Source organism: Bos grunniens, chromosome 11 (genome assembly GCF_055505025.1).
Source record: "Bos grunniens cultivar Pamir isolate PY7600 chromosome 11, Bosgru_T2T1.0, whole genome shotgun sequence".
Taxonomy (NCBI): Eukaryota; Metazoa; Chordata; class Mammalia; order Artiodactyla; family Bovidae; genus Bos; species Bos grunniens.
In genome coordinates this window covers 90758382-91046739 of record NC_141175.1, presented here as the reverse complement: position 1 = coordinate 91046739, position 288358 = coordinate 90758382, and the positions used below count along the sequence as shown (strand labels likewise).

Here is a 288358-nt window from a genome sequence, read left to right as displayed (position 1 = left end):
ATGACCCAGGGATTGAAACTGGGTCTCCTGCATTGCAGGCAGATTCTTTACCATCTTAGTCACCAGGGAAGCTGTATATTTCAATACATATCTCTAAAACTACAACCCAATGGTCACACTAAAAAGTGCTACATCATATTTACAGTACCATAAATAAGTAATAATTATAATTTCTTAATATAGTAAAATAGCCAATGTTCAATTTTTTATCTCATTTAATAATTTGTAAATAATGAGTCAAATAATGGACTTGAAATAATGTCTATACATTGCAGTTGGTTACTATGTCTCTCAAGTTCCTTTTAATCTACAGTATTGCTCTTTCTGTTTTACATCTTGCATTTTTTTCCCTGTTTTAGTTGTTGTTGTAGCAACTGAGCTATTTGTTTATAGGGTAGATTTTGTTGATTACATTCATGAGGTTTTATTTACATATTTCTCTGATCTCTATTTCTCCTGTAAATTGTTGGTTAGACCTAGAAACTTGATCAAATTTAAATTTGATATATTCAGCAAGACTACTTCCAAGATGTTAGTGTTTACTTTCATAAGGATGTGCAAAAAATATCTAGTTGTTTCTTTTTATATATGTGATGTTAGCATCCACTGAAGATCTTTATCTAGATCTCTGTTTATTTCATTCCTTTTAATGAAATATTTGATGATCCGGAAATATATCCTGTTTCTCTGGAGAACCTTGACTTAGACAATGGTTAAACAAAATTTATATTAATTCAGTAGAGTTTCCCTGACTGTCTATTGTTTTAGGCATTCTTTAGGTGCTGAATATACAACAGAGAGGAAAGATAATAAGATTATTGAATTTGTGTGCATGTGTGCTCAGTTGCTTCAGTAGAGTCCGACTCTTTGCAACCCTATGGACTATAGCCCATCAGGCTCCTCTGTCCATGAGATTCTTCATGCAAGAATAATGGAGTCAATTGCCATGCCCTCCTCCAGCGAATCTTCCTAACCCAGGGATCATACCCATGTTTCCTGTGTTGAAGGCAAATTCTTTACCAGCAAACCACTGGTGAAGCCCAAGATTATTGACCTTATGGATCTTAAATTCTTCTGTTTTCACCAAATAGTTACTTACTTAAAATGCTTTGAGTCATCACTCCTCTACTATTTATGCTATTGGTTCAGAATTTTAGTTCTACATGGTAGCCTTATAATTATTTTGCACAGTTAGTGTTTTGTTGTTGTTCAGTCACTCAGTTGTGTCTGACTGTTTGGGACCCCATGGACTGCAGCATGCCAGGTTTCCCTGTCCTTCACCATCTCCCAGAGCTTGTTCAAACTCATGTCCACTGAGTCAGTGATGTAATCCAACCATCTCATCCTCTGTCATCCCCCTTTCCTCCTGCCTTCAATCTTTCTCAGCATAAGGGTTTTTCCAGAGTCAACTCTTCGCATTAGGTGGCCAAAGTATTGGAGTTTCAGATTCAGCATCAGTCCTTCCAATGAATATTCAGGACTGATTTCCTTTAGGACTGACTGGTTTGATCTCCTTGCAGTTCAAGGGACTCTCAAGAGTCTTCTCCAACACTGCAGTTCAAAAGTATAAATTCTTTGACACTCAGCCTTCTTTATGTTCCAACCCTTACATCCATATATGACTACTGGAGAAACTATAGCTTTGACTAGACGGACCTTTGTCAGCAAAGCAATGTCTCTGGTTTTTAATACACTATCTAGGTTGTTCATAGCTTTTCTTCCAAGGAGCAAGCGTCTTTTAATTTCATGGCTGCAGTCACCATCTGCAGTGATTTTGGAGCTCAAGAAAATAAAGTCTGTCACTGTTTCCATTGTTTCCCCATCTATTGGCCATGAAGTGATGGGACCAGATGCCATGATCTTTGTTTCTTTGAATGTTGAGTTTAAGCCAGTTTTTTCACTCTCACTCTCCTCTTTAGGCTCTTTAGTTCTTCTTCACTTTCTGCCTTAAGGGTGATATCATTTGCATATCTGAGATATTGATATTTATCCTGGAAATCTTCATTCCAGCTTGTGCAAGAAGTGTTTAGATTCTCTCAGTTTATTTTCTTACTCTCTCTACTCCATATCAGACCATTCTTCTGGGATAGCTTTCTGTTTCGTGGATATGTAACTTCTAGAATTTCCTTCATTAAGAATCGGTTGGTAAATTATCTGACCTTTATTTAATCTGAAACTATTTTTATTGTGCCCTTCTTTTCTAAGTATTTGATACATGTATAACTTTAGGTTAAGAATGTTTTTTTTTTTTGAAATGAAATAGTACCATTTACAGCAACATAGATGCAACTGGAGATTATCATATTAGGTGAAGTGAATCAAGAAAAGAAAGAAAATTATCATATGATATCACTTATATGTAAAATTTAAAATATAACACAAAGGAATTTATCTATTACAGAGAAACAGAGTCATGGACATAGAAGACTAGTGGTTGCCATAGAGTAGGGGGTTGGGGGAAGGATGGAGTAGGAGGTTGGGGTTAGCAAATGTAGGCTTTTATATATGGAATGGATAAGCAGCAAGGTCCTACTGTATGGAACAGAGAATGATGTTCAGTATCTTATGATAAACTGTAATGGAAAGGAATATATAAAGTGGAGTGTATATATATGTATAACTGAATCGCATTGCTGTACAGCAGTAATTGGGCTTCCCACATGGTGCTAGTTGTAAAGAACCCATCTGCCAATGCAGGAGAAGTAAGAGACACAGATTCATATTTAACACAATATTGGAAATCAGCTGTACTTCAATAAAAAATAATGTTTTCTTTCAAAATATTTAAACTATATTTCCAATGACTTTCAATTATTAGAAGTCAACTGTGTGTCTTTTCTCTGATTAGTTTTAAGACCTTCTTTTTGTCTTTGGTGTTGTACTTTGATGTCATCCTAGTCTAAATTTAGATTTATTTGTACCACTGAAATAAAATTTTATATCATGGATCTGAGGGTTTATGTATTTCTTTTAGTTTGGAAAGAATCCATCTGCAATGCAGGAGACCCCAGTTTGATTCCTGGGTCAGGAAGATCTGCTGGAGAAGGGATAGGCTACCTACGCCAGTATTCCTGGGCTTCCCTTGTGGCTCAGTTGGTAAAGAATCCACCTGCAATGAGGGAGACCCGGGTTTGATCCCTGGGTTGGGAAGATCCTCTGGAGAAGGGAAAGGCTACCCACTCCAGTATTCTGGCCTGGAGAATTCCATGTATTATAAAGTCCACGGGGTCACAAAGAGTTGGACACAACTGAGTGACTTTCACTTTCATTTTTCACTTTAGTTTGGAAAACCATCAGCTTTATCATTTGAAATATTACCTCTATCTCCTCTTCTCCTTCTGTGACTCTAATTATATCTATCCTATACCTCATCACTTTATCTTCTCTGTGTTCTAATATATATTTTATGTATTTTATCTCTTTATCTCTCCATATTATATATTATGCAGACTTTTTTGTCCCAAGTAGGCCAAAGCTTGAGATTTTTCAAACTTTATGGGAACGTATTTTTTCCCTCCATCTAGCTCTAAGTTTGCATGTTATTCTTTTCTTTGAGGTTGGTTTATTTTTAGCTCAGCCTATTTTTAGTTCCTGTATCTATTTCCATATATATTCCATGTGTATGTGTGTTTGTGTGTGTGTGTGTGTGTATAACTTGTTAGATTTCTACATACTACAATGGATAGGCTCTACCATTTTTCTACTGTCCAAAAATCCTAATGAGATTTCACAATAAGTGTTAGACCAAAGTGAATCAGCATGCATATCCCCTCAGGTACTTACATTCTACATAGGAAACCACTGCTATAGAGAATTCAAAGTCAGTAACAAATTTTAAGTAAGTAAATGCCTTGATTCTACTGTATTAATAAACAATGAACATTATAAAATTTACACAGTAATTAAAATAGCATGAAATAGAACATACAGATAAACATCTTTTCTCCCCAGTGAATCATCCTGGAAGCTTATTCAGATGTGCACACCATACTTTACACAATGGAAGTTCAAAACCAGTGTTTAAGCAGGAGAGCGTCTTCACTTTCACTTTTCACTTTCATGCATTGGAGAAGGAAATGGCAACCCACTCCAGTATTCTTGCCTGGAGAATCCCGGGGACGGGGGAGCTTGGTGGGCTGCCGTCTATGGGGTCACACAGAGTCGGACACGACTGAAGCGACTTAGCAAAAGCAGCCACAGATCATGATTAAATTGGTACTTCAATGAGATCATCTTGGGTGTGGCAAGGAGGAAGTTGGATTAGAGCAGCACTTCTCAACTTTGTTAATTAGAATTACATGGATGGATTTAGTAAAGTTTTGATATCTCAAATACTTGATTTAATAAATTTGGTTTGGGAATTAGGCATCAGCATTTTTTCTAAAACAACTACATCAGTTCATTTTATTTTCAAGACATTGTTTGCCTTAGTTCTGTAGTTCTTAGAAGGAAAATAGAAGGAACTGAGGGAGTTGTTTTAGAAAAAATGCGGATGCCTAGGCCCAATCCAGACTTATTAAATTAAGTATTTAAGATATCAAAACTTTATTAAAACTACCAGTGTAATTCTAATTGCAGCCAAAGTTGAGAAGTACTGCCTGGTGGCTGAGATGGTAAACAATCTGCCTGAAACATAGGAGACCTGGGTTCAATCCCTGGATTGGGAAGATCCCTTGGAGAAGGGAATGGCTACCCACTCCAGTATTCTTGCCTGGAGAATTCCATGGACAGAGGAGCCTGGTGGGCTACAGTCTGTGGGGTCGCACAGTTGGACACGACGGAGTGACTAACACTTTCATTTTTTTCATGGAGATAAGGCAATATAAATGGAGGGAAAGATTTAAATTTAAGAAATAATTGTAAAACAGAATTTTATGATCTAATAACCAATTGGGCATGTGATAATAAAAAATGAAAGATGAGAATTCTAGTTTAGATGACAACACAAGCATGAGAAGTCAATTTTTGTGTTACTATATGTTAAGCTAAATGCTAGCCATGTGTCAATTTAATCTTCATAGCTGTGGCAAAGGCCAGTTATCTCTTTACCATTTCTCTTTCCTTCTGTATGTAAAGTGGGACTACATTCCCCAGTTTTTTGTTGTTGTTGTTGTTGTTGTTTTTTAATTAGGCCATATGATTGATTTTAACGTAAAGGAATGTGAGCAGAAGTGATACATATCATTGTAGGTTTGGCCCATCAAAACAAAACCTCCCAGGAAATTAGGACTTCTCCTTTTATTTTTTGTTTGCTAAATAAGGATGATGCCCCAGGTATTTTAATATGTCACATCTTCCTTCTTTCTTGGGTCCCTTAATGAATGTGTAGAGAAGAGCAGAGCATCACAACTTTTACTTTCCCTGATATTGCAGTTGAGGTGACAGATAAATTTTTGTTGCCTTAAGCTACTGAGATATCTAGGCTTGTCTATTACAGCAACTAGGGTTACCTTAATAATTCAGCAAGATAAATGCTGTCATTAGGCTTACTTTTAAGATAAATATGGCAGAGAGTGTAGGTTTCTATGGATGAACTTTGAGATGCCTGTATTTAATTCAAATAAAGGTACTTACAAAGAGAGATGTGAAACTTAGGATAGTAATCAATGTGAGAAATTATATTTGTTGAGTCATCAGCATGCAGGTGATTGTTGAAGCTACAAAAGTGAAAGGGATCTCTTGAGGAGACAAAGCAGAGAATAAAGGAAGTGGACTAGGGATAGAATTTTCGTACTTAACAATTTTTGAAAAGAACATCTAGTGTGGGAAATGAAGAAAAAAGTTAGAGAGGTTGGAAAAAATGAGATGGAGTATCATCAAGAAAGTCAAGAGAAGCTATACCTTTAAAATGAAAGGTCTATTATAGTGACAAAAGATACAGAATTTGGTGAACTAAAAGCCAAAGAAAAGACCACTTATTCTATTAAGTGGTGAATGCTGATCTTCTAAGAAAACCCTTTCAGGAGGTTGGTCAGATTGGAAGTTGGACTGAAATCATTTGACATGTGATTAAGAAATGAGACTTGTGGGCAGTATACGTAGTTTTCCTTTTAAAGATATTTAGCAATAAGGACACAAGTTGTCATATAGAATATCCTTGAGTCAGCTGAAGACTAGAAAAATGAGATTTGGGACAGTAGAGAATGTGTCAGATCAGTTTCTGCTTTGAGAAGTTTCTGCATGCATGGGAAAATAAATGAATCATCATTTTCCCAATAATTTTTGTTTGTTTGTTTATTTAGTTGCTAAGTTGTGTCCAACTCTTTTGCGACCCCATGGACTATAGACCTCCAGGCTTCTCTGTCCTTGGGATTTCCCAGACAAGAATACTGGAGTGGATTGCCATTTCCTTCTCCAGGGGATCTCCCTGACCTGGGGATCAAACTTATGTCTCCTGCATTGGCAGACAGGTTCTTTACCACTGAGCCACCAGGGAAGCCCGCATATAAATATTAAATGTAAATGGGACTATGTTTGAAAAAGTTAGCATCTTGAAGGCAGGATGATGTAAAACTAGGTAAGCTGAAGTAAAGTGACACTGTAAAGATCAAGTTTAAAAAAAAAGAGTAAAAAAATATGGACAGTATCATGTTGTCACAAAATAGGGAATAACTAAATATGTGTCAAAAGAACAGGAGAGAAATGAACTTGGAGATGAATCAGACATGCTAACATAGTATGGATATTGTACACATTGGGTTCATATTTAATGAACAAGGTTTAAAATCCATGTGCCTTTTTGTATTTACTAGAATACAGTCTCAGTCAGGTATACTGTATTTATATTGAGAATGTAAAGAAATTTAAAGAGAGGGTGTTCTCCCTTTGTCTTAGGCCGGGAACTTTTATTTTCCTTTGCTGACAGTAGTAAGAGATCAAACTTAGCCAGACCAAGCTTTCTTAGTGGCTGAGAAGAAGAACAACTAAGCGGATCATTTTCTGGTAGTGGAGTTGGAATCATGTGGTAGGAAAAGGACATCTTCAAACAGGTGTGTGTGTTGCATGTGGATAATGTGGTGTCTTAAATTTGGTGTTCTTGAAATTACTTACTGTTATCTTCTGCTCTTTTTTTTTTCTATTGAGTTGTTTCTGTTTTTCTTTTTGAGTACATATTTTTATATGCTATTTGGTACTGGGTATATGAACTCAGAATTATACTTCCCCTCCTAGATTAGGAACAACTTGAGGGTAGATTTATTATTTTTTTAATAAAAGCATAGTTATATTGAAGCATAATCAGTGTACAATAAATACAATTGTTAGGCTTTCTAATAGTTCTCCACTGAATTTGGGAGTAAGGACATGCAAGAACAAATTTCCCTGAGGAGCTGAAGCATAGGAATGCAGAAATGTGAAATTTGAAAAAAATCTGAGCAAATATGACACAAGCTCTCTATATCCTCACTCTGTAGTACTTGTATTTCAATTCAGTTCTAAGCTCACTGAAATAACTTTGAATATATCCTATTTCTCTCACAAAGTTTATCAAGATTAAAAGGAGACATCACCTAAATCAATCTTAAATTCTCAGGATGTGGGAAAAGTTGTTTGAAAATAATTATTTGATCTTAATATATTGTTTGTGGGTTTCATTAATTAATTCAATAGATATTTTTAAGCATCAAATATGTGCTTAGTTATATGATACGTTCTAGAATTATTCTGGTGGGCAAGGCCCTGATTTGTATTCTCTCGAGGCTTAGTGTCAAGTATAGATTAATTAAATGCTCATGCTGTTTGAAATTATATAAAATTAAATGGAAATAAATGTTTGTAGGGGCCACATAACAACGGAAGCTTATTTAGACCTGTGTTTGTGTGGATGAGTGGAGACGGGGATGTACAGGGAAAGCTTTTCAGAAGAAGTGATCCCAGATCTGAGGTCTGAGGACGGCTAAGAGATCCTGGATGTAAGGAAATATAGAAGGAGATGGAGGAAGGAAATGTTCCATGAAGAAAAAAATACAATGGTCAAAGAGCCTGTTGTCAGAAACAGCAAAATTGGTAGAAAATTGAGGTGGCTAAAATGAGATCAAGGGGAGGACTGATGCACAATGAGGATGAATATGGAGGCAGGGGCAAGACCATGCACGACATTAATAAACCATAAGAAGGATTTGCATTTTTCTTAAGTATAATGAAAAAACAGTAAATGATTTAATATAGGCCATGATGTGATCAGATTTGGGTTTTTGCAGAAATTACTCTGACTCCATTATGTGGAAAGGGTGAACGGGGCTGGAGTGGATACAGAAAGAAAAGGTAAGAAACTTTTGCAGTGGTCCTAATAGGAGCGATGGCAGCTTGGACTATGGTGGTGTCAGTGGAGACAGAAAAAAGTGAGCAGCTTATGGCATTTTGAGGTAAAATGGACAGTATTTTGTAACGGATTACCTGTATGTAGGGTGAGGGAAAAGATGGTGTCAAGATGATTTCTAGTATTCTAGCCTGTACAAATGGCAGGATGAAGCTATTTGCTAAAGTTGCAACAGCTGCTAGAAGACTGAGTTCGAGGGGGAAGATTACTAGTTTGATAATGAACATGTTGGTTATGAGGTGCATCTAGTATAACCAAGTAATATTGATATATCAAGTAAGCAGTAGGATTTGCGGAGAAGGCAATGGCACCCCACTCTAGTACTCTTGCCTGGAAAATCCCATGGATGGAGGAGCCTGGTAGGCTGCAGTCCATGGGGTCGCTAAGAGTCGGACACGACCGAGTGACTTCCCTTTCACTTTTCACTTTCATGCATTGGAGAAGGAAATGGCAACCCATTCCAGTGTTCTTGCCTGGAGAATCCCAGGGATGGGGGAGCCTGGTGGGCTTCTGTCTATGGGGTCGCGCAGAGTTGGACAGGACTGAAGCGACGCAGCAGCAGCAGCAGGAACAGCAGCAGTAGGATATATAAGTCTGGAGCTCAAAGAATAGGTCAACCCTAGAACTGTGAATTTATTTGTCTCAGAATATTTGATTGGAATTATATTTCCTAGAAGAACATGAAAAGAGAACATGCTGGTATAAGCCTTAAGAAATCAACCCTTTTAATGATTGTTAGAAAAGGATGAATCTTTGAGATGTAGGGAGAAGACACCAGGTGAATATTTTTTCCACAAGCCAAAAAAGGGCAGTGTTTCTAGAGTGAGACATTGGCCAACATTGTCAAATGCAAAGAAGTTCAGTCATATAAGCAATAAAACCAACAACTGATTTTAGTAATATGGAGCTCACTGGTGACAAGAGAAAGATGTTTTAGTCTGGCCACTAGAAAGGAGTGAACTGGGAAATGAGTGAAAAGTAAAACAAAACAAAAGCACAGTCAGCTCTTTGAAGACACTTGGCTATACAGGGAAGAATAGACCTAAGGAAACAGAGTAGATGTGATAAAATATGATGCAGTGGAACATTTGTATTTGAATGTCCATTGGAATCTCCTGTGTAACCACTGATTCAGAAATTTAAGCTTTTTAGATAGGACTTGAAGGATAACTTTAGAATTAAATAATAAAAAATTTAGAGTTACAGTATAGTTTGGTCTATTACATATTTCTGGTAATAGCTATTATTTATTTATGTCATTGTTTTTCCACTATAATACTTTTTGTCTTTTTTTTTCTTTTTTACCATGAGAACATAGTAGTTACTTCACAATGAAGTCATTGGCTTTATGAAACCATTTCAAGTAAACAGAGGGTGATGAAAAGCAAGTACTGCCTGTTCCTTGCTGTTTCCTTGTATTGAAATAAGAAAATTTTGTGCATTTGAACTGACTGGGTTTATATCCTACTGAAATGGACAGTGCTGGTGCCAGCACACAGATAAGAGAAATAAATGTAAGTGACTGTGAAATGCAAGGGGTTGCTAGAGAAGAGTATTCTTTTATGCTCCACAATAGTAGCTAAGATGTGGCAATGGAAGTAAGAGAAATTTTATTTGGGGACTGCTCTGGAAGTGGCTGCTTGTAGAAATTCATTTTTTCTACTAGTTGTAAGATGCTAGAAAAATTGCTCAGCCACTTTCGGTCTGCTTTCTTATTCACAAAATTGGGGTACTAATTCAGTGTTTTCTGAGTGTTCTTGTACACTTGAGTTGTGAAATACCATACACATTTCATTTATGATGGTTAATCAATACTATGTTATTTATTGAGGGGAAGCAGGAATGGAGGGTATAAAACTCATGACAGATGTTTATTCAAATAACATTATGTACATATTACTGGCTAAAACACAATCTCAAAAATTAAAATTTATTTACTAAATTGAAGAATTATAAACCATGCCTATAAGAAAGGTACTAGGACATAGAAGGGCTTCCCTGGTGGCTCAGTGGTAAAGAGTCCACCTGCCAGTGCAGATGTGGGTTTGATCCCTGCATCAGGAAGATCCCCTGGAGAAGGAAATGGCAACACACTCCAGTATTCTTACCTGGGAAATCCTATGGATAGAGGAGCCTGGAGGGATATAGTCCATGGGGTTGCAAAAGAGTTGGATATGTCACGCGAGTGTATGTTCCTCGGTTCTTTGCCTCATCACAACAAAGATTTACAGTGACGGACATTAAAGCCCCCTTGGCGTGTCACAGCTCTCAGGTCTTGGATAGACTGTGTTACAACTCTCAGGTCACAAAAAGACCGTGTTATAGACAAATCAGTGTTACAACTCAGTGTTATAGCTCTATTTTATTTAAAAGATAACAAAAAAATCCATCTCTGAGACGTGAGGGCACGTCGATCCAAAGAGGCGAAGGAAAGAGTGCCCCAGTACATGAAAGAGAGAGAGAGAGAGAGAGAGAGAGAGAGAGAAAGCTAGCTTTGGCTCCTCTTTTTATATGTTTATCTCTTCCTGGGCCTGTCCTATGTAAACTGCGCCAGCCAAGAGTGTTGTTTGTTTTACCTGAGGTCCTTACTCCAGTCCTCGAATCTTCTTGTGTTCTATTTTTGCGGGATTTTCCCTTTCTTTGTCTTTTAGCCACTGCCATTTTGGACTCCTTTTCCCTTTTCTACCGACCTAACAGATACAACTGAGCAACTAAACAACAACCACAAGGACATTAAAACATGGTGAAGATCATAGACTTTGAAATAAGTTAGCTAGTGGTTGTGTGTCCTCAGTTGTGTCCTACTCTTTGGGCAAATTTTTACATGTTTGAGCCTCAGTTTCCTTATCTGTCATCAGTTCAGTTCAGTCCAGTTCAGTCGCTCAGTCGTGTCCGACTCTTTGCGACCCCATGAATCTCAGCAAGCCAGGCCTCCCTGTCCATCACCAACTACCAGAGCTCACTCAGACTCATGTCCATCGAGTCAGTGATGCCATCCAGCCATCTCATCCTCTGTCGTCCCCCTCTCCTCCTGCCCCCAATCCCTCCCAGCATCAGAGTCTTTTCCAATGAGTCAACTCTTTGCATGAGGTGGCCAAAGTACTGGAGTTTCAGCTTTAGCATCATTCCTTCCAAAGAAATCCCAGGGCTGATCTCCTTCAGAATGGACCGGTTGGATCTCCTTGCAGTCCAAGGGACTCTCAAGAGTCTTCTCCAACACCACAGTTCAAAGGCATCAATTCTTTGGCGTTCAGCTTTCTTCACAGTCCAACTCTCACATCCATACATGACCACAGGAAAACCATAGCCTTGACTAGACGGACCTTTGTTGGCAAAGTAATGTCTCTGCTTTTGAATATGCTGTCTAGGTTGGTCATAACTTTTCTTCCAAGGAGTAAGTGTCTTTTAATTTCATGGCTACAGTCACCATCTGCAGTGATTTTGGAGCCCAAAAAGATAAAGTCTGATACAGTTTCCACCGTTTCCCCATCTATTTCCCATGAAGCGATGGGACCGGATGCCATGATCTTCGTTTTCTGAATGTTGAGCTTTAAGCCAAATTTTTCACTCTCCACTTTCACTTTCATCAAGAGGCTTTTGAGTTCCTCTTCACTTTCTGGCATAAGGGTGGTATCATCTGCATATCTGAGGTTATTGATATTTCTCCTGGCAATCCTGATTCCAGCTTGTGCTTCTTCCAGCTCAGCGTTTCTCATGATGTACTCTGCATATAAGTTAAATAAGCAGGGTGACAATGTAGTGCCTTGACGTATTCCTTTTCCTATTTGGAACCAGTCAGTTGTTCCACGTCCAATTCTAACTATTGCTTCCTGACCTGCATATAGGTTTCTCAAGAGGCAGGTCAGGTGGTCTGGTATTCTGATCTCTTGAAGAATTTTCCACAGTTGATTGTGATCCACACAGTCAAAGGCTTTGGCATAGTCAATAAAGCAGAAATAGATGTTTTTCTGGAACTCTCTTGCTTTTTCCATGATCCAGCAGATGTTGGCAATTTGATCTCTGGTTCCTCTGCTTTTTCTAAAACCAGCTTGAACATCTGGAAGTTCACAGTTCACATATTGCTTGGAGATTTTTGAGCATTACTTTACTAGCGTGTGAGACGAGTGCAATTGTGCGGTAGTTTGAGCATTCTTTGGCATTGCCTTTCTTTGGGATTGGAATGAAAACTGACCTTTTCTAGTCCTGTGGCCACTGCTGAGTTTTCCAAATGTGCTGGCCTATTGAGTGCAGCACTTTCACAGCATCATCTTTCAGGATTTGGAATAGCTCAACTGGAATTCCATCACCTCCACTAGCTTTGTTCATAGTGATGCTTTCTAAGGCCCACTTGACTTCACATTCCAGGATGTCTGGCTCTAGGTGAGTGACCACCATTGTGATTATCTTGGTAGTGAAGAACTTTTTTGTATAGTTCTTCTGTGTATTCTTGCCATCTCTTCTTAATATCTTCTGCTTCTGTTAGGTCCATATCATTTCTGTCCTTTATCGAGCCCATCTTCACATGAAATGTTCCCTTGGTATCTCTAATCTTCTTGAAGAGATCTCTAGTCTTTCCCAATTCTGTTGTTTTCCTCTATTTCTTTGCATTGATTGCTGAGGAAGGCTTTCTTTTCTCACCTTGCTATTCTTTGGAACTCTGCATTCAGGTGCTTATATCTTCTTTCCTCCTTTGCTTTTCACTTCTCTTCTTGTCACAGCTATTTGTAAGGCCTCCCCACACAGCCATTTTGCTTTTTTGCATTTCTTTTCCATGGGGATGGTCTTGATCCTTGTCTCCTCTACAATGTCATGAACCTCCAGCCATAGTTCATCAGGCACTCTGTCATAGAGGTATATTAATAATAGTAAATAATAACACCTTCCTCATAGAGTAGTTGTAAGAATTGAATGAGGTGATGATTTTGATGTAGCAAGCACCAGCTCATATTAGCCATTATTATGAGGGCTTTTTTTTTTATAGTCCCATTTTATTTATTTGTTTAAAATTAAAAAAAAATTATTACTGAGGATTTTTTAATACATGGACATCCCCAGATGGTCAACACTGAAATCAGATTGATTATATTCTTTGCAGCCAAAGATGGAGAAGCTCTATACAGTCAGCAAAAACAAGACCAGGAGCTGACTGTGGCTCAGACCATGAACTCCTTATTGCCAAATTCAGACTTAAATTCAAGAAAGTAGGGAAAACTACTAGACCATTCAGGTATGACCTAAGCAAATCCCTTATGATTATACAGTAGAAGTGAGAAATAGATTTAAGGGCCTAGATCTGATAGAGTGCCTGATGAACTATGGAATGAGGTTTGTGACATTGTACAGGAGACAGGAATCAAGACCATTCCCATAGAAAAGAAATGCAAAAAAGCAAAATGGCTGTCTGGGGAGGCCTTGCAAATACCTGTGAAAAGAAGAGAAGCGAAAAGCAAAGGAGAAAAGGAAAGATATAAACATCTGAATGCAGAGTTCCAAAGAATAGCAAGAAGAGATAAGAAAGCCTTCTTCAGAGATCAATGCAAAGAAATAGAGGAAAACAGCAGAATGGGAAAGACTAGGGATCTCTTCAAGAAAATCAGAGATACCAAAGGAACATTTGATGCAAAGATGAGCTCGATAAAGGACAGAAATGATATGGACCTAACAGAAGCAGAAGATATTAAGAAGAGATGGCAAGAACACACAGAAGAACTGTACAAAAAAGATCTTCATGACCCAGATAATCACGATGGTGTGATCACTGACCTAGAGTCAGACATCCTGGAATGTGAAGTCAAGTGGGCCTTAGGAAGCATCACTATGAACAAAGCTAGTGGAGGTGATGGAATTCCAGTTGAGCTATTCCAAATCCTGAAAGATGATGCTGTGAAAGTGCTGCACTCAATAGGCCAGCACATTTGGAAAACTCAGCAGTGGCCACAGGACTGGAAAAGGTCAGTTTTCATTCCAATCCCAAAGAAAGGCAATGCCAAAGAATGCTCAAACTACCGCACAATTGCACTCGTCTCACACGCTAGTAAAGTAATGCTCAAAATTCTCCAAGCCAGGCTTCAGCAATATGTGAACCGTGAACTTCCTGATGTTCAAGCTGGTTTTAGAAAAAGCAGAGGAACCAGAGATCAAATTGCCAACATCTGCTGGATCATGGAAAAAGCAAGAGAGTTCCAGAAAAACATCTATTTCTGCTTTATTGACTATGCCAAAGCCTTTGACTGTGTGGATCACAATCAACTGTGGAAAATTCTTCAAGAGACGGGAATACCAGACCACCTGATCTGCCTCTTGAGAAACCTATATGCAAGTCAGGAAGCAACAGTTAGAACTGGACATGGAACAACAGACTGGTTCCAAATAGGAAAAGGAGTTCATCAAGGCTGTATGTTGTCACCCTGCTTATTTAACTTATATGCAGAGTACATCATGAGAAACGCTGGCCTGGAAGAAACACAAGCTGGAATCAAGATTGCCGGGAGAAATATCAATAACCTCAGATATGCAGATGACACCACCCTTATGCCAGAAAGTGAAGAGGAACTCAAAAGCCTCTTGATGAAGGTGAAAGAGGAGAGTGAAAAAGTTGGCTTAAAGCTCAACATTCAGAAAACGAAGATCATGGCATCCGGTCCCATCACTTCATGGGAAATAGATGGGGAAACAGTGGAAACAGTGTCAGACTTTATTTTTCTGGGCTCCAAAATCACTGCAGATGGTGACTGCAGCCATGAAATTAAAAGACGCTTACTCCTTGGAAGAAAAGTTATGACCAACCTAGACAGCATATTCAAAAGCAGAGACATTACTTTGCCAACAAAGGTCTGTCTAGTCAAGGCTATGGTTTTCCTGTGGTCATGTATGGATGTGAGAGTTGGACTGTGAAGAAGGCTGAGTGCCGAAGAATTGATGCTTCTAAACTGTGGTGTTGGAGAAGACTCTTGAGAGTCCCTTGGACTGCAAGGAGATCCAACCGGTCCATTCTGAAGGAGATCAGCCCTGGGATTTCTTTGGAAGGAATGATGCTAAAGCTGAAACTCCAGTACTTTGGCCACCTCATGCGAAGAGTTGACTCATTGGAAAAGACTTTGATGCTGGGAGGGATTGGGGGCAGGAGGAGAAGGGGACGACAGAGGATGAGATGGCTGGATGGCGTCACTGACTCGATGGATGTGAGTCTGGGTGAACTCCGGTAGTTGGTGATGGATAGGGAGGCCTGGCGAGCTGCGATTCATGGGGTCACAAAGAGTCGGACACGACTGAGCAACTGATCTGATCTGATGTGATCTGAAAATCTTAAGCTCAGTTTCTCGAATTGAAACAACTGGGAGTAGGTGAAGGTGTACCAGAGGGTACTAGGAATCACAAAATAAGTGTAAGATATCTTTCTGAAGTGCACATTTTGTTGATACTGTACTTTTTAATATTGGAGTGGCAAGTAGCAATGCAATCCAGTATTCTCACCAGGTTACTCCCAAGGACAGAGGAGCCTGGTGGGCTATGTAGTCCTTGGGGTCACAAAGAGTCAGACATGACTGAATGAGCACACACACACACACAGATTTTAATATTCTTATATGGAACATAAAAACATTTTTTTCAATTTTTTAGATAAAAAGAATGCTTCAAAGAAATATTTTGCCCTTGGAGAATGGAGTCAGGGTTCAGACCGTAGCTCTGGAGTAATGTGCATACATTCATTTCTGCAGCCAGGGGTTCTTCAGTGGCAGTAGTTAAGAATTACTGGTCAAAAGACTTAGCTATTGTTGAAAGATGCAGAAGTAAAGGCACTTCTTGTTCAATCACTGATTTCAGTAGATTAAAAATCAAGAGGATTATATGAATTTGTCTTAGCAAATCCTAAAGTGATTTTCTTGATTTGGGAAGAATCTTGACATGTTTTAACTTTGCACTTCACTGAGAGATGTTCCCAGTATCTTGCTGTTTTACATAACTGAAACACTGTCAATTCAGATTGCCTCTGAAAAAGGCAAAGTAAGATGTTTTCAGAGACACTAAAATATGATATCTCATGTATATTTTGGTAAATATCTTGATTTCCTTATTTACTATGCAAAGAAGAATCTGGCAGATTTTCAAATCTAAAATACATCATTTCTTAGAGAATAGACAGATAGCTTAAGGTGAACAGTGTCAGATTCTTGATCTCCGAAGAAGAAGATTTAGCTTTGGGACCAGGGACCAGATTTAATCACTTAAGAACTTTTGTGTAGCAGAGTTTTATTAAAGTAAGAAAAGGGGCAGAGAAAGCTTCTGACATAGACATCAGAAGGGGGACAGAGAATGCCCCTTTCGCCAGTGTTAGCAAGGGAGTTATATACTTTTTAAATTCAGATCAGATCAGATCAGTAAAATGTTCCTTTGGTATCTCTGATTTTCTTGAAGACATCTCTAGTCTTTCCCATTCTGTTGTTTTCCTCTATTTCTTTGCATTGATCGCTGAAGAAGGCTTTCTTATCTCTTCTTGCTATTCTTTGGAACTCTGCATCAGATGTTTATATCTTTCCTTTCCTCCTTTGCTTTTCGTCTCTCTTCTTTTCACAGGTATTTGCAAGGCCTCCCCAGACAGCCATTTTGCTTTTTTGCATTTCTTTTCCGTGGGGATGGTCTTGATTCCTGTCTCCTGTACAATGTCACGAACCTCAGTCCATAGTTCATCAGGCACTCTATCTATCAGATCTAGGCCCTTAAATCTATTTCTCACTTCTACTGTAAAATCATAAGGGATTTGATTTAGGTCATACCTGAATGGTCTAGTAGTTTTCCCTACTTTCTTGAATTTAAGTCTGAGTTTGGCAATAAGGAGTTCATGGTCTGAGCAATAGTCAGCTCCTGGTCTTGTTTTTGCTGACTGTATAGAGCTTCTCCATCTTTGGCTGCAAAGAATATAATCAATCTGATTTCGGTGTTTACCATCTGGTGATGTCCATATATAGAGTCTTCTCTTGTGTTGTTGGAAGAGGGTGTTTGTTATGACCAGTGCATTTTCTTGGCAAAACTCTATTAGTCTTTGCTCTGCTTCATTCTGTATTCCAAGGCCAAATTTGCCTGTTACTCCAGGTGTTTCTTGACTTCCTACTTTTGCATTCCAGTCCCCTATAATGAAAAGGACATCTTTTTTGGGTGTTAGTTCTAAAAGGTCTAGTAGGTCTTCATAGAACCGTTCAACTTCAGCTTCTTCAGTATTACTGGTTGGGGCATAGACTTGGATTACTGTGATATTGAATGGTTTGCCTTGGAAAGGAACAGAGATCATTCTGTCGTTTTTGAGATTGCATCCAAGTACTGCATTTCGGACTCTTTTGTTGACCATGATGACTACTCCATTTCTTCTGAGGGATTCCCGCCCGCAGTAGTAGATATAATGGTCATCTGAGTTAAATTCACCAATTCCAGTCCATTTCAGTTCGCTGATTCCTAGAATGTCAGCATTCACTCTTGCCGTCTCTTGTGTGACCACTTCCAGTTTGCCTTGATTCATGGACTGACATTCCAGGTTCCTATGCAATATTGCTGTTTACATCATTGGACCTTGCTTCTATCACCAGTCACATCCACAGCTGGGTATTGTTTTTGCTTTGGCTCCATCCTTTCATTCTTTCTGGAGTTATTTCTCCACTGATCTCCAGTAGCATATTGGGCACCTACTGACCTGGGGAGTTTCTCTTTCAGTATCCTATCATTTTGCTTTTTCATTCTGTTCATGGGATTCTCAAGGCAAGAATACTGAAGTGGTTTGCCATTCCCTTCTCCAGTGGACCACATTCTGTCAGATCTCTCCACCATGACCCGCCCATCTTGGATTGCCCCACGGACATGTCTTAGTTTCATTGAGTTAGACAAGCCTGTGGTCCTAGTGTGATTAGATTGACTAGTTTTCTGTGAGTATGGTTTCAGTGTGTCTGCCCTCTGATGCCCTCTGCAACACCTACCGTCTTACTTGGGTTTCTCTTACCTTGGGCGTGGGGTATCTCTTCACGGCTGCTCCATCAAAGCGCAGCCATTGCTCCTTACCTTGGACAAAGGGTATCTCCTCACCGCATCCCTTCCTGACCTTCAGGTTGTAAAGATCTTACTATACCCAGTCCTATAATTTACATTTTAAGACAACAGAATTAGCCAGAAGTTTTTCAGGAAGGAGAAACTGTCCTCAAGCAGGATACATTGTTGTTATATAATCCTTAGTACAGAGTTTAAACTGAGTTGCTTCTTGTATAATCATCAGTTCTGGGCTTAAAGAAAAAAAAATTTTTTTTTTTAATATGACTAAGACTAAGGAATGTAGAGAAAAAAAATGTTTGTCCTTTCCTTCTCCTTAAGAATTCCAGACCCCTATCTGTTCGGGGACCCCCAGATTTCTTATCAACCTGTCTAGGAATTGACTTTCTCAATACTATGTATTTTTTTTCCTAAATTTATAGAAGTGCCAAAATCTAAAACAATTTTTCCTTATTAACATTTGGGTGTTATTTTAAAAGACAAGCTGGACTTGATTAAAACATAGGCAGAAAGATTATATATATAAACAGAACAGATTTTATGTCATCTTTCACATGTGTTGCTTCTGTTTTGGGAGATTTAAAGGTTTAACTTTTTTGTTCTTTTAAGAGGAAATTGTGCTGTGTGTGCTTAGTCGCTCCGTGGTGTCCAGCTGTTTGTGACCCTATGGACTGAAGACCACCAGACTCCTCTGTCAATGGAATTTTCCAGGCAAGAATACTGGAATGGGTTGCCATTTCCTATTCCAGGGAATCTTTCTGACTCAGCCATCAAACCTGGGTCTTTTTTGTCTCCTGCATTGGCAGGCAGGTTCTTTACCACTACTCAACTTAGGAAGCCTAAGAGGAAGTTGTTCAGTCACTCAGTCATGTCCAACTCTTTGCGACCCCATGGACTGCAGCATGCCAGGCTTCTCTGTCCTTCACCATCTCCCAGAGCTTGCTCAAACTCATGTCCATTGAGTCAGTGCTGCCATCTCATCCTCTGTCGTCCCCTTCTCCTGCCTTCATCTTTCCCAGCATCAGGGTCTTTTCAAATGAGTCAGTTCTTTGCATCAGTTGGCCAAAGTATTGGAGCTTCAGCTTCAACATCAGTCCTTCCAATAGAACATTCAGGACTGATTTCCTTTAGAATTGACTGGTTTGATCTCCTTGCAGTCCAAGGGACTCTGAAGAGTCTTCTCCAACACCACAGTTCAAAAGCAACAATTCTTCAGCGTTCAGCCTTCTTTATGGTCCAACTCTCACTTCTATACATGACTACTGGAAAAACCATGGTTTGATTATAAGGACCTTTGTCAGCAAAGTAATGTCTCTGCTTTTTAATATGCTGTCTAGATTTGTCATAGCTTTTCTTCCAAGAGGCAAGTGTCTTTTAATTTAATGGTTGTAGTCACCATCTGCAGTGATTTTGGAGAAAATTGGGGGCTATAAATTGGAGGAGAAGTTGTGAGTCTTGTCTTGGGTTTTGCACATTTCTTTCTGTTATTTGGGGCTGCCGCTTTATATTTTGGGTTAATTCAAAGCCCACTTTGCCATTGCTTCCTCTGCGAAGCCTCTCAAATCATCCTCCCATCAGAACTGATTATATCCTCATTGAATTTTTTCATGGCCTAATAGCTTTTTGAATTCCTGTCTTTATTTTCTTCTTTTATCATGTTTCTCTTTCTTCCTTGAATATTCACTAGTTTTTATTTGTGAATATCAATACTGTTTTTAATAACATATAGGTATTCATATTATTATAGTGTTATTGAGAATTATAACCTTTACTATTTTAAAACTTTATTCTTTTTTCACCATATATTATGCTTTTTTGCCATTTATTTAATCAGTGTGATACTAGATCACAGATTCTGACTTGTTTTTATAGTAAGAAAGCAATTTATCATTTCATTTTTAAATTTTCTAAATTAATATTTATGATTGATTTACATTTATAGTGTATAGTGGGTTTTGCTTTGTGATAAAATATAGAAGACTTTTTCTTTTAATAAATGAATACATATGTTTTATTCTTACTGAAGTAACAAATATATTTAGTCTTAGATTTGTCACATTATTTTAAGTTTTATAGAGAGAAAGGGAGAGAGAGTCAGTCTTTCTTTGGGTGATTGGACCCGTAAATAAGGTCTGTAGCCAGGTCTGTAGCCAATAAATGGGAAAAACAGAGATAAAAACAAATTAATGAGGCAGAAGCACAGAGAGAAGGAGAACTAAACTGGGAGGAAGTCTTTCTAGGTTCCCTATAGATTCTAGTTTACACTTCCTGTTTGTTCCTGAGATATATCTGCTTCTCTTTTTTCCATGAAACATCTTTATAACCTTATAATAAATTCACCTATTTTATTGAAATAGGTTTCTTTTTTTCTTTTTTGCAACTATAATAAGCCAATTCACACCTGTATGTAATCACAGATCACAGCCCACCCAGCTAAAAAAGAGAGTAAGAAAAATCAGATTAGAGTATTCTTTCTGCAGGATTTTTTAAACTCTAGAGTCACCATGTGAATTCAAACAGATTCTTTATTTGCTAGCTCAATTACCAGCTTAGATATGGTTTAACTACCAGGAACTTATTGCTGGTCACTATAATACAATAGTGCAAAATTAAAGGCAACTGAGAGGTTCAGTCATTTAGATGTGTAGCGGCTCATTGTCAGGCACATGAGCTGCAGGCAGGTACATCTGAATTTATACAGCTTGCTGCTCTTTCTCTTCAGTTTGCCTATGGTTATCTCTACTTACAGCCCAGCTATTATTAGCTTATCTTCTTAAAAGCAGTCTGATCAAAAACATACCTCAGACTTCCCTGGTGGTTCAGTGGTAAAGAATCTGCCTGCCAAGGCAGGGGATAAGGATTTGATCCTTGGGGTCCAGGAAGATCCCACGTGCCAAGGAGCAACTAAGCCCATGCACCAGAACTACTGAGTCTGTGCTTTAGAGCCTGGGAGCCACAACTACTGAATCCCATGCGCCCTAGAGCCCATGCTCCGCAACAAAAGTCACCGCAATGAGAAGCCTGTGCACAGCAGTTGGAGAGTAACCCCTGCTCATCACAACTAGAGAAAAAGACCACACAGCAACGAAGACCCAGCACAGCCAGAAATAGTGAATACAATTATATATATTTGAAAAAACCCACACCTCACTAAGCTATTTCTTTAGTGCTCATAGTCTATAATTCAAGGCTTAGCAGCAGGGTCAAAGTAGCACTAGGTAATGAGTTTTCTCTTGGTACCTTGAAGACCAACCTGAACTTAAACCTCTCCTAAGTTGTTGGAGGTAGATTCGAGGTGGCTGAGGGAGGAGCTGTAGCCTTAGAAATCATCCCAGTGCCAGACATCTTTGTAATTTGTAGGCCTGATCAAAACACATACAAAAAAGGAAAGCTTAATTAGTTTTTAGCTTAGAACTTGGTCGAAAACTTCATTTAGTCTTTTTATTTCTTTTCTGTTATTTAGACATCAGATATTTCATTAAATAGTTAGAAAATAAAGGAAAATGAAACAAACAAAAAAAAGTCACTCAGAGTCCTACCAACCAAAGAACAAACACTGTTAATTCTATTCTAACATTTTGGTACTTTTTCTTTCTAGACTTTGTTTTTAACTTTTCAAAATATTTATTCTTTCATTTACTTGACATAATGTTATGTATTTACAATTCTGTATCTCCTTTTTTAATCCATGGATTTTCTGTATTATTATAAACTCAATGTAAATATTTTCAAGGGCTTCAAAATATTCTGTGAAATGGATATTACATAGCTAATTAAACATCATTTGGGCATATTAATGTTTCTAATTATGGGATATTTTAGATATTGCAATAAATATATTTTGCATAAAACTTTTCATATGTGTAGAATGATTTTGTAGGTTAGATCTTTAGACATTTATGCTCTGATTTTGAAAATTTTAACTTTGGCACTACACTGGCCCAGGTTCCCTTTATGTTTTCAGGCATTAGACCTCGGTCTGTTAACTGAAGGAGGCCCACAGCGAGTCTGGGAACACTGAATGTGAACTGCTCATTTGAATGAATCTGAAATCCAGGTTGATCCCTTTGTTTTCACCTCACTGCTTCCCAAAGATGAGAACTGGCTGAGAATGTGCATGGATTTGGCTCTGCCAGCTGGCAAAACATCCCCAAATAATAGGAGATTATTAGAATCCTGCCCTTTTCCAGCATGCTTTTATCCACATTCATTTCTATGTTGGCCAATTAGGGATGGTACAGTGGTTTTCTTTGTGTGCATCCTGGCAGTCCCATCCACATAGGTTTGGGAGGAAAATCTCACAGAATGTGAGATCCTTTTAGATAAAAGAAGTTTTGTTAATTTTAACCAGAAGATACCTGTGATGGCAGTGGGGCTGTGAGTGTCAGTTGTAGGTAAGGGTTCAGCAGCTAAGCTGCCTGTGTGGAACTTTGCAGGTGCTCCATTTCTTTCACGGCTGCAGTCTTATTGAGGTCAGCAATTGATGTGAAACCAAAAAGGGAAACAGAGACAGGGCTTCTGGAGGACATGACACCATGGTCTAGTCGTTGCTTTGGATGCTTGTATATGGCTCTGCTGAGTTCCTTTCTGTAGAACTGGGAGTGGTAGTGGACATTGCCCCTTGTCAGCTAGCAACCTGATACGTCTAGCATTAGTAATTGAAGAGATATTGGTGAATCTTGGAAAGAGATTAACTGCTTTCCCTCTGGTTATTATCATCAGTGGGCAGGGGGACATGCTCAAGTGCTCAGGTAGTATGTGGAGCTGAAATTCCATGTAAGAAACAATTGTCTTAATCTCAGACAGCACCTCTCTCTCCATCCTTGGGCCTGGGATACTGGGTTATTTCTCTGTTGTTGCTCAGAAGAGAGATACTGATATATTCCATGGTGTGTGTGTGTATGTGTGAGTGTGTGTAATTAATAAGCTACTGCAATATAATGTTAGCTCCTTTTTTTTTTTTTTTTGCCAGAGGGAAGCTTATAGTATTTTATAAAATGGTGGAATTTTAGAGCCAGAAGACACCATACATATCCATTAATCTATGGGTTAACCACCATATTTTTTCTTTCACTTTTATTGAGATACATATAATTAATATAGAGAACTCTGTCAGTTTGGGAATTCCCCAGTGGCTCAGCAGTAAAATAATCTGCCTGCAATGCAGTAGCCGCAGGAGACATGGGTTCAATCCCTGGGTCGGGAAGATTCTCCTGGAGGAGGGGATAGCAACATACTCCAGTATCCTTGCCTGGAGAATCCAGTGGACATAGGAACCTGGCAGGCTATAGTCCATACAGTTGCAAAGAGTCGGACACGACTGAAGTGATTTAGCATGCACTCACACACACACACTATCAGTTTAAGGTGTACAGCTAATGATTTGACTTATTTATGTCATGAAATCATTACCACAATAAGTTTAGTCAACATTCATCATCTCACATAGTTACAAAGTTAAAGAAATAGAAAAAAAAAGTTTTTTATGATGAGAACTCTTAGGATTTACCTTCTTAACTTTCAGATATAGCATGTTGTTGTTTAGTTGCTAAGTTATATCCACCGCTTCTGCGACTCTAGGACTGTAACCTGCCAGGTTCCTCTGTCCATGGGAATTCCCAGGCAAGAATACTGCAGTGGGTTGCCATTTCCTTTTCCACAGGATCTTCCCCACCCAGGAATCAAACCTGAGTCTCCTGTATTGGCAGGCAGGTTCCTTACCACTGAGCCACCAGGGAAACCCTTCAGATAGAGCACACATTTGTACCTGCTCAGTTGCTCAGTCATGTCCAATTCTGTGCAACCCCATGAACTGTAGCCTGTCGGGATCCTCTGTCCATGGGATTTTCCAGGCAAGAATACTGGAGTTGGTTGCCATTTCCACCTCCAGGGGATCTTCCTGACCCAGGGATCAAACCTGTGTCTCCTGCGTCTCCTGCATTCAGGTGGATTCTTTACAGCTGAGCCATCAGGGAAGCCTCAGATATGGCATACGACAGTGTTAATTATATTTATCATGTTGTATATTACATCCCTATTGCTTATTTATTTTATAACTGAAAGTTTGTAACTTTTGATTGCCTTTATCCAATTCCCCATACCCCTATCCCTCTGTCTCTCCTATGGACAGATGTGATCTCTTTCTCTATGAGTTTGTTTTTGAAATGTAATTGACACGCAACACCATGTTAATTCCTCAGGAAAGAGCTGCAGAGCGGTTGTAGGAATTTTTCCAAAGTAATAAAGGTATTGACTCAGCCCAGTCTACAACCTGGGTATCCAGGTCTCAGCCAAATGGTCTTTTCATTACATAATGCCTATTTTCATAGCAAGAAAAAAACAATTTCTGTAGTTGTCTTTTAGAACAAAAATACTTTGCTGAGACAGGAGAAAGAATAACACAAAAAAGATTCATCATTATTATTACTGTTACTATGCAGCACACTTCTTTGTAGTTGCTAATTTTAAAAAACACTTTGCTGATGTGTTATTAGCTTTCAGAATGCCTTATAGAATGTGTTTGGAGATAAGACTACACCTGTGAAACCGTCACCACAACCTATGCCATAACATGTCCATCACCTTCAAAAGATCCCCCTTCTTTATTAATATTACTTTTATGAAAACATAAGTTCTATATTCTGCAAAATTTTTGATATAAAATAGAGTGAGTCATTAGGGAAGCCCTATTGGTAACTGTTGTTGTTTAGTTGCTGTGTCTGACTCTTTGTGACCCCATGGAGAAGAGTCCACCAGGCTCCTCTATCCATGGAATTTCCAGGCAAGATACTGGAGGGGTTTGCCATTCCCTTTTCCAGTTCTTAACTATAGGTACTGCCAACTATGGTCTGTATAGATCTCTTAAGATATTTATCTTGCTTAACTGAAACTTTGTAACCTTTGACCTCCTGGCTTGCCTCTCCCCCCAATACCTGGCAACCACCATTCTGCTCTCTGCTTCTATTGGTCTGGCTATTTTAGATCCCTCATGTAAATAGGATCATGTAGTATTTATCCTTCTGTGTATGGCTTATTTCACTTAGCATAATGTCTTCCAGGTTCATTCATATTGCAAAGAGCATGATTTCTTTCATTGTTAGCCTTCTTTTTGTATGTTTAGCACATTTTCTTTGGCTATGTGTCTATTAATGGACAGTTTGCTTCCATGCCTTGCCTATTCTGAATAATGCTGCAAAATAATGTGGGAATGCAGGTATCTCCTTAAGATCTTCAATTCCTTTGAATATGTACCTAAAAGTGAGATTTCTGGTTCATATGGTAGTTCTCTTTTTGAAGAACCTCTGTACTATTTTCTATAGTTACTACACCAGTGTACATTCTTACCAGTAGTATATGAGAGTCCCTTTTCTTCATATCTTCACAAACACTTTTTGTTTTGTTGACAGTCTCAATCTTAAATGTGAAAAACCATCTCATTATGGGTTTCATTTGCATTTCCCAGATGATTAATGATAATGAGTGATGATGAGCACTTTTCATAACCTGCTGGCCATCTGTATATCTTCTTTGGAGACATGTCTCTTCAGGTCCTTTGCCCTTTTCTTAGATTGATTTAATTAATCAACTTTTTTTTTTTTTTTTTTTTTAACTTTTGAGTTGTAAGAGTTCCTTACAAATTTTGGATAATAATCCTTTACTATATACGTACCTTTACTAGGTATATATTCCAATATGGAATGTTCAATGTGGTCTTATTTTATATTAGAACTACAAAAGAAACACTGTCTCCTCTAATATGGACACCAGTTTGAGGGATTTTTTTAAAATCCCCCAAACAGTTAAACAGTTTAACTGTTTTCTAATTGTTAGATACTGGTTTCATTAAAGATATTTAATACATTTTGATATACTCATTTATTTTTATATGTCATATCTTATAGTTCCAAATACTCATGTATTGCAGATATTTTCTCCTATTCTATAGGTTGCCTATTAGTTTGTTGATTCTTTTGCTGTTCAGAAGCTTTTCACTTTGATGCAATCCCACTTGTTAATTTTTGCTATTGTTGCCTGTGCTTTCGGTGTTATATCCAAGAATTCATTGCCAAGACCCATGTCAAAAAGTTTTTTCTTTATGTTTTCTTTCAGGAGTTTTATGGTTTCAAATCTGATGTTTAAGTCTTTAATCTGGTTTGAGGTGATTTTTAATAATGAAGTTATCAGTGGAAAAACTATCTATATAGTGATAATTTTGTCTATGTTGAATGGATACATTAGTCTCTGCTTTGAATATATATCATGTCTGTCTTGTTGAGTGCAAAGATGAATACAAAATAGGACTACAAAAGACTTGATGTATCCTCCTGGAAACAAGTAGATTATAATAATTTATCCTTATTAAGGTTTTTTTATTCTTAGTTTTCTGTCATGTAATATTTTTCTTATTTATTTTCTTTTCACATGTTGAGATCAAAGACTGGTGAAAATGTTTACATAGCTTTGGAGTTCTGCCAAATTTCCATTAATAAATTCAGTGTAGAGCAGGAGTCAAGAGCCTTGAGTTGTCTCTTTTGAGTTTGGGCAGGTAATTCCATCTGTCTGGGGACTTTCCTCCCCTTAGGTATAAAATAAGTCATTGTACTAAAGATGAATGTAGTTCCTCATAACTCAAAAATTTTATGTCTTTGGCTTTATAATAAATATACATTGCTGTGAGAGCTTGGTGTAGGGCACTTTGCCTGGGCTTTAGTTGTCAACTTTAGTCATAATTGAATGATGAAAATCAATGAGCATTTATTTAATAAGCTATTTATCCTCTGCCACTTCTCCCATCCTTTCAAAGTGGACAGGTATTTTTAAGTGGGTACACAGGAATCAGATTAATTCAATTTAGTATTTTGTTGATTACAAACTGAATAGTCGAGAGTCTGCCAAACGAGTTTGAATACAAATTCTACTTCTCATTCATGTAGGTTACTTAATTCCTTTGAAGTTTAGTTTCCTTGTCTGTTTAGAGACAATTTAATCCCTCCCTTGGATCATTAAGAAAATTAAATGATGCAGTGTATAAAGTGCCTGGCATAGAGTATCGACAAATCTCTATTGATTGTCTGCTCTTTGAATTTCAGATTTTCCCTTGAATAGCTATAGAAATCATACTACACGTAGATGGTAGTTGACAGCCATCTTTGGTGTGTCTTAGCTTGTAGCTGCATCACTCTGATTTCTGCCTCCATTTCACATATCCTTCTTTTCTGCACATCTGTGTCCTAATTTCCTTCGTATTATAAGGTTGACAGTCATTGAATGAGAACTCACCCTAATCCAGTTTGACCTCATCCTAACTTGATTACATCTGCAAAGGAGGCCCTATTTCCAAAAAGGTCACATTCACAGGTACTGGATTTTATTTCTTCCTTCTAATCTGCATTCATTTTGTTTCTTTTTCTTGCCTTATGATAGTAAATTGAACTTTAAGTACAATGTATAAAAGAAGTGTTGAAAGTGGTCATCCTTGTATTTTTCCTAATATTTGGAAAAGAGTCTATTTTAACATCACTAAGTATTAGCTCTAAGTTTTTGATAGATGCCCTTTATTTGGATTCAGAAAGTTACCTTATATTGCAATTTGACTGAGAGTTTCTTTTTTTTAAATCAGGAGTGGGTGTTAGATTTTAGGAAATGATTTTTTTTATCTATTAAGATAATCATGTGTATTTTTGTTAAGATAATAAATTTTATTGATTCTAAAAAATTTTATTTTGATTCATTTTTTGATTGCGAAACTAAACTTTTATCTCTGGGCTAAACCCCATTTGGTCATGATATATTTTCTTTCTATATATTGTATTGTATTAATTACTTAAAATTTTATTTAAGTAATTTATGTATTCCCTCTTCTTCAATTTTATGGAAGGGTGTTTATTGAATTGATATTATTTCTTCCTTAAAAATTTGGTAGAAGTAACCATTGAAGTCATCTGGACTTGGAGTTTATTTTGTTGAAAGTTATTAACTACAAATCTGGTCTCTTTAATAGATATAGAAATACTCGGGATACTGGTTTCTTTTTGTGTAATATTAAGAAGGTTGTGTATTTCAAAGCATAAAGTTTTTCATATTTTCTTATTGTTCTTTAATATCTATAGAATCTATAGAATTATTACATCTTTCATTCCCTGATGCTGCTAATTTGTCTTTTTTTTCTCTAGTATGTTTGACTAGAGGTCCGTCAACTTAAATGACCTCAAAGAACCAACTTTTGGTTCAGTTTCATTTTTCTATTTGTTTCCTTTTTTCTACTTCATTAATTTTTACTTTGATACTTATACTTTCTTTCTAATTACTTTGAGATTAATTTGAGTTCTTGTTTTTCTCGATGCTTAAAGTCATTAAGTCCATCTTTTCTAAAATAAGGGTTTAGTACCATAAATTTGCTACTAATCAATGAACAACAAAACTTGAGACATTGATATGTTGTGTTTTTATTTTGATCCAGTTTAAAGTACTTTCTAATATCCTCTTTGATTTTTGTTTTTTGATCCATAGGATGTTTAGAAATATCTTTTAAAAATCTTTCTGTAATTATTGATATGTTTTGGTTTAAACCGATCACTTTGCTACTTGCTTTTTGTTTGTCTCATCCATTTTTTAAAAATTCCTTATTTCCCCCATTATCATCCTTCTGATGGATTAACTTAATATATTTATGATTCTGTTTTATCTGAATTATTAATTGGATACATATAACTCTTTATTTGCTTTAGGTTTTATATTATACATCTTACTTCAGGTAAGATTATACCACTTAATTAATTAACATTGCATGAATTTTTCAATAGTATACATCTTTTTCTCCTCATCCAACTTTTGTATTTTCTTCATGTGCAGTTTTGCAACTGCTTTAAACCATGTTTAATCTTACTATTATTTGTGTTTAAACATTTAATTGTCTTTTAAAATATATTAAAAATAAAAGAATAATATTTTTTTCATTTTATTGCCATTTTAGTGCTCTTTACTCCTTCTATCTTTATTTCCATTTGTTATCATTTTCTTTCTGCCTGAATATAATATCAATTTAATACTTGCAATAATGTTATGAAGTAGGTATTGTTATTACTTCCATTTACTAAAGGAAAATCCAGTTTAGGGAGTTTAAGTAGCTTGTCCAAAGTTGCTGGGTTTTGAGATCAACATCAGGTCTGTTTGACTTCTAAGTTCTTAATCACTGTTCTGCATGATTTTCTGTTTTCTCTTTCTTTTTTTGGAAAGGATGGAGCTACAAATTCTACTTAATACAAATTTATCATTATTTCACTTAATCAAAGGGTGCTGTAGACTTAATGTTTTTGTTCCCTCAAATACATTTGTTGAAATCTAATCCCCAATGTTATGGTACTTAGAAGTGGGGCTTTGGGGAGGTGATTAGGCCATGAGGAGAGAGCTCTCGTAAATGGAATTAATACCCTTATAAAAGAGGTATTTATCCCATCCATCATGTGAGGACACAGTAGGAAGATGGTTGTCTATGAACCAAGAAACAGGCTCCATCAGACACCAAAACTGCTGGCACACTGATCTTGAACTTCTCAACTTCTAGAGCTATGAGAGATATTCATTCTTTAAGCCATGTAGATTATGATATTTTATATTTTGTGATAGCAGCTCAAATAGATCTAAGACCACTATAGAATATGTTCTCAGAATTCATCAAAAGGCCCTGCCTTCTTTGTACTTAAAGGATTTGCTTGAATTAGGAGTTTTTCTTCCATTATGTGATACTAAAAAATATACTTCAGGATAAAATGGCACTGTCTACCCATAAAAATTTGTGCCTACCATAGAACACAATAGATTTTCTATATTTTTGCTACTGTAACATTCACATTAATCTTCCTTTTATTGGAACCTAATGCAAACCAAACATTCATGGTTTATAGGGAGAGAGTCTCTCTGGAGATTTTGTTCTGATGGGTGGGGCCATATTCAGTAAATCTTTAATCCAATTTTCTGTTGATGGGTGAGGCTGTGTTCCCTCCCTGTTGCTTGATCTGAGGCCAAACTAGAGGTAATGAAAATAATGACAACCTCCTTCAAAAGGTCCCATGCTGCAGTCAGTGCCCCCACCCATGGAGCAGGCCACCTCTGACCCACACCTCTGCCGGAAACTCCTGGACACTCATGGACATGTCTGGGTCAGCCTCTTGTGGGGTCACTGCTCCTTTTTCCTGGGTCCTGGTGCACACAAGGTTTTGTTTGTGCCCTCCAAGAGTCTGTTTCCTAGTCCTGTGTAAGTTCTGGCACTTCTATGGTGGAGTTAATGGCAACTTCCTTCAAGAGGGCTGATGCCATACCCAGGTCTGCTGCACCCAGAGCCCCTGTCTCTGCGGCAGGCCACTGCCTCCACAGGAGACACTCAGACACAGTTCTGGCTCAGTCTCTGTGGGTTGGGCGTGCATTTTGTGCCCTTTCCAGGACTGCAAGGAGATCCAACCAGTCCATCCTAAAGGAAATCAGTCCTGAATATTCACTGGAAGTACTGATGCTGAAGCTGAAACTCCAGTACTTTGGCCACCTGATGCAAAGAACCAACTCATTGGAAAAGACCCTGATGCTGGGAAAGATTGAAGGTGGGAGGAGAAGGGATGAGATGGTTGGATGGCATCACTGATACAATGGACATGAGTTTGAGTAGGCTGTGGGAGTTGGTGATGGACAGGCATGTGGCAGCCCATGGGGTTGCAAAGACAGACACCACTGAGTGACTGAACGAACTGAACTTCTCTGGAGGTTATGGGCATTTCCTCACAATGACTGATGAGGGCAGCAGAGGGCTTTCCAATGAGCATGGCTGAGGCCAGAGGAGAAAAGCTTTTCTTGGGTGTGTTGGGTGTAGGAATACAGAAAAGGGTAAGTAGTTGGTGGGAAGGGTTATCAGAAATCAAGAAAGAAGAAAAAGAATTAAATAGTGTATGTAGGTAGGCCAGGTATGAGACAGTCAGATAGATTGCCAATGCGAGTTGAAGATAACAGCCAGTTAGATAGAAAAAATCCGGTCTGTAAATGCAGGGCTTTCTGTGTAGTCCTATCCAATTTCAAGCTATGACGAGCTATAATTATAGATTTTTAAAATCTTAAGTGGTACCAGTCACAATCTCATATACTTTATAATTGTTATTACATTTATTGATTATTTTATTAATTTATTTGTTATTATATTTGTTACATTTATATTTATTATTTAATTCTTATAAAAATCCTACAAATTTTTATAAGAATCCTATGGTGGGTATTATTCAAATATTACAAAAAAGAAGCTAGGCAAGTTCAGAAGATTTTGGGGTTAGATCTCAGGGCCAATCTTATATCAAACAGGCTTTTCCCCTTAAATTCTCAACAATAGGAGACTTTTCCCCTAGTAAAAGATTATTTCCTCACCCAGGAAATTTGAAGAAAATCAACGCAGTGATATTTTTAAAGTCCCAAATTCCCTTCATGAATTTATTGTTGTCTAAGCAGTATTCTTTAGAATGTACTTATTTGAAGGAAAATCCTTAGACATTTGAATTTCTTTGGGATACCATTCAAATAATTTAATTATCAAATTATCTGAGGGTAATAAGAGAATAGTAGGTATCAGACTAGAAGTCCCTCAGTTGCAGAGGTATGTATGACCTTGAGGGCTCAGTTACTCATAGAATTGTCATTTCCTCATATAAGCTTGATTTATGCTAAACTGAGATTAAAAAAGAAAGAAACAGGCAGGTGTGCACAGATTGTGCTCAAATTGTTATGAGGCTGAAATACTCTAAATACATTGGCTGGTATTTAAAAATTCTAAGATGATTTAGAAATTAAAATTTAGAAGTTTGTTTTCTAGTGTAGTTCTAGAGGGGGGAGCCAGTACTGTGGAACCAGTATTCTCTCAGGGTTTGATTAAAATGGAAATCAGCAGACTTCTACAAAAGCAAAAGGAGATCCTAGAGTTGATATAACAGAATGCCTTTCAGGATGCTCTACCTCATCTCAAAATAGCCTGCAAGAAAATGAAAAATACATAAATAAAATGAATTTGTTAAAGAACTGCCTCTTAAATATTTTGGTTGTGTATAGGACAGCCAATAACAGAATTTTGTTTTCTCTTATTTTGCCCAGATGTGTCCGTTTTATGCATATATTGTAGAACTATGCTTTAGCTAGTACATTTTGCTTCAATTAAGGCTATGTAAAATTACTGGATAGAATCTTTAAATGCTAAGACTCTAAGATGGCCTTCATAATTCCTGCTGGGCTTCCCTGGTGATTCAGATAGTAAAGAATCTGCCTGCAATGCAGGAGACCTGGTTCCAGTTCCTGGGTTGGGAAGATCCCCTGGAGAAGGGCATGACAACTCACTCCAGTATTCTTGCCTAGAGAGTCCCATGGACAAAGGAGCCTGGCGGGCTACAGTCCATGGGGTCTCAAAGAGTCAGATACAAGTGAACAACTAAGCACACAGCACAGTGTTCACTGTCCATGCCCCTGCTCTAAGTGTGGATGATTGTGACTTGCATCTAACCAGTAGTATATGGTAAAGGGAATGGACTATGACTTGCATGATATTTAAGAATCTGTTTTGCTAGAGAATTTCCTTATTGACTTGATGAAATAAGCAGCCATACTGGGAGGTCCATGTGGCTAGGAACTTAGGGCAGCTTCCCTTCAAAGACTAGCAGTGCTACAGTTGAAGAAGATAAGCAACCTGGATGAGGCTGAGAGTGGATTCTTCCTCAGTGAAGCCTATATGAGAATATAGTCCTGCTGACACTTGCTTGGTACCTCAGAAGACCCTAAGAAGAGGACCCAGATAAGCCATGCCTAGACTTCTAGTCCACAAAAACTGAGAAAATAAACATGTTTTTTTAAAGCTGCCAAATTTATGGTAATTTGTTATGCAATAATATATAGCTAATAGACTCCATCTAGCTACTATTACCCTTATTTCTAATTACCCTCTCATATCACTTTATTTAAATCTTCTTTAAAAGTTTAAATAATAATTGTAATAATTGTAAATAACTTTTGGGAGAAGGCAATGGCACCCCACTCCAGTACTGTTGCCTGGAAAATCCCATGGATGGAGGAGCCTGATAGGCTGCAGTCCTTGGGGTCGCACAGAGTCGGACATGACTGAAACGACTTAGTAGTAGTAGTAGTAAATAACTTTTAATTATCTATCTCCGCTCCCTTGAATCTCTTAGTAATTTTGTAAAAAACTAAGATCGTGGCATCCAGTCCCACCACTTCATGGCAAGTAGACAGGGACACAGTGGAAACAGTGGCTGACTTTATTTTTGGGGGCTCCAAAACCACTGCAGATGGTGATTGCAGCCATGAAATTAAAAGAAGCTTACTCCTTGGAAGGAAAGTTATGACCAACCTAGACAGCATATTAAAAAGCAGAGACATTATTTTGCCAACAAATGTCCATCTAGTCAAAACTATGGAGAAGGCAATGGCAACCCACTCCAGTACTCTTGCTTGGAGAATCCCATGGACGGAGGAGCCTAATAGGCTGCAGTCCATGGGGTTGCGAAGAGTTGGACACGACTGAAGTGACTTAGCAGCAGCAGCAGCAGCAGCAGTCAAAACTTGGTTTTTCCACTAGTAATGTATGGATGTGAGAGTTGGACTATAAAGAAAGCTGAGCACCAAAGAATTGATGCTTTTGAACTGTGGTGTTGAGACGACTCTTGAGAGTCCCTTGAACTGCAAGGAGATTCAACCAGTCCATTCTAAAGGAGATCAGTCCTTGGTGTTCATTGGAAGGACTGATGTTGAAGCTGAAACTCCAATACTTTGGCCATCTGATGTGAAGAGCTGACTCATTTGAAAAGACCCTGATGCTGGGAAAGATTTAGGGCAGGAGGAGAAGGGACAACAGAGGATGAGATGGTTGGATGGCATCACCGACTCAATGGACATGAGTTTGGGTAGACTCCAGGAGTTGGTGATGAACAGGGAGGCCTGGGATGCTGCAGTTCATGGGGTCGCAAAGAGTTGGACATGACTGAGTGACTAAACTGAACTGAACCTTTGAAAAGTCACTTGAGTTCCCCAAAGCTCAATTTCTTTATCTATGAACTGAGTTTAATCATATCTATGCCCCCAAGATTGTAAGGGTTAACTAGACTGGTCTATAAAAGATGTATGTCATGTTAACTCTTGTCTTTTCAGACTCCACCTACATAGCATTAACTTTCATCATGACTCATACTGTATCCCCTAGATTTTGATGTGTATCAGGCCCTAAAATCTTGGCTTACTCCCTGGATTTTTGTCTTCTTGTCTACCTGTTTCTCCAAGTGGACAGAGGTGCTTGTTTATTTCTGACTTGCTTATTGTACCTCATAAGCTGAGCTTATTACAAAAGAAGGGTGGTGGTGGCCAACAGTCTACAACAAATGAGAATTTTAAAGGTTTTTTTGTTTGTTTGTTTTTAATACTTTGGTGCTCTTGGAATAGGGTGGTCAAAACCAGGCCAATTCCACTACCCTCTTCCTACTAGATAAACAAAATGTTCAGTTACCCTTCCTGGAGCACTGTGTCCAGGGAAAAGCAGGAACATATTGTGCTCTTAGCTGGAGAATTAATTCTGAGCCTGGGCTGTTTAAAAAAGTAGGGAGAAGATTCTCAACACCTGCAAAACAGTAACAAGTTTCCTGGATAATTGTGGTGACCTCTCTGAACATGAATTTCTTAGAGTCCCCCAAAACTTCCAATACCTCAGGTCCTCCATAAATAAGTGAGTAGTTTATGAGTTTGTATCTGATATAAATCTCATGCTTTGTTCCCCTAGGCCTTTGAATGGAATGTCACAGAATTATATAAACATGATAGAGAAAGAAACTTAGCAACAATCTAATAACAGTAATGACTGAATATGTACTTATTTTTGAATGTGTACTCTCTGCTGTGCAGAGTGCTTGATACACATTCTCATTTGGGTCTCAGTGTGTCTCATTTAATATGACCCAAATCACTCATTTTACAGATGGAAAAAATCTAAACAACTTGATTAACTGTCAACTTTTATTGATACTATGGGCTGTACTTTATCTTAGTGCTTATATACGAACAATTGAGTGTATGAATTACATTTACATGACTGTTTGTGGGTAGTCAGTGTAATATAATGGTTAGCATCCCTGGCCTTTGGATGGTACAGATCAGGGTTTGAATCCTGGTATGATCTGTCTACTCTGTGATATTAGAGGAGTTACTTAACCTCTCTGAACCACTATTTCTCCATATGTATCATGGAGTTTATAATGCTACATTGGCTTGTAGCCAATTAGATAAAATTAATAATGTGAATGTAAAATTAAGGTCTAGGTGATGTGCAGTAAAGTTTGCTGTAGATGATAGCTATTATTATAAAGTACTTTCATATTGATTAAATTTCATGGGATTATCATAACGTAAATTTTATCTTTTAATATTATCTTATTATTTTACACACTTTGCCAAGTGAAAGTGAAGTCATAGAAAAGAGAGGTAAATACTGGTCCGGTGTTCTGTGATATTAAGGAAGGGCTGAGACTCAGATTGAGATGTGTAGACTTTAGCTCTCAAGCTGTTTCCTATTCTGCAATGCTGTTTCTTTACAGTAAGTGCTCTTTCCCTTAAGCCTAGTGTCAGGAGCCGCGTTAGGTGTTACTGACAAAATGGAGGCACGGCCCCAACGGCCTCTCTTTGTCTCACATGCACGGATCCGGGATGAAGGAGTTAGGCTTTGTGATTCTGACTTGTTTTTTCGTCTCCTCGGCTGAGTTGACTGATAAGGAATATTAAGGTCCTTATTGTTCTTGAGAGGAGCATGAGAAGGCGCAAAGCCTTCTGCAGCTGTGCTCAGAAAATAATTCATAAAGTTAGTCACTGACATTTATTCAAGGACTTTTACAAAAGAGTGTTCCAGGATGAGTACATAGGCCACAGGTTGAGGCCATGGGAGGGATTGCTATCTGAAGCCTATTTGTGAGGAAAATGTTTATGGCAAAGGAGTTTACTGAATTTAGGGTTTAGAAATAATTAAAATAGTTAGAAGTTGAAGATTTAAGGAATGTTGTAATGTTAGCATATTTTACTATAGCTTATAGAGGTTAGGAACTTTTAGAGATACTATAGCTAGAAGTCTTTTTAAGAGATAGTGAGCTCAGGATGTTAGGGGCAAACAGGATTTAGAAAGATAAGAAAGAAACTGAGGAATGTAGCATGAGTTACAATGTAATCACAAGTTAACTATAGGACACATAAGAGGAAGTAGATAATAGATGGTAAAGCTGATTCTGAGAGAATCGCTGAAGCAGGAACTCTGTTTGAAGAGAACAATGATTTATGGAGATAATGAATCTGGGTGAGGGGGAATGTCAAACCTCTGACCTAATGCTGTTGTAAAAGTATAAAAGAAAATCTTAAACTTGAAATAAATAGGCAGTCCAAGAAAATTGAGAGGCTGCCTCATTTTCCCGCCAACACTGTCCATCTCTTCAGGTTGAATATCTGGCTGCTGGAGCTGGACTCCAGCAGCCTAGAACTTAGCTCCCTGCTTAGGCTGTAACTCCTTGAGGGCAGCAGTTTTGCATGTCCTGGGAAACCAACACATAGGCCTTAAATAGATATGTTTAGTTTATAATAGCAAGCTGACACAGTTATAAGCAATATGAACCCTTACAAGTCATCTGTCCTTCAAATTGAATCTCAAAGGTAAAAGAAAGGTAGGTATCACAGAAGGATAGAGTGTAGCATGAACTACCCAGAGATCCAAGAAAGGGCATCAATGCTGGATAATTACTTTGTGGAGGTAATTATATAGGCCATATGCATATATTAGCCTCTAGTGGAGGAGGAAATGGCAACGCACTCCAGTATTCTTGCCTGGGAAATCCCATGGACAGTGGAGCCTGGTAGGCTATAGTCTATGGGGTCTCAAAGAATCAGACACTACTGAGTAGCAGCCATATATGTGTGTGTGTGTGTGTACGAAGATGGGCTCAATAAAGGACAGAAATGGTAGGGACCTAACAGAAGCAGAAGATATTAAGAAGAGGTGGCAAGAATACACAGAACTGTACAAAAAAGATCTTCACAACCCAGATAATCACGATGCTGTGATCACTCACCTAGAGCCAGACTTCCTGGAATGTGAAGTCAAGTGGGCCTTAGAAAGCATCACTATGAACAAAGCTAGTGGAGGTGATAGAATTCCAGTTGAACTATTTCAAATCCTGAAAGATGATGCTTTGAAAGTGCTGCACACAATATGCCAACAAATTTGGAAAACTCAGGAGTGGCCACAGGACTGGAAAAGGTCAGTTTTCATTCCAATCCCAAAGAAAGGCAATGCCAAAGAATGCTCAAACTACCACACAATTGCACTCATCTCACTCACTAGTAAAGGAATGCTTAAAATTCTCCAAGTCAGGCTTCAGCAATGTGTGAACCGTGAACTTCTGATGTTCAAGCTGGTCTTAGAAAAGGCAGAGGAACTAGAGATCAAATTGCCAACATCCGCTGGATCATTGAAAAAGCAAGAGAGTTCCAGAAAAACATCTATTTCTGCTTTATTGACTATGCCAAAGCCATTGACTGTGTGGATCACAACAAACTGTGGAAAATTCTTCAAGAGATAGGAATACCAGACCACCTGACCTGCCTCTTGAGAAACCTGTATGCAGGTCAGGAAGCAACAGTTAGAACTGGACATGGAACAACAGACTGGTTCCAAATTGGGAAAGGAGTACGTGAAGGCTGTATATTGTCACCCTGCTTATTTAACTTATATGCAGAGTACATCATGAGAAATGCTGAGCTGGAGGAAGCACAAGCTGGAATCAAGATTGCTAGGAGAAATATTAATAACCTCAGATATGCAGATGACAGCACCCTTATGGCAGAGAGTGAAGAACTAAAGAGCCTCTTGATGAAAGTGAAAGAGGAGAGTGAAAAAGTGGGCTTAAAACTCAACATTCAGAAAACTAAGATCATGGCATCTGGTCTCATCACTTCATGGCAAATAGATGGGGAAACAATGGAAACAGTGTTAGACTTTATTTTGGGGGGCTCCAAAATCACTGCAGATGGTGATTGCAGCCATGAAATTAAAAGATACTTACTCCTTGAAAGGAAAGTTATGACCACCTAGATAGCATATTAAAAAGCAGAGACATTACTTTGCCAACAAAGGTCCGTCTAGTCAAGGCTATGGTTTTTCCAGTGGTCATGTATGCATGTGAGAGTTGGACTATAAAGAAAGCTGAGCACCAAAGAATTGATGCTTTTGAACTGTGGTGTTGAGAAGACTCTTGAGAGTCCCTTGAACTGCAAGGAGATCCAACCAGTCCATCCTAAAGGAGATCAGTCCTGGGTGTTCACTGGAAGGACTGATGTTGAAAGCTGAAACTGCAATACTTTTGCCACATGATGTGAAGAGTTGACTCATTGGAAAAGACCCTGATGCTGGAAAAGATTGAAGGCAGGAGGATAAGGGGACGACAGAGGATGAGATGGTGGATAGTATCACCGACTTAATGGACATGGGTTTGAGTGGACTTCGGGAGTTGTGATGGACAGGGAAGCCTGGTGTTTTGTGGTTCGTGGAGTCACAAAGAGTCGGACACGACTGAGTGACTGACTGAACTGAACTGATATATATAGCGTATTCTTTATCTGCTCAGCCATCAGTGAAACCCACATATATATGCCATATTTTTGCTCCTTTCTGCCTCCCTGAGCACAGTTTCTAAATTTGGTGGTCATAAGAATATAGGGCTTTATTGATTAATTTATTTAATGGTTATTTATTGAGCTTCTAATATGTGTCAGGCATTGTATTAGACTCCGAGTATACAAATATCAGTAAAACTGAATCTTCCCATATGAAACTCATAGTAGGTAAGAAAGATGAAATGCCAGGTAGAAAAACAGTTGTAATAACTCACCATTGAGACTGAGGTAAGTGCAAGTTGTTCTTAGAACATACAACAGGGAGATTCTTATCAGGACTGGGAGCATCCCAGAAGACTTCCTGGAAGGAAGAATTAGTGAGCCAAGTCTTAGAGGAATTGACCTGATTAGGAAGGAAAGGTGTCTATTCAATACCATGCTGAAAGACATAGAGAATTGAGTGATCAAGGGCAGTTCTGAGAAATACAGGTAATTCATAGCATGACTCAGATGCAGAGGGTCAAGGCAATAAATATAATGGTGAAGTAATCATGGGCAGATATTGAAGACCTTATAAAGCACCTGAAGGATTTTGACAACAGCCTTCAGCATTTAGAAACTATTCAAAATTTAAGCAAGGGAGTGACATAATTGTAATTAGAAAGATGACCCTAATCATTTGTGCAGAATAAGACTCATGGGCTAATGCTGGTGGCAGGAGAAACTTTAGGAGGCTCTTATAATAAATCAACTGAGAAATCATAGTAAAGACCTGGTAACTAAAATACAGGGTAGAAGGAGGAAAGGAGGAAGCTATAGACGACTCCCATATTTTGATTTGCGTTGACTGGAGAATGTTGTACAATTCACCAGGGAGTGATGGGTCACAAGGAGAACTTGGTTGTATGGATGTGAAAAGAAGGGAAAGGAAAAGAAATGAGAAGGATATTGGAGGGAAGCAGTGATAGCACTGGAGCTGAAGCTGAAGAAAATGATGTATTTAGGGAATGATTTTTTTGCAGCAAGTGAGAGAAAGAGAGAATGAGAGAGAGAGAGAGATGGAAGAGAAGGTAAAATAAGGACTGAAAAGTGTTAACTGGATTTAACAAACATCACTCACTAATGACCATGGTAAGAAGAGTTTCAGATAAGAACAGGAAGCCAAGAAAAGACTTTTTTTTTTTTAATTTGGAGGGAAAAAAGCCTAAGGATGGCATCAAAGTCATACTGAATTTTTCTTCCATTTGGGAACATGGTAGAATTTCACTTTTTCACATCCTTTGAAGTTAGGGTGACTTGGTATTGCTAATGAAATGTAAGCAGATGTGACATTGTCACTTTGGGGTGGAAACTAGAGCTGGTGTGCAATTTTCTACCTTTCCTTTCCCTGTCTCAGTGATCTGGAAAACATGTGTCAAGATAAATCTCCCATTAGCCTGTGTGCTTGAAAGACCACGATGAACACAGCATCCCAGGTGACCCACATTGTATGTGCAACATGAGCAAAAGTTCAGTAAATGTTGATTTCTCTATCTCTTGCATTTTGCATTACAGTTCAGCTTTGTATCCACCAATTTCCTTATATCTCTTTAGAATTATTTACTCTTATAACATAGAAAGTGTACTACTAGATGACCACCATGTTCAAGTATCCAGCACAGATTGGCCAGAGGCTCTGTCGTCCTGTTCTAAAATTCCACGAGAAAGCACCCAACTGGCTAAGCTTGAGTCAGATGATCATTTCTAGTTCTAATAAACTTCACCACAATATGGAAGGGAAAGAGATACATCATGATACCTAAACTGTGAGGTGAGCACAATTCACTTCACAAAAAGAGGTACAGTGGAATAGATAGTATCTCTGATATCCCTAGGACGGTTGTGAAACTTCAGTGACTGTATCTTGTGGAATTAAAGGCGCTGTCTCACTTCAAATAGAGGAGATGCAGTCTATGACCCTGTCTACCTAAGGGTAAGAGATGAAGTTCCCAGATTTTCAGTACCAATTTTCAATGCCCAGTATTTTGGGTGGGATGTGGGTAGGAGCTGGAGGAAGCTATAAACTCTGTCATATGCAAAATAATCAGGTTAGAAGGCCAGTAGCTCCAACAAGAAACAAAGTGCAACTCATTAGCAGGTGGCTCCAGACCAGCAGAAAGCAAGTAGCTTGCACAGAAGAGGAAACATATCACAAAAGATCATCATTCTCAGCAGAGGGCAAATTATTGACTGATTGAGAAAGATGTATTCAGTGGATGGCAAATCCCCAAATCAGAAGATCTTTAACCCAAGAAGCTGTGATTGATGCTGGGTTAGCTTTGTTGTAAGGTCACTGGTAACTTTAAACCAGTATGATTTCTCGATTTCACAATATTGAATTTCTTGCTTGGTTAAAAAGTTCAGCGAAACAAATCTTTTCAGAAAACTTCCCTTTAGTGTATTGTGGCTGACAAGTTTGCAAGCAGGCAGTTTGTGAAAGATGATGGAGTTTCCAGTGGGGAGATTTTCTGAGATTCCAAGTGTGATCTTGGACCAACAGAAACATGATGAACTTGAAAAGTAACTAGAATCCTTAATTCTCTAAGTATTTCTGATGCTAGAGTTTTGTTGCCATTTGTACAAATGGACAACTTCTTATTTGCCTTAAGAAGGGGACACCATGAAGGGAAAAAAATGTGAACCTCTCACCAGTGTTGTGAAACTCTGGAGGGAACTCTCACCTGATGTGAAATCCTAGCTTCTTTTTCCAAGCCTGTCAGGAGCAGAATTATTTTGCCTTTGACATTCTTGCGGCCATAATCAGTGCTGCAGGCTTAGGATAAAAGCGAAATTGGCAGGAGGCTATTTTCCCTCCTCAGAGCTCCATCTTCACACGATGGGACTCAGCTCTATTTCTGGCCTCTCAGCCTTGATTCCTGAACTCTGTTCAGTCCCACTCTTAGCAGAGTATATGCTCAATGGCTTGTTGATTAATAGTAGAGGGGAGTAAATGTCTTTCTAAGTTTGTGGTAATGATTGCCTTCTACTGGGCAGGACCCACTTCTGACCTAGACCTAGAGTATATGCCCAGTGGTATCTTGCTATTGTCCAGGCATGATACTTGAGGTTACAGTCTGGTTTAGTGTTCCTTTTTTTTTTTTTAAATAAGATCTAATCAATATAATATATTTGGAGGTTGACAAGGGCTACAAAAGTTAATGGAAAGATTTTAAGCTTCAGACAGTTGAAAATGCTAGGTAAACCCAAGCTTCTACTTGACTATACTAAGATTGAGAGTTAGCACCAGCTGTTTCCTTGGAAAGCAATACATCTAAAGCAGATCAACCACGTGGACACCGTAATTGGAGAAGTCCTAAACTCTCTCCCAGGAATGCTTTCAGTATTATGTTTTGCCATTTTAGTTATTGTTTTTCTGAACTAGTATATATATATACATCATGTGTGTGTGTGTGAACCTTTTCTTTCCATCAAAGTCATATAAAAGTGAACCTTTTCTTTCCATCAAAGATGCAACCTCCTAGAGGGAAAGGAGCATGGTTTTGCTTTCTAGGATCTTTCAACAATGCCCAGTAGAGTGTCAAAGATGCCTGTGAGAGATTCTCTGAGGCAGACTTTTACTTGCTTTCAAAGTGCTGTTGTTTTCATCTGTATTTTTTTCTGATTATTTAATTGGTTCCAGTTCATTGCTCTGCTTTGGTCTCTAAATAGTGCTGAGTGTATGACTTTGTTTATATGGCCTTCAAAGGAGAAGGAAATGGCAACCCACTCCTGTACTCTTGCCTGGAAAATCCCATGGCCTGAGAAGCCTGGTAGGCCCAAGTCCATGGGGTCACAAAGAGTCGGACACGACTGAGCGACTTCACTTCCCTTAGACTTGTAATATCTAAATGAGACAATTTCATTTTAGAAATACAAAAATTGAGACCCAGAGTAAAGTGAAATCAAAACCCAGGTTTCCTCACTCCCATGTTTGTTTTCCTTTTCCATGCCCGCTTGAGCCCATTGCCTTGTCCTGAGTTCAGTTCTGGACATTATGTGTCCAGCTTTGATCTTGACTCAGTCTTCACCGAGGATAGAATCCCTGACTCTCCCCTGACGTACTCTTGTCCTTTGAACTTGGGCTTTACCTTTGTTCACCTTTTCCAGATTTCTAGCTGTTTTCTTCCTCTGCTATGCCCTGAGTTTAGTCTGACACCGGGGACCTGCATATATTCCCTGAGCTGTTATCTTCTAAACACACACACACCACAAGGCTTTAACACAGGGAGAATCAGAAGGCTGCTGGGAAAATTTAGATACGTCTTTCACCTGAGCTGGCAGAATGGCGACCAGCAAGCCTACAAATCACTAGAGTGCACTCTGCCCTAGGGCCTCTGAGGAGAGTTATAACTTAGAAAAGCATTACAAGCCCTGAGGCCAGCTGTCTGTTCTTAGAGCACTCCAGGGGTGCTTTTAGTATGTTAGAAGAAGGGAGAATTTTCTAAGCGGGAATGTTTGCCACTCACAGATGGAAACAATTCCCTAAACCAAACCCTGGGAAAAAAACTGGTGATTCATCAGCTTAGTAGCAGCTTCTTTTTTATGAGCAGAATTCTGAAAGGCTGAATGATACTGTCTCCTAGTTTAGGGAATATGTACAATGTTTAGTTCTAGTGAAATTAAAAAAAAAATGGAGTTATGCATTATCATTATTGGGCTTCCCAGGTGGCACCATTGGTAAAGAAACCGCCAGTCAATGCAGGAGACACAAGAGACATGGGTATAATCCCTGAGTCAGGAAGATCCCTTGGAGGAGGGCATGGCAACCCACTCCAGTATCCTTGCCTGGAGAATCCCATGGACAGAAGAGCCTGATGGGCTATAGTCCATAGGTTCGCAAAGAGTCAAACATGACTGAAGTGACTTAGGACTCACGCATTATCGTTATTATTGTTATTATTTATTGAAAAGTATTTAAAGAATAGTTATCTACCATAAGAGTTATATAAAAGTCTTCCCAACTTTCATTGAGAAGAGACCCAAGTAATTTTAATATCCAGACCCAGGCTACTTTTCGCATCCCTTTTCCAAAAGGCTAAACAGCAACCTTCCCAAAAAGCATTCATCTCTGTCAGATTAGTTTATCTGATTAGCTGATCAAGAGCTCATCTGGCCTACTTCCTGCTGCTCCAGCTGCCTGGAGGCAAAATTGAGACTAGTAGAGGACTAGATGGGAGAAGGCAATGGCAACCCACTCCAGTACTCTTGCCTGGAAAATCCCATGGACGGTGGAGCCTGGTGGGCTGACGTCTATGGGTCACACAGAGTCCGACACGACTGAAGTGACTTAGCAGCAGCAGCAGAGGACTAGATGGACTTGATTAAAAATGGAGTTTATTACAGTTTCTTTGTGATGAAGGGGAGAAAGTCGTCTCTAAAAGAAAAAGTGGGGTTCAGGGTACTGAATTAATTTGACCTGTTTGATCAATTCAATGAAAAGAAATGCTCAGATTGGTCAAACAGATTGTAAATAACCTGGAAATATAGGGACCCACTGGGGTTTAACCCTTGGGGCAGAGCCCCTGCAGACAGTCTGGCCTTCCAGACAACCCAAGGGTGAGTCGATGCTAATGGAAGCCGGGTCTCCTCAGGACCCACTGGGCTTCAGCTATGGGACCTTGTGGCTCCAGTTCACACTGACAGGATCCTGGTTTCCTCAGGACCTGCTGGGAGCTGGAGCTGCTGAAGGAAAATTAGGTCATCCAGAGGACACAAGACATGGTGGCTACTAATGGACTCTTCCCACAGTGCTTCTTCATACCATGTGGACTCCTGCAAGGACAGTGAGCATCATAACTTCCCTTGAACTTGATCTGAATGGGCCTGATAGTCTATGTGAGCCTGCTTCTGCTGACTCCAAAAATCCTGAGTCTGTCATTTGATCCTCAAGATAATGCCTCCCTGTCCTAGGCTCACTCCTACACTGCATCCCACAATCAGTCTAACTGATGGGTCTGCGGAGTGCTCCCCTCTTCATCAGTGGAAAGCTTCCCATGGTGGGCATCTCCACTTCAAGGAAACGACTTTCTCCAAGTCTGCGAATACCTTCGACAACAACAATCATATGTGATGCCTCTTCTTAATCTGATGGCATCCAATAATCCTAAAATGGACTGGTGCAACACTTTGTACCTTAACCGTGGACATAATATGAGTTTAAACTTAGCTGATTGTTCTGTTTTTGCTGTTTGCTCCCTGCATCTGTAACTGTGTGACTGGATTTGTTTATAGCCACATAAAGGCTTTTACGTTACAAATGGTTGCTCAAACTCCTGCCACTGCAGCAGCTTCCTCCAACTACTACCTGGGGCCCCTGGATCAGAGACCCTCAATATGAGGGTTAGGAGAATATGTTGCCTCACCAATTTAGGGACGACACCCCTTATCAGCTCAGAAGCAGTTACAGAATGAAAACAATGCCCCTTTCCCTAGGCAACATAATTATCCTAAAAGAAAAGGGGAGAATGAAAGGGTAACAGAAAGGAAGGCTAGGGGTCTCCAAATGGAGGAAATAGGCTGCAAGTGTCGTCTGATACATTTTTTATCTCTCTCTTAAGCGGCAGGAGGAAACAAACTATAAGTGTCAGAATTTTGGCTTCCCTGATAGCTCAGTTGTTAAAGAATCCCCCTGCAATGCAGGAGACCCTGGTTCAAATCCTGGGTTGGGAAGATCTCCTGGAGAAGGGATAGGCTACCCATTCCAATATTCTTTGGCTTCCCTTATGGCCCATATGGCTTCACCATATGGTGAAGAATATGCCCACAATGTGGGAGACCTGGGTTTGATCCCTGGGTTGGGAAGATCCCCTGGAGAAGGGAAAGGCTACCCACTTCAGTATTCTGGCCTGGAGAATCCCATGGACTGTATAGTCCATTGGTTGCAAAGAGTTGGACACGACTGAGCAACTTTAAAATGTAAAAAAATGTGCAGGGAAAATAGTTTAAAAATTGAACTTTTTATCATTGTCTGAAACACCTGATCTTGAAGTCTTGAGTCTATCAAAATAACAAAATGTAACTCATAGAGTTATAAATGGGACTCACTGAAATGCATTCATTTGTCCTCTGCCAGTTATTTCTTGTTTACCATTTAGGTGCGGGGAGGGGAAGAAGCATCAACTTGCAACTGTAAAAATCACACTGGAATTTCAAAAAGCCATGACTTTTAAATTCTCTCCATATTCTCTTTCAATAACTCCTTATCATCTTAATTTCATGGGTCAGATGTTAGGATGAGCCTGTATTGCAGGTACTACTGAGGAAAAAATGGCTAAATGAATATATATATATACTTACTTTTTAATATTTATTGAATCGATCTATTTCTAATTACAATACTGTGTCTCATCTCCTACAAGATTGCTTTTGCATGTGGAGTGAGATGACTTAAATACTGCCATTATTATCAGGGACTTCTTATAGTTATCACTGTTGAGTTAAAATCTTAGCAAACTACAGCACACACAAATCTGAAGTAAAATGAGCACCCAGTGACAATGTACCTTTCTCCTTGATTGAAGAAGCTCCCTGTGAAATTCAGTGTTATCCATAGCATATACCTTCATTTGCTGCTAAACAGATGGACACACAAAGGTATACTATGTCACATTTTTATGGCAGAAATGTGAAATCTTACACCAGGCACTATGTTTTGTGTGTGTGTGCGTATCCTATATTAACACCCAATACTACACATATTATTTTGAGTCGATTTTTACTGGTAAATTGGGAGGGAAGAGTAAGAGGGATAGAGTAGGTATGTGTAGCAAGCACTCGACAAAAGTTTGCTGAGTTGAGTCAAATACTCTGTTGCCTGAGACAGAGTGACAGGGTGATGGCCTGAATTCCAAGGCTGGGCTCTCTTGAGAAGTTGCAGAGAGGTTGGTGGGTTCCTTCTCAGTTCTCACACCCCTAATCTTTCACACTAGGGTAGTTATGGCCTTCTTAATTCTCTGATCAAGTCATTAATGCTGTTCTTGGTCTGCTGACAACTTAAGAAAGTCCTCTGCAGAAGGAGAGAGAATCACTAATGGGGACAGAGATAAATTTTCTAAGAGGAAAAGGTGGAGAAAGAGAATAGGAAAAGTGAATAAATAAGATATCTGTTTTCCCCTAATACACGGGCACAGAGGAAATTTTAGCTGTAAAAGTCTTTTCAGTTTTGAAGAAGACTTTAATTGCTGTCTAGACCAATAAAGACATATATCATTTCCTTTACAAGAAACTACCCGAATCCTGTTAGAATACATACATACGTACATAGCTGAAAGTGAATTGCTCCTTTTGGATAAATACATTAATTGAATGTATTTGATGCTGTGTAGCCCACTCATTTGTTGAAAAAAAAATGGCACCTATAATTCTTTTTCAGCACTTTGTTGTCATGCCCATTGAGTTTAGGTGCTCAGCCATTCTGAGGTAGCTTGCATTGTGCTGTTTTCTAGTGGATTTCAACTTAGTAAGTACTGGTGTGACTTTAACCTCTGAGCCTTCCTTGTGATCAGTGATGTGGTTGTGGAAGCAAAGGGGTTGGGTAGGAGTGGTGGAGGGAAGTTGAATTTGGGTTGAAAAGCAAGGAATCATATGCAGCACTGAGGAGTAGATAGAATCTGAAAATATGAAGTTAGTAGGACAGAGAGCTAGAAAAACAACTTATCTCAGGTGTCAGAAATTTGTGTGTGGCTTCCATGTCCATCCTTAGCATGCTGAGTTGGCTTTTTCAGAGAAAGTTTCTCAGAGTCTCAGTTTCTCTGTCTGTAAAATGTTTGTTGTAAGTAGGTCAGTAGTTGTTAGAACTGGAACATGTCTTCCCCTCTTGAGCTCTATCCAAATTCAACACTTCAAAAGAAAACACTACAGAAATAAGAAAGTTGGAGTTCTTTAATGGACAAGTAGGTATGGAAGGCCTAATTCTTTGATATTCAGAGACATCCATTCTCTTTGGGAGTGATTTAATTATTTGACAATTATGTAATAATTGTGCTCTCACACCTGACAGCAGATAAATATTTTGGACTAGAGAAGCAGAACATGTGTACAATCTGTTTGTACTTACTAGGAGTACAGACTGGGGTAAACAGGTACCTGAAGCATTAAATTAAAAAAAAATCTTTGAGACAGATATTGTTTTAGCTAGATAATCTGACTCTGTCAGCCTGATGACAGGCTGATCACAGTTGGATAATTTTAGATGATCATAGTTGGATAATTTTTCTATATACCTGGAATGTTGTTTATTCATATTGTACAAACTGGGATTATAATATAGTAGTCCTGAGAACATCATTGCCTTAGATAAATATTTCCTATCTTATTTATGATAAATTGGCAAGTTTCTGCATCTGTCCAATTAGTGAGTAGAATTTTTGTAGATAACACCATTATAAAAGTTATGAGGTGGGCCTTTTTAACAGGGTTGTGGCCCCTTGAACAATCATGTAATTGCCATTACAAGGAATACATCTCCATCTACAAGGGGAGAACATAGGTCCCTAAATTTATTTAAATGCTTTCTTTTTCTTTTTATTCTCATTTAATATGACATTTTGGTCTTCATTCCTTCTGACTTGAAGTTTGAACTCCAGCTTACAAAAAAGTATGATGTCTTCAAGAAACCACTGCCCTAGGCTGTTTCAGATTGTGCCTTGCCTTAGAATTTGTTTGGTGGGAGCTTGTTCCTTTAAATTCATTGCTGTCCTATTTGAAATTAATATACTGCAACACTTGTTAATACGACTGGACCTTCTGTGGCTTTAATTTGAATCCTGGTGGCATTTAAAAGATAATAGAGAGTAGCTTTCATCCCTTTGGTGGTGTGCTAAGATTAAATACTTACTTTCTTGAGCTTTAGCAGGCAGTATAAGTGAGGACACTGCAGAGGAGATGATGAACAGACCCCAGAAGCTGGAAACATCTATGACACCCCTGAAGGTGAAATTCAGCAAGCTCCTGCTGTTACAGTTTCTAAAAGTAAATATAGGATTTGGCATTGCTGAGACTTACCACTGCCCAAAGAACTCTAAAGATTAGAGGGGAAGGGGAAGGTAGGGAGTTAGAACAGATGCCAAGGCAGCTGGAGACAGAAATACATAATGGTGCTCTATTTAGTTACTGAACGTGGGGGTGCTTCTATGTACCATGTTTTTAAAGGAGTATTAGACTTTTTATTGTTACTAAGCCTGAAATAAACAAGTGATTTGATTATTTTGTCTAAATTAATTGGTACTGAATCAATTAGCAACCACTAAACTCAATCACCTACTTCCTGATGGGTTTATAAATCCACCACTCCAGTAAAAGGGCTATGTCTACACACAGCTTTGGAAACTCAATGTTTCAGAAAAAGGGATTTTCAAACATGTTTGTCTTTTAGCTGCACATGCTTATGACTCATATGTCTGGGATCTTCTATATCTTGTTCACTATTGGGAAAATGGATTGATTTACTAAGGCTTGTTTTAATGCAGAGGACCATTCCCAGGAAGAGAAAGTTACAGATATATAGCTATAAGGAAGTGCCATGTTCCTGTAGTTCTTGAGCTTGCAACAGTGTAAGCAAGTTTAGCTGGCATTTACCTTCTTCCTTTAAAAAGAAAAAAAAAAAAAAAAAGATGTACCAAGTCTCATTCTTTATTTCTGTGTGTTTGAAGAATGATCCATCTAACAACTTAGGTCTTCTACCTAATTCTGTGCCACAAAGTGTCTAGAGACCACTACCAGAGGTGTAAGTACAAGTTGGGAATTGGTTGGGAAATTCCCTTGCAGCTCAAGAATGAGACATAAGGCCTAGAGCATGAGCTTAACAGGTTACATATCCTTTCTACAACCTCTAAGGCTATGGTTATTCAGTAGCCTGCACAGAAGAGTCTATCTTATATCCTTGCTAAGTTTAGCAAGTGCTGAAACATTTATCAGAGGGAAAAAAACCCCAAAAAACAAAAGTATAAGTGCTTTTGGTTTTATCAGGAAGCATATTTTAACAGTGGAATATTAAAAGCTTGTGATTAAATTCAGATCAGCTTTCAAGAATGCTTGCAATATTAGGATAGGTTAGAGTGTTCTGGGCTCCCTGGTGGCTCAGATGGTAAAGAATCTGCCGGCAGTGCAGGAGACCTGGGTTTGATCCCTGGGTTAGGAAGATCCCCTGGAGAAGGCAATGGCAAACCACACTAGTATTCTTGCATGAAGAATTCCATGGATAGAGGAGCCTGGAGGGCTACAGTATATAGGGTTGCAAAGAGTCAGACACAACTGAGCAATTTTCACCTTCAGGCTGTCATGCAGGAACAAATAAAGCCTGATATCCAAGTGGCTTAATGTGTAACATTTATTCCTTGCTCAAGAAAAATCTGCTGCAGGCTCAGCAGTTTCTTCACATACTTTTCCAAGGAGTGACTCAGGACTCCTGACATCCTCATCTTACTGCATCTCTGTAGTTTAATATAGGGCCTCCTGGTTGCTGTAGCCATGGAAGAGGATTTAGAGGATAGTTCATGGACTTTTCACTGCTTCAGTTCTAAAATGATAAGTGTCATGTCCCAGCATAGCTTAATAGCCAAAACAAGTCACTTGGCCTCACCTAACTGCAAGGGTCCTGTTAAACAAGATTTGTTTCAGGCCTTAGGTACAGAAGAAAACCAGATGTTAGTGAGCACTGTTAATGTCAACCCCACCTACAGTGCACGCCCACTTTGCTAAGTGGTAAGGATAACAAAGATGAGTGTAATGGAGTTTTCCAATAAAAGAAACTTGTAATCCATTGGTTCAAAAATATGCTTATTAAGTTTTAGGATAGTATCCATATTAATGAAATAAGATGTCAAACTGAGTATATAAAATGGTTTCAATTATATAGAAAAATAAATGGCAGCCCACTCCAGTATTCTTGTCTGGAAAATTCCATAGACAGGGGAGGCTGGCGGGCTCTAGTCGAAGGGGTCGCAAAGAGTCAGACATGACTGGGCAACTACACTAACACTAGGTATAATCAGGATCAACCATTCAAAAAACAAATATTACAGTATAAATAGTGGCCTTTAAAATCCAAAGCTTAATGTGAAATTAAACATTTATTAAGTCTTTCACTTCATCATATGTATATATATATTTTTTAATTTAAATTTATTTATTTTAATTGGAGGCTAATTACTTTACAATATTGTATTGGTTCTGCCACACAACATGAATCTGCCACGGGTGTACACGTGTTCCCCATCCTGAACCCCCCTCCCACCTCCCTCCCTGTACCATCCCTCTGGGTCATCCCAGTGCACCAGCCCCAAGGATCCTGTATCGAACCTGGACTGGCGATTCATATATTGACGAGCTGTAAAACTTTGGCTTCATGCGGTTTAGTGGAACTGGAAAAGTTAAATGAAGACAAATACAAATAAAACACCTTATTTGTTTGTATTGAACAGCTTCTTATTCTAAGGAGAAGGCAACTCAGTATATAGAACTGTGCAGGATTTGAGAGACCAAACAAACTTATTTCTAGCAGTAGCCATGCAGAAAGAGAGACCCAAGAAGAAATCAGGGATCCTTACAAGTAGAGGACTGTCACCAACTGACAGAGGTCAGTTTTATGTCATTTTGCTAGCTGAATAAGTTGTATTTGTCAACTGTTTCCCCTTTTGAATTATGTGTTATTCAGAGCTATGAGTCCCTCAGGGACTGTTTTCTTTCTTACCCTTTTTAGAGTTGTTTTTTCCTGAAGTGAAAACTTGTTCATTAAAGAAAATTTAGAAAGTACAGGAAAGGCTTTAAAAAAGAAAATAATCACTCTTAATGCCCTTGTTCAGGGATAATCTCCACTAACATTTTGGTATACTTATAGACTTTATATATTTATTTTATTTTATACCATTGAAACTGTACCTTATTGGCAGTTTGATATCTTGCTTTGTTGATATAGACTGCCTCCTGCTTATATTTCTTAAAGTATTTTTAAAATGTGAGATAACAGTTTATTTTATGAAAATTACAAACATTACTTAAGTATTGTCCTAACGGTAGTCACACTGATTGCTTCTAAATTTAGACTCTTAGGATAGTTCTGTGATGAACCCAGCAATTGGTTGGTAAGACCTTGACCTCAATCCTGGACTAGAGTCCTTTCTGTTGATGGAAGTGTTTCATGGAACATCCTCCAAAACATAAAACCTAATACCATATTTGTTTGCAGGGATGATGAGGAAAGGAGATAATAAAATCACCTCCCACATGTTACAGGAACATGCTTTTAAACAAGTAGATTTTGAGCTAATTTGGAAAAACATGTTAGGGATGGGAGCACATTTTAAGTTAATGAAGACATGGAAAGCAAATATATGAGTTAGCTTTGGCCACAGTATGACTACATATCAAATGACCAAAAAGTAAAAGCCACATACAAAGTAAGCATTTATTTAGCTTGTCCATCTTCAGATTGATTTCCTAGGAGCTCTGCTTCAGGTCCCAGGAGCTGAGAGGATGCAACTGCAGGTCTGTGGGTGGGCGGAGTCTGCTCTACTCAGTGTGTCTCTCATCCTCCTTGGGCCAGAAAGATAATCAAGACAGTTTTATCATGTCCCTGGTGGATTAAATGAAGTTCCATTTCTCAAGCACATGCCAAACCTTACCATGTTTTGCTTGCTCACATTCCACTGGCAGAGTCATGTGGCTAAGGCTGAAGGCAAGATTAAGAAAAGTGCTTTCAGGCTATGGAGATACTGGAGAGAAGTGAATACCTCTGAACAATAATCTACTTCACAGCAAGGGGAAGGAATCCTATAGAGTCTACATCTTTTATTAGGGAACCCCTGCTTACTGGAAATAGGCAAAGAAGACCTCTTGAGAACTCCTTGTTTCTTTCTTTTCTGAATATCTAATTATGGACAACCTAAACCTTCTGTGAATGGCACCCCACTCCAGTACTCTTGCCTGGAAAATCCCGTGGATGGAGGAGCCTGGTAGGCTGTAGTCCATGGGGTCGCTAAGAGTCAGACACGACTGAGCGACTTCTTTCACTTTTCACTTTCATGCATTGGAGAAGGAAATGGCAACCCACTCCAGTATTCTTGCCTGGAGAATCTCGGGGACGGGGAGCCTGGTGGGCTGCTCTCTATGGGGTCGCACAGAGTCGGACACAACTGAAGCGACTTAGCAGCAGCAGCAGCAAACCTTCTGTGAACAAATTGATTGAGATACAGGGCCCATATTTGAACATAAAATCCCCTAAGCTAGAATATTTTCATAAGTACAATGTCTTCGCTGATTCTCTGTTCTTTAAGGAATGATCTTTCATAGAAGAATCTGCTGCATTTGATAACCCAGTGTCAGGGAACACTAACCTTATTTCCCCTCCAGGGCAGTGATTCTCAGTCCTGACTGTATATTTAACTCATTTAGGGAGATTTTTAAAAACCACATGGTGTCTGAGCCCACCGAATCAATTAGCTCATAGTCTGGGGGGCTGAGGTCCCAGCATGAAGTGGTTTAGGTGCCTAGTGATATCGCTGTATATTCATCGTTGAGAACCACTGTTCTGGCACAACAATTTCCCCCTTTGTTGTTCTGCTTTCTGTTTTCCTAGGCCCAATGCTTTATCCATAGCCGTGTCCAATTCCACTCTCACCTATTAGAGAATACTGAAAGCCTGCACAACCTCAGCTGACATTTTATTAACATTTCTCAGGAGAACAGCTTAGAAAACCTATACATTCTTCCACATTAAGAAATTGATTAGCTGTGTTGTTCCTCAGCCAGTATAGACTCAATTCTGGCTGCACATTAGAATTACTTGGGGGAGCTTTTAAAAAATCAGAAACAAAATAAAACACCTTGCTCACCACCAACCCCTGGAGATTCTGATTCAACTATTATGGAGTTATTTTTAAAGTGGTATTGTTTTTAAAAGCTCTCTGGTAGTATGTAGTCAGATTTGAGAACCATAGAACTTTGATGGGTGAGAAAATCAGCAGCCATGGAAACACATAGCCCTAAGGCACAAAAGATGAGTAGCCAGATCTTCCCTAGTCCTGATATTTCTTCGAACAATGAAAAGTATTTCTTTGGGTGTAGCAGAATAGGAAATTGGACACAAATAATGAGAGTAGAAATGAATAGTTTTCTTGGCTGTGCCAAAGGATGTTCAGGAAATAAGATTTGAGAGGAAGAGAAGTGGACTCACAGGATCAGGTAGTATAGTCTCAACTCTAAGGCCAAGGGCTGGAAATGCAATTTACTAGACAGTTGGGAGCTTTCATAAGTCCATGAGCAGTATAATTCTCACACATCTAGTGCCTCTTAAATTGTTTTCTGCTTCTAAATCACCTTTTCTAATCACACATTGTATGTCTATGTGAGTGTGCCATTCTACTGTTGCTTATGTGTACATAGTATATTTTGTGTATTGAACCACCATGCCTCTTGGGTTATAACCATTAAGCAACTATATATTTATTCCTCTGTCCCTTTAAAAATATTTGTTTGAGCTAGTTCTTTCCTTGCCTCTGGATGAAAATCTAAGTGGTCCATGACTACTCTAGTAAGTTCTGCATAGTGGTGACTCTCAAAAGCTGGCTCTGTCCTCTAGATCTGACAGGTGTTTAAAATTAATCCTTCCTTTCATGGGATGCTCAAATATTCTTTAGTGGAACCTTCTTCTACTTCCCCCAAGATCTTCTCTACTGCAGATCTTGTAGCTGTAGCTCCCTTCATAATAGCAAATATTTCTTTATTTCGGCTGATAACTTAGTCCTGACACAGGCACTAAAAATCAGGTGTTGCCTATAATTTCTTTCTGCTCAAGTGTGTTACCCACTCAGACAGGAGTTAATGACATTCAGGCTTGCTCACTCTCTCTTGTACCTGGCATGTATCTGGTCCACAGGAAATGCTTATATATGTTTTGTGCCAACAAATTCTGGGAGTTTGGACTGAACCCTCTCATCCTCCATTCCTTTGACTTGTAGCCAGTGGCTAAGAAGCTTGCCTTTGGACCATTACATTTGCAGCAGAGCGGCAGACACCAGGTCCCAAGGCCTTGTAATTGGGGAATCAGTGCTCCTAAGTGTTCTGTTGAAGCCCTTTTCATTAGTGTGAGGTTAGAGGGCCAGAATTTCCTTACTCTGACTTGGGGTGGAGGGTGGGATTCTCTCCACACAGATAAGTCTTTCCAAAAATGCCTCCTCAGAACTGCTGAAGAAAAATGTATTAATCATAATTAATTAAGTCAGTCACCAATTCTACTTAGCTTGAACTGTTCTACTTAGAGTTACCCAGGTGAGAAGTGGCTAGATTGGAAACCACACTTGCCTTTGTGATGATCAATTTGGGACTCATATTTAAAACTACTGATTGTTTTCTCTGTCCTTGGCATATTAATGCATCTTCATAGTTATGGCTCATTACTCCCTTTTGCAGTCTTATGGGCCTCTCGTTTCACGTCTGTTTCAACTTCTCTGATAAATGACTGCCTGCCTGCCCCCTAGAGGACCCCAAAGCAAATTTCAGGTATGCTCCATAGCCTATATTTAAAATCATGTTGCTCAAAATATACTCTCCAAATTTCATAAAAATCTGTCAAGCTGATTTTGCTTGATGCAGTAACAGAGATATATTAAAACATATACAAACATGTTTTTATTTTTATAGCTATACATAGATGCAGTTAAAAATAAATAAATATTAGATAGTAAATTCAACTGGCTAAGGAAAAGAGTATTTTGATTATGTTGTTGGAATGGATGGGAATTTGAATGGTATTGTTTCTCAATCCTGCTGGAGGCTGGGGGATAGTAAATTTTCTCAAATACCATTTAAGTCTCTGTGCTTCTTGCTATTTGTCTTGCTGGGGATATCATAGGTCTTGATGGATTTGTTATGTGCAGTCATGCCTGGCTGATTGTTCTACCTCTTTGATCGTCCCACTAGGAATTCCATTACGGGGCTGTCCTTTGGAAATCCGCTGTTAGCCTGAGCCTGCTATGTTGCCATATGCCCTGCAGCTTTAGTCTGATAAACAGTTCTTTCTGTTTGTTTGCTCTGCTAGGTGCTTACAATACAGATTCAAGTTAGTATAAAAGGTTTAGTTTTGATCTTCCCAAATTGCTAAATATAATTGCATCTTTTTAATGCATCTTTACTATGTTAGAGGCATTGCTGAACAGACCCAATCCTTTCAGAAGGGAAATGAGTTACTTGGCTTCTTTGGAAGTTGTAGATTCATTTTCATTGTTGCTTTAGTAGCTATTTGTTTGTCTGAAAATTTTTCTTGCAGTTTATTAAAGTGACCTCTCTGTATTTTGCTGGAGAACTTTGCTCTTCCTGACAAAAATGATTGGGAGTTTCATTTGTATTTATTTATTTTGCTATTATTTAAAAAATATTTAGTGAATCGCCAGCAGATTATAAAGCTCACCAAGAGGTTTCAGAGTTTATTTTGCTTAAGCTGTGGGTTATTAGCAAGATGTGATTTCTAAAATTGAGATTGCATGACAGGTACAGTTGAGAGTTGTGTTAAATTTAGTAGGAGAAAAAAACACAGAGCAAACATGTATATTTATCTATGTTTAATGTAAGTAATTTATACATAAAATTAAAGAATTTTCCCCTAGGTGATCTCTGAATAAAATAATAATTATTCCTGTTCTGGGTTGAAATTCAGTGTGATCTGGTTCCTTTATTCCTCCAATTTTATTCTTTCCTTGATGATTAGAATCCTTATAGCTTTTCTTTCAGTGTGTATACTGTATGATGATATATATGTTCTGTCCTCTTTCCTCCACCCTGGAAAGTTTCAAGATATTCTAGATGGAGCTCCTATTATGGCTTTATATTTTTGCCATGTTCAGTTCAGTTCGGTCGCTCAGTCGTGTCTGACTCTTTGCGACCCCATGAATCGCAGCACGCCAGGCCTCCCTGTCCATCACTGACTCCCGGAGTTCATTCAAACTCATGTCCATCAGTTCGGTGATGCCATCCAGCCATCTCATCCTCTGTCGTCCCCTTCTCCTCCTGCCCACAATCCCTCCCAGCATCAGGGTCTTTACCAATGAGTCAACTCTTTACATGAGGTGGCCAAAGTATTGGAGTTTCAGCTTCAGCATCATCCTTCCAATGAACACCCAGGACTGATCTCCTTTAGGATGGACTGGTTGGATCTCCTTGCAGTCCAAGGGACTCTCAAGAGTCTTCTCCAACACCACAGTTCAAAAGCATCAATTCTTCAGCGCTCAGTTTTCTTCACAGTCCATCTCTCACATCCATACATGACCACTGGAAAAACCGTAGCCTTGACTAGACGGACTTTTGTTGGCAAAGTAATGTCTCTGCTTTTTAAGATGCTGTCTAGGTTGGTCATAATTCTCCTTCCAAGGAGTAAGTGTCTTTTAATTTCATGGCTGCAGTCACCATCTGCAGTGATCTTGGAGCCCCAAAATTAAAGTCTGCCACTGTTTCCACTGTTTCCCCATCTATTTCCCATGAAGTGATCTGACCAGATGCCATGATCTTAGTTTTCTAAATGTTGAGCTTTAAGCCAACCTTTTCACTCTTCTCTTTCACTTTCATCAAGAGGCTCCTCTTTACTTTCTGCCGTAAGGGTGGTGTCATCTGCATATCTGAGGTTATTGATAAGGTACATATACAACTGTTGTCTTTGACAAAGATGAAATTCAGTGCCTTCGTGTCACTATTTATTTTTTAATACAACCTTCCTCCTCTTTTTTCTTCTGTCTCTCCCAGCACACTTGAGGATGGTTCAAAGGCTATCCATTTGCTACAAAATAACTTCTTTACCACTTACTTCCTCTAGAAATACATTGTTTGTTTCCTAATGATATGTATAAATCTTTTAGGTGCAGTATTTAAATCACAATAAATGCATCCTAGGTGCTCTCAGAGTAAATTAACTACTAAAATTCATAAATAGAGCTATGAGTTCTATTCATCTCACACACTAGTGAAGTAAGGCTCAAAATTCTCCAAGCCAGGCTTCAGCAATATGTGAACCATGAACTTCCAGATGTTCAAACTGGTTTTAGAAAAGGCAGAAGAACCAGAGATCAAATTGCCAACATCTGCTGGATCATTGGAAAAGCAAGAGAGTTCCAGAAAAACACTTATTTCTCCTTTATTGACTATGCCAAAGCCTTTGACTGTGTGGATCATGATAAACTGTGGAAAATTCTGAAAGAGATGGGAATACCAGACCACCTGACCTGCCTCTTGAGAAACCTATATGGTGGTCAGGAAGCAATAGTTAGAACTGGACATGGAACAGCAGACTGGTTCCAAATTGGGAAAGGAGTACGCCAAGGCTGTATATTGTCACCCAGCTTATTTAATTTATATGCAGAGTACATCATGAGAAACGCTGGGCTGGATGAAGCACAAGCTGGAATCAAGATTGCTGGGAGAAATATCAATAACCTCAGATATGCAGATGACACCACCCTTATGGCAGAAAGCGAAGAAGAGCTAAAGAGCCTCTTGATGAAAGTGAAAGAGGAGAGTTAAAAAGTTGGCTTAAAATTCAACATTCAGAAAACTAAGATCATGGCATCTGGTCCCATCACGTCATGGCAAATAGATGGGGAAACAGTGGAAACAGTGGCAGACTTTATTTTTTTGGGCTCCAAAATCACTGCAGATGGTGATTGCAGCCATGAAATTAAAATACAGTTACTCCTTGGAAGGGAAGTTATGACTAACCTATACAGCATATTAAAGAGCAGAGATATTTCTTTGCTGGCAAAGGTCCATCTAGTCAAGGCTATGGTTTTTCCAGTAGTCAAGTATGGATGTGAAAGTTGGACTATAAAGAATGCTGAGTGCCGAAGAATTGATGGTTTTGAACTGTGGTGTTGGAGAAGACTCTTGAGAGTCCCTTGGACTGCACGGAGATCCAACCAGTCCATCCTAAAGGAGTCAGTCCTGAGTGTTCATTGGAAGGACTGATGCTGAAGCTGAAACTCCAATACTTTGGCCACTGGAGGATACTGTGGCCAAAAGAGCTGACTCATTTGAAAAGACTGTGATGCTGGGAAAGATTGAAGGCAGGAGGAGAAGGGGATGCCAGAGGATGAGATGGTTGGATGGCATCACTGACTCAATGGGCATGTGTTTGGGTAGACTTGGAGTTGGTGATGGTCAGGGAGGCCTGGCGTGCTGGGGTCCATAGGATTGCAAAGAGTTGGACACGACTGAGTGACTGAACTGAACTGATGAATGTTTGTGTGTATGCAAATAGTAGATTGCAGTCAGAATATAATTGTCACCAACCATACTGATAATTGATGATTCCACAGATGGCATGTCATTTCTCTTCTCCCTTTGCCAAGCACCCTTCCTCAGTTCCTCTTCAGTCCCTTCCCTTTTTTTGCATTCGTCGTTTTAGGATGTCTTTGAAGAGGCAAAGATGATGTCAGTAGAACATTTAACACATGCTAAAAGGAGCATCTTTTCTTCTGGCTGTTTTGCTTCCTTCCTTTTCCTATTTCTCAACTATACATACCATTTAATATCCCTACCTGTAAATAATCAACAGTAACCCATTAATACTCATAAGGTAGGCATGTAGGAGAAAATTTAATTGACACCATTCTACAGTTGCATACTGAGAACAGGAATGGGTTTAAATCACTCTAGATGAGGAACCAGAATCTTTGACCATTTGGCCATTGACTCAGGGCTGTTTCTTTCTCTTTCCCTTGCAATAGCACCCAAAGTGCACCACAGCAGAGATTTCCAGAAATAAATAGAATACTTAAAATAGAGCTGTGACCTGTCTTTGGTCATAAACCAATAATTAAATACTGACTAGAAATTCACCTTGGAGAAGGCAATGGCGCCCCACTCCAGTACTCTTGCCTGGAAAATCCCATGGACCAAGGAGCCTGGTGGGCTGCAGTCCTTGGGGTCACTAAGAGTTGGACACGACTGAATGACTTCCCACTTTCACTTTTTACTTTCATGCATTGGAGAAGGCAATGGCAACCCACTCCAGTGTTCTTGCCTGGAGAATTCCAGGGATGGGGGAGCCTGGTGGGCTTCCGTCTATGGGGTCACACAGAGTCGGACACAACTGAGATGACTTAGCAGCAGAAATTCACCTAATTACTGAATTTATATGAAATTTCCTCTATGCTGCTTGGATCTGAAGGGACAAATTACTTTAGACTTGGGTCCTGTCCATTTAGTTTGAATTATGTTCATCTGTAAATCATCGCAACACTATTGATACATAAGTAACTGAATATCTCAGAATGATTGTTGTTTTTTTTAATTTCCAATTAAAAAGTTTCTAGCCTTTGATTTCATAGGATTTGGTTGGAATTGATGTAGTAGTCAAAGCTTCTCGTTGTTATTCTATAGTTTCCTTGCTTTCAATCAACACAACCTAATGCCTATATGTCATATACTGTTCTAGGTGCTGCAAGAATTACTTATTCACTGAGCGAATGTGTTTGTAATTCAGCAGTTCAGTCATATTTGAAAAACAGTTCTAAAAGAAACAAAGGTAAATAAGGTTAGGATAAAGTCATAGATATAGTATCTCTCCATTGCAAATTACAGTCATTCTTTTGTATTGTTGTTTTAATAAATCATAGAATTTTGGGGATTCATGGAACTAATCCTAATATCCTACTATGTAGAGTAGAGAAAACTGAGTGTGGGCAGATTAAGGGATATGCTCAGGATCATAGAGCAAATTACTGGCAGCTGGATCCAACCCGAGATTGTTTAGGTTAAGATTGTAAGGACCACGTGCATTTTAGCAAGACCTGGGAAACCTCTTTGTGAAGTCACTGATAACTCTGAATCCAAAAGTATGCCTTATACCTTCTTGGGAAAAGAAAAAAATCTCATATCATTGTCAGGGTCCTAGCTTTCAGTTTGGTTAATGGATTTATTGGTGCTGATTGCCCTGTTAAATATAACAAACAAAAAATTACTTTTGTAAAACAGAAGTTAAGGAGATGATATTTTTGGAAGATTTTTCCTTCTGAGACAAAATTAACTTCTTCTTATGTGGCCCTTAGGTTCCTCTTGTCATTACCGAACAGAGGTGGCCTGAACATCCCAGACACTGAAAGCTGGATGAAACATTAGGGGCCATAATTTAATCTTGTCATTTTATAGTTGAGATAACAGAGGCTAAATAAAGAAAGTGACCTGCACAGATAGCTAGAGGCAGAGGAAGACATCGTGATTCCTAGTTCTAAATTCTTCTGCCTCCTTCTTTCATGTTCTGATCTAATATGGGAGGATATCAGAACCTTGTTTCATAGGCGTAAAGTGTTTATCCTTCCATGAAAACAAACGTCCTGCTAGGACTAGAAGATGATTCTGGGTCTCTGTGTATCCACTCCTGACTTTCTGGGGTCTTTCCTTCCATCATTCTGAGGCATAATAATCTGTGGTTTTGCAGAGTGACCAAATTTCAATAAAAATTGCTACGGATGGGCCTTGGCTTTATTCAAGTTCCTACAAAGGTGATTATTGGGCTGATAATTTTCTATAATAGAAAAACAAACTATTTTAAGAGAAGTTCCTATGCTACTGACAGTTTCCTTTTCTTTCCAGATTTGCTTCATTCTCTTAGGCATCTTATTTTAGAATTATATGAGGGATGTATTGTATATATCTGGAAAGTTTTGCAGATCTTTAAAGAGAAGAAGCATGAAAATTCTCTCTTGATAGCAGCTTCCTCAAATAAATACCCTTTAAAAAATAAGTTATGCCTGATTAATAGCCATGGCTTTAAGTGTCCCCAGTGAGCATCCATTAGGAATCTGGGGCACAAGATTGATGGATTATTGCTAGAAAGTAGCAGGACATTCTTAGTAGTCATCCTCAAGGCTTCAAAAGTTTATTCAAAAGTTCAGTCTGAGGAGAAAGAAGGTCTCTGTGAAGCCCTTTCTATAGCTGATGAAAGTTCAGAGATAGGCTACTGCTGATAGGCTAGGGATGACATGAAAAATTTGCTTATAGTGTCTACACTCTTGCTCATTTGCTCTCACACCTTTACTTCTCAAGCCAAAATTGCCTAAGTCCTTGTTTTGGATAAGCCATACAAATTCATGGAAAGAAAACTGCATGCCTATTAATCTATGTTGCTGCTGTTCAGTCACTAAGTCATGTCTGATTATTTGCAACCCCATGAACTGCTGCATGCCAGACTTCCTTGTCCTTCACTAATTGCCCTGAGTTTGCTTAAACTCATGTCCATTGATTCAGTGATGCTATGCAACCATCTCATTCTCTGTCACCCTCTACTCTTCTTGCCATCAATTTTTCCCAGCATCAGGGTTTTTTTTCCAATAAATTTTCCCTTTGCATCAGGTGGCCAAAATGTTGGAGCTTCAGTATCAGTCCTTCCAATGAATATTCAAGGTTGATTTCCTTTAGGATTGACTGGTTTGGTCTCCTTGCAGTCCAAGGGACTCTTGTCTTCTCTGGCACCACAGTTTGAAAGCATCAATTCTTTGGCTCTCAGCCTTCTTTATGGTCCAACTTTGACATTTATAAATGACTTCTGGAAAACCATAGCTTTGACTATTCAGACCTTTGTCAGCAAAGTGGTGTCTCTACTTTTTAATACACTGTCTGGCTTTGTCATAGCTTTTCTTCCAAGAAGCAAGCGTCTTTTAATTTCATGGCTGCAGTCACCATCCGCAGTGATTTTGGAGCCCAAGAAAGTAAAATCTGTCATTGTTTTCACTTTTTCTCCATCTATTTGCCATGAAGGGATGGGAATGGATGCCATGATCTTAGTTATTTGAATGTTGAGTTTTAAACCAGTGTTTTCAGTCTTCTCTTTTACCTTCATCAAGAAGCTCTTTAGTTCCTCTTTGCTTTCTGCCATTAGAGTGGTATCAGCTGCATATCTGAGGTTGTTGATATTTCTTCTGGAAATCTTGATTCCAGCTTATGCTTTATCCAGTCCAGCATTTCACATGATGTACTTTGCATATAAGTTAAACAAGCAGGATGACAATATATAGCCGTAATGTGCTCCTTTCCCAATTTTGAACCAGTCCATTTTTCCATGTCTGGTTCTAAATGTTGCTTCTTGTCCTTCATATAGGTTTCTCAGGAGACAGGTAAGGTAGTCTGGTGTTCCCATTTCTTTAAATTTTCCACAGTTTGTTTTGATCCACATAATCAAAAGCTTTAGGTGTACTCAGTGAAGCAGTAGTATTTTCTTGGAATTCCCTTGCTTTTCCTATGATCCAATGGTTGTTGGCAATTTGATCTCTGGTTCCTCTGCCTTTTCTAAACACGGAACCTCTATGGAAGTTCTTGGTTCACGTAGTGCTGAAGTCTACCTTATAGTAGATAACAAACCTATGGTTCCAATCAAAGAAAAGAAGTTAAACGTTATTAAATTTTCTTATTGTTCAGACTCCTTTTATATATACAAAATGATACATATTTATATAATTTTACTTTATAACCTTATATGTCATATTACATGTGCTTGTGTACTGACCTTCATCCTTCTTAGTTACACTCTCTTATATCTGTTATATAGAAACCTTACTCCTACACTTTTGCCCTGTTGGTATCACCCAGAGAGAATTTATCTAGCCCCCGCACCCAGTCTCCATGACATCTTGATTCTCAGCATGAGGAAAACCTGAGAGTCACCAGTGATTGATTTAGAAAATCTTTTTTTCCACATGTTTGCTGATAAAAACAGAATTACTCAGAGGAGCAGGAAGATTTTTGTGGTTCTACTACTCCCACTGCCTTGGAGTTGTGTAGATTTCTAGCTTTCTGTACTCTAAGAGTTAGTTGATACAAATTTTCAATCATGTTTTCAGGTGAAGAAATTGAATCTCAAAAACTAAAAGTGACGGTAATAGTTACCGAGTCACTTGGTGATGAAAATAAGACTGGAGGACAGATCTAATTTTGGGTACATAACTTTTTCCTAAGGCATTCTAGGGCTCTATATTTTCTTATATAAAGATTCAAAGTTTGTTTCCATATAAGCAGCCACAGAATCCTGAGCCTATGAGCCAAGTCAGAGTTTAATATAAGGCCTATGTATCTGACATGTGACTGTTTCTGCTAATATAGTTTATAATGATTGTCACTGGCAAGGTAAATGATTGAGTAAATGCCAGAAAATACCAGGCCATGTATATATTTTCTATCCAGGGCCTGAGGTTCTGTCAGGAAAGCAAGGGGAGGCAATGGACATTTATTGAGTGTCTCATTAGGTGCAAATTCTGTGCAGGTGCTTTACCTGTGAGCATAGCAATCCTGTGAGGGAGTTAGACATTTTTTGCACTTTCAAAATAAGGCTATGAGGTTCTGAGAAAGAATCAAGATCATGTAGAAGACCATGCAAGTAGAAAGTAGGACATCTAGGTGACTGCATTGTAGTGAGGCAGACTCTTCTTCCTTCCGTAAAACCCAACTGCTTCATCAGAGCAAATACACTCTAAAAAGAGCTGGATGTTCTGCATTATGGCAATTGAGCTATTATAACAGACCAGGTTTCAAATTTTAATTTAATTAATTGTATTATATTATTATTATCATCAAACTCAATATATTGCAATGTTTCTAGCTGTCTTTATCCTTTTACTAATGAAAAAAAAATACCTTTTTTCTTTTAAACTGGTATTCTCTTTCAGTCATGGAATCTTTAATCACATCATGTGGTATTACACTCATACATTTACATATTTTAGTACCCAAGGGAGTCCTGGAAGTTTCAAGCTTAATATAAGATGAATTTTGAAATAGAGACTAATACTTATGCCTGTAGACATTCTCTGGAGACTTCCAAATGGTAAAAACCCATTTTCAAAGCTTCTAAACACACCTAAGAAGTGAAATTCTGTTGACAAACCCTTCGGCTAAATGCCATGAACTAAAGCTTTGGTAACAAATTACATTGAAGTTTTATTGGACAAAAAAAAAAGCAATTTCATCAAAATAAGAATAACAACTGAATCAATTCCAGATCAGTGCTAAAGACTATGCTTAGGAGAGATGGTTCTGTTCATTTAATTTTTTTAGTGGAACTGTGTGCCTAATGAAATTTCCTCACATCCAGCCTTTACTCTTGGCAGTGAAATATCTCCACAGATACACTTGTCAACATAAAAACTGGCAGAATTTTCCTTTTATCCAAAGAGATAAAATTTGCAATCACTGATGAGATCTGGAAAGATCTACTAGATGAGTGGTTAGCCAAACAAGGTCCTGAGGGTAAAGGCTTTTCTAGATGTACTGGTGGAGCACAGTCACCAAATGCTGGTTTATTCAGTTCTCCAATTAACATTTATTAACTTTCTGGATGCAGCAGTTTAAAGGTAGGAATTACTCCAAAGTAGTTTTGCCATTATAAAGCTCTATCAGGTTGAGAAGCTGATATAATAATTTTCCTGATTTTTTTTTTTTTTTTCTTGCCATCTAAGGCTGTGCTTAGGAGATCATCCTTATGGGAAAGATTAAGTGATAGTTGAATGTAGTGTCATCACAGTAACATTTCATAATTCTTTCTGGGAATGAATTGAATCCACAGAGTCCAGATTTTAAATGAGTGCTTTAAGTATCTTGATGAGCATAATAGCAGTCATTTTGCTTCAAAATATTCCTTAAAACTGTCACTGTTTGCAGATGACATGATATTATACATAGAAGACCTTAAAGATGCTACCAGAAAACTACTACAGATCAACAATAAGTTTGGTAAAGTTGCAGGATACAAAATTTTAATATAAAGAAATCTGTTTAATTTCTATGCAATAACTACAAAATATAGGAAACAGAAATTAAGTAAATAATTCCATTTACCATTACATCAAAAGAAATAAAATACCTAGGAATAAATCTACTTAAGGAGGCAAAAGACCTATATTTTAAAAATTATATGATGCTGAGAAAGAAATTGAAGAATACACAGATGAAAAGATATGCCATGTTCTTGGATTAGAAGTATCAGTATTGTTAAAATGACCATAGTACCCAAGGCAATCTACAGATTCAGTTCAATCGCTATCAAATGACCAAGGACATTTTTCACAGAACTGAAACAAGAAACTAAAAACTTGTTTGGAAACACAAAAGACCTGCCAAATAACCAAAGCAACAGAGCTGGAGGAATCATGCTCCCTGCCTTCAGACTTTCCTACAAAGCTATTGTAATCAAAACAGTATGGTGTTGGCACAAAAACAGACATAAAGATAAGCTGAACTGGATGGAGAGCCTAGAAATAAACCCACACATTATGGTCAATTAATCTATGAAAAAGGAGGCAAAAATATATAATGAAGAAAAAATAATCTCTTCAATAAGTGGTGCTGGAAAAACTGGACAGCTACATGTAAAAGAATGAAATTAGGACATTCTCTAACACCAATCAAAATTAAACTCAAAATGGATTAAGGACCTAAATAGGTACTAAAGACCAGGTACTATAAAACTCCTAGAGGAAGATGTAGGTAATACACTCTTTGACATAAATTGCAGCAGTATTTTCTTTGTATTTGTCTCCTAAGTAATGGAAACTAAAACAAAAATAAAGAAGTGGGACTTAATTAAACTTAAAAACTTGCATAACAAAGGTAACCACAAAATGAAAAGACAACTTATGAAACAGAAGGAAATATTTGCATGTGACGCTGTTAACCAAGGGCTTAATCTCTGAAATAATCTCATACAGCTCAATTTAAAAAAAAATAATAAAAATGTGCAGATATAAATAGACATTTCTCCAAAGAAGACATATGGATGGTCAACAAACACGTGAAAAGAAAAAGCACATGAAAAGGTGCCAAACACCTTTGTTTCATCCAGTTTTCTCAAGAGGCTACAAAATTTATATTATGCCTAGTCAGAAGGGAAAACTGAAGCCTAGATATTTTTAACTTACCCCATATTTGCCATTTCTAGTTAACAATGGCAAAGCTAATATTGGATCCCAGTTTCTCTGACACCAAAGGTCTTCATCCTTTTGCCAGACCATACTATGTCCAGTGCTGACCTGCCAGGGTTTTATTTATTTATTTTTTGATTGTCAGAGTATCCTAGATGATGATTACACTAGCAGATTGAACTCTCTTTCTATCCAAAGAGCAATACTCTGATAACAAAGTAATTTTTTTTAAAGGCATAAATGCGGAGGAACAACGAGAATACAATAGGGAACCTTTAGAATACAAGAAAGCAAACAGGCAAATAGTGGCTGCACTAATCACCCAAAGAGATGTGAGTCTAAGAGACCATAAGAGGGGCCAGAAGTCAGCTCTAAGTCAGCCGGAAGTCAGAGGCTGAAGTCAGTAAGCCCAGCCTCTGCCTAAAGGACCACCTTGAGAGTTTATACCAATCACCAGAAGAATGAAGTCTTGGAATTTTCAGAGCAGCTCAGGCTCTCAACAAGTAGGCAAGAAGCTAAACTGTGAATTTTGACTGCATTAGAATTTCCCATTTTTGTTTTCAGCTATGGAATAAAAGAAGAAACAACTAAAATTTCCTGTGGTATAGATGCTAACAACCAGGTTGATTTTGAGTATGTCATTATCTCTCTAGGTCTCAGTATCCTGAAATATAAAAGGAAAAGGCTACACTATGATCCCACTAGTGCAAATATTTTGTGATCATGAAGATCTCTGTTTTATAGATCTGCATTTATGTCAAGGGAAATGGCATTGTAAGTTTTTTATCATCACAGCAAAACCATTGAAGTAGCAGATGGAGCAGTATATTTGTATATTACCACGTAACTGGTCATCCCTCTTTTATACAAATCTTATTGAAGAAATGAGAGTCAAAAGCCTCTCCATATTCAAGTATAAAATAATCTATAAAATTGCATTCAATGGTTAGCAGCCTGTGTCTGAGGTTTTAATAGAGTTATAATTCTTTTCTGCCTTCAAGGAAGGCTTTTCCACTTGAGTATGAGATGGGGTACTTGATTTGGTTAAATGTATTAATGCAGCTCTTGACTTATCCCCTTTATTTCATTCAGTTCAGTTCAGTAGCTTAGTCATCCGCATCTTTGCGACCCCATGGACTGCAGCATGCCAGGCCTCCCTGTCCATCACCAACTCCCGGAGTCCACTCAAAATCATGTCCATTGAGTCGGTGTTGCCATCCACAATTTCATTCTCTGATGTCCCCTTCTCCTCCTGCCTTGAATCTTTCCCAGCCTCACGGTATTTTCAAATGAGTCAGCTCTTCGCATCAGGGGGCCAAAGTACTGGAGTTTCAGCTTCAACATCAGTCCTTCCAATGAACACCCAGGACTGATCTTTAGGATGGATTGGTTTGATCTCCTTGCAGTCCAAGGGACTCTCAAGAGTTTTCTTCAACATCACAGTTCAAAAGCATCAATTCTTCAGCACGCAGCCTTCTTCACAGTCCAACTCTCACATCCATACATGACCCCTGGAAAAACCATAGCCTTGACTACATGGACCTTTGTTGCAAAGTAATGTCTCTGCTTTTTAATATGCTGTTAGGTTGGTCATAACTTTCCTTCCAAGGAGTAAGTGTCCTTTCATTTCATGGCTACAGTCACCATCTGCAGTGATTTTAGAGCCCCCCAAAATAAAGTCAGCCACTGTTTCCATTGTTTCCCCATCTATTTGTCATGAAGTGATGGGACTGGATGCCATGATCTTCATTTTATGAATGTTGAGTTTTAAGTCAACTTTTTCACTTTCCTCTTTAACTTTAATCAAGAGGCTTTTTAGTTCCTCTTCACTTTCTGCCATAAGGGTGGTGCCATCTGCATATCTGAGGTTATTGATATTTCTCCCAGGAATCTTGATTCCAGCTTGTGCTTCTTCCAGCCCAGCATTTCTCATGATGTACTCTGCATATAAGTTAAATAAGCAGGGTGACAATATACAGTCTTGATGTACTCCTTTTCCTATTTGGAACCAGTCTGTTGTTCCATGTCCAGTTCTAACTGTTGCTTCCTGACCTGCATACAGATTTCTCAAGATGCAGGTCAGGTGGTCTGGTATTCCCATCTCTTTCAGAATTTTCCACAGTTTATTGTGATCCACACAGTCAAAGGCTTTGGCATAGTCAATAAAACAGAAATAGATGTTTTTCTGGAACTCTCTTGCTTTTTCAATGGCCCAGCGGATGCTGGCAATTTGATCTCTGCTTCCTCTGCCTTTTCTAAAGCCAGATTGAACATCTGGAAGTACACAGTTCATGTATTGGTGAATCCTGGCTTGGAGAATTTTGAGCATTACTTTACTAGCATGTGAGATGAGTGCAATTGTGTGGTAGTTTGAGCATTCTTTGGCATTTCCTTTCTTTGGGATTGGAATGAAAACTGACCTTTTCCAGTCCTGTGGCCACTCCTGAGTTTTCCAAATGTGCTGGCATATTGATTGCAGCACTTTCACACCATCATCTTTCAGGATTTGAAATAGTTCAACTGGAATTCCATCACCTCCACTAGCTTTGTTCATAGTGATGCTTCCTAAGGCCCACTTGACTTCACATTCCAGGATAGGTGAGTGATCACACCATCGTGATTATCTGGGTCGTGAAGATCTTTTTTGTACAGTTCTTCTATGTACTCTTGCCACCTCTTCTTAATATCTTCTGCTTCTGTTAGCTCCATACCATTTCTGTCCTTTATCGAGCCCATCTTTGCATGAAATGTTCCCTTGGTATCTCTAATTTTCTTGGAGAGATATCTAGTCTTTCCCATTTTATTGTTTTCCTCTGTTTTTTTGGACTGATCACTGAGGAAGGCTTTCTTATCTCTCTTTGTTATTCTTTGGAACTCTGCATTCAAATGGGTATATCTTTCCTTTTCTCCTCTGCTTTTCACTTCCCTTCTTTTCATAGCTATTTGTAAGGCTGCCTCAGGGAGCCATTTTGCTTCTGTGCATTTCTTTTTCTTGGGGATGGTTTTGATCCCTGTCTCCTGTATGATGTCACTAACCTCTGTCCATAGTTCATCAGCAATTCTATCAGATCTAGTTGCTTAGATCTAGTCTATCAGATGTAGTGAGATCTATTTCTCACTTCCACTGTATAATTGTAAGGGATTTGATTTAGGTCATACCTGAATGGTCTAGTGATTTTCCCTACTTTCTTCAATTTAAGTCCAAATTTGACAATAAGGAATTTATGATCTGAGCCAAAGTCCGCTCCCAGTCTTGTTTTTGCTGACTGTATAGAGCTTCTCCATCTTTGGGTGCAAAGAATATAATCAATCTGATTTTGGTGTTGACCATATGGTGGTGTCCATGTGTAGAGTCTTCTCTTATGTTGTTGGAAGAGGGTGTTTGCTATGACCAGTGTGTTTTCTTGGCAAAACTCTGTTAGCCTTTGCCCTGGTTCATTCTGTACTCCAAGGCCAAATTTGCCTGTTACTCCAGGTGTTTCTTGACTTCCTACTTTTGCATTCCAGCCTTCTATAATGAAAAGGACATCTTTTTTGGGTGTTAGTTCTAGAAGGTCTTCTAGGTCTTCATAGAACCATTCAACATTCTTCCATTGCTGAAGAACATTCAACCATTCTTCAGCGTTATTGGTCAGGGCATCGGCTTGGATTACTGTGATATTGAATGGATTGTCTTGGAAACGAACAGAGATCATTCTGTCATTTTTGAGATTGCATCCAAGTACTCAATAAGTGTGGTTTTTATTTTCTCAAAAGACAATATATATTTTGTCATTATGGAAATAAATATCAAGTAGGTAGGAATCCTGGAATGTGAAGTCAAATGGGCCTTAGGAAGCATCACTATGAACAAAGCTAGTGGAGGTGATGGAATTCCAGTTGAACTATTTCAAATCCTGAAAGATGATGGTGTGAAAGTGCTGCAATCAATATGCCGACAAATTTGGAAAACTCAGGAGTGGCCACAGGACTGGAAAAGGTCAGTTTTCATTCCAATCCCAAAGAAAGGAAATGCCAAAGAATGCTCAAACTACCACACAATTGCGCTCATCTCACATGCTAGTAAAGTAATGCTCAAAATTCTCCAATCCAGGCTTCACCAATACATGAACTGTGAACTTCCAGATTTTCAAGCTGGTTTTAGAAAGGCAGAGGAAGCAGAGATCAAATTGCCAGCATCCACTCAATCATGGAAAAAGCAAGGGAGTTTCAGAAGAATATCTATTTCTGCTTTATTGACTATATCAAAGCCTTTGACTGTATGGATCACAATAAACTGTGGAAAATTCTGAAAGAGATGGGAATACCAGACCACCCGATCTGCCTCTTGAGAAATTTGTATTCAGGTCAGGAAGCAACAGTTAGAACTGGACATGGAACAACAGACTGGTTCCAAATAGGAAAAGGACTATGTCAAGGCTGTATATTGTCACCCTGCTTATTCAGCTTATATGCAGAGTACATCATGAGAAATTCTGGGCTGGAGGAAGCACAAGCTGGAATCAAGATTGCTGAGAGAAATATCAATAACCTCAGATATGCAGATTACAGCACCCTTATTGCAGAAAGTGAAGAAGAACTAAAAGGCCTCTTGATGAAAGTGAATGAAGTGAGTGAAAAGTTGGCTTAAAACTCAACATTCAGAAAACTATTATCATGACATCCAGTCCCATCACTTCATGGAAATTAGATGGGGAAACAGTGGCTAACTTTATTTTTCTGGGCTCCAAAATCACAGCTGACTCATTTGAAAAGACCCTGATGCTGGGAAAGATTGAGGGCAGGAGGAGAAGGGGACGACAGAGGATGAGATGGTTGGATGGCATCACTGACTCAATGGACATGGGTTTGGGTAGACTCCAGGAGTTGGTGATGGACAGGGAGGCCTGGCGTGCTGTGGGTCATGGGTTCGCAAAGAGTCGGACATGACTGAGCTACTGAACTGAACTGATACTGAGGTAGGGATGAGATTACAGATTTATCCCATATAAGGAAAATCTGACACATGAAAACCTGCATTTAAAAAGAGATATATCAATGTGAAATGTTCACTTTCCCCAAATTATTTATTAGTAGACGGTAGTAATTGCTTTCGGAGAAGGCAATGGTACCCCACTCCAGTACTCTTGCCTGGAAAATCACATGGGTGGAGGAGCCTGGTAGGCTGCAGTCCATGGGGTTGCTAAGAGTCGGACATGACTGAGCGACTTCACTTTCACTTTCCACTTTCATGCATTGGAGAAGGAAATGGCAACCCACTCCAGTGTTCTTGCCTGGAGAATCCCAGGGGTGGGGGAGCCTGGTGGGCTGCCATCTATGGGGTCGCACAGAGTCGGACAGACCTGAAGTGACTTACAGTACAGTAATTGCTTTAGATTTGGAGACAATGCAAAATGAGGGGGACAAATACAAAAAAAAGAAAGGTAGAAAGTTTAGAATAGAGTAAAAAAAAAAAAAAAAAGAAGCAACATATTTCCATGTAAACTTGAACTGAACTGAAGCGATAAGAAAAAGTACTGAATGGACTGAGAAAAGTAAATACAAAATCCAAATGATGGTTCAAGTTTGTAATTTAGGATTAAGTTCCGTCTCCATGTGTCTTTCATTTACATCGTCTCTCTCTCTCTCTTTCTGTCTCTCCACACACACACACACACACACACACACGCGCGCGCGCACACACACACACACACAAAGTTGGGAACACTAGATTAATTCATATTTTGTTTCTCATATTGAAAAGACTAAGATTTGGAAATTAGTCACTTTAAGATTTTGCTACACTACAGATTGAAATAGGATTGTTCAATTAATGATACTGAATTCCCTATATGATACTGAATTCCCTTTATCATGAGCTATGTTTCTAAGCAAACGAATTACAAATATTGAACGTTTTTTTGTGTTGGAGGCAAGAGGACTCTAAAGATGTAAAGAAAAAAGCCTATATTTATTTGGCACATATTGTGAACTAAAACAGTGTGTTAGTCAATTTGTGTGCAAAGCTGTTAATATTAGGTAATGTAATGTATTTCACTGAATCAGAAATTAAGGCCTGAAAAGAACCTCTGGCAAGTATAGCAGCTGGGGCTCATACCCAACCATCAGATTTACTATAGCACCCTGTGTACCACGCTAACTCCCTAACATATAGCCCTAGTCTGTAAGTTGCTTATCAGCCATTGCCTTCTCAAAATAGTAAACAAAGGAATATAATACCCATGGAGAATATTAATTGACAGAAGCAAAATGGAAATGTAGTTGGAGGAGATCAGAGTACGGGAAGAGTATATTTACTTAGTGGAGCAACAGAAACCCTTCATGTGAAAGACAATTAGAGATTGGTTCCTAAGTGATGAGAAAATTTTGACAGTTGGAGATGGGGATGGGAACATTCCAGAAGAAAAGAACTCAGCTATAAAGTTACTTTTGCAAGAACGTACAGAGGTAATCCTAGAAAAGAAAATTAGCCAGTTTTATGGGAGTCTTTAAGTTAAAAGCCAAGGAGTCCTTAAATGTCAAAAGAGACTTAGAGTTCAGACCTCAATTAGGAGGAAAACATAATAGACTAAATGGATCTGGGTCTTGGCAACAATTGGACATGGCAGTGTTAGAGAGGGAGAAGACTACAATTATTCAAAAAGATTAGGATCACAATGTTATCATTGTCATCATTATTGTTATTATTATTGCTAATGAAAAATAACAGAAAAGTAAAAATCTTCCTTCTTCCTGCATGAGTATATTCATATTGTTTTTCTTTTTGAATCCTGTTCTCCTCTACATATCCCAAGCATAAAACTAACAAACATAATTTCTAGCCTTCTATGCCATATATGGACATATGGATCAGATATGATCCCTCAACCAGAGCCGCAGTCAGTCAGTCAGTTCAGTTGCTCAGTTGTGTCCAACTCTTTGAGACCCCATGGACTGCAGCATGCCAGGCTTCCCTGTCCATCACCAACTCCCGGAGCTTACTCAAATTCATGTCCATCGAGTCAACGATGCCATCCAACCATCTCATCCTCTGTCGTCCCCTTCTCTTCCTGACGTCAGTCTTTCCCAGCATTAGGGTCTTTTCCAATGAGTAAGTTCTTTGCATCATGTGGCCTAAGTATTGGAGTTTCAGCTTCAGCATAAGTCCTTCTAGAACCTAGGTTCCTAGTAATGTGTGCCACAGCCTATAGAGAATACCAGCAGTGTATCATCCCATTTCCAAGCCAATCAAGAGACCAATTTTCTCTATGAGGTGAGGGCTACCCTTTCTTTCCTTTTTCTTTTTGGTCATGCTGAGCAGATTAAAGATTGCAGGAATCTTAGTTCTCTGACCAGGGATTAAGCTTGGGCTCTTGGGAGTGAAAGTGTGGCATCCTAACCACTGGACTGCCAAGGAATTCTCAGTTCAGTTCAGTTCACTCAGTTGTTCCAACTCTTTGTGACCCCATGTACTGCAGCACACCAGGCCTCCCTGTCCGTCACCAACTCCCGGAATTTACTCAAACTTTAATTCCTGGGGCTATGCTTTTTGAAGTATGGTAATTTATCCATCTATTTAATTAGCCCAATATTGTTTTTTATTTCAGTTTATGTGCATTTTTGAAACAACTGATAAGATTTAAATGCTTATGTTATTCTGACCCAACTACTTAATAAACAGAACTATTAGGTCTTTGTTTTTTGCCTCTGAGTGATTTGAGAAAAATTGCTAAGATGTTAAAGGGGCTATGAACTTAAAATTTGGGGAATACAAATGTACAACTCTGTATACAGTACTGAGCAAAGTATGAGTACCATTAAATAGGACTACATTTCTTTGAATCCCACTCCCAAGCATCTTTTTCTCCACTCTACATCACACCAGCTAACCACTTCTACAATCATATTTTAGATCTTGTCATCAGGAATAATTCTACCATTCCACTGCCTCATTTTCAACAGGTTTTTGACCTCAGTGGGCCTTCTATTACTCAGTATCTTTTACATAATCTTTACTATTCTCTTGTGCTCTCTTCCCTGATCACCCAGCTTAGAATCTGTGCTCCATTACCACAACTTTTCCCAACTACAGCCTCAACTCTTTTCCCTTCAGTTGTCCTGTCATAATTATTTGACAATACCTCTTCCTTCATTAAACCTAACTCTCTAGATATTAATACTTACCCTCTGCACCCACGCATCAAAGTGTGTCTGGAGAAAAAGACACAATCATGTTGCCTAATGAATATTATTCATAAATTCTCAAACACATCATTGATGCCTCATGGTAAGCCTAGAAAATTCACCTTATTTTCTATGAAGACTCACACCTCCCTCTCCTCCAAACTCTTAATACTCCTCTAAACCCTTATTCTTTACTTCACTGAAAAACTAGAATCTCTCCAAATAGACCTTATCCCTTCCCAAATCTCTTACTATACCTGCATCTCTGTAGTCTTTTCCCTCTTGTTTCCTGATCAAACTAGCCCTATTCTAACCTACAGTTTCTGTATTTGTATATTAGATATCATTCTCTCTTGCCTATTCAAGGGCTTCTCTTTTGAATCTTAATATTTTATTTCTCTTATTGATCACTCCCATAAATATAAAATCATGCTGTAAAGTATATCACTTTAAAGTATAGTAAAGGACCCATATTTATTAAGCAAACACTCCCATTTGTCTTCTCCCTTTTACAGCCAAATAAAATTTTGCCTCTACTCATTATCTCTTCCTCATCTGTCATTCTCTCTTTGATCCACGCCAATTCTCCAATTAGGCTTTTGTTTCACCTTTCTGCCAAAGTAACTCTTAGAAAGGATGTTCCTGTTTTGCCAGACTAATGGTCTGTTTTCAGTTTTTATCTTATTGTATTTCTCAGTAGCATTTGGCATTGATGATCATTCATTTTATTTGGAAACATTTCCTCACTGGTTTTTGGGGTCCTATTCTTCTGGTTTTTCTAACGTCTTTTTCATCATTGTCTATCTCATCTACTACCAAAGACTCTCTGTATGGCAAGTTTTATCTTATTTACCTATATGCTCAATACTTAGAAACTGACACATAATATTAGGGGCCCCCAAATAGAGATTGGGCTTCCTTTGTGGCTCATTCAGTAATGAATCCTGCAATGTGGGAGACCTGGGTTGGGAAAAATGCCCTTGAGAAGGGCATGGCAACCCACTCCAGTATTATTGCCTGGAGAATCCCCATGGATAGAGGAACCTGGCAGGCAACAGTCCATGGGGTCGCAAAGAGTCAGACACTACTGAGTGACTAAGCACAAAATAGAGATAACTGTTTTAGATGGGAAATATAGGGAAGACAATGAAGGCAGTGCCTTTAAACTGAACCTTAAAGACTTGGCAGGATTTCATCAAATGTTTTATTTTGAAGGGTTGGGGGCAATAAATCAGAGGAAAATGCATTAGCAAAGTTGAAAATTTAGACATCATTGGCCTGGACTTCCCTGAGGGTTCAGTGGTAAAGACTCCATGCTTCCGCTGCAGTAGACACAGGTCCGATCCCAGGAAATTAATACACTGCATGCCCTGCAGTGTGGCTAAACTCTGGGAATAGTGACTTGCTTTCCAATCACACTGAAGTATGGAGGTTAGGATTTCAAAATACAAATTTGAGCGGACACAAACATGCAGTTTACAATAGACATCTACACTACATCCAGATGCAAGTGTACATTCAGGCTTATTAATAGTTGCCTTGCACATGGGTGACTTTAAATACAAGACATGTAAATAGATTCTTACTAGAACATAGTGCATTGATGCAATGATGCTTTGCAGGCCATATTTGCAAATGAAATTATTATTTGTGTCAGTCACAAATGCTAGGTCTCTTTAGTAGAGGGCCCTGGATGGTATCTAGGAACATGTCTTCCAGTTGCCATGCTATTTCTCTTGGGCAATCATTGGCTTTCTACACAGTTTTCTCAGGAACCTAGTAGGCAGTTCCCAAGTAAGCCCCAGTGGGCAGCTCTCTAGGAGGTCCTGTGGGTGCCCTCATGGGTGGCTTCCATAAAAGTCTAACTGGCACCCCTGCTGCTGCTGCTAAGTCGCTTCAGTCGTGTCCGACTCTGTGCAATCCCATAGATGGCAGCCCACCAGGCTCCCCTGTCCCTAGGATTCTCCAGGCAAGAACACTGGAGTGGGTTGCCATTTCCTTCTCCAATGCATGAAAGTGAAAAGTGAAAGTCAAGTCCCTCAGTCGTGTCTGGCTCTTCACGACCCCATGGACTGCAGCCTACCAGGCTCCTCCGCCCATGTGATTTTCCAGGCAAGAGTACTGGAGTGGGGTGCCATTGCCTTCTCCAAACTGGCACCCCAGCAAGTGGTTATTTGAATGGTTATTTTCTTGTTTGCCAGCCTCAGCTTGCAGGAACTCGGCAAACCTGACCATCTTTTGGGCCATAGCCCCGCCTTCCAGTGATATCTGAATCTCACCCTGGTGAAGGTCATTTCTGGGTTTATTACTTCCTTGGGCACTATTCTTCAGCCCTATGGGTAGTGGCTGCATCTCATGTTTGTTTTCTGTATTCTTTGGTGTTCTTTTACCTTATACTAGTAAAATGTTTATCTTCTTTGTGCTAGTTAACAATTCTTTAAAGTTCCCCTGATTAAATTACTGTAGTAGTTTCTGTATCTGGTTGGGTTTTTACAAATAAATTATTATTCCGTGTATAACAGATATAACCCCAATGTAGCAATTGATAAATTCAGAGTGTACCTTTTAAATGGTATTATATTTTCCTCTCTAGTTACCAGCAATTGTCCCTCATATGGAAGAATCTACATCCAAACTTAGTTTTAAAAAAATTCAATTTACTCAAGAATATGTTGAAATAAAAACAAAACACCATAAAATGTGTGTTGTCAAATGAATTTGAGAAGTGCATGAAGATGTTTTCTTTTCTGTATTGCAACAGACATAATAATAAAATAAATATTTGAATGAGAAAAAAATAGAATAACATGCACTTGAGATTTAATTGTGATCTGTTGAAATTGTATTATCCAATATAGATAAGTCATGATATGGAAAAACAGAAATAAAATATGTTTTATCAAACCTCTGTTTCTTGAGTAATGGAGAGAAATAAAAATACTGAGCCAATGTTATTTGAAAATACAAAGCCAGTTCTTGGAGATTTTATTATTGCTTTTTCTTGGAGATAATTCTATGGTCTAGACCAAGGAGTGACTAATTATGGCTGCACGTTGACCTCCTGTTTTTGCAAATAAAATCGTATGAGGATACAGCCATGGCCATTCACTTCCATATTGTCTATGGCCACTTTGGTTTGACAATGCACAATAGAGTAGTTGTGACAGAGACCAAATGACTCCACAAAATCTCAAGTATGTATTGTTTGTGTCTAGGAAAGTTTGCTAATCCTGCAGGACATGGCATCTGTTTTTGCCATTGGGGTTTGAAAGCAGCTAAATATTTGTGACTGTGTTCCAGTAAAACTTTATTTATAAAAACAGTCTACAACACAGATTTGGCATAAGGGCTTTAAATTGTTAAGCTTGTTGTAGAGCATAGTATGTATGCAATAAACATTAGCTGAATAAATATTTAAAATTGATTTAAAAATTCTACTGTTGCCAACATATTCTGTTCTCTTTTTCAGAGTGCGCGGGTATCTGGATGATACTCATGTGACAACTGGCGACCGGGCCTGATGGATAACTTAGGTGACCTCTGGAGAGTACCTCCACCGTGACTAGAAAGTACTGTGCCCGTGTGGAAAACATTGAGTCCTGGAGCAAATGATAAACCTCATGCTTGATGAAAAAACAACCAAAAGGTAACACTTCTCTCTGGTGTGCTGCAGTCTTCAGTCTTCTTCTGTTTTTCATCCCCACTGGCAGCTCGAAGCTGTCCTTAATCCATCATAGACCTCTTGAGTGTGTGCTCTGGGTTCACTGTCATGATGAAAAACTACTCCATGAACTCTACAGAGGAACTCCAGATTGAGTCTCAGCTATTAATAATATAGCTTCTGAAGAAAATGTCATCCAAATGTGGAGGGAAACAATCCAAAAGGCATTTCAAGTATTTGTTTTAAAATAGGAATATTGACAGTGGTACATATATTTTTTTTTTTCCCTGAAGGTGTTAGTTCTACAAATCCACATAGGCAAATTTCACTAGCCTATTTGAGATTACCCAATTTGATCATGCTACCTCCATTCTGTCACTCAAATCCTCCCTGGCACCTCGATCCCACTGCAACTAGCATAATTCAGCCCCTATACCTCTCTTCTGAATTGCTACCACCAACTCTTCATGTCTCTAATTTGTTTTACCTGTCTCAGCCAGATTAATCTTCCTGAAGCACAAATCCAATCATATCACTGTTTTTCTCAGAAACCCCAAATGATTCCCCTATGCCTGGGGAATGAAATCTAATCTTAGTTAGTTGACAACCTTTGGCTCCATTTATCTCTACCACTCCCTACCTCTTCTGCTTACCCTCGACTACTTCTTTTCATGAAGGGTTGCTGGATAACAATATGCCCAGTTAATCTGAATTTCAGATAAAGAATTTATTAGTATAAATATATCCCAAATACTGCATGGAAAATAGTCATACCATAAAAATGATTCATTATTCATATGAAATGTAAATTTAACTGAGTACTTTTGTTTGCTAAATCTGGCAGTGCTTCCATCCTTGCTACATTACTGGATTCAAGTATATTTTGTTTTCTACATGTACCTCATGCTTTTCAGCTTTTCTGATTCTGTCAGAATTACCTCCTAACTACCTAGATATCATAAATAAAAGTATGGAGCACGTAATTGTTCCCTCTCCTAAGTCAGCATGTTGTAGAAGGATACAAATGAGACCTACTCAGGTTAGCATTATGGCTTCAACTTTACCATCTCTGTGACCTTTGGGCAAACTGCTGAGCACTTTTAAAATTTATTTTTAACTGGAGGATACTTACTGTACAGTATTTTTTGGTTTCTGTCATACATCAACATGAATCAGTCATAGGTATACATATGTCCCCTCCCTCTTGAAACACCCACCCCCGACCCATCCCACCCCTCTAGGTTGTCACAGAGCACTGGGTTTGAGCTCCCTGTGTCATATAGCAAATTCTCACTGGCTTAGCTTTTATAGACTTCAGTTTCACTATCTACAAGTGAGGATAATAATGTCAACTTCAAGTGATTATTTTAAGGTTAAGTGTGAAATTTTATAAAATCTTTCTAAAAATATATGGTTTATATGAGGGATTTGATAAATGACAATGCCTTATCAACTTTCATCTTGTATCAATGCTTTTTAAACTTGAATAACCTCAAAGTTCCCCCAATATATCTGTGGATTTCAATGTAAGAAACACTTTATTAAATAATTAGGTGGTCATTTCACACCTTCCACATTAATACCAATCAGACTTAAGAAAGGATTTATCTAGATAATCTAGAATAGGATATATTTTTAGACTCAACAAAATACAAACAATATTTAAACAATATCATAAAGAACTTTATAGGGTTCACAGAAATAAAATAACAGATCCTTATTATAGAAGCGGAGAAGGCAATGGCACCGCACTCCAGTACTTTTGCCTGGAAAATCCCATGGACGGAGGAGCCTGGTAGGCTGCAGTCCATGGGGTTGCAAAGAGTTGGACACGACAGCGATTTCACTTTCACTTTTCACTTTCATGCATTGGAGAAGGAAATGACAGCCCACTCCAGTGTTCTTGCCTGGAGAATCCCATGGACGGGAAAGCCTGGTGGGCTGCCGTCTATGGGGTAGCACAGAGTTGGACACGACTAAAGGGACTTAGCAGCAGTAGCAGCAATATTAGAGAAGCACTGTGGTCAATCTTAATTTGTATATATGCTTTACTCTCCAGTAGACAAGTTGTCATTGGCCAGGCTACATAGTTGGGTTTTGTTTCTTCTCTATAGAGAAGTTTTCTGTAGAAAAGAAATTTGTATTTGTTTATTGAAGCACTGATTGACTGACTATATAAATATTGATCTTAAATTCAGAATTATAGGCTTTGAATTATGACTTAAGTATATGTTTAATAGTACCATTTGCATCCCGGGCTTTTTTTTTTTTGGCCCTGCCATGAGGCTTGTGTGATCTTAGTTCCTTGACCAGGATTGAACCCACACCCTTGTCAGTGGAAGCAGGGAGTGCTAACCACTGGACCACCAGGGAATTCTCCAATGCCCTTCTTGATAGTGGATCTGTATCACCCTCTTCTGGATAGAGAATGGGTTATATGACTTTGGCCATGGTTTACTGGACATATAACCTGACTGGCATATGCTGAGTCAATCAGAGTTTCTCTCACTGCATATGGAAATTGTTGTCAATCTCTGGTGGATGTTTAAAGTAAAGTGCTTTCTGCCTTCCATGGGGAAATTTTATTCTACTGGGAAAAGATAAAACTATTCTACAGAGGGTGATAGTAATGAGGCAGCCACAGAATTGGGTCTTAGAAACATTGCAAAGTAACCTGTGACTTGGTTTCCCACTATCTGATTTAGTCCCTTATGGAAGTAAAGTGGTCATAACTCGTATTGTTGTTAAAGAAATTTTGAAGCTATGTTTTGTTATTCACAATCAGATAACCTCTAAAGAAAGTACTTGGGTCAAAATGGGAAATTGACTACACTTTTCAGGACCACTGCATAGAGGAGTGAGGGTCACCTGTGGGTAGTGTGAATTTTAGAGCTGGCTGTATGCATGTGCTGTTTCAAGGCAGAGGAAGCTAGAGGAAAGCCAGAGGGAGTGGCCAACAGATGAAAGAAAGGACCACTGATTGGCCAAGTGGATATCAAAAAACTTGGGGAAATTGTCGAATGCCGTTCTTTACTAAGTCATAGTAAATAATCTGCACCCTCTCTTTCATTTTCCCATGAAATGTTCAGAAAACCTATAATATTCACTAAACTTTGGATGAGTGTGCTTTTTTTTTTTTTAAATAATCAGTGTACAGGATGAATATATTGGGTGGCAAGATTGATATCTGGTTTGACTAAATGCAGCAGTTGGGCCCAGACTGGGATTTCAAATATGCTGGGCTATTGTTTCAGCTTTCATTTGAAGAAAAGTTTTCATAAAAATTTCATAAAACAGGCATAATAAAAAGAGCCTTGAATAAAGAATTGAAAGGTATGGGCTAACATTCAAGAACCCTCACCTCTTCATTATGTCTCATGTCATATTACTGATAGAGTACTCCTGAAAGATATTAGAAGATTTTATGAGTTCAAATATTACCCAGAGAATAAAAAGAGTTTATAAACCATAAAGAGCTCCAAAGGTTAAAGGCAGTGTTTTGGTTCACAGTCTAGATTATGAGCTCCTTTTCTTTGCTTTTGTTTCTTAATATCTAGCACAGCAATCATAATAACTTAGGAGGTACTCATAAATTGATTGTTGAAGAAATCAATGTAGGCTTCAGGATCGCATATGTATTTTATGTACATATAAATAAATTGGTCTCAAACCATTCATTGACAAAGAGAATACAAACTGTCCTTGTGTACTTGGGAACAAAGGACAGGAAATAGCAATGGAATTGATTTAAGTTAAAGTCACATCCAAATAGAATGGTAGCAGGGGAAGTTGAATATCCCTTCCCTAGAGAGTCTAAAGAGATTGAATTTTGTTCTCCTTGGAGCAATTTAAGTCTAATCTTGATGAACTTGAAGATCTCTCAGCATCTTTTCTATCTGTTTAATCTCAGGATTAAAATGAATCTGAAATCTTTACAGCTGGGATGGCAATTGATGTCTTCTGTGTGGGCTTAGATAACTCTGATTCAGTGGGAAGTGTCCAACAAATGCACTGCAGCATATATGTCACTTGGTTGGTTTCTCAATTGACTATTTTGAGCATATTTATCATAAGCATTTCTAATACATAATTCCAAAAAGCTTAATACAATCTGTAGGCCTTTTTACCATCAATGAATCACACTGAGCATGTTCCTTTGGCCTTTGATGTCAGTGACAGAGAGTGTGACTTAGTGCTCTTGTGACTAATTTTGTGTAGGTTGCTTCTATATATGAAACAACATGAATAAATCACTCCCTGTATTTCAGTGGCTTTACATAAATACATAAACAATGCATCCTGGTTTCTGACTGTGATAGTTTTTAAAGTGATGGTAACATGTAGACCAGAATATATAGCATCTACACAAGTTTACTTCTTAGTTTTCCTTGCTCTTAGAACTGCTTTCAGGTTGGGATAAGGCCCTGCATTTTAGAGGGCCTTGTGTATCATGGAAACACACACAGAGTACATTTATCTAAAAAAGTGTGGTTATTTCTGTCACCTGGGATGTAGGACTCATACTGGCACAGTTCATACTGAAACAACGAGCATCCATTCTCGTGACCAGTACCATTTAGGCCTCAGAAAACTACTTCTCCATATCTTGTCCTATATTTTCAAAATAGACGGTTGTCAACTCCAAGTGCTATAAAGATTTGTGAGACATGATACTGCTGGTGTCACAGATGGTCTGTGCTTTAGAAATCAGAGAGAATTTGAGGGCAAACTTACATAGATAAAAGAAAAGACAAGTAATTTGTGTCAGTCTGGGTTTAATCAGGAAACAGAACCATTCTAGGTATTATGAGAAAAAACATCAGTGAAAGGAATTAAGGTTGCCATGATTGTGGGAAGAGCTGAGACAGTGGATGTTGGAAGTCTGGAGCTTGAAGGTCAGGAAAATAGTCATTAAGAACGAGCTGGAGGCTCTAAGACATACTATTCTTAAAGGACTGATTGGGAATTGCTGCAATCTCAGTAGCTCTAAGAAAGCTTCTAACAACCAGCAGGCAGCAACAATGCGGATGCACCTGGTATGCCTGGGAAGTCGGTGGATATTCTCCTTGTACCCATGAATCTTGGTATCATAAACCCACAAGAATAATGACTTCTTCTCCATTCTGCCTGCAAAATATCACATGAGTTTCTTTCACCATCTATCTCTCATTCAGAACAATACAAAGCTGAGACTTCTAAAATATATTGTTCCTGGCTACTACTCTGCATTGCATAGGAGAGGAATAGGGGCAGTGCTGAGCTGACAAATGGTAGTTCAATACAATCACCTTTTCATCAACGCAACATCCAGGTGCAACATTTCTTCTTAAATATTTAAGTTCTGAATAAAGACAAATATAACGCCTTGCTTTCAACTACTGTGAGGCAACTCACCTTAATTCATGTACAGACACATTTATTTTCCCCAAAGATAAGGCAGGAAGGCTCATTTGCCACTCTATCCATTTCTGATAATCCATGACTTGGATATTAAAATACAGAGTTGACCACCATGAGCATATTTTTAATTTCATAATTGAGAATATATGAGAAACTTAATTTATACAAATACATATGTGTGTGTATGTGTGTGTGTGTGTGTGTGTGTATATATATATATATATATATCAAAGAATAAAGAAAATATGGACAGTTACTAGCCATTTTTTTCCTGCAACTTGTCAAATGGCTGTGGTTGCTGCTGCTGCTAAGTCACTTCAGTCGTGTCCGACTCTGTGCAACCCCATAGACGGCAGCCCACCAGGCTCCCCCGTCCCCGGGATTCTCCAGGCAAGAACACTGGAGTGGGTTGCCATTTCCTTCTCCAATGCATGAAAATGAAAGCGAAAGCGAAGTCACTCAGTCGTGTCTGACTCTTAGAGACCCCATGGACTGCAGCCCACCAGGCTCCTCCGTCCATGGGGGTTTCCAGGCAAGAGTACAACTGGCTGTGGTTAGTATTCATAATTTCCCACTTCCACTATCCATAACCCCTTTGCCCTCAGCAAGTATATCATAGTTTTTTGCCTTGTGGAGATTCAGAATTTGTATCCATGTTGCTGATAAATTGCTCCTTCAGCAGTGGATATAGCTATATCAGCTATGGGGAATGAAAACTCATATGTTTAATCTCCAGCCACGGCTGATTTTCATAGAATGGGACACTTTGCCCATCTAATTGTTGTGTCTCCTCTACTGTGTTTTCTCTTGTATTGTTGCATGTCACATGGATATCCTCCACATTTTATGCCCATTTTGAAAGATTCATCCACATAACCCTTCTCCCAAGCAGCTTTTCCAGTTTTTGAATCTCATTATTTTCAAATCTCTGGTCATTCAGCTAAATTGTAAGTGACTACATATAGATACGTGTAGACTTATACTTTTATTTTCCAGGTAATCTTATCTTTGAGGCATACCTAACTTAAGATTGTAACTGCTCAAAAGCCTGCCTCAAGGAGGCTGTCCCTTAAATAGGTTTCCTTCAGTACTACTACTTCCACCTACTTTTGAATAGTTTTAGATTATCTTCTGGAACCAATTGTAAGTCATGCCCAACTAGTTTCCCTTCTCAATGAAGTGGTCATAGGGGAGTCTTTTTTAACATTATTTTTATTTTATTTTAAAATGTGTTTTAATTGGAGGATAATTGCTTTACAATGTTGTGCTGGCTTCTTCCATACAACAACATCAATCAGCCATAAGTATACATATGCCCCTCCCTCTCGCATGAGGCCATGAGACGAGGTAAAGGAGAAGAGGCAAGGCAACCTGAACAGGCACCACAGGAGTCTAAATCACTAGCTCGTGGAAGCTCGTATAAGCCTTTCTTTTGGAGCCCAGTCTTGCACATACCACTTCTACTTGATGATGCACTGCTGTCACGTCAATCTTTATGAGTTGGTGGTTCATATAGCATTCAGCTTGTAATGAGTAGTTCAGTTTACATAGTAACTCTGTGGCCACCATCAGCTCTTCAGGGCCCATGTACAGGAGAGTGGTTTTCTGTAGGAAAGAGCACAATTTAGTATCCCAGGTCTGCAGGTCTTCATCAATAAGGTCCTGCCAAAGGTCCCATACACCATTCCTATCACAGGTACTTCATGTTCCACTGAGGCTGCTGCATCATATGGCACGAGTGGCAGAAAGGCTTACACAGAAGTGTGGCACCATGGCAGAGCCTGCTCTGTGGGGTCAACTAAGAACTAGAAATCTTACTAATTATTTGGTGAATGTGTCCAAGCCACGTTCATGACCAAATCTGCCATACATTGCCTTTAAAACTCAGGTGCCCAATAGGCCTTGGGGGTAGTGGATGCCAGATGTACCAACTTGTCCTTCACCTCAGAGCTGATATATTGACATGCACTGAAACTCCAGAAACCTTACTGAAGTTACAGAATCCTAAATTATTGAGGGGTTTATTTCCTATGCTTTGTCATATGTGTGTCTTACCAAGGTATCTGTGGTAGGGGTTAGAAAAATGTTCTGTAAAGAGCTAAATAGTAATTATTTTAGGCTTTGCAGACCATGTAGCATTCTCTGTCACATGTTCTTCCTTTTTGTTTGGTTTTTCACTATTATTTTAAAATGGAAAAAAATGTTCTTAGTTCACGAGTTGTATGAAGACAGGTTCCTCATAGTTTGATTGCAGTTTTTGGGCAATACTTCCCTAACTATCTGTAGTATGGTTTTCTCTTCTTAAATTTGCAATCCATTTCAGACTGCTACTTTTGTAAAAATTAGTAAAAATGAATAACTAAAAATAAGATGATAAAGATAGAAAATAAAACTTTTTTAATATTTTTAAATATTGGGTTCAATAAGCATAAAATTATGGTCTTCCTTGGTGGCTCAGATGGTAAATAATCTGTCTGCAATGTGGGAGACCTGGGTTCAATCCCTGGGTCGGGAAGATCCCCTGGAGGAGGGCATGGCAACTTACTGCAGTATTCTTGTCTCGAGAATCCCCGTGGACAGAGGAGCCTGCAGAGTTACAGTCCATGGGGTTGCAAAGACTTGGACACGACTGAGTGGCTAAGCACAGCACAAACATAAAATCATGCTGTCAAACTGCTATAAAACATAAATTCTTAGTCTAAATTTCTCTACTTAACTCATTGAAAATTAGCACATAAAATTTTCTAGTCTCCATTGGAGACTGCACTTAGAGTAATACTGATCTAGAGTATTTGTTGGGGCTTCCTGGTGGCTCTGATGGTAAAGAATCTACTTTCTGCTCACCAGGTCAATCAGCATTCAGTGAGTTGAACTGCTGTCATGATCTATGGAATGGCCAAATAACCAAATTCTTTATAGCCTAGACTAAAGCAGTAAGCTGGAAAGTTAATATATTCCTAAAATAAGGAGTAGCAATACACTATTCCTTTGTTAAAGGAATAGAGGGAGAGAGAGAAAAAAAAATCAGATCTGTAGCTACACATCAAGTAATAGAGGTTGTGTTGATTTCCTGGAGCAGCAGCTGTCTTTGGATTAATTTATTATAATCTACTATAATTCTCTAAGATGCATCTGGCTTCTGCATAGCCCAAATAGGTGAGTGGAATGGGTATGTGATAGGTATAACCTTGCCCACATCTTTCAAGTCCTGATAGTGACATCGATCTCTGCAGTCCTTCCAGGAAAGCAGTTTTTCTTTTGGTGTTACTACTGCTTGTCATGGACTACCAGTATCTTATTATCCAGTGCCAGTAGGGTCTTTGTAAGATACAGTTATGTTATAGTGGGACTAGGACATACCTCTGCTTATCTCTGAGAAGTCTGAAAGTCTGGTAGTGATACTTAGGCAAGATTAAGAGGAAGAAGGCTAACTAGTGATCTTTTACTCAGTTCAGTTCAGTTGCTCAGTCATGTCCAACTCTTTGTGACCCCATGGACTGCAGCACGCCAGGCTTCCCTGTCCATCACCAACTCCCGGAGACTACTCAAACTCATGTCCATTGTGTCGGTGATGCCCCATCTCATCATCTGTCATCCCCTTCTCCTCCCTCCTTCAATTTTTCCCAGCCTCAGCGTCTTTTCCAATGAGTTGACCTTTCACATCAGGTGGCCAAAGTACTGGAGTTTCAGCTTCAGCATCAGTCCTTCCAATGAATGTTCAGGACTGATTTCCTTTAGGATTGATTGGCTGGATCTCCTTGTAGTCCAAGGTACTCTCAAGAGTCTTCTCCAGTACCACAGTTTGAAAGCATCAATTCTTAGACACTCAGCTTTCTTTATAGCCCAACTCTCACACCCATACATGACTACTGAAAAAACCAGCTTTGACTAGATGGACATTTGTTGGCAAAGTAATGTCTCTGCTTTTTAATATGCTGTCTAGGTTGGTCATAGCTTTTCTTCCAAAGAGCAAGCATCTTTTAATTTCATGGCTGCAGTCACAATCTGCAGTGATTTTTGAGCCCTCAAAATAAAGTCTGTCTCTGTTTTCATTTTTTCCCCATCTATTTGGCATGAAGTGATGGGACTGGATGCCATGATTTTAGGTTTCTGAATGTTGAGCTTTAAGCCAACTTTTTCACTCTCCTCTTTCACTTTTATCAAGAGATTCTTTAGTTTTTCTTTGCGTTTTGCCATAAGGCTGGTGTCATCTGCATATCTGAGGTTATTGATATTTCTCCCGACAATTTTGATTCCAGCTTGTGCTTCATCCAGCCCAGTGTTTCTCATATGCAGAGTGCCTGCATATAAGTTAAATAATCAGGGTGACAACATACAGTCTTGACGTACTCCTTTCCCTATTTGGAACCAGTCTGTTGTTCCATGTCCAGTTCTAACTCTTGCTTCCTGACCTGCATACAGATTTCTCAAGAGGCAGGTCAGGTGGTCTGGTATTCCTATCTCTTTCAGAATTTTCCACAGTTTATTGTGATCCACACAGTCAAAGGCTTTGGCATAGTCAATAAAGCAGAAGTAGATGTTTTTCTGGAATTCTCTTGCTTTTGTGATGATCCAGCAGATGTTGGCAATTTGACCTATGGTTCCTCTGCCTTTTCTAAATCCAACTTGAACACCTGGAAGTTCATGATTCATGTATTGTTGAAGCCTGGCTTGGAGAATTTTGAGCGTTACTTTGCTAGTGTGTGAGATGAGTGATCTTTTATTTGCTGTTAAAAGCTCAAAATTCTCTTGATGCAGGTGAGGATCAGCTTTTTAAAAATAGTTTTCAGGGATATGCATATTGATAACTTACCCCAGCTTTAGCCAGATCCATAGCTGGGCTTTGTCTATGTAATGAATAGGGTGTAGAAGATCCCTCTGGAAACTCTTGCCTTATCTCTCCTGAAGCTATTTAGAATACTCACTTATATCCACATCACTGTTAGAGGTTCAGAATCCAGAAATGAAGCTGCTCCTGTGCTGGTGAAACAGGAACCTGGGAAACTGTGCCTGGAAATCTCTCAGCCCTTATGCTTCCTGTGCTCACTTTTTTCCTTCTAGCACATGCTTTCTCTTTTCATATACTTTAGGTGAGTGTACACTGAAAAGTCTTTTGAGTCCTCTCAATTCTCCAACCTTGAATCATTGTAGTGTCATTACTGTCTTTAATCAAAGAACCTATTCTAGTTCCTATTCTTGAGATTCTATTATCCTAGAATATTTTCCATAAAAAATAGCATATCCATCTGGATTTAATCAGGAAAACAGATCCCCTCTAAGTAATATGGGATCAAGGGATTTAACATCAGAGTTATGGCTTCATCGACACAGACACATTTGTAGTAATGAGGGTTAGGGAAACTAGGCAGAAGGTCATAGTTTCTGACCACAACCGACGTGGTTGTTATTAAAAATTACTACTGTTTCTAGTATTTGTTGAGAAAATTCTCACATGTAGGGAAAAAAGTAATGATTTACATAATTTTGACTTAAACTGTTGATTGCTCTTGTTGTTTAGTTGCTAAGTCCTGTCTGACTTTTTGCGATGCCATGAACTGGAGTGCACCAGGCTCCTTTATCCATGGGATTTCTCAGGCAAGAATACTGGAGTGGGTTGCCATTTCCTTCTTCAGAGGATCTTCCAGACCCAGGAATTGAACCTGTGTCCCCTGCTTGGCAGGTGGATTCATTACCACTGAGCCATCTGGGAAGCCCCAAAACCTGTTGTTTAGTAACTCTTAAATATATAGGCATGTGATATGTGGGCCTGAATTTAGTTTCATGGACTCCACAAAAGTTAGGGATAAGCCTACTTTTTTCTCATGATGCTCCCTTGTGGTCTTCTCTTGACAAAGTCTGCTTTGCCTCTTCTTTAGTTTCATTTGCTGTGTATTCCTTACCTATCATATCTGACCAACTCAAAATTTCCCTTAACTAAAATGGTAATCAGCTCTCATATTTATAGGTCATCTCCAGGGTTTTATTTTGGCCCCAACATTGAGTCCTGAACCAATATTATTAAGTTTATATTAAGTCAGTGCAGTAACAGATATTATCTTTATTGTAGTATATTTGCAACTAATGTAATAACTACGTGATAAATAAAGAGATTATTTGAGAGTTTACTTAGTGCTATAGTTGAAATAGGAATAAAAATATATGTAATAATAAAGGTGTGTGGGGTTTCCCAGGAGTGAGAGTTAAGCATTATCAAAAGAAAGTTTGAGGGTAATTTGGGGCTGTCCCCTTTCATCCCCACTATTCAACCAAATTTTTTTTCTTTTATCCTATTTGTTTTTATTTCTTGGTAAGATTTTGTTTTAAACTAGCTTTCTTAATTTTAAAACCATGTTTAAAATCCATGGATTTAACCCAAGTCCTTATTTTATATTTGAGGATATTGAGGTCCATAAAAAATAGATGAACTTGCTTAAGGCTGCATAATGAAATAATGGTAAACCTGGAAGTAAAACCCAGGTCCCTCATCCCTGACGATGCTCATTCCAGTTTTCTTACAAGTGCTTATATGTTGGAGCTCTTGCAGCTGCCTACTGGTGATAGCTTATTTCACTTAAATACAACTATAGTTTCATGTTAAACAAATAACCTATATTATATTCTAGTATATATGAATATGAACTGATAACAGATTCTCTTTCATATTCCATCCTGCACACACAGGAAAAAATAACTTGAAATTAAAAATTTATTTCTTCCACATCAAGAAAATGTCATTTATATAGCATGACACCTATGTGTAACTGGAGTAACACCACTCTTGATGGATGTGGATGCTGGACATGAGAACCTGGTGACACTTCATGTTGCTTTTCACACAAAATTTTCTAAGGTTCTGATTTTAAGTTTAAGAGATAATGTTTTAGATATGTTAAATTGGATGTATTTTATACAATTACAAATTATTGTAATTCCTCTCAAAAAACTTGAGGAAATGAAATTTTGCCACCTGGCATTATTGACATTTGATTTAAAATGCATTCTAAAATATGTATACCTTAATTGCGTGTCTCTGAGTTTGGCATTCAGATGAAAAGGGTAAAGATAAAGAGGACAGTATTCAAATGTCTTGAAAATCTATGATTTTTTTTTTGAAGACCTGATGTAATAAAAGTTTGATTTTCTTTCAGATGAATCATCAATTTCTACTAATCCAAAGTGAAAGTGAAAGTTGTTCAGTCGTGTCTGAGTCTTTGTGACCCCATAGAGTATATACAGTCCATGAAATTCTCCAGGCCAGGATACTGGAGTGGGTAGCCATCCCCTTCTCCAGAGAATCTTCCCAACTCAGGGATTAAACCCAGGTCTCCCGCATTGCACGCAGATTCTTTACCAGCTGAGCCACAAGGGAAACCCCTAGTAATCTAAAGAGAAGATTCATGCATCATGAATAGTTCAATTATATGTTATGGGATTGATATCATTAATGTTAATACAAGGAGCGGTGGCTGCACCAGCACAGGAGGGCCAAGAGGAGCTACTCCACATTCAAGGTCAGAAGGGGTGGTGATAAGGAGATACCCCTGGTCCAAGGTAAGGAGCAGCGGCTGCGCTTTGCTGGAGCAGCCGTGAAGAGATACCCCATGTCCAAGGTAAGAGAAACCCAAGTAAGACAGTAAGTGTTGCAAGAGGGCATCAGAGGGCAGACACACTAAAACCATAATCACAGAAAACAAGTCAATATAATCACATGGACCACAGCCTTGTCTAACTCAATGAAACTAACACATGCCGTGTGGGGCCACCCAAGACGGGTGGGTCATGGTGGAGAGGTCTGACAGAATGTGGTCCACTGGAGAAGGGAATGGCAAACCACTTCAGTATTCTTGCCTTGAGAAGCCCATGAACAGTATGAAAAGGCAAAATGATAGGATACTGAAAGAGGAACTTCCCAGGTCGATAGATGCCCAATATGCTAATGGAGATCAGTGGAGAAATAACTCTAGAAAGAATGAAGGGATGGAGCCAAAGCAAAAACAGTACCCAGTTGTGGATGTGACTGGTGATAGAAGCAAGGTCCGATGCTGTAAAGAGCAATATTGCATAGGAACCTGGAATGTCAGGTCCATGAATCAAGGCAAATTGGAAGTGGTCAAACAAGAGATGGCAAGACTGAATGTCGACATTCTAGAAATCAGAGAACTAAAATGGACTGGAATGGGTGAATTTAATTCAGATGACCATTATATCTACTACGTGGGCAGGAATCCCTTAGAAGAAATGGAGTAGCCATCATGGTCAACAAAAGAGTCCGAAATGCAGTACTTGGATGCAATCTCAAAAACGACAGAATGATCTCTGTTCATTTCCAAGGCAAACCATTCAATATCACGGTAATCCAAGCCTATGCCCCAACCAGTAACACTGAAGAAGCTGAAGTTGAACGGTTCTATGAAGACCTACAAGACCTTTTAGAACTAACACCAAAAAAAGATGTCCTTTTCATTATAAGGGACTGGAATGCAAAAGTAGGAAGTCAAGAAACACCTGGAGTAACAGGCAAATTTGGCCCTGGAGTACAGAATGAAGCAGGGCAAAGGCTAATAGAGTTTTGCCAAGAGAACACACTGGTCATAACAAACACTCTCTTCCAACAACACAAGAGAAGACTCTACACATGGACATCACCAGATGATCAACACCAAAATCAAATTGATTATATTCTTTGCAGCCAAAGATGGAGAAGCTCTATACAGTCAGCAAAAACAAGACCAGGAGCTGACTGTGGCTCAGATCATGAACTCCTTATTGCCAAATTCTGCCTTAAATTGAAGAAAGTAGGGAAAACCACTAGACCATTCAGGTATGACCTAAATCAAATCCCTTATGATTATATAGTGGAAGTGAGAAATAGATTTAAGGACTAGATCTGATAGATAGAGTGCCTGATGAACAATGGATGGAGGTTCTTGACATTGTACAGGAGACAGGGATCAAGACCATCCCCAGGAAAAAGAAATGCAAAAAAGCCAAATGACTGACTGGGGAGGGCTTACAAATACTGTGAAAAGAAGAGAAGCGAAAAGCAAAGGAGAAAAGGAAAGATATACCCATTTGAATGCAGAGTTCCAAAGAATAGCAAGAGATAAGAAAGCCTTCCTCAGTGATCAATGCAAAGAAATAGAGGAAAACAACAGAATGGGAAAGACTAGAGATCTCTTCAAGAAAATTAGAGATACCAAGGGAACATTTCATGCAAAGATGGGCTTGATAAAGGCCAGAAATGGAATGGACCTAACAGAAGCAGAAGATATTAAGAAGAGATGGCAAGAATACACAGAAGAACTGTACAAAAAAGATCTTCATGACCCAGATAATCACGATGGTGTGATCACTCATCTAGAGCCAGACATCCTGGAATGTGAAGTCAAGTGGGCCTTAGGAAGCATCACTATGAACAAAGCTTGTAGAGGTGATGGAATTCCAGTTGAGCTATTTCAAATCCTGAAAGATGATGCTGTGAAAATGCTGCACTCAATATGCCAGCAAATCTGTAAAACTCAGCAGTAGCCACGGGACTGGAAAAGGTCAGTTTTCATTCCATTCCCAAAGAAAGGCAATGCCAAAGAATGCTCAAACTACCGCACAATTGCATTCATCTCACATGCTAGTAAAGTAATGCTGAAGATTCTCCAAGCTAGGCTTCAGCAATACGTGAACCGTGAACCTCCAGATTTTAAAGCTGGCTTTAGAAAAGGCAGAGGAACCAGATCAAATGGGCAACATCCGCTGGATCATGAAAAAAGCAAGAGAGTTCCAGAAAAACATCTATTTCTGCCTTATTGACTATGCCAAAGCCTTTGACTGTGTGGATCACAATAAACTGTGGAAAATTCTGAAAGAGATGGGAATACCAGACCACCTGATCTGCCTCTTGAGAAACCTGTATGCAGGTCAGGAAGCAGCAGTTAGAACAACATGTTCTAACTGGACATGGAACAACAGACTGGTTCCAAATAGGAAAAGGTGTACGTCAAGACTGTATATTGTCACCCTGCTTATTTAACTTATATGCTGAGTACATCATGAGAAACACTGGGCTGGAGGAAGCACAAGCTGGAATCAAGATTGCCAGGAGAAATATCAATAACCTCAGATATGCAGATGACACCACCCTTATGGCAGAAAGTGAAGAGGAACTAAAAAGCCTCTTGGTGAAAGTGAAAGAGGAGAGTGAAAAGGTTGGCTTAAAGCTCAACATTCAGAAAACTAAGATCATGGCATCTGGTGCCATCACTTCATGGAAATAGATGAGGAAACAGTGGAACCAATGTTAGACTTTAGTTTTTTAAGCTCAAAAATCACTGCAGATGGTGATTGCAGCTATGAAATTAAAAGACACTTAGTCCTTGGAGGGAAAGTTATGACCAACCTAGATAGCATATTCAAAAGCAGAGACATTACTTTGCCAATAAAGGTCTGTCTAGTCAAGGCTATGGTTTTTCCAGTGGTCATGTATGGATGTGAGAGTTGGACTGTGAAGAAAGCTGAGTGCCGAAAAATTGATGCTTTTGAACTGTGATGTTGGAGAAGACTCTTGAGAGTCCCTTGGACTGCAAGGCGACCCAACCAGTCCATTCTAAAGGAGATCAGACCTGGGTGTTCTTTGGAAGGACTGATGCTAAAGCTGAAACTCCAGTACTGTGGCCACCTCATGCGAAGAGTTGACTCATTGGAAAAGACTCTGATGCTGGGAGGGATTGGGGGCAGGAGGAGAAGGGGACAGCAGAGGATGAGATGGCTGGATGGTATCACTGACTCGATGGATGTGAGTTTGAGTCAACTTTGGAAGTTGGTGATGGACAGGGAGGCCTGGTGTGCTGCAATCATTGGGTCGCAAAGTATCAGACACGATTGAGCGACTGAACTGAACTGAACTGAACTGAATGTTAATACAAAATTAGCAGAAGATATGAACGAAAAAATGAACGCTTGGGTAGGTTGAATCAGGTGCTTTTAAACCAAATTGGACTTAAGAATCTTCTCAGAATTTAATCTCTCAAGGGCTACCTTCCTTGATAGTGAAAGTGAAAGTGAAAGTTGCTCAGTTGTGTCCAACTGTTTGCAACTGCATGGACTATACAGTCCATGAAATTCTCCAGGCCAGAATACTGGAGTGGGTAGCCATTACCTTCTCCAGGTAATTTTCCCAAACCAGGGATTGAACCCAGGTCTCCCCACATTGCAGGTGGATTCTTTACCAAGTGAGCCAAGAGGGAAGTCCAAGAATACTGGAGTGGGTAGCCTATCCTGATAGTTCATTTATAATTAGGGTTTTACATGACAAATAGTCATGGAGATATTCTTTGATGTGATTTGAGAGTTTCAGTATATCTCCTCATTCTACATCTATAGTTTCTGAAATTTATCTATTAAATGTCTCTTTTTATGTTAAATGGAAATTTTAAAGTATAACAAAGTTGTTACTGACTGGTGGTTTGACATCCTGAGGTATGGTGACTGTGTAGCCAGCAAATATTGAAGAAATTAATTCCTTGTGCCAGACATTGAAGTGATGATCCTAGGGATGGAGGTGTGAGGAGATAAGATATTTTAAAACCTGGGCTTTCAGGATATGTGATGCAATGGATGAGGATGCAAGATGGAACATTTATGATTATAGAGATGCTTGGGACTGGTCAGACTAGAAGCTGTTAATTAACCAGAATCAGCAGAATCAGGTAGGTAGCTAGAAAGGTTTCAAAGTGGCCACCTGATGAAAAGGAAAATTTCCAGGAAGAATGAAACAATGCATTAGGAAACAGTGCAGAAAGTGATTTTTAGAAGAATACTGGATAGCCTTTGAATCAGAGCACAGCATACTCTGGAGAATAGTTAAATAGGCTGCTTGGACTTGGGGTTATGACCAAAAGAATTATATTTTCTTATGTGTCAGGGATGCTAAAGGAACTGATTCTGGTCTCTTAATTGAGGGAAATTAAATGTGGAGAATAATAATGAAGAGTAATGCTAGATGCTGACCTACTGGAAGATAAAATTGCAAAGAACCTTCAGTATTTGAATTAATTTCTTAACACCAGGGATGATCAACATTTGACTTAAAAAATCAGTGTTTCCCACCTAACTGTTTAAAAATTCTATCCAGAATAGATCACAAAGCTTTTCTTTACCATGGCTGTTACATTCATTTCAATTTCTCATGCATCCATGTCTTCAGAAGTCTTTATCTGGGTAAATTTTCATATAGCTGGTTTCACTGATCATGAAAAAGTGTATCCCTTTATAGAGTTGTCATATTAGGCAAGAAAAATAAAGAACCTAATTAAAATTGAACTTCAAATAAACAATCAATCATTTTCAAAAGTATAGGTATCTCCTACACGATATTTAGAAGATACTTTTACTAAAAAGGGACTTCCCTGGTGGCTCAGACAGTAAAGCGTCTGTCTACGATGCAGGAGACCTGGGTTTGATCCCTGGCTCAGGAAGATAAAAGTATTCAGTGTTCATGTGAAATTCAAATTTAACTAGGTGTCCCATATTTTATCTGGCAAGTTAGTTCTTCAACTTCTTTCTCCAACTAATGTTTTCTCCACATCCTCATCTATTCGCTCTTTTCCTCTCATTTCTGGGAATATGTCTGTCTTCTTTCTAAAACGGATCCATTCCTTTGTTCTCCTGATTCCATTCATTCCCATATTTACCAGAATTTTACTCTAGCAGCCATTTCCTGCACTTTGCCTTTAATTCACTCCCCTCTTTTAAGATCTCCCCTTCGCTCCCACCAACCCTCTCCATTTGCTGCTTTCCCTCCATGACTAAAGTACCTTTATCCTATCACAATTTTCCCTTAAATTTTTCCTTCTTCAAGCTACTACTGCCCTTAACTGTTAAGCTGCTCAAGAGTAATCCATTCCTACTGCTTTTTCTTCTTCACAGGACCATGCTTGGTATTATAATTTTGTATTAATGTGTCTGATTCTCTATAAACAGTAATAATCCCAGCTGTGGTGAAAGTATTGTCCGGGGAGGCCACCGATGTGTTGTCTACAAGTTTATTTCTTAAAATGGCAATTTGAGTAGAAGTCACATGACAGCCAGGAAGAAGTAAAGTTGGAAAGGAAAAACAAATATTGAAATAAATAAAAACAGATTTTAATAAAAATAATTATCATTTACTAAAACCTTCTTTGGTTCATACACGCTAAGTTGTTTACATTTATAGTTCCTTTAATCCTCACAACAACTACAGTTGACCTTTGGACAACATGAGTTTGAACTATATGAGTCCACTTATATGCAATTAAAAAAAAAAAGGATATGTATTACACCATCCATGGTTGGTTGAATCCTCGGTTGTAGAACTGCAGTGGTGTGGTGGGTCAGGGGGTGGGGAAGTAAAGGAGGAGACTATAAAGTTATATTTGGATTTTCATCCCTAACCCCTGCATTGTTCAAGGGTCAACTGTATATGTAATCTTACCATTGGTTCTCATGTGAAATAAGTAAGATTTAGTGAGATTAAAAAAACAAATTGCTTGTTCAAAATGACAAGCTACTATGTGGTAGAGCAGGCATTTGACTCTAAGGATTTTGATTCCAGAACCCATGGGGTATGGCCATGAGTAACCATCACTTAAATAAATTAAACAAACAAATACCTATCCAATTGCTTATACCAGTTTCAGTTAGCTCTTGAAATATATGCAGTCTGATGTATGTAGTCTGATAAATATTTGCTCTAGTTATTAACTGAGTGAAACAAAAGTGCTTAATTTTTTATGACATGATTGCTTGGGGAATCGTGATTTGGATCAGTGAAGACAAGATTTCCATTTTATTCATTTTCCAGATGATGTTTTTAATCTTATTGTAAAATAACACACCCGTGAAATTAAAAGACGCTTACTCCTTAGAAGGAAAGCTATGACCAACCTAGGCAACATATTAAAAAGCAGAGACAAAGGTCCGTCTAGTCAAGGCTATGGTTTTTCCAGTAGTCATGTATGGATGTGAGAGTTGGACTGTAAAGAAAGCTGAGTGCTGAAAAATTGATGCTTTTGAACTGTGATGTTGGAGAAGACTCTTAAGAGTCCCTTGGGCTGCTAGGAGATCCAACCAGTCCATTCTAAAGGAGATCAGACCTGGGTGTTCTTTGGAAGGAATGATGCTAAAGCTGAAACTCCAGTACTTTGGCTACCTCATGCGAAGAGTTGACTCATTGGAAAAGACACTCTGATGCTGGGAGGGATTGAGAGCAGGAGGAAAAGGGGACAACGGAGGATGAGATGGCTGGATGGCATCACCAACTCAATGGACATGAGTCTGAGTGAACTCCAGGAGTTGGTGATGGACAGGGAGGCCTGGCGTGCTGCAATTCATGGGGTCGCAGAGTCGGACATGACTGAGCGACTGAACTGAACTGAACTGAAAATAACAACTTGGCCTATTGCAAATGTATCTGAGTCTTCTTTAGTCAATCAAGTTTCTGATATACCCAGAAATTTAATATACAATATCTATATCTGTGTATGCTAAGTTGCTTCAGTTGAGTCTGACTCTGTGCTACCCTATGGACTGTAGCCTGCCAGGCTTCTCTCTCCATGGGATTCTCCAGACAAGAATACTGGAGTGGGTTGCTATGCCTTCTGCCAGGGAATCTTCCCAACCCAGGAGTTGAACCTACATCTCTTAAAATTCTCCTGAATTGGCAGGTGGATTCTTTACTACTAGCACCACATGGGAAGTCCAATATTTGTATCTAAATGTGCACTCAAGCATTAGGTTAGTTTAGTAGATTTTATAGTCTCTTATACCTCTAATTCAACAAATAATTATTGAACACTTATTATGTATATAGCATATTTGGGTCTACAGTTGATTAAATAATGGTCAAGTACCAGATATTAAAGAAGCAGTTGTGGAAATGAAACATATATTTTATATATGGAGCTTCCCTGGTTGTTCAGACAGTAGAGAAAGTTAAGTCGCTCAGTCGTGTCTGATTCTTTGCGACCCCGTGGACTGTAACCTACCGGGCTCCTCCGTCCATGGGATTCTCCAGGCAAGAGTGCTGGAGTGGGTTGCCATTTCCTTCTCCAGGGGATTTTCCCAACCCAGGGATCGAACCCCCGTCTTCCGCATTGGAGGCAGAGGCTTTAACCTCTGAGCCACCGTGAGACTTAACTCTGACAGTAGAGAATCTGCCTGCAATGCAGGAGAACTGGGTTTGATCCTGGTTGGGGAAGATCACACCCGGAGAAGGGAATGGCTACCTACTCCAGTATTCTTGCCTAGAGAATCCCATGGACAGAGGAGCCTGGTAGGCTATCATCAATGGGGAACGGCTAAGTACACACACACACACACACACAATGATGACAGTTAGTGCTGAGGGCCTAAACTAGGTTAGTATAAGAGAGCCTGCAATTGAAGGCCTCCATGTGGGAAACATCGTTAGAAATTGGGACCAACTGAATATGGTTGTCAAGAGAGAACTATATTGTATTAGTGCATAAAGGAAAATTTAGAAAGAAATAAACAGAAGGAAAAGAGTGAAACAAGTGAGCGACATTAAGGAAAGAGTTTGGGCAAGCAATTATTGACCAAATTTAAACCTATATTTCCTTAAACATTTTCAGTTTTAAGACTCTCTTTAAAAATAAAATTGTAAGTTGAATATATCCTCTCTAATCCTCTTCTGTTTCCAGTTTTGTCTTCTTCTGTTCTGATTATTGTCATTTTCACATCAGTTTGACTATACAGGAGAAAAATGTTCAAAGCTAGCAATTATTGAGTTAAGTAGCATATTCATATTGTATTTTAAAATGCAATATTAAGTTGACATGTTGCCCCTACTTAAAACAAACTGACTTATACATGATTTTGGGCGGGGGAAATAAGAGAATTTTACATGCATGCAAGGGTCCACAATTTTAAAAGAAAAGGACCCATAAAAGATACAATCCATGGTATTTATAGCTCAGATTATTACATGGGAGTCACAATTCCAATTGCATGTTTAGTTTATATTTGACAGAAACCAAAGTTTTAATACATAAAAAAATTCAGATCTCTTTGTGTTTGATTAGCTTCACAATCTCTTTCCTTTCCAGTTCAACAAGCATTTAGAAAATGCTTTCTACGTGCATAGACTAATTGATCCTATGGCAGACAAAATAATAGTAAATAATCCCAGAAATTTGAGTTCCTTTGTCATCCAATTACAGGCCATCTATTCTTTTGGATGTCTTGGTAATTCATAGCTGATATTAAGAAGGTCCTTCTACTTATGGCCCATCTTGGAAAAAACTCTATTTAATTAAGAAATGCAAAACTTTTCTAGGCTGAGGAAATGTAGGACAAAATGCAGTTTTTTCCTCTTTAAGTTTCTTCTTTTGGTCAGTCATTCCTCTGAGGTACAGATTTGAATAAATAAGTTTGACTTTGTGAGTTTTTCCTATTCAGGATCACTGATTTGTTTTTATAATAGGATACTGGACACATGTGAATTTTGCACTTAGCTTCATATTCTCTAACCAGTCAACCTTTTCACCCAGCAAACTAACTTGTAAACCAAGGGTGGGGAAGCTAGGTAATGCTTGGTTGTCCTATGGTTATCTGGACATTGCTTTATTTTCTATAGAATGCTACAGGGTACTACTGGTCAGTGACCAGATCAGCATGAAAGGTTGTTGCTGAACAGTGAAAGATGCTGGGATTCTTGGCCTCTGCAGCAGAAGAATTCACTCTGGGGCCAGATATGAGGCTTGATCGCTCAGAGCTTTTGTGTAATAAAGGTTTATTAAAGTCTAAAAGAGACAGAAAACCATCTATTTCTGCTTTATTGACTATGCCAAAGCCTTTGACTGTGTGGATCACAATAAACTGTGCAAAATTCTGAATGAGATGGGAATACCAGACCACCTGATCTGCCTCTTGATAAATTTGTATGCAGGTCAGGAAGCAACAGTTAGAACTGGACATGAAACAACAGACTGGTTCCAAATAGGAAAAGGAGTACTTCAAGGCTGTATATTGTCACCCTGCGTATTTAACTTATATGCAGAGTATATCATCAGAAACCCTGGACTGGAAGAAACACAAGCTGGAATCAAGATTGCCAGGAGAAATATCAATAACCTCAGATATGCAGATGACACCACCCTTATGGCAGAAAGTGAAGAGGAACTCAAAAGCCTCTTGATGAAAGTGAAAATGGAGAGCGAAAAAGTTGGCTTAAAGCTCAACATTCAGAAAATGAAGATCATGGCATCTGGTCCCATTACTTCATGGCAAATAGATGGGGAAACAGTGTCAGATTTTATTTTTTGGGCTCCAAAATCACTGCAGATGGTGACTGCAGCCATGAAATTAAAAGACGCTTACTCCTTGGAAGGAAAGTTATGACCAACCTAGATAGCATATTCAAAAGCAGAGACATTACTTTGCCAACGAAGGTTCGTCTAGTCAAGGCTATGGTTTTTCCTGTGGTCATGTATGGATGTGAGAGTTGGACTGTGAAGAAGGCTGAGCGCCCAAGAATTGATGCCTTTGAACTGTGGTGTTGGAGAAGACTCTTGAGAGTCCCTTGGACTGCAAGGAGATCCAACCAGTCCATTCTGAAGGAGATCAGCCCTGGGATTTCTTTGGAAGGAATGATGCTAAAGCTTAAACTCCAGTACTTTGGCCACCTCATGTGAAGAGTTGACTCATTGGAAAAGACTCTGATGCTGGGAGGGATTGAGGGCAGGAGGAGAAGGGGACGACAGAGGATGAGATGGCTGGATGGCATCACTGACTCAATGGATGTGAGTCTGGGTGAGCTCCGGGAGTTGGTGATGGACAGGGAGGCCTGGCATGCTGCGATTCATGGGGTCACAAAGAGTCAGACACGACTGAGCGACTGAACTGAACTGAACTGAAAAGAGATAGAGAAAGCGTCTGACATAGACATCAGAAGAGGGCAGAAAGAGTGCCCCCTTCCCTTGTGTTAGCAAGGGAGTTATATACTTTTTAATTATTCAGTTCAGTTCAGTTCAGTCGCTGAATTGTGTCTACTCTTTGTGACCCCATGAACTGCAGCACGCCAGGCCTCCCTGTCCATCACCAACTCCCAAGAGTCCACCCAAACCCGTATCCATTGCGTCGGTGATGCCATCCAACTATCTCATCCTCTGTTGTCCCCTTCTCCTCCTGCCCTCAATCTTTCCCAGCATCGGGGTCTTTTCCAATGAGTCAGCTCTTCACATCAGGTGGCCGAAGTATTGGAGTTTCAGCTTCAGGAAGTCCCTCCAACACCCAGGACTGATCTCCTTTAGGATGGACTGGTTGGATCTCCTTGCAGTCTAAGGGACTCTCAAGAGTCTTCTCCAACACCACAGTTCAAAAGCATCAATTCTTCTGCACTCAGCTTTCTTTAGTGTCCAAATTTCACATCCATACATGACCACAGGAAAAACCATAGCCTTGACTAGATGGACCTTTGTTGACAAAGTAATGTCTCTGCTTTTTAATATGCTATCTAGGTTGGTCATAATTTTCCTTCCAAGGAGCAAGCATCTTTTAATTTCATGGCTACAACACCATCCACAGTGATTCTGGAGACCAGAAAAATAAAGTCAGCCATTGTTTCCACTGTTTTCCCATCTAATTCCAAGGAAGTGATGCCATGATCTTCATTTTCTGAATATTGAGTTTTAAGCCAACTTTTCCACTTTCCTCTTTCACTTTCATCAAGAGGCTCTTTAGTTCCTCTTCTCTTTCTGCCATAAGGGTGGTGTCATCTGCATATCTGAGGTTATTGATATATCTCCCAGCAATCTTGATTCCAGCTTGTGCTTCTTCCAGCCCAGCGTTTCTTATGATGTACTCTGCATATAAGTTAAATAAGCAGAATAACAATATACAGCCTTGACATGCTCCTTTTCCTATTTGGAATCAGTCTGTTGTTCCATGTCCAGTTCTAACTGTTGCTTCCTAACCTGTATACAGGTTTCTCAAGAGGCAGGTCAGGTTGTCTTGCATTTTCATCTCTTTCAGAATTTTCTACAGATTATTGTGATCCACACAGTCAAAAGCTTTGGCATAGTCAATAAAGCAGAAATAGATGTTTTTCTGGAACTCTCTTGCTTTTTCCATGATCCAGCAGATGTTGGCAATTTGATCTCTGGTTCTTCTGCCTTTTCTAAAACCAGCTAAAACATCTGAAGTTCACAGTTCACATATTGCTGAAGTCTGGCTTGGAGAATTTTGAGCATTACTTTACTAGCATGTGAGATGAATGCAATTGTGCGGTAGTTTGAGCATTCTTTGGCATTACCTTTCTTTGGGATGGGAATGAAAACTGACCTTTTCCAGTCCTGTGGCCACTGCTGAGTTTTACAGATTTTCTGGCATATTGAGTGCAGCACTTTCACAGCGTCATCTTTTAAAATGTGAAATAGCTTAACTGGAATTCCATTGCCTCTAGTAAGTTTTGTTCATAGTGATGCTTGCTAAGGCCCACCTGACTTCACATTCCAGGATGTCCAGCTCTAGGTGAGTGGGAACGATCACACCTTTGTGATTATTGGGTCGTGAAGATCTTTTTTATACAGATCTTCCATGTATTCTTGCCACCTCTTCTTAATATCTTCTGCTTCTGTTAGGTCCATACCATTTCTGTCCTTTATTGGGCCCATCTTTGCATGAATTGTTCCCTTGGTATCTCTAATTTTCTTGAAGAGATCTCTAGTCTTTCCCATTCTTTTGTTTTCCTCTATTTCTTTGCATTGATCGCTGAGGAAGGCTTTCTTATCTCTCTTTGCCATTCTTTGGAACTCTCATTCAAATGGGTATATCTTTCCTTTTCTCCTTTTCTTTTCACTTCTCTTCTTTTCACAGCTATTTGTAAGGCCTCCTCATACAACCATTTTGCTCTTTTGCATTTCTTTTTCTTGGGGATGGTCTTGCTTCCTGTCTCCTGTACAATCTCACGAACCTCCATCGATAGTCCATCAGGCACTCTATCTATCAAATCTGGTCCCTTCAGTCTATTTCTCACTTCCACTGTATAATCATAAGGGATTTGATTTAGGTCATACCTGAATGGTCTAGTGGTTTTCCCCACTTTCTTCAATTTAAGTCTGAATTTGGCATAAGGAGTTCATGATCTGAACCACATTCCACTCCCAGTCTTGTTTTTGCTGACTGTATAGAGCTTCTCCATCTTTGGCTGCAAATGATAAAATCAATCTGATTTCGGTGTTGACCATCTGTTGATGTCCATGTGTAGAGTCTTCTCTTGTGTTGTTGGAAGAGGGTGTTTGCTATGATCAGTGTGTTCTCTTGGCAGAACTTAAAATGAATCAACAGAATATCTGGAGGTTGTAAAGATCTTACTAGACCCACTCCAATAATTTATGTTTTAAAATAACAGGATTAGCCAGAAGCTTTTCAGGAGGGAGAAACTGTCCTCAAGCAGGATACATTGTTGCTATATAATCCTTAGTACAATTTTAACTGAGTTGATTGTTGTGTATTCATCAGTTTAAAGAGGCTTAAAGATGAAAATGTTTTATGTGACTAAAGACTAAGGAATTTAGAGGCGGGGGGGAAAGTTTGTCCTTTCCTCCTCCTTGAGAATTCCAGACCCCTCTCTCCTTGGGGACCCCTGGACTTCTTATCAACCTGCCTAAGAAGTGACTCTTTCATTCCCCCCTTTTCTTTTAGGAGAATTATGTTGCCAAGGGAAAGGGGTGTCGTTCTCGTTCCATAACTTGTTCCTAGCTGTTAAGGGGCATTGTCCCTAAATTGTTGAGGTAACATATTGTCCTAACCCTCACATTGAGGGTCTCTGATCCAGGGGCCCCCAGTAATAGTTGGAGGAAGCTGTGGCACTTGTAGGAGCTTGGACAACCATTTGTAACTTAAAAGCCTTCATGTGACTAGAAACAAATCCAGCTACGCAGTTACAGATGGAGGGAGCAAACAGCGAAAAAACAGAACAATCAGAATTATTTTAATTAAGATAGTTTTCCACCATGGGGAACTAGTCAACTTCTACCAAAGTAAGGCAACTGAGGCTTCAGGAGCATCCATAGCCTCAATCACCTTGTTCATGTGTTTAGTAAAATGAGTAACGTTATTGTTCATAACAGGTGTGTACATACAGCACGGGGTATGAATAATGGCACAAGTTCCTCCTTGTGCAGCTGTCAGAATATCTAAGGTCAATCTGTTTTGTAAAACCACCTTTCTAATTTGTACTTGTTCAGCATTAAGAGCTGAAATAGCTTTTTGAGAATCCTCTAATGCCTGAGTAAAATTAGTCAAAGCATCCACTCATAGCATAACATCTGTAGTTCCCAAAGACAGAACAAACACTCAAGCCAAATAATCATACCAGTGAAATACAGGCCTTGCCCACCGAGTTTTAAGGTGTGGTAAATTAGCAGACTTTTCTGGAAGCTCTGAAAGTATGAAGCAGTGAGTAAAAGCTAGACCTAGGGTGCATCTCCCTGTCTATACAGGGGGGAGCCATGCCCATAGGTAAGAGCCACATACCCAATGGGTCCCATTTGGAGCAAGCCAGCGTGACTGAGATATGCAGTCTCAATCAGTGCCTGCCCAGGCAAAGGGAGGACCTGAACTGGGGTTGGAAAACATGGGAATGATTACATTGCACATTTCCTGAGGCAAAAATCCCAATTGTTTCCAGTCATTATAATTAAGTTGTTGGCTAGCTTCTGGGGATGGCTCTATTTGTTCCCAGCATATAGGGGCAGTAGATACTAGACGCCCTTTTTCAGGAGTCTTGGCTTCTCTTTTCTCATATCTTTCTAATTCTTTCTCAGTATATTGTGGTTTTTCCTGTTCCACAGGACCTGTCCAGATCAAAGGCGTCTGCAGTGAAGGGGTTTCCTAAAGTGTTGCTTTTCTGGCTTGACAGTCAGCCAGCTGATTACCCTAGGCTACTTTACTCCCATCCCTGCTGTGCCCTTTGCAATGCATAACAGCTACTTCTTTAGGACAATATATAGCAGTTAAAAGTCTCTCAATCTCTCTGAAATGCTTAATAGGTTCTCTTGTTGCTGTTTTAAAATGTCTTTCTTTCCATATTGCAGCATGAGCATATAAAGTCAAATAAGCATACTTAGAATCAGGGTAGATATTTACTTGCTGCCCTTTGCTTAACTCTAGAGCTTGGGTCAGAGCCACAAGCTCCGCTAACTGAGCACTGGTTCCCTGGAGGAGAGATTTTGCTTCTAAAACCTGTTCAGCCATCACCAGGGCGTAACCTGCTTTACACTTCCCAACCCGACCAAAAGAACTGCCATCTGTAAATATTTCCATGTCAGGATTGTCTAATGGGGTATCCATTAGATCTTCCCGAACTGCATAGTTTAAAGTGAGAAATTGGGAACAATTGAGATCAGGTGTTTCATTTTTCTTCTCAGGAAGGAAAGTGGCAGGATTTAAATTTCCACAAACTTTAAGCTTAGTTATTGGTCCTTCTAACAATAATGAGTGATATTTAAGAAGCTACTGTCTGTCATCCAAGTATTTAGCCTTACAGTTTAAGATTCCACTCACATCATGTGGAGTCAGTACAGTAAGATTTCACCCATTATTTTTAAGGCTTCAGGTGTTAATAAAGCTGTTGCCCCAATTACTCTTAGACAGTGTGGCCACCCACGTGAAATTACATCTAATTCTCTACTTAAATAAGCAATAGGTTGCTGGTGAGGCCCTTGGGGTTGTGTCAAAACTCCCAAGGCCATACCTTTTCTTTCAGTGACAAATTAAATTCTGACCCTGTCAGCAAGCTCAAAGCAGGAGCTTGTAGGAGAGCAGTCTGAAGAGCCTTAAAAGCCTTTTGAGTATCTGGAGATCAAACCAGTTTGTTGGTTTGGGCCTGCTGTGTGTCAGTTATAATTTCATATAAAGGCCGGGCAAGTTCCCCATAATCTGTAACCCAAAGGCGGCAGTAGCCTATGATTCCTAAAAATCCTCTCAATTGTCTTAAAATCATAGGTAGGGGATGATTTAGTATAGGTTTAATTCTCTCAGGACCTATGGCCCTAGTCCCTTCTGATATGATTAGGCCCAGATATTAACAGATTGTTGACAAAGCTGAGCCTTTTCTCTTGATGTCTTGTATCCACAGCCTGCCAGAAAGTTTAAGAAATCTTCTGAGGCTTGTGAACAAGCTTCCTCTGTCTCAGCACAGAGCAGAATATCATCTACATATTGTAGCACCACTGCTTCAGAGCTATTAAAGTTTTGTAGATTCCGTGACAAACTTTGCCCAAATAGGTGAGGGCTGTCATGAAATCCCTGGGGCAAAACTGTCCAGGTTAACTGAAAAGCTGGCTGCATAGAGTCTTCAAAGGCAAATAGAAATTGACTTTCCTTCGCCAAAGGCACTGAATAGAAGGCATATTTTAAATCAGTTACTGAGAAATATTTGGCTAGTTCAGGAATTTCAGAAAATAGAGTATAAGGATTAGGCACCACGGGGTGTAAAGAAACTACAGCCTCATTTATTATCCATAAATCTTGAACTATTCTCCATTTACCATTTGATTTCTTTATACCCAAAAATAGGAATGTTGCATGGACTGTTACAGGGAATTAATAGCGCCTACTCCTTTAAATTCTCAATGATGGGTTTTAACCCATTCTTAACCTCAGGTTTCAGTGAATACTGCTTCTTACGTGGAAATAAGTGTGGGTCTTTGAGCTTGACAACTATAGGAATAGCATTTTGTGCTCGACCCACAGATTTTCCATCAGTCCACACTCTATGAATTACATTTTGTTCAATTAAAGGGAAAGAAAGAGAGGGCTCCATATTCATGAAAACAGAGGCATGGACCGTGCTCAGTATCAGTTCAGTTCAGTTCAGTCGCTCAGTCATGTCCGACACTTTGTGACCCCATGAACTGCAGCACGCCAGGCCTCCCTGTCCATCACCAACTCCTGGAGTTCACCCAAAAGTATATTCCTCCCCAAAAGGTGTGAGGAAGACTCTGGTGTGATCAGAAACTTGTGTGAAAATAGCAGAGTCCAAGTTACAGCTTAAAGAACAATTTTGAAGTAATACCTTTTGCCTTGTCCAGACAGTCCCCCTACAGAAGTGGATCAGGAAGAAGGTAGGCCAAGGGCTTCAGTAAGCACAGAGTAAGTTGCCCCAGTATCTAAAAGCAAATTGATGGATGCTCCCCCTCACCCTGCACCCCCCGACAGTTATTAATACCTGGGTTTCCTCAGGTATAATTTGGATGGGAGCTTGTGTGGGGGCCCCTAGACATCTTCAGTCCTGATTGTCTTGAGAATCTGACCCCTGAAACATATGCCTCTGGGGGCAATTTCTCTTCCAGTGTGGTCCTTTGCAGACCGGACATGGAGCTGGGGGCGGCTTAGATGCCTAAGGGCAATCCTGCTTGAGGTGCCCCTCCTTTCCACAGTAATAGCAAGCCCATCTCTTTTCACCTGGGTCCCTCTTGGCATGTTTCTCAGGCTGTTTAAGAATGGTTCTGACAGCCATTACAAGAGCTTCCACTTGTTCCTTTGTCTTTTTCTGCCTTTCTTTCTTTTCCTCATATTCCCTACCATAATAGACTGTTTGAGCCAGTTGCAGCAGATTATCTAAAAACTAATTTGGTCCATACACCTGTTTTAATAGCTTATGATGGATATCTGGAGCCGATTGAGTGCAAAACCTATCTTTTAAGATCACTCTTCCCTCTTCACTTTTGGGATAAATCTCAGTGAATCTGCAAAGGGCTTGTCTCAGTCTATCTAGGAATTTACCAGGAGCTTCCTTCTCCTCCTGTTCTATGTTTGCCAATTTGGCATAGTTTAAAGTCTTAGCCATGAAAGTAAAAGACTCTTACTCCTTGGAAGGAAAGTTATGACCAACCTAGATAGCATATTCAAAAGCAGAGACATTACTTTGCCAACAAAGGTCCATCTAGTCAAGGCTATGGTTTTTCCAGCGGTCATCTATGGATGTGAGAGTTGGACTGTGAAGAAAGCTGAGCACCGAAGAACTGATGCTTTTGAACTGTGGCATTGGAGAAGACTCTTGAGAGTCCCTTGGACTACAAGGAGATCCAACCAGTCCATTCTAAAGGAGATCAGCCCTGGGATTTCTTTGGAAGGAATGATGCTAAAGCTGAAACTCCAGTACTTTGGCCACCTCATGCGAAGAGTTGACTCATTGGAAAAGACTCTGATGCTGGGAGGGATTGGGGGCAGGAGGAGAAGGGGACGACAGAGGATGAGATGGCTGGATGGCATCACCAACTCGATGGATGTGAGTCTGAGTGAGCTCCGGGAGTTGGTAATGGACAGGGAGGCCTGGCGTGCTGAGATTCATGGGGTCGCAAAGAGTCGGCATGACTGAGAGACTGAACTGAACTGAACTGAACTGAAAGTCTTAGCACACACTTGCCTGAGTCCTTCAAGAATACATCTGACAAAATGACTCTGATCCCATCTTCCTTCAGCCGTGTTATAGTCCCAGTCTGGTTCTATAGTTGGGACTGCCTCATTCCCAGTTTGGAGGGCAGCTATCCCATCCTCCCTCTTGCTTACTGATTCATTACCAAGCCATTCATCTCCATAAGCAACGACTTTCCCCAAAACTCAACTTTTTGAGCCAGGAGTCAGCGATTGTCCCACAATATACATCACATCCTTCCAAGTAAGGTCATAAAGCAGAGTAACGCCTTTAAAATCTCTAATATATTTTCTGGATCCTCTAAATAGTTTCCCAGATCCTCCTTGATTCTTTGTATTTCTTTTTTTTTTTAATTTTATTTTATTTTTAAACTTTACATAATTGTATTAGTTTTGCCAAATATCAAAATGAATCCACCACAGGTATACATGTGTTCCCCATCCTGAACCCTCCTCCCTCCTCCCTCCCCATACCATCCCTCTGGGTCATCCCAGTGCTGGGCTTATTAACTCTCATAGATTGATTATTTCTCCTGATGGGTGCTTCATGAAGAGGCAACAGCTTCTGTGGCTGTTCCTCAGCCTCTCTGGCTATTCTGTGCATATGATCCCAGGGATAAATTGGAGAAACCTGCTTTTCTGTATCTCTTTGTTTCCTGTCCTCCATCTCGTCTCACCCCTTAGTTTTTGCTGTCTGAGCTTCTCTTACTTCGATTGTCTGAGTTTCTATTGAAACCAGAGTAGTCTGAGGTCATACTGAGACAGGGTTTGTTTGGACCTTTACTTGGATTGTTTGAATCTCAGTTTGGGTTTTTACTGAGACTGAGGTAACCCTTCCTGGGGGAGGGAGGTGGTCCCTGACTTTCAGCTTGCTCAGTTTGGAGCCCCAGGTATGGGGGCAAAGTAGGAGAACAGGGGGGAGCTGAAGGTTTCACACCCAAATCTATACCCTGAGGACATAAGTCTGGCATATCTCTCAGACAGAAGGGGCAACACATATGCTACTTCTACCCATTTCCCTTGTTTTCTACAGAACCGGTCTAATTGTAAAACGTATTATAATTAAGAGACCCTCCAACCAGCCACTGTTCGCCATCCTCCAATGAATACTGTGGCCATGCAGTTTCACATAGGAAGATCAGGAATGTCTTCTTTAAGCTCTGGGGACCAAATATATCCCAGTTGTTCAGGATACAGTTCAATGGAGTGAGGCTGGAATTGTTAGCTCCCATCTGTAAGAGAGAAAAAAAGCGACCAGTGCCTCTTTCTACCAGAGGCGCCCCTCCCTGCTCTAGATAGGGGTGTAGACAGACTTTACACTGAAGCTTTTCTTCCCTGGTTGGACTTAGTCTGTCCCTTACCAACGCAGGTGCCATATTCGTCCCTCCCGGTTCTACCATGGGGTTGGGGTGGAGATGCACCAGGGGTAGACCTGATGGCACCCCTGAGTGATGTCCAGTTCCTCACCCTTAAAACCTTGCTTGCCTCTGATGCCACCCAGGGTGCAATCAGAGTAACCTTCTGGAATGCCTCCCAAGCTAAGATCGCTGGGGGAAACATTTGTCACCTGAGTGCCTGTGCACGACCCTGAGTATATTCCTGACCACAATAAGATGGGTACGAACATAAAACTGAGATGTTCCTTCCAAACATCATCTCACCAGTATAAGCGATAGCAAAAGAGATGGTGAAGGGCTGGCCAGTGAGGAAAAAGTGACTTTTGTTCTCGAGTTATTAGGGCCAGTCCTTCCATTCATTCCCACAGATTCCACAGAAAGAATATCTAAGGAGTTGGGACAAAAGCCACTGAAAATTCTCCTCTGGTCCACTAGGAGATAGTGTTACCAAAGGAAGAAACTCATTGTACTTCCAATCTGAGTAAACTTTAACCTAAGAGATGCTCTTGAAGCTAGAGCTCCATCTAGCTTCTGAACTTTTGACTCCTAGTGAAGCTAGGTGCTTCCTGACTACCAATCCAAGTTTGGGACCTAAGTAACAGTATAGAGTTGGAGAAGGCGATGGCAACCCACTCCAGTACTCTTGCCTGGAAAATTCCATGGACAGAGGAGCCTGGTAGGCTGCAGTCCATGAGGTTGCTAAGAGTCAGGCATGACTGAATGACTTCACTTTCACTTTTCAGTTTCATGCATTGGAGAAGGAAATGGCAACCCACTCCAATATTCTTGCCTGGAGAATTCCAGGGACAGAGGAGCCTAGTGGGCTGCCGTCTATAGGGTTGCACAGAGTTGAAAACGGCTGAAGCGACTTAGCAGCAGCAACAACAGTATATAGTAACAGCATAGATCAAAGGTCCTTTGAATGTCTATGATCCGACAGATAGGTTAGTAGTTCTAATACCCAAGAAGTTATGAAATGATCACAGAGACCAGAAAGTTTGACCAAGAAAGGAGAGTTTAGTCCACACTTTTTTTTAAACATTTCTGGTCGGTCCCTGAAGGAGACATTGGGTGCCTCTTGGCATTGGCAGGTTAGTATAAACCCCCGACAGATTTCTGCAGTAAGCCATATGATATCACCATGGAACCGCAGAGCAGGGATCCTTACTTGCTTTGTGCAGGGCATGTCATTCATTCACACAAGCACGTTGTTCAGTTCAGTTCAGTCTCTCAGTCGTGCCCGACTCTTTGCGACCCCATGAATCGCAGAACGCCAGGCCTCCCTGTCCATCACCAACTCCCGGAGTTCACTCAGACTCACGTCCATCGAGTCAGTGATGCCATCCAGCCATCTCATCCTCTGTCATCCCCTTCTCCTCCTGCCCCCAATCCCTCCCAGCATCAGAGTCTTTTCCAATGAGTCAACTCTTCGCATGAGGTGGCCAAAGTACTGGAGTTTCAGCTTTAGCATCATTCCTTCCAAAGAAATCCCAGGGCTGATCTCCTTTAGAATGGACTGGTTGGATCTCCTTGCAGTCCAGGGGACTCTCAAGAGTCGTCTCCAACACTACAGTTCAAAAGCATCAATTCTTTGGTGCTCAGCTTTCTTCACAGTCCAACTCTCACATCCATAGATGACCCCTGGAAAAATCATAGCCTTGACTAGGCGGACCTTTGTTGGCAAAATAATGTCTCTGCTTTTGAATATGCTATCTAGGTTGGTCATAACTTTCCTTCCAAGGAGTAAATGTCTTTTAATTTCATGGCTGCAGTCACCATCTGCAGTGATTTTGGAGCCCAGAAAAATAAAGTCTGACACTGTTTCCACTGTTTCCCCATCTATTTCCCATGAAGTGATGGGACCAGATGCCATGGTCTTCGTTTTCTGAATGTTGAGCTTTAAGCCAACTTTTTCACTCTCCTCTTTCACCTTCATCAAGAGGCTTTTGAGTTCCTCTTCACTTTCTGCCATAAGGGTGGTGTCATCTGCATATCTGAGGTTATTGATATATCTCCCGGAAATCTTGATTCCAGCTTGTGCTTCTTCCAGCCGAGGATTTCTAATGATGTACTCTGCATATAAGTTAAATAAGCAGGGTGACAATATACAGCCTTGACGTACTCCTTTTCCTATTTGGAACCAGTCTGTTGTTTCATGTCCAGTTCTAACTGTTGCTTCCTGACCTGCATACAAATTTCTCAAGAGGCAGGTCAGGTGGTCTGGTATTCCCATCTCTTTCAGAATTTCCCACAGTTTGTTGTGTGTTATCCACACAGTCAAAGGCTTTGGCATAGTCAATAATGCAGAAATAAATGTTTTCTGGAACTCTCTTGCTTTTTCTATGATCCAGCAGATGTTGGCAATTTGATCTCTGGTTCCTCTGCCTTTTCTAAAACCAGTTTGAACATCTGGAAGTTCACGGTTCACATATTGCTGACGCCTGGCTTGGAGAATTTTGAGCATTACTTTACTAGTGTGTGAGATGAATGCAATTGTGCGGTAGTTTGAGTATTCTTTGGCATTGCCTTTCTTTGGGATTGGAATGAAACTGACCTTTTCCAGTCCTGTGGCCACTGCTGAGTTTTCCAAATGTGTTGGCATATGGAATGCAGCATTTTCACAGCATCATCCTTCAGGATTTGAAATAGCTCAACTGGAATTCCATCACCTCCACTAGCTTTGCTCATAGTGTTGCTTTCTAAGGCCCACTTGACTTCACATTCCATGATATCTGGCTCTAGGTGAGTGATCACATCATCGTGATTATCTGGGTTGTAAAGATATTTTTGTACAGTTCTTCTGTGTATTCTTGCCACCTCTTCTTAATATCTTCTGCTTCTGTTAGGTCCATACCATTTCTGTCCTTTATTGAGCCCATCTTTGCATGAAATATTCCCTTGGTATCTCTAATTTTCTTGAAGAGATCTCTAGTCTTTCCCATTCTGTTGTTTTCCTCTATTTCTTTGCATTGATTGCTGAGGAAGGCTTTCTTATCTCTTCTTGCTATTCTTTGGAACTTTGCATTCAGATGCTTATATCTTTCCTTTTCTCCTTTCCTTTTCGCTTCTCTTCTTTTCTCAGTACTTGTAAGGCCTCCCCAGGCAGCAATTTGGCTTTTTTGCATTTCTTTCCCATGGGGATGGTCTTGATCCCTGTCTCCTGTACAATGTCAGGAACCTCAGTCCATAGTTCATCAGGCACTCTATCTATCAGACCTAGGCCCTTAAATCTATTTCTAACTTCCACTGTATATTCTTAAGGGATTTGATTTAGGTCATACCTGAATGGTCTAGTGGTTTTCCCTACTGTCTTCAATTTAAGTCTGAATTTGACAATAAGGAGTTCATGATCTTGGTCACATTCAGCTCCTGGTCTTGTTTTTGGTGACTGTATAGAGCTTCTCCATCTTTGGCTGCAAAGAATATAATCAATCTGATTTTGTTGTTGACCATCTGGTGATGTCCATGTGTAGAATCTTCTCTTGTGTTGTTGGAAGAGGGTGTTTCTATGACCAGTGCATTTTCTTGGCAAAACTCTATTAGTCTTTGCCCTGCTTCATTCCGTATTCCAAGGCCAAATTTGCCTGTTACTCCAGGTGTTTCTTGACTTCCTACTTTTGCATTCCAGTCCCTTATAATGAAAAGAACATCTTTTTTGGGTGTGAGTTCTAAAAGGTCTTGTAGGTCTTTATAGAACCGTTCAACTTCAGCTTCTTCAGCATTACTGTTTGGGTCATAGGCTTGGATTACCGTGATATTGAATGGTTTGCCTTGGAAACGAACAGAGATCATTCTGTTATTTTTGAGATTGCATCCAAGTACTGCATTTCAGACTCTTTTATTGACCATGATGGCTACTCCATTTCTTCTGAGGGATTCCTGCCCACAGTAGTAGATATAATGGTCATCTGAGTTAAATTCACCAATTCCAGTCCATTTCAGTTCGCTGATTCCTAGAATGTCAGCATTCACCCTTGCCATCTCTTGTTTGACCACTTCCAATTTGCCTTGATTCATGGACCTGACATTCCAGGTTCCTATGCAATATTGCTCTTTACAGCATCGGACCTTGCTTCTATCACCAGTCACATCCACAACTGGGTACTGTTTTTGCTTTGGCTCCATCCCTTCATTCTTTCTGGAGTTATTTCTCCACTGATCTCCAGTAGCATATTGGGCACCTACTGACCTGGGGAGTTCCTCTTTCAGTATCCTATCATTTTGCCTTTTCATATTGTTCATGGGGTTCTCAAGGCAAGAATACTGAAGTGGTTTGCCATTCCCTTCTCCAGTGGACCACATTCTGTCAGATCTCTCCACCATGACCCACCCATCTTGTTGCCCCATGGGCATGGCTTAGTTTCACTGAGTTAGACAAGGCTGTGGTCCTAGTGTGATTATATTGACTACTTTTCTGTGAGTATGGTTTCAGTGTGTTTGCCCTCTGATGCCCTCTTGCAATACCTACCGTCTTACTTGGGTTTCTCTTACCTTGGGCATGTGGTATTTCTTCTTGCCTGCTCCAGCAAAGCGCAGCCACTGCTCCTTACCTTGGATGAGGGTATCTCCTCACCGCCACCCTTCCTCACCTTCAACGTGGGATAGCTCCTCTAGGCCCTACTGTGCCCGCATAGTCATTGCTCCTTGGACGTGGGGTTAGTCCTCCCAGCCGCCGCCCCTGACCTCGGACTTGGGTAGCTCTTCTCGGCCGTTCCTAGGCCGTCGCAGCCTGGCACTCTCGGCCGCTGCCCCTGACCTTGGACGTGGGGTAACTCCTCTTGGCCCCTGCCCTTTAGACATGGGGTCCCCCCGGCTTCTGCCCCTGACTTCGGACGTGGGGTAGCTCCTCTCAGCTGCGCTTAGCGTGCCAGTCACAGCCGCCTGTGCTTAGTGCACCGGTCGCAGCCACCAGCTGTAATAAAACAACATCTGAATAGCAAAGTGTGACTAAGGTTTAACTTACACCTCCAAGCAAAATGATCATTAGGAATTCATCTGTATAGTGCCTGCATGCTTGCCAAGTCGCTTCAGTTGTGTCTGACTCTTTGTGACACTATGGACCAAAACCTGCCAGGTTCATCTGTCCGTGGGATTCACTAAGCAAGAATACTGGAGTGGGTTGCCATTTCCTCCTGCAGGGGATCTTCCCGACCCAGGGATCAAACCAGATCCCTTAATTCCACATGTATTGGTAGATGGGATGTTTACCACTAGTGCCACCTGGGAAGTCCCATCTGAGCAGTAGATCATATCAAGCCAGTACAAAGTAAAGGACAACGTAATCAGTGATAAGCAAAGGAGAAAAAACTTTAGTACATGATTATCTATTCTCCCAGTCATGAAGTGTGACATAAAGAACTTGGAAAAAAGCTATCCATATTAGAAAATTGTCTACTTGATCCAGTGATCTCAGTATAGTTGTCTACTCTTGTGGATCATCTACCTCTGAATACTTTTAGTTAGCTTTCCATGAAATCCCTAATGTAAATAGAGGTTCATTGGTAAAATATTTTATTTGTATTGGGCTCAGTTTTGTGAGGTATAACAGCAGCAAGAGTAATTAAGAGTCCTAAAATCATAGCTCATAGCTAGGTTCTAATGTAGATATATGCTGATCTGTTTTCTAATAGGCTCACTCACTAAGTTAAAAATCATGGAAAGCATTTATTAGATTAATTTTGGAAAGCAAGCCTATATTCATGGTGCTAAGAACCTATTACACTAATCGTTACTCTGATAGCCTTCTCACTCCCTCCCTCCCCCAAGGAAAACAGGATATATATAAGGTCATAGTGTATGACAGAGTTAAGTGTTTGCTTCTTCCTGTGATAAATTCTGGTTTTAGTGGACATTGAGAAAGTTTATGGAATGTGTTTATGGGCCTCTATCTGCATTTTGATTGTTTTGTTTAGAATGTACAGCATGTATCTATAGATCTGTTCATTTATAGGCCAGAGGGAACTTGTCTATTCACGGGGCTGTTAGAAGGAGTGAAATGTGAAGACATAGAAATTAAAACCTAGATTTATAGTGTCATTATATTTTTAATTTATTTTCTATTGAAGGATAATTGCTTTACAAAATTTTGCTATTTTCTGTCAAACCTCAACATGAATCAGACAAAAGTATACATATGTCCCCTCCCTTTTGAACCTCCTTCCCATCTCCCTCCCCATCCCACCCCACTAGGTTGATACAGAGCCGCTGTTTGAGTTTCCTGAGCCATACAGAAAATTCCCATTGGCTATCTATTTTACATATGGTAATGTAAGTTTCCATGTTGCTCTTTCTATACATCTCACCCTCTCCTCCCCTCTCCCCATGTCCGTAAGTCTATTTTCTGTCTGTTTTTCCATTGTTGCCCTGTAAGTAAATTCTTGAGTACCATTTTCTAGATTCTGTATATATGTGTTAGAATATGGTATTTATCTTTTTCCTTCTGACTCACTTCACTCTGTATAATAGGTTCTAGGTTCTCCATCTCATTAGAACTGACTCTTATGTTCCTTTTTATGGCTGAGTAATATTCCATTGTGTATATATACCACTACTTCTTTATCCATTCATCTGTCAATAGACATGTAGGTTGCTTCCATGTCTTGGATATTGTAAATAGTGCTGCAATGAACAATGGGATATGTGTGTCTCTTTCAATTTTTGTTTTCTTAGGCTATATGTCTAGGAGTGGGATTGCTGGGTCATATGGTGGTTTTATTTCTAGTTTTTTAGGAAATCTCCATACCATCTTCTATAGTGGCTCTATCAATTTACATTCCCACTAACAGTGCAAGAGCATTCCCTTTTTTCCACACTCTTTCTAGCATTTATTTTTTGTAGACTTTTTTGATGATGACCTTTCTGACTGGTGTGAGGTGATATCTCATTGTGGTTTTGATTTGCATTTCACTAATAATGAGCGATGTTAAGCATCTTTTCATGTGTTTGTTAGCCATCTGTAGGTCTTCTTTGGAGAAATGTCTAGGTCTTTTCCCCACTTTTTGGTGGCTTGTTTGTTTTTCTGGTTTTGAGTTGTGTGAGCTGATTTTCTCTTTTGGAAATTAATCCTTTGTCAGTTATTTCATTTGCTATTATTTTTTCCCATTCTGAGGGTTGTCTTTTCACTTTGCTTAGAGTTTCCTTTGCTGTGCAAAAGCTTTTAAGTTTAATCAGGTCCCATTTGTTTACTTTTGTTTTTAATTCCAATACTCTAGGAGGTGGGTCACAGAGGATCTTGCTTTGATTTATGTCATTGAGTGTTCTGCCTGTTTTCCCCTGAGTTTTATAGTTTCTGGTCTTACATTTAGGTCTTTAATCCATTTTGAGTTTATCTTTGTGAATGGTGTTATGAGATGTTATAATTCATTCTTTTACATGTAGCTGTTCAGTTTTCCCAGCACCATTTATTGAAGAGGCTGTCTTTGTCTCATTGTATATTCTTAGCTCCTTTTTGTCAAAAATAAGGTACCCATAGGTGCATGGGTTTATTTCTGGGTTTTCTATCTTGTTCCACTGGTCTATATTTCTGTTTTTGTGCCAGTACCATACTGTTTTGATGACTGTAGCTTTGTAGTTTATTTCTGGGTTTTCTATCTTGTTCCACTGGTCTATATTTCTGTTTTTGTGCCAGTACCATACTGTTTTGATGACTGTAGCTTTGTACTATAACCTGAAGTCAGAAAGCTTGATTCCTCCAGCTCCATTCTTCTTTCTCAAGACTGCTTTGGCTATTGGGGTCTTTTGTGTTTCCACATGAATTGTGAAATTTTTTGTTCTAGTTCTGTGAAAAATGCCATTGGTAATTTGATAGGCATTGCATTAAATCTGTAGACTGCATTTGGTAGTATAGTCATTTCCACAATATTGATCCTTCTTACCCAGAAACATGGAATATCTCTCCATCTGTTTATGTCATCTTTGATTTCTTTCATTAATGTCTTATAATTTTCTGTGTACAGTTCTTTTGTCTCCTTAGATAAGTTTATTCCTAGATGTTGAATTCTTTTTGTTGAAGTGGTGAACGGGTTTGATTCCTTAATTTCTCTTTCTGATTTTTCATTGTTAGAATATAGAAATGCAAGTGATTACTGTGTATTAATGGTGTGTTCTGCAACTTTGCTAAATTTACTAATTAGCTCTAGTAATTTTCTGATACTATCTTTAGGGTTTTCTTTGGGGGCAGGAGGAGAAGGGGACGACAGAGGATGAGATGGCTGGATGGCATCACTGACTTGATGGACGTGAGTCTCAGTGAACTCCAGGGGTTGGTGATTGACAGGGAGGCCTGGTGTGCTGCGATTCATGGGGTCGCAAAGAGTCGGACACGACTGAGTGACTGATCTGATCTGATCTGATGTACAGTATCATGTCATCTGTGAACAGTGAGAGCTTTACTTCTTCTTTTCTGATATGGATTCCTTTTATTTCTTTTTCTTCTCTGATTGCTATAGCTAGGACTTCCAGAATAAATGTTGAATAAAAGTTAGGAAAGTGGACACCCTTGTCTTATTCCTGATCTTAGGGGTAATGCTTTCAGGTTTTCACCATTGAGAATAATGTTTGCTGTAGGCTTATCATATATGGCCTTTACTATGTTGAGGTAGGTTTATTCTATGCCCATTTTTTGGAGAGTTTTAATCATAAATGGATGCTGTATTTTGTCAAAGGCTTTTATCATCTATTGAGATGACCATATGGTTTTTATCTTTCAATTTGTTAATATGGTATATTACATTGATTTCTGTATATTGAAGAAACCTTGCATCCCTGGAATAAACCCAACTTGATCATGGTGTATGAGCTTTTTGCTGTGTTGCTGAATTCTGTTTGCTAAAATTTTGTTGGACTTTTGCATCTATGTTCATCAGTGATATTGGCCTGTAGTTTTCTTTTTTTGTGTTGCCTTTGTCTGGTTTTGGTATCACGGTGATGGTGGCCTCGTAGAATGAGTTTGGATGTGTTCATTATAGCCTAACTTTATCTAGTTCATTAGACTTTTAAAAGTAAATTCTTTCTTAAGTGAACTGAATTTTACAATTTCATTTACAAGAAAAAAAATGTCTCTACCTAGTAATTTAATGCTGTAATACAGTAATTTAATACTCAGAATAGTCATGTAGAAGGAAAACATACTTTTTAAGTTCTTTTAGTAAGAGTCTAATGGAGATAGTTAAGGGTTCAGAGACAGAATCAGGCAAATTTGAAAGGGTCATGGGTATTCCCAGTTTCAATTATGGTCTAACTTACTCTGGGGGACCACTTGAGGGTAAAATGGAATGGTTTTGTGCAGAAAGAATGGAAATTAGATCAATAGAAATGTCAAAGTTTGCCTTAAACAATTATGCTAAGCTCATTTTGAGCCGCTAAAATAATCACTGGAAACAGCTATTTGTGAATGTATGCCCTATCACTGAGGTCCCAAGTAGGACATGTAATTAGCCTTTTTAATCTTTTTTTTGAGCCTTTATAGACTTTCTTTTGAGAGAAGGCAATGGCACCCCACTCCAGTACTGTTGCCTGGAAAATCCCATGGATGGAGGAGCCTGGTAGGCTGCAGTCCAAGGGGTCGCACAGAGTCTGACACTACTGAAGCAACTTAGCAGCAGCAGCAGCAGACTTTCTTTTATCTAATGTCCAAATTATTTCTGGTTTCTTGTTATGTGTTAAAATTCAGAGTGCAAGAAGAATACATTTGAAAATAGAATGTGTTGTTTCAAGTGCTCTTGGTCATCTTCACTCTCTTGTTTAATTTGAAATGTTGTAAGATTTTTCCTTTCAGATTATTCTTCTTTTTCAAGAGTCTTGGTAGTGCTCAACTATTTGTGGTAATTTCAGATGAGCCACTTTCCAATTTAAAATTCTTCCAATTATATTATTATTTCTCTTTATAATCCAGATATTATATCGGAATATTATTTAGAAGTATGAGGCTTTTTCTAAAGTACTCAGTTGATTCAAGAATATTTTACCTGTTGTTTTATGTATGTATGTATGTATTTATTTTAAAGTGTGGGCTTTGCCACTCACAGCTACAGTGGTGGGTGTAGCCACCTGCCCCTTGTCTGGGATGCCTGGCTTCTGGTCAGTGGGTTGGCTGCAGTTCACCATGCTCCTTGCATGACTAAATGTTTGTCCAGTTAACCATAATAGGAGAGGTTTCAGAAATGACCTACAATAATTTTCTTTGGAATTTCATTATTTGTTTTATCCATGTCCTCTGGTATGATGGTTCATTAGGCTTTCAGTCTACTTTGATTAGTCATTTTTTTTTTTCCTCCTTCTGATATGGTAACCGAGAACCTATTAAATTGATGCAAACCTGGAAATTAGTGTATTAGAACTTAAAAGTATTCTAGATTTCCCTTTATATTTTTGCTTGTTGCCTGTAAACTTCTGAAATTATTTAACTATACTGTGAAGCCTATCATGGGATTAGGTTTAGACACATGAAGAGGTGAATAAATTCTTACTGGGTACTGAAGAGAAATCTCTTTTTTGCTAAGGGTGTGCTCAGCTACTAGAAAGGATATGTGAGTGTAGAAGGAAAAAATGGATGAATGTCCTTTGAAACTGCCATTAGTAAGGAAGCTGAAAACTTCAAGTTCTCTTCATAAGAGCCTTTACCCTCAATAAATGTCAAAGGAAGGGAAAGATATGAGTGTTTAGGTTTTTCCTGAATTTTGCTTTTTGTTAAGATAAACAAGGAATTTTGTAAAAAGAAAAAGAAAGCTACATGAGACTCATATTGACATAGAGAAGATTTAGTGCACACACACACACACAAGTCTCATTAGGCATTTGAGATTTTGTCTCCCTTGAGTTCAAAAGCATTCCATAAGTGAAGAATTGTGTAAAAGGCACAATTAGTAACAGTAGGTCACAGAAAATTTGGGTTGTTTCAGATCTAAAGGAATGTCTTAAATACAGAATTGTGGTCTTAATGAGAATGTATTAAGTGATGGAGTTCAGGAACCCTATCCCCGAATATGGTACTTTGGCATACTGCATATCTTAAGCTGAAAGAATCTGAGAAGTGGCATGGGCTTTCTGACCTTCCCCTGAATCAGGGCATAAAATTCTAATTTAAAAGGTAGCCTCATATCTTTTTCATGACTTTCCACTCTTAATCCAGCCTAACAGAAAAATGCTCAGGTTTAACCATTTCAGGTCTTCATTTTCTTACAAAGGCATCTGGGCCAAATAAAACTTATATTAAGCAAATTTCTATGTGTTTTGCTGATTAATCCATCTTTTGTTATAAGGATCCCAGGTGAGAGTTTTAGTGAGTGAGTGGGAGAGTGAAGTCACTCAGTTGTGTCAGACTCTTTGCGACCCCATGGACTGTAGCCTACCACACTCCTCTGCCCATGGGATTTTCCAGGCAAGAATACTGTAGTGGGTTGCCATTTCCTTCTCTAGAGGATCTTCCTGACCCAGAGATTGAACCTGGATTTCCTGCATTGTAGGCATATGCTTTAAAGTCTGAGCCACCAGGGAAGTCCTAGATGAGACTTTAGAAGGGGAAAAAGAGATATTTTCTCTCCTGTTGTAAGCAAACTGAGGTTTTAAGGTAAAAATGGGGGTGTTTGGGGGCATCTTAGAGTTAATTATTTCCCTAAATACACAAAAAGAGAGACACAGTGAATACAAGATAATTTAAAGATTTCCTCATCAGCCAAAGCATAGTGAGGCAGTGGTGTAGTATAGGACATAAAACACCTTCCTCAGTCATATATTTGAGGCTGGCCTGCAATCATTTTACTGCAGGACCTGTGCATCCTACATTGCTTCAGTCGTGCCAACTCTTTGCAACCCCATGGTCTGTATCCTGACAGGCTCCTCTGTCCAGGTGGGATTCTCCAGGTAAGAATACTGGAGGGGGTTGCCATGCCCTTCAGGGGATCTTCTCGATGCAGGGATCGAACACACACCTCTTATGTCTCCTGCCTTGGCAGGCTGTTTTTTTACCTCTGACACCCCCTGGGAAGCCCTATAACCTGGTTGTTAAGAAGCCTGAGTCACCAGAAGTTTCCTGGAATCCTGACAGATGTATAACCAGAAGGAAGACAGGTACCAGCTCTTAACACTTCCGTCCAGTGAAGAGAACCACATAGCCACTAGAGTAAATAATTCAGGTCATCAGAAAGCCATGAACCAGAAAAGGATGCAAAGTTTTCTAGCATTTAGTTGAGACTCACCCAGAGGAGATCACATAGATTGGCCTGGGTATAAAGGATGGTTTTACCCATCCTTCTTCTGTTTCCATCTAATTATTTACCTAAGTGTTTTCATTGCTTAACTATGAAAAACAAACAAAAATGTAAGAATATATTTGATGTTAAACCTTCTTGCATTCTAATAATAAGCATAGCTAGCCCATGGAAATGATATGTTGTTTAAAGCCTTATCCGTCTTATTAAGAAATGTGTTTTTATTAAGATTTTATATTTATTAGCTATTCAATTTTGTGGCACACTTGTAACACGTTGACCAATTTATTTACTACCAATAATCATACAATAACTAAATCTACAAAAAATTTTAACAAATTAATTTAGAAACATATTATTGTTTCAGAAATATAAATAGGATAATAACTTTCAAACATAAGAACATACATCACTGTGATAAAATTTTGTGGGAGGAGTGGAATAAAAATGCAAATTCAAGATGGAAGAAAGTCATGTAAAATATTTATCTCTTGAAATAGTCACATATGTTTAATATGTTTTATGGTACATATCAAATTACTATAGTAAATATATTCTATGAATTACTTTATTAAAGTGAAATGACATTTTAAAGTTCTAGTATTTACAACATGCCACAAAATCACATTCTTTACCTCTCCTTGAACTTTCAATGAGGAATTATGTATCAACCTAAAAGTTTTCATTATCAATAACTAAACCTTTTCTAAAACCTTACACACGTACTTTTAGCTTTGACATTTACTCCTTCAGAACCTTGGACACAACAATATTTTCACATTATTAAGTCCTATAATCCATTGTTCATCCAACTTTTTCCATGCCCTTAAGCCTGCTTACCCTTTGTTCCATCCTTCTAAATTTCTTCTGTATGTCCTTAGTATTTTTTCCGTTCTTCTTTCATCATACTTGAAAAACATTTCAAGTTGAAGCTATGAATAAAAATCATATTTCCAACTATACTGAGTCTGTGTTTCCCAGTTAATATAGCTGGTTAAAAAAAAGAAAGAAAGAAAGCAAATACTGACTGTCTTCCTTTATATTCAATTATTATATTAAATGTATATGTACTAAATATTTTAAATAGAAGCATGGGTCATCAGACTGGATAAAAAAGTCAATACTTAATTACTATGTTGCATATTTGAAAGTTGCTAAGAGAATAGATCTTAAAAGTGCTAATTACAAGGGAAAAATTAGTGACTATATATGGTGATTAATGTTAACTAGACTTATTGCAAATATTGAATCATTATGTTATACATTTGAAACTAATATCATGTTATATGCAAATTATACCTCAATAATAATTTAGGTGGGAGAGGGAGAGGGTGGGATGATTTGGGAGAATGGCATTGAAACATGTATAGTATCATATATGAAACGAGTCGCCTGTCCAGGTTCGATGCACGATACTGGTTGCTTGGGGCTGGTGCACTGGGACGACCCAGAGGGATGGTATGGGGAGGGAGGAGGGATGAGGGTTCAGGATGGGGAACACGTGTATACCTGTGGTGGATTCATGTTGATATATGGCAAAACCAATACAATATTGTAAAGTTAAAAAATAAAATAAAATATTAAAAAAAAGCTAAAAAAATACTTAAATTTATGCTGTTTGGAAGTAAATCATTTTCAATATAAAACACAGATAGGTTACAAGGCAATGATGGAAAAAACATTTCATATAAACACTATAATTAAGTTAGAATGGCTATATTAATATCAGAGAAGTATAGAAATTTTATTAGGACTAGAAGGAGGACATTTCATAATGATAAAAGTTTCAATGAATCCATAATATATAACAATTAGATGTTTATATACTTAATAGCTAAACATAAAGCTTTATGAAAGAAAAACTGATGGGAGAATTGGACAATTTCAGAATTACATTTGGAGATTTCAAGATTCCTTTCTCAGTACTTGATATTGCAAGGAAACAGAAAGTCAACCAATAGACATAAACAACACTATCAACTGGATTGAACTAATTGCCACTCATGAAACACTCCAGTCCAAGATATGAATACTATTTTTTGCCATTTAAAAAAATGTACAGGGAATGCTTTTAAAAAAGACCATAATATGGTCATAAAACAAGTCTCAAAAATTTGGAATTATTAAAATAACACAAAACATATTCTTTGACCAAAACAGAATTAAACATCAATAACATAAGGATATTTGGAGAATGTCAAAATATGTAAAAATTGTGCCATGTAGTTTTAAAAAATCAATGAGTCAAAGAAGTATTGAAAATTGAAATGTGAAGTTAATAAAAAGGAAAGCACAAAGTAAAGCAATGCTTGGATGGAAGTCTATGGCCTTAAATGCTTATAAATTTGGCAAAACTAATACAATTATATAAAGTTTAAAAATAAAATAAAATTTAAAAAAAGAAAATAGGAAATGTCAAAAATCATTTATCTAAGTTTTCAACTTGAGGGGCTACAAAAAAAGAAGGTTAAATCAGAGATAGATAAAAGAAGGGAAATAATGAATATAAGTGTGAAAATCAATCAAGAGTAATGAGGGAAATATATGAAACTGGTACCTAGTTTCTTTAAAATATCAATAAAATTGATAAACATTTAGTTAGGTTTAGCAGGAAAAAAGTATATGCCATAAAATACAATATCAGGAATAAAAACAACAGCTGTATATTTTATACACATTAAGAGAATAATAATATTATTAATCTTATTATATATGTTAAATATTAAGAAACAGATAAAATAGTCAAATACCTTGACAGAAACAGGAACACAAAACTTACTCAAGAAGATATTGAATGCCTATATATTCTAGAACGCACCTCCAGGGCTAAGTGGCTTCACTGGTGAATGGTATCACACATATGAGGCAGAAATTATATACATTCTATATGAGCTCTTTCAGAAAATTAATGAGAACAAGCTTCCTAATTCATCTTGTGAGACCAGTATTACCTTAAATACAAAACCAGAAGATAAAGACATTAAAGTAAAACTATATAATTATATCCCTCATGGACATTAATGTAATAATCCTTAATAAAACATTGGAGAAACATTTAGCAATATGTAAAAACAGCAGGATAATGCACCATAAGTAGGATTTATCCAAAGAATGCAAGATAAGGATACTCAAAAATCAATCAAGATTCCAGTTTCAGCCAAGATTGAGTAAATCTGTTACAGTCTGTCTCTCCCACTGACACTTAAAATCTCTGGAGGCAACACACACACACAAACACCCAGATTATAAACACACACTGTATCTGAAAACTGAGAGGTAAATAATAGTAGGTAGATTGGGGAGGGTGCAGTTACCAATGAATGAAAAAGCAGTAGGGCTGAAGTGCATGAGAATATACGTGGCTAAAATTCTGACTGATTCCTGTCTTTCTGGAAGTGTTATTACAACTCAGTGTCCATCAATTTGACAACTTAGATGAAAGCATTAGCAAACTATCACCTATGAGTCAGTTCAGCCACCATCTTTTTTTGTAAATAGATTTTAGCTCAGTTGGTAAAGAATCCACCTGCAAAGCAGGAGACTCTGGTTCGATTCCTGGGTTGGGAAAATCCACTGGAGAAGGGATAGGCTACCCACTCCAGTATTCCTGGGCTTCCCGTGTGGCTCAGATGGTAAAGAATCTGCCTGCAATGCGGGAGACCAGGATTCAGTCCCTGAGTTGGGAAGATCCCCTGGAGAAGGGAAAGGCTACCCACTCCAGTATTCTGGCCTAGAGAATTCTATGGACTGTATAGTCCATGGGGTCTCAAAGAGTTGGACATGACTGAGCAACTTTAGTATCTATTCAGATATCTATTTAATATCTATTTCAGTTTAATATCTATCCAGAACCCAATTATTTCTCACTATCCCCACAGCTACTCTCCTGGTCCGGGCCATGATTAACGCTCACCTGGCTTATTGCTCTAGATTTCCCCATGTTCTCTGTGTTTGTTTTCTCTTCTACCCCTCTCTCCTCCAGTAACCACAGAGGGGTGGGAGGGGGGAGGGATTCTTCTGCTCAAAATCCTTCTGTGTCTCTCTATTTCACTCAGAGTAAATACTAAAGTCATTCCAACGACCAAAAAACTTAAAATAGTCTGCTCACCTAGTTGGCATTTCTATGGCAACATCTGACATTTCTTATTTCCTGTTTTCACTCATTTCCTGATACTCTCCTCAGTTCACTCCATATCAACTCTGTTGACGTTCCAGTAATTTCTTGAACATGCTAGGCACCCTTCTGCCCAGAGCTACAGCACTGTACTGTTAAATTTCTGCTCAAATGTCACATGATCGGAGAAGGCAATGGCACCCCACTCCAGTACTCCTGCCTGGAAAATCCCATGGACGGAGGAGCCTGGTAGGTTGCAGTCCATGGGGTCGCTAAGAGTCGGACACGACTGCGAGACTTCACTTTCACTTTTCACTTACATGCATTGGAGAAGGAAATGGCAACCCACTCCAGTGTTCTTGCCTGGAGAATCACAGGGACAGGTGGGCTGCCATCTATGGGTCACCCAGAGTCGGACATGACTGAAGCGACTTAGCAGCAGCAGCAGCAGTCACATGATCAGTGACATCTTCTTTGAGAACTCTAGTTATCTCCCAAGTCCCCACTCTCTCCCTATCCTTCTTATCTTGCTGTGTATTTTTTTTTGTACTTTGCACTATCTTATAATAAATATTTGTTGATGAGTATATGAAAATATATAAAATCTTACTCAGCATTTAAACATTTAGTGTAAGAGGAAAGTTCTCAAGATACATTAAAAAATGCATATTACAATGCCATTCTCCTATCTATTCTCAATTTTGTCAGTAAATATTATGTATATATGTCTGTATGTACAGAAAAGGATTTATATGCATTCACCAAGATCTTATTTCTGCAAGGGAGAAGGTGAGTGAATAGAATTTTCTTCAGCTTTCTATAGTGAATGTTTATTATATTATAAATAAACAAAAATTAGTTAAATATGAATGAATTGACTGAAGAAAAGTTGTTGTGAGTACTTTTCAGCTTAGTCCCTCTCTGATACTTTTGAAACATGGAGATATTACAGGGAATGAGCTCAGAGACTTGAAATAGCAGATATGTGTCCAGAGAAGGCATTCTAGAACATATACTGCTGAGCATTTATTTATTCCAAAGAGAATGAACACCTTGTTTAAGTAAAAGGCTGGGTTCTTTGCATGTCTTAACTTTGATTTATTATTGGAGAAGGAAATGGCAACCCACTCCACAGTTCTTGCCTGAAGATTGCCAGGGACGGGGAGCCTGTTGGGCTGTCGTCTATGGGGTCGCACAGAGTCAGACACGGCTGAAGCGACTTAGCAGCAGCAGCAGCAGCTCAAATCTACTTCTTCCTGTTTTGACCTGGGTTCCAAAAAACCCCAGAGCCTTAACACTAGGTGAATTGTTTTCACTCTTCCAAGTATATGTAAAAAAAAATTCACCAACCACAGTTAATCTAGGTATTATCAGCTAGTTATACTGTCAGTTTTATATTGACAGATACAACGGAAAGGTGGAAAGTCTAAAAACCCATGGATCAGAAACGTGTTTTATTTTTCTTTGTCTTCTGAGGAATCAGTGAACATTGTTCAACATTGGAACATCATGTGTATCCTGAATAGATTGAAAAATGTTAAATCAAGTGAATTTATGTTAAGGAAATAAGTGGGTTCACATAATTTAAAAATTCCTCAACCATTAAAATGTTCGCTGGACTTGACTATTTAGAGTTAGATTTAGTTCATTCCTAGTTGAGTTCTTTAAACCCCTCATTCATTTAGTTCCATAATATCAGTATGAAAAGTGCATCACCAATTCATGTGTGAATCAATACAAATGAGTATTTAATTACTACAACACAGGCCACAGCATTTGACACATCTGTAGTGTTCCAAGAAACAGAATTTCCATAGTTTTGTGGGGAAGATTGCTTGGTGTAATTTTTCCAGAAACACACTTTCCTTTGAAATTTTGCTGACCGTTTCCTCTAACAAACTGATATTTGCTGTTTAATCCCTTCTTTGCTCTGTAGCCTCATGGAGACTTCTATACTTGTTGTTTGTCTACAATTCCAATATCTTTTCCACAAAACTCACATGTCCCCACACTCCCTTCTTCATTGATTTTTGTGTCTGTGGTTGAGGGGAAGCTTGAAGTAATGAAAATAAATAGATTGGATTTCTTGTCTAGCGTTGACTAGGAACCTAATGAAGCTTTCAAAAAACTATGGGAAATAAGAGATGAGCTGTTGGCCAACAGACCTTGGAAGAAAGAAGTAACTTTCATTGGCAGTTGGAACAGATGGCATCTTAAGCATGACAGATTTCCCGCCACTCCAAGTAGAATCGATATCCACAAGCATGAAGTAAATTAGCTGGCAGTGGATGAAAAGTCTTCCTATTAGTTTGATTTAAGTTTGGGTCAATTTGCATAGTTTTACCATGATACTTTGTTTCAGTTCATTGCTTTTAAACCAGATCCAATAGCAACCATCTCAAGGATTCTGTGATGACTAGCTTACTGAAATAAATTTGAGACTGGAAAGGATTTTCAAAGAAGGAGCAAAATAATTGAAGTGTCCAAAAAACATTTTCATGTTTACTTTTATCCTCAGTGGATATTCAGATAAAATGATTTAAAGGGCAGCATTCTTCTCAGAAAAAGTTACAATGTAGTTGGAGGATGATAGGGATTATATGGATAAAATACGAATATTTATCATTGTTATTTTATGCCCAGTATTTTCCAACTGGAATTCTTTTAATTCTTATGACAGATCACCTGGGTAGTGACAAAGTCTAACTTCAAATCCATGTTTGGCTGAGTCCAAAACCCATGCTTTTTCAATCTTTCAGCTACATGATGTTGATAGTTGGTCTTCCATCAGCGTTTAGGTCTTTTCTAAGCTCAACATAGTGCCAAGTCCTTTCTTAAAGGCTTTTTCCCATCAGGAAAGTCTTTATGTGCTTGTTCTAGGATGCATGGACTAAATATAAGGGTCAATCACATTTTGATTCGGAAACCCAGTAACTTAATTTAAGTAAATGGATTCCTAATAGTGAATAAACAGGCATTTATTCATTTACCATTCTAGTGCAAGAACTGACTATTCACCAAGCATATTCCATGTGACATATACACTGTTCTGGGTATGGGAAATATAATAGTGAAAAAAAAATGACAGTTTTCATGGGGAAGAAAGGCTTTAATCAGATAATCACATAATAAGCATGTAAATTTCAAATTTGTTAAGAGTGATATGAAAATTAAAGGATACCCATAATATTGAACCTACAAGACCTTCTAAAACTAACAGCAAAAAAAGATGTCTTTTTAATCAGAGGGGACTGGAATACAAAAGTAGGAAGTACTCCAGGAGATACCTGGAGTAACAGACAAGTTTGGCGTTGGAGCACATAGGCTAACAGTTTTGCCGAGAGAATGCAGTGGTCATAGCAAACACCCTCTTCAACAAAATAAGAGAATAACTCTACATATGGATGTCACCAGATGGTCAATACTGAAATCAGATTGATTATATTCTTTGCAGCCAAATATGGAGTGGCTCTATACAGTCAGCAAAAACAAGACCAGAAGCTGACTGTGGCTCAGATCATGAACTCATTATTGCAAAATTCAAACTCAAATTGAAGAACATAGGGAAAACCACTAGGCTATTCAGGTATGACCTAAGTCAAATCCCTTATGATTGTACAGTGGAAGTGACAAACAGATTCAAGGGATTAGATCTGATAGACAGAGTGCCTGAAGAACTATGGACGGAGGTTCATAACATTGTATAGGAGGCACAAATTGCTTATGTGTTGTGCAGGTCATCAAAACTATCCCCCAAAAAAAGAAATGCAAAAAGGCAAAATGGTTGTCTGAGGAGGCCTTACACATAGTTGAGAATAGAAGAGAAGTGAAAGGCAAAGGAAAAAGGAAAAAAGCAGAGTTCCAAAGAATAGCAAGGAGAGATAAGAAAGCCTTCCTAAGTGATCAATGCAAAGAAACAGAAGAAAATAATAGAATGGGAAAGACTAGAGATCTCTTCAGGAAAATTATAGAGATACCAAGTGAGCATTTCATTCTGAGATGGGCACAATAAAGGACAGAAATGGTGTGGACCTAACAGAAACAGAAGATATTAAGAAGAGGTGGCAAGAATACACAGAAGAACTGTACGAGAAAGATCTTAATGACCCAGATAACCACAATGGTGTGATCACTCACCTAGAACCAGACATCTTGAAGTGCAAAGTCAAGTGGGCCTTAGGAAGCATCATGACAAGCAAAGCTAGTGGAGGTGATGGAATTCCAGTTGAGCTATTTGAAATCCTGAAAGATAATGCTGTGAAAGTGCTGCACTCAATATGCCAGCAAATTTGAAAACTCAACAGTGGCTACAGGACTGGGAAAAGTCAGTTTTCATTCCAGTCCCAAAGAAGGGCAATACCAAAGGATGTTCAAACTACTGCACGATTGCACTCATTTTACATGCTAGCAAAGTAATGCTCAAATTCCTCCAAGCTAGGCTTCAACAGTATGTGAACTGAAAACTTCCAGATGTGCAAGCTGGTTTTAGAAAAGTCAGAGGAACCAGAGATCAAAGTGCCAACATCTGTTGAATCACAAAAAAAGCTAGTGAATTCCAGAAAAACATCTACTTCTCCTTCATTGACTTCTCCTTTGACTGTATAGATCACAACAAACTGGAAAATTCTTAAAGAGATGGGAATACCAGACCACCTTACCTGCCTCCTGAGAAACCTGTATGCAGGTCAAGAAGCAGCTGTTAGAACTGGACATGGAACAATGGACTGGATAAAAATTGGGAAAGGACTATGTCAAGGCTGTGTATTCTCACCCTGCTTATATAACTTACTTGGAGAGTACATCATGCAAAATGCCAGGCTGGATGAAACACAAGCCAGGATTGCCAGGAGAAATATCAATAACCTCAGATATGCGAATGACACCACACTTATGGCAGAAAATGAAGAAGAACTAAAGAGCCTCTTGATGAAGGTGAAAGAGGAGAGTGAAAAAGTTGTCTTAAAACTTAACATTTAAAAAACTAAGATCATGGCATCCAGTCCCATCACTTAATGGCAAATAGATGGGGAAGCAAAGAAAACAGTGACAGACTTTCTTCTTTTAGGCTCCAAAATCACTGCAGACGGTGACTGCAGCCATGAAATTAAAAGATGCTTGCTCCTTGGAAGAAAAGCTATGAGCAACCTAGATAGTATATTAAAAACCAGAGACATCGCTTTGCTGACAAAGGTCCGTCTAGTCAAAGCTATAGTTTTTCCAGTAGTCATGCATGGATATAAGGGTTGGAACATAAAGAAGGCTGAGTGTCAAAGAATTTATGCTTTTGAACTGTGGTGTTGGAGAAGACTTTTGAGAGGCCCTTGGACTGCAAGGACATCAAACCAGTCAGACCTAAAAGAAATCAGTCCTGAATATTCATTGGAAAGACTGATGCTGAATCTGGAACTCCAATACTTTGGCTACCTGATGCGAAGAGTTGACTCATTGGAAAAGATCCTTATGCTGAGAAAGATTGAAGGCAGGAGGAGAAGGGGACGACAGAGGATGAGATGGTTGGATGTCATCACTGACTTGATAGACATGAGTTTGAACATGCTCCGGTAGATGGTGAAGGACAGGGAAGCCTGGCGTTTTACAGTCCATGGTGTTGTAAAGAATCAGACATGAGTGAGTGACTGAACAACAACATAATATTGAAGGCTTTTTTCAGAGTGGATTCATAAAGTGCAGGGAGTGTATTAAAAATATTCTTGAGGTCAACTCTGTAGAAGGAAAGGAAATGGACAGATAGATCAGAGGGAAAATTTAGGTTATGATGAAGGCACACTGAAGGCTTCACCTGATACACTGAGAATCCTGAAGCTAGGATGACCCTTCTGAGTTGCTTAAAGTTGGCATAAGTGATCTGGTCTTTATATCCTGTATCAGTCAGTCATTGGATTTATGCTGCTTTGGAGAGGAAGTGTTTTGAGGACAAAGTATTATGTGTGGAAATGTCTTTAAATCTTTTTCTAAAAATTTGGCTTCGGTGGGAAAGAGAGAGAGTGATAACTAGAGGGCAATGAGGGCTGAAATGAGAATTTTATTTTCAATGAAAGAAGCTCAGGACATGGTCCTGGTAAGGAGAGGCTTTATGGGATGTTATTGAGGGAGATGCCTGTGGGTAAGAGGTTTCATCAGAGATTGAAGAAGGGTCATGTTGCTAAGGATTTAGTTGTGGGCATGTCCTACCACAGAAATGATTTGTATGTAAGCCCTTCCTTGTTCCTTGGTTTGCGTATAAATAAAAGTGGTTCATGTAGATTTGAAACTTTAAAGTCTTTGTTTGGATTGCACTTCCAACCTTTTTCATGATATTTGCTAGGAGAACTACCTCAGCAAAGTGGAATGATGAAAGTCAAATATAGAAGCCAGGGGATGAGAAAAAATAAAAGAATGAGTTTGGCACAGGATATTGGGCATAACCATTTTAGGGTCTGGAATGATTCCTCATAAGAACAACAAAGGATATGACTATTGATTAATACATAAGTAGAATTGGTGCCTTTGCTGTAAGTATCGGGCATTTACCTGGTATAATTAGAACTATTAAGTATAGCTATGTCCAAGAAGAGAAGGATTCAAGACATGATAGCCACTGGTGATGGCAATAGAAAGTGGGATCAGATGTGAAGCTCTGTGGTTCAGATTGTAAGCAATCTTCTTATGTCTGGAGTTGAATGTGGAAATATATGAATCTCAAACTTTTTATGACATTAATATTCTAGTAGTTTTGCTGTTTCTGCTTTCAGTCTGAGTGGTTAATTCTGTTGTTCTCACCAGAACACAGTCATGGGGGAGAACTATGATGTGTTCATTCATTCATTCATTCAACAAATATTTTCTCAATATCTGTTGTGGGATTGGCATTTTGCTAGTGGTAGAGTACAAAGTGGTTGTAAAAAGTGATCAGAGCAGTCTTGCAGGGGAAGACAGACTTGGTACATGAAAATAATAATTAAATGGCTACATATTGTTTTAAAAAGGATTTGGAGCAGTCTTGCAGGTATGTTATGGTGGAAAGAGAAATTAATGGGTTATGGATTATGTTATCTTCTGGAGAAAAATTTTAATGAATTGAATATGATATATTGTGGAGAGAAATAAATGCTAAATTTTCCCAGATTTCTGGATTGAGCATCTAGGATGGACCATCATACCATTTACTAAGAAGGGAAAGCCTTGAGGAAAAGAGATTGAACAGGGTTGGGCTGCTAAGGATTTAGGTGTGGGCATGCTACATTTGAGATACCTATGAGCCATCAAAGTGGATATATCAGATAGGTAATGGTATATGTGTATGTTTAAAGATGAGAGCAATGATCTGTGTATGAGAAATACATTTTGGAGTTGATGACGCATAAATGATATATAGCAGCAGTAAAGGATGAGATCATTTAGGAAAGAAATAACCCAGCTAAAGAAGAGAAAAGCCTTTACAGAGTCCTGAGGTACTCCCGAATTTAGATTTGAGGTGGATGATAAAGAGATCTTGGTGCTCAAAGGAGAATTATCCTGGCATGGTGATCTGGTTGTGTTCTCACAATGGCATTTAGGAACACAAAATAAGAACAGTTTCCATTTATAAGGAACTTAATGTGGGGGTCACTCTTCCAAGTGCTCCATCTATGTTCATATGTATAATTCTCACAACAAACTTACATGGCAGGCCAGACATGTGTCACCCGAGTTTATAGTTGAGGAACCTGAGGCTCAGAGGGAACTATTAACATGTCTGGAGTTAATTGGAAACAAGCTTCAATACCAAGCAATCAGGCTTCAAAGCCTGTATATAACTAAGGTGCTATTTTGCCCTTTAAAATGCCAATTCACCCTCTCCTCAATATGTCAGTTTACTTCTCTAAGGCTATCAAGAAAATCTCTTTCATTTCCAATTGATTCCTTTAGGAAGGATCCATTCCTTTTTAATGGGCTCACAATGGGCTACCTAGGATAAGCCCTCTTTTGGTTAATTCAGTCACAACTTACTTAGGACCTTAATTCAGTCAGTTCAGTCACTCAGTCTTATCCAACTCTTTGTGACCCCATGGACTGCAACATGCCAGGCTTCCTTGTCCTTCATCAACTTCCGGAGCTTGCTCAAACTCATGTCCATCAAGTCAGTGATGCCATCCAACCATCTCATCCTCTGTCGTCCCCTTCTCCTCCTGCCTTCAATCTTTCCCAGCATCAGGGTCTTTTCCAATGAGTCAGTTCTTCACATCAGGTGGCCAAAGTATTGGAGTTTCAGCTTTAGCATCAGTCCTTCCAATGAATATTCAGGACGCATTTCCTTTAGGATGGACTGGTTTGATCTCCTAGCAGTCCAAGGGACTCTCAAGAGTCTTCTCCAACATCACAGTATAAAAGCATCAGTTCTTTAGCACTCAGCTTTCTTTATAGTCCAACTCTCACATCCATACAGGACTACTGGAAAAACCATAGCTTTGACCAGAAGGGCCTTTGCTGGCAAAGTAATGTCTCTGATTTTTAATATGCTGTCTAGGTTGGTCATAGCTTTTCTTCCAGGGAGAAAGCATCTTTTAATTTCATGGCTGTAGTCACCATCTGCAGTGATTTTGGAGCCCAGGAAAAGAAAGTCTGTCACTGTTTCTACTGTTTCCCCATCTATTTGCCATGAAGTGATGGGACCAGATGACATGATATTAGTTTTCTGAATGTTGAGTTTTAAGCCAACTTTTTCACTCTCCTCTTTCACTTTCATCAAGAGGCTCTTTAGTTCTTCTTCACTTTCTGCCATCAGGGTGGTGTCATCTGCATATCTGAGGTTATTGATATTTCTCCCAGCAATCTTATTCCAACTTGGGTTTCATCCAGCCCAGCATCTTGCATGATGTGTTCTGCATATAAACAGGGTGACAATATACAACCTTGACGTACTCCTTTCCCAATTTGGAACCAGACTGTTGTTCCTTGTCCAGTTCTAACTGTTGTTTCTTTGCCTCCATACAGATTTCTCAGGAGGCAGGTAGGGTGATCTGATATTCCCATCTCTTTAAGAATCTTCCACAGTTTGTTGTGACCCACACAGTCAAAGGCTTTGGCATAGTCAATAAAGCAGAAGTAAACATGTTTCTGAAACTCTCTTGCTTTTTTGATGATCCAGTGGATGTTGGTAATTTAATCTCTGGTTCCTCTCCCTTTTCTAAACCCATCTTGAACATCTGGAAGTTCATGGTTCACGTACTGTTGAAGCCTGGCTTGAAGAACTTTTTTTTTTTTTTTCTGGGTTAATGAAATTTTTTTTTAATTTTATTTTATTTTTAAACTTTACATAATTGTATTAGTTTTGCCAAATATCAAAATGAATCCATCACAGGAAGAACTTTGAGCATTACTTTACTAGCGTATGAGATTAGGGCAGTTGTGTGGTAGTTTGAGCATTCTTTGGCATTGCCTTTCTTAGGGATTGGAATGAAAACTGGCCTTTTCCAGTCCTGTGGCCATTGCTGAGTTTTCCAAATTTGCTGGCATATTGAGTACAGCAGTTTCACAACATTATATTTATGATTTGAAATAGCTCAACTGGAATTCCGTCACCTCCACTAGCTTTGTTTGTAGTGATGCTTCCTAATGCTCACTTGACTTGCATTCCAGGATGTCTGGCTCTAGGTGGGTGATCACACTTTGTGGTTATCTGGGTCATGACCATCTTTCTTGTATAGCTCTTCTGTGTGTTCTTGCCACCTCTTCTTAATATCTTCTGTTTCTGTTAGGTCCATACCATTTCTGTCCTTTATTGTGCCCATCTTTTCATGAAATGTTCCCTTGGTATCTCTAATATTCCTGAAGAGATCTCTAGTCTTTCCCATTCTTTTTTTTTTTTTTTTTAATTTCTTTGCCTTGATCACTGAGGAAAGCTTTTTTTTTTTTCCTTTTAATCTCTCCTTGCTATTCTTTGGAACTCTGCATTTAAATGGGTATATCTTTCCTTTTCTCCTTTGCATTTAGCTTCTCTTCTTTTCTCAGCTATTTGTAAGACCTCTTCAGACAACCATTTTGCCTTTTTGCATTTGTTTCTTGAACCTTAATTACATCTGGAAAAATCCCTTCACCTATGTCATATAATATAACCTAATTATGGGAGTGAAATCAGTCATATTCAGACTCACCCATGACCAAGGGGACGAGAATGTATAATGTGGAGACAGAGGGTAAGAATCTTGGAGACAACGTTGGAATTCTGCTTGCCATGGGTTCCAGAGTCATCTACAGAGCTCGGATGGATTCAGCCTCCTGAGTATACATGGGATCATCTGGGCATGGTTAATTTGAATGACAACCATTTTAGTGTGTGGATTGGAAGCCACTCCAATCCAAATCACTTCCATTTCACCATTTCTTCCAAAGTAGACCACAGCTGCTCTGGAACTGAACTGCAGGACCATCCACTAAACAGTTATTTTGGCAATGGACATGTATTCTGTTCCATCTGAGCACTAGTTAAAATGGTATTTACAATGGCATTGCTAAGCAGAATTGAAACTAAAATGTTGTACCATATCACAGTCTTAGGCATGGAAGAGACTCAAAGAGCGTGATTACCTGAAAGGCCAGAACAAGCTTTTGTTCAGTATATAAATTCACAGTCTAGACTCATTATGATTTGTTATTCAAAAGGATGCATGCATTGCTTTTCTAACCAGTGTGTGTGTTCAGTTACTCAGTCATGTCTGACTTTGTGTGACCCCCTGGACTATAGCTTGCCAGGCTCCTCTGTCCATGGAATTTTTCCAGGCAAGAATACTGGAGTGGGTTGCATTTCCTACTCCAGGGGATCTTCCTGACCCAGGGATGAAACCTGCATCTCCTGTGTCTTCTGCATTGGAAGGGGGATTCTTTACCACTGTTCCACCTGGGAAGCCCTTATTAACCAGTACCTTATACATGTGGGACTTTTCAGGTGGCTTGGTGGTAAAGAATCTGCCTGCCAGTGCAGGAAATGCTGGAGACGTGGGTCCTACCCCTGGGTCGGGAAGATCCCTGGAGGAGGAAATGGCAACCCACTCCAGTATTTTTGCCTGGACAGATCCTGGCAAGGATCTAATCCTATGGACAAAGGAGCCTGGTGGGCTACAGTCCATGGGATCACAAAGAGTCAGACACGACTGAGTAACTGAACACGCACATGTGCCTTATATATATAGGGGGTATGCAGCAGGCATTTGTTGAACCAAATAAAAGTTGCCTTTCCAGAATGACTATTTATTATGCATCTGAATCAGTGCATACAAAACTTGAATTTCTGTGACCTTAAGTTTCCCCAAACCTGCTTTTAAACAGTCTGTTAAAAGTATGAAAAACATCAAATTCCTTTTTTGTAGAGCTAATTATATTTCTGACCAAAATGACCACTGTACCTTTAGAAGTCATGTTTATTTGTCAAGCAGTAGATGCTTTAATTATACACAGTATTGTTCACAAGATTGGACAGCTTACTTTTGGTTATCTATATGTAAAATAAAAAATCGCTCAGTAACTTGACAGTGAAAAATAAAAAATCGCTCAGTAACTCTATAGTGAATTGCTTGCTGAAGGTGTTTCATCTTCATATTGCTTAAGAGTAATCCCAGGCACAGAAAAAAATTGAAGGAAAGCATTGTTATCCTTTGAGGCAACTATGATTGCCTGCTGGTCTTGTCAGCCTGGGTCTCAGGACCCATAGTTGCCACAGTGTGTTCTACAGAATATTAGTTTCTTCATGTGTAAATAAGTGTTCCTGACAAAAAGGTTACTGACCAAAATGTTGGGAAAAGTAGTACACTTTGTGTTCCATTCAAGGAGCCACAGTGTACATTAGCAGTTGAACAACTTCTAGTAGTCATGAAGACAGGTTTTAACCCAGCATTTTCCAAACTAATTTGACCACAGATATTGCTTTTTTTCTTCTTAGTGACTCTGTGAATCACCTAATAGTATCTCAAGAAAATAATGTTCCTGTTTAGAGGGATGCTTTCTGAATTAACAAGGCATTTGATTGGGTTTCTCTGGTGGCTCAGACAGTAAAGAATCTGCCTGCTATGCAGGAGACCCAGGTTTGATCCCTGAGTTGCGAAGATCCTTGGGAGAAGGAAATGGCAACCCACTCCAGTATTCTTGCCTGGAGAATCCCATGGACAGAGGAGCCTGGTCAGCTGCAGTCCATGGGGTCGCTAGGAGTCGGACACGACTGAGCGACTTCACTTTCACTTTTCACTTTCATGCATTGGAGAAGGAAATGGCAACCCACTCCAGTGTTCTTTCCTGGAGAATCCCAGGGACGGGGGAGCCTGATGGGCTGCCGTCTCTGGGGTCGCACAGAGTCGGACATGACTGAAGCGACTTAGCAGCAGCAGCAGCAGCAGAGTGACTAACTTTCACTTTTTCACTTTGATAACAAGGGTTGTGTTCATTTTCTCTAGGGACAGTTCTAATCACGGTGGGTAAATTGGGGAGTTAATATTGACTGAGGACTTGTTTCGTGTAGGATATGGCATGTCTCTTTTTAACTTTCAATTATTTCTGTAGGACAGGTAATCTGAGTCCTCTGTTACAGATGCAGATGTTGGAGTTCAAGGAAGCAAAACATTGTCCACTATTAATATGCTCTCTTTTGTAGAGAAAAACAGAACTGCTGATGACACAGTTTACCTAAAAAGAACAGCTTTCATGAAGGGTTCTGCAGAGGTCCTTGAAGGAAAATTAAGATTCTGTTCATGTCTCCAACTGAGATTTTGAATATCATATGGAGAGATGCATCAATGTTTTTATTAGTTAAGGGCACTGAGATTGGGAAAAATGGATGAGAGTTGAACTAAGATATCAGACCCAAGTACTCTCTAGCCTTCTGAAATGAGATGGTCACCAGCTCCTGGAAAGAGCTAGGTCCCTGGGTGTCAATGCTCTGAGTCTGTCACTTAGATATTTACTGGATATGTGCCTGCTTCTGAGATTTTGATTGATATTGTGCCTATTTGATTATCTCTATGAAAAATAAGTTCTCAACCAGTCTTTGACACATACATCAGCAATAGCTGATAAGTTTTCAGGGAAAAAAAAACCTTATTTCTAGCTGACTAAGGACTGCAATATATGATATTCTATATTTTGAGGACTGTCTTCTCTATACTATATTTTAGATGCTTTTTGGGGAAAAATTGTTCTTGTGCTATAACCTGCTGGAGTGCTTCTGAATAATAGTGTTAATAAAAGATGGTTTGTTGAGATTCAGGGTTTTATTTGTTTTGGTTAGTAGGGAGAACAATTTTAATATATCTTAAAATCGCACAATAAGAAAAACAGAGTGCATTTATTTTCTCCATGAGTATGATGTATTGAGTCATTCCACATCCCAAGTGTTTCTCAATTTCAACCATCGTGCAAGGCATTTAATCAAGATGGGCTCTTAAATAACACACTGTGCTATTAACCAAATACCATTACTATAGAAAATGATGAAGAGTACTTTAGCTGAATTATTTGTAGCCAAAAATGCCCCAAATACAAGCTTTTTGCATATTTTCTTCAGGCAAATGCCTCAGTCACCTTGTCATTGAATAACTTTGTACCTGAATACCACACCTGGGGTTCCCTAATGGCTAAGACTATAAAGAATCTGCCTGAAAAGTGAGAGACCCTGGTTTTGATGTCTGAGTTTGGAAGATCCCCTGGAGGACAAAATGGCTACCCACTCCAGTATTCTTGCCTGGGAAATCCCATGGACAGAGCAGCCTGGCAGGCTACTTTGGGGCGTTGCAAAGACTTGGACACCACTGAATGATTAACAGTTTCACCACACTAATATATCCTTCTCTAAACAGCTCTGTAAACAATTAAGCACAGAAGGAAAACCCAATAGAACACATTTCAATGCATTCTAGCCATTCTTCCTATGGGCAGGATATATATTATTTTAGGATATTTGTATTTGTATGTATACTGTATTCCTATACATTAAGACTCTATCAATTTTCTCATAAGATTTATGACTTCTGAAATCCATCAGTCATTTAGATGACAGCCTGTATGATTTTCTCCCATGTCATGATGAGGTATGAGTATGTCTATGTGTGACTTCAATGAATGAATTCCTCTGTTCCCTGTATTTCCTGTAAATTGATATTTAGAGTTATGCATTTGAGATAATTTAGATTGGATCACTTCAGAAAGACTATTTCATAGATGTTGTTGGTTACATCCATCATTAGGCAAAACATTTCTGGTTGTTCCTCTTCTGGTGATATTAGTAGCCTTTGATTATTAACACTTAAACTCATTTTTTAAAATTAAGGTTTATGAAATGTCTATATTTGACTACAGTTATTTATTCTTTAGTTACTAGCTGGAACATTTCTATAATGAGAAGCTTTCCATCATCAACTATTTGTTTCCTGTGAGATATAATTTGTACAGTAAAGAAAGAAAAAAAGGCTTGATTCATTCTCTTTTATTTACCAGTTTTCAAATAATGAAGTGGTTTTCCAACATTGGGTGTATTCTTATAGTATTATTATAAATGTGTGAATTTAAAAATATTTGATATGTTTTATTATTTTGTAATTATTTTTCTTATTTATTCTTACATTGTCTCAACAATGGCCAGAGTAGCCTCTTCATTTTAAATTCTGAGACCCTTGGGCACTATCCTAGTAGTCACTGGTAGCATTCTTGCTTTCTGGTATGGAAGCTCATATCTTTTTTTTTTTCAAGTTCATTAAGATATAATTGACATACAGCACTAAGTTTAAGGTACAGCTAAAGGCTTATATTTAACAGTCCTGGAAAAAGCCATTTCTCAAAGGAGTCCTAGATCCTTTTATGTGGAAATCTATTTAGAGATACAAATCTGAATTCTAGGAATGCTTATTCTTAGTGAATTGCTCATTTTTAGTAGTAGTAGTAGTTTAGTAGTAGTAGTAGTTTAGTTACTAAGTCGTGTCCGACTCTTGCAAGCTGGGAAATATGTAAATATTTTAAAATTCAGAAGTGTGCTGTTTTTTCTTTAATAATCACTTTACATCTGAATCTTCTTTGTTTCATGCCCTAAACTCTCAGTTACTAATTACATTAATATCAGTACTCATTTATTTATTCCATTATGGCACATTGAATTTTCCAAAAAAATGGGCACAAACATGTTTCCAATGCCATGTGTGCTTCTAAAAACTTGTCACTTTCCATCAGGAGGCAGTCTATTTTCCTTCCATTGAAATTGGGCAGAACTTTGTGTGCACCTCAATAAATAGAATGAGGCAGAAATGATACCCATGACTTCTGGAAGTTAGGTCATGAAAAGCGATGCAGCTTCTGCTGAGCTTTCTCATGAGTGCTCACCCTTGGAACCAACTACCACTGAGGAAGTCCAGGTTCCAGGAAGAAGTTGCCTGTAGGCTTTCTGACCAGCAACCTCAGCTGATAGACAATATTAACCACCAGACTTCTTAATGAGCCTTCAGATTGTTGCATTTCTCCAGCTGACAAAGATTGGAGTAGAGATAAGTTAATTTCAAGAGCTGCACAAATATTTGGTTCAGGAGCAAAATTAATGCCATTTTGTTGGTGTTAAATTACTCACGACTTACTGCTACTGAGTAGAGCCCTTTCTCTTACCTTTTAAATTTAGCTTTATTGAGGTAGTAGTAGTTTAGTTGCGAAGTCCTGTCCAACTCTTGCGATCTCATGGACAGTAGCCTGACGGGCTTCTCTGTCCATGGATTCTCCAGGCAAGAATACTGGAGTGGGTTGCCATTTCCTTCTCCAACTGAGGTATAACTGACATACAAAAAAATATACAATTTAAAGTTTACAATTCAATAAATTTTTATATATGTATACCTTGTGAACTCATCAGCACAAGGAAGAAAATGAACCCATCTATCACTCAAACTCTTTGCTCCTGCTCCTTTGCGATCTGTGTAATCTCTACCTGCTGCTCCTTCATTGCCACCACCTCCATCTGTCTCCACTCAACCCCTTACTGGTTTCTTATTATAATACATTAGTTAAATTTTCTAGAATTTTATATTAATTGAGTCATGCATTCTATACTCTGGTCTTTTTTTTTTCTGGCTTCTTGCCCTCAGTATTATTATTTTGAGATTCATCTGCTGTAGTGTCTGTGAATGGTTCATTCTTTCTTATTCTTCTATTTTTTATCTGTTCCCTACTACTAGAAATCAAGAACATTACTAGTAACTTCTTCCTTCCTCCCTTTCTCCAGCATGTATTTGAAATAATATAGCTTCACTCCCAAACAGTATCAAAAGGCAATCAGTAAGCTCATTCTCCTTTTCATATATGGCCCTGTTTTTATTCATCTATGTCCCATTTTATTATAGTCAGAAACTGTATCGTCACATATGATACTTTTCTCATTGTAATTATCACTTTATCTTAGTTCTACAGATAAATATATATTTAATATCCACTTCCAGATCTTGCATCAAAGTTTCTCATCATTTTGGTTGTCTGAAGATTTCTTTAGTGGAGGAAGTGGTATTCTTTGTTTTTGTGAGGCTTGTGGCAGCTGTTGTTTTCCTCTTTGTTTTGGCAGGTTGGTAATAGTTGTGCACTTTTTACCTGAAGTTATGTTTGTCTGACTAATACACACTGGTTCACATTTTCTTTTCCATAAGTATCTTACATATTTTGCTTCATTTTCTTCTGACATAAAGTCAAAATGTCTGATGACAACCTGATTTTCTTTTTCTTACAGGTGATTTTGGGAAGTTGGGCACACTTCATATGTGCAAGACTCTTTTTTTCTTTAAAGTACAATTATTTTACTAGAATACATCATGACTGTCTGTGATGACTTTCCCATACATGTGGCACAACTTTTCAATCAAAATTTCAAGCATTTTTATTTTATTATTGTTTTAACTTCAGAGAAGTTTTCCTGATTTGTAGCTAGATTTTTGTACTACTTTTTTTTTTTTTTTTGCTTTGCTTTAATTTTCTTCAGGGACTCTTATAGCAATATGTCAAATCTTCTTTGGTTATCTTCTATAGCTGTCTCTTTCTCAAGAATATTTTGAATCTTATTTATATTTATTATTTTTAAAACTTCCCTGCTTTCCATTTTATCTTTCTCTTAAGACTTGTATTTTGTTCATTTACTTTAGAATCATTTCAATTTTAGTCTTTTCTAAAATGGTATTTCTTCTATTCATGTTCATTTCTGAGTTATGTCCCCTATTCTTGCATAGCTTCCATTTCCCAGTAAACTCATTTCTACATGTTTCTAATTCTCTTTTATGCTCTTCTTTCATAGCTTCTATAACTTTTTAAAAAAGTTTGACTTTTTTTTACTAAAATATTAAGATAGAGTTTTGTGGATGTGTATTTCTAGACAGCCTTATTATATTCTGCTCCTTACTTTTTTAAGAGTAACTTTGTATGGAAATTAATAATACTTTCTTGTTTGCTGATGTTTAAGAGAATGTTTCCCTATATTTAAACAGAATAGCTTTTCTAGATTCAAACTAGATTTATAACTACCTTTTCTATTGCTTTCACAAAATGACAAACAAAAATAGTAGTTTTGAGATCTGACTCTCTGCACCCTTCTTCCATCTGTATCTGAATCTTCTTTTTCCTTTATTCTGTTGCACCTGCCCTGCTCAATTGGTATTCTTCTTAAGGTGGGCTTTTATCTTGCATGGGAGCTTCCTTTTATTCATTTTGAAAATTCAGGGCTCAGATGACTTGTGCTCCATCTAATCTTACAATGGTCCGCCCCCCGTTCCCCCGACACACACACATTCGGATGATGACAGTAAAAGCCCTCCTAGCTTCTGCTTCCAGATTGGCATCACAGTGAGTGTTTTGGTACTTTGGGGCACTATGGTTCTTAGAGCCATTAGAAGCTGCTCTGCCTTCTTTTTCTCCCCTCCCCACACATGGGGCTAACATGTATATTTGCACCTGCTGGTTTCCCTCCCTTCCTTCCTCACATTTTTGGTTTCTGTACACTCCTAGTTTTTTGCAGCTGTTGCTGGTGGCTGTTTAGATTTGTTCTTTCAGATTTGGTTGGAGTGGGGAAAGGCTCTGGGATATTTAATAAGTATCCTTTTGCCATTCTCCCCAAGTCCTTGATTTTTAAAATTAGTTTCTCTGGTGATTATAAAGAGGAGCCAGAGTTGAGGAGTCCAAAGATCTGAATTCTTGTTCCACCTCCATCACTTTCTGGCAATGTCACTTTTTAAAGTCACTTAAATTATGTGAATTTCAATTTCCTTATCAATAAGATGATCACAGTAGTACCTGTGCTATCTTCCTCATAAAAGATGTGTATTATTCATGATTAATATAAGTGAAAATTCTTTGAAAGTATAAAACTGGATTCAGTCTGTACACTAGTAGATCATTCTTAAATGAATACCAACAGCAGCAGCAACCACGCCTTTGATCCACATACAATGTATTATACAGATGTTGCAGATGTGAGGGCAGTATTTGTATTTCTTACTAAGAAATCTGAAATTGTGTTATTTTGAGATACTGTTCCTTCTTGCTTCAGAACAGTGGTTTTCAAGGTCTGCCTTGTATTTGGGGACCTCAGAGAGAGCTGGAGATCGGGATTCCTGTGTTCTGCTTCAGGCAGAGCTGCTTTCCTCTTTTTATGTTTTATATTGTTCTACAGATGACTGTGTATGTAAAAGAGTTCTTCAACAGCAATGACTACAACAACAGCACCGATATATTGGTTTGGAAATCTTGGATTTGGTAATTTCTAATTTAGGTACACACTATGAAGAAAATTTTTATTTCCCCTTCAGTTTCTTGGGACTCTATGCATTTTCTACGAAATACAATATATGCTAGTTCATCTGTAACCTACCATTGAAGATATACTGAACTGCCAACTGACCCACACAAGAGACTCCCCAGGTAGTGCTAATGGTAAAGAATCTACCTACCAATGCAGGAAACACAAGAGACAGGATTTAATCCCTGGGTTGGGAAGATCCTCTAAAGTAGGAAATGGCAACCCACTCCAATATTCTTGCCTGGAAAATTCTATGGACAAAGGAGCCAAGTGAGCTATGGTCCATGGGGTCACAAAGAGTCGGACATGACTGAAAACAGCACGCACACACACATACACACACACGTGTGCTTTTAATATTAGCTGAAAACACTATGTCGTGTACCCTGGTAACTAAGAGTATTATGTTACCAAAGAGAGAAGGGGATTTTTTTTTTTTTTTTACCAATTCTTGGTACCCTGACAATTTCAGGCAAATCTTAGAAATAGTTAAGTTTTAATTTTCCACCAATCTGCCTTTCTCTCTGCACCCCACTCCAATACTGTCAAGCCCCTTTCCTTCTGGCCTCTAATAATTTTGAGGCTATGCCTTTGTACCATTTCAACTGAGAAACAGAACAAAGGTTCGGTCCTCTAAAGTGATTTACTTACCTCACTTAGCCATGGTTATCGTTTCCTTTCTACAAAGAAGCTGATGTTTGTCAGTCATTAGAAAATTAACATAATTAAGCCAATTCACACTAATGAATGACTGGTAGCCTATAACCACTCCTTAGCTATTAATATTTTAAAACTAGGATGCTTGAATTACTAATTGTGGACTTTTAAACACTTGCTGTAAAAGTGGGGAAACAAAGCAAAACATCAGGCCAAATCAGAGATGGATTCTGCACAGGTGGGCTAATAAGCGGGTCACTGGGTTAGGACCACTGCAAAGCATGCAAGCTATGCTCTTTATATTTCCAGAAAGTGCCACCATGCAGAAGGTGCCTCTGGAAGGGCCCTTCCACATTTTCTTTTTTTTCCCCATGATGCACCTCACAGCTTTCTTCAAAGCATTAAATTTCACAATGTCTTCTCAAACAGTAGAGCAGGTCACTTGTAAATACAAGTTGTATTACATGTCAGATGTTTTGAATTGGGGGTTGCCTCCAGACATCCTTGGACTTAAATTAGCACGTCTGTGGCAGAGACTGCCAGTTGTCTATCCCAACATCCATTCTCTCCTTCCTCCCTAATTAATAGAATCTCTGGTATATTGAGGATGGTAGTGTTTCCAGCCTGAAGCTTACATTTCTCCCATTGCTTGTCCATTGATTATAGGGGTATGTCTAAGATCTGGCCACTGAAATGGAAGCAAAATGTTGTGTGGATTTTTCATAAACACACTATGAAAGGGAGGGCATGCCTTTTTGTCTTTGCTCCCTTTCTTTGGCTTACTTGCTGGAACTTGGACCTGATCACTGGAGATGTAGAAACCATTTAGATGAGGGAAAAAGGTAAGATCCAGGGTCATCAATGTCAGCATGAAGCTGAAAAAACAACTCTGGTCTTCTAATGTGTGGACTGCTTTTACTTGAGAGAGAAACTCCTGTCTCTGTTTTCCACCTCTCCATTACTTACAGCAAAGCCTATTATTGTTTCAAGTCCCTAATTCACAGTTTAACTACAGTGAGGGCATTGTTTCCATGCCATGTATAGTTGAAGAAAATGACTTAAATTCTGTTCTAAAATATAAGTTTCAGTTTAAGGATACTTATTCTACCAATAAATTAAATTCATCAGACTTTAGAAATTCTTTCTAGTCCTTATCTGAATTACAACAGGGACTCCTATACTTAAAACATTGCTGCTCAATCTTCAATATGTGTATGAATAATCTGGGAATCTTGATAAAATTTAGATCCTGACTCAAGGTCTGGGGTGGAACCTGAAATTCTACATTTCTAACAAGCTTTAAATGGTGCTGATGCTGCAGCTGACTAGCACTTTAGACATGGAGGGTGTCTTTAAATGTGCAGCTCTCTTTCTTTGTCTCATTTCCTCTCATCAGAGTTTCTGGAGGTAGGCATCAGAAAGCTGTATGATGAAGAAATATCATATAAATTTTTATAAACACACAAGTTTGAAAGTCACAAATATGGCACATGCATTGGTATTTGTAAATTTCAAACAGTATAGTAGATACTGATGCATGCTGGGAAATGAATTTCTTTTTTTTAAGAGCAATAGTAAATCTCCTTCCTTCTAATTTGGAAAAGATAATCTCTGTTTTTAACCCAGAGTGTACAGAAATAGTCATGTTTTAAAACATTCAGCATATTTCTTGTCCAAGGAGAAATAGAAAAAAGTGCCAGAGCAGAGATTCTTTTGGTTTCTGAAATATTATTCAAGTGTATGATTGGGAATACAAGGGGGTTAAAAAACATTCTTTGTATCAAATTATGCACTGTTACTCTGGAGAGCTATTTGGATTAAAATATAATCAAAGAGACCTATGCTATATTTGATCTTGGGATGAGTTAGATATTTTACAGAATTACATTATTTATAGAAATTGTGGTCTTTGAGTCATCTCTATGATTAAATATCAAGCTCTTGAATAGAAGAAAGAATTCTGTACATTCAAAGTAAAACATTTTAGCAATAATCTGTATTGACTGATTCAAAAATTTCTTTCTGGGAACATTCAGAAATTCTAAGAGAAGTGTTTCTTTCTTAGTTTTTAGTAATTCATAGACTTTAACTTATGTTTTGTATGTAAACAGCCATGTGTGATTATGAATTTCTATAATTATTTTCTTTTTGAGTAATTTTTTTCTTTTTGTTCTTCCTCTGAAGGAATGTAATTTCTAAAGATCTTATTTTATCTTAGTTTTAAAATAGATTTTTGATTATGAGTTCCCTTTGATTTGATACTTTCTTTATATATGATACATTCTATTTCTCTTTTTCACCTTTCCTTTCTCATCATTATTTCATTAATTGAGGTTCCTTGTTGTTTTCCCGTTAGTTTTCTCCTTCTGTTTGTTTGAAAGTATATGTTCTGTTTTATTTTTTAAGTGATTACTATAGCTGTTTTAACATGCATGTTTATAAAAGTCTAAAGTTAACTGACATTTTACTTTCTTCCAGGTTAAGATAAGACTGCTAGAATTTTTAAGCTGCGATCTTCATCCCTACTACTTATATGCAATTGTTGTTCAGTGTTTTATGTTTCCCTGATTATTATTTCTCTTGGATAATTACTGTTGCAGTTGTTGAGGTTGAATCAATCACCAATGGCAACTGATTTAATAAATCATGCCTATGTAATGAAGCCTCCATAAAAACCAAAAAGAACAAGATTTCAACAGCTTCTAGATTGGTGAACATGTATTGGTGCTGAAGGCTTGGTAACATGCCTGGAGAGAGCATGAAACTCTGTGCACCTTCCTCCATCCCTTGCCCTGTGAACCACTTCCATATGGCTGTTCCTGAGTCCTCATTTATAGTAAACCACTAATCTAGTAAGTAAATTGCTTTGTTGACATCTGTGAACCATTCTAGCAAATGACTGAATCCAAGGACAGGGTGATGGGAAGTCCTAGTTTATAGCTGAGGCATCAGAAGCACAGGTAGTAATGTGAAGTTGTGATTGATGTCTGGAGTTGGGAGACCAATTTTATGGGATTGAGCCCTTAACCTGTGGGATCCAATTCTGTCTCCAGGCACATAATGCCAGAATTGGGTTAACTTACAGGACACTCAGCTGATGTCCAGAGAATCAGAAAGTTGCTTCATGTGGAAATACCAGAACATATATTTGGTGACTAGAAGTTAATTGGACTTCCCTGGTAGATCAGCTGGCAAGGAATCTGCCTGCAATGCAGGAGACCCTGGTTCAATTCCTGGGTAAGAAGATCTGCTGGAGAAGGGATAGGCTACCCACTCGAGTTAGTTAATTGTGTGTGTTGTGTGTAGAGATGAAGCACAGGAGTTTTCTTGTGTTCCATTTAAATCTCAATCAGGATTGTAATTTAAAGGATAGGATTTATTATAGTCAAGCAACTATATATTAAAGTTATTTGTTGTTTAGAATGTGAACATAGGCATATTTTAGATTTTAAAATTCAAAAATCTCTGGGAAAATGGAGGTTTATATGTATGTGATAAATAATAGCAATTATCATGTGTGATTCAATAGATATTTGACTACCCTGCCTAGGTGAATCTCATTTGTACTCAATAAATTGTTTTTGATTGTATGAATGAGTTAATATTGTTCATAAGTCAAAGAAAGAAATGGTATGGTGGAGACTGTGTGTGTGTGTGCACATCTGTATAAAGTAGGTTAGGAAAGTCATTGAATATAGTCATTTCTCTATATTCAAGGAACTGATAGACAAATAGGGAATGGTCTGTCTTTTTTATTGACTGGCCATGTAATCAGCTGATCAAAAACTACTACCATCTGGGCTATCAGACAGAACAGGCTTGATACTTGAGTCATCATCTTCCAGGACTCTGATTTGCCTCATACTGTCCAAATTACAGTCAAAACTTATAGAGTCTCAGCATTGTGTGTTTCCCTTATGGATGTGAAACTTGGGAAAGACAATTACCAGTAACAGTAGAAGCTAACATTTAGTGAGTACTTACTATATTATTTAAGGGGCTTTACTGGTGTTAGCTCATACTACAGTAGCCTTGTAAGTTATATGCACTTATCAGCTCCATTTCATAACTGTCTCAGAGAGCTTAAGAAATGTTTCCCGGTTCACATAACTGGTAGGTTGAAAACTTAGATCCTAACCTGGACATTTTGACATGAGTGCAGTAGCCTTACTCCCTATCAGATGGTTATTTACTGCCTGTATCTGAACTCAGAAGAATCAAGACTGAAGAGGGCAGTGAATCTCAATTGGAGGCAGCTTTACCCCTCAGAGGAAATTCAGCAATATCTGGAGATGTCTTTGATTGTCTGTACAGGTAGAGACAATCTTCATAAAAAAGATCATGAAAAAAAGATCTTCAAGACCCGGATGAGCATGATGGTGTGATCACTCATCTAGAGCCAGACATCCTGGAATGCAAAGTCAACTGGGCCTGAAGAAGCATCATGACAAACAAAGCTAGTGGAGGTGATGGAATTCCAGTTGAGCTATTTCAAATCCTAAAAGACGATGCTGTTAAAGTACTGCACTCAATATGCCAGCAAATTTGGAAAACTCAGCAGTGGCCACAGGACTGTGAAAGATCTGTTTTCATTCCAATCCCAAGAAAGACAATGCCAAAGAATGTTCAAACTACCACACAATTGCATTCATCTCACATGCTAGCAAAGTAATGTTCAAAATTCTCCATGCCAGGCTTCAACAGTACATGAACCATGAACTTCCAGATGTTCAAGCTGTTTTTAGAAAAGGCAGAGGAACCAGAGATCAAATTACCAACATCTGTTGGGTCATCAAAAAAGCAAGAGAGTTCCAGTAAAACATCTACTTCTGCTTTATTGATTACACCAAAGCCTTTGACTGTGAGGATCACAAAAAACTGTGGAAAATTCTTCAAGAGATGGGAATACCAGGCCACCTGACCTGCCTCCTGTGAAATCTGTATGCAGGTCAAGAAGCCGTGGTTAGAACCAGACATGGAACAACAGACTGTTTCCAAATCGGGAAAGGAGAACATCGAGGCTGTATATTGTTACTTTGCTTATTTAACTTATATTCAGAGTACATCATGTGAAATGCCAGGCTGGATGAAGCAAAAGCTGAAATCAAGTTTGCCAGGAGATATATCAGTAACCTCAGATATGCAGATGATACCACCCTTATGGCAGAAAGTGAAAAAGAACTAAAGAGCCTCTTGATGAAAGTGAAAGAAGAGAGTGAAAAAACTGGCTTAAACTCAACATTCAAAAAACAAAGATCATGTCATCTGGTCCCATCACTTCATGGCAAATAGATGGGGAAACAATGGAAACAGTGACAGACTTTCTCTTCTTAGGCTCTAAAATCACTGCAGGTGGTGACTGCAGCCATGAAATTAAAAAACGCTTGCTCCTTGGAAGAAAAGTTATGACCAACCTAGACAGCATATTTCTAGAAGGAAATGGCAACCCGCTTCAGTGTTCTTGCCTGCAGAATCCCAGGGACAGGAAAGCCTTGTGGGCTTCCATCTATGAGGTCGCACAGAGTTGGACACGACTGAAGCAACTTAGCAGTAGCAGCAGCAGACAGCATATTAAAAATCAGAGACATTACTTTGCCACCGAAGGTCCATCTAGTCAAAGCTATGGTTTTTCCAGTAGTCATGGATGTATGTGACAGTTGGACTATAAAGAAAGCTGAGCGCCAAAGAATTGATGCTTTTAAACGTGGTGTTGGAGAAGACTCTTGAGAGTCCCTTGGACTGCAAGGAGATCAAACCAGTCCATCCTAAAGGAAATAAGTCCTGAATATGCATTGGAAGGACTGATGTTGAAGCTGAAACTCCAATACTTTGGCCACCCGATGCGTAGAACTGACTCATTTGAAAAGAACCTGATGCTGGGAAAGATTGAAGGCAGGAGGAGAAGCCGTCAATAGAGGATGAGATGGTTGGATGGTATCACCGACGATGGACATGAGTTTGAGCAAGTTCCGGGAGTTGGTGATGGGCAGGGAAGCCTAGCATGCTGCAGTCCATGGGGTCACAAAGAGTCGGACATGACTGAGTGACTGAACTGTATAGTCAATCTACTGCTATCTACAGAGAAGTGGGAAGGGATGCTGATAAACATTCTACAATACTTGGGAATGACCTTTCATAAAAAAATTATTCAACTAACTTCACAATATGCAAAGTTAGACCAGTCCTGCTCCTGCTTAGTAGCTGTCTACCTTGGCTGAAGTTTAGAATGATTTGGGAAGCAACTAGACTAGTTATATTAGAATCTCAGAGAGTGGGATTTTTTTAAAAATTTTAATTCCCTAGGTGATTCCAACGTATGGTTAATGTAGAGGTCTACTGCCCTAGGGAAATTTGTTCTTTTGAATGCAAGGCCCTCACAAATTCCAATTGTGCTTCCATCTCCATTGATGATATAAGTGGCTAGTGAGAGAGGCAGGAGTCACATTATAGCAGTTTTGATTTTTGAGAACTTTTGCACCTTCTCTCAGGGACGGGGGAGCCTGGTGGGCTGCCGTCTATGGGGTCACACAGAGTCGGACATGACTGAAATGACTTAGAAGCAGCAACTAGAGCACCTTCTTTAAGAAAATAAGAGAAAAAGGAATCTAAAGAGGAAAACTGAATATGTGCTCATTCTCTATAGGGGCTGCTCTAAAGTTGTACTGTTTATTTTGTACCAAAATCTTGATTAACCAGTCCTTGCCAAACTTGATTAAGACTAGCTTATTGATCTTGATGTCAGTTTGTAGGACTAAGAACTTACTGGATATGAGAGACTTATGTATTAGTATGTGCATGGTAGTGGTGGAGAGACTGTTACAGCTAGAAGGTAGGGAAGTTGAAAATGATAGCTCCAGGTGTCTCTCACCTTGTGAAGGCACAAGTTTACTCGGGGAACTTGGAGGAGGACTTTGACAGGTACGTTGGCAGCAGTGCCTTATGTGTCTTTGAGAAGGGCACGTGTCTAGATGTGAGCTCTTGAGTGACGGCCACCATGATTGTCTACTTAATATTCACCAGTATCTAGGAGGGAGCAAAAGTCAAATTTCTGATATAAACTTTAGAGATCAAACCAGATCATCTAAGGCAAATTATTTAAACATTTAGATGTTCTTTGTTTTTAATACTTTAAAAGTCCTACAAATTTTATAAAATCAATCTTTAATGTTCTAAGTTTGACCCAACTGTGCTATGGGATCTTAAGAGAGAATATTTCCATGCTTGAGTCAGAATATTGAAAAATGGACAGCACTTTATAAGAATTTTGTTGTGCTACTAACAGTTCCCCATAAAATATTTCCTAAAGAAACCATGAATGCTTCAGCTGGGACTACCATCCAGACATTCCCCTGCATCTAGAAGTCCCTCATTTTAAGACTAGGATTTGCAGAGTGTTTTATTTGTTTTAAAATTTAATTTGTTCCAAAAGAAATACAGCTTTGTCAACATTTTGATTTTAGTCTGTAAGATTCATTTTTGACTCCTTACGTTTATAAACGTAAGATAATACTTGTGTTGATTTAGGCTACCAAGTTTATAGTAATTTATTGAAGCAGTCATGGGCAACTCATAATGCCCCTCTTCCTCGTAGAGTCGATTGACTGCTTTCTGACCCTTGCCCATTCATCGCAGTAACCTCTTATTAGTAAGACATAGGAACATAGGAAATGTGATGACCAAAAGTAAGAGTGAATGAATGAGCATGATATAGCCTCGTTAAACATTTTCCATATTAAATTGTGAGGAATTATCTGTTAGAAGATATTTTTCAAATCCATAATAGTCAGTTACATGAAAAGTATTTTAAAGATACATAGAACATTTTGTATAATATATTATATGTGTATGTATTATATACATTTAATTTAATATATTTAGAATAATGAAATTCCATGCAACTATGACCCTAAAAAGTCCAGCTTGTATATGGGGGGAAGAAAAATTTTAAGTCCTATATTATTCAGTTAAACTCATAATTTCTAGGTCCCTATTTTTCTAATGCCTAGTACAACCTTGATTTAAAATTCTTTAATTATTAATACTCAAATTTTTGCAAATGCAGATTTTTAAAATTTTTTCATAAGCAAGAAAATGACATTTCCTTTTGATTACTACGTCCAAGAAGGAAAATATTTTGGTTCTTCCATTTTTTGAATTTCTATTCTAGTATAAGAGATAACATTTAGAGATTTGGAGTTCAGAATATCAGTTATAGAGCAACATTTTCTGGATGAAATTAAAGGTAATTTTTCTCTGGCAGGGATAGAGAATACATAGAATATTCAGGTAAGACAAAGAAGTGAGTTAGTAGGTGTTGGTAAAGGAAAAGCAGCTGGGAAAATAGACCAAAGTAGCTGATAAGTGAGCCCAAGGTATGACAATTCTGGGGATAGTTTTATAGGTGATAGCATAGCCAATGTAGAGATAGGCAAGCTTAATAATATACTTCAGCTTTTGTTTGTCATGTGTGTACAAAGTGAAGAGGAACTCAAAAGCCTCTTGATGAAAGTGAAAGTGGAGAGTGAAAAAGTTGGCTTAAAGCTCAACATTCAGAAAACGAAGATCATGGCATCTGGTCCCATCACTTCATGGGAAATAGATGGGGAAACAGTGGAACCAGTGTCAGACTTTATTTTTTGGGGCTCCAAAATCACTACAGATGGTGACTGCAGCCATGAAATTAAAAGATGCTTACTCCTTGGAAGGAAAGTTATGACCAACCTAGATAGCATATTCAAAAGCAGAGACATTACTTTGCCAACAAAGGTTCATCTAGTCAAGGCTATGGTTTTTCCTGTGGTCATGTATGGATGTGAGAGTTGGACTGTGAAGAAGGCTGAGCGCCCAAGAATTGATGCTTTTGAACTGTGGTGTTGGAGAAGACTCTTGAGAGTCCCTTGGACTGCAAGGAGATCCAACCAGTCCATTCTGAAGGAGATCAGCCCTGGGATTTCTTTGGAAGGAATGTTGCTAAAGCTGAAACTCCAGTACTTTGGCCACCTCATGCAAAGAGTTGACTCATTGGAAAAGACTCTGATGCTGGGAGGGATTGGGGGCAGGAGGAGAAGGGGACAACAGAGGGTGAGATGGCTGGATGGCATCACTGACTCGATGGACATGAGTTTGAGTGAACTCTGGGAGTTGGTGACGGACAGAGAGGCCTGGCATGCTGCGATTTATGGGGTCGCACAGAGTCGTACACAACTGAAGGGACTTAGCTGCAGAAGCAGCAGTTCTGGAAATCATCCTCTATCACAGTAGTTCTTAATCAGTGCCTCCAAGTCCTCTAAGGAACTCTAAAAAATTACCCCAGTTTCAGTGACTTCAGACTCAATGACCTTTCAGTGATATGGGGTCAAGAATACAATAGGTTTTTTAAAAGATATCCAAAGGTGACTCTGATACACACCACTGGTTAAAGCCAATTGCTGTATAGGGCTTGTCTGGCAACTCAGAACCTTTGCAATGACAGAAATCACACAAGATCACTCTCCAGTCTCAGCTTTGCTTTGCGGTGTGACAGTTAAAATTCAGAGCTACCGTTTTTATTACCTCCTTTAGCCTTTGTTCTCTTTGCTTCTTTGTCCTAGTCACACTGGGAGAACTCAAAGAAGTCAGTGAGTTTTCATCTCTGTTCTGTGTCCTCAGGGGATGGCTGATTTATTCCCAAGTTCTCCTGCCTTTTAATTTTTTTTTTTTAAGTTGAAGGCTGTACTAGTGTAGGTCAGCCAATTCATAATTCACTATGAGACTGGGGAAAGGATTCTGAGGTCCTCATTTTCCTCAGGAATTGAACAGTAGTTTGTTAAAACTCCTGAGAGCTGTCAGTTCTCACTGTAACTTTGATTCTCATAAATGTGAAGAAATAATGAAACTTTATTAAAGGAAAATCCAGGCATGAATCTTTGTTTCATCTAATGGTTCTTGTATTACAGCAACTTTTAAGACATTCTGATGGAATTTCTAACTCAGTCATTTGTGGGGTAGACAGTCAATTTTATAATTGGATGGGGCTATAAATTACAGCTTTAGTTCTGATGGTCTTTAAGGACAAACCACCTACAAACCTTTGTAGGTGGGCTCTGAACCACTGGAAAACAATCAGATGCTTGGTAGTCTGTAGCTAAAGCATCACTTATACTTTTCTTGGATTCAGGAGGGAATAAAGGAAGTTGGGCCTGATTGCTGATGAACTCTGGGGGTGGATTTCTTTAGGAATTTCTCTAACTTACTTTGTGTTCAGTCCAAACACCAATCCAGCAGCAGAAAACCCTCTTTTTAACTTGTCAGTCAATTGACATAAGAATAGATTATGTTACAAATATGAGATGAGGTTTGTCTTCTGTTGCACCTTTTTTTCAGCACCTTGGAGAAGATCCATCTCCTTTCTTTGCGCCCAGTGCTGTCACAGAAACAGATCCCTTGTTGTCCAAGACTTTCACCTGCATTTTCAAATGGGACCATGCTTAAGTAAAATTGCTGCTTTCTATGATGAAGAATTTTTGGGCTGAAGAAGTTATTCTTAAACTTTGTAAGTAATCGCTGCTTTGCCCTATTCTATTCGACCCTGTCACTTTCTGTATGCAAAGAGAGCTCACAGTTGAGAGGACATTTGCTTCAAGCTGAGGAGTGTTAGAGGATTTTTCTTCGAGTAGATGGTTTCTCTTTAAAGGAAGAAGCCTAATTTTATAAGTGAGAGAATAACATCCATTGTGCCATCTTGCCATTGAAGAAAGCCTATTTGCTTGAATATAAGAAATGTCTTTCCCTGCAGGCAGTGCTTTTCCTTAAGGATTTTATAGCAAAGATAAAAATTGTGACTGGCAAAGTAGTAAACATTTAACACGCTTTTAATGTTATATAATAAGTGCACAAACATGCATATAGTGACGGAGCAAACTCATCTGCTGCATTAATTGTGTTAGCATTTAGCATGAAAAATAATTCTTGCCCATGACTACTTATAAGGCTGAAGTGAGTTGAAAGAAGAAACAGGCATCAGGATGAGGAACTTGACTTCATAACCAGGGTAGGGATGGAGGCTTGGCCTCTGTGAGGCTTCACAATGTACTTTCCACAGAAGTAAGCCTTGTATACTTTTTAGTCAAATTGGAAGATCAGGAGTGATTTTGTCCTCATGGAGAAGCACCTTGATTTTCTGAAGCAGTTGTTCAGCAAGTTATACTCAGCAATCTTCTAGCTTCAGTCACTGGGACAGTGATTGTGTCACATTATAGTAATTTTTTTTCCAAGGAGTGTTGTGACCTGGTACAGCATTCGTGGCAACTCATCACCAACTTACTCCTTCCATGACTTTGTGAACAAAAGAAAGAGGAATGCCAGGAGAATTTTGTCATTTTCTAATTTAACATCAGATTGTTTTTGGGGGGACTTGTGGAGTGTGCAGCAGACTTAGAGAAACAGTACACAGCTCTCTTTATGGATCAGCAACGCCAGGCCTGTTACTCTGCTGACAGGAGTCAATGCCTACTGTTCCACCTCATAGATCTCTAGAGTCATCTGGGAAAACCCCTTACCCATTGCTCTTAATGCATGGTGACCAATAAGGGGTTCATTTTAATAATTCTACTTTCTCACAAAATCATTAAAGGGTAAACCATTACTCTAAAAATATTTCTAATTCCTGCCTTTGATTCTTAACCCTTATTTAGGGATATAGACCTTTTGTGTCTGTGTAACCCAGAATGTCAAAACTCTTCATTATGACCCATGTGTCATGGGTGGCCCTGCATAGCATGGCTTTTAGCTTCATTGAACTACACAAGACCCTTTGCCACAACAAAGTACCACTCTAATGGCAGAAAGTGAAGAGGAACTAAAGAACCACTTGATGAGGGTGAAAGAGGAGAGTGAAAAAGCTGATTTGAAAATCAACATTAAAAAAAAACACAACTGAGATCAAGTGTCTGGTCCCATCATTTCATGGCAAATAGATAGGGAAAAAGTGGAACCAGTGACAGATTTTATTTTCTTGGACTCCAAAATCACGTGGATGATGACTGCAGCCATGAAATTAAAAGGCACTGGCTCCTTGGAAGAAAAGCTGTGACAAACCTAGACAGTGTATTAAAAAGCAGAGACATCTTTTTGCTGACAAAGATCCATGTAGTTAAAGCTATGGATTTTCCAGTAGTCATGTACGGATATGAGAATTGGATCATCAAGAAGGCTGAGTCCTGAAAGATTGGTGCTTTCCAATTGTGGTGCTGGAGAAGACTCTTAAGAATCCCTTGGACTGCAAGGAGATCAAGCCAGTGAATCCTAAAGGAAATCAGTCCTGAATATTCTTTGGAGGGACTGATGCTGAAGCTTCCATAGTTTGGCCACCTGATGCAAAGAAGTGACTCCTTAGAAAAGCCCCCTGATGCTGGGAAAGACTGAAGACAAGAGAAGAAGGGGTCGACAGAGGATGAGACGGTTAGATAGCATCACTGACTCAATCAATGGACATGAATTTGAGCAAACTCTGGAAGATAGTGAAGTAGGAAGCCTGGAGTTCTGCAGTCTACGGAGTAACAAAGAGTCAGACAAGACTTAGTGACTAAACAAAAACAACAAACCCAGAAATGTGGTATAGTAGAAAGGGAGAGTTTTAAAAGTTAAACGTTTAATTTTTACTAGTTCATAAACCCATACCTAATTGATGGGAAAAACTCAGAACACAATCAAAAGGATCATGTCTTCCTGTTCACTATAGCATCCATAGTCCAGAGCACCTGTCTGCCATATGACACTCTGTAAAGACATGTTGATTACTGGACTAATTGAAAGATCACCTGAAATACTATAAGTGAAAGCAGAGGACAGACTGTGAATGCTGTGTGCCTTTCTCTGCTCTGCTGGTGTGTGCATGATAAAAGTCATCATTTTCTGTAAACAAGTGTCAGCCGTACAGTGCCTGTGCTCAGAAATGCCCGGGATCAATTCATTTAATAGATGAATCCAACATGACAAAGTCCAACAGGAGTTGTGGAAGAAATAGCAAAGCCAGATCTTCTTTCCCTTTTATGTTCTCTTCGTGTGAGTGTGTGTGTGCTCACGCGCATGTGTGTGCTAAGTTGCTTCAGTCTTGTCTGATTCTTTGCGACTCTATGGACTGTAGCCCACTAGGCACCTCTGTCCGTGGCATTTTCCAGGCAAGAATACTGGAGTGGGGTGCCATGCCCTCCAGGTGATCTTCCAGACACAGGGATTGAATCCATGTCTCTGGCTTCTGCATTGCAGGTGGATTCTTTACTGCTGAGCCTCCAGGGAGCCTCCTCTTCATGTGACACCTTTTCACTTCCATATTTAACCCTGATTTATAATGATATTTTCTGGGAGGATACAACTTTAAAGGAAAGCAGATATTGATGATTACTTTGCCTCTTTCTGCTTAGTACCCTTTTATCATTTTTCTTTTTTTGTACTGACAGGGTTTCAATCTTTGCAAATCAAGATGATTAAATGCTTAGCATTCTGACTGGCTAAACCCATAGTACTGTCTACAGTGGTTATGAGCTGTTCTGCTGTTACTAAGCAGTTACTGAAACGTTGTTGAGTATACAGGATGATGTTAATTAGTGCATTGTTATTGTTGTTTGCTGTTGTTTAGTCTCTAAGTCATGTCTGGCTGTTTTGTGACCCCATGGCCCTGCCATGCTCCTCTGTCCATAGGATTTCTGAGGCAATACTGGAGTGGGTTGCCATGTCCTTCTCTAGGGGATCTTCCTGACCCAGGATGGAATCCACATCTCCTGGATTGGCAGGCAGATTCTTTGCCACTAAGCCACCTGGGAAGTCCAATTATTACACAGAATACACAAATAGAAAGTAGCATTGTAGAAGTAATAAGCAATGTTCTATAAAGGGTGTCATTAATTTGGGGTTCTCCATTCTGGGACAAGAATCATATCTGCAATGGTCTCCCTACCAAAATTTCAGGATTTCTTTAATTAAAACTTATAGGGAGGCAGAAGAAACGATTAGTTGGTAGAGAGTTAATGCATTCAGTTCAGTTCAGTTCAGTCACTCAGTCAGTAAATGGAAATAATGTGTAATGAACTTAAGATATCATCTGTATTCAGTACTGCTGATATTAATATATCAGGGTTTGATATAAACTTTGAATTTCTCTCTACCATCATGGTGAAAACTTTAGTCTCTTTATCCTGTCCAGTATTGCAGAGAGGATAGTCTTTAGATTTGATTCCATGGACATATAGGGATACTGCCTCAGGTTTATGCTTGAGCCATTCTGGGTTGAACTCTTATTTCAAAGTCCTTGCTTTTATTTTTGTTTATGTATGGGCTCAAGTTTTATTTCCTTAACTTTATGACTTTAATTAAGCCCTGCTGCTGCTGCTGCTGCTGCTGCTGCTAAGTCGCTTCAGTCATGTCCGACTCTGTGCGACCCCATAGACGACAGCTCACCAGGCTCCCCTGTTCCTGGGATTCTCCAGGCAAGAACACTGGAGTGGGTTGCCATTTCCTTCTCCAATGCATGAAAGTGAACAGTGAAAGTGAAGTCGCTCAGTCATGTCCAACTCTGTGATGCCATGGACTGCAGCCCACCAGGCTTCCCTGTCCATCACCGACTCCCAGAGCTTGCTCAAACTCATGTCTATCAAGTCAGTGATGCCATCCAACCATTTCATCCTCTGTTGTCCCCTTTTCCTCCTGCCTTCAATCTTTTCCAGCATGAGGGTTTTTTCTTAGGAGTCAGTTCTTTGCATTAGGTGGCCAAAGTATTGGAGTTTCGGCTTCAGCATCAGTCCTTTCAATGAATATTTAGGGCTCGTTTCCTTTAGGATTGACTGGTTTGATCTCCTTGTCCAAGAGGCCCTCAAGAGGCTTCTCCAAAACCACAGTTCAAAAGCATCAATTCTTTGACAGTCAGCTTTCTTCACAGTCCAACTCTCACATCCATACATGACCACTGGAAAAACCATAGCCTTGACTAGATGGACCTTTGTCAGCAAAGTAATGTCTCTGCTTTTTAATATGCTGTCTAGGTTGGTCATAACTTTTAATTTCATGGCTGCAGTCACCATCTGCAGTGATTTTGGAGCCCCCCAAAATAAAGTCTGACACTGTTTCCACTGTTTTCCCATCTATTTTCCATGAAGTGATGAGACCAGATGCCATGATCTTAGTTTTCTGAATGTTGAGCTTTAAGCCAACTTTTTCACTTTCCTCTTTCACTTTCCACAAGAGGCTCTTTAGTTCCTCTTCTCTTTCTGCCATAAGGGTGGTGTCATCTGCATATCTGAGGTTATTGATATTTCTCCCAGCAATCTTGATTCCAGCTTCTGCTTCCTCCAGCCCAGCATTTCTCATGATGTACTCTGCATATAAGTTAAATACGCAGGGTGACAATATACAGCCTTGACGTACTCCTTTTCCTATTTGGAAACAGTCTGTTGTTCCATATCCAGTTCTAACTTTTTCTTCCCGACCTGAACAGGTTTCTCAAGAGGCAGGTCAGGTGGTCTGGTATTGCCATCTCTTTCAGAATTTTCCACAGTTAGTTGTGATCCACACAGTCAAAGACTTTGGCATAGTCAATGAAGCAGAAATAGATGTTTTTCTGGAACTCTCTTGCTTTTTCAATGATCCAGCAGATGTTGGCAGTTTGATTTCTGGTTCTTCTGCCTTTTCTAAAACCAGCTTGAACATCTGGGAGTTCACGGTTCATGTATTGCTGAAGCCTGGCTTGGAAAATTTTCAGCATTACTTTACTAGTGTGTGAGATGAGTCCATTGTGCGGTAGTTTGAGCATTCTTTGGCATTGCCTTTCTTTGGGATTGGAATGAAAACTAACCTTTTCCAGTCCTGTGGCCACCCCTTACTCTCTCCAAATATAAGGACTTTGTCTTATATAATGTTTGCTATTGTAGCTTTTGTGCCTTATCATGAAACTATCATTTAAAAATAATCTATAGAATTGAGTTGTCTATCTTAGAGTGTGAAGAAATATTAAGAAATGATTTTGTCTGGCCTTCTGATAAAAGTATAGATCTTAATAATAGTATTCATATATTTGACAACTAGGTCACCTGAAGTCCAGAATTGTAGAGACTCTCTCTATGCCAGATGGAGTAGACTCAAAACAGTCCTCTGCTCCCTAATATTACTCTTTTTCTACCACTGCTTGTTGCCACCCAGTTGCGTTTGTACATTTCTAATATGCTAATTTGCCTACACAGAGACTGGAAAAAACTGGCTCTCATATCCTAATTACAGAGCACTCTTTGCTTATTAAATCTTGGGATTGAAAAGAAAGGTGGAAGTTGGATTAGAATGGGCAAAAAATATCTGTTTAGGGAGTTTGGGTTTTATCCTCTAGGATGATTTTCAAACTATACTCAGTGGAGCCCTTGTCAGGGACCCCAAGAGCTTTGTCTGGACTTCCTACTTATATTTCAATTGGAGGAACTCCTTGTTTATTTATTTTCCTTGGCTTTATGGAAAGTTTCTTTCAAAGAAAGAAATGTATGAATAAAAATACATTTGAAAACTATTGCTCCAGGGAGTGTTGTACCATTTTCACTCATTGCTCAAATATCATCTTTGGCTGAGGTAAGGTAAAATTTGCTTTTTTTTTTTGGTCTTCTCTTAAAAGACTGGATTCTCTTAAAAGCTTGTAGTGTGGGGTTAATTTTAGATTGATATGTTTAAATAGCTAAATGCTCTTGGTTATAAAATAAAATATATTAGAACCTAAATGAATTTTATCTGCCAGATTAAGAAAAATAGCATATACTATAAGTGTTCTTTTTCATTTCCTTTTTGAAAAAATATGCAGTTGTGGGGAATTTGAAAAAAAAAAAAAAAGTCTGGTCCATGCATAATATTATATTCTCTGGGCTAGTTTAGTAATAATTGTGACTGTTGAGTTAAATGAGAATGGCTAGAAAAACTGCTGAAGCTTGACCAGTAATTGTGGATTAGTTAATGGGAATTTGCCTGAGGGTGGGTGCTAATGGTCCTAATTATTTTTGGAAAGCATTGCAAAGGCTTTTGAAGAATCTTGTAAATCACTCAGTCTATTCTGTTACTTGTAAAATGTGGGACTTTATATACCAGTAGATGAGGACAATACATATTTTATAGATTTGTGTGATACTTTACAGTTTCTAAGTGCTTTCACATTTTCCTCTTCTTAGAGAAATGTAAGGATTTTTGCAGCTCCAAAATTCTATTACTTCATATTTTATTGGTTCTTTTGAATATTCTTTGAGATTTTCAAAATTTGAAATTGACAATTTTTAAAATTTGAAGGATTTCATTTTAGCAGTGATATGACCTTCCAACTCCTTGCTTTCCTAAAAATTATTTGGATTGTGATCATGGACTCCATTAATGAATACTAATGAATAAATAGTATAGAAATATTCATAAGGATGCATTTCAAAAGAACTATCTAATCCTAATACCTTGTGAGCAACCAAAGTACTAAATAGTTGAAGATTACCCATTGTAGCACAAAGTTCCATTTATCATTTTCACTTTCTTTAAAGAATTCCACAAAACTGGGGAAATGATCTAGTTCACATGGAAACTGACTTTCAGATTATCTTATCATGGGCAGTCCAATGAGGGTTGAATTATTAACGTGAATTACACACACACACACACACACACACACACACACACACACACAATGGAATACTACCCAGTAAAAAGAAGAATGACATTTTGCCATTTGCAACAATGTGGATGGACTTGGAGGCTATTATGTACAGTGGAGTAAATCAGACAGAGAAAGACAAATACTGTATGTTGCTACTCATACGTGGAATCTAAGAAAATAAATTAGTGAAATAACAAAACAGAAACAGACTCACAGATATAAACAACAAACTGGTGGTTACCAGTGGGAAAAGGGAAGAGGGAAGGGGCGATATAGGGGTTGGGGATTAGTAGGTACAAATTACTATGTGTGAAATAAATAAACCACAAAAATATATTGTAAATCACAAGAAACATAGCCAATATTTTATCATAACTATCAGTAGAGTATAATCTTTAAAACTGAATCACTGTGAATACATCTGAAACTTATATAATATGGTGAACCAACTATACTTTAAAACACCCCATAATAATGGCCATTGTCAGAAGACAATCTAAATGTTTCTAATAACTCAAATATTTTCTCATTTCTCTAGCTTTAGTTTGAAATTATAGCCACTTAAAATGAGCCCCCCAAAGGAGATGAAACAGTTTGATATAGGCTATTTTTAAATTAAAAGGAATGAACTATGGGGGCTTTGCTTTTTGCTTAGTCTTTTTTTGGGGGAGGGTAGAGATGGATGGAGAAGGCAATAGCACCCCACTCCAGTACTGTTGCCTGGAAAATCCCATGGATGGAGGAGCCTGGTAGGCTGCAGTCCATGGGGTCGCACAGAGTCGGACACGACTGAAGTGACTTAGAAGCAGCAGCAGCAGAGATAGGTTAGGGCAATAGACTGATTGGGAGTGATTCCAATCATTTCTCATACAGATTTTTATATAGGAAAAGAGATTGTCAAAGAAATACAGTAGCTTAATGCTAATATGGGTCCTTTTTCTAGACATAACCCATGTTCCTGTTCAGAATTTCATGCCTTTTCATGATAACACCTAGAGGAAGAAAATATGTAGAATGACATTTATTGAATGTCTGCTATTTATTCTCTATACACTGAGAATAAATAGACTAAGATGGAGACTGTAGATCTAGGTAGAGTCATAGTCTTTTCTATGGGGTACTTCAGTTCAGTTTAGTCATTCAGTCATGTCCGACTCTGTGACCCCCATGGACTGCAGCATACCAGGCTTTCCTGTCCATTACCAACTTCTAGAGCTTGCTCAAACTCATGTCCCTCAAGTTGGTGATACCATCCAACCATCTCATCCTCTGTCGACCCCTTCTCCTCCTGCCTTCAACCTTTCCCAGTATCAGAGTCTTTTCTAATAAGTCAGTTCTTTGCATCAGGAGGCCAAAGTCTTGGAGCTTCAGCTTCAGCATCAGTCCTTCCAATGAATAGTCGGTGAATAATGAGGTGCTTAGATGATCCTAAATAGATTTAGAAATAGCCATTGTCCATCTTCTATTTCTACTCATAAATTTACAGAGGAAAAGATCTGAGATTCGTGTCTTGAGATTCACACTTGTTGAAACTAGTCCAGTGAACTGGAGTGGTGTTTACTAGTCTATCTTAAAGAAATGAGAGGAACAAGAGTCTCAGTCAGACTTGACTTGCGTCAAACACCAGAGGCTGAGGACACTGAATAGAGCAAATAATCTGTAAAGCAGCAGACTCTGGAACCTGATCCAAACCAACAAACCTGGAAGCCAAATTATGACCCAGGAATATGTCTGTGTGAGGACATAGGGCTTGCTTAATATAGAAATTTAACTCTCAAGTTCAATAGCATGTATGGCAGAGACTAGAAAGTCAAAATTACAATTTAACAGTTTTGAACTTTTCTAGATTTGCTATGACTGAATTTCACAGAGTAAAAGGGGAGACTTCATCTTTTGTTTACCTTCTCAGATTTGTTTCTCATATACATCCCATACACTGAGCACCTCTCCACACAGATAGATAACTGGTATTTAAAAGTTTGTACATTGACTCTAATTGTGATTTTTTTCAATTCTGATATTACATTCTAATTCCCATATATTATGGGACTCTGGTGTAATAATGGGATACGAGCTAAGTTTGAAGTAGATTTTCTCTGACTAAGCAGAATGCTGTCAAGAAATGACCTATTTGTCAATTTGAAGTTTCTGCTGTGGCCTTTGCGAAATGACTAGTTTCTGAAATGGAAACCAGGCGCCAAGAAGGACAACAGAGGGCATTGGTTACTCTGTTAAGGGTAGAGTACTCTGATTTTTGTCAAGAAGTGACACTGAGGTTCTGGTCTCAGGAATGGTGCAGACACGACACTGGCGTGAGCATGGACCAAGGGGTATGTGTCTACAGGAAGTCAGTCGTGTTTGCCCCGAGGAGCTCTGGTGTTGAAAGCAAGAGCTTTGATCACACTAGGAAGTTGAAGTTTTGGGAACCAGGTGCTGCTGCTTTGTGGTCCTCCTTCCAACATCCATTCCTTTCACTCTCTCTTTTAATTAATACCTAAGGAATTATCTCTTTATCTTGGTTACTATTGTGCAAGTAAAGATTAGTGTTTTTAAAAATCATTCACACTTATCAAAAAATACTCTGAAGACAGCAGTTACATGAGCTTTTCTGTCAATGTAAGTAGGTTAGGCCAAAAGGGAAAGATTGTTTTTCTGTCTCAGATTTCTGGTAAAAGAAATACAGACTACCCAGTCATGGTAAATATTTTAGTTGCATTAATTATTTTTCCTGTTCCATGAAGAAAGCTCATAAATGATATATAGTGGTCATATCAACAAGTATTTATAAAGTTCCTACTCAGTCACATTTTACAAAGGATTCCAAGTAGGCTTTTTTTCCCCCATAATTAAGTTTTGTGCAGTTTTATTGAATGAGGAAAATGGCCCAATTTTGACTTTTCCTTTTTTATAACTTCTAGAAATGACCATCATGCTGGAATGTGCTCCTAGAAATTAATAATGCTATGGAACTTATTTTCTCATATACAATAAAAGAGTTAGACATTACATTTCTTATCCAGGTCTTCAGTTCAGTTCAGTCACTCAGTCGTGTCCGACTCTTTGCGACCCCATGAATCACAGCACACCAGGCCTCCCTGTCCATCACCAACTCCCGGAGTTCACACAGACTCACGTCCATCAAGTCAGTGATGCCAGCCAGCCATGTCATCCTCTGTCGTCCCCTTTTCCTCCTGCCCCCCATCCCTCCCAGCATCAGAGTCTTTTCCAATGAGTCTACTCTTTGCATGAGGTGGCCAAAGTACTGGAGTTTCAGCTTTAGCATCATTCCTTCCAAAGAACACCCAGGACTGATCTCCTTTAGGATGGACTGGTTGGATCTCCTTGCAGTCCAAGGGACTCTCAAGAGTCTTCTCCAACACCACAGTTCAAAAACATCAATTCCTCGGCACTCAGCTTTCTTCACAGTCCAACTCTCACATCCATACATGACCGCTGGAAAAACCATAGCCTTGACTAGACGGACCTTTGTTGGCAAAGTAATGTCTCTGCTTTTGAATATGCTATCTAGGTTGGTCATAATTTTCCTTCCAAGGAGTAAGCGTCTTTTAATTTCATGGCTGCAGTCACCATCTGCAGTGATTTTGGAGCCCCCAAAAAATAAATCTTAGTGATCTACAAATCATACCCACGATCCAAAACATACCACAGAATCAAAGATAACTAGTCATCACTATGAATATTTGATAGATGACTTTTATTCTTAGAAACAATCTATTTAATTATATACTATAGCCAGCAGTGTACTTTCATTCTGCAGGTCTGTGACTGTCAGATAATTGCAATGTCTGATAGTTTAATCTGTTGTATATAATATACATGAAATTCACAAAAGCAGCTAGGTTATAAATTTGGCCATAACCAATGTATTAGTTCAAACATGTTTTTAAAGTTTCTTTTTAATGATAATTTTCCTTGCCTGATTTGGGAAAGTTCTTTTTAGGGTAATTTGGATGACAGTCCTAGGAAGTTTACATGAATTTCTTTTTGCTTTAATTTTTTTCCCTGTATTGAGCAGGGCATCCAAAATCATTCTGTTCACCTTAGTTTTGTGCATAAAATATCAATGATACCTTTACTATTGTGGATAAAATTTTAGTGATTCCTTTGTTGACAATAATATTAAAGCATTATTTTTTATAGTGAAAAAGTATAAAAATATAAATGCCAAAATGAAATGATTAGCTAAATGAATTACATAACAGAGGAAAGTTCTATAGATATTAAAAATGATATTATAGAAACATTTTTTGTTAATATTGAAAAATTATCATATTTTTAAGTAAAAAGCATAGATTGTAAAATAATACAGCATAAAATTATATAGGTTATATAATAAGACTACTCAACAACAGAATAACTAATATAGTGGTTTTTCTAATTGTATTGTTTATTTTTATTTTGCCAGTCTGAATATTTGAATAACAAAAGAAAATTGTTAAAGAATATGCTTTATCCCTGTGATAAGAAAAAAAAAGAAAATTTAGATTTTCCAAATCCCAAGATTTTTGTGACTTATTTCAAATTATACTATTAGAAGCTCCTTGTATATGTATCTTTACATTCTTGAGGACATATTAGTTATGATTTAACTGCTGACAGCTGAGTTGTTGGAGGAAAGCATATTTGTAGTGTAATTTTGATGTAGATCTCATCCAGTACAAGGGAAATTATATGAAAAGAGAATTTATAGAAGGACAAATACAAATGGTGACCAATGATATGAAAATTAAGTCAAAGTAGCATGAATTTTCGGAGAAGGCAATGGCATCCCACTCCAGTACCCTTGCCTGGAAAATCCCATGGAAGGAGGGGCCTGGAAGGCTGCAGTCCATGGGGTCACTGAGGGTCTGACACGACTGAGTGACTTCACTTTCACTTTTCACTTTCATGCATTGGAGGAAATGGCAACCCACTCCAGTGTTCTTTCCTGGAGAATCCCAGGGACGGGGGAGCCTGGTGGGCTGCCATCTATGGGGTCGCACAGAGTCGGACATGACTGAAGCGACTTAGCAGCAGCAGCATGAATTTTAGACTTAACAGATATGTGTAAAGTTAATGAATCTGATCTATCAAGTTTTGGTAAGGGAAAACAAGTGCTCTCATGTATAGCTGAAGGGAACATCAATTAGTGCAGGTGTTATTTTTAAAGGAAATGAATAGGACTGATCTTTCCTTATATTATCTTGGGTTCTTCAAAACCACATTTTGAACCTACTAAGGCATCTCTACCTTTTATCTCCAGAATAGACAAAGACTTGAGAGTTACTTTTATTTTTCACATCCATTTTCCTTTCTCAAAACACTCTTAATCTAATTGTGTAAAGAAGGTCTATATTCTATTTGTTCTATAGGGACCCTAGGATTTGGATAGCCTTTTACATGTCAGTTTTGCTGTGTAATACCCTTAAAGTATCAGAGGATTACATCATGAACCTCATGGGCCCATGGGGCCCATGGAGGGGATTTCAGCTGGAGGGGATCTGTGTGAGCATGCACTTTAAGTTACGGTCTGCTGCACGTTTTTTCTCTTTCTTGACCTGGGTACTCTGGGCACATTCTTCTTGTGGCTGATGGTGGGAAGGCAGAGGTAAGTGGCAAGCCAATCCATGCATGCACATTTAACCTCTGCTACCATCATGTCCACTAACATTCCACTGACCAAAGCAGAAAACATATCCCAGCCCAGAAGTCACTTGGGTGAGAAATAAATTCTGCCTAACAACAACTCTTAGTGGGAGGTACCCCAAATTCATACAGCAAGGGTAAGGCATGTGTATTAACAGCTGTCCATTTAAATAGCTTGAGTGGTAAGAAGGCATTTCTCCTGCAGTAAAAGAAGGATTTGCTTTAAAAAGAATTCCCTAGTGGGTCTCCAAATACACATTTTGAGATCATACTGGTTTCATTATTGTGGTGAATAAAATTATTTTTCATGTGAAATTTTTATTTTTTAATGGTCAAAATTATGAACATAAGGAACCATGGCTGCTTCTGTATATTTTACCAATCATCTTCTCATAAATTATTTTTCTATTTGATTCTCACAATCACTCTAAGCTTTATTATTTTGAGTACACTGAATAGTTAAATGATTTGGTGGCATTCAATAGTTGGGATCTTTAGCAATGCATAGCATACCATGTAGTAACTCCTGCATGTGACTTTTTAAATTGTTTCTCCCAAGGTCACAGACTTAATATGTGGCAAAACCAGTGTTGGAACACTTGTGTCCTTTCTCCTTCTAACTCTGCCAATACACATCTTCTATAATCAGTGTTCAACAAATGGTCTGATTTTTCTAAAGGCCTCTTCTAAAACCACATTAAAAAGAAATTAGCTTAAAGGTGTAATCAGGTTAAATACTGACCTTATGACTGAAAAGGCTTGTTCAGATGGCCAGACCCACATGGCTCAGGGAGTTTAGGCACCAGAAACATTTTCTGTGAGAATGACAATGAATAAATATTTACCCCAGATTTGGCCAGGCCATTACCTTGCTGCTTCATTGCTTTTGCCATTATTTCTCCTTATTTGCATCTCACCTTATTTAATTTAGGAGAAATAAAATTAAGAAGCCTCAGTTTAACCTCACACAGGGGCAAATATAGTTGTGCCATACTACTTTTATTACTGTGAACTTACTGTATCTAAGACTACAGAATAGGCAAGTTTATTCATCCATCAATGACTGGATTTGTGAAGTGACTTAGATCATAAAGATCAGTGAGGTGGTTGTTTTTATTTAAATTACCTTGGAACAGCATTAATTTAAATAAGCCTAACCCAAGCCTTATAACTGGAAAGTATAGGATTTTAGGATTTCATTTTTAAGAATTAAAATTTTTAAGGATTTAAAAAAACAAATGATCTTTCTGTGCCTTACAGTGTGTGTATTAGGAAGCATTGATGTTTTGGTTCTTTTCAGGAGAAAGTTTTCTTCGCTCTTTTAATGAAGAACATTAAAATATATAATGGCTGAGGCAGCTCATTTTGTTTCGCTTAGTAACTGCTGCACCTTTGAAATAAAAAGAAATAGAATATAAAAGCTATTCTTAGTTCTATCTTCATTGTTGAACAAAAACAGGAGAAAAGATGATTCTGATGTTATTAATTAAAAGTTTGTTAAGAAAAAGAGACTGTAAAAGTAGGATACATTTTTGGTTTCCTAAAACTCTTCCAAAGTAAATGAAAACGTTTTCTTTAGGGTATAAAGATTATAATCTTCCACCTATAACTATTTCAAGCTTTTAGGACCTGGAAAAAGTTAGTAAATTCTTTGTTGTACCAATATCTAAAAGATATCCAAAATAAGAGTGAGCCAGAATGTGCCTACCTCTAAATATTATATTTTAAAAGGGGAAATGTGAATCTTTAGGAAATCACATATTTTCATCTTTCATCTTGAATGACAACAATAGGAAAAGCCAGGCTTACAAAAAAATATTACCACTAATAGCGAAGGATATGTCTAATCTAAGAGATCACCTCCATTATGGAAAATCCTCAGAAGTACATTTTGCTATTAAATACTCACTTTTCTTTCAACAATTGTTTTAAAAGCCCTGTATAAGATGTATGAAGTCATCCTTAGAAATGACTGTATGTTCAGGAAAATTAGAAGCACGCAGTGGTCATAATAGATCAGGGAGGCTTCCTGAAGGGAACAAAAGCAGCTCAGCAGGAAGTAGATTCTTGAAAACAGCAATTTAAAGTTTACAGGCATAGGTTGAGGCTTTTAAGAGGCACTTCCACACTAGGTGTGCCATTAATCCTTTATTAGGCAGTGGAAATGCATTGCACTGAAGAGTCTGTTTCCCCAGTTAAGCAAACATATTTTTTTTTCCTCACCAAGTCAGTTAAATAGACAGTTTTTCCTATGTAAATATTTTGGAGGAACTAACTGGCCTTTTATTAAGGATTTTTAATAGAACTCTCTTCTTTTGTTTGTCCTCTAGGACCAACTGCAGATATATCAACTCAGCACGAGGGTATTGAGGAGAATAAAGAAGAAAGATCTTGGACAATAGTATTAAGAGGGACAAAAAATGAGAAAGAATCTAAAAAATAAGGGTTGGCCGCTGGAGAATAAGATGGAGAAGCATCTTTCAGGAGAATGGGCAGCCATAAGAATGGAGAGAAAAGGCACAGTGAGGTTCTGAGCTAGTCTGCTGAAAGGAAGTCATTCAGTCAAGAATGCATATTCCCGTGTTACAGGACAACTTTGGAAGCCGAAGACTGGCTGGATAGCTCATTGGCCAGATGTTACACCCTTGGTGGCTCCTGAAGAGTGACCTAGAAATCTGAGAAAGGATAGAATGAGTCCAGAGGATTCCTTTCCCAACTACAATATCCTGCTTTGACTTAGTCTTCCTGAAACACTCTCTTCCAAATATTCTCTCTGACTGTCCCTCAGGGACCTTACTATGGCATTATATGTGATGTGTGTTTTCTAAGAATAAGGATGAATTTACTAATGAATCTTAATTTTTCTAGGTTCTACTTATCATCAACAATTAAAGGCATAAACTTTGAAAGCCAGGAAGAGTTCTTGAGATCATAAGACCAAGCGCCACTGAATTTCATAGACATCAGCCTAGAGTAAAAGATAGTGAACAGGGAATTTATACCTCACTGGCAGACTGGTCAAACTGATCTGGGTAGACATAAAGAAGTCTTTTATTTTAAAGGCAAACATCTGTGTTTTTCTTTTCTCTTTTAAGAGTTTTTGAGTGGATCCCCCTCCTATAATATATGTTGTTTTGATTTTGCTTCTATATCAATATATTAGAATCAAAGGGAGTTCATGAATTAGATCTCTAATGGCAGAAAAAAAAGACACTGCAGTTAAAGGTCTCAGAACTTTATCTTTATACCAAGACTCTCCATACCTAGCTACAGAAACTTTTAGATTACTTAACATTTGTACAGTTTTCTTACAAAATTTTTTTTATTAAAAGCCAAGGGCTTCCCAGGTGGCACTACTGGTAAAGAACCCACCTGCCAATGCAGGAGATGTAAGAGACACAAGTTACATCCCTGTGTCAGGAAGATCCCCTGGAAGGGGTCACGGTAACCCATTCCAGTATTCTTGCCTGGAGAATCCCATGGATAGAGGAGCCTGGTGGGCTACATAGAGTTGCAAAGAATTGGACATGACTGAAGTGCCTTAGCATGCACACATAGGCCAAAACATATTGTAGACATAGAACAGTCTCACCCCACTTAGGCCTAAGTTGATTTGTGAACACCTGCTGAAGCTGCACTGCCTCGTTTCTTCCCTGGCTCACCTCACCTGTAAAGATCTGGTATTAAAGATCTTGGTGGTAGTGGTGGAGGATGTTCTGGTATTTTACAAGTTGTTTAGACTGCTGGGGACCTGCTTTATGAAAATGGCTAAAAGGAGAAAAGTATGCAATTATAAGACAGAAATAGCTCTGCTAATAATCATTCTTTTGGTTCCTAACACCTTGGCAAGCCTACCTACACCTTGAATATGTATATATGGGCTTCCCTGGTGGCTCAAATGGTAAAGAATCTGCCTGCAATGCAGGAAACCTGGGTTTGATCCATGGGTTGGGAGGATCCCCTGGAGAAGACAATGGCTACCCACTCCGTATTCTTGCATGGAGCATTCCATGCACAGAGGAGCCAGGCAGGCTATGTCCATGGGGTCACAAAGAGTCAGATATGACTGAACAACTAACACACACACACATATACACAAAAACACATATATCCCCATGAAAGCTGAATGATGTATTCATACTGTGTACAAAGGTATGGAAGTGGGAATCAGTTTGCCCCTCTGGGGAAGAATAGTTTATCCTTGACATTGTTTAGTTGTAGATGTGTGGTCATCATAAAAAGAAAACCAGTTTTAGCTGATATTGTTTATATTTCTTTTCTCTAAAGACAATGAATCCACAGTTGGTATGTTACTGGTGATAACTGATACAAACATAGAGAAAATATATATCAGATCTTTTTTTTTTTTAATTTTTTAATTGAAGGATAATTGCTTTACAGAATTTTGTTGTTTTCTGTCAAACCTGAACATAAATCAGCCATAGGTATACATATATCCTCTCCCTTTAGAACCTCACTCCCATCTCCCTCCGCATCCCACCCGTCTAGGTTGATACAGAGCCTGTTTGAGTTTCCTTAGCCATACAGCAAATTCCCATTGGCTATCTATTTTACATATGGTAATGTAAATTTCCATGTTACTCTTTTTTTTTTTTTTTTTTAAACCCTCCTCCCTCCTCCCTCCCCACACCATCCCTCTGGGTCGTCCCAGTGCACCAGCCCCAAGCATCCAGCATCGTGCATTGAACCTGGACTGGCATCTCATTTCATACATGACGTTTCACATGTTTCAATGCCATTCTCCCAAATCTTCCCACCCTCTCCCTCTCCCACAGAGTCCATAAGACTGTTCTATACATCAGTGTCTCTTTTGCTGTCTCGTATACAGGGTTATCGTTACCATCTTTCTAAATTCCATATATATACGTTAGTATACTGTATTGGTGTTTTTCCTTCTGGCTTACTTCACTCTGTATAATAGGCTCCAGTTTCATCCACCTCATTAGAACTGATTCAAATGTATTCTTTTTAATGGCTGAGTAATACTCCATTGTGTATATGTACCACCGCTTTCTTATCCATTCATCTGCTGATGGACATCTAGGTTGCTTCCATGTCCTGGCTATTATAAACAGTGCTGCGATGAACATTGGGGTACACGTGTCTCTTTCCCTTCTGGTTTCCTCAGTGTGTATGCCCAGCAGTGGGGTTGCTGGATCATAAGGCAGTTCTATTTCCAGTTTTTTAAGGAATCTCCACACCATTCTCCATAGTGGCTGTACTAGTTTGCATTCCCACCAACAGTGTAAGAGGGTTCCCTTTTCTCCACACCCTCTCCAGCATTTATTATTTGTAGACTTTTGGATCGCAGCCATTCTGACTGGTGTGAAATGGTACCTCATAGTGGTTTTGATTTGCATTTCTCTGATAATGAGTGATGTTGAGCATCTTTTCATGTGTTTGTTAGCCATCTGTATGTCTTCTTTGGAGAAATGTCTATTTAGATCTTTGGCCCATTTTTTGATTGGGTCATTTATTTTTCTGGAGTTGAGCTGTAGGAGTTGCTTGTATATTTTTGAGATTAGTTGTTTGTTGGTTGCTTCATTTGCTATTATTTTCTCCCATTCTGAAGGCTGTCTTTTCACCTTGCTAATAGTTTCCTTTGATGTGCAGAAGCTTTTAAGTTTAATTAGGTCCCATTTGTTCATTTTTGCTTTTATTTCCAATATTCTGGGAGGTGGATCATAGAGGATCCTGCTGTGATGTATGTCAGAGAGTGTATTGCCTATGTTCTCCTCTAGGAGTTTTATAGTTTCTGGTCTTACGTTGAGATCTTTAATCCATTTTGAGTTTATTTTTGTATATGGTGTTAGAAAGTGTTCTAGTTTCATTCTTTTACAAGTGGTTGACCAGATTTCCCAGCACCACTTGTTAAAGAGATTGTCTTTAATTCATTGTATATTCTTGCCTCCTTTGTCAAAGATAAGGTGTCCATATGTGCGTGGATTTATCTCTGGGCTTTCTATTTTGTTCCATTGATCTATATTTCTGTCTTTGTGCCAGTACCATACTGTCTTGATAACTGTGGCTTTGTAGTAGAGCCTGAAGTCAGGTAGGTTGATTCCTCCAGTTCCATTTTTCTTTCTCAAGATTGCTTTGGCTATTCGAGGTTTTTTGTATTTCCATACAAATTGTGAAATTATTTGTTCTAGCTCTGTGAAGAATACCGTTGGTAGCTTGATAGGGATTGCATTGAATCTATAAATTGCTTTGGGTAGTATACTCATTTTCACTATATTGATTCTTCCAATCCATGAACATGGTATATTTCTCCATCTATTAGTGTCCTCTTTGATTTCTTTCACCAGTGTTTTATAGTTTTCTATATATAGGTCTTTAGTTTCTTTAGGTAGATATATTCCTAAGTATTTTATTCTTTTCGTTGCAATGGTGAATGGAATTGTTTCCTTAATTTCTCTTTCTGTTTTCTCATTATTAGTGTATAGGAATGCAAGGGATTTCTGTGTGTTGATTTTATATCCTGCAACTTTACTATAATCATTGATTAGTTCTAGTAATTTTCTGGTGGAGTCTTTAGGGTTTTCTATGTAGAGGATCATGTCATCTGCAAATAGTGAGAGTTTTACTTCTTCTTTTCCAATTTGGATTCCTTTTATTTCTTTTTCTGCTCTGATTGCTGTGGCCAAAACTTCCAAAACTATGTTGAATAGTAATGGTGAAAGTGGGCACCCTTGTCTTGTTCCTGACTTTAGAGGAAATGCTTTCAATTTTTCACCATTGAGGATAATGTTTGCTGTGGGTTTGTCATATATAGCTTTTATTATGTTGAGGTATGTTCCTTCTATTCCTGCTTTCTGGAGAGTTTTTATCATAAATGGGTGTTGAATTTTGTCAAAGGCTTTCTCTGCATCTATTGAGATAATCATATGGTTTTTGTTTTTCAATTTCTTAATGTGGTGTATTACATTGATTGATTTGCGGATATTGAAGAATCCTTGCATCCCTGGGATAAAGCCCACTTGGTCATGGTGTATGATCTTTTTAATGTGTTGTTGGATTCTGATTGCTAGAATTTTGTTAAGGATTTTTGCATCTATGTTCATCAGTGATATTGGCCTGTAGTTTTCTTTTTTTGTGGGATCTTTGTCAGGTTTTGGTATTAGGGTGATGGTGGCCTCATAGAATGAGTTTGGAAGTTTACCTTCCTCTGCAATTTTCTGGAAGAGTTTGAGCAGGATAGGTGTTAGCTCTTCTCTAAATTTTTGGTAGAATTCAGCTGTGAAGCCGTCTGGACCTGGGCTTTTGTTTGCTGGAAGATTTTTGATTACAGTTTCAATTTCCGTGCTTGTGATGGGTCTGTTAAGGTTTTCTATTTCTTCCCGGTCGAGTTTTGGAAAGTTGTACTTTTCTAAGAATTTGTCCATTTCTTCCTCGTTGTCCATTTTATTGGCATATAATTGTTGATAATAGTCTCTTATGATCCTTTGTATTTCTGTGTTGTCTGTTGTGATCTCTCCATTTTCGTTTCTAATTTTGTTGATTTGATTTTTCTCCCTTTGTTTCTTGATGAGTCTGGCTAATGGTTTGTCAATTTTATTTATCCTTTCAAAGAACCAGCTTTTGGCTTTGTTGATTTTTGCTATGGTCTCTTTTGTTTCTTTTGCATTTATTTCTGCTCTAATTTTTAAGATTTCTTTCCTTCTACTAACCCTGGGGTTCTTCATTTCTTCCTTTTCTAGTTGCTTTAGGTGTAGAGTTAGGTTATTAATTTGACTTTTTTCTTGTTTCTTGAGGTGTGCCTGTATTGCTATGAACTTTCCCCTTAGGACTGCTTTTACCGTGTCCCACAGGTTTTGGGTTGTTGTGTTTTCATTTTCATTCGTTTCTATGCAAATTTTGATTTCTTTTTTGATTTCTTCTGTGATTTGTTGGTTATTCAGCAGCGTGTTGTTCAGCCTCCATATGTTGGAATTTTTAATAGTTTTTCTCCTGTAATTGAGATCTAGTCTTACTGCATTGTGGTCAGAAAAGATGCTTGGAATGATTTCTATTTTTTTGAATTTACCAAGGCTAGCTTTATGGCCCAGGATGTGATCTATCCTGGAGAAGGTTCCATGTGCCCTTGAGAAAAAGTTGAAATTCATTGTTTTGGGATGAAATGTCCTATAGATATCAATTAGGTCTAACTGGTCTATTGTATCGTTTAAAGTTTGTGTTTCCTTGTTAATTTTCTGTTTAGTTGATCTATCCATAGGTGTGAGTGGGGTATTAAAGTCTCCCACTATTATTGTGTTATTGTTAATTTCTCCTTTCATACTTGTTAGCATTTGTCTTACATACTGCGGTGCTCCCGTGTTGGGTGCATATATATTTATAATTGTTATATCTTCTTCTTGGATTGATCCTTTGATCATTATGTAGTGACCTTCTTTGTCTCTTTTCACAGCCTTTGTTTTAAAGTCTATTTTATCTGATATGAGTATTGCTACTCCTGCTTTCTTTTGGTCCCTATTTGCATGGAAAATCTTTTTCCAGACCTTCACTTTCAGTCTGTATGTGTCCCCTGTTTTGAGGTGGGTCTCCTGTAGACAACATATGTAGGGGTCTTGTTTTCGTATCCATTCAGCCAGTCTTTGTCTTTTGGTTGAGGCATTAACCCATTTACGTTTAAGGTAATTACTGATAAGTATGATCCCGTTGCCATTTACTTTATTGTTTGGGGTTCGAATTTATACACCATTTTTGTGTTTCCTGTCTAGAGAATATCCTTTAGTATTTGTTGGAGAGCTGGTTTGGTGGTGCAGAATTCTCTCAGCTTTTGCTTGTCTGAGAAGCTTTTGATTTCTCCTTCATACTTGAATGAAATCCTTGCTGGGTACAATAATCTGGGCTGTAGGTTATTTTCTTTCATCATTTTAAGTATATCTTGCCATTCCCTCCTGGCTTGAAGAGTTTCTATTGAAAGATCAGCTGTTATCCTTATGGGAATTCCCTTGTGTGTTATTTGTTGTTTTTCCCTTGCTGCTTTTAATATTTGTTCTTTGTGTTTGATCTTTGTTAATTTGATTAATATGTGTCTTGGGGTGTTTCGCCTTGGGTTTATCCTGTTTGGGATTCTCTGGGTTTCTTGGACTTGGGTGATTATTTCCTTCCCCAGTTTAGGGAAGTTTTCAACTATTATCTCCTCAAGTATTTTCTCATGGTCTTTCTTTTTGTCTTCTTCTTCTGGAACCCCTATGATTCGAATGTTGTAGCGTTTAATATTGTCCTGGAGGTCTCTGAGATTGTCCTCATTTCTTTTAATTCATTTTTCTTTTATTTTCTCTGATTCATTTATTTCTACCATTCTATCTTCTACTTCACTAATCCTATCTTCTGCCTCTGTTATTCTACTATTTGTTGCCTCCAGAGTGTTTTTAATTTCATTTATTGCATTACTCATTATATATTGACTCTTTTTTATTTCTTCTAGGTCCTTGTTAAACCTTTCTTGCATCTTCTCAATCCTTGTCTCCAAGCTATTTATCTGTGATTCCATTTTAATTTCAAGATTTTGGATCAATTTCACTATCATTATTCGGAATTCTTTATCAGGTAGATTTCCTCTCTCTTCCTCTTTTGTTTGGTTTGGTGGGCATTTATCCTGTTCCTTTATCTGCTGGCTATTCCTCTGTCTCTTCATCTTGTTTAAATTGCTGAGTTTGGGGTGTCCTTTCTGTATTCTGGCAGTTTGTGGAGTTCTCTTTATTGTGGCTTTTCCTCGCTGTGTGTGGGTTTGTACAGGTGGCTTGTCAAGGTTTCCTGGTTAGGGAAGCTTGTGTCTGTGTTCTGATGGGTGGAGCTGTATTTCTTCTCTTTGTTCAGTCGCGCTGTGGGGAGGGAGGGAGGGATGCTGCAAACAAATAACACTGGTGTGCGCTCGCAGTGCCTCAGCCACACTGGGTCTGCCCCTGCTCACAGCGCGTGTAGCTCCTGCCCACACTGCTCGGGCTCTAGGTTGTTCCGCCTGGAACAATCCGAGGCTGGCCCTGGGTTGCATGTACCTCCCAGGTCCAAGCCGCTCAGGTTCAGGCACTCGGGTAGTCCTCAGAGGCACAGACTCAGTTGGGCCTGAGTTTTGTGCTCTTCCCAGGTCCGAGCAGCTCAGGTGATGAGGTGTTTGGCGAGCGCCAATGCTGCGACTTATCGCCTCCCCGCCACTTGGTTATCTGGGTGTAAAACCGGCGCACCTTCTCAGGCAGATGTTAACCGTCCAGACCCCCAAGAAGTTTTAGTTAGCAAAGAAGCCTGCTTACAGTTTTATAGATAATGTCTCTCTGGGGCTGCGATTGCCCCCTTCCGGCTCTGGCTGCCTGTCACTGGAGGGGGAAGGTCTGCAGCTGGCTATCTCTGTTCAGTCCTTTGTTCCGTGCGTGGGCCTGGCGGTCTTAGGTTAGGGCTGGCTTTTCGCGTGGTAGATATCCCACAGTCTGGTTTGCTAGCCCAAATTATTTCGCTCAGATAGTGCTCAGGGTATTCAGGCCAGATTCTTACTCTAAGCGATGCAGCCCGCGCTGCGCCTCCCTGCCCAGCCCCCGCTTGCTAATGGCGCCTGCAGGCATCTGCGCTGCTTCTCCGCTGGGGGAGTTACCGTAGGGCTCGCAATCTGCGAGTTTTAATTGTTTATTTATTTTTTCTCCCTGTTATGTTGCCCTCTGTGCTTCCAAAGCTCGGCACAGATTCGGCAGTGAGAAGGTTTCCTGGTGTTTGGAAACTTCTCTCTTTTTAAGACTCCCTTCCCGGGACGGAACTCCATCCCTCCCTCTTTTGTCTCTTTGTCTTTTATATTTTTTCCTACCTCCTTTTGAAGAGTTGGATTGCTTTTCTGGGTGCCTGATGTCCTCTGCCGGCATTCAGAAGTTGTTTTGTGGAATTTACTCGACGTTTAAATGCTCTTTTGATGAATTTGTGGGGGAGAAAGTGTTCTCCCCATCCTACTCCTCCGCCATTTTGGCTCCTCCTCCCCCAGATCTTTTTATATGGCATATTTATTTAAAGCTTACATCCTGAGCACATTATATCTATAACATATTCCAATGTGCAGTGATTAAATGTGTATGTGTTTTAAAGTTTGCATAAACAAACATGCAGACCACAAGACTACCATAAACCATATTTCACATCAGTCTACTAAAGAAGATGTAAGAAAGGAACCATATCTTGCTAACAGAGCAAAGTTAGATATGTCTATAGGGGTCCTTGTAACATTTCATGCAGCCAGCTGGAAGTTACCTCCTTCTAGATGATAGCTCAGGTACAGATTCATGTTGGATAACTGCCAGAACCTCCCTTACTTAGATGTCTCATGTTCCAGAGAGTCCAAATATTTCATTTTATCTCATGGGCATTGCTTCCAGGGGCAATTAAAGAACCATGTCTGGACATAACAGTCATCATTCTTAGGGAAACCCAAATCATGTGTCTGCATGGGATGTCCTCATCAGGAATGAGTAGTACTTCTTTGCAATTCCTCCCAGTCCAGATGAGGTCTATCAATCAGGGATCATTTTACCACAATCAGTATTGTCTTATGACAGAGTTGGCATTCTACCTTTATCTGGTCTGGAGAGAAACAAAATAGGGAGTAAATCAAAGGTCAAGTTCTCATGAAGTAGGGAAAGAGGTTTTGTTAAATCATTGCCACATTGGGTCATAGACAGTCAAATTTGGCCACTCAAGTCAGTGACTGTGTCTTATTAAAACAATAATTTATTTTCTCAGTTGGATTATTACCTGTTGATAGACTCAGCTTAGACATGATAGGCAAAAATGTATTATTTATTTATTTATCATTATCTTTTTTCTTATTTTCCAACCGTATTTTTTGGCTGTACATAATTGGTTTTATCCTAAGTGCTTCCCAAAGAATATTTTGTATGTACAAAAATAGTATTTTTCTCTTAGTGAATAAAACATATATTTCTCATAATTTATTGGAATGACTTATTGGGTTTTTTTCCCTCTCCTGTAATATCATAAGAATTGCTACATGATGATCAAAATGTAAGATTAGTCTCCAATAGAGAGTCTGAAATCATTGTGCAAATGTTCAGTGCTTTAGGCATATGGACCTCTTAGGAATTTTTATGTTTACATATAAATTTTCTGAAATGGTGCTGCTTCTTATAAATATTGTTAAGGCAAATATTTGACTTCAGCCAGTTATGGAAGCAAAGTGATTGTGAAATATTTTCATTGATCTTCCTTCCTACTGGAAGAAATAGAAATTCTTAAATTCCTTTCATTTACAGGTGAACCTAAAATTGGGATTCGTGGACTCCAGAACAATATGTAAGCCCAGTGTGATAATTCTCTTAGAAAAGCCAGCACTTATCAAACACCTGTTGTTGGAGTCCTGTGCCCACTTTGACACCATAATGCTAAATATTTAAGAAATTTAGACATGAGGCATTCTATGAAGGGGCTTCCCCAGTGGCTCAAATGGTAAAGAATCTGCCTACTATGCTGGAGACCTGGGTTTGATCCCTGGGTTGGGAAGATACCCTGGAGAAGGTCATGGCAACCCACTCCAGTATTCTTGCCTGGAGAATCCTCATGGACAGAGGAGCGTGGTGGGCTACAGTCCATGGGGTCGCAAAGAGTCAGACACAATTGAGCAACTAAGCACAGCAGACATGCTGAGAAAATTAAAATATAATGTTAGAAAAAGATGGAAGGATAGGAATTATTTAGTCTGAGAATGGATAAAAAGTGAAAAAGTAATCAACCTGACATATACAAATCTGAACCTTCTAAGTTTTATAATTTACCAAACTTTGTAATGAAGAGTGCTGTGTTCTTTACACAGAGAACAATTGTTTTATGTGCTTCTTATGTTATCAGAACTAGACATAGGCGCATTTGTTGAAAGTGAGGTAAGTAATTGTAAAATTTGCCCACTACACTTACTGAATATTGCCCTCTTTTAGGGTGAAGTGCATTCACGTTACACTTGTATTGACAAATAAAACTTAATGGAAAAAGATACATTCAAATCAGAATGGAATTTTTTCTCCCTCACCGACCATTAGAGGGTTATGTAAGATAGCATATAATTGATTGTGAATATGTGGTGAAGCTGCTCTAAAATACATGGCATCAAGAAGTATCTTAGGAAGCTTTGTTCTTCAAGTTGGTCTTTTCCATCTCTGGGAATGAGTTAATAGGGAAACTAAGATATGCATCACAAAATACAATGTACCACTGAGGTCTGTAATGGACATCTCCCTACCAGAAATTTGATGTTATAAATTGTGTTTGTAGGGAATGATAATGTCTCCATTACTCATGTAGAAAATGTTCCCTTTGTACAAAATATGACAGCTTGCTAAGATCTTTTCATTCACTTGATTTTATCTGATTAATTACTTCTTGAATGCCCATTTTATTTTTGAATATTTTTCTATAATTAGATTTTAATTAGTCTGAAGCTTAAAAGGAGCCAATGGCTACTAAAATATGAATTGAGCACCATGAAGTAAAATATTCTGTCTAGGATAAGGGAGATAATAGTCTTATTATGTTTTGTACTCATGAGAAGCTTTCTTAAGAACTATGTTTAAATGAGGTCAGTTAAATTACGTTGGGTTCAGAATATCACTGTCACAATGATGAAGAATCTAGAAATTATCTGAATTTGGAGATGTTTGAGGCAGTTAACCTGAAGAATTAGAAGACAGAGTTCAAAGCAATCACTGTTGCTGAAAAGTGACAGGGGCATCCTGGAAAGGAGAGAGCCAGTAAGAAGAAGATCCAAGTTTTGTATATAAACTCTGTCCAAATCTTTGGCTGACCCTTGATATATGGATGGAAAAGACTACAAGTAAGCTAGCTAAGGACAAAAGATCTGAACTAAGATTTGAGATGTTAAGCAAGAGACAGAGTTTTCTATATAAGTATGCCAAGGAAACTACAAAGCAAAAACCAAATTAAAACAAAAAGGCAATATTCTCTAGAGGAATATAACAGAGTCTAGTCTCTACAATTTACCAACCTGAAACTAACAGATCAGCTCTGGAATGACCCAGATGTAACAATAAGCACATATTTTAAAGAAGCTATGATAACTGTAGGGCTTTCCTGGGCTCAGTGGTAAAGAATACACCTACATTGCAGGAACCACAGGAGACAGGGGTTTGATTCTTAGGTTAGGAATATTCCCTGAAGAAAACGGCAACCTACTTCAATATTCTTGCCTGGAAAACCTCATGGACAGAGGAGACTAATGGCTACAGTCCATGGGGTTACAAAGAATTGAACATAACTGAGCACAATTTTTTATTTTTATTTTTGATAACTGTACTAAAGGTCATAAAGGAAAACATGCTCACACTAAATTAAAAATTAGGAAGTCTAAGTAGAGAAATATAAAGTATTGGTTCAGTTCAGTTCAGTTCAGTCACTCAGTCGTGTCCGACTCTTTGCGACCCCATGAATTGCAGCATGCCAGGCCAATATAAAGTATAAATAGAACCGAATAGAAATTCTAGAAATAAAAATACCATATAGTCAATAATGAAATAGTATACTTTCAGAATCTTTAGTTGCTTATTACTCATTCTACTATTAGGAGTTTTGGTAATACTTTGACTGTGTTTGACTCAGGAACCCTCAAATCTTGTAGGATATTCATAGATCCTGAGTTGTCAAAATATATTGCATAAATGATAATGCAAAACAGCAAATTAATACCTGGCTGATCACTCTTAATCATGATTTCTTATATCTTTTAATCAACTGTGGTAGAGCAAATAGCTTAGGCTCAAAGAGAAACAGAACCCTTCATTGCCTCCATAAATCTAATTTTAATAATAGCTATCCTTTGAATCTTGAGTGGTGATAATTTATTTTATGTGGTATCTGTTTATGAGGAGAAGAAAAATAGCCATTTCTTAAGAGGGTACACTCATTCAAGTGGACAATCTTAATTTATGGAGTGGAAGAGATTAAAACTTTGAAGTAGAATGAGTCTGCCTATCAGTAGAGACGATCAGATCATAATTCTGATTATGAACAATTAGTGCAGTGACTTTTCCCTTGTTGAATGAAAAAAGTGAATATAGAGGGAAAAAAGTTTACTTTTCCTTCTGCTAATGCTTGAAACTGAATTCTATATCTACTTATCAATTATAACTCTTCCCTCCAAAGACATCATTGTCCACTTAATCTCTGAATCCACTGTGTTGTCAAAGTTCCCTACTGGCTCTCCTGGAACATTAGTATTCAGAATCTCCTTCTTCTTGCAATGTTGCTTTAATCTATCTCTTAGTAGCCTTGTCTTCCCTGCCTCCAAATGTGGACTATAGCCTTAGATTCGTATTTAATCTTCTATATTTCTGACTTATTACCTAGGAAAACTTACACATTGTTTTCTCTCATACACTTTCAAGGTTTCAGTGAAACTTTCTTAATGAATGGTCCTTAAAAATAGGAATCTCCCAGCTTCTCCTTTTTCGTCAGACTCAGTTTTGAATCTATAACTATCTCTTTTCTCTTGGCTCTCCTGATTTCCTTTAGATTTTGTCCCTTCTTGATCCTTTTGATTTCCATCTCTGAGTGGATCTCTCACTTGTTTTTAGAGCATACTACTTACCTTCATGAAGCTTCACTCAATCTTAATACACATTATTTTTTATCTATTTGTTGTCTATCACCATCACTCCAACTAGATCATGAGCACCATGATGTCATAGACAATCGTTGTTCGTTTTGACCCCATCTCCAGCACACTGATAGATATTGTACTAGACACTGTTATTTGTTGTTAAGAAGATAAATAACTAATGCACAAATTACTTTCACTTGAATATATTTTCTACAGGATTATGTTTCTTGAGGCATGTATATGTGTTTTGTTCTTTATTTTTTATTTTTTATATACCTAGTGTCTATTATCATGCTGATACCTGTCACATACTAAACTTATTGTTAAATAAAGTAAAACTTATGAGATAAGAGTATGTGGGTGAAAAGGGAAGGAGGGAGTAATCTGACTGAGAAATTAGAAAAGATTAGGCAAAAAATCTGCAACTAATTAGAGGCAATTTTATATTATTCCTTATGTCTAATATGAGAGAGAGGAACAGGGATTCAGGCATACTGATTAAGGTAAATGCACATGTTTACTTATCATAAATATGGCAAGTCTCAGTTTTAACATAATGTTTTACATATTTTGCTCGTAAAAAGTTAGAAATACTTACACTCAAAATTACATGGTAATGTGTACCTCATACTTATAATTAACAAAAGTAGGTGGAAATGTAACTTGTGAATTAATGGGAAGCTGAGAGTGGTGGGGTGGTGGTGGTATACATAAGTACTGTTTGATAAGACCATTGGCCAAATGGGCCTTGTGATTTTTCTTTTCAATTTAGACATTTAAAAAACCATTATTAAAAAATAGTAAACCTATCACACAATTCAGTAATATTTACATGTAAAATCACAAATTTTAAATCAGAAACTTGGTTATTGGTGAACAAAGGAGTATAAAAGTAGAATTTAATCATTTAGAAGCAGAGGATTCTTTTTCCCATTGCCTTAAACAATATTCTCAATCTTCTTACCATGAATGAATTTAAGTCAAACAAAATATCATTTTTTTCCTATTCACTATGAATCTTGAAACTTATATGGAGCTAGATAGAAATGTTTAACCCTGTGTTTCAGAAGAATATACTGTCCATGAAGCCTGATTAGGCATTTCTTTTAGAATAACTTGCTATCAGTCCTCAGTTCTCAGGTCTTGCCTGGGATAACAGTGTCTCTGCTCTGGGTCAGCTGGACATAACGATTTTATTTATTATGGTCCTCTGTTCCCAGCCCACCACGACTTCCCTGGTGGCTCAGATGGTAAAGCCTCTGTCTACAATCGAACCTGGGTTCAATACCTGGGTTGGGAAGATTCCCTGGAGAAGGAAGTGGCAACCCACTCTAGTACTCTTGCCTTGAAAATCCCATGGATGGAGGAGCTTGGTGCAGGCTACTGTCCATGGGGTTGCAAAGAGTCGGGCACGACTGAGCGACTTCACTTTCTTTCTGTTCCCAATATGCATCTGTGATCAGGGTATTTCTAATTATCAAATACAATGACCAGATCTTTCACCCAATGTTATCAATGTTTGTGTCCCTGTGAAATTCATATGTTGAAGTCTTAACCCCCAAAGCTGTGATATTGGAAGGTGAGGCCTTTGGTAAGTAAGCAATTATGTCATGAAGTTGGAGATTTCATGAGTGGATTAATGCCCTTATTAGAAGAGCTTGTTTTCTACTCTTTGCATGTGATGATACAATAATAAGACAGCTATCTGCAAACTAAAAAGTGGGTTCTCACCAGATATTGGGTCTCACCACCCTTGGACTTCTCAGCCCCTTGGATTGTAGGAAGTAAGTATTTGCCATTTCAGCCACCCAGTCTGTAGGTTACAGCAGTCTGAACTAATGACTACGGCACCCACTTCCCCATTATTGTCTCTTCTATTCTGAATTCTACTCTGAATTTTCTACATATCTTTTTCCATGCTGTCAGACTTAGGGGTTTGGATTTTCTTTCTGCCTCCCAAATCAAACTTGATGAACTCTTAACACTTCATATCTTTGACATAGACAAAAGCCTTCTGGAACACTGGCCTATCTTAGATTGTCATCTCTGATGAAATTAAGATCATCTCAAGCAAAAGAACAGGCCTGACACAGTTGGTTTACCTATGGGCTTAGCTACGAGCCCCCCTTACAGGTCATCAATGGGCAGGCATGCAGGGAGAGCTTCTGCGGAGGGCACACCTACCCCAAGAGACTGAATCTGGAGCTTCCTTTCTTGAAAGTTCAGAGCACCCCAGACTAAGACCATTCTACTCTTGGTCTTAAAGAATCAGGATCAATAAAGGTGAATCTGTTTCTCTTGAGCGGGGATGGGACACCCTTAAGTCAGTGACCTACCTTTATGTCAAGGATGCCTGATATGTTCTAAGGCTGATTTTACCTTTTGTTAATGTTTATATTTTCTTTGACTGCCCTCAAAGTTAAATGCTTTATAAGGCCAGATATAACAATGTAGAAAGTAAAGGAGGGAGGCTCAGAGCGGAGCCAACAAAAGAACTATGTTTTTGGATATGTGGCTTTGAAATGTGACAGCCACTGTTTAGCCACAGCCAGTTTTGCTTGTTTGCTATTGCTTTTGTTTTCTACTATCTAGTCATTTTTTTTAAAAGAAAAGATATATATCTGAACTTTTGTGAGAAATTCTCCAAATCTTTTTTATTTTAATCTCCCTTGCCTTGTTTTTTTCTTCCAGTTTTATGGGGATATAATTGACATATAGCACTGAATAAGTTTTAGGTGTACAGAGTAATGATTTGACTTACATACATCATGAAATGATTACCACAGTGTTTTGTGAACATCCACCTCGTGTAGATACGAGGTGCTTTTTAAAAAATGCTTTTTCCTTGTGATGAGAACTCTTAGGATTTATTCTCTGAATAACTTTAATATATAACATAAAGTTGTTTTTATTTATCCTGTTGTGCCTTACATCCACAATATTTATTTGTCTTTTAACAGGACATTTGTACCTTGTAACTGCCTTTGTCTAATTTCCCCTCTACTCCCCTCATCTCTAATAGCCACAAATCTGATCTCTTTTTCTATGAATTTGTTTGTTTTGAAGTATAACTGACCTATAACACTATGTTAGTTCCAGGTACACAGTATAGTGATTCAATGTCTTTGTGGGTTTTCTTGGTGGCTCAGCTGGTAATGAATCTGCCTGCAATGCGGGAGATCTGGATTTGATCCCTGGGTTTGAAAGATCACCTGGAGAAGGGAAAGGTTACCCACTCCAATATTTGGCCTACAACATGATGTTACTTCCAGGTACACAGCATAGTGACTCAGTGTCTCTGCATATTTTAAAATGATCACCATGATAAATCTATTACCATCTGTCATCATACAAAGATATAATTATTAACTATATTCCCCACAATGCACATTCCATACCAGTGAGTCATTTATTTTGTAACTGAAAGTCTGTACCTTTCAATTTCCTCACCTATTTCTCTCCGGCCTCACCTTCCTTCACTCTGGCAACTGCCAGTTTATTCTGTGTATCTATGACTCTTTTCCTGTTGTAGTTATGTTTATTCATTTATTTTGTTTTTTAGTTAGACATATAAGTGAAATCATACAGTATTTGCTTTTCTCTGACTTATTTCACTTACATAATACACTCTAAGTCTATCCATGTTATCACACAAATAGCAAGATTCCATTCTTTTTTATGGGTTTTATATATACATATATAAATACATATATATGTGTGTGTATATATATATATATATATATATACACACATATATCTATACATGCAATGAACATAAAAGTTCACATGTCTTTAATTTTCTGTTTTTACCTTTGTTTGTTTTTGGAAAATACCCAGGAGTGGAATTGCTAGAGCATAGGTAGTTCTATTTTTAATTTTGGGGGGGAACTTTCTTACTGTTTTCCTTAGGAGCTACACCAATTTACATTCTCACCAATGAGCTCAAGGGTTCCCTTTTCTCTGCATCCTCACTGGCACTTGTTATTGTTTTGATAATAGCCATTCTGACTGGTGTGAGGTGGTGTTTCATTGTGGTTTTGATTTGTGTTTCCCTGACAATTACAGAATTGAACATCCTTTCATGTGCTTTTTGGCTATAGAGTCTATTGATGTCCTCTGCCCATTTTTTTAAATTGAGTTGTTTGTTTTTTTGATGTTGAGTTGAATGAGTTTTTAAAGTATTTTGGATATTAATTCCTTGTCAGATTTATCACTCACAAATATTTTTTTTTTCCATCTAATAGGTTGCCTTTTTGTTTTGTTGATATTTTCTTTTACTGTGCAAAAGCTTTTTAGTTTGATGTAGCTGTATTTATTTATCTTTGCTTTTGTTTCCCTTGTCTGAATAGACATATCAAAATTGTTGGTAAGACAGATGTCAAGCGGTGTACTGCCTATGTTTTATGGCTTCAGGTCTTATATTTAAATCTTTATCTATCTTGAGTTTATTGTTCTATGTGTTGTAAGAACGTAGTCCAGTGTGATTCTTTTGTATGTCCAGTTTTCCCAACATGATTTATTGGAGAAGTTGTTTTTCCTCATTGTATGTTTTTGCCTCCTTTGTTATAGATAATTTTCCATATAAGTGTGGGTTCCTTTCTAGGCTCTCTATTCTGGTCCATTGATCTATGTGTCTGTTTTTGTGCTAGAAATTCTTTGATTTTAAAATGTTCAGAACTTCATCATGTTAAAACAAATTCTGGGGTTAAGTAAAGCTTGTGGGAAGGACACGCCTGGCCACGAGGTTACCATGTGTCCTAGAAATCTCATACATGGCACAGGGAGAGTGTGGAGTACAGTGGTCTTCAATTTGAGCACGATACTGCTTTCAACAATTGGACCTCTCAATCTTGGTCCCAAGCAGTCCAAAGTCAGCATTCTGTTTTAGCCTCAGAGAAGTTACTATGCTCTTTGGGGAGGTCACTACCCTTGAAACCTGGCATCTTAATGACAAAAAGGCCAGCAAATCAGGATGGCAGACTCCTTTTATAGTACATAGGTCACTGCTCTGACCTTAAGGGAGTTATATTTGAATTGTGTTTGGATGTCAGTAGTGTGGTATGGCATCTATGTGGCTGTTAGAAAATGAAAGAATTTAACATCTGGTGCTATACAGAAAAAAAAAAAAAATAGCCTCTGGTAAAGTTAACCCAATGGATAAAACACGATATGGACTGGTGGCTTACTTGGTAACGAGTTTCAGCTAGGAGTGGTTCAGTGACTAGTGACTGTGGACTGGTTACTGGTACAAGTAACCTGGTGAATGGAGACTATGGCTTGGTTATGGGTGACTGTAAATTGGTAACTCTGAGCTGGTGAATGGTGAAGGTGACCTGGTGACTGTGGCTTGGCTACGCAAAGGCTCACTCAGGAACACGAAGGGTAATGGGCTTCAGGCAGTAAAGTTAATTCCTCACCCACTCCTACTCTGAAGATACTACCCCACCTGATGGGCTGAAGTTGAAAAGTGTAAAGAGCTCAGTCAGGTAGGTCTTCAGTTGTGTAGTTAGGAGAGTAAATGACTTTTAGTCATTTACAGGGAGAAACAATTTTAAAGGAAATGAAATTTAAGTTTTGTAAAATGGTTTCTGTGTGGGAAAAGCTCAATAGTTCTCTATCTTTTTTCTTCCTTTGCTAAATTGTCGTTAAAGCACCATTCCATACCCATTGAGATTTTGACTGTATCACTTTATTTTCTTTGAATCTTATAAATCCTGTCTTATAGTCTTCCTGTTTTTAAAGGCAGGTGTGCCCTTACCTCAGGATAGTGTTTTCATAGACACTTATATCCCATGTGTGTGTGTGTTAGTTGCTCGGTCGTGTCCAACTCTTTGCAACCCCATGATCTGTCCATGGAATACTGTAGCAAGAATACTGAAGTGGGTTGCCATTTCCTTCTCCAGAGGATCTTCCTGACCCAGGGATTGAACCCAGGTCTCCTGCATTGCAGGCAGATTCTCTGCTGTCTGAGCTACAATGAGCTCATTTATATTCCATAAAGGATCATTAAAACTTTTAGGATTGTGTTTCTAACAATATTAGTCAAGCTGACTATATATGTCTGCTTAGATTCATGTGAATTGTCCTTACATTCAGTATTTTTTTTCATTATATTAATCATAAAACCCATATGTTCCTTTCTGTATATGAGCAGAATGAGAAAGGGGAACAGATTGCTGTAATACGTGTAGAAGGAGAGAAAGTGCAGCTCTGTGGGCATAATGGTATTATGGATGCTAAAGTTACACATGAAGGTCAGAGAAGTTATTTTTTACAAGAATATTGGATATAATGCATAAGTGATTGGAAGGGTGGTCAACATTTCTTCTGAACATATGTCATGGTCCGTGGAAGACAGTGAAGCTGGTTTTTGAAACCCTTTACCCATCAAGATCAAGCCACATTTTCAAATTTAAAAGATGTTCCTGACAGGAGGGTGCTTTCAGCCACAAGAACTTCAGGTCCCTCTGACGCTGAAATCTGTACTTTTTCCAGGGTACATATTCCTACTCCAATATGAACAGTTGTTTGAAGTCTTTTGTTTGTATCTAACTCATTTGATCCACTTTTACCCACTGTTGAATCTTTTGGATCTTACTGTACATGCAACTTCCATCCATGTATGCTTTCTGAGCTTGTATAAACCACATCACCTCTCTGGAATTCTCATCTGTAAAATGAAGGGGTAAGCTCTGAAGTGGATTCCAGTTTGATAGTCTATGATGGGAAGACTCAGATAGCACCTGTGTACAGTCAGCCATCACCACTGATATGATAGAGCAACTGAACTACTTTCCTAAAAGCAGCTTTGGGTTACATGCAATCTTATACCGTCCATGCTGCATCTTCTATATAACCTGGAACTGATTACCTGCCTTAATGAAATAGCTCCCTGACAGATGTCCTAACACAATTATATAGGCTTTACCATCTTGGTCTTATTTATTCTCTTAATTAATTTTCTAAGTTCATTAGACTTGTTGAATGCTAAGCAGTGCCCTTAAATTTCTGTTTCTAAATATGTAGCATCCCCCAGCAATAGAAGTGATTTTAGTGTCTAGGAAGAATGACCATCTTCTGTGATAGTGATTTTGTCTCCAGATATAATTCATCTGAGGGAGAAGACAAGCCCTTTTATGCATGTTGTGCCCCTGTCCAGTTTCAATGAGTGGAGTCTAGCTATTGTTCAATGAGAACTTAAAATAAAAGTCAACATTGTTGTTTAAAAATTGGCCATAGGAAATGAGGATAATTTAGACAACCTATATGGTGTATATGCTTATCTTTAAAGAATGGAGATTCTTCCTTCTAAGCTGTCTGTTTTTAGAGAATTGCAAGAAAATAATATATGAGTCAAAAGCAATGTGTTACTACCTCAACTCCATTAAAATGTGGAAATTTAATTAAGCATCAAAGGGTTAACTTTTAATTAAAATAATGTTAAACTGATTTGAACCAATAAGAACAATAATTAATATTCAGTTAATTAATACTGAATAATAGACTCTAACATTTTCTTCTAGATACAGCCAGTTTTATCTAAGCTAACAGAAAGATGCTGTTATTTCAAATCAATGTGTGACTTTTAAGAGATAAACCTCTGAAATTCTAGTGCTTCCACTCATGGGACTGTCTTAATGAACAATACTGAAAATGAATAAGCCGTAGATTTCTCCAAAGTCTGAACTCATCTGTTATCTAGCATAGATGGGAAGAAATCGAGCGCTGTGTTTTTCCTAAATCTCTTTTATTCATAAGGTCTGAATTTTGGAATGGTGACTAACAAATGACTTTTGATTCTATCTTTCTTTTTTGTGTGTTTCAGCTTAGAATAAACAGAAGCGTATTACTATCAATGTTGAAGCTAAATAATACCAACAGGGGTTGGTTGTAAAAGCATAAAGGAGAAATTTACTGTAGTCTTGTCAGCTGTTCTCTGAGAACTGCTAGTATATAGTAAATGCAAGGTCAGATATTTGCCTGCAAAGGAGGCTGAGTTTTAAAGGCTATATAGCATGTCTTTTGTTGGTTGTTCAGTTGCCCAGCTGTGTCTGACTCTTTGCGACCCCATGGACTACAGCACACCAGGCCTCTCTGTCCCTCACCATCTCCCAAAGTTCACCCAAGTTCATGTCCATTGCATCAGTGTCATCCAGCCATCTTATCCTCTGATGCCCTCTTAGCTTTCTGCCCTCAATCTTTCCCAGCACCAGGGACTTTTGCAATGAGTAAGCATGTCTATATCTTGTATAATATCAGATGATCCTCATCTTGACTGTCTGTGCTGTGTGCTGTGCTAAGTCACTTCAGTCCTGTCTGACTATGTGACCGTATGGATTGTAGCCTGCCAGGCTCCTCTGTCTGTGGGCTTCCCCAGGCAAAAATACTGGATCTTCCCGACCCAGGGATCGAACCTGTGTCTCTTACATCCCTGCATTGGCAGGCAGGTTCTTTACCACTAGTGCCACCTGGGAAGCCTCTTGATTGTCTATAATATTTAAAAATTTTTGTATTTCCTATTCCTTACTTTTCAAAGCAAGTAAATACTGATCTAATGGAAATGGCCATGTTAAGTGTAGATGGGTGAGTGGAGCTTATCTAAGCTCTGATAGAGCTTAGACTCTATCAGAAACGTCTCTTATGCATTTATTTTTTATGGTAACCCTCTTGGGCAGATTTTATAGTCTCAAATTTACAGATGAGACCATGAGACCACTAGGTCCATATAGGATAGACCCACAATTAGAACCTGGCTTTGTGTTGTCTTCAGTTCTTCTTCTTAAGGATTTTGGTCACTGTTCTGTCTATACATGTTAGTTTCTCAAATAGAAACATGACTTTAGCTGTGACGTTTCCATTAGAACTGTGTCTGATCTCATCTCGCATTTTTCTTGCTTATGTAGAAATAGATTGTTGTCTCTATTGCCATCTGTTCTAGTTATATATAATTTTATATATTTTTATAAATATAAATGTATATATAATTTATATATTGCTATCTGTTCTCTTTATACCAGGCTTCCTTGGTGGCTTGGTTGGTAAAAAGAATCTGCCTGCAGTGTAGGAGACCCAGGTTTGATCCCTTTGTCAGGAAGATGCCCTGGAGAAGGAAATGGCAACCCACTTCAGTATTCTTGCCTGGAGAATCCCATGGACAGAGAAGACTGGTGGGCTATAGTCCATGGGGTTGCAAAGAGTCAGATATAACTGACTAACACATACCCTCTTTATATCTACCTGCCTTCAGCAAAAGTAAAAAAAACAAAAACAAAAAAACAACAACTTTAAATAATCCATTTGCTGTTGCTACTGAGGCTAAGTCGCGTCAGTTGTGTCCGACTCTATGCGACTCCAGAGATGGCAGCCTACCAGGCTCCGCCATCCCTGGGATTCTCCAGGCAAATACACTGGAGTGGGTTGCCATTTCCTTCTCCAGTGCATGGAAGTGAAAAGTAAAAGTGAAGTCGCTCAGTTGTGTCTGACTCTTTATGACCCCATGGACTGCAGCCCACCAGGCTCCTCTGTCCACTGGATTTTCCAGGCAAGAGTACTGGAGTGGGATGCCATTGCCTTCTCCAATCCATTTGCATCAGTATTCAAAAAATGCAATACCATAAACTGTTGTTAATATCAATTAAATCCAATTATCTGGTAAAAGTTATGTGTGTATATGTGCATGTATGTTTGTGTGTGGGTGTGTTTGCAAGGATTGTAGATCAAAAATAGCTGCCATGAAGTTTTTAGAATATTTTATTAACAAAGAAAAACAACTAAAGCAGATGTTATTTCAAAAGTAAAAGTTGTTGAAAGATATCAGAATATACCAGAAAATAATCAGAATTTGGTTTCAAATAAAGTGATAATGCAAAGTTTTCACACAATGAATCTGTTCCTAGAAACTTAGTCATCAAATTAGGGCATAAAAAGAGAAACTCTAATAAAGAACCAAAAGAAGAAGCTAACAAGAATTCAACATGTGGAGATGAACTACAACAATGAAATTGTGCTATTAATAAAATTCATAACAACAATTAAACTCGAATATTTTGCCTAATGATAGCAAAGTTCATGGAGGGTTCAACCAGGGGCTAGACATCTGAAGGAGTCATCACAGGGCCCTGGAATTATACATATAGTAACTCAATGAATAATTGCAAACTTTTTTGTTTCTCAAAAGAGAGAATATTTGAGAGAGTTTGAATACATCTTCATTGTCTGTTCATACTGAGTTCAGAACCTCTGAGGCTCCAGAAAATGTCCTTAAGCCTTTGCTTTCTTTATCTGCTCTGAACTTGCTACTTCTCTTAGATCCACAGATGATTTGAAATCCTGCCCCCATCATAGCCAGCCACAAGGGTTGTATTGAGATTCTGAATGAAACTTTCAGAACTGTGGACTCTTCAGTCTTCCAAGGATCTTCTGCCTACTCTGAGCTGAAGCAACTTCAGTATGGCCACCATGATGGCCGTCAGCACTGTCTTACCCCTCAGTTGGGGTCTCTCATATTCTGCCCTGCACCTTAAAGGACTTCTCTTTATGGTCCCCAAAGATTCTGCCCTAGCCTTCAGGCACCTCTTTCTTGGCAATGCAGATGTTTTTCTGGACTTCACCAAAGGTTTCACTAGTCTTTCCTTAAGTCCTTTCATGACTTGTTCATTTTATACGTTCCACCTGAAGTCTCAGGTAATGTAAGAAGTGATCATATTTATGTTTTCTCCTCACGTTTTTCACTTCTTTAAAATAATCATGTGAACAGATATTTCATATGTATGAAATTTAAAATACTTCCCTTTTGTCCTCTGCTCACACTGTTGGCTATCAGATTCATCACTGCTTAGAAAGGCTATTAAATAACTGAGCATCACATTTCACTGATGCTCCAGTAGGCAAGGCATTGGAATCCATCATAAATAATCTAATATGTGTGTTCAGTTGCTTAAGTCCTGTCCAACTCTTTTCACCTCTATGAACTGTAGAGTAGTCCCAGGCTCCTCTGTCAATGGGATTCTCTGGGCAAGAATACTGGAGTGGGTTGCCATGTTCTCTTCCAGGGGATCTTCCCAATCCAGGGATCAAACCCATGTCTCCTGCATTTCCTGCATTGCAAGTAGTTTCTTCCTCTGAGCCTCCAGGGAAGCCAAACAGTCTAGTATAGGAAGGCATATTATTTTAGCCTAATGCAATAGACTATGTCAATACATTTGGAGAAATCACAGCATAATTTCCTTAATGGTATCTGGAGGAATTCATCTAGGAAAGGAGAGTCAGAATTTCTCCATGTTCTCTTTTCTGGCTCAACATTTCTTACTTGATGTGTTGAATTTTGTGATTTAAAATGTTATGATTTTTCATCATGCAGGCTTTTCCTACCCTTAAGGGCTATGTGTTTGATTAGCATTTTTCAGTAATGGGAAAGTTGGGAGATTATCAGATTCCTTTTTTTTTGTAAATTAAATTTTATAATGAAAAGGCACAGATTTATATTCATTTGATTCAATCACTTTAAACAATGTGTCCTGACATTTTGTCATGTTTTTCAACTATCTGACAGAGACAGCCACTCAGTTTTTAGTGTGTTGTGCAGCAATTTGGGCTCCTCACCTAGTGAGAATTTAATTTGTTGAATTAAATTGAATTAAATTGAAAATGATGTTCTTTCCTCTGAGATCAGAGATGAAAGATTTAGAAGTGAGAGAAAGCAGAAGAAAGAAATTGACTTAAAGAAGTTGTGAACTAGGCAACATCTGTCTCTGCTCACTCTCTGTTTCTATTTCCGTACTCTTTCACTGCTTTGCACTGTGAACTCTGAGGTCCTTTTTGCTCTATCAGAGGTACCTACTTGGGATCTGTGCTGCAGGCATGTAGGACCATCTGAGATAGATATTTGGATTCTACTCTATCCAGAAAAAATGGGCCCACCCCTAACATTCTCTGTCCTTCGTTCATCTAGTTATGTTGCTGTTGGTTTAATGCATTAAGAAAACCAGAGTTTCTAAAAGTGAATCCAAAGTGTCCCTTGGGATGCTATTAAGTATTGTGTAATAAACTGGGGCTGTAACCAAACACATTTGAGAATTGTTTGATTAAACAGTTTCTTTAGTGTTAAGAAGATATTAATCTCCAAGTAACGCATGAAATGTTTACTACTACTCAAAGTTATTTTGCTGTGGAACCGTATTTTATGGAGGTAAATTTTATAGTCATTGTACCTGAAAATAAATTTGGAGAAGTGATACAACAGGGTGTAAGGTATTGATAATGGCTGGATGGATATACTGTAAATATCAGTGACAGTTGCATTTTCGTCTCAAGGTAGACATATGTATGACTTTTTTCTTCACCAATTACCGCAAGAGAAATTTTAGGTTTTTGTTTTTTTCTTCAAAAAGGTTTAATATGTCTGTGAACTGACATGCTATTCTATTTGAGTTGGCTGAGCTCTTAATTCCAATAAAGGTGAAAACCGTATTTTAAACCTTTTACATGTATTTTAGTATTTGCCAAATACTGGCCCAGCATGAACTCGATCATTAAATGTCAATTGATTAATTGATTGAGGTACTGTTTATCTGACACAAAATAACCAATAAGTTATTTAAATTTACTAGTTAAAGTATTAAAATTGTTTTCTTTGCTTAATAATTTGTTTCTAGGGCCAATGTTCCTCAGTAGTTAATTAAAAAAAAGAAAATTACTCCTAGGGCTTGTATAAAGATACAAGAACTTCATCATTTTGAAATCATCACACTGAAGCTATTTTCATTGATCAGTGCTTATTAGGGACCTGCCTAGGATCTTTTGAAGAGTATCATGTTCCCTTTTATAAAAACTGGGAGCATGAAAAAGACTGGGGAAGAAAGAGGCCTTATGCAAACTCCTGCTAGACAAACGTGGAGTTTCTGAAATACAGACTAACTGCAGTGATTGATTTTTTTTTCCATCTCAGCAGCACACATGGTGATACAATATTAGGCAAGGACATAAACCATATTCAGGAAGCCAACACATCCTCTGGTAGTCTGTCAGTCAAAGATATATCAAGCTTCAGGCTGAGATGAAAGTCTACCATGCAGGAGCACTGTCAAATTTTCTTTATGGATGTGAGACTGGATCTGTTACTAGTGTATGACTTCCAGCAAAACAACTGTCTTGCTATGTTTCACATTAGATGGCAGACTGTTTCCAAGTGCAAGGATCTAGGAAGCAGTGGATCATCAGGTGCTGACAATAGTATCATTAAAAATCAGTTCCACCAGGCTGGACATCTGTAGGAAGTGACTAACAGAATATCCCAGTTCTTGAGCAGGGAGGGCAGTGTACTGCGGTGAATGACACTAGTGTTTCTTGTGTACAAAGACATTCCAGGTTGTTAGCTTTGGTTCACAGTTCCCCAGAGAGCAGTTTTCATCACGTAATGCATATCCACAACTTGTTAGGAGTATTGGCATGTTTTAAGGATAGCAAGACAAGTAAGAGAGTGTTTAATTGAATACGTATTTGTTATTGAATTAAAATACTTTAAATATAACTGTCATAAGTGCTAAAATAGTATATGCAATATGCCAGGGGAGGGCAAAAGAAAAATCTATTAAATTAGCCAATTAGTCATTCAACTCTGGAACTCCTCTGATGTGACTCTGGTCACAAGAAGGACCCTAATATCTGACCATGACTCAGGGGCTTCTGCTACCTGATATTATAGGGCTTCTCATATTTTCCTCACCTAATTTCTCATCACCTTTTGTTGTAATTACTTATTTGATGATCTGTCTTCTTGAAGATTTTAGAGAGTCACCATCTACTAGAAATACAATGCAAGATGCACATGCAAGCCACTTATGTAGCTTTAAATTTTCTAGCACCTATGTTGACAAAGGCAAAAAGGAACAGGTGAAATTAGTTTTAATATTCAGTTCAATTCAGTTCAGTCACTGTCATGTCCAGCTCTCTGTGACCCCATGGACTGCAGCACGCCAGGCCTCCCTGTCCATGGCCAACTCTCAGAGTTTACTCAAACTCATGTCCGTTGAATATTATATCATGTTTAAAACAACATATTCAAAGTTTTGTAATTTTAATATGTAATACATTAAATTTGTCCCATGTTGGACAGCGCAGCTTTAGAGAAATTTCATGTAAGCAGGGGAGACTCTATATATCTGATTTACTCCTATGTCCTAAGTACCTAGCACTGGAGGTCAATAAATATTGGATGAATAAACCAATTTTTTAAAAAGTCTCTTGACAACATTTGTAGCTAAAGAGAGAATTAAGCATCCAAGAATGATTGCCCTAAGCAATGGATTTAGGCCTATATTTTTTTACAGTTGGAGCAGTAATCTTCATTAGCAGCACAACTGAGGTTTGAAAAGTATTTTAGAGAAATGCAACAACCCACTGAAACTCATTAGTGAACAGATTTAAAAGAGAAGCTTTGAATGTGAAATACTCAGCATGTTTCTACAAAGGACTAGTGTGTACTAATGAGGAGGAAATGGTGGTATCTTGGTAGTGTTGTAATTGCATTTAGAGAGTGTCCCTCATGATCAAATTACAACTACCTCTTATATATCTGGTGACTGATGATCTGTGATTTATTTGGATTTTCTACTTTTTTCTTTTGCTATTTTATCATTTGCCTGTGTAATTGCTTGTTATAAACCTAGGAGATGAAATGGATTATAAGCCAGGGATGTGAAAACTAGGTCAGTAGAATTTAATTACTGAGAACCTTTTATTGGAAAGCATTTAAAACAAACTAAAGCTATAATAATTACTAATCATCACTGGAAGACATAATTCAGAAGAGAATCCTTTTGAGTACAGAAAAATACCAATTATATTCCACATAACTTTAGGAGAAAGCAATGAAAGTAATACAAATAAAACCACCTATGTTATCTACATTATCATCTGAACACTTCTGTACTGTAACTGAGCAATCCAGTTTCATTTATGGAACTAATCTGACAATGCTTACAAAGTTTGCCTGATAATACATAACTAGAAAATAATTGAATTCACTTTTGAAAGCAAATACTAAGAAATGCTATAGGTCACTAATTTTCTACTAAGAATGTGAAGTTCTCAAAAACTACCATTTAAGGTAAAATTTCTTCTCTTTTATTTTTTAACGAACAAATCACTGTTTTGTCAGCCATCTTTTCTGATGGAAGATTCCAGGATCCGAGATATTGTGATGAAAAGGAAGGGGTATATTTCTAGTTAGTTCCCCTGGAAGAAATTGAATTTCAGATGAAAGCCTATTGATGAGTTTAAATAGGTAATATATATTAAGCACTTAGCGTGTGTATTGTAGTAAATACTGTCACATATTCAGAAGCAGTAAAAAGCATGACTATGACCTGAGGAGAAGTATTAGACAGTGAACTATAAGGCCTATTTCTTCATGAAAAAAGAGTTTCGAGTGAGGGGATATCAGCGAAGTTAGAAAAAATCAGGAAGGGATTCATGGAAAGATGGGATTTGGATTTCAGTCTGACAGCTGAGGAGGTGGAGAAGGGAGAGAGCAAAGGTAGAGAGGCATAACTGGAGTGGCATGTCCCAGGAGATTGGATGGAGGCAGGAGTATGTGCTGAGAAGTGCAATGGGATTACAGTGAGAGGTAAAACTGAGGGTTTTGAAAGCCAGGCCAGGACACTCTTAGAGTGGGCAAAAGAAAGCTTCCTAAAAAGCAAGTGCTACAGATAAAATTTTCTAAATTTTCAAAATGATTAAATTGTCTCTCATCTAGAGGCAGAATAAAAAGTCAGTTATTTATTTTCAGGATCTAGGAATTTATGAAAATCGAGAAACATTTCTAATTTGTAAACGATGGGATACAGCAAAACATGGAGCTAAGAAAAACACAAAAAGTGATTTCAAATCCACCTTTTAGTATAGTTGAAAGAAAATACGATTTTGGAAATGGTAATGTGCTTATTACCTCTTTTATACTAAAAAGCCTCTTGATGAAAGTGAAAGAGGAGAGTGAAAAAGTTGGCTTAAAGCTCAACGTTCAGACAATGAAGATCATGGCATCTGGTCCCATCACTTCATGGGAAATAGATGGGGAAACAGTGGAACCAGTGTCAGACTTTATTTTTGGGGGCTCCAAAATCACGGCAGATGGTAATTGCAGCCATGAAATTAAAAGATGCTTACTCCTTGGAAGGTAAGTTATGACCAACCTAGATAGCATATTCAAAAGCAGAGACATTACTTTGCCAACAAAGGTTCATCTAGTCAAGGCTATGGTTTTTCCTGTGGTCATGTATGGATGTGAGAGTTGGACTGTGAAGAAAGCTGAGCACTGAGGAATTGATGCTTTTGAACTGTGACATTGGAGAAGACTCTTGAGAGTCCTTGGACTGCAAGGAGATCCAACCAGTCCACCCTAAAGGAGATCAGTCCTAGGATTTCTTTGGAAGGAATGATGCTAAAGCTGAAACTCCAGTACTTTGGCCACCTCATGCGAAGAGTTGACTCATTGGAAAAGACTCTGATGCTGGGAGGGATTGGGGGCAGGAGGAAAAGGGGACGACAGAGGATGAAATGGCTGGATGGCATCACTGACTCGATGGACATGAGTTTGATTGAACTCAGGGAGTTGGTGATGGACAGGGAAGCCTGGTGTGCTGCGATTCATGGGATCTCAAAGAGTTGAACGTGACTGAGCGACTGAACTGAACTGAACTGAATGTGCTTATGTTTAAAAAGAAGTGCTTGTTTTGAGACATTGTGTTAGTTGAGATAGGTTAAGCTTATAATACATAATAAATGATCCGCGTATCTTGTTGCTGCTGTTGCTGCTAAGTCGCTTCAGTCGTGTCCGACTCTGTGCGATCCCGTAGACGGCAGCCCGCCAGGCTCCCCCATCCCTGGGATTCTCCAGGCAAGAATTCTGGAGTGGGTTGCCATTTCCTCTTCCAGTGCATGAAAGTGGAAGGTGAAAGTTAAGTCGCTCAGTCGTGTCCGACTCTTAGCGACGCCATGGACTGCAGCCCACCAGGTTCCTCGGTCCATGGGATTTTCCAGGCAAGAGTACTGAGTGGGGTGCCATTGCCTTCTCCCTGCATATCTTAGTGTTTCATAAAAATATATTCCCGCAGCACTTGGTTAATTCTGTTCTCAGTGCCTTTCCATAGCAGCTACCTTCCATGTGGCGACTCAGCAGACCAGGCGGCTTTGATCCGGTGGGCCCTGTATTATCAAGAAAAAGTCTCCTCCTGATCACAGTGGAAGGAGAAGAGAGAGATTGGAAAATTGTGCAGGTTTTTTTTTTTTACCAACTCAGCCCAGAATTAATGTGTGTCACTTTTGTTCAAATATACATTAGCCAGAATTATTATATTTCCACAGTTAACTACATGGGGCTTAAGTGTAGACTGATATATCCAGAAAAGGAAAACAAAAAACTAGATATTAGTGAGTAGTCAAGCAAAAGATCGACAACAGACATATTGAGGGTGAAAATATCTACAATATAGTTAGTGGTGTAGAATTTAGATTCAGTTTAGAGTTGAATATAAGCTGAGTGCACGTTATAGCTGTTAGGGTTTCTTTATTAAGGAAGTTAACATTTAGGAATAGTGGCATTAAAAGGATGAAATGGCTAATTCTGCACAGGAAGGAGATCTTGGATTTGAACTCAGGACTAGTCTAAAACCAATGTCCTACCCTTAATCTAACATGTTATCACAACTAAGCAAGCAATTTTGTCTGAACAGCTTGAATATAAAATGGTTACTAATAAATTATTTAATTCCTTAAACATAGTAAGGAAGCCAAGGACTGTGGACAGGCAGGTTTTAAACTAAGTCCTGGTCCTGGCACACACCCTCTGAGACTACTATATCCCTTTGACTAGTGAGAGAAAGGTCATCACTGAAAATCCTAGTGAACGAAATCTCTTTTTGGATCAATGCTTTAACAATATACCTACAGTTGTTCTTTTAGCTATCTTATCCAATATTTTTATTACTAAATGGAAATGAGAATCAATATTTTTATTCTGGGGTGGGTATATGTGGCAGTATTATAAATATTAAGGTTATTATTGCTCACAATTATTTTATCTCTCAAGTTTCAATTTATTATATGGACTCAGACTATTTCCAGAATCAACTTTTATTAGGTATTTAATAATCTTATCAGGTCTTTGTCAGTTGCACCACTGTAAAATATTCCTATTGATCAAATCAACATAACATATTCTAATGATAAGGAAGATCTAGCACGTGAAAACTGGCAGTGGCTAGGGGCAAGGATTGCATTGAAAACGTTGGGGAGGAAACTAATTATCCCATCATACCAATCTGAGGATCTGCCACTTTGCACGTTGGAAAATCAGTTAACATTAAAACAAACAAAATTAAAAAAAAAAAAAGCTATCAAACTCAAAACACTATACCCTGTGGTACTACAGAGAAGACATCATCCCTAATATAGAGGATATAATGTTCTATTGATATTCAATCTTTAATAGATTCCTGGAGGGCCTGTTAAAGCAGATTCCTGTATCAAATCCCACAGTTTCTGATTCAATAAGTCTGGGGTAGAGGCCTAGAAATTTCAGTTTCTGGTAAGTTTCCAGGTGATCTGAAGCTGTTGGTCTGGGGTCACGGTTAGAGCCACTGTTGTTCTCAGACCTACTGAAACAGAACCTGGGGATAGCTCTCAGGAATTTGTGTTTTATTAGGCTACTCTGATGTGTGATAAAGTTTGAGAATCACTGATCTAATAGCATTGAGCAAATGCGCTAATTTACTTTTATTCAGCCGATAGGCAAAGTTTAAAGGAAGAGATTCCGATTTCATTGACCTGATGTTTAGTAAGGATATGTTATATGTGTGGGCTTCCCTGGTGGCTCAGAGGTTAAATCATCTGCCTCCAATGTGGGAGCAACTTCAAAAAAAAAAAAAAATATATATATATATATATACTGCTAGGCACCAGGGATACAAAGTTGAGTAGGAGATCGTACTCTACTCTAGGAGTTAACAATCCAGAAATGAAGAAAAATTTAATCAAATAAGCGCTAAGTTGCCATCATGTGATCTAGGGTTAGGGCATAGAAAAGATGTCTTTAAAATGTTGTCATTTGATGAACCAGTTGGGGAAAACCAGAAGCACTAAGAAAGGAGCCTTTGGGCACCAAGTTTAAGCACTGTCTTCTTTGTGAAGCCTGAGCAGGGTCTTGAAATGTATTTATCCTGGTGGCGAGAGGTCAGAGGGAAGGACATTTCAGGCAGAGGGAACTCCATTGCAGTGAAACATCTCTGGAATGCTTCATGGAGCTATTGGTGTGAAACATTTAAAGAATATTAACTAGTTGGGTATAAAACATTAGAGGATATTAGCTGGTTAGAGATAAAATATTTCAGGAATACTAACTAGATTGCTTTGACAGGAGTGAAGGTTACTTGTTAAGGTGCAGCTGGAAGCAAGCTGATAGTCTCCTGGCACACATTTTAACTGTTGGCTAGAGTGTTGAAATACTTTCATTTGCATTATAAATTACCACTGCCTCAAATCCTTTGTGTCATCTTCCCACTGACAAACTGGCTGCCTTCTTCATTCCTTAAATCCACCCCCCAAATCTAAAGACTAAACAGGTAATTGCTCAACTCTGAAAGAGACCTCCAAGATCCTGCTCCAGGGATGCTCTTGTTTGTTTCCTGTTGGTTGGTGCCTCAGCCTTGCTGGTTTTAATATACTCCTGAGTTGAAGTCATTGGAGTTAAAATGCAGGGAAGTCCAAATTGTGATGGCCTTCTCATGCCATGATAAGGCATTTGGGCTTTATCTTATAGATATTTGCAGGGACGATAAAGAGGACCTATGATGCTTTTATGTAATTGCCTATTGTGACAGAGGGCAAAATATATCCTGGAAAAATCCAGAATGTTCTGTTTTTTTTTTTCCATGGGATCCTTATCTTTTCTGGTAGGATAAATACCCTGCCATCTTATACTTAGTCAGAAATATCTAAAACAATGAAATTTCTCACATGGTTAAAATTGATGTATAAAACAGTGCAATGTATTTGGGGCAGAAACCTGGCTACTCATTTTTGTAGGCTTTCTAGCACCCATATCTGAGCATTATATGTAATTAAGATTCAATACATATTTGTTGAGTGATGTTGATACATAGAAAGGGTATAAGAAATTATTTGCCATCAAAAACAGATTATAGTTAGTAATGTTTTAATGTCAAATACAGTTGGGAAAGGGAATTTTAGTTTTTGAAAACTAGAAATCCTTTCATATTATACATTTAATAACATTCTTAACTTTAAAGTTAAATATTCTAGATTATAGAATTTTTTATTCTACCAGATTTTAATATAATTTTCAACAAAGACCACATGTATTTCTTTGTGGTGATTGAAAGTGAAAGTGAAAGTTGCTCAATCGTGCCCGACTCTTTGTGACACCTTGCACTATATAGTCTTTGGAATTCTATATTAACAGATAGCTTGATAAAATAAGTAGTATTGTTACTCCCTTACATATGAATAAGTTCTTTTTCAAGAGCATGTGTGTAAGTCAAACTTGTTTTTAAGTACAGCAGTCAGCCTAGGTACCCAACTAACACAGTTGGCTATATAGTTCTGTACTGTAATAAGTTTGTAATACTTTTTCACACAAAAGAATACATAACAAAAATGAACAAACACAAAAAAGAGAAAACACTTCTAATCTTATGGTATAATACCTTGAAGGATACAATAGTACAGTACAATAACTGGCATACAGAAGCTGGCATTTTGTGAACAGACAAGATGATTTACTGACTGGAGGAGGGAGAGGAGATGGGAGATGGTAGAACTGATGGATCATCAGCAGCAGGAGATGGAGGGCAAGCTGCAATTTCACTCACATCTGACATTGATGGCACATGGTCTGGTTCCTTCTTCTGTCTACCCTCTTGAAAAAGTGATCCAGTGATGTTTGGGCAGTAGCCCTTTTTTCTTGTCACAGATGACACGGTAGCACTGGATTGCATTTTGAACAGCTGCTGCAGCACTTACGTACAGTTCTGCATTTTGGGTCCTGTGCCTCAAAACTAACAGTGCCTCCGCAAATAAGAAAATCCCTTTTCTGTCTCCTGCATCAAACATCTCTTCAGTTCTTCAGTTACTTCTTCCTCTGGTCTCTCCTCATCCTTTCTCTGGGCCTCCAATTCCATCAGGTCGTCATTAGTAAACTCTTCAGGTTGCACAGTGAGGAGTTCAATGAAGTTCTCTTGCAGATCTAGCTTGAAATAAAGATACTGCTATATCCTATACAGTACTGTTCAGAAAAGGACACAAAAGCACACCTACTTGTAGAGGATGTGTGCACCTGATGATGTGTGCCAGACACATGAACTAACTTATGTGATTGGACATGTGGACACAGGTTCACATCTTTGAAAGCTCACAACTTGAAGGTTCGTACATAGGGAACTAACTGTATAAGCAACTGGCATAGGAATCAATGGTAGTCTCCCTTCAAATACACATGGATAAGGAAGAAGTCTGACTCCACAATATAAAGAAATATGCCTCTTCAGTGATAGGGAAATATATAGATGAACAAAAAAGAATATTTCTATTTCCAGTAATTATCTCTGTAGATTTATCTAATTTATATAATTTCAATAAATTTCTGTCTGAGAGTAATCTCTAGATAATCTGTTCTAAGGGAGATTTTATGAAATGTAGCAGTATTTTGTAAATATCAATGTGCTGACTCACTTCCTCTCTCCGATTATCTTCAGTTATTATTTGAAAAACTTGGCTCCATAAAGTCCAAGTGGCAGACATTTGGCCACAATGAATCAGTTGGAGAAGAGTAATTCATACAATTATTCCATTTTTTAGGGTTGGGTGAGTTGAGGCAATATGCTCAAGTATCTCATCAGAGGCCAAACTTATAAAGTCAGTTTGTGCAGCAAGTTACAAATGCATTTCCTCAAGAAAATCATGAAGAGTTCTGGAAGACTTGTGAAGACTAATGTCAAAACCAGAACAAGGGAGCGAGGTTTCCCTTCCAAATAAAGGGAAATCCAAATGAAACTAGTAAGAAATGGTTTAGGGACTTGTGAAAAGGAAATGTTTTGTAATGGATACGTAAAAGAACTGGGGCGAGGGGAATCCTTGGATGGTGTTCAATCAAGAAAGCATTTAGGCGAGACACTGAGACCTCAGGGAATGTCTTGTTGCTTAACATACTCCTAGCTTTCCTCCCTGGTGGAAAGTAGTTGTATATCTAATTCAGCAGTCTTCTGAAGGAGCAGTAGTTGGAGGATTCATGCTTGCTGTGGCTTACAGAAGGGGTTTTCTTGACCTTAAGGAATCAATTTTACTATTTCCTCAGGGTGCAGTTTGTGGGGTTGTTGTTTAGTCGCTACTTTGTGTCCAACTCTTTGCCATCCCATGTACTCTAGCCCACCAGGCTCCTCTGACCATGGGATTTCCCAGACAAGAATACTGGAGTGGGTTGCCATTTCCTTCTCCAGGGGATCTTCCTGACACAGGGATCTAACCCGTGTCTCCTACATTGGCAGGAGAATTCTTTACTTCTGAGCCACCAGTTCGTTGGGACACTGAGTCAAACACAGGAGACCAATAATCAACATGAAGGTCAATTATTTATGCCTAGAAATTCAGTCCCTTCTAACGTGCATTTCATATAACACCCACACACAAAGACTGAAGATCTGATCCCTATTGAACAGAACTAGGTATCTGATTCAATTGATTAGCATATTCTCTTCCAATAGGGAAATCCAATTGCCAGTAAACTAAAACTAGGAGAAAAGCAATAGTTTGAAAAACAAACTGATTTTAAGTAATAGTAGGATCAGTTATTAAAGCATAATGTACTCATCTTTCTTTAGTGCTAATATAATGTTATGTTATAATTTCCAAAATGGTATACTTTCATTCAATCTTTATAGTTCAGGCTTTTATTTTGCTTTTTCCTGACCTTATCCTCAGGTTCCCGGTTCATGGCATTTTGATGCACTGATATTTGATGATCCACTGGTATATCAAATTGGTACATTAAATGCCACTATGATTGTGGCTCAAAAGTGTAGCAATAAAAAAGTTACAGGAAAGCATTTTGAAAGGTCTTGTGGAAAGACATTTAATTTAGTGGAAAACATAGCTGTTGGAGGCAAACAGACTTCAGGTTGGATCCCACTTCTGCTAACTAACTGTGTTATCCTGGCCAAATACTTCAACAAATGTAAATATTACAAACTATTTTAGAGTTTATGATGTAAAAATAGCATTATATGTACCTAGAACACACCTGATACTTAGTGAAAATTCAATAAAATATAGTTCTAATATTAATATTATGATGACAATGGTGATGATGATGTTAGTGATTTGACAGTGGCTCTCTGGGTTGACAAGGTCATTACTTTATACACAGGGAGGTGGGCAAAGGGGTTTAACCTGAGCCAAGATACCTATATTTCTCACTAACATGGGAGAACAAAGATATGGTCAAGTTCAACTAAAAGAAGAATTGAAGCAGGAAGAGGAAGGTTCAGGGAAACCACACATTTACTACTCAAATATTTATTTTTCTTTAAGTGTATGACAGAAGATCAAAATAAACTGCCAAAGTGGATGAGAAATAAGATATTGACACAATACACATGTTTGTCTGGTAGCTAGATTAGATCATCATATTTAAGAAACCTGGGGCCTTAAGGTATAAAATTACATTTGTTTTTGCCTGTTGTGTGTCATTTAGCTTGCTAGGCACTTCCTCATACTTCTTTGTCTTAAACCTACCTGTGAAATGTGTATTTCTATTCCCACTTTACAGATGGGAAAACGGAAAGTTGTTTGAACTGAGGAAAACAATAGAAAGTAGAGATAAAATGGCTTATCAGATACCATGGAGAATCCCACATAGGGTAAAAGATGAATCAGCAAAAACCTCAATTCAGGAAAACAACCTGTATAGAGGATTTCAGAGATTAGCAGTGATTTTTCTCTGGGAAGACTCCTCATAACTAGACCAGACTAAGTCTTCTGGTGTTTGCTGGCAAAGCATTCTAGGTCTTCTGCTCTTATACTGACACTATTCCAGAAGTATCTGAAGTAATGACGTCACATTTAGTGTACATTTTCTCATGCACTAGATTTGACATTCTGCACCCAGTAAATTTTAGAGGCTTCTGTCCATAGGTGTTAACAGGTGGATGGGTAGATAGTGAGGAATCTGGCAGCTTGTTCTATTTGATTCCTCTTCACTCCCTTCCTGGAAGAAAGCTTTTGATAGGTGGAGAAAAAGGAATGATTTCATCAGCACAATTGGAGAGTTTCATTCTTTAAGAAGAAGCTAGTATTAACAGGAGAATGGCTGGTTAGTCCTATAAATGCTTCGCTATAAGTAAACTCAGGGACTTAACAGTCCCCCACAATCAGCTGTGGTCCCCACATCAGATCTGAGAGTAAAAACATTCACTGGTTTGGGTGATGGTAGCAGTTGCTATGGCAGGAGAAAATCTCAGTGAATTAAAATGCAGAAACTTACTTTTTCTCATTTAAAGATAAAATGGTCATGGGGAATGAGGGCTCTCTGTTCCATATAGTCATTGAGGAATCTAGGTTAACAAGTGCTGTACGAAATGAAGTCTGCCTGTGAGCCCAGGAGGAAAGGGAAAAAAAGAGTTCCAGAACAGCAAACTAGCTTTACCACATTAACCTAAATAGAAAGGCATTCAAGTGTTTAATGCAATTTTTTTGTGGTTCTCTCGCACTCCAGTACTCTTGCCTGGAAAATCCCATGGACAAAGGAGTCTGGTAGGCTGCAGTCCATGGGGTCACGAAGAGTTGGACACAACTGAGCGACTTCACTTTCACTTTTCACTTTCATGCATTGGAGAAGGAACCCACTCCAGTGTTCTTGCCTGGAGAAACCCAGGGACGGGGGAGCCTGGTGGGCTGCCGTCTCTGGGGTCGCACAGAGTCAGACACGACTGAAGTGACATAGCAGCAGCAGCAGCAGCAATATTTTACAATTTGGCTTTTATTTTCTTTAAATAACTTTGCCCTGGTAGAGTATTTTTTGCATTAACACATTTAAATGTAGGAAATATATTTTCTGTATTTATACAATGTATTTATATTTATACAATTTATGTATAAATTGGTGCCAGTGATAAATCCATCTATATTGTTTAATATATTATGTAGCATGCACGTATATGCACATATATGATGTGTGTGCGTATGTATATATGTATAAACACTATAGGCTACAAGGTAAAGATGTGTGCTGCAGACAGTAGGTTCTGAAGGAGGACAGAGAAAGAGAACTTCTGGATGACTCAACCACATTTTACTGTGTGTTGATCAGTCTGATTTCTGCAGAGAACACAGAGGGAGGGGACCCAATACAGTGAGTTTATATATCTTAATTTTCCCTCATTAAAACTTTTAAATAAAGTTTCACAGTTTTACTAAAAATATGTATTTTTAATTTTGAAACAATCATAAATTTACAGAAAAGTTTCAAGTACAGGATACATGTCTTTTTTCCCCTTGAACCTTTTGAGCTCAAGCTGGTGACTTGCTGCCCAGTCACCTCGGAATATTTTAGCTTAGTGTATGGAGTGATTTTTCACACAATCCTATGACTACAACATTATCTAATCATCAGATGCATTCACATTTCAACAATTGTCCCCATATATTCTATACAGTAGGATGATCAAATTCAAAATCATTGTTATATTTCATTATCGGTTCTCTTTATTCTCATTAGGTCTTAGGATAATCTTTCCTTGACTTTCATGACCTTTGTACTTTTGAATATAGTCTACTTTTTTTTTCAGTTAAATGCTTCTCAATTTAGGTTTTTCATTATGACCAGATTCAGGTTATGCATTTTTGGCAAGAATATCACAGAAGTGATTTTTTTTTTAATCCTATCACAGGGTGCACAGTTTTGACTTGTTCAAAATTAGTGATGCTAGCTTTGATCATTTGATTCTGGAGATGTCTGTCAGGCTTTTCCACTTATCTTTTCCCTTTTGCAGCTAACAAGGAAACCATGAGAAAGCACTTTGAACTGTGTAAATATAATGTTCCTCATTAAACTTTCAAATTAGTCATTTCTTATTTATTTTTATCCATATAGATAATTTAAACTGTTTTATTTTATTTGATCTATTAGTCATTGTTGTCATTATTTATTTTGATGTTTGATTTTTCCCCAATTTGGCCAGGTAGAGTCCCTTTTTATCTGGTTTCTCTGTCTTTTTGACATATCTCTAACCTCTTTGAGTACTTTCTTACTTCTGTACACAATGTGTTCTCAATTTATGCTTGCCCTGCTTCAGCTTGCCCTGAAATCAGCTGTTTCTTCAAGGAACTCTAATTCCTTGTAGTGAAGAATGGTATTTAGAAGTCAAGATTTGGGTGCTAGATGTGTTTATGATTATTGAGGTGCCAATGCTCCCAAGCCCATAAACTACATATGTATACATGCACACACATCAACATCTATTTCTTTATCTATGCCTATTTTAAAAGCCATGAGTTTATATAGATGCCTCTAATTTCAGTCCAGCAGCATAGAGTTTATTCTCAGTTTAGTTCAGTTGCTTAGTCATGTCTGAATCTTTGCAACTCCATGGACTGCAGCACACCAGGCTTCCGTGTCCATCACCAACTCCTGGAGCTTACTCAAATTCACATCCATCAAGTCAGTGATGCCATCCAACCATCTCATCCTCTGTTGTCCCCTTTTCCTCCCACCTTCAATCTTTCCCAGCATCAGGGTCAATGAGTCAGTTCTTCACATCAGGTAGCCAAAGTATTGGAGTTTCAGCTTCAGCATCAATCCTTCCAATGGATATTCAGGACTGATTTCCTTTAAGATTGACTGGTTGGATCTCCTTGCGGTCCAAGGAACTCTCAAGAGACTTCTCCAACACCACAGTATGAAAGCATCAATTCATCAGCACTCAGCTTTATTTATGGTCTGGCTCTTACATCCATACATGACTACTGGAAAAACCATAGCTTTGACTAGACAGACCTATGTTAGCAAAGTGATGTCTCTGCTTTTTAATATGCTGTCTAGGTTTATCATAGCTTTTCTTTCAAGGAGCAAGCATCTTTTAATTTCATGGCTGCAGTCACCATCTGCAGTGATTTTGGAGCCCAAGAAAATAAAGAGTTTATTCTAGTTTTCCCCTTTCCACATTTGTAACACTTTTCTCTCATAATGAGAAGCGTAGATCCAATGCCTCTAACATATTTACTTACTTTGCTTATTGCCTGCATGTTCACCAATCTGTCTCTTCTTACTCTCTCCTCAGGTGTTGCCCTCCTCACCTCCCTCTCCCCACCATCCACCCTCGGTATAGTAGTGCAAAACCCCAGGGCATATTTTTCTCTATCACAGACATACTCTTCAACTCTCTTGGGCTCTGCCTCTTCATTATAAGATGCATTCCCAGCATGGATTATTTATGAGCCTGCTTGTCTTTTCATACTTTTTGCCAGGCTGCCCCTAGGCATGGATGCCCTTTTCACCATGGGCTCTGTTGCCCCAACCATGTTGCTCCTCTTCATGTTTGAATTCTGACAATCTGCACAGGATTGACTCCCCCCTCTCAAGAATACCCAATCAGACTGTGACTCCGCTTCCTGCTCTTCCTTCACCTCTGGAGGCTGCCTTCACTTCTGACACCACCTGCTGGTTTGTCCCCCTGTTAGAATGCTACTTTTTCCATTCTGGACCATCCCTATGTATTGCTCTCCTTGGTCTGATCTCCTTCATGGGTGCCAGCCTCACCTTGTTTGATCTTTGACCCTCTACATCTAACAACAATCCACCCTTTGGGTGTAGCCGTATTTCTCTCTATTCAGGGTCTCTCTCAGCTGTTATCATGGCAGTTTTCCCTCCAGTGTGGACAGCTACATTACCTTGTCCCACCTAATGACTTTCAGAGTGCAATTCTCAGGAAGAGAAGAAGAACAAGGACAATTCCATTTCTTTTTTGAATACAGATTCTTAGGGGATGTTATTTAGCTTATTAATTTAGTTATTAATTTATTCATCAAATAAATATAAGCAGCTATTCATCAGGCATTGGTCTAAGTGCTAGAGTTATAGTGGTATACAAAATAGGCAATGTCCCTGGTCCCCATGCATGGAGCTAGAAAGATAGCCAGTCCTCATGGTACTGATTTGATATTGGCCTGCTCATACTGGGTCATTAGCTTGGAAAAGTGGCAAACAAATGATGCATCTTGGACTGGCTGCCACAAAAGAAATTAAGTTGAAAAATTTTGTGCAGTTACTAAAGTAGCCTCAAAGGGCAAGGTAACCTGCCAGAGAAAAGCCCCAAGGAGAGAATTTGTAAGAATTCAGTATCCTGAATTCTTAGAAGGTCAAATATATTGTAGAAAACTCAGATGGACTGTATTTAATTACCTATACTTGGAGAAATCAGTGAGGCACAACTGGGGATTAGAGAAGTAGAGGTCATTTCTGTGATGTAAGATCTAGACTTCATTGAACTTATCTAAAACGATGTCCTAATTAGGGTTAAAACTAAAATTTCCATCATGTACTAAGTAGTAATAGTGTGTGTGTGCTCGGTTGTGTCTGAGTTGTTGCAACCCTGTGGACTGTGGCCTGCCAGGCTCCTTTGTGCATGGGATTCTCCAGGCAAGAATAACTGGAGTGAGTTGCCATTTCCTACTCCAGGTGGTCATCTCAACTCAGTGACTGAACCCAAGTCTTTTGCATCTCCTGAACTAGCATGTGGATTCTTTACCACTAGTGCCACCAGGGAAGCCAATTTCATGTACTAAAATCTCTCATAAATAAAGATCTTTATTAATAACAACAACCAAAAAACCCTAAAATTCCCAGATAGTTTATTAGACTCAGACTGTCTCCAGCGATCTTCCCCATTCTTGCCATGACTTGTACCATCCTAAGGAAGCTGGAGGCACTGGGAGGGGGGGAACCTTGAGCTATTCAAACCAGCAGTCTAGTGGACAGTGGGAAGTGATCTTTCCTGGACTGAGGCTGCCTTTTCTGGTCTGCTGGGATCAGGGTTGGCCTATGACTCTGATGTATTAACCTTCAAAAGGAGAAATTTTCACTGTCTGAAATAAAATTATGGGCTTCTATTGCCAAGGAGAGATCCACTGCTAAAGGAGACAAATCCCTTCCTAGCTTCCTGGTGATTTCTCACTTTTTAATTAGGGATATTAAAAAATTAAATATAACTGTACCTTTTTTGTGAGGTTATTTTTAAGAAAATTTTTAAGAAAATTAGAAGAGTAGAGAAACAATTTGCATTTAGTTGTGTCAAAGAAGTTTTCTAAATTTTCTGCTCAACTCTTAAGAAATAAAACCAACTATACTTGTTTTACTGTTCATATCTAGATCTACACCTAAGTTTCCTTTAAGATACTATAAAATCCAACAATGTCACTCTCAGTTTAAAAGTTTGTGCAGCTTGGGATATGGGTCAATAAAATGGCTATATAGATTTATTTTGTCACCCAGAGGATGTATAGTTTGCAGTGGCATCAGTGGCTCATGCTAAGGAAACTATAAATTTCTTTTTATGAAGTGATTAAAAAATGATTGTGAGGAAATGGCTGAATCTCTCTTTCCTTCAATCTTCTCTTTCCTGTGGCAGAAAACTATGAAATTTAATCAAATGAATACTTTTAAGCCAAGTTAATAGGTACTAATACTGGTTTCTTCAGACACCTCCAACTTTTGCTTTTTTGCCTCCAAAATGTTTTATGAGAAAATAATTGCCTTAATAACCTTAGAAGTCATTTTTCAACTGCAAAATATAATTACAGTTAACAAAGGCACACTTAAACTTACAGTTGGACTTAAAATACAACAAATGGACATAATTTCCTTATTCAGTGATTTTATATTTTTCACATCTGTACTTTTATATCTATACCTGTTTGATTCGCAAAGTGCTTAGAGTTAAAATATTCACATTTTAAATACTTATATTTTATTTTACCTGCAACTTTAAAAACTTTTAAAATGTATTGGAGACCTCTGCTTCTTATGTGACTGACAAAGCTCCTACCAGATTGACTCTTCCATAGATAGCAACTATAAATTCTTTGTAAGATTAGAAAACAAAAATGAAAACCATGGCACTAGAAAGTGAAACAAAAGCAAGTGTATTTTAGAGAAGTTGTATGGAAGAGGGATAAACACACTGACCTGACTTTCCCACTTTTATAGATTTTAACCTGTGAATAAGCTGAGCCCAGTGATTTGAGAGGCTGATAGAGAGGGTAGAAACAGAAAAAGCTTTCAATTTTGAAGAGCCAGAGAACATAGTTTGAAACCACCATAGCTGCCAGAAAATGGAAAAAGGAATCTCAAGAAAGAAAAAGTAACAAACAGGAAGCTCTAAATTTTGAGTAGAGAAACTTTGCCTAAATATCTGACTAATCCCTCAACCATGTGTGAATGGAAAAACTTCCAGGCTCTCAAGCAGAGGTCAAAAGAACTGAATTGAAACTTGAATTATCTCTTAAAATACAGAATTTACCAGTTGAGTTCAAACATATTAATTACTTATTGAAAGAAAACAAGGAACCAAGTCTCCACAATAGTGTTTATGACATAATTAAAAATTATTTAACATTTGAGAACCAGGAAGATGTGATCAATTCTGAAGAGAGAAGACAGGCAATGGAGGCAATGAAGACTGACTTGCAAGGTGATCAAAATGTTGGAACTAAAGAAGTATTTTAAAGAAGTTTTTATGACTATCCTCAATAACGTAAAAGAAAATTTGCTCATAATGCATGAAAATTTGCAACACCTTAGAAGATAAATAAGAATTTTTAAGAGAGAACCAAAATATAAACCTTATGGATAGCTCTTAACCTAGTGTAGATTACAGAGTAGATATGTTTTTAGATGTCTGTTAAATAAACAATTAACATTTTTCATTGTTTTCTTTTGACTTAATTGTCTTGAGTTGTATTCTTTATTCTTTTCACCTACTTAATTTGTTTAAAATTTTATTATATTCTTTTAAATAATATTTAGCCCTAAGATATTGGTTTCTTTATCTGAACATTTATAGAGCAGTTGTTATGTGTCAGATCCTATGCTAGGAAGAGTTTATTAATGAAAGAAGAAAGAGAACAAGAAGAGAAGGAAGAAAGATAATTGCTTCATGAAGTCAGGAGTATTTTCTGTATCCCTAGTAGCTATTACAAGGCCTGAAATATAGTGAATTGGCCTAACGGGTAATTACTAATTGAATGAATAAATAAGTATATGATCAATGTAAATATATCATACTAAGATTTATACTTTATTTTATCTTTTACCTGTATTGTGGGCTTTTAAATTCTCCTAATCCTGAGCTACAAATCCCCCTTGTGCATTTTGCTTTTCACTCTTTTTCTTAATTTTCTTGGGTGCTCAACATTTTCTTTTCATAGTGGGAGTTTCGTTAGGTCTATTCTGAAGTTCTTCTTGCTCATCTGTCTTTTACGATACAGAGATGGAATTGAAAAATTGGCCATCGTTTGTTTTTCTCCTCCTACCTTCATAGAGTAAAACAAGAACATTAAATTGTATGATGGTTTAATTTTGGTCACAGCTGGCCAGCTTGCCTGTGAAGCCCACCCATCTGCCCCATAGCCTATGCTCTGTGACAAAGCAAGCCACCACAATGAGAAGACCATGCGCTGTACTGAAGAGTAGTCGCCGCTCACCACAACTGCAGAAAGCCTGGGTGCAGCAAGAAGACCCAGTGCAGCAGAAATAATACATAGAAAAGTGAAAACGAATTAAGCATATATAATTACAAATTTTTCATTACGACAAAGATACCATAAATGCAGTGAATAAACCAACAGTAAATTTGAAAAAAACTTGTAAACTAGATGGAAAAGCTACTATCTGTACAAAAGACTCAAACATTGATTAGAAAGATGTGATAGAAAAGTAGCAATGAGTATGAAAAAAAATGTTTTACACACTGAAAATTTGTATCATCAAAAATACGTGAAAATATGCATACACACGTTAGTAGTCAGGAAAAGATAAAGTAATAGATTTCACATTTTACTGTTCAGACTGACAAATATTGAGATGAATATAAAATCTATTGCTACCAGGAGTGGGAAAAACAGCATGCTTATAAAATACTAAAGTAAATACAAAAACAATCCCCTTGGCAGCTGTAAAACTGTACACATATGCTTATGGCCCAGTAATCCCTGTCCTGATAATATATTCTATATAAAGAAAACTTTAAGTCCATATAATTCTCTACAATTTTGTTTACATCAGCATTATTCAGAGTGGGGAAAAATCCATCAGTAATAAAAAGGATAGATAAATTATTGTGCTTCCAAATCACTAAAAATAATGAATGAGAATTATACTAGGTACTTTGAAAGATTTCTGTGAGATTACACAGAAGAACAATAGCTAAAAAACCATAATCATCCAATTTTTATAATGTATTACTAAAGCCTAGATATGGGTATGTATGTATATACATATGCATGTGTATATGTGAATATATACCTGTCTACATGAGCAGGGAACACAAATATTAAAGGATACATTTAGATTGTTAACTTGGGGAGGGAAGGAAGGTATGTGAGTGGAGTGTGAAACAAGGGAGAAGCAAAAAAGTATACATTGACATATGTACTCTGCTGTATATAAAGTAGATGGCTGATGAAGATCTACTATATAAAGCAGGAGAAAAAAGAAGGTACAATCTGTTTGCAAGACATATATTAAGTTAATTCTAAAAATGCATTCCAATATATTAATACGTTAGGTGTAGAATACTGTTTGAAATCACTCATACGAGGTATCTAGAACAGACAAATTCATAGTCAGAAAGTACACTGGTGGACAAGGAAGGAGGGGATACTGGGAGTTACTATTTAATGGGGACAGAGTTTCAGTTTGAAGCTGAAGCTCCAATACTTTGGCCACCTGATGCAAAGAGCTGACTCATTTGAAAAGACCCTGATGATGGGAAAGATTGAGGGCGGGAGGAGAAGGGGACGACAGAGGATGAGATGGTTGGATGGCATCACCAACTCAATGGACATGGATTTGGGTACACTCTGGGAGTTGGTGATGGACAGGGAGGCCTGGCGTGGTGTGGTTCATGGGGTCGCAAAGAGTCGGGCACGACTGAGCAACTGAACTGAACTGAGTTTCAGCTTAGGAAGGTAAAAAACTCAGGAGATAGATGATGGTGAGAGTTACACAACACAACAATGTGAATGTATTTAATGCCACTGAATTGTGAAAATAATATATTTTATATGGCTTTTTGACAATAAATAAAACATTTAAAAGGAATGCACAATATGATTTACTCACTCAGGTATGTAAAAATCAGAATTATATGTCAATGTATTAAAAAAAAAAAGTTTTAGAACTGTTCATTGGAAAAGACTCTGATGCTGGGAGGGATTGGGGGCAGGAGGAGAAGGGGACGACAGAGGATGAAATGGCTGGATGGCATCACCGACTCGATGGACTTGAGTCTGAGTGAGCTCCGGGGGTTGATGATGGACAGGGAGGCCTGGCATGCTGCGATTCATGGGGTTGCAAAGAGTTGGACATGACTGAGCAACTGAACTGAACTGAACTGAGCCTAATTTTTGGCTGGTCCTGAGTGGATGAATCTCTTCTGGACCTTACCTTTTGTTTTACCGGATTTTTCCAGGACTGAGGGGGTCACCAAGATGGGGACTGTTATAAATGAACTCCAGGGCATTTACAGTTTGAGTGCATTTTCCATTGACTTACTTAAAAGGAGGTGAATCGTATACTATTTCTTCTTGGTAAATATGTAGAATAAATGTGTGTGAGATGCTGATAAACAGAATTTAGGAGCTGGGAGGATGCAAGAATGAACGTGTCATTTGTAGAAATAGGAAACACAAAAGGAGATAAAGCTTGAGAGACAAGGTCACAGGTTTAGTTAGAACAAGCTGCTCTTAGGATGCTGGTTTACACACTTAAGACTGCTCTATAAATATACAAGCAGCTCACGAAGCTCAATACCAGAAAAAAAAATTTTAAAAATGGGTCAAAAAACTAAATAAACATTTCTCCAAAGAAGACATACAGATGGTGGCTAACAAACACATGAAAAGATGCTCAACATCATTCATTATCATGAATGCAAATCAAAACCACAATGAGGTACCATCTCCCACTGGTCAGAATGGCCGCCATCAAAAAGTCTTCAAACAATAAATGCTGAAGAGGGTGTGGAGAACACGGAATCCTCTTACACTGTTGTGGGAATGCAAACTAGTACAGCCACTGTGGAGAACAGTGTGGAGATTCTTTTTTAAAAAAACTGGAAATATAACTGACCTATGACCCAGCAATCCCACTGCTGGGCATACACACCAAGGAAATCAGAATTGAAAGAGACACGTATACCCCAATGTTCATCGCAGCCCTGTTTACAATAGCTAGTAAATGGAAGCAACCTAGATATCCATTGGCAGATGAATGGATAAGAAAGTTGTACATATACACATGGAATATTACTCAGCTATTAAAAAGAACACATTTGAGTCAGTTCTAATGAGGTGGATAAACCTGGAGCCTATTATACAGAGTGAAGTAAGTCAGAAAGAAAAACACCTATACAGTATACTAACGCTTATATATGGAATTTAGAAAGATGGTAACGACAACCCTAGGTGCAAGACAGCAAAAGAAACACAGATATAAAGAATAGAATTTTGGACATTGTGGGAGAAGCCGAGGGTGGGATGATTTGAGAGAATAGCATTGAAACATTTATATTGCTATATGTGAAATAGATGACCAGTCCAAGTTCAATGCATGAAACAGGGCACTCAAAGCCGGTGTACTGGGACAACCCAGAGGAATGGGATGGGGAGGGAGGTGGGGGGAGGGGTTTGGGATGGGGAGACACATGTACATCCATGGCTGAGTCATGTCAATGTATGGCAAAAACCGCCACAATATTGTAAAGTAATTAGCCTCCAATTGCAATAAGTTAATAATAAAAAAAAACAAAGAAAGAGAATACAGCTGAAGGAGTGATTGGACAATTGGGAGTGGGTAAAAGGACATTCTGTGGTGGGGATACAGATGCTGTTGTTATCACTGAGGGAATTTTGAGGATAGAGAGTGGCATCTTGGGGGAAATTAGGCCTTTAGAGAGAAGAGAGAGAAAGTAAGCTTGGAAGGGATGATAAGAGTCAATGCAGAGAAATAGAAGAAGCTGGAAAAAAAAAAAAGCCAGAGGAGGCAAAAACTGTTTATCTTCAGGGACAGGGTGCCTAACCACACCAGTGCAGTGGGACACAGAGTCCCACTAGGCAGAGGGGAGACTGCTAGATTTGGCAATTCAGGGAGGCATCACTAACCAGGAGGGTGTGTGAGTGAATAGCATTAGCTGCAAACCTGTGGGGGCTAATGTGGACTCCATAGAGGTTCACTCTTCACTAGAAGGGGAGAGTTCAGGATGTGAGGGAGTTGGGAATGGAGAAAATTTAAACCCACTTCAAGGTATGCTTGTGAGTCATGTGAAACATCATTATTATTACTTTAAGAAGACAGTAGTAGAGTTTATCTGTGCCACCAAATTTAAAACAGTTGCTTAGAACTCAAGAATGGAAACTGGTCTGAAGTAGACATGTTTACTCTATCAGGCTCCTCTTGGAACCATTTATGTCCTCTCTGTCACACCTGTCTGTCACACCTCCTGCTGCGGTTGCAGGGACCTGTTCTATGCTGGCTTTACCCAGCTTCAGGCAGGAGCATCCTGACAGCACCCATCTCGGGTCTGCCCATTGCATGCCTTTGGCTGCCTGACCTGTAGCTTCTCTTTCACAAGGATATGTGACATTCACAGGAACCCACTGGCACTCACAAGTGTTGATCTTGAAGTGTGTGTGTGTGTGTGTGTGTGTATGTGATTGTGTGTTTTAGTGGGGGGAGTCCTTTGACCAGTGAATAAATGCCTGCCTTTTTTCCTAGACAGACACATCCTGAGATATATTTCATGTGGCTTCTCATTTGGTCCTTTCAATTGTAGCAGCATTTTTTCCCCCATAGTGGCAGAAGCCAACTCCATAGTGTATTCTTGTATTCTCCCTTATTCCCTATTTAATTTCCTTATCCCTCATTCCTGACATCAAACCCAGGTCTCCTGCATTGCAGGCAGATTCTTTATTGTCTGAGCTACCAAGGAAGCCCACATACCCGACACTTCTGTCAAACTCCTATTGCATATAATCCTTTGTCTGTGGCTCTTTTCTTCTGGAGGAACTCAAGTTAAAACAGCTTATATTAAAAATAAATAAATAAATAAATAGGAGGTGTGTGGTTCCTTAAAGGAATAAATGCCTTTTTTTTTTTCACTAGAAGGTATGCTTCTGTTATCTCTTTATTTCCTGTTTTTTAAAATGAGTTTAGGTCTTCAGTTATTTTGAAAATATCTCTGATGGGTTGATTTCCTTCAGGTGAACAGCAATAGAAGAACCAAGCGTTCTGTGTTGGATCTTAGTTAATTGCAGAATATACAATTGAGGGTAAAAGAATTCAGCTACTTCTGAATAAAATCCTCTTATAATTAAAAATCTGTTAGGAAGAATAGTCCTAATTTTCAGTTAAGTGTCTTGAAAATTTGCCAGAGATTTAAAAGTCTTTCATCATTGCACAAGGCTTCTGGACTTTAACAGTCTCTTAGCTCCTCAGTTAATTTTATGTCCTAAACCAAAATTACTTCTTTAGGTTTTCTTTCTCTTTTTATGTCACCTAATTTAGTAAGATTTTGGGAGATGCTTATTCTGATTATGCTTCTGTTATTTAATTTTGTGATCTACCGTAACAATTATGTTTTCTGAAAACAGCTTCTAAGTAGAAAGAAAACTGTTTTTGAGACTTCTCTGGGAGCTTTCCAGTTTTATGTCCATCTCTTTTGATCTCAAGGTTTTCCAAAGAATTATGTAGTGTTAATGGACATCAAGAACAAGGCAGGACTTAAGCTCCTTTCTCTATTAGATTCAATTAAGAGAGCTCATCCAATTACTATCTCTATTTGCTTAGAGATTATCAGTTAGTGATAATAGTTTTTCCAAGGGCAGCATCTCAAGCTCTTGTGTCTTCTTTGTATTTCTGGCATTTCATCCTAGGCTAAATCTATTTGAACTTTCTACACACAGAGGAAGACTCTCTTAAAGAAAAACAGCATCAAACACTTCTTGCAATTAAATTATACTTCTAATTTTGAACATGTGGGACTGAACAGAAATCTGGCAAGAATCAACTCTATCCATATAGGTCTGATCCCTGTTGCTTACCTGGGCACATTTAAAATGGGCAACAGGAAAATTATAGTGCTATGACAAAGTATGTAAACCTCTGGATGTTGGTGCCAAGTTGGGACTTACTGCCCAAGTCCGACAAAAGTTACTTAATTTCTCTAAACTTCTATGTTCTTATCTGTGTGCTGACGTGCTCAGTTGTGGCCGACTTTTTGGGACCCCGTGGACTGTAGCCCGCCAGCTTCCTCTGTCCATGGAATTCTCCAGTCAAGAATACGGGAAGCACAGGTAAAAACTGAAACCACCTTATCAAACTGCTAGGCCCAGAGGAGAGCATTCAGTGATAACTATTAGTATTCTTTATACCAGTTATTGTAAACTGTAGGCAATGACAATAATTGCACACAATATATGTGGTTTTTTTTAAAATGATGAATATGAATTGCCTTTTATATTTTTAGAAAGTGAGGAAGTGGAGAAGAGCAAGGAAACTTGGAGCTGAATTTAAAATCGGCGTGTTTAGAAGCAACATTGTGTATTGGTTAAGAACACGGTATCTTGAATTTAAAAGCCTGGATTCAAATCCCAGCTCTGCCACTTACTAGATCTCAGTAACACTTGAATGAGCTACTTGACCTCTCTGTGCTTGTTTCCTCCTTCTGAAGTGGGAGATAATTATAGTGCTAACCTCTTATAGTTATTGCAAACGTTTAATTATTTTTTCTTAGAGCAGGGGCTTCTCAGGTGGCGCTAGTGGGAAAGAACCTGCCTACATTGCAGGAAACATAAATGATGAGGGTTTGATCCCTGGATCAGGAAGATCCCCTGAAGGAGGGCATGGCAAGCCACTCCAGTATTCTTGCCTAAAGAATCCCCATGAACAGAGGAACCTGGTGGGCCACAGACATAGGGTCGGGAAGAGTCAGACATGACTAAAGTAACTTAGCAAAGCAATGCCTGTCAGGGCTGGCTTCATGGCCTTGTGACCTGGGCAGTTGATCAAGCCACCCTGGTCAGAACAAACCCATGCTTGGTTTAACGATATCCTGTCTTATAATTCTTAATAATTTCTTATTATTCCTGATATTTTAAGCATGCCTGAAAGCAGAAGAGACCCACATAATGTGCATGATCTCTCTGTTCCTTGTTGCTGCATAAGCACAGGCCATTTGCAGGGCCCCATGAGCAAGAATCCCAGTGGATCCAGATGCATGGGAGATCAGTGAGATGCTAAGTCAGTACAAGGTAACCACCTTACATCAAATTTATTATGTCTATGACTGGCTAAGTGTGAGAAGTGTCAAGCTTGCTGACACCCCAAGAGACCACAATTTTTATTCAAATCAGAACTTTTTTCAAAGGCAGAAAGAAGGCTATGCCATTCTAAGAAATACAGTGACCAAAAACCTTATCATATTCATTCTTACTTGTGTTACTTCCTTGTATTAAACTACTTACACGGAAAATAATGACCTTAAAAAAAGGAAAGACCTCATAGTTCTTTTACTTGTCAATCTGGCCTTATTCATTAGTAAACTAAAGGTAGAGAACATTGGTGGAAGTAAAAACAGCTGAATTATTTTTGTTCAGTGCTTTCTTTGGTCTAGCAAGAAAGAAATACATGTGCACATGTGACCTGTGAGAGGTATGAATTGTCTAATTTTGATGATTGTGCAGATGAGTGCTCTTATATTTTCAGGGTTGGCATTGTACAATATATAAATGGACAATAAAATCAATGCTAACTTTTTTTAAGATTATTTCTTCTTCACTTAGAATGACATTAAGTAGCAGATGAAAAATGCCAAGACAAGTGAAGAGAGATACCATGAAAGAAAAGAAAGATCTGTATATTTTAATATATTTTATGGCATTTTTACTTGATTTTTGAACAAAGGACTCTGAATTACTATTTTTCACAGGGTCCAACAAGGTTATATAGCTGGGCCCCTTACCTGTCACATACAATGTGCTACATACTTATATCTCTATATATTTTAATATCTATATACTTTATGAAAGAATCACTAGTAGTCCCAAATTTTTGTATTGGAATGTTGCACTCTTAAAAGGAAAATTTAGAATTTCTATCACTGGAATAAAAGTATTCAGACAAGGTAAGATGACTCAGTTTCTGAACCTTTCCCTATGAGTTTTCCATTCTTCCTGGGGCAGACACACCCATTGTTCCTATATTGGAAGGTTTTTCTTCTATACCACAGATGGTTCCAAATAGCCAGATGTAGAAGGTCCATATTGCACACTTAGATTATTTCTTTTACCATCTTTTCAGTGTTCCCCAAAAGAACTCTACAGCTCTCGAATGCATTATTTCATGTCAGTCCTGCAACCCTTGTGAATTAGGCAATGGAGAAGTTAAAAAATAATATGTGTGGCTAGCTAGTTAACAGCAGTCCCTGGAGAGGCATCACCTGCTGAGTTCATCACAACACAGGGTCTGACCCCTATGCCTCACAGATTCAGAAAGCAGACAGTGTCACTGTCTCAAAGCTTTATTGGACTTAGGCATGCTGATTCACATCAGCTAAATCCACAGGAGAATGAAGTATGAAATACAGAATGCCAATGCTGTAATTTATAGAAAGAAATGTAACTTTCCAGTGCACCAGAACATTCTCTCGCTGTAGAGAAACATCCTGGGAGGCTAGATTATCAGAAGGTAGCTTGTGAGCATGAAATCAGAACAAGGAGAGTTGGCTGGATAGCTCATATGTTTCAGGGCATCAGTCTGATAGATCTGTCTCAACAATAAGCAGAATTGGGCATGCTTGCATCATTTTATCTTCCTAGGACACTCTGTTTCCCAGTCAGTGCTGGAAGCATAGTGATAATTCATGCCTTCCTTTCTCTCATACTCCTCGCTGACTGATTCATTTTCTGATGAACTCATTCTTTCTTGAGATATGTGACTTATAACCATATAGTTAACAGCCGGGTTCTTTTCCCTTCTGCTTCTGGCATAGGGAATACTTTTTCTTGCATAAGGTGTGTTTCATATGAAAGGGATTTCATATAACTTGTGGCAGTTTTAAGGTTTAACTTTTGGCTTTTAGGACTGTATTTTTTCATCCCTGCCTTCAGGCAGTTCTGTCTTCATTCCACAACACAAAAAACAGGCTCAGGGAACGTTAGTAACTTGATTTGGAGAAGGAATCCACATGTTGACTTCGCTTCGGGGAGAGAAGAGATTTTATTTGTTTGGATGCGGGTATAATGTTCTTCATCCTCCTATGTTATTCGCTACCACATCTGCCTACTTGAAATGTAAACATTTTGTAATTTTAAGGCAGCATCATAATGATTTCCTCCCAAACTCCTTGATCTGACCTACAAAATACTACAGAACCTGCCTCTTAGCTCTCTTTCTGACTTCATTTACTCTCTCTCCCATGCACTCACTCCTCTTTAGCCACACTCACATATTTTGGCCTCAGGGACTTTACATGTGCTTTTCCCTCTTTCTGGAATGTTCTTCCCTCACACCTGCCCTGTGTTCCGCTCTTTCAGTTTATTCAGGACTCCATTCAAATGAATCCCTCATCTAAAATTACAGCACCATCATCCCCATCCCAGTACCACACACTACTTTTCTCATGACGCTTCACACTAAGTGATTGTCTCACTTAAATTTTACATACTCATTTTTTGCTTATTTTATTGTCTGACTCTCCCACTGGAACATAAGCTTCAAAGGAGACTTGTTTGTTTTTTCGCTGCCATATCCTCAGTCTTTTGAACAATCTCTACCACACTGGAATACCACGGAATAAAAATGTGCACAGAGGGCACTTAGCATCACTTCCGGTCTTTAGTAAGTGGGCGATAAATGTTACTTAGTTGTCTAACATCCATGCACTAGTTGGCTCATGTATTGAGCAAGTGTCTCTTGAATTGTCATTCTGGGTACAGAATTATTGTTGTTTAGTTGCTAACTTGTGTCTGACTCTTTTGTGACCCCATGGACTATAACCTGGCAGCTTCCTCTGTCCATGGGGATCTCCCAAGCAAGAATACTGGAGTGGGTTTCCATTTCCTTCTCCAGAGTTATCTTCTCAACCCAGGGATAGGGCCTGCATTTCCTGCATTGCAGCAGATTCTTTACCACTGAGCCACCTGGGAAGGTTCCTGGTATGGAGTGAGTGTTTATTAAATGTATGTTGAGTGAAAAAATATATAAATGAATAATAAACTACTATGGAAGTTGAGAGGAGGAAAAGGTGACTTCCAATTGGATCAAATATCAAGAAAGTATTCATGAAGAATGTAGCATTTGTACTAGGTCTTGAGGGGTGCATTTGATTTATTTCTGTGGATTTGGAGATAAAAGATATTCAGTGTACATGTATTATATGTTCTATAGCACTCTCTGTTCTGCAAATTTAACATCAATAACCATCCTAGGAAGTAAGCTCCCTGAGAGCAGAGACTGTTTCTGTATAGTTTGCTTTGATTTATATAATCTAGTATCTTGATATACCTAGTATGTGTGTGTATGTCTGTATGTTGTTATTGATATGTATGTGTATATATATTTCATTCATAATATGTTGATATGTAGTTGATCCTTGAGCAGCATGAGAGTCAGAGATGCTGATCCATTGTGAAAATATGAGTATCACTTTTAGTCAGCCTTCCCTGTATGTGATTCCTCTGTATCAGAGGATCCACATCCATGAATTCAACTAATTGTGGTTGAGGCAGTACTGTAGTCTTTACTAGTGAAGAAATTTGCGTTATAAGTATACCCATGCATTTCAAATCTGTGTTATTCAAGGGTCAACCGTGTATGTAATAAATGCCTAGATACAAACAAAAAGTAAAATGTTACAAAAGTTACAAAAGATGAGATATTGATAAATATGACACTAAAGATTTTAAGTGTAGAGGTGAAATAGAAGTTAGGTTTATTTTTTGATTGTGCCTGTGTGTTGGTATTATGATTGTCAATGAGATTAAAACCTTATTTGTCAATTTAGAAGACCCTTTTTTCCCTATGGGGGAAAGTTGGAGTGATTAATATGTGCACGATTTAGAATGAGTTTCAAATTAGCATAAAGGTTTATAATGGAATGTTGATGTTAGTACATTTACCTCATAATCATTTTTTAAAATCAGAGTTTCAAAAAATCAGTGGTCAAAATGGCTCAGAAAGTTTGAATAATTTCCCTAATGATGCGATGAGACTTTTTTGTCTTGTGAGGTATTTGATAATTAAGCTCTGAACCACAGTATTACCTTAGGATAATTAAAAAACATATATGTTTATAATAGGAAATCGTTCCTTGGAAATGTGTATTAGTTGCTTGGACCTGTCCAACTCTTTGCGACCCCATGGGCTATAGCCCACCAGGTTCCTCTGTCCATGGGACTCTCCAGGCAAGAATCCTGGAGTGGATTGCCATTTCCTTCGCCAGGGGATCTTCCCGACCCAGGGGTCGAACCTAGGTCTCCTGCATTACAGGCAGATTCTTTACCATCTGAGCCAGGGAAATACTCCTATACAATAGACACTGATATTTCTTATATCTCCATTAGCCATAGGTGCAACGCAGGATTTAAATATTATTTATCTTAATAGCCAAGTCATTCAGCTAGTATATGGCTGAAGGACTTAGAGCCAGAAGTTATGAATCTAAATATGATTTTTATTTCACCTCACCACAGCAACCATGCAAGGAAAAATGTCTAAAAAATGTTTTCCTTGAGAGATTTTTTTCCCCCTCCTTACCTGGGCATCCAGTTATCAAAGAGCAGATTTGCAAACTGTTTCCTTGGAGATAACCAACTGTAATGGTCATTCCAGCACAAATACAAGGGCAGATTTACCAGGTCTAAACACTTCATCAGTTTACCTGGCAGAGCATGAAATGCAGTGAACACTTAACTAACTTTTAGGTTAATTATTCCCTTTTACATTTTGCACTTTTAAAATGACATATGGTAGTACTGGATTTTACAACTAGTTAGCACAAAATGTTTATAAATTGTATCTAATAAATTATAATTTTCCAAATCTAGCTGAGTCAGAAAGCATGGTATAGTTAATTAAATAGACAACTCAACCAATGATGTTGTGTTAGAAATTTGTAGCAATAGAAGAACTGAACATCATAGGATTCTATTTACTTTCCCTGCAAGCCAATATTTATAGGAATATTATAGGACACATAGAATTTTACTGGACTTTTAGTTCCCCCATGTTCTAATATGTGGTAGATTGTTTTTTTGCAGGATAATTACAGGCTTCTCTGGTGGCTCAAATGGTAAAGAATCTGCCTGCAATGCAGGAGACCTGGGTTCAATTCTTGGGTTGGGAAGATCCTCTGGAGAGGGAATGGCTACCCACTCCAGTATTCTTGCCTAGAGAATTCCATGGACAGAAGAGCCTGGTGGGCTATAGTCCATAGGATCACAAAGAATCAGGCATGACTGAGTGACTTTCACTTATGTACAGTTCATTTAGTGGTAGTCAATAAATTAGGGAAATTCTGGATGAAACTTAAAGGTTAGTGGAGAGTACCAAAGAAGGCCAGCATCAAATTAGATGGTGGTTTCAGAGCCTGAGAAGAAAGCAAGGAAAGGAAAAGCCAGTGTTCTGCATGGTCCATCTTGGCTATTTTGGACAGCAATCCCTTTGAATATCCATAGCTTTACCTTTTGTATGTTTCCTCTTAGTTTTGATTTTTACAGATTTATTTAGGAAAATGAAAGTTACCATGAAACCATGTTACTCTAGATGCATTTCTAATTTCCAACCACTTATTCAACAAGCATTTTTTATTTGTATTTATTCTTGCAAAATCTTATAGACATGGGTTGATGAAGATTTAAAAGTCATTATTCTTCAATGAACTTTCTGCGTAAGTAGATCTGGATAGTAATTCTCTGTGATGGTTAATTTTATGTGTCAACTTGATTCAGTGTGGTACCCAGATATTTGACCAAAAACTAGTCTGGGCTTTCCTGTGAATGCATTTTTAAGATGAGTTTGTGCATGCATGCTAAGTTGCTTCAGTCGTGTCCAACTCTGTGTGACCACATGGACTGTAGCCCACCAAGCTCCTCTGTCCATGTGATTCTCCAGGCAAGAATGCTGGGGTGGGTTGCCATGCCCTCCTCCAGTGGATCTTTCTGATCTGGGATCAAACCTGCATCTTCTACATTGCAGGAAGATTTTTTTTACCATTGAATTACCAGGGAAGCCCCTTTGATAATGAGGTTATCAGTTAAATCAGTAGACTTTGGGTAAAGCAGATGGGCCTCATCCAATCAGTTGAAGGCCTTAATAGGAAAGAGTTGACCTTCATGGAAGAAGAAGGAATTCTGCCAGTGAGCTGCCTTTGGACTTGAATGTAACTATTTTTTGTGTCTCCTGCCTGCTAGACTATTCTGCAGGTTTTGACTTAACAAATTCCGCAAACATGTGGACCTAAGAAAAATGGTTTTCTGTACACACACACACACACACACACACACACACACCTTGCTCATTCTGATATTTCTCTGGAGAGCTCTGTCTAATATACTCTGTATAGGCCAGGTGGGAAGCGTCACTAATGAAGTGACAGTTTTTTTTAATCACTTTTATTACAACTGTGATTTTTATTTAGATAGTGCTCTACAAATTTACTGGGCTTTCCGGTTGGCTCAGTGGTAAAGAATCTACCCGTCAATGTAAGAGACACAGGAGACCTGGGTTCAGTCCTTGGGTAGGGAAGATCCCCTGGAGAAGGAAATGGTAACCCACTCCAGTATTCCTTCCTGGGAAATTCTGTGGACAAGGAGCCAGGTGGGCTATAGTCCAGAGGGTCACAAAGAATTGGATGCCACTGAGTGACTGCGTACAAATGCACTACAAATTTATTATCATCTATGGTTTTCAGAGGGCTTTTACATTCACATATAAAGCTGTGGTTTATAAAACTTTGGACAGAAAATTAGGACAGAGTAAAATTAACCCCACTTTATAGATTTGAATGTGTTATCCAGAGAGTTTTTTACAGATTGAGAATCAGCTGTGAAGTGATAACATTGACTTTAGTACTTAGATTTCCTTCTTCACAGTGTAAACCCATTCATGACATATTGCTGCATCTTTGGAGAATGTGAGAATGTGAAGTCATGGCAGTGTATATCAGTATCATATCAGAATAATGAAAACTTATTAAAAAAAGAACAACTATGGGCCTTATTATAAGAAAAGCATTAAAAAGAAAATCTGCAAATTGCACAGGGAAATGTCAGCTGAAGCTCCAGGAAATGGATACTTCTAATGCGTCACTGGGACAGCCAAGGCTACTTTCTTGTTTTCTATTACAGCCCTAAACTTTGGCTAACCCACTCCAGTATTCTTGCCTGGAGAATCCCATGGATGGAGAAGCCTGGTAGACTACAGTCCACGGGTCGCAAAGAGTCAGACACGACTGAGCGACTTCACTATACTATACCCTATACTATGGGTGGAACAGTAAAAGCCTTTAACCAAGGGATTTTAATGTGAAGTTAGTTTTTGGAAGTCTGCTTCTTACTTTCTCAACAACAGCAATGATTGTTATATGAAAACAAAAATGTGTGTAGAATATTAGTTTCACAGCTGGAGGTTTTAAAAAATTGTTAAATAACACAGTAAAGCTAAAAAAAAAAAAAAGCACAACTGTTTGTTGAAGAATCAAGGGACTGTAAAGTAGAAAACATTTGACATTGGCGTTGACTTTGAAAATGAGTTGATCCACACCTTGCTGGTGGTAAGAAGCTGTCAGCCACTGTGCTTGATTCATCTCTGCCTCACCCCATCCTGGCCTACAGAGTGTGCCAGACCCAGAGAAGGTGCTAACTCATTGTTCCATGTATGAACAGATATTTAATGCCAGTGAAAGGCTTTTTCTGGGTCATACTCTTCAAACGTATAGGACAAACTGGGCAGCAGGCATGTTCAAAGTTGGCCTTGGTGAATAAGAACAGCTCTCGCTTGTTTCTTGCTTGGCGGTATCCTTTGTTTTTGTTGTTCAGTTCCTAAGTTGTGTTCTGCTCTTTGCACCCCTATGGACTATAGCACTCCAGGCTCCTCTCTGCATGGGTTTCTCCAGGCAAGAATACTGGAGTGAGTTGCCATTTCCTTCTCCAGGGTATCTTCCTGGACCAGACATGGGTATCAAACCTATGTCTCCTGCATCAGCAAGTGGATTCTTTACAACTGAGCCACCAAGGAAGCCTTTGCTTGAGGTCAAAAAGACAGTGGGGGTATCTGAAATGCCTTTCTCTTGCAGTGTTCTTCATCTGCATAACTGAAAGGAATTCCTAGGTTAGGGACATTTCAGTTTCCATGGATGTTTAACAGCTTCCTATACCACCTATAATGTTTTCTAAATGTTAACATAATTAGAACTCTTTTTATAGCCAGGGGAAAGTGGGCCATTTTTCTCTTTGTGATGCTAATCAGCCTCCAACTCAGCAATTGCAGCTCTAGTGTCTGTACCTCAAAATGCAGTAGATTTGAACAAAACCTCTCACAGGTTTTTGAGGCAGGGTTATTAGGTGACAAGTGAATTCTTCTGTTTCTAAAGCAGGGCACTTGCTGCAGTGGGAAGTACATAGTTAGGAGTCAGTAGACCAGGATTCCATTCATAGAAGCCGTGTGGGGTTTGCATGATAATTTGTTTCTCTGACCTAAATTTCCTTTTCTATCATTATTATGAAGAGATGGGTTTAAGTACTCTTTAAAGTTACCTCTGACTAAATGATCTCTTGGTTTGCTAAAGAGTTTTCCAGATGAGTATTAACTCCAGGTATTAGAAAGTGTGATCTTGCAATTGAGTTTAGAGATTAACTTTTGGAGCCTATTAAACCTTCTACAGGAATTATCGCCACTACATACAATAGTAGTAATAGTTCCTTCCTTATAATGGAACTAATAGCTCCTTCCTTATAATGTTATTGTAAGGATTAAAGTATACATTGCATTTTAAATGATTAGCAAATAGCTAGGTTCAGGTAACACTAAATAAATATTGTTTATTAGGAGAAGTGAAGTGAAGTGAAGTCTCTCAGTCGTGTCTGACTCTTTGTGACCCCACGGACTATAGCCTACCAGGCTCCTCTGTCCATGGGGTTTTCCAGGCAAGAGTACTGGAGTGGGGTGCCATTGCCTTCTCCAGTTATTAGGAGAGGAGAGAAATTATTACTAAACAAATTATTACTAAACATTCAAAATCAACTGATACTTTAACCTTCACAGTGAGAAATCAAATGCAATGAAAAAGAATTATTCCAAGCCTATACTATGGGTGTGTATCACTGACCTCCATACAAAGTATGAATGTAGAAAAGTCAATTTTCTATTCTAAAGCATATAGAACATTTAAGGTAGTTTTTTGAACCCCAAAATATGATTTTTGACTGGGGGTAACAAGGAAGGCTTACATATGTAAATGCTTCTTAAAACTTAAAATAACATAAACCTACATAGTTATACTTGTGGAAAATGATATTGTTGTTAAGTCACTAAGTTGTGTTAGACTCCTTATGACCTGATGGACTACAGACCACTAGACTCCTCTGTCCATGGGCTTTCCCAGGCAAGGATACTGGAGTGGGTTGCCATGCCCTCCTCCAGGAGATCTTTCTGATCTAGGGGTTGAACTCACATCTCCTGTGTCTCCTGCATTAGCAGGTGGATTCTTTACTGTTGAGCCACCAGGTACACATACAACTGATATATATATATATACACCAGAGAAGAATGATATGCATGTGTGTAAATGTGTGCATCTGTTGATGTGTTTATCAGTTATTATTTTTTTAATATTTCCCCAAATGATCTATATTCCTAAGTTTGAAAAAACAAAATAAGTGACATATCTCTTTCACCTGGCCTCATTTAGCTACTTATATCCATACAATCCCCTCAAGTTTCCCCCACAAAATTTAACTGGTTTTATTAGATTCTTATGTGTTTTTCCAGAGTTTCCTTATTCAAACTTAATTCTTACCTTTTGTTTTCAGAAATGGTAGCATATTCCACAGAATATATATCTTGCTTTTTGACTTAATTTTATATTTTATAAATCTTTCTGCATGGTGGGGCATTTTGAATTAATATTTTCCAAAAATCCCTGCAGCTCTTCTTCCAGTGAGACTTTGACACTCTTCCTTTCAAGAAATAATTCCTTATTCCTTTTGTGTGACTCTAAACAGACTTGTGACCATGGAGGAAGTGATACATGACTAATGTATATCTATTAATGTCTTTATTCAGCCATTACAACAAAATATTGTTTAAAATATACAATTCTAGTTTCAGAATTCTTTTCCATCAACACCTTACATGTATTATTCCATTGTGTTTTGTTTCTAGTTTCAGATATTGTTGAGATGGATATCAGTTTGATACTTTATTTTTGTGAGTGCTACTTTTATTCTGGAAAATTTTAGAAATTATTCTTTTTTCAACTTGATTTTTGGTCACTCAGTCATGTACAACTCTTTGCAACCCCATGAACTGCAGCAGGCCAGGCTTCCCTGTCTTTTACCATTTCCCCAAGCTTGCTCAGACTCATGTCTATGGCGTCTGTGATGCCATCCAACCATCTTGTCTTCTGTCATTCCCTTCTTCTCCCAGTCTTTCCCAGCAACAGGGTCTTTTGCAATGAGTTGGCTCTTCACATCAGGTGGCCAAAGTATTGGAGCAGCAGCTTCAGCATCAGTCTTTCCAATGAATATTAAGGATTGATTTCCTTTAGGATTAACAGATTTGATCTCCTTGCAGTCCAAGGGAATCTCAAGAATCTTCTCCAATGGCACAGTTTAAAACCATCAATTATTTGATGCTCAGCCTTCTTCATGGTGCAACTCTCACATCCATACATGACAAATGGTTGTAACTCTGACTAGACAGATTTTGTCAGCAAAGTAATGTGCATGTTTTTTTTTAATATGCTGTCTAGGATTGTCATAACTTTTTTCCAAGGAGTAAGCATCTTTTAATGTAATGGCTGCAGTCACCATCTGCAGTGATTTTGGAACCCAAAAAAGAAAGTCTATCACTATTTCCATTGTTTCCCCATCTATTCGCCATGAAGTGATGGGACCAGATGCCATGATCTTAGTTTTCTGAATGTTGAGTTTAAGCCAACTTTTTCACTTTCTTCTTTCACTTTTATCAAGAGGCTCTTAAATTATTCTTCATATTCTGCCATAATGGTGGTGTTGTCTGCATATCTGAGGTTATTGATATTTCTCCCAGCAATCTTGATTCCAGCTTCTGCTTCTTCCAGCCTAACATTCCTCATGATGTACTCTGCATATAAGTTAAATAAGCAGGGTGACAATATACAGCCTTGACATATTCCTTTCCCAATTTGAAACCAATCCATTGTTCCATCTCTGGATCTAACTATTGCCTCTTGACCTGCATACAGGTTTCACCAGGAGGCAGGTAAGGTGATCTGGTATTCCCATCTCTTTAAGAATTTTCCACAGTTTGTTGTGATCTACATGGTCAAAGGCTTTAGTGTAGTCAATCAAGTAGAAGTAGGTGTTTTACGGAATTATCTTGCTTTTTCTGTGATCCAAACAGATGTTGGCAAATTCATCTCTGGTTGCTCTGTCTTTTCTAAATCCAGCTTGCACATCTGGAAGTTCTTGGTTCACATACTGTTGAAGCTTAGCTTGGAGGATTTTGAGTATTACTTTGCTAGCATATGAAATGTGTGCCATTGAGTGGTAGTTTGAGCATTCTTTGGCATTGCCTCTCTTTGGGATTGGAATTAAAACTGACCTTTCCAGTCCTGTGGCCACTGCTGAGTTTTCCAAATTTGGTGGCCTAATAAGTGCAGCACTTTCACAGCATTATCTTTTAGGATTTGAAATAGCTAAGCAGGAATTCCATCACCTCTACTAGCTTTGTAGTTATACTTCCTAATGCCCAGTTGACTTCACACTCCAAGATGTCTGGCTCTAGGTAAGTGATCACACCATCATGGTTATCTGGGCCAGAAAGATCTTTCTTGTACAGTTCTTCTGTGTATTCTTGCTACCTCTTCTTAATATCTTCTGCTTCTGTTAGGCCCATACCATCTCTGTCCTATACTGTACCCAACTTTACATGAAATGTTCCCTTGGTATCTCTAATTTTCTTGACGAATTCTCTAGTCTTTCCTATTCTATCATATTCCTCTATTTTTCTGCTTTGTTTACTTAGAAAGACTTTCTTATCTCTCCTTGCTATTCTTATTTTAACCTTTAATTCTGATAAATTTTCACTGATTTTTTAGAAATTATATTTTCACTTTTTTCTACATATTTATCATTCTCAGATACCTATTATATATATCTTTAACTTTCTTTTGAAATTTTTGATCTGTTTTGCCATTCCTGATGACTTTTGAAAGAGTACCTTGATTTCATCTTCAAGGATATAATTTTGTTTTCCTAGTATAATGCATTCTGTTATATATCCTGCCTATTAACTTCTTTATATCTTTGAAACTATATTTCCAGTGTGTCCTGTTTGATGTTACTGATATCTTCACCTATTTCTTTTGGGGTATTTTTAAATGTTAATTTTAAAACGTTAAACTATCTTATCAATATTTGTTACTCATCTGATATAGGTTGTTCATTCTTTTGCTTTTTTGCTTTTTGCTCTCTTTTGCTTTTTCTCTCTCCTTTAAATTGTAGTTGTACTGCTTAAATATCTGGTTACTCTTGCTTGTGAGTTTATTTTATCCTAGGAGTATCAACTATTTTTGCTTGTGAAGGATAGATAAGAGACAGATAATGTATGACTTTATAGTCTGGGCTGGACTGTCCACTCTTGTTATACTCATTAGACAGACAACTGTGTTCCTTAGAAACTTCTCTCTGTCTTGGCCCAGGACACTGATGTCTTGTAGGAAGCTTGCTCCCTTCATTTTATTTGCCATTTATGTTAATAGATAAAGTATCAATATAAAGAATCAACAGTGTCCACACAAAGTCAGGAGTAACTTTCAGAAAAAAAACAAAACAAAACACTGTTCATGTCTGTGTCTCTGATGACTTTAGCATTGTCATGTACATGGCAGGTGCTCAACAAATGTTGGGTGAATAAATGGACAATCTGTAAATTCAGTTCAATTGCATTAAAACTTCTAGTATGAATTTTTGAAGTAATTTTCCAAAATCATTCTAATGCTTTTACAGGGTTATCAAGACTAATCAATAGAAACGTGGTTTAATATGGTCATGTTGAAAACAGAGAACTTCTCTTGCTCAATAGTATGATACATTATGAAACCATAGTAACAGAAATAGTCAGTGATTGTGTAGTAATGAACAAACAGATTATAGTTGATTAGAGATCAAGAATGGCACACTCAGAAACATTTTCATGGATATAAAGACACTTTGTAAATCCCTTGGGGCTTCCATCGTGGCTCAGATGGTAAAGAATCTGCCTGCAATGCAGGAGATCCAGGTTCAATCCGCTGGGTAGGGAAGATCCCCTGGAGAAGGAAATAGCAACCCACACCAGTATTCTTGCCTAGAGAATTCCACAGACAGAGGAGTCTAGTAGTCTCATGGGGTAGCAAAGAGTCAGACATAACTGAGCAACTAACACTTTCACTTATATAGCCATTAGCTTTTAGGATTCCTCTTACCATAAAATTCATATTTATAAATGTCTTCATTTTTCCACAGGGATTTTGTTGGTTTCTTTTTTTCTTCTATTTTGAAGGAGCTCATTGGTGTCAGTTTTATAAAGAAGTCCCTTGTCAGTTTTAAGCATGAAAAGTGTCTTCTAGTCTGCCACTTTCCTTTTAAATAGGTCATTCAAGATATGTTAAAATTAACTCCAGGAGACTAAAAGAGAATGCTGCAGTTTTTCAGAGAAAGTTTTTAGTTGAAGATGTGATAAAGGACACTCTTAGAATAAAATGTACTTAATTATTGAGCTTAAGGCAAATGTTGGTGAAATGTTAGGATGAAGCATAAGACTTTACAGACATTTTGTATGGTGGTGGGCCCTTTTGAGACTATATCCTTAGACCTTATTAAGATGTCCTGTCACTCTCCCTTGCTTCGAGGGAATACTTTCAGGGAAAAGTTAGGAATCTGAGAAAAGATGAAGTCTCAGATCCTTTGTTTGGCACATCAGGCCTTCTAGCTCTGGCTACCTCTCTTTCTCTCTCACCTGTCTCTTTTCACCACATGACCTTATACTTCAGCCATACTAATTGATTCTTAGGTTATTAAAATAAATTCTGGCTCAAAGATTTACTGATATAATTTTCTAGATTTCTTTTTTTAAAAAAATTTTGTAATGAAGCTAATATTGGACTGTTTCCTATTAAACCTGGAACCACTGCCAAAACTGACTTTCAACTCTGTACTTCGCTGAAAACACTGTGTGTGTGTGTGTGTTCTCTTCTGTCATGGGTTGACTTGGATCCTGAAAAATTCATGTTGGAAGTCCTAACTTCCAGTACCTCAGACCTCAGAATGTGACTTTTTTTGGGAAATAGGTTGTTGCAAATGTGATTAGTCAAGGTGAGCACATTAGGGTGGATAGTAATCATTATGTGACCAGTGTCTTTACAAAATGGGAAACTTTGGATTCAGAGACACAAATTTTGTGCTCATGGAGCATCTCTAGTGCTATATTCTATGATCATGGAGCATCTCTAGTTCTACATGCAAATAGGATGACAATAGGAACAGGGCAGAAATGCATATTTGCATGTTGCACTTAACTCCTTTGTTCACAACTGTGTTCCATTATCCCATTGGCATTCAGGAGCTTTGGCTCTGGATTTGCCACCACTGAGCATGACACAACCTCTCTGAGTGCCAGTATTCTCACCTGTATCCTCATCTGTAAAACGAGGATAATACTGACTACCTCATAGAGCTGCCATGAGAAGTAAATAGTGATGCCATGGATATAATAGGGTAGTAATAGATGTAGCTTTTTATTCCCACTTTGGAGATTTTATTCTCATTTTGTTGATTTTATGCTACAAGAACGCTAAATCAATACTAATCTTGGTTCTGAAGGAAGTCTGGAACAAATTTTGAAGGCTTCTGGCCCTTGGCTCCAGAGCTTTGGCCCCAAGGATCATAGCAGGCTGACTCTCCAGGAGGATTGTCTTTTGATATTCATTAGGTTTTAGACGTCAACAAATTATTAAAATTATATCTTTGGTAATGACTATTTAATTATGAAGGGGCTTCCCTGGTGGCTCAGTGGTAATGAATCTGCCTGCCAATGTAGGAGACACAGATTTGATCCCTGGCTCAGGAAATTCCTTTGAAGAAGGAACTGGCAACCCACTCCAGTATTCTTGCCTAGAAAATCCCATGGACAGAGGAGCCTGGTGGGCTACAGTCCGTGGGGTTGCAAAGGGTCAGACACAACTTAACAACTAAACAACAACAATAGCAATTTAATTATCAAATTGCCTATGTGGGAAAAATGAACAGTGATGTGTATAAATTACACCTTTGGATTTCTGTTATAACCTATGGCTAAAGTTGCCTAGGGCATATATGTACATCTAAGCTATTGTTTCACTTTTCACTTTCATGCATTGGAGAAGGAAATGGCAACCCACTCCAGTGTTCTTGCCTTGAGAATCCCAGGGACGGGGGGAGCCTGGTGAGCTGCCATCTATGGGGTTGCACAGAGTCGGACATGACTGAAGCGACTTAGCAGCAGCAAGATATTATTTCACTCTCTGCAAATGAAATTCGTTCAGTTTTCTTTATTTTTTGCATGCAAATATGTCCACTTGCCATTTCCCCAAAGGCTAAGGGAGAACCAGGAAATGTTAGGCAATGTGCTACTTAGATTTCCTATCACCCTTCACCAAACCGGTACAGTGCTTATTTGTGCTTAGTTTTCTTTTTATTTTGTAACTCCTTAGTTTTTTTTTTTTTTGCAATCCCTGATGCATGACTACCTAGGTCTATGAGGATATATTCTTGGCTGGGGAGATGACTACATGGTCCATTTTACACTTGGCATCTCACAGACAAAAGTACAACTCTCCAAAGGACAGGAGGAAGAAGGGGAAGGAGGAAAGAATCAGAGAGATACCTAAAGATACTTGGCATTTAGGAGGCACTAGACAGGCTGGCTGCTTTATCAGGGCCTCAGGCTAGGGGCTGAGAGCAAGAAAGAAGTTCCACATACAGAGAACTTCAAAGGACCTGGCCTGGCCTGGGGATGTGTTAACATAGAAGGTTCTTCCTGATCCTACTTCTCTTCCCACAAGCATTCTTCCTCTGAAACACCTAGCAGGTTTCAAACCATGTTTCATGTCTACTTTGGAAAAATTATTTCTGAAGCCCTAGACATTTCCATTTCTAAGCCTAGGAAAGTGTAACAAAATATTTTAAAAGAGTAGGTAATTTATAAAGCAACTTAATGTTTTTCTTCTCTTTAATTCCAAACTCCCTCAGAAGCCTGTCTTTCCTGACTTTGAATGAAAATGTAGAACGTTTCCTGAGTTTCTCTACTTTCCCCAAACAGTACATTAAAAAAAAACAAAAAAAAAAAACAAAAAAAATTCTGGGTCACAGCTGGTCACAAGACCAGTAATTAAAATGTTACCTCCAGGGAAATAAAAATTCCTTACTTAATTCTGCGTTCATACTCCCTTCCTTCAGTTGGGGGCCTGCAGTGGTAGGTGGTGGAGATATATTTTCTCTTTTTTCCATCCCTGTATGGAAGTTTTACTTCTCTTCATCTATTCCTTTGGAGAAGGCAATGGCACCCCACTCCAGTACTCTTTCCTGGAAAATCCCTTCTCTCTAGGTAGCCTTCGGCTCCAATAAGGTTAGAATGAGGGCATGCAGGATTGGAAGGTGGTAGAAAATATCTGTTAACTGATACTTTTTTGAACTGGACTGTTTCCTTTTCTGGGCTTGATTGTTGCTCACAGCTGATGTTCTCTCATGGGCTTCTTTTATATCTTTATGGAAAATCCCATTTTTCCAGAGAAGACCCGCATTTTAGGAGGGTGTGAGGTACCTCCTTGGATTGGCCATCTAAGTTAAAGCTGACTTACTGGGTGGAAATTCAAATTACCCCAAGCTGTATTGTGGTAACTTGTCCTTATTTAGGCCCTTGGCACATATTATTTTGCTGTTGCCTGATGGAATTTAATCCTATTTCAAAATTCTGTTGCATTTAAATGGGCAAAACAATGTGATGTAGCATGGTGGTTAAATGCAAAAGCTTCGTGGTTCAAGTCCTACTTCTGCAACTAATTAGCTGTGTGACTTTGAGCAACTTACTCAGCCTCTCTGTGTTGTTCAGTTGCAAAGTCATGTTTGATTCTTTGCGATCCCATGAACTGCAGCACACCAGGCTTCCCTGTCCTTCACTGTCTCCTGGAATTTACTCAAACTCATGTCCATTTTGTAATTCATAATGTGGAATAATAGTACCTAACTCACAGGCTTGTTAGATTAAAAGATCTAACACATATGCACTCAACCAACAGGTGATACTACATATGATCTACAATTTCTCAGCAGTAATGAGGCCCTGGATTTGCCTGTACTATGAGAGAAAGCAAGGTGCTTCAACATTAGACTCACCTTTATATGCTCTTGAACAGTTGTGAAACCAGTTTTCAAGAACACTCCATCCAGCCATTTAAGAAAAGGTCCTTATTTTCTGGACAATATTTGTAATTTCTGAACTGTCTTTGTGTGTAACTTCTCATGTCATCTTGGAAATACTCCTGTAAGGCAGGGAAAAAATAAGGTGTTATTATATTCTTATTTTTGCAGACAATGTGTTTGAGTTGTAGCAGGGACCAAGGTTGGAATAACAGCACTGAACTCAGAACCTAGGTTATCTGCCTTCCCAGTGAACTGCAGACTGTGTTGGCTGTCTTCCTCTGTCATAACATCATTTGTCAAATGAGCTCTGCATTAAGGTGGAAGGATGCTATTCCCTGTGGCGACAGTTCAGTGGGAGGCTTTAGAAGAGAGACAAGTTTCTTGAATGGGTTTTCATCTGCACAGGTGGCCTCCCCAAGTGAGTGGGCAGGAATGCTTCTGGTGCGGTCCAGGCCTGTTCTGTCCTGTTAGGGCACTGGTCTCTCCTTTCCTTCAGACAGCACCGGTTTCTTTAAAAATCACCCTATTGACATGCCATTAACAGAGCAGAACATGTTGACATCCAGCTGTTGCTTTCATTACCAATTTGGTTTAATTGGTCTCACACTGTTTTCCCCTCACTTTTTTGTACTGTGTTGGTTTAACTCTGTCTGCAGTCAGCCTGGCTTGAGCTGTAAACCTTTTATGAGGGGAACTTGCTAATGTGTGGAAAGTCACAGGCTGTTGGCCAGGCCTGGCTGGCAAGTCTGGAACATTCCAGCCCCAACTTTAACCTTCAGTAAGTTTGTTTGCTCTTACAGTATCTTCTTTTTAAAACTTCAATCGCTGAACAATTAGAGAAGGATTATTTCTCTGGGCAAACCTTTAACAAGATTTATTCTTAAGGCACAAATAATGTATGTTAAACTGAAAATTAGGATGAAGTTGAGAATGAATCATCTTTGGAAATTTTTAAGGTTGGGGAAAAAAACATCTCAGTGATCCTCAGTTAGGAGATTTTGCTCTAGTCAGTGTCACTAATTAACAATGAAGCAGTGATCTAGTGCAGACCTTGGAGGAGGACAGAAGTCCAGATGGTACGCTATGATCCAGAAGTTTGGGCACCAGTCAAGAGTGCAAGTAATTACAAGGTGATCAAGAGGGAGATGACAGCTGGCATCTGCAGAAGGCCCTCTTGGTTGCACCTGCTGGTGGTAACTGCTTACTTGGGGTAGTAAGTAGTTGAGATAACAGTTTGCTTTATCTACAAAGAACCTTAAAGTAAAACTTACTCATATCTCACAGGTTAGCTTTGATTCTCAGTTATACTCAATCTGAGCTTTTGTACAGGGAAAAGAGAAAACACATACATAAATACATGTATACAAACAAACATATCAAAAAACATGGGGCAAGTTTCCTTTAGGAAGAAATAAATTGGTTAACCAATATTTACAGAGCAACTGCCATCTGCTAAGTACTGTTACAACTCTTCTAGGATTACATAGAATTGAGGCCATTATCTTCAAGAAATCCATTATAAGAAATATCATACTATTGTGAGTAATTTTAATATAGAATAGAATGTGGTAAGTTTCACAAATGTGAATGGAAATAAAGTACCAGAGGGATAAGGGAGTTCTTCTGTAAGATTTTATTTAAAAAACCAACAACAATTCTTGCAATTAAAATAGGTTTTATTCTGTTAGGTGTAAATTACTTCAGCTGTCTATTGCTTACATTCACTAAGTAAATACCTCATTCTAAACTGTGACAAAAGCAAGAGTTCTTTTTTGCTGTTTACAAAATTTTGAAAACTATGTTATTAGTCTGTTTTGATATATAAGGTACAAAAAGATCATATCCTCATAGAAGACACAGAATTTACTTATTCTGTCTCAAAAGATCAACAGTCTACAAAGTGATGTGTAGTTAACTGATTATCATCTTGAGTTTTGAGTTAAGAGGAATGTCTCCCTGAAAGGGATATGCCCTTTCATATATAGTCATATACATATATATTAAATGAAGACTATTGGGTTGTTTATTTGATCAACACTGAGTGCCTCCTATGTTCCCTACATGGCAGCCATTCATACCTGGAGAGCAGGGGGTTCAGTTCGCCTGCTGTGCATAAGTCCATGGGAGCAGATACTTGGATGACTGGAAGAATGGAGATGTAGTTATGTAATAAGGGGCTGGGACAAAGAAAATACATAAGAATGGATGCAGAGACAAACTTAACAGAGTTCATAATATGGCCTTGATCTTTGCTGGTCGCAATTGTCCAATTTACTCCTAAAAATAATCTATGCATCATCTTTGTCACATTGACACAGATAAGTGGCCAAGGTTCTTCATAGATTGTAACATTGTTTGAACTGTATTTTGCAAGTATGTGAATCAGTGTAACACATATCTTAGAGATGAGATTTATCTGTTTTTTAATGGTAATTGTTTTCATAGAAAATCTGCATATAGACCATTTCTTGGAATCTCACAATGCACAATGGTATATTTAAAAACTTCATAGAAATAAAAAATTACTGAAATAAATGTGTAACAAACTGTAGGTTTTGGCATGCCCATATTTATTTTATTTATTATTTTAGCTTTTCTCATATTCTATATCCTACCTTTCTTAATTGTTTCTTCATGCCTGGTATTTGTATGCATTTTAAACCAACAGTGGGTTTGAGAAGTTGGTAATAGGCAGAAAATAAAGACTATCTTATGTAACTCAATGATACCAGAATCCTGAAAGAAATCAAAGTGAATTTTGTTTTAGGCTCAAATTTTCAATTAAAAATTTCAAATAATGAAATAGAAAAAAAGCATAGAATTCCTTTAATCTTTGTTCATAAATATCTTAGCAATGTGTGATATAATGAATAAGAACTTCTGCTTTCTGCATGTCTTGTCATTGAATTCCATAGTATCACACAGTTTGGCATGGAATAAGGAGTAGATTACACAAGGGAAACTCCCAGGCAAGGGTGGCAAAGGAGAGATGCAAGTCCTCCAACATTCCCATTGTCCTTTTTAACATGGGATCAGCAGACTGCTAAACATGCAAGTGTGGGTCCGTTTGACCAGGGGTCCCTAAGACCAAGCGGAGATTCAGTGATTTTCTATAAGCACTGGCAGAACTCCCCAAAGCAATTATGCTCATGGTTAAGGTTTATTACAGTGAAAATATCCAAATTAAAATTCTCAAAGTGAAAAAAGTGCACGGGGCAGTCTAGGAGAGACCAGGCATGGGCTTCCAGTCATCATTCCTAGAGAACTGTACAGTGTTTAATTCAGCCCTTTACTGAGGTTGGCATTTCAGGGAAGGGACCTTGCCTATTGCATAATCTTATATGGCATAAGAATGGTTTTGTGAATGAGAATTATCTGATTATTGGGCACTGAAAATTTTGGGTTAGGTGTCAGTTATTTAAAAAGTTGTCAAGAGAGCCAGCTACACTGCAGCATGGAGGACTTTGGGGCCTTAGGAAGCTGAGTTTGGTTGGATGTGGCCCCCTCCTGCTGGGAGGGGAGAGGGTCCTTGATCTTAAGTGCCACTGCTGTAGTCTAGATAACCAGGAGTGAATGCTAGCAATCCTCATCTAACAAGGAATTCCCTACGGAGAATTTTATGTCCCTAAGATTTGGGATAGTAAATAGAAATTGACTAATATGGAGAAATTAAAATGTTCTGCCTGAAGTTAAATTTAGACTATCTAAAGGGGATAGGAAAGTGAGTATTTGCAGCAGAAGCTGCAGTTTGCTTGACTGTTTATCTTGCTTTTTAGACAACAGTGAAGAAACATTTCCTTTGTTCCTTCCTTCCTTGGTGCTTGCCTGACTTCTTCATTAATATACTGGGGCTATGGGATGCATTGACATGTATTTTACAGTGGAATTAAACATGACAGCGTAAGCAATCTTAGCACAAACCGTGGAACTTTTCTCTTCTGTTAGAGAGAGAGTGAAAGTGAAAGTGAAGTCACTCAGTCGTGTCCGACTCTTTGCGACCCCACGGACTGTAGCCTACTATGCTCCTCCATCCATGGGATTTTCCAGGCAAGAGTACTAGAATGGGTTGCCATTTCCTTCTCCAGAGGATCTTCTGGACCCAGGGATCCAATCTGGGTCTCCTGCATTATAGGCAGACGGTTTACCATCTGAGCCACCAGGGAAGTTAGAGTAACTATCCCTACTTAAGTGTTCTTTCTTTTGTGATTTGCTCTCCTACATGCCCCCTCCATTGCCCTTCAGAAAATGATCATTTTTTTTTTTTTAAACTCAAGGCTGATAGATAAAAGGAGGAAAAGGAGAAAGATGTAACTTGAATCCACACGTATTGTGTTTCTCAAAGTCTGAAAACCTTCACTGTATTGTAAAGGTCTAGATGAAGCATGAGGTAATGTTCAGCTGAAACCATGAAAATTATCCACTGTCTCAAATTAACTTGAAACTCATCAGTACTATAAAGACCTTTTGTTTTGTTGTTGTCGTTTAGTCGCTAAGTTGTGTTTGACTCTTTTGTGACCCATGGGTTGTGGCCCACCAGGCCCTTCTGTCCTTGAGATTTCCCAGGCAAAAATACTGGAGTGGGTTGCCCTTTCCTACTCCAGGAGATCTTCCCAATCCAGGGATTGAACCTGTATCTCCTGCTTAGCTGGAGGATTCTTTACCGTTGCTGACAAAGACCCTAATTTCTCTCGATTACAGTAGATTGAGATTTAGTTTGCCCAAATGCCCTTGGGTAACAAGGATCGATAAAATCAAAGCAACATGACACATCTGGAAGCTGCTGAGTTGAATATTAGATGTAAGCAAAACTTCCAAACACATGACTGAATACTAGGAGTAGCCCTTCAATACATTTTTTCCCTCTAGGGAGAATACATTTTTATAACTGTGACCTCAGTACAAATAGAAGTCATTCTAATTAAAGAGCATTTGCTAATGATAAAATCCTGGGATGAGTCTTTGGGCATGATATTCCCTAAGGAGCTGAGCCACATTTAGTATATACAGCCAAATATTTTTGAGGTTGAATTGCTCTGGGGCTTGTTATCAATAAGTTTTCATCTATTCTTTTTGAATCAATGATTTCCTTTGTTGGATTTAGACTGTCTTTGTATTCTCTTGATGCTCATAACAAAAGATGCTTGATTCAGAAATTCCGTTTGCTGGAAAAATACATCAGGTGAGTCATTCTGTCCATTAACCACCGCTGCTCTTCACTTTAATGTGCAGCGTGCTGTCTCCTGTGGGGTTTACCTCGCTCAATTTCCACTTGAAAGGTAAATGTTTATTTCTGGTCTCAGCAGTTCCTCAATCTTTTTCTCTTTGTACCCACTTCATTCTCTGATTCTCCACAACCATTCTTATCCAAACCCTCATTTAGGACTTTTAAATCATCAAAGTAACAAGGAAGAATATTGGATTTCAGAATGAAAACCATTGCTCCAACACCAAATTCCTTGCCAAGAATTTTTCAAACCACTTTGATATAAAGATCGCTAGGTTTTATTCCTCAATTGTGCTATTCTGTTTTTTCAGCAACTATGCATCATGTATATACATATGCCATATATTTTTATATCTCTTACTTTACTTTTATTATGTCAGTTATTGAAAGGTTATTCAAACTTGCAGCTGAACCAGCTTATCTGAATGGCACATACCACTACAAGTTTGTTTGAAATAGAGGCTTGTTCTTTTCTTTTTATGCAAGGCAAAGGATTAACTATAGTAGCCAGTTGGGATTTTCTTTAATTCTAGAAGTAAAGAACATGTATACATGGTGAACTTTAAATTGTAAGAGAGTCATGCATTTTTGAGGTTAAAATAGTTAAGCTTGAAGATGTCTTGGTGCTATTTATAGTCTTTATTATTGAATGTGTCTAAAATTAATTGTACTAAATGTTAGATATTAAATCCAGAAGACTGCCCTAACTTATGGACTTGATATAGTTTTACTAGATAATCAAATATAAGAAAACTGAGTTTTACATTCTTAACACAGATAAAAATTTTAAAAGAAATTTTTATTGGAGTATAGTTGATTTACAATGTTGTGTTAGTTTCAGGTGTAGAGCAAGTGAATCAGTATCGGTAATACACACACACACACACACACACACACACACACACACACACACATATGAGATCCCCTGGTGGCTCAGGCAGTAAAGAGTCTGCCTGCAATGAAGGAGATCTGAGTTCGATCCCTGGGTCAGGAAGATCCCCTGGAGAAGAAAATGGCAACCCACTCCAGTATTCTTGCTTGGAAAATACCATGGACAGAGGAGCCTGGCAGGCTACAGTCCATAAGGTCACAAAGAGTCAGACATGACTGAGTGACTTCACTTTCATATATATTTGTGTATATATAATGGCACCCCACTCCAGTACTTTTGCCTAGAAAATCCCATGGATGGAGGAGCCTGGTAGGCTGCAGTCCGTGGGGTCGCTAGAGTCGGACACAACTGAGCGACTTCACTTTCACTTTTCACTTTCCTCCACTGGAGAAGGAAATGGCAACCCACTCCAGTGTTCTTGCTTGGAGAATCCCAGGGACGGGGAAGCCTGATGGGCTGCCGTCTATGGGGTCGCACAGAGTCTGACACGACTGAAGCGACTTAGCAGCAGCAGCAACATGTGTGTATATATATATATATATATATATATATATATATATATATATATATATATATCCACTTTATTTTTTAAATATTCTTTTCCCTTATAGGCCACTACAGAGTACTGAGTACAGTTCCCTGTGCTATACAGCAGGTTCTTATAAGTTATCCATTTACATATAGTAGTGTGGAACATAGATAAAAATTAAAAAAAAAGTCTGAACTAGCTGGGATGTTCTAGTCTATGGCATTAGGGAGACACCTGGGGAAGATAAATGTGGATAAGCTGTGAAAGAAGGCAACTGGTATTCAAAACTCTACTCTCTCACCAGCTATTCTGAGCTTGTGGGTTAAATGTTTAAATTCTTCAAGCCTGTTTTCTTTTATCGGTAAAATGAGGATAATAGTTACATTTCTTTCATAGAGTTCTTATGAAAACTGTCATGTGAAGTGTTTAACACATTGCCTAGCACATACTAAGTACTTGAAAAATAGTTATTTCTTTCTGTAGGCAGAAATCAGAATAATTTTATAACACATCTTTCCAAAATTCTATTAGTTTAGGACTTCATGGAAACATTTGACAAGTAATCATGGGTTGTTCTTTAAACTGTCTCTGTTTATCAAAAGTTATCTAGCTAGACATTCTTTAGAGATAGTTCAGCTGCTAAGATCCAACCCAAACAATTTTATTTTAAAGATTTGGAGATGACTTTACTATCTGCTTTAGTGGAGGAAAATGAAATACTGGAAGCAATGAGCTACCTCTGATTTTTCCTTCCCACCCCATGTTTTTCAATTACCGTATTTTTATTATTTTTATTTATATTTTAGGTATATAAAATATTGTTTATATTTTATGTATATGTTTATTTTTATTACTCCCCCCTTTCTTTACAGTACAAAAACTGCTCTCCTTCTGAATATGGTTTCTCTTTATGTCTTGAATCATATCCTCTAAATCCTTTGAGATCTTGATTGATGATCATCTCTCTTGATTGCATTTCAGTGGACTCCAGTCTCTCTTCTTTCTTTATCGGCAAAAAGCCGTGGATGTCTTCATTTTCTTGTCACTTAACTCATTTATTGGGAGTCCCTCAAATCAGAAGCCGGCCTTCTTAATTGTTCTAATAAAATTGCACTCTTAAAAACATCAGTGATATCCTAGTTAGCCTACTATAAACCTTAGCTCCACCCTATTTTCCATATTTCATCAGTAACTGACGTGACCCACCTTCTTTGGTTTCCAAAAGCCCTCTGTTTGGATTGCTCTGAATACTCGTCTGTGTTCAGCTACAGGGGCCTTTCCTCTTCTTCAAAGCTTTCAAAGACAGGAACATGCTTGTTTCTGCTTCAGGGCCTTTGTATTTGCCCTTCTTTTTGCCAAAACTACTGTCACAGATTTTCATCTGAACATTTTCTTCTTACCCTACTAGACTTTGCTCAATGCCACTTTCTTTGTAGGAGTGTCCTTTAACACTCCAAATGTCTATACTCCTCTCTGCAATCTTACCTTATTGCATTATCTTCATGAAACTTTCTTTTGACTTCATGGCACTTCACCACTGCCTCAATGCCTTTGTTATATTTGTCTTATTATTTTCCTCCTTATTGGTACATAAGATCCTTGAACAGAGAAATCTTTTTATATGGACAACTGTTTTATGCAAAACCTAGAGAAACAGCGGATACACAGTCAATAAATATTGAAGAATGCATAAATGAACCATAAGGCTCTTTCTATTTTATTTGGCCTTCTTTCCTTTTGTTCTTCCTTTATTCTCTTCATTTGCCAGAGATTTTTAAAATATATATGATTTTTTCTAATTAAAAATACTTTATTCAAAATATTTCCTTCTAAATACTGGGGTTAAGATAAGTCAGCCAAACTATGCAAATATATACCTTTACCTTGGTTCTTTTCTAATTTGTCTTTACACTCTCCTTACCAAGTGATTTATCATGTTTTGGGCTAATGCTTAATTCTAAATCTTTGCTCTTAACTTTTATCAGTTTACAATTTCTTTAGCCTCACTTAGCTAGCTAGCTACTCCTGAATGGTTCATTCAATACTGAATATTCTTGAAATTTATATTCTGCCAGATGCTGCTGATACAAAAATGAACAAGACACAGTTCTTAGAAAAGTGGCATTCATAGTCTGATCATCTATGATAATAGTTTGTAGTCTAATGAGGAGAAATAGATATATAAAAATTAAATTCACTGGGAAAAGTGCTATACTTGTAGATGGTACAGCTTGAACAAAGAGCAAGAAATAAAGAGCATCAGCTGATAGCATGTTGGGGTCAACTTCATTAAATCAGAACAAGTCCTTCCCATAAACAAGTCCTTTATATTTCACTGGTTAATATAGGTTCATCTGGGAATAATATCCTCTCAAGTTAGAGTCAGTATCATGTAGTATAGTCTCTTGGATTAAGCTGTCTAGGTTCTAATCCTGGCATACTGAACAAGTGTTTGATTTTGCCCTAGCTTCCTTACCTGTAAAACAAGGTAATGATAATAATAATAATACCTACTTCAACTAGCTATTGCAAGAATTTAAAGAATTAATGTCATATGAAAACACCATGTGTAACACAGAGTGCTCAATAAGTACTGTGCTGTGCTCAATCGCAAAGTCGTGTCTGACTCTGTGACCACATGACCTGTAGCCTGCCATGCTCCTCTGTCCATGGAATTTTCAGGCAAGAATACTGAAGTGGGTTGTCCTTTCCTACTCCACATTAAGCATTAGCTGTTCGCAATTTATTCTGCACCACCAAACAAATGCCCTTGAATTCCAAAAACAAGAAAGGAAACATACAGGGAGTTTTACGAACCTGTATTTACATAATTTTACATTTTTTGAGTTTTGTTTGTTCCCCAGGGCTATTTACCCTACTAGCTGATTTGTGTTTCAATGCTGTTACTTTTGCCAAGCTTCAGAGTTCCTGACAACCCTGAAGGACTTTCCATCTAAGATTATTTTTTATGGGTAAGAGCCTGCCATGGTTTCCTAGATACTCATGACAAAGGGCTATGCTTTTTTTGTGTGCCATGGTGGAGACTAGAGAATGCTGTGTCAACTATTTACCACCTTCTTTTGGGTAGGTGCTTTTTTTTCTATTGGATTTTTATTTTTGAAAACCACTTATTATGTAAATTTATCCTGTTTCTATTTTTTTTTAATTTTGGCTTTCTAGTCACTTAAATTTTTCTCTTGCTTTTTTCTATTTTTTTAATAGCCATCATCAAAAATCTACAAAAAATAAATGCTGGCGAGGGTGTGAAGAAGAGGGAACCCTCTTGTGACGTATCTGCTTGTTTCTAAATTTTTTTTTTTTAATTTTGCTTGCCAGTCACTTAAATTTTTAGTTCAGTTCAGTCGCTCAGTCATGTTCAACTATTTGTGACCCCATGAATTGCAGCACGCCAGGCCTCCCTGTCCATCATCAACTCCCAGAGTTCACCCAAACCAATGTCCATCGAGTCGGTGATGTCATCCAGCCATCTCATTCTCTGTCATCCCCTTCTCCTCCTGTCCCCAATCCCTCCCAGCATCAGAGTCTTTTCCAATGAGTCAACTCTTCGCATGAGGTGGCCAAAGTACTGGAGTTTCAGCTTTAGCATCAGTCCTTCCAATGAACACCCAGGACTGATCTCCGTTAGGATGGACTTGTTGGATCTCCTTGCAGTCCAAGGGACTCTCAAGAGTCTTCTCCAATATTACAGTTCAAAAGCATCAATTCTTCGCCGCTCAGCTTTCTTCACAGTCTAACTCTCGCATCCATACATGACCACTGGAAAAACCATAGCCTTGATGAGACGGACCTTTGTTAGCAAAGTAATGTCTCTGCTTTTGAATATGCTGTCTAGGTTGGTCATGACTTTCCTTCCAAGGAGTAAGCATCTTTTAATTTCATGGCGGCATTCACCATCTGCAGTGATTTTGGAGCCGAGAAAAATAAAGTCAGCTACTGTTTCCACTGTTTCCCCATCTATTTCCCATGAAGTGATGGGACCAGATGTCATGATCTTAGTTTTCTGAATGTTGAGCTTTAAGCCAACTTTTTCACTCTCCACTTTCACTTTCATCAAGAGGCTCTTTAGTTCTTTACTTGCTGCTATAAGGGTGTGTCATCTGCATATCTGAGGTTATTGATGTTTCTCCCAGCAATCTTGATTCCAGCTTGTGCTTCATGCAGCTCAGCATTTCTCACAATGTACTCTGCATATAAGTTAAATAAGCATGGTGACAATATACAGCCTTGACATACTCCTTTTCCTATTTGGAACCAGCCTGTTGTTCCATGTCCAGTTCTAACTGTTGCTTCCTGACCTGCATATAGGTTTCTCAAGAGGCAGGTCAGGTGGTCTGGTATTCCCATCTCTTTCAGAATTTAATTTTTAAGAGGTGTCCAAAAACTTGTTTTTTGTTTCAAAACTGAAACTTCAAGAGTACAATTTTTTAATTGGATAAATTGAGTAATCTTTATGGTCAAGAACAAGAATAGGAACAACAATGCAGATAATAATTGTAGATTCTATTTAGCTTATACCACACATATACCTTTGTAAATTTTTATCAGTTTGCAAAACATTGTATTAGATGGATTCTGAAGGAGACTGGTTTAAAGAAGTTCTCTTTATTGTATCTTACTTGCTTAGGTTTAAGAGTTATTTGATGAATCTGTTCATGAAAACACTACATATTTTTATGGAACTTCACAGACATTCAAGTACCTTCACAGGCATTATCGCATTTGATCCTCCCATCCGGATGAGAAATAAGCCTTATTATCACTTTCACCAGCTGCTCCTGTTTTTCTTTGAATATTTTCTCAGTGCAGAAATCAGTTTTCCTTCAGTGGGGAGGCACACACTGATGGATACTCATCCAGACCTTCTTTTCTTTTTCTGCAGTCACCTGGTCAACTTTCTCTCACTTTCCCAGTCAGTCTTCCTCAATGAGCATCTGTCTCAAGGGCTGGTGGTTCTCAACACTGATTACATATTAAAATTACTTGAATTAAAAAATAATTCTTAGTGTCTGGGTCCCCTGTTAGACCAATTGCATCAGAATTCTGAAGCAAGATGGAAAGTGACCAGGCAGAGAGATTTTAAAAAAGATTTTTGAGTGATTTTAATGGGCAGCAGAGTTTGAGAACTGCTGCTTAGGTGCTTAGAACTATCTCCAGAAATGGAAAGCAATTTATTTCAGTTTTATACAGAAACAAAACCTTTCTAGTATAGTATATCATTACCCTCGGTGTCTTTTCTTTTGAGAAAATATGTATTTTCATATTTTTGTTTCTTCTAATAACTATAACTTTTATTTATATATTGCTTTATAATTAAAGTATTTTCTCATTCATTATTTTCATTGAGGCTGTATTTCAGGCATATGATTAGTATCTCATTTTATAAGAATGGAGGCTCAGAGAGATTGGGTTTCTGGCTACAGATTACAAAGTTTATAAGTAGGTGACCATGTGTGTGGCTAGGGGAGAGGGGCGAAGAGTGCAATCCAGGTATTCTGACCTCTAATTTAATGAACTTTCCTCCTGTTTGCTATTCATAGTGTGGCCCATGGGTTTGTGGGACATGCATCATCACCTGAAAGCTTGTTAAAAGTGTCAAATCCCAGGCCCACCCCTCCAGATCTACCAAATCAGAAGCTGCATTTTAATAAGTTATCCCCATGATTCAAATTCTTAATAAGGTTTGAAAACTATGCTGTCTCTAGATTCTTTAGTCCTACATTTTATGATGTCTTTGTATATATATGTTACATATACTGATTTCATGAAGGATAATTTTTCAGAATTCTTGCCTATAGTTTCCCCTCTGAAGCTTGTTTTCCAGTCTTTTCACTAATACTCAAGGCATTTTTTCCCAATAGCTCTCCTACCACCCTGAAATGAATCTGTGATCATTTTCTTCTGCTTTGAATTTTGCAGGTACAAGAGCTCTGGAGGACCCTGGGAGGGTTGATGTTGCTTTTTCACTGTCATAATTTTCCTCCTTTTTCTGAACCAGAGGGTATAACCTAGGAAAATGCCAATCAGACTCCTATTAACATTTAGATTCTCAGTGGATCTTGCTGAACTCTTGTTCCTCATTATCATCACTCACAGTCCATAAGAGGACTTTAGGGATCTCATGCAGTAACATCTTTTCTAATAGGTATTCTCTCTACAGACTGCAATTGAAAAGGTTTCTAGTGATATGCCTTTCACTTTACTGAGCTCTACATATCACTTCGCTTCCTTAATGAATTCTGAACCCGGAGAAGTCTAAGAGAAGACAGAAAGAACTACTATGGATACCACAGTTCCATGACTGGGGCTGTCTCATGGCTATAGCAGTTGAGATAAACAAACAGGTTGTTTTCTGAATCTCAGGCTATGTTGAAGTGTTGCAGCAGTATGAGAAGCAGTCCAGGCAACTTGTTGATGATCTATTATGCAGTTTTTGCAACACACCAGCTGCTCTGGGCTTGAATTGCTTTTCTACTCTCTGTATCTGTCTCCACCCCAGAATTTCCCCAGTCTCAGAGAAATTAATATCTCTGTGATCCTTTTGGGGAAAAAATACACAAAACTCCAGCTATGATCCTAAAGTTAATGTGTGGCTTTCTTTTGAAAAGGGAATATGTTGGGGGGAGGAGCTAAGATGGCGGAGGAGTAGGACGGGGAGAACACTTTCTCCCCCACAAATTCATCAAAAGAACATTTAAACGCCAAGTAAATTCCACAAAACAACTTCTGAAAGCTGGCAGAGGACAACAGGTACCCAGAAAAGCAACCCGTCTTCGAAAGGAGGTAGGGAAAAATATAAAAGACAAAAAAAGGGACAAAAGAGGGAGGGACGGAGTTCCATCCCTGAAAGGGAGTCTTAAAAAGAGAGAAGTTTCCAAACACCAGGAAACCTTCTCACTGCCGAATCTGTGCTGAGCCTTGGAAGCACAGAGGGCAACATAACAGGGAGGAAAAATAAATAATTAAAACTCGCACATTGCGAGCCCTACAGTAACTCCTCCAGCAGAGAAGCAGTGCAGATGCCTGCATACGCCATTAGCAAGCGGGGGCTGGGCAGGGAGGCGCGGCACGGGCTGCATCGCAAGAATCTGGCCTGAATACCCTGAGCACTATCTGAGCGAAATAATTTGGGCTAGCAAACCAGACTGTGGGATATCTACCATGCGAAAAGCCAGCCCTAACCTATGACACCGCCAGGCCCGCGCACAGAATAAAGGACTGAACAGAGATAGCCGGCGGCAGACCATCCCCCTCCGGTGATAGGCAGCCAGAGCCGGAAGGGGACAATCGCAGCCCCAGAGAGACATTATCTATAAAACTGTAAGCAGGCTTCTTTGCTAACTAAAACTTCTTGGGGGTCTGGACGGTCAACATCTGCCTGAGAAGGTGTGCCGGTGCACAACTAGATAACCGAGCGGCGGGGAGGTGATAAGTCGCAGCAATCACGCGCGCAAAACACCTCATCACCTGAGCTGCTCGGATCTGGGAAGGGCACAAAACGCAGGCCCAACTGAGAGCCTGCGCCTCTGAGGACTACCCGAGTGCCTGAACCTGAGAGGCTTGGACCTGGGAAGTACAGGCAGCCCAGGGCGGGCCGTGGATGGTTCGCGGTGGAGCAACCTAGAGCCTGAGCAGCGTGGGCAGAGAGGCTACACGCGCTGTGAACGGGGGGCAGACCCAGTGTGGCTGAGGCACTGCGAGCACACGCCAGTGTTATTTGTTTGAAGCATCCCTCCCTACCTCCCCTCAGTGCGACTGAACAAGTGAGCCTATAAAAAAAAAAAAAAAATTTAAGTCCTCTATTATTCCTTTAATTTCCACTTTTATAACCGATTACTTTGCAAAAAAAAAAAAGACCCTTTTTTTTTTAAAGCAAACTTCATATATATTTTTTTAAATAATTTTTTGACCTTTCTTTTTCTTTTTCCTTCTTTTCTTTAACATTGTATTTTTGAAATTCCAAACTCTACTCTAGATTTTTAATTTTAGCTTTTTAGTATTTGTTACCAATTTTGTACCTATAGTTTTTGTTTTTGTTTTTATATAATTTCTGTGACTTTTTTTCTTTTTTCTTTTTCTTTTTCTCTGTTTCTTTCTCTTCTTCTTTTAAATAACATTGTATATCTGAAATTCCAAACTCTATTCTAGATTTTTAATTTATGCTTTTTGGTATTTGTTATCAATTTTGTACCTGTATTTTTTTAAAAATAATTTATGTGACCTTGTTTGTTCTTGTTTGTTTTTTTTTTTTCCTCTCTCTTTCTTTTTCTTCTTCTTTTTTTAACTTTGTATTTTTGAAATTCCAAACTCTAGATTTCTAACTTTTGCTTTTTGGTATTAGTTATCAATTTTGTACCTATATTTTCTTTATAATTTTTGTGACCTTGTTTGTTTTTGTTTGTTCGTTTTTTCTCTCTTTCTTTTCCTTCTTCTTTTCTTTAACATCGTATTTTTGAAATTCCAAACTCTACTCTAGATTTTAAATTTTTGCTTTTATGTATTTGTTACCAATTTTGTACCTTTAAGAACCCAATCTTCAGTACCCATTTTTCACTAGGGAGCGAGATTACTGGCTTGACTGCTCTCTCTCCCTTTGGACTCTCCTTTTTCTCCACTAGGTCGCCTGTGTCTCCTCCCTAACACTTCTCTACTCTACCCAACTCTGTGAATTTCTGTGTGTTCCAGACGGTGGAGAACACTTAGGGAATTGATTACTGGCTGGATCTGTCTCCCTCCTTTTCATTTCCCCCATTTATCCTCCTGGCCACCTCTGCCACCTTCTTCCTTCTTCTCTTCCCCCTTCTTCTTCCCTCTTCTCTTCTCTGTATAACTCTGTGAACAACTCTGAGTGGTCCAGTTGTGGAGTGCACATAAGGAAGAGATTACTGAATAGCCCACTCTCTCCTCTATTGATTTCACCTCATCTCATTCGGGTCACGTCTAACTCCCTCCTCACTCTTCTCTTCTCCATATAACACTGTAAACCTCTCTGGGCGAAACAAGTTTCAGGGCAAGACATACCAAGCAAATTCTCCAGCAGCAAGGAACACAGCCCTGAGCTCCAAGATACAGGAAGCCCAAAGTCACCCCCAAACCATAGACATCCCATAACTCATTACTGGACATTTCATTGCACTCCAGAGAGAAGAAATACAGCTCTGCCCACCAGAACACCAACACAAGCTTCCCTAACCAGGAAACCTTGACAAGCCACCTGTACAAACCCACACACAGCGAGGAAACGCCACAATAAAGAGAACTCCACAAACTGCCAGAATACAGAAAGGACACCCCAAACTCAGCAATTTAAACAAGATGAAGAGACAGAGGAATACCCAGCAGATAAAGGAACAGGATAAATGCCCACCAAACCAAACAAAAGAGGAAGAGATAGGGAATCTACCTGATAAAGAATTCCATATAATGATAGTGAAAATGATCAAAAATCTTGAAAACAAAATGGAATCACAGATAAATAGCCTGGAGACAAAGATTGAGAAGATGCAAGAAAGGTTTAACAAGGACCTAGAAGAAATAAAAAAGAGTCAACATATAATGAATAATGCAATAAATGAGATCAAAAACACTCTGGAGGGAACAAAGATTATAATAACAGAGGCAGAAGATAGGATTAGGGAGGTAGAAGATAGAATGGTAGAAATAAATGAATCAGAGAAGAAAAACGAATTAAAAAAAATGAGGACAATCTCAGAGACCTCTGGGACAATGTTAAATGCCCCAACATTTGAATCATAGGAGTCCCAGAAGAAGACAAAAAGAAAGACCATGAGCAAATACTTGAGGAAATAATAGTTGAAAACTTCCCTAAAATGGGGAAGGAAATAATCACCCAAGTCCAAGAAACCCAGAGAGTCCCAAACAGGATAAATCCAAGGAGAAACACCCCAAGACACATATTAATCAAATTAACAAAGATCAAACACAAAGAACAAATATTAAAAGCAGCAAGGGAAAAACAACAAATAACACACAAGGGAATTCCCATAAGGATAACAGCTGATCTTTCAATAGAAACTCTTCAAGCCAGGAGGGAATGGCAAGACATACTTAAAGTGATGAAAGAAAATACCCTACAGCCCAGATTATTGTACCCAGCAAGGATCTCATTCAAATATGAAGGAGAAATCAAAAGCTTCTCAGACAAGCAAAAGCTGAGAGAATTCTGCACCACCAAACCAGCTCTCCAACAAATACTAAAGGATATTCTCTAGACAGGAAACACAAAAATGGTGTATAAACTCGAACCCAAAACAATAAAGTAAATGGCAACGGGATCATACTTATCAGTAATTACCTTAAATGTAAATGGGTTGAATGACCCAACCAAAAGACAAAGACTGGCTGAATGGATACAAAAACAAGACCCCTACATATGTTGTCTACAAGAGACCCACCTCAAAACAGGGGACACATACAGACTGAAAGTGAAGGTCTGGAAAAAGATTTTCCATGCAAATAGGGACCAAAAGAAAGCAGGAGTAGCAATACTTATATCAGATAAAATAGACTTTAAAACAAAGGCTGTGAAAAGAGACAAAGGTGGTCACTACATAATGATCAAAGGATCAATCCAAGAAGAAGATATAACAATTATAAATATATATGCACCCAACACAGGAGTGCCGCAATATGTAAGACAAATGCTAACAAGTATGAAAGGAGAAACAATAACACAATAATAGTGGGAGACTTTAATACCCCACTCACACCTATGGATAGATCAACTAAACAGAAAATTAACAAGGAAACACAAACGTTAAATGATACAATAGACCAGTTAGACCTAATTGATATCTATAGGACATTTCATCCCAAAACAATGAATTTCACCTTTTTCTCAAGCGCACATGGAACCTTCTCCAGGATAGATCACATCCTGGGCCATAAAGCTAGCCTTGGTAAATTCAAAAAAATAGAAATCATTCCAAGTATCTTTTCTGACCACAATGCAGTAAGATTAGATCTCAATTACAGGAGAATAACTATTAAAAATTCCAGCATATGGAGGATGAACAACACGCTGGTGCATAACCAACAAAAAACAGAAGAAATCAAAAAAGAAATAAAAATTTGCATAGAAACTAATGAAAATGAAAACACAATAACTCAAAACCTGTGGGACACTTTAAAAGCAGTCCTAAGGGGAAAGTTCATAGCAATACAGGCATACCTCAAGAAACAAGAAAAAAGTCAAATTAATAACCTAACCCTACACCTAAAGCAACTAGAAAAGGAAGAAATGAAGAACCCCAGGGTTAGTAGAAGGAAAGAAATCTTAAAAATTAGGGCAGAAATAAATGCAAAAGAAACAAAATAGACCATAGCAAAAATCAACAAAGCCAAAAGCTGGTTCTTTGAAAGGATAAATAAAATTGACAAACCATTAGCCAGACTCATCAGGAAACAAAGGGAGAAAAATCAAATCAATAAAATTAGAAATGAAAATGGAGAGATCACAACAGACAACACAGAAATACAAAGGATCATAAGAGACTACTATCAACAATTATATGCCAATAAAATGGACAACGTGGAAGAAATGGACAAATTCTTAGAAAAGTACAACTTTCCAAAACTCGACCAGGAAGAAATAGAAAATCTTAACAGACCCATCACAAGCATGGAAATTGAAACTGTAATCAAAAATCTTCCAGCAAACAAAAGCCCAGGTCCAGACGGCTTCACAGCTGAATTCTACCAAAAATTTAGAGAAGAGCTAACACCTATCCTGCTCAAACTCTTCCAGAAAATTGCAGAGGAAGGTAAACTTCCAAACTCATTCTATGAGGCCACCATCACCCTAATACCAAAACCTGACAAAGATCCCACAAAAAAAGAAAACTACAGGCCAATATCACTGACGAACATAGATGCAAAAATCCTTAACAAAATTCTAGCAATCAGAATCCAACAACACATTAAAAAGATCATACACCATGACCAAGTGGGCTTTATCCCAGGGATGCAAGGATTCTTCAATATCCGCAAATCAATCAATGTAATACACCACATTAAGAAATTGAAAAACAAAAACCATATGATTATCTCAATAGATGCAGAGAAAGCCTTTGACAAAATTCAACATCCATTTATGATAAGAACTCTCCAGAAAGCAGGAATAGAAGGAACATACCTCAACATAATAAAAGCTATATATGACAAACCCACAGCAAACATTATCCTCAATGGTGAAAAATTGAAAGCATTTCCTCTAAAGTCAGGAATAAGACAAGGGTGCCCACTTTCACCATTACTATTCAACATAGTTTTGGAAGTTTTGGCCACAGCAATCAGAGCAGAAAAAGAAATAAAAGGAATCCAAATTGGAAAAGAAGAAGTAAAACTCTCACTGTTTGCAGATGACATGATCCTTGACATAGAAAACCCTAAAGACTCCACCAGAAAATTACTAGAACTAATCAACGATTATAGTAAAGTTGCAGGATATAAAATCAACACACAGAAATCCCTTGCATTCCTATACACTAATAATGAGAAAACTGAAAGAGAAATTAAGGAAACAATTCCATTCACCATTGCAACGGAAAGAATAAAATACTTAGGAATATATCTACCTAAAGAAACTAAAGACTTATATATAGAAAACTATAAAACACTAGTGAAAGAAATCAAAGAGGACACTAATAGATGGAGAAATATACATGTTCATGGATTGGAAGAATCAATATAGTGAAAATGAGTATACTACCCAAAGCAATTTATAGATTCAGTGCAATCCCTATCAAGCTACCAACGGTATTCTTCACAGAGCTAGAACAAATAATTTCACAATTTGTATGGAAATACAACAAACCTCGAATAGCCAAAGCGATCTGGAGAAAGAAGAATGGAACTGGAGGAATCAACCTACCTGACTTCAGGCTCTATTACAAAGCCACAGTTATCAAGACAGTATGGTACTGGCACAAAGACAGAAATATTGATCAATGGAACAAAATAGAAAGCCCAGAGATAAATCCACACACATATGGGCACCTTATCTTTGACAAAGGAGGCAAGAATATACAATGGATTAAAGACAATCTCTTTAACAAGTGGTGCTGGGAAAACTGGTCAACCTCTTGTAAAAGAATGAAACTGGAACACTTTCTAACACCGTACACAAAAATAAACTCAAAATGGATTAAAGATCTCAACGTAAGACCAGAAACTATAAAACTCCTAGAGGAGAACATAGGCAAAACACTCTCGGACATACATCACAGCAGGATCCTCTATGACCCACCTCCCAGAATATTGGAAATAAAAGCAAAAATAAACAAATGGGACCTAATTAAACTTAAAAGCTTCTGCACAACAAAGGAAACTATTAGCAAGGTGAAAAGGCAGCCTTCAGAATGGGAGAAAATAATAGCAAATGAAGCAACGGACAAACAACTAATCTCAAAAATATACAAGCAACTCCTGCAGCTCAACTCCAGAAAAATAAATGACCCAATCAAAAAATGGGCCAAAGAACTAAATAGACATTTCTCCAAAGAAGACATACAGATGGCTAACAAACACATGAAAAGATGCTCAACATCACTCATTATCAGAGAAATGCAAATCAAAACCACTATGAGGTACCATTTCACGCCAGTCAGAATGGCTGCAATCCAAAAGTCTACAAGCAATAAATGCTGGAGAGGGTGTGGAGAAAAGGGAACTCTCTTACACTGTTGGTGGGAATGCAAACTAGTAAAGCCACTATGGAGAACAGTGTGGAGATTCCTTAAAAAACTGGAAATAGAACTGCCTTATGATCCAGCAATCCCACTGCTGGGCATACACACTGAGGAAACCAGAATGGAAAGAGACACCTGTACCCCAATGTTCATCGCAGCACTGTTTATAATAGCCAGGACATGGAAGCAACCTAGATGTCCATCAGCAGATGAATGGATAAGAAAGCGGTGGTACATATACACAATGGAGTATTACTCAGCCATTAAAAAGAATACATTTGAATCAGTTCTAATGAGATGGATGAAACTGGAACCTATTATACAGAGTGAAGTAAGCCAGGAAGAAAAACACCAATACAGTATACTAACGCATATATATGGAATTTAGAAAGATCATAACAATAACCCTGTGTACGAGACAGCAAAAGAGACACCGATGTGTAGATCAGTCTTATGGACTCTGTGGGAGAGGGAGAGGGTGGGGAGATTTGGGAGAATCGCATTGAAACATGTATAATATCATGTATGAAACGAGTCGCCAGTCAGGTTTGATGCATGGTACTGGATGCTTGGGGCTGGTGCACTGGGACGACCCAGAGGGAGGGTAGGGGAGGGAGGAGGGAGGAGGGTTCAGGATGGGGAACGCAGGTATACCTGTGGCAGATTCATTTCAATATTTGGCAAAACTAATACAATATTGTAAAGTTTAAAAATAAAATAAAATTAAAAAAAAAGAAAAAAAAGAAAAGGGAATATGTGTTTGTCAACTGTATGTTTGATATGTAAAAGTAACTGTGGTTGGAGTAGCTAAATTTATGTGAGAAACATATAAATGCATGTTACATATCAAAAAAATGGAAACAAAATGAAACTGGCCTTTGTTTAAATCCATAGAGCTCTTTCTTTATAGCTCTCATAGAGCATTTATAGTTGCCATGTATTGCAGTACACACTATCTTTTTACTCGATTATAAGCTGCCTGAAGTGTCTTGCTCAAGTACCTAGTTTAGTGCTATCCCCACAGCATAGACCCCCACTGGAGCCAATGCATATGTCAAATTAAATAATGGAGGAAATTAAAAAAAATATGAGTGTATTGCATTCTGTTCTGATTTCAGATAATGAAGACATACTTGAGGAGAGCAATGAATATCCCTGGGTTCTGTTTTTTCTTTATAAAATGTGGACAAAAGAAAGGATGATCCTTTGAATCCTTTCTAATATGACAGTTTTAGCATTCTGAGATGCTAAAACTCAGACATTGTAGATGTCTGAGACAGTCAAGTAGAAAAGCCCAGCTAGAATCTCAGGTGAACTGTCAAACAGAGAGTTATGTTTGCGAAGTCATTGGCATGGTTTTTTTTTTTTTTTTTTTTTTTTAAGCTGTAAGAGAGGATACGATCTCACAGAAAGTGTGTAGAGTAAGAAATGGCTTAAGGTGGGACTTTTGCCAAGCAACTTATAAAAGACAAATGGAGGAAGAGGAGCTCATGGTGACTAGTAAGAGGGAGGTACTATTAAAGGGTAGAGAGAAACTCAAGTTAGAGTGTGAGAGAGAAGCGTCTACTCTTCTCCCATAGGAAGGTAGCTGGCAGGTTCTGTGAGTAAGTGTGTCCAAAGGATGGGGCAACTGAACCCTACCTCATCATCATCTCCTGACTCTCAGCTCCCTTTTCCTCTCATTCCCCCTGGGCTCGAGGGGACTAGAAGCATGGCATGGGTACCCTATTCCTTGTTCACTCGTATTCATTTCTGTATATTAAACTTTCAAAATAATATTATTAAAACAGGGACTCAATGTTAAAATCTTTTCCTTGCACGTACATAGTGTAAAGCCCACACCCATTTGTTTGATACATGAGGACTTTTACCATCAGACATTTTTCACTTAGTCTTCTACCAGGGTCATGCTCTTCCAGTCCCAATTGAAATATCCTTCTTTATCAAGGTTAAGTAATTGTTGGTTCAGAAATATATGATGCTTTCTACTCAACTGTGCCTTTGATGATTTTTTTTTCTCTTCACCTGGCAAGCATTGTTTATTTTTCTTCTCTTGACAAATGTCTCTTCAGTGTTTAGAATATAGTTCAAGCATTTCCTTTTTGTAGTCCCTCTTTCTAAATCATTATTCTAACCCTCACATTTTGCTCCAGTAGCATTTTGTATGTGTTGCATTACTCTCTGTATTATATACCATTATTTGTTGTCTACACATACGTACTAGGCTGAGGCTTTAATGATTTAATTTTCACTGGGTCACAGAAGCAACCATTAGAAACAGACATGGAAAAAATGACTGATTCCAAACTGGGAAAGGAGTACGGCAAGGCTATATATTATCACATTGCTTACTTAACTTATATGCAGAGTACATCATGTGAAATGTAGTCTGGATGAATCACAAGCTGGAATCAAGATTGCCTGTCAACAGTCTCAGATATGCAGATGATACCACTTTCCTGGCAGAAAGTGAAGAGGAACTAAAGAGCCTCTTGATGAGGGTGAAAGAGGAGAATAAAAAAGCTAGCTTAAAACTCAACATTCAAGGATGAAAAACATAGCATCTGATCCCATCACTTAATGGAAAATAGAAGGGGAAAAAGTGGAAGCAGTGACTTTATTTTCTTAGTCTCCAAAATCACTGTGGAGAGTGACTGGAGTCATGAAATTAGAAGAAGCTTTCCCCGTAGAAGGAAAGCTATGGCCAACCTAGACAGCATATTAAAAAGCAGAGACATTACTTTGCTGACAAAGGTCTGTCTAATCAAAGCTATAGTTTTTTCCAGTAGTCATGTAGGGATGTGAGAGTTGGACCATCAGGAAGGCTGTGCACTGAAGAACTGATGCTTTGAATTGTCATGCTAGAGAAGACTATTGAGAGTCCTGTGGACTGCAAGTAGATCAAACCAGTCAATCCTAAAGGAAATCAACCCTGAATATTCATAGAAGGAGTGATGCTGAAGCTGAAGCTCCAGTACTTTGGCCACCTGATGCAAAGAACCAACTCTTTGGAAAAGACCCTGATGCTGGTAGGTGAAGGAGGCAGAAGAGGATGAAATGGTTAGATAGCATCATCAACACAATGGACATGAATTTGAGCAAACTCCAGGAGATAGTGGAGGACAGAGTAGCCTGGCATACTGCATTCCACTGAGTCACAAAGAGTTAGACAGACTCAGCAATTGAACATCAACAGCAAGGTCACAGTCAAATTTGGACTAAATTTTTTAAGGGTTCAGCTTCATAAATCTTGTTCTCTTTTGGTTGACAGAATCTACATGCATTTTTGTATCCCTCACACATTCTTGGCTCTGCAACATGTGCTGTGCTATAAGGTCACAGGTGTGGGATAAGTCTGTGCAATTGATTGTCAGTGTGACCTGGTAAAATTTACATCCCATGATCCATAGCAATAGTTCAGGGGTGTGCATTGAGGCATATTTCTGACATACATACTGATATTATTTCTGTTTAAATTCTGATATTGAAAATATTAACAGTATCCTAGGTGATACATCTGTATTTACCCTATGAAAGGGTTACCTTCATTATTTCTTTCTAAGGAGATCAAACAGTGGATAAATTTACACATTTGAGTCGCTTTCAATTTAATAATTAGCTAGTATATTGTATCATATGTGGAAAGACTCAACAAAACATTTATAAATGAATGAATAACCTTTTTTCCACAAAATGTTTTTCAACAAAAAATGAATCCTTTCTTAAGAGAGATTAACAAAGTAACTTGAGGCAGGTATAAGAAAATAAAAATAAATAGGAATAAAATTATATATTTTGCATACATGTTATTCATCAATAAAAATTTAACTGATTTTCTTTCAGTGTCATTGACTTGTCCCAAATAAAATTTGAAGAAGCCATCTGGAATACTTCCTAAGCAAGTTGGTGACAAATACTTGTAACTTCTTTTAATAACTGCCTTCATTTCTTGCCACGGATGCTGCCAACAGTCTGTTTGGTCTAGCTTGCCTGCTTAGTTTTTTATTAACCGAAATCAAAAGTATGAGCAGTAGAAGTCCTTCAAATTTTCTGTTCCTGCTTACTTATTTTGTTGTAGAATACCTAGGTTTCTTTAACGTGTAGATACCTCTGATGGACCTAAATAAATGATCCTGTAACTTCATCTAGTATGAGATTTATGCCTCTCATAATTTCTTTTAATTCTGGGAGATGTGTTTTTCATTGCCTTTTCAATATCTTATTGTCTCTCAGAGAGTTTAAAAACCTTGCACCTTTGCTTCAATCAATAGGGGAAAAAAAAGACTAAGAAAAGCATCATAATAACTGTGTTGTTTTGGAATTACATATGTACACATGGGCTTCCCAGATGGTGCTAGTGGTAAAGGACCTGCCTGCCAATGCAGGTTAGATGTAAGAGATGTGGGTTCAGTCCCTGGTTGGAAAGATCCCCTGGAATAGAGCATGGCAACCCACTCCAGCATTCTTGCCTGAAGAATCCCATGGACAAAGGAGCCTGGTGGGCTACAGTCCATAGGGTTGCAAACAGTTGGACACAACTAAAGCTATTGGCATATGCATTTATACATACCTGTTCTCAGAGGTGGGCTTCCTTGTGGCTCAGACAGTAAAGCATTTGCCTACAATGCAGGAGACCCAGGTTTGATCCCTGGGTCGGGAAGTTCCCCTGGAGAAGGAAATGGCAACTCACTCCAGTATTCTTGCCTGGAAAATCCCATGGATGGAGGAGCCCAGTAGGCTACAGTCCAGGGGGTAGCAAAGTATGTGTAATACCTTAGAAAAGGCAGAGGAACCAGAGATCAAATTGCCAACATTTGCTAGATCATAGAGAAAACAAGGGGATTCCATAAAAAACATCTACCACTATTCCATTGACTACACTAAAGCCTTTGACTCTGTGGATCGTAACAAACTGTGGAAAGCTCTTAAGGATATGGAAATGTCAGACCATCTTACCTGCCTTCCAAGAAACCTATATGTGGGTCAAGAAACAACAATTAGAACCCTGTATGGAAAGACTGATTGTTTCAAGATTGAGAAAGGAGTACAACAGAGCTGTCTGCTGTCATCCTGTTTGTTTAACACTGAGCACATCATGAGAAATACTGCACTGGATGAGTTACAAGCTGGAATCCAGACAGACAGGAGAAACATTAACAATCTCAGATACGCAGATAATATCACTCTAGTGGCAGAAAGGGAAGAGGACCTAAAGAACCTCTTGATGAGGGTGAAGGAGGAGTGAACAAGCTGGCTTAAGACTAATATATATATATATATATATATATATATATATATATATATATATATATATATGTATAAACTAAGATCATGACATTCAGTCCCATTACTTCATGGCAAACAGAAGGAGAAAAGGTGGAATCTGTGGTAGATTTCCTCCTTTTGGGGTCTAAAATAACTGAAGATGGTGAGTGCAGCCATGAAATCAGAAAATGATTGCTTCTTGGCAGGAAAGCTATGAGAAACCTTGACAGTGTGTTGAAAATCAGAGCCATTATTCTGCTGACAAAGGTCCATATAGTCAAGGCTGTGGTCTTCCCAGTGGTCATGTATGGTTGTGAGAGCTGGACTTTAAAGAAGACAAAATGCCAAAGAATTGAGGCCTTCAAACTGTGGTGCTAGAGAAGACTCCTGAAAGTCCCTTGTACGGCAAGGAGATCATACCAGTCAATCTTAAGGGAAATCAACCCTGAATACTTATTGAAAGGACTGATGCTGAAGCTGAAGCTCCAGTATTTTGGTCACCTGATATGAACAGTCAACTCATTGGAAAAGTCCCCAATTCTGGGAAAGATTGAGGGCAGAAGGAGAAGAGGGCATCAGAGGATGAAATGGCTGGATGGCATCAATAGTGCAATGGACATGACCTTGGGTAAACTGCAGGAGATGGTGAGGGACATGGTGACCTGGCATGATGTAGTCCATGGGGTTACAAAGATTCAGACATGACTGGGTGACTAAACACTCTGAGTACTAGTGGTAAAGAACCTGACTGCCAGTGCAGGATATGTAAGAGACTTGGGTTTGATCGCTGCACAGGAAAGATCTGGAGGAGAGCATGGCAACCCACTCCAGGATTCTTGCCTGGAGAATCCCATGGACATAGGAGCCTGGCAGGCTACAGTCCATAGGATCACAAATAGTTGTCTAATCAGGGATTGTACAAGATGAGAATTATTTTCTTATTAATACTACCATTTTTTAACTCTCATTCTCCCTCAATGGACTGGTGTTTTCCATGGCAACCTGACCTGTAATATTGCAACAGAGTAAATGTAGAAACAGATGTAAGAATCCAGTTGTTTTTATTAAGGCAAATATTAGAGGGACTTGCACAAACAGAAAGAAAAAAATCACTCTTCTCTAATTCTTTTTTGTTTTATATATATATATATATATACATATAAATTTTATTTTATATTGAAATATAGTTGATTTACAATGTTGTGTTAGTTTCAGATGTACAGCAAAGTGACTTAGTTATACATATACCTATATCTATTCTTTTTCAGATTATTTCCCCACATAGGTTATTACAGAGTATTGAATGTTCTCCATGCTATACAGTAGATCCTTGTTGGTTATCTATTTTATATATAGTACTATGTATATATTAATCCCAAACTCTTAATTTATCCTCCCCACCTTTCTCCTTTCATAAACATAAGCATAAATTTTTTAAACTCAAAATGTCATTCATGTTAACACATCATAGATTTATCTTTGTTATTTGAAATGAATGAATTAATCTTTTAAAATTTCTTAAGTTTAATTTACAAGACTGTATTGATAACTACACTGCACAAGAGTTCTTTGAAGTACTCATTAACTCTTAAGAGAGTAAATTTTTCCTGAGACTAAAACATTTGGGAACCACTGATCTATGAGCCCACCAATCGCCTGGCCACTACCTAATTTTCCAATTCATCTTTCTATATATCACAACTCCCTTTTTCCACTCCATCAGTCCCTTGTTCTTGCCTTATTCCATTCCAAGTCAGTATTATTCCATTCTGCTACCTTCTTTACCCAGTAAACTTGAAGTCATCCCTCAAATTATATCATCTCAGTTGTCATTTCCTCAGGCAAGCCTTCCCAATCTTTTTGATTGGATCAAATAAGTATTTTAGTCTCTCATACCTTTGTTCCTTTCATTCACTGCTATGGTTATGAAAGAATATTTTTTGCACCATTATTTAATTAATATCTAAAGACCCACTAGCTAAAATTGCCATGAGATCAGTAATATATTCCATCTTTTTTTTTCAACATTGTAGCTCCAGTTCATAGCATGATACCTGGCAGCTTGTAGACATTTATGGAATGAATAAAATGGATGAGCTGTAAAACATGTAGTGTTACAAAGGGTAGAAATAAAATACAAAGATAAAACCAGGAGATTCTGAAGACATTTAAGAATTTAGAGGAGAAATGCACTGATCAAAACAAACACCCTCTTCCAACAACACAACAGAAGACTCTACACATGGACGTCACCAGATGGTCAACACCAAAATCAGATTGATTATATTTTTTGCAGCCAAAGATGGAGAAGCTCTATACAGTCAGCAATAACAAGACCAAGAGCCGACTGTGGCTCAGATCATGAACTCCTTATTGCCAAATTCAGACTTAAATTGAAGAAAGTAGGAAAAACGACTAGACCATACAGGTATGACCTAAATCAAAACCCTTATGATTTTACAGTGGAAATGAGAAATAGATTTAAGGGTCTAGATCTGATAGATAGAGTGCCTGATGACTATGGAATGAGGTTCGTGACATTGTACAGGAGATAGGGATCAAGACCATCCCTGTGGAAAAGAAATGCAAAAAAGCAAAATGGCTGTCTGAGGAGGCCTTACAAATAGCTGTGAAAAGAAGAGAAGCGAAAAGCAAAGCAGCAAAGGAAAGATATAAACATCTGAATGCAGAGTTCCAAAGAATAGCAAGAAGAGATAAGAAAGCCTTCTTAAGCGATCAGTGAAAAGAAATAGAGGAAAACAACAGAATGGGAAAGACTAGAGATCTCTTCAAGAAAATTAGAGATACCAAGGGAACATTTCATGCAAAGATGGGCACAATAAAGGACAGAAATTGTATGGACCTAACAGAAACAGAAGATATTAAGAAGAGGTGGCAAGAATACACAGAAGAACTGTACAAAAAAGATCTTTACAACCCAGATAATCACGATTGTGTGATCACTCACTTAGAGCCAGACATCCTGGAATGTGAAGTCAAGTGGGCCTTAGAAAGCATCACTATGAACAAAGCTAGTCGAGGTTATGGAATTCCAGTTGAGCTATTTCAAATCCTGAAAGATGATGCTGTGAAAGTGCTGCACTCAATATGCCAGCAAATTTGGAAAACTCAGCAGTGGCCACAGGACTGGAAAAGGTCAGTTTTCATTCCAATCCCAAAGAAAGGCAATGCCAAAGAATGCTCAAACTACCACACAATTGCACTCATCTCACACGCTAGTAAAGTAATGCTCAAAATTCTCCAAGCCAGGCTTCAGCAATATGTGAACTGTGAACTTCCTGATGTTCAAGCTGGTTTTAGAAAAGGCAGAGGAACCAGAGATCAAATTGCCAATATCCGCTGGATCGTGGAAAAAGCAAGAGAGTTCCAGAAAAACATCTATTTCTGCTTTATTGACTATGCCAAAGCCTTTGTGTGGATCACAATAAACTGTGGAAAATTCTGAAAGAGATGGGAATACCAGACCACCTGACCTGCCTCTTGAGAAATTTGTATGCAGGTCAGGAAGCAACAGTTAGAACTGGACATGGAACAACAGGCTGGTTCCAAATAGGAAAAGGAGTTCATCAAGGCTGTATATTGTCACCCTGCTTATTTAACTTATATGCAGAGTACATCATGAGAAACGCTGGACTGGAAGAAACACAAGCTGGAATCAAGATTGCCGGGAGAAATATCAATAACCTCAGATATGCAGATGACGCCACCCTTATGGCAGAAAGTGAAGAGGAACTAAAAAGCCTCTTGATGAAAGTGAAAGTGGAGAGCGAAAAAGCTGGCTTAAAGCTCAACATTCAGAAAACGAAGATCATGGCATCTGGTCCCATCACTTCATGGGAAATAGATGGGGAAACAGTGGAAACACTGTCAGACTTTGTTTTTTCTGGCTCCAAAGTCACTGCAGATGGTGACTGCAGCCATGAAATTAAAAGATGCTTACTCCTTGGAAGGGAAGTTATGACCAACCTAGATAGCATATTCAAAAGCAGAGACATTACTTTGCCAACAAAAGTTTGTCTAGTCAAGGCTATGGCTTTTCCTGTGGTCATGTATGGATGTGAGAGTTGGACTGTGAAGAAGGCTGAGCGCTGAAGAATTGATGCCTTTGAACTGTGGTGTTGGAGAAGACTCTTGAGAGTCCCTTGGACTGCAAGGAGATCCACCCAGTCCATTCTGAAGGAGATCAGCCCTGGGATTTCTTTGGAAGGAATGATGCTAAAGCTGAAACTCCAGTACTTTGGCCACCTCATGCGAAGTGTTGACTCATTGGAAAAGACTCTGATGCTGGGAGGGATTGGGGGCAGGAGGAGAAGGGGACGACAGAGGATGATGAACTCTGGGAGTTGGTGATGGACAGGAAGGCCTGGCGTGCTGTGATTCATGGAGTTGCAAAGAGTCGGACACGACTGAGCGACTGAACTGAACTGAACTGATGATCTATCTCATTAGGGCTTCCTGGGTAGCTCAAAATGGTAAATTAAAAAAATAAATATGCCTACATTGTGGGAGACCTGAGTTTGATCCCTGGGTTGGGAAGATCCTGTGAAGGAAATGGCAACCCACTCCAGTATTCTTACCTGGAGAATTCCATGGACAGAGGATCCTGGTGGGTTATGCCTTTTTTTTTTTTTTTTTCAATGAGCCATCTACAATGAATAATGAGGCAAGAAATGCCCAGGAATAGAGAAGCACCACTGGAAAATTATATTCATCAAGAAGTAAGAGCGGATTGAAGAGAGTAGTAGGAAATAAGGTTAGAAAGATAAACAAGAGCTAAATGTTCATATCCTTCTATTTTAACCTCAGAAATTTGAGCTTCAAATCACAAGCAATGAGAAACCTAATAAGTGCCTGTGGAAAGGTCTGGCAGGAAATGTAGTGCATTTTGGGCAGACTCATCTACTGGTAATATGTGAAACAATTTAGAAGAGTGATGGTAAAACTAGTCGGGGAGTACCTGAATTTCTGCATAAAATTCCTCTGTAGGATTTGTGGCCACATGAAATCAGTTTCCACAGGCCAGGCATGACTTGGCTGGTGCTGAGATAAATGTCTTAAAATGATAAAGCTTCAATAGACCAGGCTTTCCTTCTCACAGTTTTCCAATCTATTTCCTAAAACCAAAGATTATTTTCATAATACGGAGTGAGCACAGATTTTGTTTGTCAGTGTTCAGTGGCGTGGTTCTGGGAACTTGCTTTCCCATTCTGGTGGATGATACATGTTTACTCTCCTGCACGACCTGCTCTGGGAAGCATCAGTTGTGCAGCAGGTCATGTGATGTTTCATCCCTTTATGGTACGTTCACCAATTGCATTGTAAATGTCTTCACTCCAGACTGAATTTTTATATACTTGGAATCTTGTTGAACCACAACTCCAATAACTATAACTGAAATGAAAGGTGAGACTTTTTTTTCATTCTCTCTTAAACGAGTTTATAGTCAGTTTGCCTGAAGGAATCACGATATCAGCGAGCACTATAAATGGTTGTTGTACAGGAAAAGCATATGTGCTGAGTCTGTTTTAAAAATGGAACAAATGAGAACATGAAGTTTTATGCCCTGAAACTTTGCTAATAATTTTTCATGTCAGTTTTTCCAGAGCCTTAAGTGGCTACACAAATGGGACTCTGAGAAGAACAATTGTTGGCATTATGGGGAATATTTTCCAACTACATTAGAAATGGAAGAAACTTATAGTTTATCATCTTTTAAGGTGCTGGAATATATTTGATACATCTAATCTGTCAGGACTACCATTTATTTATTGCTTACTCTGGGCTAGCATGACATTGGGTTCTTTAAATACAGTCTTCAATTTAATCCCCATAAAACCCTGGATAGCAGTAGTCCTATCTCCATTAAAGAAATGATGATTCTGAGAGAATATTTAAGTAACTTCCCCAAATTCACATAGCTAGTAGAAGTTGGAGTTGAACTTTTCTGATCTGTTCTTTTACTTAAAAGCCCTGTTAGGGAGTCATTATTAAGAGCCCTGTTCTCATGGAGCTTATATTCTAGGTGCAGAGAAAGAGTCAGATAATCAGCAAGCAAATAAATAGCTATGCAATATTCTTTCCTGAAGATATGAAGTCGATGATGTAAAATAAAGCACAATAAGGGGACAGAGAGTAAAGGGATAATTTTGATCCTATTTTTTGATAGAGTGATGATATCAGTCTTCCCTGGGGCAATGACATTTGAATTGAACTTTGAATGGAGTAATGAATCAAACCTTATGAATGTTTCAGATAAAAGTTTGCTAGATACAGACTGTAATATAGAAAGCAGCAATATATTCCCCTCACAGCAAGACTGCTAGAGTGAGCAGACCTGAGTAGGATGAGCACAGGCATGGTAATGGGAAATGAATCTGGAGTGTTAGTTAGGCAAAGATCATGAAGGCTCTTGTTGGTTGGATTTAATTTGTCAGCATGCTGGGAAGCCATTGGAAGGTTTTGACCAGGGAATTGGAGTGTTTTATGTGAGATGAATTGAAACTGGGGGATAAAGGAGGAAAAGGCTTGAACTTGGGAGACCAAGTAGAAGACCACTGCTAGGGAAAGACTTGCTGACGGGGGACTAGGGTAGTAGAAGCAGAGGTGTAAGAAAAAAATTATCAAGGCATATTTATTGAACTAAATTTAACTTCTTGTGCTATTTCCTACAAACTTCTCATTTATTTCTTGATTATCATTCCTACTTCTATAAATGGGAAACCGTTTCTCTCCACTCACACACAAGACTTCTGACACCAATGTGTGAAGTTTTCCCCACACTGACCAATTATACACCAGCTGGGTATCCTAGAATTCAATTCAGTTCTAGGGCCATCTACCCAGAGTTAGTGTGAGATCCCACATGTTAAGGGCTCAGTCTCACTGGATTCTCCCTTCTTCAGATGCCAGTCACAAATCTGGGACTCACATATTTGCAACCAACTGGCTGTAAGTTTGAGGTCCCCATGCCTTCCTCATTAAGTTTGATAATTTGATAGAGTGGGTCACAGAACTCAGGAAAAAAATTTCCGTTACAGTTACTGGTTTAATGTAAAGAATACAATGCAGAACAGCTAAATAAAATAGATACATAGGGCGAGGTAGGTAGGAAGGGATGGGAAACTTCCATGTCCTTTCTGAGTATGCCACCCCCTAGCACCTCCATGTGTTCACCGACCTGGAAGCTCTCTGAACCCCTTCATTGTGATATTCACAGAGGTTTCATTACATAGCCATAGTTGATTAAATCATCAACCGTTGGTGATTAACTCAATTTCCAGCCACTCTCCTCTCATCAAAGGTCCATGTGGAGTTGAAAATTCCAGTCTTGGATCATGCAATAAGTCTTTCCAATACTCTTATCCTGAAGTTATCAAGGAACCTCCAGCCATCATTCATTTTATACAAAGACACTTCTATCATTCCAGAGATTCCAAGGGTCAGGAACTGGGGTCAAATACCAAATAGAAGAAAAGATGCTCCTAGCACTGCTATCACTCAGAAATTTACCAGATTTTTAGGAGATTCATCTCAGGGACCATGGGCAGAGATTAAATATATATTTCTTATTATGTCACATGCTGGTATCATAATTTGAGCTCTTATCTCTTGGTTCTGATTACTATCATACTATCATAGATTATACCAGATTTTCCTGATTTCTTTCATTCATAAATTCAATCCATCCCTTATACTTAGTTAAAATTACTGATTATAATAACTACTGATTAAATTATTTATTTTAATTCTAGTGAGAGATTTCAAATCAGCAGTTGTCTTTTCATTATTCTAAGAATACTCATACTCATTCCTGTCTTTATACCATTTCTCAAATGCTGATTATCTTTTCTCAAAAATGGGAGCCATTTCTTATTTATAATCAATGTGTCTTTCCAGGTCCAATTGAAATCACTTTGCTGTCCCCTCTAAACTTTCTCACCAAGCTCTTCCTTCATTGATAGTCTATAGTAATTATTATCTATGCAGCTGATACCAGAACTGAATTATATATTGTTTTATATTCATTTATTTAAGCATCCATGCATTTGTGCATTTGTTAATTCATTCATTCTTTTGACAAATATTTGTCAAGAATCTATTATATGCTTTCCTCTAGACTTAGGACAAAGTATGGACAAATCTGTTTTTTAAATCAACTTTAATGAAGTTAACTTACATTCAATAAAATGCACAGATTATAAATAAAAAGTTCAATGAGTTTTTACCAATATTCACACCTGTGTAAAGAGTGCCATACTCAAGGTGTGAAATATTTCCTTCATCTCTAAAGTCCAAAAGTCTCTTTGTGCATCTAATAGTCTACCCGCTTCCCACACACACCCCTGTCTTCTCCCACCACAATAGTTTAGCATACTATTTTAAACTTCAAAACAATGAAGTCATACCAGATGATATCTTTAATTCTTTTGCTTCTTTATATATACATATAATTCATAATTATATCTATAAGATTAATCTGCTACATTTTTCACAGATTGTACATACTTTATTGATAAGTATTATTCCATTGAACAAATATTCATATATTTATTTATTAGTTGTTCATAGATATTGGATTATTTTTAACTTCTTGCTATCATGAATAATGCTGCTGTAACATTTGTGTACAAATATTTCTCTTAAAAGAAACTTACATTTCTCTCCATTAAACCTATAGATGGAATTGCTAAATCACAGGGAAGTTATATAAAATATATGAAACTTTCCAATTGTTTCCTGGTGACAGTGGTTACAAGGGGCAGGGGATTTGGGGGAAATGAGAAGATGTTGGTCAAATGGTACAAAGCGATAGTTATATAGGATGGATAAGTCTAGGGAACTAATGTGCAAGCATGAGGAGCCTGGAAGTTATCATTCTTGTTTCACACAGACACATACAAAACAAAACACAGAACTGAAAATGAATGACTTTTCTTAGATCTATCAGGGAATTGAGGCCATAGGGCAAACCACCAGTCTGAAATCTGGAGAGACAGGTGAATTAAATGCAGAGAACAACAGCTGACATTCACTAAAATAAAGCAGAAACACCTGTAACCATAAACAGGCACATGTACATGGTAACTGTCAATAGGAACATATCAAACTGAAATGCAAAGAGAAAAAATAATAAAGAACAGAATATCTAAGAGCTTTGAGCAAATACAAAAACACGTAATAGTAATAGGAATGGGAATAACCAATGGAAAAGAAAAAGAGAAAGGAGCTGAAGAAACATTTAAAGCAATAATGGCTAATTGTCCAAAATTAGTAATATTAATTGTAACAAGTTTACCAGATTAATGAAAGGTGTTAATAACATGAGAACATGTGTATTTTTGGTAGAAGGTATATAAGAATTTCCTGTACTGTTCTGAGATTAGGTTTTTAAAAAATTTATTTCTGTAAAGTTTTTTTAAGTTTTGCTTTTTTTCCTTTTAGTTTTTGCCTTCTAGATCTAATTTTTCATTTACTATCATTTTCCTTCATTCAGAATAACATCCATTAGTATATCTTACAGTGCATGTCTGCTACTGACAATTTGTTCACTTTTTTATTCATTTGAAAATATTTTAATTTCGTATTTATTTAAAAAATACTTGACTAAATATAGAATTCTGTTTAATATTTTTCTTTCTTTATTCAATACTCTAAAGATAGAACCTCAACATTATGTTGTCTAGCCTGCATTTTAACACTATGTGTATGTTTAAGATTGTGTCTGCTAAATCTAGCAATCTGGTTTAACTGAGGTCAAGTATTTTTCTTTTTGGTCTGCATTTTCCCTTGAATATGGTTCTCATTTTTCTGTTACTGTGTATATCTAGTAATTTTTGATTGCTTGTGGACATTTTGAATAGTATACATTAAAGGGACCCTGTGCTAACTTATATTCCTCTGAAGAATGTTGATTCTTTTTCTAACAGGAAGTTTTTTACTGGATGATCACTTTCAACTTGTGTAATCTTTTTTTCTTTTTCTTTTTTTGTTAGTGTGGGTGAGTGGAAAGCTCAGCATGTTTAAGACCCTCTTAATATACTGGAACTTAAATTCCAAACATTACCTTTACTGTAGATCTTGTCAATGTTCATTTTTAGGTATTCTAGGATCTGGAGTAGATTTTACTCTACAGTAGTTTTAACTTCTGGTCTTCTGTGGTGGCTCAGACAGTAAAGAATCTGCCTGCAATACGGGGGACCCAGGTCTGATCCTAGGGTTGGGAAGATACCCTGGAGAAGGGAATGGCAACCCACTCCAGTATTCTTGCCTGGAAAATTCCATGGAGAGAAGAGCCTGGCAGGCTAAATTTGTATTGAATAACTGTCATGTGCCAGGCACTGTACAGGGCACTTACAAGAGTAATTAACATAGGACTTCTGCCTATGTTAGCATATAACCTCCTTGATGATGTGTTATATTTTGTGCAATAGACACATAAATGAATTTTTAAAAATAATACAGTTTATATCTGCAAAGTACGATATAAAAAATTAGAAAAGGCATTTCTCCTAGAGAGTTAGAGAACTATATTGTTGGTGTTTAGAAACTGTAATTTAATGGAATTATTCAACATATGAATAGAAATCCTTCCCTAGAAAATAGTAACATCAAAATAAGTTTATATAAAATCAGGAAAATAATAGTCTTGTGACAATGTTATTTATTGCAGGGTGATACCATAGTAATTACCTATACTTTGGTAAAAGATATTTCTCATTTCTGAAGAAAATGGAGCTCCATTGAGTGCCATTCTTTCAAATTCTTAATGTCTCCATGCAGGGCCTAAAGGGCCTTGTTTTCATGCCTTTGTTTTCTGTCATCTTGGAAACACTGCTTAGTTATTAATTCTCTGTGCTTCTTTGTTTCTTGCAAAGTCTTAGTAAAGTATCAATTAATATTTTATTATCTTCAAAGTACTTGTTTCTGTGATTAAATTTGTAATTCTTCTGTAGTTGACCTTGTACATACTTGGCACTGTTGTGGTCCTTGTCACCACTAATTGATGCTACAGGAACTGAGAGTATATAGCAAAAGGGAGGATAAAGGAAAATATGGGATAAAAGTCCTGGACTAAAGTGCTACATTACTCGTTTCATGAAGATGTTGAGCCTACGTTATGTACGATTTGAAAGTCTCTCAGTTATGTCAAACTCTTTCCGATCCCCTGGACTATACAGTTCATGGAATTCTCCTGACCAGAATACTGGAGTGTATAGTCATTCCCTTCTCCAGGGGATCTTCCCAACCTAGGGATGGAATCCAGGTCTCCCACGTTGCAGACAGATTCTTTACCAGCTGAGCCACAGGGAAGCCCGAGCAATTTATCAATTATGAATATTTATTATGTCTCTGTTGTTTGAAAGAAATAAAGAGTATCAGATATAACTTTAGCCTTGAAGGAGGGATTTCAAGGATTCCAATATCAAATATTAATTGGAAGATGCCTACATAAAACAGTCTTGGATTTATCCCCAAAGTAATATACAAGTATGGATATGAGAGTTGGACTATAAAGAAAGCTGAGAGCTGAAGAATTGATGCTTTTGAACTGTGGTGTTGGAGAAGACTCTTGAGAGTCCTTTGGACTGTAAGGAGATCCAACCAGTCCATTCTAAAGGAGATCAGTCCTGGGTATTCATTGAAAGGACTGATGTTGAAGCTGAAACTCCAGTATTTTGGCCATCTGATGCAAAGAGCTGACTCACTTGAAAAGACCCTGATGCTGGGAAAGATTGAGGGCAGGGGGAGAAGGGGAGGACAGTGCATGAAATGGTTGGATGGCATCACCGACTCGATAGACATGGGTTTGGGTAGACTCCGGGAGTTGGTACAGGGAGGCCTGGTGTGCTGCTATATGTTGGGTTGCAAAGAGTTGGACATGACTGAGTGACTGAACTGAACTGCATATACAAGTTCTGAGAAGCAAACAAAGAGAATTAAGATCTGTATCTTGACGGTGATTACAGTATGGCTGAGTAGGCAGATTTCAAAGAGATGGTTATGATACAAAGTAAAATGAAATAAATTTTAAAGTAACATACAAAAGTTATTGAGTAGTTACTAAATTCACTTAATCTCATGCATTAATTCACTTAATCCTCAACATATCCTGTGATGTAAGTACATCTTTAAGCCCATTTTACAGATGAGAAGACATGGAGGCATAGAGGTGTGTGAAGTAACTTCTTCGAGATAACATAATCAGTAAGTGACAGAGCTAGGGTATGATCTCAGGCCATCTGATTCCCACACTTTTCTTTTTTTTTTTTAAATTTTATTTTATTTTTAAACTTTACATAATTGTATTAGTTTTGCCAAATATCAAAATGAATCCGCCACAGGTATACATGTGTTCAAATAAAAGAAAAGGAAACAATTTATTCTTAGAGGAAATATGATGTTGAGGGACTTGAAAACAGTATAAGCCAGATTATCATTGTTGGTGTTCAGCCACTCAGTTGTGTCAAACTCTTTGCAACCCCATGGATGCAGCATGCCAGGCTTCCCTGTCCTTCACTATCTCCTGAAGTTTGCTCAAACATGTGTCTATTGAGTCACTCATGCCATCCATCCAACCATCTCATTTTCTGTTGACACCTTCTCATTTCGCCCTCAATCTTTCCCAGTATCAGAGTCTTTTCCAATGAATTAGCTCTTTGCATCATATTGGAGCTTCAGCTACAGCATCAGTCCTTCCAATGAATATTCAGGGTTGATTTCGTTTAGGATTGCCTACTTTGATCTTGTAGTCTGGACTGTCGAGTCTTATCCAGAACTGCAGTTGGAAAGCATCAATTCTTCGGCCCTCAGCTTTCTTTATGACTCACATCCATACATGACTACTGGAAAAGCCATAGTTTAGACTATATGCACCTTTGTCAGCAAAGTGCTATCTCTGGTTTTTAATATGCTATGTTTGTCATAGCTTTTCTTCTAAGGAGCAAGCGTCCTTTAATTTCATGGCTGCAGTCACTGTCTGCAGTGATTTTGAAGACCAAGAGAATAAAATCTGTCACTGTTTCCAAATTTTTCCCTATCTATTTGTCATGAAGTGATGGGACCAGATGCCATGATCTTAGTTTTTTGAATGTTGAGTTTTAAGCCAGCTTATTTTACTCTCCTCTTTCCCATTCATCAAGAGGCTCTTTAGTTCCTCTTTACTTTCTGCCATTAGGGTGGTGTCATCTGCATATATATCTGAAGTGATTGATGTTTTTCCTGGCACTCCTGATTCCAGCTTGTGCTTTATCCAGCCTCACATTTCTCATGATGTTCTTTGCATATAAGTTAAATAATATGGGTGACAATATACAGCCTTGATGTACTCACTTCCCAATTTTGAACCAATCTCTTGCTCCGTATCTGTTGCTTCTTGACCTGCATATGGGCTTCCCAGGTGGTACTAGTGGTAAAGAACCCGCCTGACAAGGCAGGAGACATAAGAGATGTAGGTCCGATCCCTGGGTCGGGAAGATCCCCTGGAGGAGGAAATGGCAACCCACTCCAGTATTCTTGCCTGGAGAATCCATGGACAGAGGAGCCTAGCAGGCTACAATCCATGGAGTCACACAGAGTCGGACACAACTGATGTGACATAACAAGCAAACACACACAACCTGCATACAGGTTTCTCACCAGGAGTCAGGTAATGTGTTCTGTTAGTCCCATCTTTTTAAAGAATTTTCCACAGTTTGTTGTGATCCACACAGTCAAAGGCTTTAGCATAGTCAGTGAAGCAGAAATAGATGTTTCTCTGGAATTCCTTTGCTTTTTCTATGATCCATTGGATGTTGGCAATTTGATTTCTTTCCTCTGCCTTTTCTAAATCCAGCTTGTACATTAGGAACATCATTAGGGTTCAGTTATCAGTGACAAAGTGCAGCTGGTTTCCCACTCCATGAAAAATATAAAAATTCAGAAAATACAGCCATCGTATGTTCTCAAAGTTAACACAGATTCCCACGCCAAAGAAGGGTTGGCTATCTGCAGAAGAGTTCTTACTTCTATCACTTACCCACTTCACCCTATAAGATAAAGAATTACTGAAGCTGTCATTCAAAATGATTCAAATCTCTTAAGAGTTATATCTCCAAAGTCTTATAATTATTTACTCAGTTCCCTCAATCTTTTATCCAAGTATGGTTTTACCTCAAGAGCACATTCATCTCTCTAGTCAGTGGAAATATTTATTCCTCTTTATATATTATTAAATTAACTTCATGACTTAGAAATAAGTGTCTCATGAATCTTGTTATCATGAATTAATAAGAATTCTGTACATTTGTATAAGGCTTTACAGTGTTCTTCCACATAAATTATCTTGTTTAATTTCCATAGATAGCATATTCAAAAGCAGAGACATTACTTTGCCAACAAAGGTTTGTCTAGTCAAGGCTATGGTTTTTCCTGTGGTCATGTATGGATGTGAGAGTTGGACTGTGAAGAAGGCTGAGAGCCGAAGAATTGATGCTTTTGAACTGTGGTGTTGGAGAAGACTCTTGAGAGTCCCTTGGACTGCAAGGAGATCCAACCAGTCCATTCTGAAGGAGATCAGCCCTGGGATTTCTTTGGAGGGAATGATGCTGAAGCTGAGACTCCAGTACTTTGGCCACTTCATGCAAAGAGTTGACTCATTGGAAAAGACTCTGATGCTGGGAGGGATTGGGGGCAGGAGGAGAAGGGGACGACAGAGAAGGGGACAACTCGAAGATGAACTCTGGGAGTTGGTGATGGACAGGGAGGCCTGGCGTGCTGTGATTCATGGGGTCGCAAAGAGTCGGACACGACTGAGTGACTGATCTGATCTGATCTGATAGTATGTTAGGGAAAGCTGATATTAATACCCCAATATTAACTGTGAGGAATTGAAAACTTAGGAAAACATAAATCACTTTCTTGAGTTCATATGGCTGTGGATTGTTGACCTGGACTTAGATTTAATCCAGCTTTTTCTTTCCCTTAGCTGGAATGATGGTGAATTCACTAAGATGCAGGATTCTGTGAGATCTAGCCCCAAACTATCATCCAGGTGGCCTCAACCATTTATTAGAATTTTTTTGTGTGCCCAGTGGTTTAGAACTTGGGTGTGATAGCACATTAGAGATGAATGAGATTGGTGTATATAACTTAGAAGCGGGAAACTTTGGTGGACTTTGAAGGAGGAATGTAGTTTTAATGGGTGGAGACAAGAATTATGTCTTACTGGGTTAAGGGCAGCAGGAACAAAGATACTAAGAGAAGGAGCAGTTGGAAAATATTTGAGAAGAGGGACTACTGTATTACAAACCATGTAATGGGAATGAGTCAAAAATTAAGTTGGATAAATAAGATGGATAAGATACTAAATCAGAAGTAGGAGGTGGAAAGTAGGCAACTGCATCATGTTCTTAAAATAGAAACAAGCATGCTTAACGGGCTGTTTTAGGATGATCAATCCATGTTTGTTTGTCATTGTGAGTAATGGTGAGGCTAGGAAATCAACTGGAAAGTAAATAGTGGATCTTGATAAAGCTCCAGTTATGGGACTAGTATAGGAGAGGAAAGGAGATATTTTAAGTAAAGGGAGAGTATTAATACAGTGACAGACTGGATTGAGATGATGAGGCAGATGGAAAATTTAAAGATGACTTCACTGTTCTTAGTCTGGAGGTAAAAAGATTGCTGCAGCCACTAGCAGCAAGAAATGGTAAAGAAATGGAATATATTTTAGAAAAAGAAGATTTTCCTGAGTTTGTTGAGTGTGTCATGATTTTATCCCTGAGGAGGATGTCCATGAGCAAGCATCTTAAGGACCAACTGGAAAGTGAGGGTGGGAAGAGTTTGATCTGAGAAACATTGACATGCAGTGGCAACATCTGATGCCACTGGATTTGAAGTAAACATAGAAGCATGAATGAAAGACATCAAAGCAAAAATTTAGTGTTGGATGCTTCTGAAATTGCCTCATTTAGGTGATAGAGAGATGCTTGGAAGCACAAAAGTGAAACCAAGAATGAGTGATCAGAGATGCAGAAGGAGAACCAGGAGAGAGGGATATCAGGGACCAGAGAGAAGGGCAAAGGGTCAAGAAGTTGGGTAGATCAGTAGTATTTAAAAAAAAAAGTGTCAACAATAAGAATTTAGAAGAAATATACCATTGGATATTATAATACTATAACCAAGTTCCATTGGTTGGGGATGGGGAATTCAAATTGAATAAGTTAATCACAGTATATCTACCATCAGTAGAGAAGTGCATTATACATAAGGTTCTACAGTAACATTTTTTGCTGTTGTACATATACAGTGTTAGAAAGTCAGTGATCTACAAAGCAATTTGTAGAATTCATCCTGAAAGCTGCTGAAATAATTATGACCTTTAGAAATTTTACCTATTTGGGTGAAATTGGTGTTTGAAAAAGTTATTAATATATTTATGAGAGGAGTGAAATTTAAGAATCAAGTAAAAAATTTCCAAAATATTAAAGTGCCCCCCCCAAATTAAAGTGGAAAAGAAAGAGATAACACTTGCAGTCATCCTCAATAAGATGTGTACTTTCAAGCACCTGGTTCTGAGAAAATTTTAGAACCAATATATTTAGCCACAGCTCATCATGCATTTTCTATTTTCTTAATTCTTGCTTTTCTGCTAGAGAGATTTGCATGAAAGAAGCATACGAAAATTTTTCATCTGTTTCTCCTGTTTATTCCCTTACCCGAAGTCATAATCATAGTTCTATATAAATAAATTATGACTTCACAAAGGATTATAGCTTTGGGAGGATAATTAGATGCCAGAAAACAAGGTTTTTAAAATAAGGGTTTTGTTTGTAATATCAAGTAGTTGTGACAGACACAAGAAGTAATGATGAAAATGTGCCCCTAAATGTGACATGACATGTGAGTGATTGCCTAAATTCTACTGAAGGGATTTATAGCATCTTTAAAACTTTTCTGCTATGATACAGGTTTAAAAATAATAGGGTAGCTCTGCCCTGCCCTGTCCTAGAGTGTTCATGTAAGGAGATATTTCCTTTATAACTTAAATTGCTTCTGTAATTCTATGTAGCTAGCACCATTATTGCTGCAGAGACTTCATTTGTATTACAAGGTCCTGGGATGCCAAATGTCAGCAAATGAAATATGCCTGCATGATACTAATTCCTGTGATAATAAAAGCTAAGTAATATTCCAGTTCCTTCAACCTGCAGTCGAGAGGCAAGAATTTCTTAAAATTACTGAAAGAATAAATTGTTCAGGGTTTCTCAGGGTACTCACTTTTTTCCACCCCAGGATCTTCTATCCACCTGGGAATAGAAATTCCCTATATACTCCCGTCTGCTCAGAGTGAAGGATAAACCCTAAAGTAGCGTGCTAAGTCGGAGAAGGCAATGGCACCCCACTCCAGTACTCTTGCCTGGAAAATCCCATGGACGGAGGAGCCTGGTAGGCTACAGTCCATGGGGTCACTAAGAGTCGGACAAGTCTCAGCGACTTCACTTTCACTTTTCACTTTCATGCTTCGGAGAAGAAAATGGCAACCCACTCTAGTATTCTTGCCTGGAGAATCCCAGGGACGGTGGAGCCTGATGGGCTGCCGTCTCTGGGGTCGCACAGAGTCGGACACGACTGAAGCAACTTAGCAGCAGCAGCAGCAGCAGCAGCGTGCTAAGTTGCTTCAGGTGTGTCCAACTCAGTGACCCTTTGGGTTGTAGCCCACCAGGTTCCTCTGTCTGTGGGATTCTCCAGGCAAGAATACCAGAGTGGATTGCCATGCCCTTCTCCAGGGCATCTTCAAGACCCAGGAATCAAACCCCCATCTCTTATGTCCTTTTCATTGGCAGGTGGGTTCTTTACCACTAGCATCACCTGGGAAACCCTAGATGGGATTATGTCTCCAGTGTTTAGTTTAGCATACTACCTAGTATTTGAAGGCCCTGTGTGCCTGCATGCACACTCGCATCTGTTGAATGAATTAGATGAAAAGGCAGACTACTCAGATCATTATTAGCACTGCTCCTCAGAGCAGACTACTTTTTGCTCGGCATCTGTAGGAAAAACCTTCCCTTTGCCTCTCTTTCTCAAGCAGTAAGGAACCATATATGCTAGTGCATCTCTTATGGTTTGGCACCAGGAGCATTTTGCAATTCTGAACCACCAGTTCAGGTTAGATGGTTACCTGCAAGGTTTTCTAAGCTACTGTTTCTGAGCTCCTCCTGTAATGAGAACTGACTAGACTTTATTTAAACTCTTCTGATGTAGAAGGCGGAGAAGGCAATGGCACCCCACTCCAGTACTCTTGCCTGGAAAATCCTATGGACAGAGGAGCCTGGTAGGCTGCAGTCCATGGGGTCACTAAGAGTCGGGTACAACTGAGTAACTTCACTTTCACTTTTCATTTTCATGCACTGGAGAAGGAAATGGCAACCCACTCTAGTATTCTTGCCTGGAGAATCCCAGGGACGGGGGAGCCTGGTGGGCTGCCGTCTATGTGGTTGCACAGAGTCGGACACGACTGAAGCGACTTAGCAGCAGCAGCAGCAGATGTAGAAGGGTCATCCTACCTACTGTGCCCACTCATCCAAGATGGAGGCCAGAGGGCATATTTCATTATGAATGTGCTTTATGAGGTTTGGCTCCTCATAAGTTTGTGAGTGGGGAGAAAAAACATTCCAGAAGATTCACAATCATTTTTTTCTTTCTTTATTGAAAATCATATGACAAAATCCTTGTCATCTGAAGAGGGGAAAGATATTCAGCCAGAGAATGTAGAGAACTAGTATTTTAGACATGTGTTAATGAATACTAATGATATGTTTTCCACATATTATAGTTTGTCAAGTTTTTTTTAATTTGTGATATGTTTGAGACTTCCTGTTTTAAACAAACATTTGCTTGAATGTCTAATTTGTATCCATAATTTTGAATTATTTTTCTTAAAAAGAGCCACTCAAGTCATATAGGCTTCAAACAGTACAAAATCTGTTTCCTATCCCACTTGGCCTCATGCTTGCATTTTTCTCATAAAAGGAGCCTACATAATACCATTTTAGTTGATGGGAAAGGAAAATGTATAAGAGGTCTTGGCTTTCCATTTGTGTCCACCTGAGAGAGAAAAGAAAATCTTTATGCAATCAATATCCCAGGGGCAATGAGCTCCTAGTCACTTCTATTGAGAGGACAGAAGAAGCAAAAAATATTTTCAGGGGAAGGTCATAAATTATCTGGTCTCACAGATGTGATTCAAAAATGCTGAATTTGGAGCTAAAAAAAAAAAGAATTATTTTTCCTCACCTGCCTCTTACATGAGCTGTGAGACCTTAAGGAAATTATTTCACTTTGCCAAGCTTCAGTGGTTTCTCTCACTCTCAAATATGGTTTTTATCTTCACTTATTTCACAAAGATTTTCTTTGGATTAAATGAGATAATGTATGCCAAAATATTGTTTGTTCTTTAACCACTAAGTTGTGCCCAACTCTTTTTTGACCTCATGAAGTTTAGCCTGCTAGGCTCCTCTGTCCATGGGATTTCTCAGTCATTTCCTTCTCCAAGGGATCTTCCTGACCCAGCGATCAAACCCCTATCTCCTGCTTGGCAGGTTGATTCTTTACTATAGAGCCACCACAGAAGCCTGTATGTCAGAATGCATTTGGCATAAATAAAGGTATACTGGTTTAAATTGTTACTGACATATCTTACTTCTTAGTAGGGACAAAATACATTCTGTGATGGAGCAGAAAGAAACCTCATCTACCCCTCTTCAGTGTTCAAAATAATTATGGATGCTAGAATAACAGTTGGGGAAGACAAGAAGTTGGGTGACAAGTAGTTGGAGAAAAGTGTCTTCAGTAGTATTCCAGCCTCAGTTTCCCTTTAGTCTTGTTTGTGAATGTTTCTTAACTAGTATACCAGCTGACTAGTGTCTAGCCACAACCACCAGATTATTTTTGGTACTTTTAAAAATTATAATAATCCATGTATTAGGTGATTACTCTATTATCCAAACTATTGGTGTACTAATAGCCAAAATCAAATGATGAAAAATGGTAATTGCTCTTATCTTTACTTTTATTTTGTACAATTCATGGAGAAATATCATCATGGGTAGCCATATTGTAGAGTAGAAAGATCATCCTACGAGAAATAGGAAAATTCTATTTAGTTACAGCTTTTAAAAAGGCAGTACACACTTGAAATAAGTCATATATTTCTCTGAGTTTTAGGTTCTTTGTTGGTAAAATAATGTGAGCCCAATTTTACCAAAAGTATTATGAAGACCAAATAATAATGAATAGAAATTGATGGATTTTGCCAAGTCTATGAAACCTACCCAATTAAATGGTGATATTATTTCTTAAGAACTCCTAATGAGGAGGCAGTTAAATAAATTAACTATGCAACTGAAAAATAGAGAAATAAGCAGATGTCAAAATCTACTTAGCAGGGCTTCCCTTGGAGCTCAGTTGGTAAAGAATTGAGAGGGTAACAGACAGGAAGGCAAGGGGTCTTCAAACAGAGGAAATAGGCTTCAAGTGTCAGACTTTTTTTTCTCTCTCTCTTAAGTGGCAGGAGGAAACAAACAAGTGTCAGAGATTTTTTCCTTCGCTATGCAAAATTAGATTTCTCTTAAAATTCTGTGTTACCATGAGGACACTTGTTTCCACCTGAACTTAACTTTTCTCAAACCTTGAGCTAACCAATGGGATTTTCTTATGGAAATGTTTTTCTTAAGCTATGTTAATTAACTATATATTTACCCTAGACTCTGTCTTTCTTCGATAAGGGCTCAACAAACCAGTATGTTTTACTCATACATTGTTCTCCTAATCTATGTTAATGGAACTATATATTTACTTGGAAACTTGCCTTTCTTCAAGATTCATGTCAGTTGTTTATGGCCTGGGATGATGCATCTTGTGCCAATATTATCTCAAAGAGTATGTTGTGGCTGAGGGGCCTGGGACCACTCTGAGTTTTGAGACATTTTCTTTCTCTAATTAACAGCCTGCTGATAGGTATATATAGACTTCCCTGGTGGTTCAAATGGTAAAGCGTCTGCCTTCAGTGCAGGAGACCTGGGTTTGATCCCTGGGTTGGGAAGATCCTC

General features: G+C 38.4%; 1 long non-coding RNA gene across 2 annotated transcripts; it reads left to right on the top strand.

The window, feature by feature from the left end:
• The first annotated feature begins 55221 nt into the window (after positions 1–55221).
• Positions 55222–172379, top strand: LOC147363523 (uncharacterized). Of its 2 annotated transcripts, none has more exons than XR_015137236.1 (3): positions 55222–55546; positions 78569–78745; positions 172343–172379. It is a non-coding gene; the product is annotated as an uncharacterized LOC147363523 (long non-coding RNA). The 2 variants fall into 2 exon arrangements; XR_015137237.1 differs by lacking the exon at positions 172343–172379 and adding an exon at positions 157094–157332.
• Positions 172380–288358: the final 115979 nt, after the last annotated feature.